Below are 288,358 nucleotides of genomic sequence, written 5' to 3' on the forward strand. Positions count from 1 at the left end.
TAAGCAATAGTTTACCTGGGGTAAAATTGGTTAGTTGCTTCTACCTTAATTATTTGTCCTCATGGAGAAAAATGTGATGACAAAGGATAAATACATGGGAAAGGGGTACTGAATTCAAGTCACTCATTGTTCACCTTCATAATTAAAAAAGTGGCTCAAGCCCTGACTGGTGTAGCTCAGTGGGCTGGGTGTTGTCCCGTAAATCAAAAGGTTGCCAGTTTGATTCCCCATCAGGGAACATGCCTGGGTTGCATCCAGGTCCCTGGTTGGGAGTGTGGGGGAGGCAACTGATAGATGTTTCTCATGCATGTCAATGCTTCTCTCCCTGTCTTCCTCCCTCCCTCCCCCTCTCTAAAAATACATAAAATCTTTTTAAAAAGATGGCTCAAATTAAAAGCATTAGCTCTGCGTGTCTTCACGGGGAATGACCTCCCACATATATCAAATGGCAAAGGCAAGGTGCAGGGAAGTGTACATATCATGCTATCATTCCTATGAAAATATAAGCTTGATTATATAGAGTACTTCTGGGATAATTCGCAGAACCTCAACAGTGGTTCGTGCCTAAAGGGCGAATGACTTCCTTCACACTATGCCTTTGTAGGTTGTACCACATGACTGTATTATCAACACACACAAAAAACCAACAGTTTTTAAAAGGAACTCATAATACTGTCTTCTTAAAAAAATATTTACTTATTTTTAGAGAGAGGGGAGGGGAAGGAGAGGGAGAGAAACATCTATGTGTGGTTGCCTCTTGCATGCCCTGCACCGGGGACCTGGCCTGCAACCCAGGCATGCATCCTGACTAGGAATTGAACCAGCAACCCTTTGGTTTGCAGGCCTGCACTCAATCTACTGAGTCACACCAGGCAGGGTAATATTGTCTTTACTCGTTTTTCTTCTCAAGGATAAGCATTCCCACAAACTCGAAGGTAAAGCTGTTCAAAGCATGACATGATTGCTGCAGCTAAAAACTGGATATAGACATCTGCACTGTGGATGGTGAGCAGAAAAATCAGTGTTGACATCAAAATAAAAGTTAAAATAAACCCATCTTTCTTTAGTTAAGAGATCTTTGGTACTTCCCTGCAAGTAGGAGACTGATCACTGGATCAGAGACCTTTGAGTTTGGCAACCTACCATGAACGCTGACCTCTTAGAAACAAGGTCCACTTGTTAAAAATTCTGCCTACAGCAACCTGAAAACATCATTTACCACTTCTTTCCAAGTATCTGGGCATTGTTCACTCGGTGATAAGTCACTTAAAAGTACAGGGGAAAATATTACCACTTACTGTGTTTGATTCTCAATATATTTTAAGCCTGGGAAAGGAAACACTAGATGTTAAATTCAGTTAAGAAACATGTTGAACAGTCTCTTCAATTCAGTGATTTCTGCTCTGGCTGGTGTGGCCCAGTGGATTGAGTGCCGGCCTGTGAACCAAAGGGTCACCGGTTTGCTTCACAGTCAGGACACATGCCTGGGTTGCAGGCCAGGTCCCCAGTTGGGGACATGTGAGGGGCAACCACACATTGATGTTTCTCTCCCTTTCTCCTTCCCTTCCCCTTTCTCTAAATAAATAAATAAAATATTTAAAAAATTCACTTATTTCTAAAATGGAAAACAAGATTCAATAGCATCTAACTCATTAAGTGGAAAAATTTTACTTTTTTCCTTTATAGTGTATCATTCAAAACATTAAAAGCATACTCAAGAATGGAATGCAAAATGTGAATGAATTCTGGAGGTGGGAGTGGGGAGGACTCTGACGTCCCTGGGCGGATGGTGACACCCGGGCTCAGGATTGAGAGGTAGGGAGCGGATGGGGTGCTGTAACCAGAGCCATTCTCTTCCATCTCTTCTTCCAAAAAAGAAAAACCTGGTGCTGCGTTGTCAAGAGTACCGCCCTGAGTAATGTGAAGTAATGTGGAGAGAGGGGGCTACACAGTGTGGGCCAGCAGACAACGCTGTCCTCCTTCCCCTCAAACATACAACTCCTTCCCTCCCGCAGTTCCTCATGAAATGCTGACAGCCCTGGCTGGTTCAGCCTCAATCACTTTGCTAGTCTAGGGAGAGGAAAAAAGGAGCCAGTGGAGAAAAGTGAGAATGACTTAATAGTAAAGCTGGGGGGAGAAAACATTATTAATTTCACTTTTGACATGTCTGAGGTGCCCTATAAGGTACCCAAGTGGACATTTCTAATAGGCACAGAGTGGAAAAATCGGGGTGTATAAAGTAAAAGATTTGGGGTTATTCTTTTATAGTCATTGAGGCCATGAGGAGGGTAGATGTCACAGGTGTCAACAGGGGATCTCAATCCTGGCTGCACCAAACCAAACCAAACCAAAACCACGACATGAAACTGAAGCCTGGCCTTGCCTCTAGAGATTCTATTTTAATTGGTTTGGGATGTAGCCCAAGCACTGGGATTTCTGAAACATCTCCAGGCGATTCCACCAAGTCGCAAAGTCAAGAACCTTTGGCTTTAGAGTGGGAAGAGAACCCAGGATTGATCCCTAGCCCGGGGAACACAAACGTGTGACGATTAAGCAGAAGAAGGAGACTGTTAGGGAGAGTCGTGGTCCCCCAAACGGAGAAAACAGTGGTGTCAGAGAAGCCAAGGAAAGACTGCTTACGGAAGGGGAGGTGGAGAGTTAAGACTTCAGAGAAGACTGTAAAAGCGCCCATTTCCCAACACGACGTCTAGATGTTACTGGAGCACAGGACACAGCCTCCCAACAGCTACCCTAATTTCAACATCCATGCAAAGTGCAGCTGATAAGAACCCTAATATACTGTCCATAGTCTCCACTGGCTGCAGAAACACATTTTGGGTGTAATTATCAATGCTTTAAATAAGGCACATAATCCTTGGTTACCTGGGCAGGTCCCAGTGGGAATAGGTCAGTATATTTTCTCTACTATTCATCTGCAAACAACTTTAGTTTCAAAGTGTTACATGTGCAAATTCATAATGCTTTCCTATAAATGACGAAAACTAGTTTTCTTATTTATGCACTGATATCAACAAGGCTTCCTTATAAGTAATTCTTACACTTAGCAGATATTCAAAAGTTTATTGAGTGAATAAACTAATAAATGTATTTATATTTAAATGAGTTAGAACAGTCAACTTCCCCCCATGTCAGAAAAAGAAAATCCATCCATTTTGCTAAACCAAGAAAAGACAGGGAGAAGGACACACCCTCTACAAACCCAAGAGTAATGTGGCTTTAACCGAGCCTCAGGAAAGTATTCTGAAGCCAAGCAGTCTGGTGTCAGGTCTTAATTACACCACCAACTTGGCAGTTCTTCCTAAGCTGGAAGCACCTTTGGGCAGCCAGGGACAGGAAGCAGAAAGGAAGAGGGCGGGGAGCAAGTCCCCTCAGCAGTCTGCTTCATTCAGAGCAGTCCCCTTTGGTTTACCACACCGGAGTTGGAGTCCACATGGAAATAGGGTTCCTTGCTTTAAAAAGTTTGAAAACCACTAGATTAGGCTCCCAGGTTTGGAAAGACTTTCAAATTGTATATATTTAAATCACAGTGTCTTTGATATCAGTTAAGTTTTTAATATGTTTTTGGCAAGCTAAAGTTTCTGGGAAGACTTTTATTTTATTTTTAAAGTATTTATCCATTTATTTAGAGAGAGGAGAAGGTAAGGAGAAAGAGAGGGAGAGAAACATGGATCAGCTGCCTCTCACATATGCCCCAATTGGGACCAGGCCCACAACCCAGGCACATGCCCCAACCAGGAATCGAACCGGCGACTTTCTGCTGCGGGAGGATGCCCAACCAACTGAGCCATGCTGGCCAGGGCTCTAAGATTTTTAAAAAGCACATCTAGTTTCCTCAAAGATCTAAGCGGGAATATAAAGGAAATGTCTCAAAACTTTGCAGATTTAATATAGACAAGCTCTACTGAAAACAAAAAAGAGGAACTGAAATAAACAGATGACACATCTTTTTCAAATGTCACATTTAATGTTTTCACCACTGTACTTCAAATCTACATTGTACAAAGTGACCAGTAAGTGTGCCACGGTAACTGACCAACCTCTGAGATTGTACCTTTCACACCAGTGTCTTCTTGGGCTCTTTTGATACTAAACACGTTTCTCATTCAAGTGAATTGAAATGCTTCAGTTGGGTTGATTCTCAGGAGCCTCGTAAAAAAAAAACAAAGATATTGCACCATCTTTGTTTAGTAATGTTTGTTTCTTTCACAGCAAATAATTACTTCATTGAAGTTAAAACTTCCAAACATAACTTATTAATAGTCTTCAAATTCAGCTCAGATCACTCAAGATGAAAATACTCTCTGCTAAATACAGATAACTTACAATAACTTTAACAGTTAATTGTCCATAACACACACCAAGGTTTTTTCCTAGACCAATTTTAAGACGATCCATTAGTATTCCTTGTACAGGTGAAAAACGATCTTCAATTTTCTTGTCTTTTTATTTTTAATATAAAAGTTGGAAGGGACATTCAAGTTTCAAGTCTCCACATTGAACTTAAAAAAAAATAGTCATCATCAGCATGTGGAGGTAAACAAGCCAAGTTGTATAACTCCAGGAGGTAGAGGCCTTCAATTTGTATTCATATATACATATGCACAGAAGAATTCAGTGTTCCAACAGAAAAAAGAATTTGTCAAAAAGTAATAAGTTATTTACTACTGTGACATTTCAAGACTCCCACAGCTTTGCCTAAGGACACAAACACATTTGACATAATTCCCTATGTGCCTTTTTTTGTGGCTTTAAATTTTTTTTAAAATTTGTTTTTGTCTCTTATTTATTTATTTTTATTGTCCAGTGCAGGAAAAGTCTCACAAAATTTCACAGACCTAAAATGTGCAAGCTAGTTCTCTCTCTATACAGCAATGTTGGGATTCTTTTGAAATTAGCCCAGAAATGAATTATTTACACACATGAAAGATGCATGCTTGGGGGTTCTTTTATGTAAGAAAGAGCAGAAAAACTTCTAATAAAAATAGATTAAATATATATATATATTTATACTGGGTAAGGAAAACAGAAGTTTAGTCGCTCCTAGTCACAAACTCATTCTCTCTACCCACAACATTGGATTTGAGACAGCACACATCACCGTCACGGCTCTAATGAGAAGCTAATTATAGGGCTTGATCATTAGGTGGCATGCCCCTCCCCACCCCGGTGCAGCCACGATCAGCTCACGTGGCTCCATGATTGGTCGCAGGCAACGTTTCTAGATTCTTTCACTTTAGAAAACCCATAATTTTCAGGAATGGCTCAAATATCAAAAGGTATGACTGTCTTCTGTGTGTGTGTGTGTGTGTGAACAATCTCACTTCATTTTAAAAAAGAAAAACAAACAAAACAAAAACACAAAACCCCAAACTCCCAAATTTGGTTCAATTCTCTTTTGTTCTGAGGTGAGCCATAATAGCTGCACTAAATTCATAAAACATGTGCAACTCTGGGTAAAATATTTTTCTTCTAAAAGCACAACCACTTTACAAGAGTAAAAGTCTAGTAACATTTCTAAATATTTGTATTCATATCATACAAGTAGTGGTTGTTAATTTAAAACTTCATTAGTAAAATTACAGTACAAGCATGATTAACCTCCAGAATTGCAAATCCCAGACTCCAGTGGAAAGCTACATTACATCTTCAGTAGTACATTATCTTCCACCGTCACTCCCACACCAGAGGAGATGGGGGCATCTCAGACGGCTGAGCAACAGTGGAACTAGAAAAAAACGGAGACATGGTGAAAACACTGGTAACATCACAAAGGGCAAAGGGCAATGCGCAGCTGCCTGTTTTCCTTTCTTCCTTTAAAAAAAATTGTGAAGTCCGGTTGTGGACTTTTATTTCTGTTTCTTTTAACTTCTCTCAAGTTGCATTTTTCCCAAATTGTTTAAGGATCTATAGTTTTAGTGAGGCAACATGGCACAGTGGCTAAGAAATACACGGCCTTGAAAACAACGTGTCACTTACTACTTGTGTGACACAGCAAACTCCTCCATCTTCCCTCTTTGGAGAGGGGTAGCGCTACTGCGATGAGTAAATGAGATAATGCGTGTAAAGTGCTTCCACAGTGCCTACTCCATAGTATAAAGTAAATGGTAGCTACTGTAAATAGTAATACTTGTAATCAATCAGAAAAACAATCCTGAAGGATGCAGAACTATCCATTTAAAAGTAGCCTCTGAAAATACAGTGATGTTAAGTGAAGACCTATTTTGAATGAGCCTCATAAGCTCTTTATCAAGTATTAATTGAGTAGTGATGGATAATCATTTGGCACTTGTTACCCACAGATTTGTTTTATCAGTTATTTCACATGTCTGTCTAACGTTGCCAACTAGATTATAAACATGAGGGAGTGTGTGTTACCACTTTGCTCCCCTGGGGTCCTGAATAATGAGTAACTTGCACCTGGAAAAATATTAAAACACTTGATTGACTGGGTCACTGACTCTTAGGGGAAAAAATTAAAACAAAGTAATTTTAAACCACAGAGAAGTAAAAATGCAACTTAATCCCATATTTCTACTGATATATTCATAGAATAAATGAAAGTCACCCTGATTTAAAAATTCTAAACAAAAAATCTTGACTTCGGTTAACTTCAATACCACACCAAGGCCAATTAAATTAGAAGTGAGGGGAAGGGAAAGAGAAGCAGGGAGAAGAGGGGAAAAGGAGAGGGAGAAAGGCAGGTGGGGAAGAAAGGAGCAAGAGTATGGCCTCTCAGATCCAAATCCACCCTTCTTTGTCCTGCTCTGTGATACCAGAGCCAGACCCTGTTCACATTTCTCCTTTGCCACCTGGCTTGATGTTAGCCTTTGTCGACAGAGGGCGCTAGAAAGGCACTGAAAGGCCACAGCATTAGGAAGTAGCTGCCCTTCCCGGTTCTGGTGTGCTTTTTTTTTTTTAATGTGAAAGGCCCAGCTTTGGTCTACCCACACATTCTGGCAAGTTTCTCTGCAACCCAGCAGGCCTCTTCGATGGACAAGTTCTGTCCCCAGTTTTGGAAAGTTTCTGTACCACCCTCAAGGGGTGTGTCTCTGACAGCCATATCATCCCCAAAGAGGTCCACCCAAGGCGCCTCCTCTAAGTTCTTAATTTCTTCCTTGTTCATTCTCTTTCCTTAGTTAATGCTTCTGGTTATTAAATTTTACTGGGTGTGGTTTCTTTCTAGTGTCTGAACCTTGACTGATACAAGGAGTTAGGGAAAAAGAGACTGAGAAGGAAAGGACAAAGAGAATGAGGCTTGCTAGGTTCCAAAGTAGGCTTATAGCTCTTTAAGCATTAAGCCTATGGGACATACCAGCAGTCTATCTATAAAAAAGAATTTTCTTGTTTGCACTTATTATGACTGTAGTGGGAACCCGGACGAACACGTCTAGCTCCAGGACGGTGGCTGCAATGTTGCTGCAGGAGGGTCCCCATGTACTCGATCAGGCAGCACAATGGTCATCTGGGAAAAACCTGCCCAAGCAACCGCAGTGAATTGGCCGCAGTGTAAAAACTAAGGCTTCCATTTTAATATGCTTTGGACTAAAGCCAAAGTTCATAACAGAGACTTTCTGTTGGACCTTTTATCTATGTCACCTAATCTGAATTAAAAGAGAAATATGCTGAGTAACAAAATTACAATGGCACCCTTTTAATTCTAACAAGGAAGTTAGAATTACATACATATAGTTACCTAATAAAGCTCTTAAAAGCAGCAGACTGAGGGTTGATGCAGAGAGGCACTCTGTTTCCTTTCTGCTGTTCCAGAATGAACTGGTGAATAATTTCTGTGGAGAAAACAAACATCGCATAAGACACGCCAATTTGCAGGTCTGGGAGCAGCGGGCTCTCAGCTAACGCTAGCTGGCGTTGGAACAGCTTTTCCTACTGGTTTATCAAATCAGACACATGCATCTATCAGGCAGAATCCAGCAGGACTTTCCCGAAACCAAAATGACAGCTGCTGTTCAACACAGGCAAAACCCCCCAAGTGGCGTTACACAGGGTAGAAGTCCCAACAGTGGGAGAGTAAATTGGTCCATAAATTGGAGAGTGACTCCACAGAGTTTGGCATTATGAGTGAACTTCTCTAAATTACTGGTAATTACTGCTTTTTTGAAAATCACTTCAAAAACCCTGATGCTTAGGTACTCAGTTTGGGGCTGGTTACTTTGGGGACTACTCTCTCTCTTAAAATGCCCTAGAGCACACACTCAAATCATTCAGAATTTTGGATGTCCAAAGCCCCCACCCCACCCACCCCACCCCAATAGGAGATCATATTAGGAAATGTTATGCATCTAGCAGAAATTTCCTCCTCCTGTCATCCATGGAATGATTCCCTCAGTGCATATTTATCTTCTTAAAAACTTTGCATGCTATACTAAAAAGTCCAATGTATTTCATTCGATGAAATAAATTGCACTGAGTAGATACACATTAAATAAATGAACTTTGAAAACAAGAAAAAAAGATTCATTCCTTTGCCTGACCTTCCCCTGGATGGAACATCAAATCAGTGTTTTTGTAACACACACAGCTTTCTTGGCATACAAGCCCCGAACAAAAGGGCTATACACAAGGTTGTGAAATAAACCTATGGAGTAGCTTTGGTCACCATCCAGGTCTCAGCTTTTCATGGCCACCTGATGAGGAGTGTTACTGGTGATCCCCCGCCAGGGGGAAGGTCAAAAAAGACACTCACCTTTAACCTGTCGAACAGAACTGAGGTTCTTCTCAAAAGTGTCATCAAATTTGGGGTTGGTGACGGGCTCAAAGTCACTGGTATAAACTCTTCCAGTAGAGGTGGAAAAGCAACATTTACACATACACGTGTGATATCGTAGTCGCCCTTCATCTAGGTAGGGGTGGGCTAAGGCATCCTTAGCGGATATTCTTTTGGACTGCAATCAAATTTAGAGACCGGCACATCAACACTACAGATAAACATGACTGTCTACACAGGATCTTTATAAGACACAGTAACTGCTTATATTTTATGGTGTATCCTGTGTTAAGAGGGATCACTGAGTTCAGAGGTGGGTAAAGCAGCAGTTAAGAGAGTATGAAGTGACTTTCTGCTAAGATCCTGAAAAGTTCCTACCTTGCAATAAATGTATGCAGGGTCAAAAATGACAAATATCATGACATTTAAATATATAATGCTTTGAAGGGGATAAGTTTACATTTTAAATAAGTTATATTTTTTCTAAACATGCCTCAGCACTTAGAAGAGATGTGATCACAGTGGCAATTTTACGAAGCTGCTTGAAACTTACTCTCTTAAAGCACCACGTCAACTAGAGCAAAAGCCTGTCCGAAAGCTGTTGCAGTTAGGCAGCAGATAACGGTCTGAATGTCAGGTTCCAATACCCACCTCAGTCTGGTATCAGCAGCCTGTGGTTTTCTGACACTTTGGGTCAGAATACTTAATATACTTAGTTTCCAGGTTCATAAACCATACACTTTAAACTCATTTCTTTATAAAAAAGGGAAAAAACTGAGCTTGGTGGAGATATAAATACCACTGAGAGAAGTGAATTTTAAAGGATTTAAGGATGGACTCAATAGTAGAGAGCAGAAAAACTGAGACTCTGCCCCACTTCCAATATGATCGAATGCTTCACATAACATGATTTTAAAAAAGAAAACCATTTTGCATTCAAACAAAACCCCCAATCATCCTGGGGACTGGTTCTTGTCCCCCAAATAATAAAACATTAACTATTTCCCATAAACCTGGATTCCCCTGAAACATTTTTATCTCGGACGCTTTGCTGGGCTGATGTTAAAAGGCATGTCTTGGCCTTCCAGGATGTGATGATCACAAAGGAAAGCTGCTGTCCATCCGCCATGAACGGGCACTGTAAACTTGACAACCTTGGTTTTGTTCGCATTGTTTTTGCATTTGGTGATCCAGATAGGAGTCTGATTAACTTCGCAAGGGAACTTTTACTTTTTTCTCTAAATGAGTCCAGCTATTTCTGGAGGTTGCACTGGGATAAAGGTCTACTGTCAGAACCTTTTCAAAAGAAACTAGCTGGCTGACAGTACACCTTGCCCGGGACTGGGCTCCTCCATACTGGGTGTCTCTGGCAGTCTCACATGTGGGACTGAGCTCTCTGGCTTTTGCTCACTAAGTCTGGTTCTTGGCCAACTCTATTTCTGTTTCCGATTTAATATGGCTGATCGTGTCCCACACTGGTGGAAGCGATGATTGAATCTGGGTTTTAATTTTGTCATCTGACCAGTAAGTCATTTCTGTCAGGTGGCAGATGTCAGAAATTGGGTGCCTGTGAGTTGCCACTAGCAGCTGGAATCTGACTTCCCTGTTCGTCTTTTGTTTGTTTCTCTGCTTGTTTGCCTGAGGATTCTGATATTTCCTGAAATTTGAGAATGCAGAGTTGAAAAGATTTTGGTGTTTTCCCAACTACTGATAGCATGCTCTGCATTTGAATGATCTTTGTGCACTAATATAAGAGGCCTTCTGAAGGGTCTTACCTAAGACAAGCCTGTGAACAAAAAGTATTTCAAATCCCTGGCATGCAGTGATCAACTTTCATTTCTCCAACCAACTTAAGTCTATTTAGGACTTCTGAAACAAGGTCAAAGAAAGGAAACTGTCATTTTGTAAAGGGTATGGACACCAAAAGGATAAAAAAAACTGTCCTGCTAAATTGAGAAATAAATCACACACTTAATCAGATTTTCAGTAATGGTGTTCTTCTGAAGGACCTAATGGTGCTTAATTATCTCCTACATATCTTAATTACATATTATATATATCCTGTTTCTTTCAACTGATCAACATTTGTAACAGATATGGGCAGTTGTTTCTATCCTAGATTTTGTTGCTTTATCATAATTGGCTCTTCTAGTTTTGAGAGAATTAATAAAATTTTCCATTTTATAAATATATTTCTAAGTAAACAAATTAATACACTTCTGAAGGGAGTTAATACATCATATTATGATATCTCTTAAAATGGAACAAACTCCCACTTCAATTGGCTTTTAGAAAGAATATGAACACATCGAAGACATAGAAAGAAATGAAAAGACTGTTTAAAAACATTATTCTTCCTTGCATATTAAATATGTTAGCTCTTAGAAAATTTTTCTTTCTAAAGTTGTAACTCAAAGATTAAAAAAGCTTTACCTGTGAGTTAAAATAATACCCTTGGTTACTAGGTTACAAAGTATGAAGCAAAATATATAACTGTGTAAGATAAAGAGGTCATGTGATATTTCTATGCAAAATGACTCTGAATAAATCAGTCTAAGTTAGTACTTACAAAAATTTAAAAACATCTCTGCTTTTGGGAGGGGTCTTGGGAGACTGGGTGAAAAAGGTGAAGGGGTTGAGAAGTATAGACTGACAGTCACAACAGAGTCACAGGGATGTCAAGTACAACATAGGAGATATTGTCAGTAATATAACACATGTGTGGTGCCAGGTGGGTGCTGGAAATATAGGGGGAACACTTTGTAAAGTATACGATTATGATTGTTGAACTACTATACTGTACACCTGAAATTAATGCAAAATAATACTGAATGTAAACTATAATAGAAAAAAAGGCATATGCAAAAATCAACTGTTTTTTTCCTGATTGTATTGCCATGTACAAATAATACCAAGCAGAATATTCTAGTTTATACAACTTTTGGGTTAATTTCTCTCAAAAAGTCTAATCATTTTGAATTTGACTTTTTTTTCTACTGGTTTTGCTGGTTAGATAAACTAACAGTCTAAGATTGTGGAATTTAAAAATTATGTGTTCAACTAAATTAGATGAATGGTAATAGCTAATTTCTTTCTAAAAAGAAATTATTTTTAGAATATTACACATCATAAGGACTTAATGTATCAACTTAAACTGTAATCTTCTGATTCTCAATTAACATTAAGACTTTATTAATATTAATTTGAGTTAATACTTGGTCTTTGGATACTTAATTTTAATATACCTGGGCTCTTCATTAATACATTATAGAGTAGCCTATAATAAATGGCCAAAAAGATGTGTAAGTATATATATCTTTGGGTTCAAGTACACATATTTTAAAACAAATTTGAAAAATATGTTCATTGATTTTATGGAGAAAGGAAGGGGAGGGGGGAGGGAGAGAAGATAGATAGATAGATAGATAGATAGATAGATAGATAGAGAGAGAGTGAGTTTCTCAACATCCATCAGATGCCTTGCATATGTGCCCTGACCAGGGATTGAAATGGCCACCTGGGCATGTGCCCTGACCGGGAACTGAAACCCCAACCTTTTGGTGTAGGGATGACTCTCCAACTGAACCACACCAGCCAGGGCTACACACATTATTTTTTTAAAGAATGTAAAATAATTTGTGATGGTAGGAAGATGTGTATGTAAGATAATGGGTATATTTTTGTCAAGGGGAAAAAGTGAATAATTTTTCTAAATTCCTAATAATTATTGTTGTGCTTTAAAAAAAAATTGCTTGTAACTACTGCCTTTAGATAGATTAAGGTCTCCGGAGATTTGTTTAATGTCTTTACTTAAAAATAAAAAATATTTTATTTATTTTTAGAGAGAGAGAAACATCGTTTCGTTGCCTCTTGCATACCCCTAACCAGGGACCTGGCCTGCAACCCAGGGCTGTGCTCTGACTGGGGATTGAACTGGGGGCCGTTTCTGGTTTGCAGGACGATGCTCAACCCACAGAGCCATACAAGTCAGGGCTAATGTCTTCACTATTTTGAGGTAATAGTTAATTACATCTTTATAAATTTATTGTTATAACCCATTCTCTCCAATATTGTTGATATTATTATAGTAAAAGAACCAGGGACCTTTAATCTTACCATCCTTTGACAGTCACAGTTGCTGCTTTTTTCATATATTTGCCTAAAGGCTCCCTCCTGCCACAAGCGAAAGATCAGGGATTGGGTATTCCTTAAGAAATATCATGAGGACCTCAGTAAAGGACTATTATCAGATGGAATTCTGACCCTTGTCTTCACGGTATAAATTAACGAGTATAACTGACATCATCACCACAGACAACTATTTCTTAGATTGAACCAAGTAACTGAGTCAAGGTTTCCAGAATGTTTCAGTCTAGCAGCAGACACGTGGCAATAGACTGTTTAACCCAAGATCAATAAAATAAGAATTAATTAGACTAAATAAACTGATTTAATTATGGTTAATGTTCTATTGCTAACCCTCAATTTAACAGGTTAAAACATTCTTTTAAAATGGTAATCATAAACTAATACAGCATCAAGCCAATTTAAAAATAATAATTGTTAAAAAATTACATTTATTGGAGACTTCTGGCCAAGATGGAGGTGTAGGTAGACACACTGTGCCTCCTTGCACAACCAAAAGGACAATTTAAAAACAACCAGAACTGACAGAAAATTGAACTGTATGGAAGTCTGACAACCAAGGAGATAGAGAAGACATTCATCCAGACCGGTAGGAGGGGTGGGGACAGGCAGCTGGGCGGAGAGGACTCGCAGCAAAACGGTGGCTGGTGGACCCAGAGAGGCGGTGGATTGTGGAGCTGGGCAGTCCAGGCTGCAGCTGCCCAGCAAGGAGCAGCTGGTGGACTGTGCGGTCCCACATTCGAGTGCAGACAAATCGGGAGAAACAAAGGGGGAGCGAAACAGATCACACAACCCCACGGCTCCAGCTTGGGGAAATAAAGCCTCAAACCACTGATTGAAAACCCCTTGGGGGTTGAGGCTGAAGTGGAAGAAACTCCCAGCCCCACAGGAGAATTTGTTGGAGAGACCCACAGGGGCCTAGAACGTACACAAACCACCCACCCAGGAATCAGCACCAGAGGGGCCCAATTTGCTTGTGGGTAGCAGGGGAAGTGACTGAAAGCTCACAGAGTGGAGCAAGCACCATTGTTTCCTCTCAGACCACTGTCACAGCGCAGAGCAGTGCCGTGGGTTGCCTGGACTGGGTGAACACCTAAGGCTCCACCCCTTACTATGTAACAGGCATGCCAAGACCCCCGCCCCCCCAAAAAAAGGCCAAAGGAAAGAACAGATCAAAGCTCCAGAAAAAATGCAACTAAGCAGCGAAGAGATACCCAACCTATCAGATGCACAGTTCAAAACACTGGTAATCAGGATGCTCACAGAATTGGTTGAATTTGGTTGCAAATTAGACGAAAAAATGAAGGACCTGCTAAGTGAAATAAAGGAAAATGTACAAGGAACCAATAGTGATGGGAAGGAAACCAGGACTCAAATCAATGGTACGGACCAGAAGGAAGAAAGAAACATCCAACCGGAAAAGAATGAAGAAACAAGAATTCAAAAAAATGAGGAGAGGCTTAGGAACCTCCAGGACATCTTGAAACGTTCCAATGTCCAAATCATAGGGGTACCAGAAGGAGAAGAGGAAGAGCAAGAAATTGAAAATTTATTTGAACAAATAATGAAGGAGAACTTCCCTACTCTGGCAAAGGAAATAGACTTCCAGGAAGTCCAGGAAGCTCAGAGAGTCCCAAAGAAGCTGGACCCAAGGAGGAACACACCAAGGCACATCATAATTACATTAGCCAAGATTAAATAGAAGGAGAGAATCTTAAAAGCAGCAAGAGAAAAGGAGACAGTTACCTACAAAGGAGTTCCCATAAGATTGTCAGCTGATTTCTCAAAAGAGACCTTACAGGCAAGAAGTGGCTGGCAAGAAGTATTTGAAGTCATGAAAGGCAAGGACCTGCATCCAAGATCACTCTATCCAGCAAAGCTTTCATTTAAAATGGAAGGGCAGATAAAGTGCTTCTCAGATAAGGTCAAGTTCAAGGAGTTCATCATCACCAAGCCCTTATTATATGAAATGTTAAAGGGATTTATCTAAGAAAAAGAAGACAAAAATATGAACAGTAAAATGACAGCAAACTCACAGTTATTAACAATGGAACCTAAAACAAAAACAAAAGCAAACTAAGCAAACAGAACAGAAACAGAACCACAGAAATGGAGATCACATGGAGGGTCATCAGCAGGGGAGTGGGAGGGGGAGAGAGGGGGGAAAGGTACAGAGAATAAGTAGCATAAATGGTAGGTAGAAGATAGACAGGGGGAGGGTAAGAATAGTATAGGAAATGTAGAAGCCAAAGAACTTATATGTATGACCCATGGACATGAACTGAAGGGGGGGAATGTGGGTGGGAGGGGTGTGCAGGGACGAGGGGAGAGAAGGGGGGAAAATGGGACAACTGTAATAGCATAATCAATAAAATATATTTAAAAAATTACATTGGCCTTATTCTACAAGATGATGATAAAAACAGTTAAATATTAAGTGTGCCTTAACTAAATTCCTTTATTATTTTTTTAATGACTATGTAGTTATTTACTTAGGTTCAATAAGAATCTGTACTCTTTACCAGATACATCTTAACTCCTTCTTATAGATTAATCTGATTTGTAAATATGACATCACACCTAATTTAATGTTTCATTAAATTAGGTGTGATAATCCCAGTATTATGGAATAAGGACTACGTTTCACATACAGAAATGATGTCTAAAAGGCCTCCCAGGATAACCTGTGTGGTATCTGCTCTAACACTGAGGACCTTCCAGCTTTAAGGTTGTAAAGACTATGAGCTCCTGGCAAGTCAGGAGCATTAATAAACATGGGATCCCTGAGAAAGAGGACATCTCACAGATATAAGTGCTGCAGGAAAAACCTAGTACAGGTGAATTACTGGTACATGGTTCTTGGTTCTTACTCTAAATAGAAATAAGAAAGAGAATAAGATATGTCTGACACATGAAAGTAAATTTCAACCTCAGGGCCTTTACAAAATCCTCTATGGGCAGACTGAATTACCCCTGAAGCCTGAAGTTCATGTGGCTCTAGTTTTGTTAACGAGACAAAAGGTCTTTATGTATTAATCAACATCTCCTGATAGCTATGCAGATAAACTTGCCAAATAAAACAAAATACCAAACTAATGATGCTAAATCACTAGCCCATTAAGAAAGTTATGTGGTTGGCACTGTCCTTGTGGCAGGAACCTGACCACAAGGAGGGACTGTGGAATTGAGAACTGCCACTTTGTCTTGCTTCTGTGTAACTAAGTACCTCACATAACAAAGTAAATGAAAAACAGAAAAACAAAAAAACAAACACCAAACACCAAACAAATAAAGATCTACTATGCACCCTGAGATGTAACAAAAATAACTTTGTCCCTCTGATTGGACTGGTCCCCCCAAACAGTAAACCTTGACTGTTTCTCACAAACATGGACTCCCTAACAAAAAATATTTATCCCTAATAACATTTTTGTTATGCTGACGTCTCAAGATAGTTCTGACCTTTGTGGATTTGATACTCATATGAGACAGTTGCTGCTTTCTCACCACAAACAGACCAATGTAAATGTAATAACTGTTAATTTGTGGGTATTTTCCCCCTTTAAATACCCACTGTTTTTGTATTTGGTGACTTCCTTGTACTGTTGGCAAGTAAAATTTTCATTTCTAAATGCTTCCAATTTGACTTCTTGTCAAGATGGTGGTGGAGGCAGACATGGCTCACCTCTTCGAACAACCACATCAAAATTACAACTAAAATAGAAAACAACCATCACTCAGAACCAGCGGAAATCAAGTTGAATGGAAGTGTGACAACTAAGAATTAAAGAAACCACATCTATCCAGACTGGTAGGAGGGGCAGAGACACAAATGAGCTAGTCCCTCAACCACGTGTGCTGGGTAAGAATTCGGGAGCCCAGGGTGATAAGTCCCCACAACTCCTGGCTGCAAAAACCAGCGGGGATTGACTTGGTGGAACAAAGTGCTAGAGCCCTGAACAGTTCCTCTTAAAGATTCGCCTACTCAGACTCACTCCCTCTGGGCTCCAGCACCAGGGATGGCGGATTGAAAGTTACCAGTGGTATACTGGGAGAAACGGAAGTGTCTGGCGTCAAGGCAAGCAGAGGCCATTGTCCCTTTTCTAAACCCTCCCCCACAGAGCTGGCAAGCTGGTCCCATACCTGAGACTCTATCAACCTGGCTACACTGTTTGACCTGCCTTGGAGAGCCCCAGAGACTCTGCCCCACCCAACTCATGAGCCCACCCAAGCTGCTTTTCCATATGGATGGCTGGTCTTGGCTCGTGCTTCAAAACTCCCTAAATCCTCTCAAACGAGCAACAGCCGGCCTCAGCAAGCCCTCAGGCCCCCATACCTCTTACAAAGTAGTCCCAAGGCCTGGTACTAGCAGCAGTTAGCCTAGATATGATTCACAACTTGGCTTTGCCTGGGAATCTCCAAGCCCAGCACAAGTAGCAGCCATCCCAAATTGATTTATAACTCAGCATGGTGGCCCCGGGCAAAACACAGGTGGGAGCTGTCTTTGGCCTGCACAACCCAGGAAACCCCAGAGCCAGCACACCCACTGCACAGCTACAGATGTCATAGCACCATCACTGAGCACCTGCACAGCGGATCCTCCACACAGGGCGGAGGTTGGTGGTAAGTGGTCGCTGCCAATCCTTGCAGCTGACTGGCCTGGGTAAATCATCCCACTGACCTGCCAACAGCAACCAGGGCTCAACTACAAGAGGAGGGTGTACTCAGCCCACACAAAGGGTGCACCCAGATACCCAGGTAGGGTGATAGGGGAGGCTGTGCCACAGGACACCTACTACATTAGGCCACACTACAAAGACATGGAGTCAAAGCAGCTCTACCTAATACATAGAAACAAACACAAGGAGGCTGCTAAAATGAGGAGACAAAGAAGAGGAGACATGGCCCAAATGAAAGAAGAGATCAAATCTCCAGAAAAAGAGCTAAATGAAATGGAGATAAGCAATCTATCAGATGCAGAGTTAAAAACACTGGTTATAAGGATGCTCAAGGAACTTAGTGAGGACCTCAGCAGCATAAAAGAGATCCAGTCGGAAATGAAGGATACATTAATTGAAATAAAGAACAATTTACAGGGATACAGCAGTGGAATGGATGAAGCCGAGAATCAAATCAATGACATGGAACATAAGGAAGCAAAAACCCAACCAATCAGAGCAACAGGAAGCAGTAAGAATCCAAAACAGTAAGGACAGTATAAGCAGCCTCTGGGACAACTTTAAGAGGTCCAACACTTGTATCATAGGGGTGACAGAAGGAGAAGAGAAAGAGCAAGAAACTGGAAATCTGTTTGAAAAAATAATAAAAGAAGACTTCCCTAAGTCAGTGAAGGAAATAGACACGCAAGGCCAGGAAGCACAGAGAGCCCCAAACAAGATGGACGCAAAGAGTCCACTCCAAGACACATCATAATTAAAATGCCAAAGGTTAGAGATAAGGAGAGAATCCTAAAAGCAGGAAGAGAAAAGCAGTTAGTTATCTACAGGGGAGTAAGACTGTGAGCTGATTTCTCAAAAGAAACTTTGCAGGCTACAAGAAATATTCAAAGTCATAAAAGCAAGGACCTACCACCGAGATTGCTCTACCCAGCAAAGCTATCACTTAGAATTGAAGGGCAGATAAAGAGCTTCCCAGACAAGAAAAAACTAAAGGAGTTCATCATCATCAAAACATTATTATATGAAATGTTAAAGGAGCTTATTTAACAAAAAGAATAAGATCAAAACTATGCACAATAAAATGGCAAAAATTACAAATCTATCGACAATTGAATCTGCAAAACAAACTAAGCAAACACGAAGAACAGGGACAGAATCATGGTGTTTACAGATGGTGTTACAGATGGTGTTTTGATGGTTGCAGATGGAAGGGAGAGTGTGGGGGAATGGGTGAAGAGGTGAGGGGATTAAGAAGTACGAATAGGTAGTTACAGACTAGCCATGGGGACGTAAAGTACAGTATAGGAAATGGAACAGCCAAAGAATTTATATGCATGACCCATGGACATGAACAATGGTGGGGAAATTGCCTGAGGGAGTGGAGGGTGCTGGGTAGAGAGGGGCAAAGGGGAAAAAATCAGGACAACTGTAATAGCATAATCAATAAAATATAATTAAAAAAATAAATGCTTCCATTTTTTAGTCTTGACAATAGTTATTGGTAGAGATGTGAGTATAAATATTCTTTGGATGAATGAATAAATGAAGAGCAGAATTGAGTCAAAAGAGTCAAGTCCAAAAAATGGCATTTGGAAAGACTACCATCACAGCAAATTAAAGAGTAAACATTTCCTTGTGCAGTATAATGGGCAGATTTTTCCAAATAATGTTAATATTTTTTCCCTTGATTCAACTTGGTGTCAAACTCCTTTTACAAATAGAAATAAATAAGGATGGTACAGTTAGTTCCTCATCTCTCTTCACCTCAGCTCTTATGTGTCAGTAACCAAACTTTTGTGTGATGAGCGAGCATGATATACATGAAACTGGGGACAGAAGTTTATTTTTTGAAAAGTCATTATTTACATTGTCCATCTCTTGATGTTTTTCATATAACAAATGTATCTTAAATTCATTACAAAACATAAAAATAGACACTACTTACTGGATCAAAGACCAACATCCTGCAAAGGAGATGAACAGCTTCATGTGTAGCCTGGCTAGACAGGGTATAAAGTACAGGAAGAGATGGCTGTGAAAAAATAAAGAATTCGAATATGTAAATGAGTATAAGAGATATTGAGTATGGCTAATTTATGACACGGTAAGTACCCAGCTCAAAAAATGTATGCATGTAAGTCAAAACTCAAAGGGAATGAATATTTCCCTCATTAACCAGTCTTTAAAAACAACAACAGTCATAGACTTCCAGTAGCACATTTTTTTTTTTGCATGATTACGAATTGGAAGTTAAAGCTCTGGAAAATGAAAGCTAATCCTGTAGATATGGAGCTCCCATTAGCCTTGTACTGTAAATGCTTTGGCAAGAAAGAAAGGTCAGAGATACCTAGGAGTGGGAGAAAAAGGATTTAATTCCTTGGCCACATGCAAAGTTAAGCCTGTAAACTGTGCAAAAAGTAAGCATGTGAACTATGTCTTATGGCAACATTACCATAAAGCTGCTAAAACACCAGTCCTAAAGCAGCTGTAAGACACTTAAGATGTTACAGAATCTTCTAAGAGAGTATGCCATTGTTTTCACTGGGTCCACCTATTTTGCCCTTAGCACTTGATTTCTCATTCACTAATTGCCTTTCTTAAGTGGCAGGCATGTCCACGTGCCCGTATCTCACCCTCCTGCACTGAGGCAAGGAGAAGGCTCTTATGACCTGAAAAGCCACAGAGCTTATAAAGCTTCAATTTCACTGCTTGGACAGTTGGGACAGAGTAGGTGAAGGGCATCACTGCTCTGTCATAGAAGTGACACTAAAAGGTCTCATGGTATCTCAATTACAGCCTCAGAATCTTGCTACAAGATTTACGTATCTGCCGCCTCCCAACAAAGCCACATAGGAAAATGCAACAAGAACTGGACACCTCAGAATCCTCAGGAGGTAATTATTCACTTATAGAAGTTTTCTTCAGAATCAAGGAGTGAGAGAGATAAGATGGGATGGGTATAAAATGAGATGGGGGTTCAAGTTCACTACCAAATTAGATAAGTCAACCTGTCTGAATCTTAGTTTTCTTAAGTACTAAATGAGGAGGTTGGACTAAATGATCTCTTAAGTTTACTTTACTTGACTGGACTACTACAGATAAAAAGCCTTATGTACACAGAACCATATATAGCTGGCATTCAAATATTTGTAGACCAACTTACTATCCCTTGGTGCATTTACATGTTTGCAGGTGGAGAAGTATTTTTTGTTAAAAATATGTAAGTCTGTGGTGGCTCTGAAATTATTTGTATTAGTCCAGATAAGGGGGGCATGTGTGTGGAGAGTGTAAGGAAGAGATTTAACTTATACCTCAATAGATATATATTTCTCCCTAAGAATTTTTTGTTACATAAAATGAAGTACTTTCATATTCTTAAAAGATTGAGATTCTTGGTTTGACTGAATAGCTGTCCTGTTTTTCACTGGCTTGTGCAGGTTGGTAGCCAAATTCCATCCAATTCTTACTGACTCAAATGTCTCACCATAAGCAATTCTTTCCTTTCCACTTTCCAAAGTGAATCTACACCTCATGCTATTTTCAGAGGTATGTTATAGCTTAGAGAAGGGAATACTGGACTGAGTACAAGAGTACGTGGGTTCAAATTCTAACTGTGCTATCACTAGCCCTGGGTAGGTCACTTGAACCTTGGCTTTCTCATCTACTAGGCTGCACCAGCACAGGCTTTCCTACCTACCAACATCCCATCCAAATGCCGGTCCTGGGCTAGGTGCTGGGGCAACAAAGGTAAGTAACACCTCTTTGGTGGGCAAGGAAAACATAACCAATAAGTTCCAGAAGTCACTGAATGAAGGATAGAGAACAAATTAAAAGGCAAAATTTGTAAGACTTGAGGACACCTGGATATGAAACATCAAATGAGTGGATGTTAAGACTACCTAAAATTTTAAACACCCCTCCCACCCCAAACTGTATCTTTCTTTACAGAAGTACATCCCAACAGATATGCTAAAAATAAGTCTAAGTTTAATTTCATCCTAGAACAGTCATATTATATGCTTTCTCCTTTTCTGGGTTTATGTGCAAGTTAAAAAGAGGCAAAGACACACCTGACTGGTGTGGCTCAATAGGTTGGGCATTGTCCCATAAACCGAAAGGTTGCTGGTTCGATTCAGCCCAGCACATGCCTGGGTTGTGGGCCAGGTCCCTGGTGGGGGTGAGGGACAGGCAACCTATAGATGTTTCTCTCCCTCTCCCTTCCCCTCTCTCTAACAATAAATAAATCTTTAAAAACAAAGAGGCACAGAGAAAAAGAATAGTCAGTTCATTCTTGCTGATACCTCTCCACTAAGATAACCGTTAGTAATTTAATTCCTAGCACTGACCCCACAGGAAAGATATAATGTTAGAGATACTGCATTTCAAATTCAATTATCTCTCCTTCTAATTCACCAGCCATTATAGTTGAAACCAGTTGGGCACAGGGTATCAGAACTAGACAAATTTATATTTCTCATCAAATGTAGTGGAATCACTTTGAATAAGAGAAAAAATAGAATGCTTAAAAATATGCCCTAACTATCCCACTTGGAAAAAAGTTTTTGCCAATTCCCCTAACATTACGTACATCACTTTCCCCCTTTTAAAAATATACCAGTCCATTTTCTGTTTGTTCTGCACATTTATAAGTCACTTAGCAATGTGGGAGTGAGTGGGCGCCAGTGCTGAATCACGAGGACAGGAAGGGTTATAAAGAGTGCTCTTTTAATGACTGTGATTAATTGTCAGCGAAATGAAGCAAGGATGAGCTTCTGGACTTGGGTGAGAGGCCCTAAATGGATGTACCACAGTTATCATAAGCCAACTGCAGCGTGCTGGCCCTGCAGTCACGGCGGCGAGCCTTTTAGAGTCCTGTTAGGTGTTCCTCTTAGTTCTCACTGGGCAGCAAAGAAGCTGTGTTCGTCCGCCAGCAACACTGACTGAGTATGCACAACAGTAAGCACTTTGGGGTTATATAAAAGAAACTCCTACCTGAAAAAATAAGAAGTTCGAACTAAATGAACTCTCTAACATACTCTGATTCTATTAAATGTAAGGTAGGGCAGGAGACAGGACTATTTTAACTTCAGTGAAAATATTGTATCTATTTCTGACACACTTAGCTGGGAACAATCTGAGGAAAAACGAAAATCTTAAAGGAGGTGAACAAAAGGACTAAATTAGACTTTTTAATCCTATCAACGGGTCAGTGCCTCAGCAAGTATCTACTAAATAGACACTTACTCGGGCTGTGCCAGCTAAGATTCTCTTCATCCAAGACTGAGTTGTAGAAAAATGACAATAAATAAAAAACACCGTACCGTGTTTTTGTCCCCTCAGGATTCCCTGACCTTTAGGGAACCACTCTCTTTTCACGCTCACGTGGGTTGTCTGGCCTTGATTTCCACCTCCCAACCCCAAGGATGGCACTTGACTCAGGCCTGGGGTATCAAATGACCTGTTCTCCTGGGTGCCATGCCTGGCTCCAGGATAGGCACGTGGCCTCAAACAAGTTAGGGACATGGAATGGCTAACCCAACACATACCCCCCGTCGTCTTTTCCCTTATTTACCTTCATTATATGAGATAGAAATTTTTTTTTTTTGCCTGTCTTGCACCTGGGAGACAACATATTAAAAAAAATGAACTCCTATTTCTTTTAACCACTGTAAGCACGATTTTCTATTACTTATAAACAAACACATTCCTAACTGAATCAGAGAAGTTCCAAATATTATTTCTGGTTATGCTAGTAGAACAAAAGGCCTGGCCTGCTGGTTCCAGTTTTTGCCAACACGCAAGGGAAAGCCTGTCTGAAAATGAAGCCAACACCCAGGAAAACAGAAAAGGAAAGAGTCAGATTCCTGGTATGGAACATCACTTGACTACCTGAAGTCAGCAGGGCCAGAAATCAGTGAGAACTCAAGGCTCTTCAGTTACATGAGCCAGTAAGTTCCCTTTCTGCTTAAGCCAGTTTAACTGAGTTTCACTGGAAAGAGTCCTGACTGTTACACAGCATGGAGATGTGCAAAGTTATCAACCAACACAAGTCAATTTGAGGCAGTAATTTGTAACTTTAAAAAGACAGTTAATTAGGTTCTTCTGTGTATCTATAGTTTTCAAGAAGTACCAACAAACAATAGTACATATTTGTTTGTATAAATGCATGTAAATAAGTGCATAGAAAAATATGTCTGGAAAGGTACTATCTAATTAATCCAGAGGAGACTGGGATGGTGTGGGAGAGTAGCTAAGGATGACTAACTCAGTAAAAAAATTTAAAAAAATGTTTATTTACTGATTTTAGAGAGAGAGAAAAGGAGAGAGAGGGAGAGATATACTGACTTGTTGTTCCACTTATATATGTGTTCACTGTATCCATGTGAGAAACATTGGTCAGTCGCCTCTTGTTCACACCCCAACTGAACCCAGGCAGGTGCCCTGACTGGGAATTGAACCAGCAGCGGCTTTTCACTTTGCAGAATGATGCCCAACCAACTGAGCCACACCAGTGTTAATATTTACTAAGTGTTTAGAATGTCAGACATTATTACATGTTGTCCTTGCATCCACTATCTCTTTATCATTATAACAACTTATATTAATGAGGTAGGAACCATTTTTTAAAAAGATTTATTTATTTTTAGAGAGAGGGGAAGGGAGGGAGAAAGAGAGGGAGAGAAATATCAAAGTGTGGTTGCCTCTCATGCACCCCCTACTGGGGAACTGGCCTGTAACCCAGGCATGTGCCCTGAATGAGAATCGAACCAGCAACCCTATGGTTCACAGGCCAGTGCTCAATCCACTGAGCCACACCAGCTAGGGCAATATTTAATATTTTCTTAGTTATGGACATAACATACAGAATAAATAACACTTACAAGTTAACAATTTTGTTTAAAAATCCTCACTTCACTACTCTACTGGAAGGAAAATCCTGCCCGAAGAGATGGCTGTTAAATACAGATACCCCTTCCTTCTTTTACCTGTTTATGAGGACCCCTGAGTATGTGTGCCTTAGCGCCTTCACAAGCCGTCCTCATTGCTTCCAGTGATGGTGTGCCCAAGAGATCTGTGATCAAATCCAACTACAGGAAACATGAAATACAGATGGACACAGTAAGCTCATGGAAACAACTTTTCATTAGAGATGAGGACCAAATTTGGGGAAATAAACCTAAGGTAAGTTCCAGGTTAACTAGTAGGAGCTCCTATTTTCACTTTTGAGACTATTAAAGAAAACAGAAAAATGATTATTAGGAACCCATATGGGAAATATAGAAAACACGTTTTGGCAAACATGGCCTTTTAAGGCTACAGGAATTTGGGAGTCTGCATCTATCTGCCCTGTGTCTTGGTACCATAGCATCAATGATCCTTGCAGAGGTGAACTGCCCTTTAGCTGATGGCTTATGACTAACAGTTATACAGTTAATGAATAGATTCTGATGTCTCACATAGATTCAGGCTCATAAAGGAAATAATCCACAAATCAAGCAGCTGTAATTTAGTAAATACTTATAGATCTACATCTAAAATTAAAGCTAAGCTGTCAACATTTGAGCCAGTCACACACCCCTTTACATCTCATTATGCTAGAAATCTGTTACACTGACCGGAAGCTGTGGTACTTATGATCTAAGTATGATATCAGCTGAGGCCACATTTAGTTAGTGGACACAATCAAAGAGACCGGTAAGAACGGTCTTCTCACAAGCAGGTCTTTGTAAGTACCAAAGCACCTTCACAATATTCTGTAGTGCCACATTTGTTGTAACCTCATAACCTAATTAGAAATAACGTTTCGTTAGAAATCCTTCAAAATGGAAAATTCTTACCTAGAAAATACCTCTTTTCCCGGTGCAGGAGTCGCCAAATACAAAGCACAATTTTCTTCTGCACTTATCTAAACTGGGGGTCCCATCAGTACCACTGCCCTCCAGAATAATGGAATCTTTAAGTAGCTTGTTTTGCACAGAAGTAAAGCTCTCTTTACAAAGTTTTTTGGAAAAAATGTGTTGGTGATACTTTTGGACCTCTAACAACTACACTCAAAGGCAGAAGGGGAAGAGAGGCTCATGAAAACAAATAGATACACTCAGAAAATTGTGTTAAATGGGATAGACCCATGGATGAGAAACATTTTTAATGAAGTCTGGTATTGCAACACATAAGCTATTTACTTCCCAAAGATATTAAAAAATGCTACAGAAAATTACTTCCATTTAGAAATTACTCTTTTTCCATTTTACATCTTGACATTTTGCCCCCAAATACACCAATGATAGATTTGAGCTCTCCTTCAGTGGCTACGTCTCACTGGCAAACTCAAGGCCTGTGTATTTCTCTAAAAAATGAGCTATCTGAATCCCATTCCAGTTGCTTCACACTTTCCTTTATATGTTCTTTTCAGCAGCAATCCAAGATCCTTGTTTAATATATTACTTAAGATGTTCTGTATGGCAGCTTCTTATGTCCAGATATGATAATTATAGTCTTACAGGTAAGTCTGTTAAACTCTACTTTCCAAAAGTATTGAACAATGAAATGGATACTGTCAATAGTACTTAGCATTAAATTATAAGTTTTTATCACTAGGATCAATTTTGAAGATGTAAACTTTAAAAAGCAGACTTTGAATATATAGCAGAGAAATAAATTTAAATGTTGATCACAGCATATATAATTTCTAATGAATCAGTTAACAACTCTTTGTAGAAAGAGAATAAAAAGTAATGATTCCATTTTTGGTCAAGTACATGAATTACTTACAGAGATACACAGCAGTCAGGGTGATCTTTTAAAATGCGATCAAATCTAAACACCCTTGCTCAAAACCTTCGCATAGCTTTCCAACACACTTTGCATAGAACAAAATTCAAAGTCTTTATCAGGTTGCCATGGTCAGGCTCGCTCTCTCTGACCTCAGCTCCGATATGCTCTTCCGTGATCACGCCACCCCCAACATGCCACAACTGTTCCTGCCTCAGGGGCTTTATTATGCTGGCTGTCCCTTTTCCTGGAATACTCTTCCCTGGCACCTTGCTCCCTCCTTTCCCTTGGGTCACTCCTCAAATGTTATTCCTTTAGAGAATTCTTTAGCACTGCTCTGCTCCATCATCATTCTCTATCCCTAACCTGCTTTGACTTTTCTTCACAGAATGTATCATTACTTAGGATTATATTTATTTGTTTACTTACTTAATACTCTCTCATGTGAAAGTTTTACAAAGGCAAGAACTGTGTCTTATTTACTGCTGTATCCCTAGCATCCTGGCATATCACCACTATATTTTCTGAGTGCTAGGCCTTATTTTCAACTTTACTACTTCATTTAATCTGCATAACAATCCTCAGAACAGTTTAACTTGCCCAGGGTTTAATAGATATAGTTAAGTGGCAGAACTAGGATTTGAACCCACCTATTTGATTCCACAGCATGAGCTCATCATTGTTACATTATTCTCATGCACATAATATTATTAAAATTTATCAATAAAAATACTTAGAAATTATCCTAAGAAAATGTGTAATAATGAATTATCTATAAAGGCAGACAATGAAAGTATCATGGTGTGCTAAAGCTACATTTTAATCAGCTTCTGATGTTTTTTGACATAACCAAATATTTTAGCCCCATGATAAAGGTTAGAAATGTTCTAAATGTTCAGAGAAACCAACACTCAAAATTTATATTCTACACATAAACTATAAGCACATTAAGTCACCACATACATTTTCAAGTCAGACCCATTCAGTCAAAAAGAACAGAGGCCCTCTAACAACTGAAAATGTTTCCTGTGCAAACTGTTAACAGCACCATGCTGCTATGCACTGGCGTATGGAATAAAGTGAACACTCCCTCTAATAGGCTTGTAAGTTATAAAATGAATCTGTAATCTACTTCATAACTTTCTGAATTTTAAGCAAATTGGAATTTGCTAAATCAATTTAGACAGTACAATAAGTCCAACACATGTATGCAAGATGATTTTTCCTTTAAATCTGTAATAGAATTGGAAGCTTCAAAAGCCTAAAGTGGTATCATACCTGTTGAATGGGACTCTGTGCCTGAAACAGTATTCTCCGTCCTAGTAGTTCTGCAAATATACACCCGACAGACCAGATGTCAATAGCATTGCTGTAATGGCGGCTGCCCATCAGGATTTCCGGAGCCCGGTAATACTGAGTAACAACTTCCTGAGTCATATGACGAGATTCATCTAATTCTTCCACTCTGGCCAATCCAAAATCACAGATCTAAATAGAAAAGATTACCAAAGTATTGTCAAACATGGTAAAGTGAAACAACAAATAAAATCTTGATAGACCTTTGAACTTTGAATAGTTTTCAAAGATATAGGTAGAGAATATTTGTTAATATATAATTTGATCTTATTTGTAAAGGAGGGAAGAAAACTCTAACTTCTATATTTCTATGTAAAATGATATATCTTAAAAATATGTGTCTCACCTCACTTTCTGATTGGTAACTAAATCAAAAGAAAATAGCTGAATGTGTATTTCTATGTTTAATGTAGAAACCAAGCAATCTATTTTCAAGGCTGGCTTATCAAGGAAGATATTATAAGGAAAAAAAAAGATGTATCTTGAAGACCTTCTGAGTTATGTTCTTTATCTTTATGGAATATATATAGTAAAATTTCTTTAAAACTATGGGTTTCAAATTGAGCCCTGCTAAATATAGTTCTGAGGAGTTACTTCAGGAGTTTCATAAACACTGTACCTGAACTTCACATGAATCTATTTAAAATACTAATTCACATGCAAATGTGAAATGTCAAAATGCAGCACACTGTGTAATACCAGTGCTACCAGATTCATTCTCTTCTTCATGCCATAAATATTTAACTGAGTGGCTGTATGTTTTTTAGACAATATGCTAGAACCTAGAGACATAACAGTCAATGAGAAAGGCTGGTTAATATGTAGAATTAAGAACAAATCTTTCCTTGCTATTTCTGTCTAACTGAAAAGTACGCTGAGATTGCAAGGTGAGCTGTTAGTAAACAGCCGCAGTGCCAGCCAACTTCTGCTTATTTTTAGGAATCAAGATCTTCCTGATACTGGACCACCACAGCAAACACCGGCTGCACGGAGGATGAGATCAGACAGCAATGGCCAACTAAGCTCCAGTGCTCTCACTGATTAACTTTATGAGTCAATGTAAGGGACACAACGACACATTTTGTCTGTTTTCTACATTGAGGTTCCAGCATAAGTTTTATTCAGAACAAGGTTTGGCACCTTAAAATCCCACTACTTTAAAGGAAAAACAAATTTACCCCTAATTTTTGACAACCCTCTCGTTCTGTCTTCAATTTATTATGTCTGGTTCCATCAAATGAATCATGTTTGTATATGGGGATATTCAAATCCTCCCAAAGGCTAGGGTTCAATAACATAATATTTTAAACTCTATTATTTTCCCATGAATTTTTAGCATATCTTTTAAAACAAAACCAAACCAAAGTGAAAAACTTATATTCACTTTCCTCTTTCTTGTATTTATATTAAAGAAAAAAACCCAGCCACCCCCCAACAAAAAGTGTTCTGTTATATATAAAGCAAGCCCTTTGTTAAAAACATCAGTCCGATATGGAGTCATTTTGGCAATTTACCTCGAAGACAAGTTAAACCCAAAATAAAAGGCTTTTATGATCAGACAACCAAAAAGATACTGAGAATTCCAGCAAAATTATCTTTTTGTGTGCTTAATAGGAAACGATATATTCATAATATGAAAAAATACTAATTTAAAAGAAATGTTTTATTGTAATATTTTTGATGAGTTTGTACACTTGAGAAGAGAACATCAGTGTCGTAGTCTGGAACTCTAGTCTGCTTTTTAAAATAGGGCACTAAAACAAGTCAAGGGAGCAGAGCAAAATTTCAGTGTGTTCTGATCCATGTGTTGTTTATTCATAAATGACATTTTCCTTTAGTTACTCATTCATGTAGCCAGAGGTTACAATACCATAACAGATAACTTGGAAAATGGACCTCAAGCAGTTACGGCATCAAGCATGACAGGTTCTTTACAAAATGCTTTGTGAAGTTCTCCCAACAGAAACTGAAATAAGAAACTGGCTTAAATTGTCATAAAACTGATTTGGCTGAATAGAACAAAGAATTCCTAACTATAATGTTTTAAATTTTAAAAATTAAAAAAAAATAAAAATGGGTTATAGAGATAGGTAGTGGGGGAATGAACCCAATGACCTATAAAGGAATATTTTGTGGATTTTGGAGACAATTCATTTCTCTGTGGAATCAGAAGACTGACTCTTTAGAGTCAAAATAGAACAAGGGTCTTGAAGGCTGTATGAAGGGAGAATTTTTATTCAAATGCAGCATAATACACCAGCTTTTAAGAAAACTGGCCCACAGCTGAAGGAAAGCACTTAAAATAAAAAATAAAATTTATTTACATTTGGTTTTAATGTTTAGTTTAACTGCCAACATGGTAAGCAATAATGATAGTCTGGATTACTTTTATTTTTAATTATTAATTTATTTTTATTACGCTCGACATACAGTATCATATTAGTTTTGGTTGTACACCATAGTGACTTGTATCTATACATCTTCTGAAGTGAGTACCACAACAAGTCTAGTACCATCGGGCAGCACACAAGGCTCCCTGACAGTGCTGACTGTATTCCCTATTCTGTACACCACATCTCCATGACTTGTTTCATAACTGAAAGTTTGCACCTCTTAATACCCTTCAACTCCTTTGTCTGTCTTCCCCCACTGACAACTTTTAAAGAAGAAAACATTTTCAACAGTTTTATTTTTCAAATATAATCAGTTAAAATGTTAACATTTCACATTTACTGGAGACTGAAGTACCACATAATTACTGTAGCTATTCATGAAATAAGTGGAATTTAAATTTTCTTACACAGAAATGACACAGCTCTAGGAAGGCCCTTGTCCGTAATTTCTATGATGGGGAAAAATGTGGTGGACTTCTCACTATTCAGGAGTTCTGCTAATACACAGCTCTATCAGAGGTGGGGAAATGCACGTATGTAGATTTTGCTGTTTGTGAGTCACTAACAAAAAAACAGTGGGGTAGGGGTGGTACTGGAGGAAAAGTGAGACAGAAATTGACGGCATGAGGCTTTGGGGCTGCCAACTATGACTAATCCGGTAAGCAATTCTTCAGAGGAATAATCGGCTATTATATATTGTGGAAATACATTCGACCCCTTTCTGGCTTAGGATTTCCACTTTTAAATGTTTCCACTTTCCTACTTTGCTACCTTAGTCAAACAGCATTATAAAAATGTTAGCTGTGCAAAAATAGTCTTCTTAAAAGCCATTCTCACATAAATAGAAGCTAACTGGTCTTTCAATATCTCTTCTGACACACACTTCGTTTAATAATGGAATAATCTGAATAGAAATCACTTTCTCTATTCTTGTTTCTAGGTTCCACTGTAAAACATCATGAAGAAACCCTAAGGCAACGCTACAAATTAGTTACTATGGCCATGACTAGAGGTATCACTAGAGAGGACTGGGTTCTTTAATTTTTGGTGAAGTGGTGAAAATAAATTTCTTTCAGAAAAATATGTTTTTCTTAAACCTGCCTTGACATTCTGATTTTTTCCCTAAGATTTAAATAAATGGAAAAGCTACCTTTAGAACACAGTTGCTGTTCACAAGGAGATTCCCTGGCTTAATGTCTCGATGTAAAATGCCAGCTGAATGGAGATATTTCAAACCTGAAATAACAAGCAGATTTCATTGCAGATATTTAATTCCTTTTACTCAACCTGTGATCTGGGGAAAACCATAGAAACAGAGAATTAAAATGGTTCCCTAAATAACTGTATAATGAACATTATTAAAAGCTTGACTTAATCTTACCTCCAAAAATAAAAAAAAATTGTAATTTTGCTCCAGTAAAATAGTGTCATTAAAGTTTTACAAAATCTAGAGATAATGGGGGTGTGGGAGAGTGGTGGTGGGAAAATGCAATTGAACAACAATAAAATAATTTTAAAAAAGTCTAGAGATAATGTCTATAATTCAAAAGATTACTAGGTTTAAGTATAGATAGGCTTTTCAGGCACTGGTGTTAAGGCTGACCAACACCCTTGAATTACTCATAAGTGTGGCTACCGGAGCTCTGCTGTTGACACCCTCAACCCATGACTCTGAGCCTGTTCCAATACAACAGTTCCCATTAGCCAGCAGGGAGTCCTTCCCAGAACGGATACTTATTGATGCAACAAAATTCAGACACTTGCCAGATGTGTTGGTAGTTTCTCTACCACTGAGAATCAAGAGGGTAATTAACTACTTTTAAAATGTTTTGACATTTTACAAGACTGGGGCCTTTAGCACTGCTAGATAAAGGTCATAGTTTTAAGGCTGTCTTTTGAATAAAATATAGCAAATCTAATTTTTTACAAATGCAAAAAAAGATCCAATATCCAATATCTTCCCTTCCCTCACCCCAACTGCTGAATACCAACAAATCTATAGAAGGTGAACTTTCTAGTTCTAATATTGTGTATGTGTTTTAATCCTTTTGGCTAATGCTTTTCATTCTTTATAAAGAATGTCTTAATTATATGAATCTTAGTCGGGGAGGGGGCAGTAGTTTACTAGGTCAGAAAGCTGTTTCAGCTTAAATAATTCTTCATTTGTAATAGCAAACATTCTGAAGGACAGACACAACAGCCAGAGGAAGCTCCAACAACGTCAGCTCAAACCGTTTCTCTATCAAGTCCGTGCTCTTTAATAAGCCAGACTGAAGGATTATCTAGCCAGCAGTTTCCATCAATCTCTTCCATGCTCTGGCTTTAACAGTCACTTTGTTTTTCGAGAGTTGGCCTCTGGTACGACCAGCTAACACTCTGACCAGGCCTGCCTACTGTGGGTTGGCAGAAAGGATGACATCCACAGGGAACACAGTCACTTTTAATTTAGTCACCTCCTACTAAACCATCGCTGCTCAACAAACCGTCCTGCTCATTCACCTCTGAAGATTAACCTACTCAACAACCTGATCAATTAGCGCCTTCTATGGCATCACTAAAAATAAGAACCATTTGGCTACCCCTAAAAGCCTCTTATTTAACATCAAGTACAGAGATTATTAAATATATGTTGGTCAAAAGAAAAAAGTCTTTAGGGAAGAAGCAAGCCTTGGAAGGTCAGATTAAAGAAGTTCAAATGAAAAGTAAAACATTTCATTTACACAGTGACACTATCTTTTTCTTTATAAAGAAAATCTTACCTCGCAAAATCTGATAAAGAAAAACTTTGACATGATCTGAGCTGAGTGGTTGAGGAGAGACGATAATTTTATGTAGGTCACTCTGCATCAATTCTGTGACAACATATCTTGAGGTATTAAGTTAAGGAGAGTTCAGAGAATTCAGCCCCCAATGCCCTCAAAGCAGGCCCAAGGTCTAAAGATAGTTTCCATTTTTGTGGCTGGAAAAAGCTTAGCAAAAGAAAGCTTTTAGACAGCATAACAGAGGTGAGAACCCAGCCCTCAGAAGATAAAACATTGCCAAAATTAAATAACTTACTGTTTAAAAGTTAGCGTAAGTAAATAACCAAATGACTTCTCTATAATCAGCATTATAACAGAGACAAGTACGGGTAAACATTTTAAATGACAGCCAGGCCAGGAAGAGTGTGAAGACCAGTGTTAGGGTCTATTTCAAACAAGAGATAGTTGGTGGTCTTACCCCAGGCCACCACAGCACCAGTGGAAAAGATGACAACCTATCTGTCAACTGTTAAAGTATGGTACTCCTAAAAATGTATAAAATGGTTCACATTCAAGTCACCATACAACCTCAATAACTTCTTTTAATTTTTTTACGTATTTATACCTCCCTTACTAAGTTTTAAGCTTCCTATTCTTTGTACTATTATATTCTCAGAGTTTTGCTCAATGAACACAGGGCAAATGATAAAAGACTGGGGCCTGGGGAGCAATGGAGATGTGGAACTCAGAACTCTTGCAAAGGTTAAGGTCTTCTGTTATATCTAGAATAGGAAAGATTCATGTCTTACCCTGCCTGCACTTAAGAACTTAGTAAGTCTGGGCAAATTTTATGATTTAAGTCATGCATCATTTAATGATGGGGATACATTCTGAGAAATGTGCCATTAAGTGAATTCATCCTTGTGCGAACATCACAGAATGCACTTAAACTGAAATGGTATGGCCTCCTACACACTTACGTTATATGTCATATAGTCTATTGCTCCTACGCTACAAACTGTACAGCATGTTGTTGGACTGAATACTGTAGGCAACTGTAATGCAATGGTAAATATTTGTGTGTCTAAACATAGAAAAAATGCAGTAAATATATGGTATAAAAATAAAAAATAAAAACTATACAGAGCACTTACCACAAATGGAGCTCGCAGGACTGGAAGTTGCTCTGGGTGAGTGAGTACTGAATCACTGTGAAGGCTAGGACATCACTGTATACACTAAGGCCACACTAAATTCATAAAAAAAGTTTTTCTTTCTTCAATAATTACCCTTAGCTTACTGCAACATTTTTACTTTATAAACTGAAAAACTTTTTAAACTTTTCAACTCTTTTGTAATATTTAATTGCTTAAAACACAAACACATGGTACAGCTATGCAAAAATATTTTTCATTACATTCTTACTAGATAAATTTTATTAATTTTTTGTTGTTAAAACCTAAGATACAAACACACATTAACCTGGGCCTACACAGGGTCAGGATCGTTGATGTCACTGTCTCCCACCTCCGCACCGTGTCCCACTGAAGGGTCTCAGGGGTAGCAACCTACATGAAGCTGTCATCCCCTATGATAACAAGTCCTTCTTCAAAAACACCTCCTGCTGGACCTGCCTGAGGCTCTTCTTGAGGAGGGGTCATTCTTTTCAGCAATATATCCATGGCGGTTTGCTTGGTTGCTTTTTCCTTCATAGATTTGCTTGTAAGCGGATAATGCACTATGAACATTCCCCTCTATTACTGTAATTGCTCTGGCAGGTAATTTTCCTCCTTGATCACTTATCTCGCATTTCCAAAAATTCTTCAGTTGTCTTCACACCAGCACTTGCAGACTCACCCCTCACTTTTACATTACGTAATGAATAACGATTCTTCAATCACTTAAAACACCCAGAGAGAGCAGGAAATTCAACATGGAAATCAAATTCAGCCTTTTCTTTCAACATCACAAACTCTTTCCTTTGGCCATGGTCATCATGGTGCTCAAGAGGGACGTGCTTCTGTGTTGGGCATCCATCCAGGTCATCAAAAGTTTCTCTATGTTTGATATAAGCATTCTCAAATTTTTGTTAGTCTTGTTGCCTTTAATGAAGCAGATGCTTTAACAACTTCTGTCACTTTGGAATGGGACATGTGTTACTGACCAATATCCGTCACTGATTTTCCACCTTCATAGTCCTTGATCACTTTTATTTTCACTTCCAGGTCAATCTCTTGACATGGCTTCTTACTAGCAACATTAGCAGATTTTGTACACTTCGGGGCCACAATGAATAAAACAACAGAAAATTAAATGAAGCACAACAGAAAAGGGCACAACTGAAAGATGTGGTAAATATGAGATGTATGAGGGTACTGGCGTAACACAGCACATAGTGTTTTATAGCCTACTTTAAATTTACATCTACAGTAAAACATAAGCCATAACAGCTGTTTATCATCAAATATTATGTAGTGTGCCTAACTGTATGTGCTATACTTTTTTTTTTTTTTAACATTTATTCATTTTTAGAGAGAGGGAAAAAGAAGGGGAAAGAGAGGGAGAGAAATATCAATGTGTGGTTAACTCTAGCATGCCCCATACTGGGGACCGAACTGGCAACCCTTTGGTTTGCAGTCTGCGCTCAATCCACTGAGCCACACCAGCCAGGGAATGTGCTATACTTTTAAATGATTGGCAGTGCAGTAGATTGGTTTACACCAGCATCACCACAAACACGTGAGTAATGTGCTATGCTATGACATTATGATAGCTAATGACATCACTTGGTGATTAGTTTTTCAGCTCCACTATAATCTTATGGGACCACCATCATATATGTGGTACATTACTGACCAAAACATGTTATGTGGTGGATGAGTATATACTAGAAAATCCTGTTGGTTCTTTGAAAATTAGCCACAGAATTTGACCAGTTTTACCATGTCCACTGTTACCGCACTGACTCATAACCCCTGTATTTGTAAAATATAACACCCAGAATACATTTTTTATGGTTACATTTTTGTCTATACATTGAGTCACTTTATTACATAGAAAATACAATTTTATGGTTCTTATACTCAGATATGATTTTTAAAAAAGATTTTTAGGGAGAGGGGAAGGGAGGGAGAAAGAAAGGGAGAGAAATATCAACCAATGTGTGGTTGCCTCTCATGCGTCCCCTTCTGGGGACCTGGCCGGCAACCCAGGCATGTGCCCTGACTGGGAATCAAACCGGTGACCCTTTGCTTTGCAGCCTGGTGCTAAATCCACACAAGCCAGGGCTCTTAGATAGGATTTTTATCTTAAGTTTTATCAACCAGGTTCTTTCCAAAGAAATACATTCTACTTCATAATAAAGGTTAAGTGAAGGAGATTTGGCATGCAGTATTTCCTTATATGATAGCATAAATGGTGGGATCACTCTATAAAATGATACACATCAGTTAAAATCCTAAAAATGTCCTTACAGAGTCATAAATGACCTGGCCTTCTTCTCTGACCTTCTCTCCCATCACTTCCTTCCTTGCTATTCTCTGAACATGTCTGATACCCCCTGACCTTAGGTCTTTGCTCTAGATGTTCCTTCTGCCTAGACTGTACTTCCCCAGACATCTGCTTGGCTCTTTCACCTCCTTTGTGTTTTCACTTGAATCTTGTTTTTCAAAAGAGGCCTACCTTGACCGCTCTAATACTGCATCTGCCATGCTTATTCCAGGTGCCAACCCCTCACATAGCTCTACTTTTTTCCCTTTAGTAATTATTTTACAAAATTATTATGGCTATTGTTTGTCTACCCAACCCTCTCACAAAGGCAAGGATTTCTGTCTGCTTCATTCACAAGTCTATCCCAAATTCTCACAAATAAGGCCCGCATACAGTTAAGTCTCTATAAATATCTGTGGAATGAACTACTGAGCACCTACAAGGTACTAGCCTCTCTACTAAGAATTTTAAATATATCATAATTATGTAATTTTCACAGCAATCCCCCAAGGTCAGTGGTTGAATCCCCAATTACCGAACAGGAAATTGAGGCTAACAGAAAGCAAGTAACTTGCTTAAGGTACATGGTAGTATAACTTAGATCTGCAGGGCTCTGTATGAGTTGGGAAAAGGGATAAAAGATATCACAGCTCAGCTCATGCTGTCTCCAGGGAATAAAGTTTTAGTCTGCAGGACGGGAGAAAATTTAAACACCTTACTACTTCTTAGAGGCTTGCCACCAACCCTGAATTTAGGCCTACCTACATCTCCATTTTCTGAGATACCTGATGTCTCCAATTTCTGAGTTGATCTGATGTTCTGTAGCAAGAAGCACCCTGTTCTGGGTTCTCAGTACTGCCAGCATAGGTTTCTGCCTCTTTCAGTGTTTCATCCTTTACTGACATTTTAGGGGCACTGCAGGAAGGACTGGCAGTAAGAATTTGTGTTCTGTCAACTATGTTTTCATGTTAAAAACTGCTTACATGTTTACTGGCTACATAAATGTGTGAGTATGAGAGAGAAAAAGAGAGGAAGAAAGTGAGAGACAGTGACAGTGTGTGTCTGTGTGTGAGAGAGAAATGTTCTTGTCCTTTGCTCAATTTTCTATTGGGTGATAATTTCTATTTGCAAGAGTGATTTACAAATTAAGGATATTAATCCTCTTATATATACTGAAAAAAATTGTCCCTACTAAAATCTTTTTTTAAGAAGGTTTATTTTATTCTCATTTCAGAGAGAGAGAGAGAGAAAGAGACAGAGAGAGAAACATCAATTGGCTGCCTCCTGCAGAGTCGGAACCACAACGCAGACAAGTGCCCTGACCAGGAATCAAACCTCTGACCTTTTGGTTATAGGACAACACTCCAACCAACTGAGCCACACCATCCAGGGCCCCCACCAGAATCTTAATCATAGGATAGAGACAGGAAAAACTTCTATTTTCATCATTAAGCCTTAATCAGAAATACTGATATTCTTGAGTTGGTTCCAGAAATCTCAAGGGACAAAGAAACATCACACAGGAAAAAAAACCACAACAACAAAACAAAAAGAAAAACTTCACAACTACCATCACCATATTAAGAGTTGTGAACTTGAGGTTTTACTCAGGAAAAAAAAAATCCTAAATAGAGTATAAAGCACTTATCTGTATGGGATGTCAGCGATGTCTGCTGAATTAACAATTTTTGTTCCTGCCAGGACTGAAAAGTTCTTGCATGGAAGTGGAGAGTAGGTTATATTCTATTTTGTCTCCCACATCCACAAAAGTGGCAGCCAAGTGGTGATGCCAGAACCTTTACTGCTAGTAGTCACAGTTGTTGGTCTGCATGCAGGCAGCAGAGAGAAAACATCTTACTTTTCAAGTTATCAGGTTGAATTCATAGAGCTGGTACTTTAAAAATCTTGTTTTCATTTATAGAAGGAACAAACTGACACAAAAGCCAAAAACAGAGAGTAAGTATAAAATCACATTCACATGCTTTCTTCTAACAGTGACTACATTTTCAAAGAAAGGGGATAAAAACATTATCTGGCTGGCATGGGTCCGGTTCTAACCAGGTATTTTAAAAATAATTACTCATTACAGAAAAAAAAATTACATTTCATTCAACATTACAAAACATGTATTTCCATATCAGGGTGGTGTTGACTCTAAACATGAGATTTGAACTGACAATATTAGACCATTTTTGATCAACAAACTTAATAATTTCATGTGGTTCAACCTAACACAGAGCAAACCACATACATATGTACTTTATTTCTCTCACAAAATAATTTATTTTATTTGTCAAAATATAAGCCAGCAGGTATTCCCTCTGCTAAACACAAATAACTAGATCACCACGTCTCTGCCCTCAGGGTCTGTGACCCTGAAAAACCTTTCATTCAACTTCCTGTTATAGTTATTAAGAAAGGAGAGTTTAAGAGGGCTATTTTCATATCTCTGCTTCTTAAGAAAATGATAGGCTGGATTAAAAAAGAACGGGGTCAGTTAATAAACTCTTTAATTGAACCAGAAAGTCTAGAGCAAAACCACACAGAGCCCCTGTCTACCTTTACCATTTGGTTTACCTCTGTGCCGAGATGCTTTCCCCTCCATTGATATCTTTTAAACATAAAAGACTGAAACATTTTAAATGTATAATTTTTACAAACTGATTAAGTCGCTCAGCAGAGATTATGTTTTGTCAAGCTTTAGTCTGGCAAAGTAAATTCTTCAGGGGAAATACATTTTTCATGCCACAAGCAGTTTTTTCTTTATAGAAAACAAGCCAACAACCAGGCCAACCTTTTACAAATTTATTTCTCAGGAAAATACAATTCCTGAATTTGAAGATCTAACAACGTAGGTGCAGAAATCTAGAAGCAACACATACCACTTTATGATAAGGTTTCTGCTTTGCTCTAGTAGAAATCCTCTGAAGTCTCAATCCCCAGCATAATGTCTCCCAGATGTCTCAACTAGTTGCCATGCCAACAAAAGCAGCTTAAATTAAATGAGGGCCTGAAAAGGCACCTGCATCACTCCAGGTCTGGTGCACATTAAATAAAGCTCTCTTGACAGGGACTCAGAGGTGCCATTAACTTGAACAGCAGCTATCTGATTATTGTTTCTGAGTAATTTAATGAGGGTCTCCAAATAAGAGGAAAAACTGGGTGCTCTTCCCCTTTTCTTGTCCTTCTAAATGGGACAGCCTCTCCAACAGCTGATGCACCCACAGGGTCGACTTTGCTATGGCCTTTTAAGTTACCATTGGGTAAAGATAAATTATAGGACCAAAGTTAGGGCTTTCAAGAGAATATTAATAAGTTATCCATTTTCCTCTATTAAAACTCATCATTAAGAATGTGACCATAAAAAACACACTGTGCATGGTACACCAACCTCAGAGTGATTTGAAGAGCCCTGCTATAAAATAAATTGCTGCTGATTGCAGCAATTAGTTAAGAAGCTCCGTGAAATATGTATTTCAAAATGTACTGATTTGCTTCAGAAAAATGAATGATGCAAATGAACAATTATAATGTAGGGGGGGGCACGGCAGCTCTGATGTCTCAGGTGCCCAAGAGAAACACAGTGTTTGTGTGTGTTGCTTCAGAGTTAATTTTTTTTTATAATATTGACATTTTAGAAGTTTCTTTATAATGTAGTAGAAAATAGTCCTTTTGTTGCTTTCTCAAATACTATTAATCACGGGGAACATCACTTAACAAAAACACCAACTTAAGACTACCTTAGATTTCCTGACTCCTAGTCTAGTGCTCTCTCTACCTCACTAAGTTGCTTCCCACAGAAGCTGGCCTACTATTCCCATTTATTAACCAAATAGCATCCCAGTATGCAGATTACTTTGAAATAAAGAAAGCTGACTTACTTTTTGTTATTGTACTATGAGAAGAAAAAGAGAAAGGAAGGTACCACATGACATTTTCTGTGTCACCTCATTTTAATTCTCATAATGCCTAATTTGTAACTCTCCAAGGCTGGGAGAGGTCAAACTGCTGACCCAGAGCCTGGATTCAGATCTATGTTGTAAAGATTCTGAGGTCACCTTTCCATGAAGTTTTCCCCCACTTTGTTTACTATTAAAAGAGAAAATGAAATTCATGAGATTGACATTACTTTCATGTTATAAAAACCAGGAAAAATAAGAAACTCAATACTTCATTACACGGTGTAGCTTTCAGTATTTCTCCTCTGCCATGTGTTTTCAAACGAGAAGTCACTCTGTTCACTCTTCAACACTCCACCAACAGTCACTCAAAGACTACAACAATGCTACGGTTGTTAACCTCATAAAGCCTATGGGTACGGCTTTGGGACTGACCATGCCAGACCTGCCACCAAAAGAAGCATAACCAAGACATATTACTTTAAAGAGAGAAATCTCTAAATTATTAGAATTGCTAAATTCCAGTTAACTACAGAGATTTAACCCTTTAAACATCTTAAGAAACCATTAAGATTTCTTCAACTACTGAATTTCTAAATTACATGCACATTCTAACTAGCAATTTACTTATATCTGTAAAAACACTTACACACATACATACTTACATTTGGTTTCCTAAAATAGTTTACCTTAAATTTTTCTTTAAAAAGCATGAGAAATAATAAAAAATAAAAGCAATTAACACTTACTGATTTCTCACTATGTGCCACGCTCTTTCTAAGTACTTTATATGAATTATCTCAACAAATTCTTACAGCGCAAGTGGCAGGTTATTCAAAAGCACTGACTGTTCCCATTTTTAGTCTTCCTTTCTTGGAAGGAACTGAATCTGAAGATGTCTGAAGCAATTGCTCAAATCCACTCAAGTACTTTTATTCATTTCTTCTAGTACCTGAATTATAGTCTTCACTCTGTCACTAGTAGGCCACGACCTCAAATAGGAAATAATTCCAGTTTGCTGAGAAGTATTTTTGAGCCAACTGCCTACCACTTTTAACACAGATCACCTCATTTAATCCTCATAACCACTTGGGACCATTCTCATCTAACAGGTCTAGACAGGGGGTGAAGGACTGTCAGGGTGACAGGCCAACAATGATCTTCCTTTTGCCAACAACTGAAAAATAATACAAAGATTCAAAAAATCACAGAGGTAAGGTTTTCTACCGAATACTCTTCTTTGCCTCTTTCCGCCTCCTAAGCATTTATCTCCTTCCAGTCTTCTTTTTATCCTCTAGGCAAATTACAAAGCTAAAAATGACAATTTAATAAACATTTCCCTGTGTCTATGAATCATATATACTTATTTGAATATGTTCATAATCCCTATTTAATGAATGAGAACTTTAAAAATCAGCGCGTGCGCCTGTATGTATAATAGAGACCCCCAGTTAACTTTTTATACGGAGTGGGGTAGAGGGCTGCGCTAGTAGCCCTTGACATGGGGAAAAAAAATCTGAACCACAGATTGCTGGAAATTTAGGACAGGCCTTTGGTGAGGCCTAAGTTGAAAATAGTATTTTCCTTTGCACAAAGATTTTGTTTTGAGAATCTGGATACTAAAATTATGGAAACGCGTTACCATTAATAAGTTATAAACGCAGCCTCAATGACGCTGCAGTCTGTAGAATAACGCATAACAGAGTTGTTAGTGCACAGTACCCAACTATAAGATGTAGGACCCCCTGCTAGACTCCCCCAGAGGCTGCTGAGGAAGAAACTGTGTTCACATAGGACAGAGTTTAGAACAACAAAAAAAGGACTCTACTGAGGAGAAATGAGGTGGGACTATAATAGATAAATCAGAAAGGCAGAGAAAAGTGAGGGGTATTTAGTGTAATTGTAATTTTGCACAACTTTTTTTATGGGCTACAAGACCAGGTAGGAAACAAGTCCAGAGCCAGGCAGTGAACTACACTCAATGGTAATCTTCCCCTGACCTCTGGCTCCAATTTAAACAAATCTGTTCTATGATTACTATCTGTTTAACCCATGTCTAGGATGCTGTACCTATTTTCGAAAGTAATTTTAAGAATGCATGATCATCAGCCCCATCCCAGAAAGCCTAACTACTCCAACTGTCAAAGGTAATTCTGCTTACAAAGCTACACAATCACCACAGAAGCAAATGCTGACACCAAACTCTGACCTCAATTATGAGTTAAGATGACTGAATCCTTTTGTTTTTAGGAAGTCACGATTACCTAAGCAGTCTCAGAGGCTGCAGGACTGGTGCCAACAACATCTTTGTTTAACCATCATCATTAGCATCAATAAATCCTGAATGGGCACCAAGTGGGTGCAGAGAGCATGCTAACTCAATGACAACACAGAAACAAGATGGATGAATGTGAGGCAACATTCAAAAGGTTAGAAAAGACTGAGACTGATATATAAAAATCTAATACAGAAAACAAGGAAGCAAAAAGATTTCAATGTACATGACCATGAAAGCTTGACCAAGAAAGAAAAAAGCTGGTATTGAGTTTTCTGTATGTTAGGTATCCGGCTTTAAATTTATTTAGCGGGATAAATTTATTTATCTACTCCTAATTACTCTAAGATTCTAGTATTCTACAGAGCTAGCGCTAGAGCCCAGCCCTTGTTCTTAACCTGCGCTTTGTCTTTCAAAAGATTAACTACACCTCAGAAAAAAGGTGAATGAAGTAATTCTGCTTCAAAATAGAGAATGCCAGGAAGCTGATTTTTGAAATGAGGAGTTAAATGGATTTAGGCAGTGGGAGGAAGTGTAGTATGAGCTTTGGAATCACAGAGGAGGTTAGAATCTTGACTCTGCTATTTACTAGCTTGATAACATTAGGCCAGTTAATGCCAGGGCTTAGAATTTGTATGTGACTTACAATTTGTATGTGATTCACATACAAATTCCAGGCACATGGTGAACAGGGCTTATGTGGTAGCTGCTATTATCATCATCGATAAGGAAGGAAGGGTTCTGAGTTTATTAAACATCAATATGTTAGGCACTGTGCCAAATGTCCTACATACCTCAATTTATTTATTCCTTACAACAGTCCTTCAAAGAAAAATATTATCTCCATTTATCACTGAGGAACCTGTGGCTCAGGGAAGAGTATCCAGTATCTTTTTCGAGGTCAAAAAGCCAGTAAGTTTGGAGGAGGGGAGAATTCACAATTGAATTTAGGACTGCCCGATATCAAAATCCATGCCTTTGCCAAATTGAATGTGTTCTTATTCCTTCCCAACTTTTCTCCCTTCCTCCCAGGAAAAAGCAAAAAGAATGTAAGTAAAAAAGTAACACAAAACAGACAACTAACTAAAAAGGCTCTTTTAAGCTCCTGATCTTAAAAGGAAAGATTAAGCACTCTCAAAAGGAAATCACTGCTGAAGAGGACAATTTGATTCACTTATTAATGTGGTCTCATGTGGTTTCTTGGCACCAAACAGCATTATGTTCACGCTAAGTCACACTGCTTCATGAGAACAAAAAACCTTTTCTTAGACCAGGAAAAGTTTTCTACAGTGCATATTATTTTTGAGAGAGATCTAGGGTTGGTTTTGGACAAACTGGAAACTAAAGGGAGTAATTAAAAGTGCTAATCTCTGTGAGAGCTCTGTAAACTCCACATAGGGGACCTCTGGTTTTGGTAATGGGCTGCTGGTAATCTTAAATCTTGAGCCAGGGTGGTAAAAATTACCTATCAGACTGTTATTCACATTTCCAAAGCAATAAAAAAAATATACACAAAACAAAACTTTGCTTGGCTTGTCCATGACATACTTCCTTTGGGAAAAAAATGCTATTTTGACGTTTCCTATTTTCTATGATCTGGCTCTCTTGCCATTGCTAAGTGATGTAACAATAAGAGGAAAAGACTATCAATTAAACACATAATTATTAAACCTATCACCAACTGTATAATGTAGTGCTCTTAATACTTAATAATGCCACTCATAGCATTCAGAGAGCAAACTGATATAATTGGTACATAAATAAATTGTGCTCTGGCTAAAATACAGGTCTGTGTTTGTGTGCTGTGGTCTACTAAGTTCTCTGAAATACTGCTCTTAAATAGAGTTGGTAGAAGGAGACTCAGCTGGTCTATGAAGTGGCTAAAAGCCCCACTGCTTCCCCATACACTCCAATTAAGGCAGGTCTAATATATTTAGTGGCTTCTGAAACCTCTGGGTCTCCACATAACACATGCTTCCTGGTGTCTACCAACCTCGGAAAATAGTCCTAACAGTGGGATATAACAAAAAATCAAGTAAGTAGTCCTATGAGCCCAACCTAAACTCTCACACTTGAATTAAACATGTCAAGAGGCTAATAATTGGAAGGTTAACCAGCAGGTTAAGCAGTTCAGGAGAATGATAATGGGGTTATGAGTCTTTTCAGCAGCTCAAATTAGGTGTGGCTTTGTTGTTATTCAGTATTACCCTCTAATAATTGGGAGGCCTGACAGCATTTCAGTCCCACCACCTGGGAAGTTTTACAGATATTTACTTTTCATGGAGAGGTGAAAGACTAGACTCAAGTTTTTGATTTTTTTTTTGGCCTCACCTGGAACACAGGTGTTTCAAAGAGCTGGAATGAATAAGTTGTTCCAGCTATGTATAGTGACTCTCTTCAAAGCAGAGTGAAAAAAAATTCCAATTGTGAGTTGGAACTTTAGAACAACCTCAGGATTTGCTAATACACTTAGGTAACCTTTATGCAACCAGGAAGGGACCACTACTAGGGGTGTGACTACTACTATGGGGCTTGAAAGGGGAGTGGTTCTTGGGATGGCAGGCTGAAGGAAGAAATTATGTCATATCCTTTTAATTAATAAGAAAGGTTTGGTAAAGGTAGTGAGAATAGCAGGAAGAAAGATATAATGTGGATGCAGTCTGGATAAAGGGCTTGGAGGTGCTAGCAAGTGTATATTAAATATATTTTCTGGGAAGAAGAGACCAGGTAAGGGAATATGAAGTGCTGAAATTAACAACCTATTTCTCATTAACAGTTTACATCTTGTGGGGAAAAAAAATCCTCTCTCTTAACAATCCATTCCTCATTAAGAGTTCACATCTTGTTATAAAGAAAATCCTCTTTATAAATAGGCTGGGTTTGTTACTGACAGGCCATTATGAAAGTATTTGTTTATGATGAGAACTTTACAATGACATTTGTTGGTGCGTTTGACATACTCTGTTTTGCATCAGAAAGTTTCTATGAATTCCTATTGTCTTTCTGCTTCACTAAGTTCTGCCTCAGTCAGTCAGTCTGTCTATTTATCTTTCCATTCCAGTTCATCCTCATAATAACTGTATGAGGTAGGTACAACTGTTATTCTGATTTTATTAACCAGGGCACTGAGGCAGAGAGAGAGTAACTTGCCCAAGATCACATAGGTAGTAAGAAGCAAAGCTGGAACTCAAATCTGGGTGGTCTGGTTCCAGGCCCCTCACTCTTTGTCACTGTAATAGATTTTGTTTCCATTACCTCGAGCTAGCAGAATATGCTGGCTAAGTAGGCCCTGAACCAATCATAAGGATTTTGAAATAAACAGAAGACGAGAATCTTGTGACAGTAAGTCACTAACTCAAGGCTGCTACTGTCATGCAGCAGAACTAAGGGATGATGAAAGTATGACAGACAGAAGGAATGGAGGAGGAGACTGATTTTACAGTGCTGTTATTTAGATGCTCTACCAAGAGCACGATACCAAAACATGTATTGGAGGAGCCACCAAGGCTTTGTAGGAGAAAACAGGGAGACACTTGCTTGTCAGTTGCCTAATGCTACAATCCTCCAAGAATATGGGATGAAGGTCAGTTTTCCATATTCCCATGTTTAGGTCTTCCAACCAGTCTGTGATTTGGATGTTCCCACTCAGTCCCACACAGACAAAAGGGAAAGAATGAGACCGATTCATTACACAGCTTCTATAGTCAGTAAGGACTGGGGCAATTTATAAACTATTAGGAATAAATGCTTACTATTGATAAGGTGCTATGCAAATATGTCACAAGAAAGCTATGCTAAATAAGCCCTTTAATAACAGCGCTATTCATTCTAGACAGCTCAAGTTGTGTATACATGGGAAAAACTGTGATATTGTCTTATGCTAAAAAACTACCCATCAGGTTAAAAAACTTACTATCTGGAGTTTAGAACTATACCATGCTGCTCTGCCTGCTCAACTAAACTGAAGTCTGAACACATTTAATGTTTTATGTGCAATGAACAACTGATGTATGAAAAACTATCAATGATGTGTTAAAAACTTTCATATAGCAAACAGGGTATTTAACTGGTTTGGCTGAACTGGGAGAGGAAAATGAAGAACGTGTTGCATCAAATTACTTCCTAGAGAATAAATATGGACAGAAGCTTTGAAAACACAGTTTTAATCCCTAAATAGACTTTACTGATTTCAGATAATGAAAACGGATTCATTCTTTCTTTAATATTGTATAGAAACCAACATTAAGCCAGATTATGAAAAAGGAATTTTGCAATATTAAATATATATTAAGTAGGTGCAACATAGGTCAACAGTTCTACAGTCTTTTTTTTTTTTTGTCTTCATCTTCATGCAATACATGTTAGAACAAATATGAGAACTGGGTGATTTTTCCAAATGGACACAGTGAATTTTAATTGTATGATGCAGATCCTCAAGCCTGGCTCCTCAAGCCATGGATTCTCTTATATTAAAAGTCCAAGAATGATAGTTAAAACTTGTTTAAACCCACATAAAGCACTAATTCTGAAATCCTGTCATTCCTGTTTGAAAGAAGAAAATCTCACAATCATAAATGTGGGACTTAATAGTATCTCTTTCCTCACATTTTTTCCTTCCAAAATTTGGTCCGCAGAGAAGGGAAATTTCAACCTAGATCTCAGACATGTAACTGCCTCTGAAATAAAAATGAGGGCATTAAATAGCAAGGATAATGAAAATCTGGTTTATGGATATTGTTGATTTCAAACAATGCTCTCCATGTGAAAGAAAAACAGCAATGCGTCACACAGAGAATTGCTTTCTCTTAGAACAAATGGTCAGCCCTAAATCTCATCATCTTCTTTGCAACAAAAAGCACGGGTGCCTTTGCAACAAGGAAAAAATCCATGTGTGCTTCAATTAGAATCACTGACCTTTTCTGAAGCACGTCTGTACTTTTCTATAGAAATCAATGGCATATAAGGTCATATGTTAAAATGTTGAATACAACAATCTCTTTCCCAGGCAAAGACAAATTCCCTTTCTTTTTAAGGTAAATAAGTTACTTGTTCTACAGAATGTCAAATATTAAAAAATTAAAACTATCTTTGAATTGAAATTTAAGATTTCTTTCCAGAAAAAAAAAACTGGAAAGCTATCATTCTATATATGCTCTGACATAGCCCAGAAGGTTCTGTTGGCTGAGTCCTTGTCACTAAGGTTATAAACACATATGCAATAAAATAGAAAGAACATTCCAGAGAAAATGATGTTATTTCAAACCTCAGTTCTCTTCTTCTCAAAGTACCCTGGAGGAGGCAAAGGCAAGCTTTGTGTCTGTCAAATGTAGACGGAAGAGCCTGGTAACTACTCATCTCCCACCATTATAACCCTCCAAAGCAAATGCACATATACACAAGCCCAAGGGATAGAAGACAAATGAAATGATTGGAATAGTCACCATTTTTTCCTGAACATTAAACAAAACGCTATTTAAAAGAAGAGCTTCTACCTAAAGACATTTTACTTCTCTAATTTTTTAAATTCATACAGAGGAGGAGTAAATTCTCCAATCACCCCTTAATCCATTCAGAGGATAAGGGATGCACATGAGTCACATAAACAGCACCATGCATCTTTCTGCCAATACAACAAATCGTTAACACTTTCTCCAACAGACAAAGTGCCCTCAAATTAGACCCACTCATCCTTTCTTAACTGTGAAAAACTTATTTCTGTATCCAGACAACCTGGTTTTGAATGTTCTTCTGCCCAACAGAATGAGAGCAATTTACTCCCGTCTGACCTATTGAAAAGCTGCAAGAACGATGTCATTAAAACCAAGCGTAGATTACTATCAGTCGTATAAACAACCACAGACAGCATTATGAAGAAAGGACAAACCTCTCAATAGGCCAAGCTACTGGTGCTTCCTTATTTACCCAGTGCTACCCATTACCAGTGAAGTTCATTTTTGGTTGAAGATTTTAAAAGACAAAGTTATTAAGAGGAACAGTTATGAAGGGCAGAGAGGACTCAAAATATACAGAAAATAAAAACCCAGAAGAAAGAATCTAGGAGAGGAATATCAGAGAAGTCTGTTTCTGAGTACTTTTTATGGCAGTTAAGAAGAGACAAAATAAAAATAAGTGTTTCATTTTAAGTGATCTGCCTTCTCTGTCCAGATAGATCTGTTTTATGTCAATTATATCTCAATAAAAGCTGGAAAAATATATAAGATATGCCATCGTGCCTTCCACTTGTTTACAGCCCCCACTTTCTAACATTTATGGAATGTTCTATTATGCACTCAGATGTGCCACCTATTAGCATTGGTCCCCATTGCTATTTAATTACAACAGCTATGCAAAAAGGGTTACATGGACCCACCAAGAGAAATCAGATACTACCTAAAATTTAGTGGAAAATAAGAAATACTGAAAATATATTTATTCGACTTATAGGCAATTGATCTTTATGGATTGATACAGGAAGGACTAGTGAAAAAGTCTTATTCTATGAAAACAGTAAGCTCCAGGTCAGTCTTCCAAATTCCTTTTTGGCGGGGAGAGAAGGGCAGGGCAGTTTCTCCTACTTAAGAAAATTTGGTTAGTATCTCTACTGTAAAACTGATGACCTGGTATTATAATTATTTGAAAATTGTCAGTCATCTCCATAGAACCATGAACTCCTTAAGGACAACAGCAATGGCTGTTGTACTTTTCACTACCTGCTGGGACATCTTTCCTGAGGGTAAAGTTCTAAAGTTAGGGCATAAAACAAACATGGGTTTTCACAAAAAATCACCTGGGAAGGCATTATGTTGGAGAGCAATATATCTAACTCTCATTAAATTCACCAGTACTGTGTTTTCTGGTATTGGGACAGAGTGCTGTTTTCTTTGATCGAACCCCATATGAAAAAGGTCTTGTGTTACAGCGCCTCTCTCAACACCAGCATTGCAGTCAGTTTGGTGAAATGCTCACTATGGGAAGCCTATGAGAGCTGAAATTACCTGAGGGAATAGTACAGTCTTCATTCCTATCTCATGTTCACTCTGGAAAATAAGCTAAATGAATGAATGGAATGGGCAAAAACTAATTAAATGATCTCTCTCCCTTTTAATGTAAAAAATCTAACAAACCATGTATATGCTTCAGTTTAAATGCATGACTCTGACTCTACTATAAGTTCAAAAACTCACAGTGCAAAGAATAAATGAAGCAGAGTTTGGGTGATTTTACCTTAGGGCTCTGATTCAAAGACACATAAAACCTTAAACTTCTGATACCTCATTTTGAAATCTGCCCTTTCCATTGTTGATGTGTCAGAATTAAAATAAAGTTAGAACTTTTTGTCTAAAATAAGATATATTCTGAGATTCTTAAAGCTTAAACAGAAGATGAACTGGGTCTTGAGATTAATTACTAAAGATATGCAGATCAACCACATTTAATTTGGTTGTCAAAAAAGCATTTATGCCCTGGCTGGGTAGCTCAGTTGGTTAGAGCATTGTCCCGATACTCCAAGATTGCAGGTTCCATCTCCAGTCAAGGCACATACAAGAAGCAATAAATGTGTAAAAAAGTGGAACGACAAATCAATGTTTCTCTCTCTCCCTTCCTCTCCCTGTCTCCAAAATCAATCAATAATTTTTTTTTGAAAAAAGTATTTATGATGGACTTACAAGAAGAGCATGGACATGATTATGGGGAAGTCTCCATTTAAAGAGCTGATAAGTAGAGGAGTAAGCTGCTTCCTTCTCTCCTACCCTTTTTCCAGGCTATGGTTGGTTGGTCCCAGGGCCATTGCTCAAAGACCTCTTTAAAGAAAGACATACCAGTAACAAATTCCAGTCTCTTATCCTTGTTTCATCCAGCAGCCTTTACAATAATCTATCTAGTCTTAGCTAGATGACAACAACCCGCTGGCTTATATTTGCACATTCAAAGTCTCTCAGGTGGTAAATGATAACATCAACATTCCTGCTGATAATCACTCTAGTTCTTCAGCCTAATGGTTCCCAACCAAGAGGGAACATTAAGATCATGGGGGAGGGGTGCCTTTAAAAACAAAACAAAAAACACAACACAACAACAATACTTATTGATGTCCAGGACACAACTCAAACCAATCAGAATCCAGATCTCTGGGATGTAGGGTCTGTGCACCTGCATTTTTAAAAAAGCTCTCTGGGTGATTTCAGTGTGGAGCCAGGGTAGAGAATCTCTACCCCTCAGTTTCTTAACCATCTGAACTCTAAGGACTTTCATTTTTATTCCACTCCATCCACCTCAAAGCATGGCTCTACTTTGTATCTTGTAGCAATTACAATTTGTTCTTTCTTAGAACACAGTCTCATATTCTAACTGTACTACTACTGCGGCTGAACCTGCTTTTCGCTTTCCCAATGCTTTGTCTTTGGGTCTCATCTCTCTCCTTCCTCACAATATACCAAGTCCTCTTCTAATTTCAATTGCTTCTCTTCCAATGTGGCCATTCTGTAGTTCAAGGTAGGCCTCCCCGCCCCCATTTCTTCATTTCCTTAAATACTCAATCCAACCAGTCATCAACATCAAAACCCAGACTGTTGAGTACAACGGTGAAAAAAGTCCCAATCGACTGCTAAGAATCCTTCTGTTTTTCTTTTACAACAGCCACTGCCTCTCAGTCAAGTCCTTGTTAAAGTGTTAAAAATTTTTTAAAAACTTATGGCAGAATATACCTAGTAGCCTAATTTCTCATTATCATGCATGCTAACCAACCTACAGTCAACTGTAAAATGACTTGCCATTCCCTGAAAGAAGTACCTGATACTCCCTCCATCTGGAATACCCATCCTCCTCAATGCTCCCTGCCCAAATCCTTCTCACCCTTCCACACTCATCTGAAATGTCTCTTCCTCCACGAAGTCCTACTGTTTTTACTGCCTTAAGCAATCTTCTTTTAAAAGTCTCATACTACCTCCCTATATTCTTTTGGCACATTCTACCATATATGATAGTTATTTCTTTACATCTTATCTCACTTCAGACTGCGTTCTTGAGGGAAAGCGTTAAAAGGCAGCATTATGTTCTGAGTGCCCCGGCCCTTTGGATCAGTCAACATGGGTTCAAATCCCAGCTCTGTCATTTCTAAGTGACTTTGGACAAGTTATTTACCTCTCTGAGGTTCAATTTCTTCATCTGTAATTCTCCACAAAGATTAGTACAATATTACATACATGGTAGAACTGAAAGTTTGGCTCAATAAATAAAGCTGACGAGATAGCATCTAGGTGGTGGTTAGAGACAGGAATGCCACTGTTCTTGGATTGTTCTGCAACTTTCCCTCTGTTTTGCCTTTTTCTGCATCATTTCTGTACTAGGTGTCAAGAGGTAAGAAGTCAAAATTGGTGATGGTGGAAAAAAATTTTTTTAAAAAATCATCAAATGCTTTCTGAATAATCCAACTTGGAAACTAAAATGGGGAGAGAAAATTAGACCCCTCAATGCTCTCAGAATATGTTGATTCTTTTCTATTGCTATACCTTCCAACCTAGATGATAAATAGTGTTTACATGACTGTATTCCTCATTAGATTACAAACCTGGAGGGCAGAGACTATCTTATTTGCTAATTTTACAAATATTTATTTAGCACCTACTATATGTTAGACCTGTTCTAAGGGCTGGGAATACAACAGTGAGCAAAATTTTTAAAATTCCAGGTCTTACGGAACACAGTTGATGCTTATGTTTATGAAATAAATGAAGAGGAAATTCTAACAATATAGCAATCTTTGAAGCTCCTAGGATGCAGATGCTAGCACTGTTGTTGCAGAAAGAGCACACTTACATATGCATATACACATTTCATTTTTTTTTTGTTCTTAGCTCTTCAATGATTCCTAGAACTGTTTCATAGCAACAGGAATCATATATTATATATTCCTTAAACTATAAAATGTTGCTATGAAATACAGTGTGCAATACTATCAATTAAACTACTACATCTGGAGAGCCAAGAACTACATGACCACCTATCAAGGGCTCTAACTGGCTGAAATGGACAAGTAAGTTCCCTCACTGCCTTTATGACAAGAGATTCCTATTTAAACATTGCCTGCACAAGCCAAAGCTATTATCCAAACAGGGACACTTCTGAAAGTGAAAGGAAGAACTTATTATATATCAAGACATCAGGTAAAATCCAGAAGTCCTGGCAAACTGGGACATGGTCACTCCATGACACTTCTCATTTCCATTGGTTTTAGGTTATAATTGCTTCCAGCATCAAAGACCTGCACCACCTATAGTCGTCTCCATAAGATACTAAGCTTATGTTTCAAGTTATAAATAAGCTTTCCCTAAAGCACGCCAAACTTTAATTTCCAATCAAGTTGGCATCCAGTACTTTCTGGGAATGGGCTTGTTTATGTATACAGTCCAGAATCCTGACCAAAGCATGATAAATAATATTTCCCAATCAAACAGTTAGAACTCGTTTCTCTTGGATTAAATTTCAGTAGGCTCAAAGTAATTAAGTGCCAAACTGTTTTCATACAGATTTCCAAATAGAAAGTCAAAGTGTAAAATGAATAATGCAATCCTTTAGCAAGCTAAAAGCTCAGCTCAGAAAAATATATAATCTTTCTTAATTATTAAAAAAATAGCCCTGGCTGGTGTGGCTCAGTGGATTGAGTGTGGGCCTACGAACCAAGGGGTCTCTGGTTCAGTTCCCAGCTGGGGCACATGCCTGGGTTGCAGGCCAGGTCCCCTAGTGGGGGACACATGAGAGGCAACCACACATTGATGTTTCTCTCCTTCTCTTTCTCCCTCCCTTCTCTTCTTTCTAAAAATAAATAAATACAATTAAAAAATATATATTTTCTAGGTTGATATATTAGATTTAAAAACTATGAAAACAAAAAAGCTAGATAATACAGAGGTCACGGTAAATTTATTGTTTCTTTCATACCTAACTGCTGCTAAATCTCTGGCACCTGCTAAATCTGTAGGTAGATTTGTAAACAGTTATGATCTGGACATTGTCTTTTTAAAAGCTGCTTAAGGAGTTATTTAAAGATGCATGTCTTTCAAAACCCAAGTTAAATTTTTGGTGGGCAATACCCTCAGATTTTTCTAATATAGTAATGATTCAATTAGTTTTAAAGACATCTTCTGGTTTAAAATGTTTGTCTACTGTAAGTTACATATGCAATATAATATCCCAATTTTCTCATCTAGAAAAAAGTGTAATGATGTGGTACTGTATGTACAATGCCAGATTACTTAAGATTATTTCCTCCCCTTTATAACTTAACATGGGAAATATATATTTTTGACTCTATGAACTGATTCTTTTATCAACTAAATATTAGAACATCCATTAGATGCAAAGCAATATACTTAGAAGGTACCTAAAATGACAGAGCCTCAAACAGATCTGAAAAGACAGTTTCTTCAGACAAGATCGGGCACGTTCAGAGTGGCTGTAGACTCAAAAACAGTTTCTTCAAAGCACAATTCCATGACCATATATTTAAAATTCAAAATATTATCCATTTTAAATTCTTCACAGATATAACAATCCTCCAATTAAAAAAAGAAAAAACCATCCTCTAAAACCACATGCAATGTGTGTGCCATATTTCTGAGATACTACAGAGGGAGCTGCTGTCACAGATGGGTAACATATTAAGTTGAAACCATATAGTAACTTCAGATCCTATTAAATGCTCAATATTTTTGTAGTTTATTAAGGTGTCTTATTTTTCACACTGAAATTACAGAAAAAACATTTTGCTTTGGCTACAACATATTTATATTAAGAAGCATGGGACAGAGAAAATTCCTATCTAGGATATTTTAAAAAAATCAGCAAAGGGAGAGAATACACACATACATATATATATATAACTAAGGAATTTCTTATTTCCATTTAAAAACACAAATTTTTAGTACCCTGTACTCCAAGCTAAATCATGTCTTCCTAATGTCTTTATAATCCTGTGGCAGCTATAGGTTTAATTCCTTTTATGTTAAAAGGACTCAGTGTTTTTCAAAAGACACCACCACTGGAAAATGTGTTTTTCTGTGCATCATTCCACATGTAACCCAAAACTATATAGGACAAAGTAAGAATATTGAGGTTTAAGTTTGAAACATTTTTCCATCTGTACCCAGCTAGTTCTATGAAAGCAAAAGTGTTAATTTTTAAACCTGAAGGTAAAAATAAATAAATAAAAAAGTAAAACATTTGAGTAAATGGTGTACCAGAGGGTTCAATAACTATTTAATGGCAAAATCTTTTATTTAAACATTCACGCACAATTTTGGGGAGAGGAATTTCATAGAAACATTCCGCTAACTAATGAAATGGGCTGAAATCAGCCACCAATAGCTGCTATACCACCTATGGCACTCATGGTTTTAAATCATAACTGTGCTAACTTTTCCTATGTTCTGCAAGTATTTAAAATAATAACAAGTCAAGGATCTCCCGATTCAATTAAATTATGGTCAATAATAATGACTGAGAACTCGTAGTTTATAAGCACAAGTAGGGTCTTTAAAGGAATGACAAACCCCAGTACACAAAACTAATACCTGATATAAATAATTCATGCTTAAACTATGAGACAGAAAATGTATAGCTAAGTATTCAGTGAAGAGAATCTAAGTATATTTGGCATTTATTAAATACACCCATATTCATCAATTATCTTATATGAAAACATTCTTTCCTCACAGAAGGCCTACTACATTCAACAAAGGGTTAATGCAGCTGATCTGGGCTACCCAAATCCTACCCATTCCAAAAGGCTTTAGGACTGGCTCTGGCCAAGCTGCTGGAAAATAACCTTTGCGCCCCTGCAATATCCTGCTTCATAAGAGCATCTCAATATACCTGGGGCTTTGGCCACACCACACAGTTTACGCTAACAATGTGATTTATGGTGTACACCTGTTTTTGTTTGCTTGGGTCCTTGGTCCAGCTGTATTACTTTAAACTCTGGGTGGAGAGAAGGGTGGAGGGCCGGAGACTGGGTAACTAAGGTTCCTTGGGTGGTCTCTGCCTACCCGACGGACCTCCAATAAAAGGTCTGGACTCCAAGGCTCATGTGAGCTTCCCCGGTTGACAACATTGCCTGTGTTGTCGTAATCATTGCTTGGAGAATTAAGCACTACCTGTACAATTCCACTGGGAGAGAACAATTAGAACTTTGCGCCCGGTTTCTCCTGAACTCTGCCTTATGAAACTTTTTCCTTTGCTGATTTTAATCTCTAACCACAAGTAAAACAGCTTTCTGGGTCCCCTGAGTCCTTTCAGCAAATCATTGAACCTGAGGATAATCTTGTCCCCCACCACCCGCCACAACCTATAAATACAGTAAAATTTTTATTTAATAAAGAGGATTTCTTCTAATTTCAAGGTTTGGTGTCAGCAACTTTATTTCCAAAGAGGCAGCGATAATAGTACATACTCATAGGAATGTCTTCTAGTATGTGAATTTCTTTCCCACAAAACAAAAAGGAATCATTAATGCTTTTTCCTCAGTTGCTACTACTGACATAGAGTTGAGGAGAAGAGAATTTTCTCAATTCTTTTATCTTTAGATGAATTTTTTACTTTTTAAAAAAGGGTGTGTCAGAACCATCTGGCATGGCCTAAGACCTCAGGTGTACAAAGACACTCTTACCAGCACAGGGTCAGTCAAGGGCCAGTCCTTTCTTTGGAGTGTGCAGGGTTGGAGTACCCCAAGTCCACTGAGTTAACCCTTTACAGAGGGACTAATTCCATGAGAGATTCATGGGTTAAAGTATCATTAAGGAGTATAGCACCCAAGAGATTTTGGATGTCGTTGGTGTGGGCTCAGTGGATTGAATGCTGGTCTGTGGACCAAGTCCCCAGCTGGGGGTGAGTGAGAGGCAATCGACTGCTCTTTCTCTCACACATATTTCCCTCCCTCTTTTCCCTCCTTTCCCTCTCTCTAAAAGTAAATAAATAAAATCTTAAAAAAAAAAAGAGCTTTTGGTTCATCAGATCAAAACATCTCAGAAATGTCAATTAGTGACAATTTTATCACCTTACATGACTTCCCAATTCCCTAGTTAGTTTGGCTGGTCTCTCTTCCTTTGGGAAGCTCTTATTTATTCCCAGTTACTAAGGAAATTATCAAAGATAATTGTCTATCTTTAAATGTGAAATTACCTACCACCTGTGTAAGAATGAGATTTTCGTTTAGCTCACTGCTCAATCAGAAAAAGTATCTTGTTATTATATTGGTTTCCATTCTGAGCCACAGGTCCAGTGTCAATAAAAATCCTTGAGTGAACAAACAGTACTATTATGAACTCACTGAATTCAGTGATTTAGGATTTTCTGTCTTTCACTTAAAGCTTTACCAAGTACAGAATGGTAAATGGTGATGCTTTGCCTAGGAATGTCAGATGGGCTAACTTACTTTTTAATTTTTTTCCATTCACAGTCCCAGGAGCTATTACCAGGCATTATTTTACAGTTCATTATTATTCATGATACCTGACATACTATTTTTATACACTAACTGTCGTACTGATAGGAGAATGTTAAAGCCTCTATCCTGAGAGAATCATGTATGTAGTGGTTGAAATCAAGACTATATAGTCAGACTGCCTGGAAATGAACCTCAATCCCAACATTTACCAGCTCTGTGATCTTGGTCAAGTTTTTTAATATTTTGTGCCTCAATTTCCTTCTGTTAAATGGGAATAATCATAATACCTTCCCCAGATGGATGTTATAGGAGTTGAGTAAACTCATATGTGTAAAAAACTTAGAACTGTGCCTTGCATCTGATAAAAAGTTATGTTAAGTGACAACCATCACCATCGCCATTATTCCAAGGAAGCTGGGAAATGTAACTTGCTGTTGTATAGTGACAAGGGCACTTTACTGAGTTCAATTACAACACAGCTGCCCCACTGGTTAATGTGCAAAATGGGGGAAAATAGGTAATAGGTAACCTATCTTCTGAGGCTATGAGTGGAATAAGTAAAATATCTGCTCAGAAGTCCTGTTTTGTGGTATCACCACTCACGATATAGTGGTAATACTAAGCTCTGTCAGATACTTGGGATTTCAAAATTACCTGGTTTCAGGTACTCGACCACCTCTGCAAGGATGACATTTAATATACCTCAAGGCATGAACCCTGAAAGATGCTAAAAAATTAATTAAAAAATTATCCCTGTCTTTCACATTCCCTGGTTAGGATACATTTCTTCAAAATAGTCGATGTGTGGAGGTTGGAGTATGTCAAGGGCAGAGAGTACCTGAGAAAAGAAAAAAAAAGTAAGATTTAGAGAACTAAAAAAGAAATAACATATGACATATATGCAATAAATACTATTAACATTTCAATCAATGATTCAAGGCTTAGTTACAATTTCCCACTGAGATTAACTAGATTTACCAGTCAAGAGAGAGTCCTAAACATTAACATGGGTTTGCAAACTTACTGTCTAACACAGGGGTGCCAAACTCATTTTCTCCGGGGCCACATCAACCTCACAGTTGCCTTCAAAGGGCTGAATGTAATTTTAGGACTGTATAAATGTAACTACTCCTTAACTAGGGGCAAGGAGCTCAGCACTGTCGCCGGGTAGAAACAAAGTGGAGGGCCGGATTTGGCTCACGGGCCTTGTGTTTGCCACCTGTGATCTAAAAGATAGTTCTACCTAAACCAAATGAGAGAGGCAACTGGGTTATACAACATGCTACCAGAACCCCTGCACAGGACAGCACTGGAAAGAAATGTCCTATTTTTAATCATTGGCATCACTCTAAGAGCACAAGGAGCCATACCTACCATTCATTCCTTTATTCCTCTGTTCAAAAAATACTTAATAAGAAAATATTTAATAAGTGTATTCTACATGGCAGGCACTGTGGCAGGCTCTTGGTTATTATAATGAACAAAACTGATATTCCTGCTCTCATGACTAGGGAAGAGGAAGGCATTAAACAAATAATTAGTTACACAAATATACAATTATGACCATTACTATTATTAAGGGAAAAAGTAAAGAGGAGTGGGGACAAAGCTTCCCTGAAGTGACACTATTTGACTCTAAGAGTGGAAGGCTGAACAGAAGTTGGTCAGGCAATGTAAGTCATTGAGGCAAGGAAGAACCAGGAATATTCTAGAAATAGAAATGCAAGTGCTTATGGAACATAATGGGTAGGAGGAAAATAGGCTGGGACAAAACAGAAGAGAAAGGCAGGGGATATATCACATAAAAATTTTAAAATTATGTTAAGCATTTTGAATTTTATTTCAAGTTCAAAAAAAGAGAAGTCACTAAGGGTGGGGAAAATAAAAAGACTTTAAGGCATCTGAAATTCAAGTCCTTTATAAAAGCAGCATACTACCAATGTCACTTCTGCCACTGAAACATAACAAATAGGCCTACTTCACTTGCCAGCTGTCCAGCTACTCTTTTAAGTCTCAACTATGACGTCACATCTAAGAATGTGAACATACCTTGCTAACAAGAAATACCAGGCTCAAAGAGTATGGAAGAAGTTATGTAATGGGAAGTAAATTGTGTGGTAGTACAAGTTTAAATTTTCTGATCTTTAGCTTAGTGTATTAAGAAAAACAATTTTGCCTTGGCTGGTGTGTCTCAGCGGATTGAGTTCTGGCCTGCGAACCAGGGGGTTGCTGGTTCAATTCCTAGCTGAGGCACATGCCTGGGTTGCAGACCGGGTCCCTGCTGGTGGGGCTCAAGAGGCAACAACACACTGATGTTTCTCTCCCTCTCTTTCTCTTTCCCTTCCCCACTCTCTAAAAATAAATAAATAAAATTTTTAAAAAAACCCCACAATTTTTTTAATCATGGAGAATTTTAAACACATAAAAGTGGGCAGAATAGTATAAAGAATACTCATGCAATTATATAAATAACCCACGTAAACGTAGTAGTTATCTATACATGGCTATTCTTGTTTCATCTATATTCTCCGCTTTCCCTATATAACTTTGAAGCAAATACCAAATTTATTTCAGCCATACATTAAGTATCTCTAAAAGATAAAAACTTTAAAAAATGATTATCAAATATAAATATTTAATGTTTTTAATTTTTGAACTGAATTAGTATCAGTTTTATTATGAAGAAAAACAAAGAATGACCTATGTATTGCGTATGCATGATATTTTTTTAATACCATCAAATATGCAGTGTTCAAATTTCCAATTTTCTTTTTTAAAGTTGTTTATTAGTCTATATCAGGAGTTAAGTAAGATTTACATATCATGGTTAATTTATGTTTTTAAGTTTTAACCTATGGATTTCTCCTCCATCTTTTCCCCTTGTAATTTATGTGGAAGAAACTTTGTTCATTTTAAAAATTATTCTTTTTTCAGCTAAGCCAAGCATTTGTCACTTAAAATTTTTTTAATTGAATTTGTTGGGGTGACACTGATTAATAAAATTATATAGGTGTCAGGCGTACAGTTCTATAACACGTCATCTGTACACTGTACTGTGTGTTTACAACTCCAGGTCAAGTCTCCTTCCATCACCATTTATTCTCCCAGACCTTCTTCAACACCCCTCACCCCCAACCTTCTGCAATGAAAAAGCCTTCACCCACTTTAAAATCAGTTAAACATAAAGGTTTTAAAATAGTTTCAATGTTTATTATAAAGAATATCTATCTTTCCTTTCTAATTAAAATGTTTATACTTAGAATCTTGGTATAAATGAAAAACAACAGGTTTTCCAGTTTCTTCAGAGAATAATTTTTAGCATATGAAAGATAAATTATTTCATTTCTATATTTTAAACAAACCTATAATTAGCTAGTGTCACAAATACACGTAAATTCATTTCTCATTATGTGGCAGAACAATCTTTAACACAAATTTGATGCCTGAAGAGGGCTGTTAGAAATTAGTGTTTTACTTGACATCTTTCGGACTCTAAACTCTGTATCTGAACAACATACACCCTGTCTTGCGGGAAAACAGAATGCAGTGAGTGACAGCGTCCATTAGACAAAGCTATTTCACACTTCAAATCTACCCGCTATAATTAGAGGTTATCTAGAGGAAAGTGACAACCATACATTTAAACCTTGATGGAGAAGAATAAGGCTTTCTTACTCCAAATTTGATGAAGCTTTTTGTAGAAAAGCCTTACAAAACAGGGTTAGACATTTGCGCTAAAGCATGTAGCTATGATTGTTAGCTTCAAAGGTGCAATATTTTAGACTGTGTGGATTTTTTTAACCGCCTGTTGTTTTTTAGTACTTTTCGTTCTACCTCAAAATGTTATCCTAGGATGGCATTCCAGAGTCTCTAGGGGGCACAAACCAAGCTAAGACCAGTAGAAATGATCCAGGAATTTCAGAAGTGAGAAGAAACAGTAGCAGAATTTCAAACTTCAGACTTCATGACTGACTCCCTGTTTAAATAGCCCAAGTCCCTCTATAACTCCACTATTAGTTGTGGCAATAAAGTGTGTGAAATTAGCCTTATATTGCAAATTAGGAGGGTGCTTGTAAAGAGGCAATGTATCCCAAAATACCATCAATCCCTCAAAGGATCTCAAATACAAAAAAAAGTAGGCATACTTGACTAATTTAAAAATGAATTAAAGCTTAAATAATGGTCATTACCAAACAGTTCCAGCACATTTCTCAAATCTTATCAACTGGGCAAAAGCTCATGATAATAGCTGCTTTTTAGAATTTTAACATCTGTGATGACAGGAGATTCACTATAAATTGGTTACATGATCAGTAAATGGCTTAGTTTTTTTAGTCAGCCCTTTATCAATAAAACAATTGCTGTGAATAATGTTAATCTAAATACAAAGACTAGAAATTTAACTGTTCATAGAATTGAATTAAATCCCATGTTTAACAAAGGAGCTAATTCCTCCTCATTCTCTTACCCTCCCCCCCCAAAAGATTTTAAGGTCTTTAACGTAGAGGCTATGTTACTACTATTATTTTTATAGAGTTGCAACATATACTAAAGTACATAAATACCAAGTGCATAACTCAATTTATTTTTACACACATGTGTATAATATGATGAATTTTTATTCTTTGATTAAAATCCAGATCAAGAAATTAAGCATTTCAACAACCCAGAAAAGCCCATTTGTCCCTTTCTAGTCAAAACCCCTTCCTACTCAGAAGTTACCTTTATTCTCATTTTCCATCACCAGAGATCCACTTTGCCCGTCCTTGAACTTTATACAAATTGAATCATACAGTTGAGTCTTTTGTGTATGGCTTCTTTCATTTCCTGTCATGCCTGTGCGATTCACTGAATACACAGCTCATTTCAGGAGGAACATGCCTATTAACCACACATCCATGTTGATGTGAATACACCATTTTTACTGACGTGGAATACACCATTATATGAATGGGATGCAACACAATGTACTTAATCCAGGGTACTGCTGGCAAACATTTGGGGTGTTTCCCAATTTCTAGGTATTTTGAGTAAAACTACCACGAACATTTATGTACAGGTCATTCGGTGGATATATGCAATCATCTGTCTTGACTATACCAAGGAGTAGAATTACTGGGTCACTGGGTAAGGTGTGTATTTAGCTTTAGTAGAAGTCAGGTTTTCGTAAGTGGTTTTACAAATTTACACTCTTAAGCAAGGATAAGCCTTTCCGTTGATTCCTGTCCTTGCCAACACTGGGTACTGTCAGTCTTGGCTATTTCAGCCATTTGATGGATATAGAGTAGTATCTCATTGTAGTTAGTTTTAATTTACATTTCTCTAATGACTAAAAGCCTTAGAGCACTTTGTCATCTGCTTATTACTCATTTGATTATCCTCTTTTGTGAAATTCCTAAGTCTTTTACTGATGGGCAAAAATTCTCAATTTGTAGAAGCTCTTTATAAGATATATGTTTTGATACAGAATTTATAGTCTGGAAAATGTCAAGTAAGTATTTCTAATGGTCTTCCTCAAATGCTAAATATTTAAAAAAATTATTCTATCAAATAATATATTCCAGAAATAAGTTTTTTGCTGGATATATGTCTGAGGTCTGTCTTTTTATTCCCTTAAGGTTTTTTTTTTTTTTTTTTAAGATTTTATTTATTTTTAGACAGAGGAAGAAGAAGGGAGAGAAACATCAATGTATGGTTGCCTCTCACACGCCCCCTACTGGGGACCTGGCCTGCAACCCAGGCATGTACCCTGACTAGGAATTGAACCAGAAACCCTCTGGTTCACAGGCAGGCACTCAATATACTAAGCCACACCAGCCAGGGCTCATTCTCTTTACTTTTGATGAGCATTAGTTCTTAATGTTAATGGTGTCCAGTTTAACAATCTTAAAAAAAATGGTCAATGCTTTCCTTGTTCAACTAAGAAATCTTTGCTTATCTCAAAGTCATGAAAATATTTTTGTATGTCTCATTCTAGAAGCTTTATTATTTTACCTTTCACATTGAAGTCTGTAACCCATTTTGAATGAATTTATGTATATGTTGAGAAGCAGAAGTTTTTCACATGGATAGCTAATTGATTCCTGCATAGTGAAATGGCCATCTATTCCCCACTGGACTGCAGTAGTGCCGCCTCTCTCATAAATAATGTGTATGTTGGTTTACAGACTCCCTATTCTATTTCATTAATCTATTTGTCTATCCTTGTGCTGCCTTGATTACTGTGGTTTCATATGTCTCAATACCTGAAGTGTGCATCTCCAACTTTGTTCATCTTCTTCAAATTGTCTTGAGTAATGTAGGTCTTTTCCATTTCCATAGAATTTAGAATGTTTGTCAATTTCCACACACACATATACACAAAACCCTGCTGGGATATTGACTATACAGTTCAATTTGGGGAGAACATGTCTATTAGCCACAATGAGTATTGCAAACCATGAACACAAGAGATAGTATTATTTTAAATGCTTCAAGAACCTGCCCAGTACCACAAATTTTAGGCACAGAGCAAACAAAACTGAATCCACTAAAAAGTAACCTAGTCTACAGCATCTTTTGCCTTTTCACAGCTCTTAGCAGCATTAATAATGTCTACAAATAAACAGCATGTCTACGTTCAGAGAAGGGTCCTATTATCCCCATGTTGGTATGATTCTTTATCCTACTTGGAACCCAAAGAGACCTTGTTTGAGTTAGGGCAGACTATACAAAGGAAAACGAATGATCCTTCTTTGCCTCCACTATCTCCTCTTTGCCTCCTTTACTCTTCTCTAAAGAATTCCAGAACTAAAGGATTGGGCAAAAGTAACTCCAAGAGACAGATCAGAGATTATCTATCATTCTAGACTCTGCGATTTCTCTTTTCCTATCACTTTTATTCATTTACTCACTCACTCTTCAAAGAGACTGCCTACTGTGTGCTTGGTGCTATTGCCCATGGACAGAAAAACCCAAGACTTGGATTAGAGGGGCTCTTAGCAGAAATCAATGAGCCCCAAGGGGGCTCTGAATGGGCTTTAGAGAACCAGGCAAAGCCTAAAATGACACAAAATTGTGTGTATGTGTTTTTCCAAGAGAGGGTTCACAGCTTTCATCAGATTCTCAAAGTACAAGATTTTTAAAAAACTGAATCATCTCTTTTCCATGCTGATATGTGTGTATATACACATGCAAAGGAGCGTAGGTGGATGAAGTAAAGAATATTTTGCCAGATTTTATAATAGCTCAGATTCTGACTAGATGCTAGCGACAAATCTAAACATCAATCTTTACAAAGTTAAACCTATTTCTGTTTCCCTAAGTAACCTCATCAAGGTAAACCTATTCCTTAAGATGATAAATAACTGTACTTTAAAGAAAAAAAAAAGTGTGTGTGTGTATCTTACTCAGCCAGATCACCTGAAATCAATGAATTTGATATAGTGACTTTGTAGGTTCTGTTCAAAAGAAATTACAAAGCCTCTTAGGGCTTTGAAGCTATTCTGACACATACAAAACCATCCAAATTAAAATCCAACCTTCCTACAACGGCCAGGTTAATCTTTCTAAATGTCATTTTCATCATGATATTCTTTTCTTCTCCTATTCAATCAAAGCTTAGTCTTAAAAGACTCATCTTTCTTTTAATCCTCGCCCAAGGACATTTGTCATTGCTTTTAGAGAGTGGAAGGGAGAGAGGAAAACATCAATGCGAAAGGGAAACATCGACTGGTTGTCTGCTTGTCTTCCACCACGTGCACCCAGACCAGGGATCAAACCCTCAACCTAGGTATGTAACCTGACCGGGGATTGAACCAATAACCTTTCAGGTACAGATGATGCTCCAACCACCTGAGCCACACTAGCCAGGGCAAGACTCATCTTAAGGTTTACCTTCTCCATGTTTAAAGCATATTTAAGGTTCTAAATCCACACAACAATCTGTCCCTTCCCCTTAGTATTATGGTACTCATGCACCAGCACTCACCTGAGAAGCTTAAAATAATAGCTACCAGGTAGCTACCAGGGCTTCAATCCCAGAGATCCCGATTTAGTAGGTCTGGATGAGACCCATGAATCTGCATTTTTAAGGCTCACTGGTGATTCTAAAATACTTCTAGGTTTGCTTTCCCAGCTTTTTGGTATGCACAGAATACAGACTGTGCTTTATGAATGCTTAACCATGCAGGCAGTTCTCCCATAGCACTGTTATCATAGTATTTATCACATTTCTAAACTCCTTGAGGGTAGAAACCCCTAGAAGCTAATGTAGTTTAGGCATATAGGATGTATACAATAAAAGTTTACCAAATTAATGAATATGGCCTATGAAGCAAGACAGATTTACACTCTAATCCTGTGCTACCTCCACCTTGGGAAAGTCACTTAATTCTAAGCTTTGGTTTATTCCTCTGTAAAGTAGGAACAACAAGACCTTCGTGACAGAATTTCTAAGGATTAAATGAATTAATGTATGTAAAGCATCTAGCATACTCCCTGACACACACTGACAAGTGTTAAGTACCTGGTCTATTCCCCTAAAAACAAAAGACGACTGTGTTTTAAACTTTTTTGTACCCTCCACATAACCTAGCACTGCACTCTATAAACAGGACACAATTAATAAACATCTGTTGCCTTAACTATATCAAAAAGCAGTTGCTTCTTAGACATTACACACATACCAGTTATGCTGGCCCTGAGATGCTTTTGGAGATAGACTGCAAAGCATAACATAAATTCATTATGTATAAAATGGTGGTGCCATGCAATCTTCATCTCCAACCATCTGCTCACTTTTGAGTATTCCCACAGAAGTCACAAGCACTCTCGTAGGATTGAGCTTATTAGGAGCTCCAGGCAGTGGCTGCTGTGTTTTAACAGGTGTGATTTTCAAGAATTAAGTTTGTTTCTTTTCTTACTCAATTAATTCTGACACTGTGTGACTTAATTAGTTACTCCATAGGAATGAGTTATGAGAAAAAATGGCAATAGCAGCCTATTATACCATCCTTCCTTTATAAGAAGGCAAGATAGGTCTGAATATAATAAACCACTGAAAACCTTAATAAGCAAATTTCTGATGACACCTTCAAAGTATTCCTTCATTATGAATACCTTCACTTGTATGTCTGACAATGTACATAAGGTTTGTATTCCTTGTTGCTAGGGTAGTACTCAGGCAAAAACTAAGAAAGCACTAGACATCATTTTAAATCACTCCCAAAATTCGAGGAACCAGTCGGTCATAAAATAGAAATTAGTGTTATTTTTAAAGTTATTGAAACAAACACATTACTAGGCAGTTCCGATTAACTGAAAGATAATAATAACTTTAAAAAGATTAAGAAAAATGATTTCAAGAGGGGTAATCCATAAATGAATTACCTCAAACAGAGGAGCTTCAAGTAAACATAAGTCTGATATTCCTAGTTTTACCAAATACTTCAAACTTAACAAATTTCTTTCTTAAAGAGAGAACTACACTTTGACCAAAGTTCTAAAGGTTCCTGTGCAAACAAAGAATCAGACTCACAAGAGATTATTACTATTTTTCTGATAAAGTTTTTACCTCAGTAATTAAAGTACCACAGGTTGAATAACAAATGCAGAATGTGAGGCAATTTTCCTTTTCACATGAAACTGAAAACTACAAGTCCAATGATGGCATTCCCCATTAAATTTTATACGCATCAAATTTTTACACTTGATCATAGACAAAAAGCCGAGAAAGCAACTGTATCAAACTTTAATTCACGATTAAAGTGAAGCTATCTCTCAAACCACAATGATTCTGTTTGCCCATGAGTCTTGACAAATTTAAACACAGTCATAAAAAAAGCTAACCTATGTTATTTTAAGAGCTGTACTGTTTTTAAGAATCTGTTTCCTCATATCTTTAAGTTAATCTCTGATTAGAAATATTATAGGATAAAAATAAAATAGAGGCAATTATTTTCACTTAAATCACCCAGATTACTGGTTGGCCAAAGTGTTTAGTTTTCTTCATAAAATAAAAGACACATTTTTCATTCTCACCAATAACTATTGATTTGGACATTTTGAGTATGGTGGCTATCTCCTGCTATTGGCTTCTAGTGGGTAAAGGCCAGGGGTGCTGCTAAACATCTTCCAATGTATAAGACAGCCCGAGAGCAAAGAATTACTTGGCTAAAATTTCAACAGAACCAAGAAAATTTGCAAACAAATCCTGACGCAGTCAATCAGTCACAGCACCTTCTCCATACATTGTACAAATCTTTTTTTCTGTGCTTCAGTTGCATTTTTAGCTTTCTTGAAATAATAAAGTATAATTCACCAAAAATATTAAATATTTTCTTCCATCTTCAATATTAAAATGTCTGCACAAAAACTCACCAATTTTGATAAAAGTTTTTATAAATGCACATATGACAACTGTCACAATACATCCAACAAAATTGCTTCAAATGAAGTTAAAGACAACTAAACACTATTAGAGCCATCATAAGGAAAAAAAATAAATGAACTTTTTGGCCAACGCAGTATGTATTACACTCTATTTTTGTGTTGAATATTAGTATTGCTCCTCAGCTAAATATTAACATTTGCTTTATGTCAATTATTACTTATCTGTCAATAAATCTTAGAATCCACTTAAACTTGCTCATTGTTAATTTGTTGCAGGTTTCCAAACCCATTCAATAACTTGATTGTTTCTTTTTAAACTGTTTTGCTCTTTACTAATACAATTAATCATGCTAGGAAATAGTTTATCCCAAACACCAATTTCACTTACATTATCATGTTTAAAAAAACACAACATCTTCAATTCCCGGAAGACCCTTTTGCAAGAGACCAGATTCTGGAAGACGTTGGGCATCTTTTTGAGTGCTACTCTTTTTCCATCTCTTGGATCTGTTACTGACCTAAAGAAGCAATAATTGGGGGAGAGGAAAAAAAGAGAAATCAATTCCAAACTTTGTTCTTTAAATGTTTCAGAGCATGACAAATATCTTTATCCTAAAAACTTAATATTAAACCAACTTAATAATGCTTAAGATGTCAGTGAGAAAGAAGATTTAAAAAAGTACACATCTATAATCAAAGGGAATGTTTAGCCGACACAAATCATCTGCCATGCTTTTAAAAAATTTTTAATCTCTGTCCACATTTCTATAAACAGCTGCTCTTTCTGAGAGGTTACTTAGCAATACACCTGGAGTGGTAGCACTATTAGTGGTAAAGCCATTTTATTTTATTTTATTTTATTTTATTTATTTTATTTTTTTACTTTGCCATTTTATTTTAAAGATAGGAGGAAAAAAGTAGAGAGCATTAACGTGATTCAGGTCAAATCAGTTTTATATGCTTTATTTGCAGAACCAAATTCAAGATGGAAGAGATTTTCATTCAGATGCTATCACATTTAGGTCAACGTAGAGAACATGATTTAAATTTTTGGGTAAGAAAATATAAATGAACAGCTTTTAGTAATAACGATTGCGGTACCACGAGTCGTTGAACAGTGTCCCCTCCTAAATGCCAGCTTATGGCTGTAGTTTCTAGGTTATGATAACCTCTTTCCTTTTGTTTCTGATGTAATAGCTGCCTCCTGTAATTACTCTCTCTTTAATAGCTCAGTGTCCCCCTTCTTTCCCCTGTAGCTTTTGGACACCTGTACAACCAGTTCCCTGTATTTCCTTATGTTTGAAATACAAAAGGTTTCCATTTTTCTGATTGGACCTAATTGATACATATTTAAATCAGATAGTTTTTAAAAATCAATAAAATTTACTAAATATGGCCAATTGGCCATTTGGCAAATTGATTTTCCATAAATTAACATAAAAGGTTTCTTTCCCTTCCACCCATCATCTATGAATGGTTGTCCTTGTATAATTTATTCCTATCTAATTTATTTTGCTAGATTCTTGCTTATCATTCCCAGCTACCATTATCTTTTGGTTCCTGTTTCAGTCATCTAATGCTTTGAAGCTATCTCGCTCAGATTTGTGTCATTTAAAAATATCACCTCTATGTCAACAATGCCTTTACCCAAGCTATTAATTAAAGTTTAAAACAGAACTGAGAATAGATCTCTGCAATAGATACAGCATTAGAAACCATGAGACTGGCACCCTGGCTGGTGTGGCTCAATGGACTGAGCACTGGCCTGGGAACCAAAGGGTCGCTGGTTCCATTCCCAGTCAGGGCACATGCCTGGGTTGTGGACCAGGCCCTTAGTGGGAGGCGTGCAAGAGGCAATCACATATTGATGTTTCTCTTCCTCTCTTTCTCCTTCCTTTCCCCTCTCTCTAAAGGTAAACGAATAAAATCTTAAAAGAAAAAAAAAGAAACCATGAGACTGGTATCCAATCATTAATCTTGGGTATGGTTATTAAATTAAATTAATTAATTAATCACAGTCAATCCATTTATTTCTCTAGCTGTACACAAGGAAATCACACATTTATCAAGTTGCTTTCCTGAACATAAAGCATTCCTATTACCTACTTATCTAAAAACCATACCAAACTTTATGAATACCATGACTTCTTTAACAGTTCATCTTAGTGATCACTACTTCCTTAAGTGCTTACGAAACTCTTAAATGGTGCATTCTAGTATTTTTAAATAGCATGAAGACTCCTCTTTCTTCCATTGATTGAAAATTTGGTAAAACAGTGAAGTATTATGATTTTTAACTCTCCAATAGCTTGAAATGTAATTCAGCTAGGCTTAAAAAACCTAACATTCTTGACAGTTGCTTAAAAAAAAACCCCAAATCCACAACACTGCTTAAAATCCTATAACCTAGAACAAATAAGAAGGAAACTATAATATTTAATTCAGAATACTAAAAATATTTTTCTCTGTTTAAATACACCACTTCTGTAGCTAGAAACTAGAAAAGAAAAATGTTAATGAAATAGCAAGGAAGGAAAATATGGGATCACACATTGCATTTATTTGTCAGTATCTCGAACCTTCTTTAATCTAGGAAAATTAGCATTTCTTTGTCTTTCATGACATTGCCATTTTTGAAAAGTATGGGCTAGTTATTTTGTAGAGTTCTTTAATCTGGGTTTGTCTGGTGTTTTCTCATGATTAAATTCAGGTCATGCATTTTTAACAGGAATAACACAGAAGTGGTGTCCTGTAGTGCATCACACTAGGAGACATAGGATGTCAATTTTCCACAGTACTGGTGATAACTTTGGTCACTTGGATGAAGTGCCTGTAAGGTTTCTCCACAGCAAAGCTACTATTTTTTCCCTTTGTAACTGTGTAAATATTCTTTTCCTCATCAAACTTTGACCTATTATCTTTGGCATCCACTGATGTTTTTTGCCTGAATCAATTATTATTGTAATGACTGCCAAATGGTATTTTAATAATTTTAATACCAGCACAATATAGTTTTTAAAAATGAGTAAGTTACCCTGGCTGGGCAACTTAGAAATGAGTAAGTTGCCTGGCCTGTGAAACAAAAGGTCGCTGGTTGAGTCCCAGTCAGGGCACAGGCCCAGGTTGCAGGCCAGGTCCCCAGTAGGGGGCATGCAAGAGGCAACCACATATTGATGCTTCTCTCCCCATCTTTCTCTGTCCCTTCCCCTCTCTCTAAAAATAAACAAAATCTTTAAAACAATAAAACAAAAGAGTAAGTTGATTTAACCCAGTGCCCTCTCCAAAAGCCTCATACAGCAATACTTCTTCCCAACTTCCGACTTTTTACTGGTCTTGACCCTATCTTATCGGAAAACTGCTCTCTCATGTTCTCTCAAGGTCAGTACTGCGCCTTGTTGTTTTAAGGTAAAATTCACAAAGCAGCATTTGCCTTTATTACTCATGCAAAATTCGGTCATGCCTGTGCCTGGTAACAATATAACTCTAATGAATGTGAATGGCTGTGCAGTAATTTCACGCCATATTGAGTTTGTTCTCTCTTAACCTGAGGTAACAGATGCTTTAGTTCAGCACAAATAGTACCACATCAGGTAAGTGTGGAAGCCTGTTACACAGGAATTCTTTTATTTTCTTTGTTACTGAAAGGCTCGCTGTGCTTAGCTTCTCTGCTGCTGCAATACCCTGGTCATTCCAACTGCGCTTGTTAATAAAGCTCCAGTTCCAGAGATAAGGCACATTATGGGCAACTTTCTTCATTTCAGAAAAAAAGGAGCCATCCTTCCAACTACCATTCACTTACTGGTCACTTACTTTCTCTACTAAATACTGGACGCCTTAAATAAAACAGTGCATCTGTCATTTCATCTGATTACCTTCATAAGCATTCAAGTTATATTAAAAATATTTACTTTCTAATTTTAAATTAATGTTCGATTCTGTATATGCTTATTAAAAATAAAGTTTAAGGGTTGTGAAAAAGTCTTTTCTTACATCTGCTCAGAGTGCATCAAACTCCTGTACTTAGAATACAAGTTCAACTTTTTTTTCCCGAGGTTCAACTATTTTTTAAACAGCTAGAAGAACCCACAAGCCATTCTTCAGAGAGATACAGAGTCAGTCAAAAGAGTACAATACCAAAACCAGGAAGTTTTTTAGATCTGAGGTGGTCATTTTGTTGTAGTTTTCTTAATCTCAGGAATCTGTGACCATTGCCACAAATCTGTTTACATTACTGAAAAGCAGAAGGATTGGAATGAAACAAGAGTGAAACTTACTATGGGGATACTTTCCCAGGCACTAGAACAGCGATTTCCAACTGGTGCACTGCAAAAAAGTTTAAAACATGCAATACCTGCCTCTTTAATCAAGGACAATGACCTTTTTTCTCTTAGATTGTCAAATAAAAAAATGACAACAGCCAACACAGCAATAGCCATGTGGTGCGAAGGAATCAAAATTATACCAATATTTTTGTCAGATCGACAAAAAAATATTTTTTGGCGTGCCTCTGAATTTTAGTTATTAGTTTATGTGTGCTATGAGATGAAAATCGCTGCACTAGAATGTTACACATCTTTAAATTAGTATAACTTAGCCAGCAAGAATCTCCAAGAAATTATATGCTCCTCACTCATTTTATGTATTAATCTTTTCTGCACATGTTTTAGCAGTTTTAAAGTTCATGCTTCAAATAAGGTTTTTAACTATTCAAAGCAAATAACTAACTTATAATGAGAATGCCTCAAGTTGGATTAAGAAATCAGGTTCTTCTAATTCTATTCACATAAACTTGTAATCAGTAATCCTTTTATTTTTTGCTATACATACAATTACTATGTCAACTGTACCAATACAGTACACATCTCAATAATAGAACTCCTAACTAGATTTCTAAATATTTAGATTACTGCTTTCATATTCATTTTGAAATTCATTTCCTTAAAAGCCATTTTTACTTGTATTTAGATTAAGTCTGCTTGAGTAAACAATAGCAAATTATGAGGCAAAGTTTCTGACAACAAAGTCTAAAAAAAGGTATCTTATTTGTAACTTAGACCTTGTTCTATGTTCAAGGATACCATAGGATAGGGAATAAGGAATTTATTTTTATGTCTTTGGTCTTTCTAACCCGAATTTTAACGGCCTATAGTATGTTTATACTTTGACATAATTTACAGAGCAGCATCCTATGTAGAACTAATCTTCTAGGTGGCTCTGTCTACACCCAAAACACTTCAAAAATTCTCATCTTTCATTACTTAATTTGTTCCATCAGTTGGGGTTTTCTGATTTTTTAAAAATGTTTATCCAAATTTGGTATTTGCTGAATTAGCTCTACATATAAGAGAGTCTTTTCCTTTTCAAAAGTATACTAAAAATTATCCCTAAATTTGTTTATCTGAAATTACAAGGAAAAAAAGGCCTTTATACAATGGCTAAACCAAAGCAGTGAAATAGTTCATTCTTTTTCTCATATCCTGCCACTACTGGTAAGAAGCAAAACATCTACATTTAACCGAAATAGTTAAATATGAACTTAAACATTCTCCAACTCTAGTGTTCATTTTAAATAAGTAGAAATAGCAATGATCCCAGCAGGTGAGACAGTACCGGGCCATCATGATCTCTAGTGAGACGCAGACGCTGACGAGGAGGAATAAGGAACAAGCAAGACATTCAGTATTTCTGTCATACTTATTTTCAAATACTTACTACTAGCGAATAAGATCTAACTTTTAAGACTTCCTCAATTCCCTACTAATAATCATTGGTTAATTTAAAATATAGGCAAAACTCATTTTATGCTAATTACTATTGTCTAGGGAATATTTACTGTTCTTTAGACCACAAATTAACTAGTTCCATCCTTGGTGAAGACAACGGGAAGATAGACTCTTCCTCCTCTGTCACTGGCAAGTACCTCTGTGAGGAGTCTGATCTGCCTCCAGGGAAGTAAATACTGCCTTTTCCACAGGGATTTTCACAGCCTACTCTGCCAAGTCTAGAAGTTTTCCCCGCCCACTAGTTACAGCCCTCTCCTAGAACCAGACCGATGAATGTTGTATGGGTAGGAAAACCAGCTGCAATTAGGGAAAGGTTTCTTTAAAAAGACCCAAAGGAAAATAACTCACAACTTCTTCTCCTCACATATTAAAACTTTTGGCAAAAAGAGGTTACAAAGGTAACCAAAACTAAAAACAATGTCACACAAAAATGCGCTTGCTTTTAATCCTATTGATAATTTCCTGATAGATGTGTTCTGTAAGAGGAACACTGAGGAACATAAATATTTTTTAAAAATTAAAGAATGGCAATTTTTGTTGACCAAAGACAACAAAGGAGAGGAAAGTTGTTTTTGTTTTTTTTTTTAAGATTTTATTTATTTATTTTTAGAGAGGGGAAGGGAGGAAGAAAGAGAAGGAAAGAAACATCAATGTGTGGTTAGCTCTTGAGTGTCCCTCCCCTCCACTGGGGACCTGGCCTGCAACCCAGGCATGTGCCCTGATTAGGAATCAAACTGGCGACCCTTTGGTTCGCAGGCTGGCACTGAGCCACACCAGCCAGGGCAGGAAAGAACAGTTTTATTCACATGGTAGGTTTTCAACAATATGGCTTTGACAATATCAAAAACTGTAATGTATTTAGAAATGGGAGGTTCACATCATCAGAAAAAACTATTTTTAATTGCCATAAAAAATGTTTTACCATTTAGTATCTTAGTTGGCTAAGCTAATATTTATTAAAATATCTAGGAAATAAATATTTACTGAGGAAGTACTATTATTATAACTTGAATGCTCAGAAGATATGATGAAATTATTAAATTACTTAACATAAAATGTAAGTCTCAATATGTTGTTAAAAGCAAACTGTCTGAACATACCAACCGAAATACCAATAAAAAGTCATTTTTGAAATAAAAAGGTGAAATTTAAGTATGACTTGGAATTATGGTTATAAATAAAATGTCCTTATTTTCTAGAGAAGTATACTTATATAGGTGAAATGAAAAGATCTAATATTTGTTTAAAAATTCTTTAATAATTATTACTGAAACAAATAAAGCAAATTTTGATAATTATTGAATCTGGCTCGTGGGTAGAATGGAATCTGACTATTCAAAAGTAAAAATGCAGGTTTGAAATTTTTCAAAATAAAATTGAAATAAAAAATTTAAAAATACAAAAAAATACTATTTATAATAATGTCAATAATATCTAATATCTGAGATTAAAGCTAACAAAAACTATGCAAGAATTCTGTACAAAAGGACTAAAAAGATACTGAGAGAAATTAAAAACAAATAAATGCAGAGACATGCTATATTCATGGATTAGAAAACTCAGTATTGTAAAAATTTCAATTATCCCCAAGCTAATTTATAGATTTAACAAAATTCTAATCAAAACTCCAACAGGCTTCTTTTTATGAAATTATGCAGATTAGTTTGAAAGTTTTTTTATAGAAATGCAAATATGCCAAGGACAGTGAAGATACTCTTGAAAAAAAAATAAGGTGGGAAAAACTCAACCAGATATAAAAATTTATTATAAAGCTACTTACTAATTTAGACTGTAATTTAGGTGCAACAGACCAATGAGAGAGAAATAAATCCCAGAAACAGATTCTCACCTAGACAGGCACTTGGCTTATCATACAGGTGTCTCTGCAGTCAGGAAATGCTGTGCCTTAAACTGTTGTTTCTTAGCTGCAAACCCATCTGTCTAAACAATGCTCTAAAATACTGGGGCTAACACCCTGAAAACCAGTTTGGTTTTGCCAACTAGCTCCATTTTAGGCTTTGCCAATAGGGGGCTTTGGGGGTGACTGCAAGGTTTAGGAGGAAAAAGGGATTTGCACCTGCCCACAGGCTTCCTGCCGTCTCTTGTTCTTGTGGCACCCTCCCAACACTTCTTCATTCCCAGCAATGGCAGTGCCTTCCTGTGACAACAGGGGAACCCAGTTACAGTTTTCCTAGCACTTGCAGAACCAGCCTCACTGCATCTTCCACCCCAGATATCAGGACTAGGATCCTTTCCTTAGGTGTCTGAATTTCTGCTGCATGGGGATCCTGTCTTAAAAATTCCAGCCTCTTCCCTTTATTCCTCCAGCTGCAGAGGTGTTACCTGCTACTTCCATGATACCTATTGTTCTTGTCTTGTCTTTTCAGACACCTACAATTTTACTTGCAAACAACTTTACAACTAATTAACGATTATCCCCCATATTAAACTCTGCTATAATTTCTTTTCTGATTGGACTCTGACAAATACAACATTCTTTTCAATGTATGGTACTGAATAACTGGACAGCCGTATGAAAAAGCAGATTGAACCTTCACCCTTACTTCACTCCACACACAAAATAAATCCAGGTGGATTATAGCTATAAACGTGAAAATCAAAATCATATAGCTGTTAGAAGATAACATATAGGAGAATAATTTTATGATACAGGGCCAGGGAAAGATTTCTTAAATGGACACAAGAAACACCACGATAAAAAAAACTGATATATTTGACTACTTTAAAATCAGAAAATTTTTTATCTATACATTGTTAAGAGTAAAAATGTAAGTCACATGGGAGAAAAGGTTTGGAACACACATAAGGAACAAAGGGCTTTTATCCAAATACATACAGAACTCCTATAAATCAATTTTTAAAAAGGGCTTGAATAGGCATTTTACAAAAAGGGATAATACAAATGGCCAACAAACATATAAAAAGGATCTTAACCTCATTAGTCATTTGGGAAATAAAGTTAAAACCACAATAAGAACATATTATATAACCACCAGAATGGCTAATATTTAAGTCTGACCATACCAAATGTTTTGTGAAGATGTAATGCAAAGGAAATTCTTATAGACTGCTAGCAGGAATGTAAATTGCTACAATTACTTTGGAAAACAGGTTGGCTTTATATACTAAAGAATGTATACACTGTAACCTAGCAATTTGTGTGTGTTTATACACACAAACACAAATGTGCACATCTATACACTACAACACAAATAGCAGTGTTCATGGTAGCAATATTTGTAATACCCTTAAAACCAGAAAAAACCAAATATCCATAAACAGTAGGGTGGATAAACTGTAAACAGAATACTTTATAACAATTAAAATGAACTATTGCTACATGAAATAACATAGAAGAATCTCATAAATATATTATTTTATTTTCTATTTTTTTAAGAGAAAGGCGAAGGGAGGGAGAAGGAGAGGGAGAGAAACATCAATGCAAGAGAGAAACATGGATCAGTTGCCTTCTATATAAGTCCCGATTAGGGACCGAACCTGCAACCCAGGCACACGTGCCCTGACCAGAATCGAACTGGAGACCTTTCAGTTTGCTGGATAAAGCCCAACCAACTGAGCCACACTGACTGGAGCTCATAAATATAATTTTGAACATAAGAAACCAGTCACAAATGAATAGATACTGTAATATTTCATTTCTGTAATATTAAAAATACAAGAAAAGTTAAATTCTAATGTTTAGGGATGCATACTTTGGAGATAGAAACTATGAAGAAAGGAAGTAGTTACCATAAATGTTAAGATAGTGGTTATCTTGTTTGGGGGTGAGGTAACAGTGAGGGGGAGCAGAGGGAACTTCTGGGTGCTGGTGATGTCCTGTTTCTCTAATGGATAGTGGCTACAGCAGTATGTACTTTGTGATAAATCACTGGCTATATATTTTATTTTGTGTACATTTCTGCATGTGTTATTATATAACTAAAAAGGTAAAGACAAAATTCCCAATTAAATTTGAGTATAAACAAGCATTTTAGATTACAATCTATATAATTATTAATTTTTAAAGAGGGAGATTCTATTTTTTTCATAAAGACATATACATCTATTCCAGCCCAATGGATTTTGCCATATCTTTCCTTGTGCCACTGGTTCATTCTGTAAAGAGGAGTATACATCGTGTTTTTGTTTTGGTAGAATTCCAGAGGAATTTGCTTGCTTAAAAAAATAAATGTTTTCTTCATCATTACACAAGAATAAGTCATTAAGAAGCATCCCACAGGAAAGTGATGTCAGCAGAATTACAGTCCCACTCCTAATCTAATCACAATCTCCTAGCTTCTTTCATTGTAAAGCAAAATGCTGAAGCAGCTACAATATATAAATGTGCTTCAGGTTTTTAATTAGTTAGCCTTTTAAAAATAACCAAAACCAAAAATACTGCAAGTACAAACAGGAGGCAGGACTTCCAGCTGCGGCAAACTGAAGAGTTCAGCAAAACTTCTCCCCCCTAAAACAACTATAAAATCGGACAAAACTGTCGAAAATAACCATTTCAGGACTTCAGAAAACAACCAAAATCAAATGACAAATTGAAAAGTATTTATTTAAGAAAAATCGTGGAACTCTGGGTAAGAACAGTGGGAGTCAGGTGCATATTGCTTGTGGCTGCTTCTTACCTACCTCCTATGCCCCCACCCAAGCACAATCCATGCAGTAGTTGTACCTGGATAGGGCTGGTCATGAAAACCAGGAGCTTCATTGTCAAAGGCTGCTGGTGTGATTTGAAGTGAAGGGCAAAAACTACATACCCAGTGGCATTGAGAGTAAAAGTATTAAACTCGACTGGAAAAGAACAAAGAAAGCCTATAGTTCTGCTAGCCTGAGGCTGCTGTTCTAGTTGGGAAGAGGGAGAGCCTAACAGAAATCAAGGAGAATAATGCTGGAAAGAAGGGGAAGGGACTAGACAAAGAACACGTATGAATGACCCATAGACATGGGTCTATGCATGACAACAGTATGGGAGTTGACTATGGGAGTGGAAGGAGGTAGGTGGGGTGAGATGGGTGGAGGAGGGCAAAGGGGGAAAAACTGGGACAATTGTAATAGAATAACAATAAAAAATGATTTAATAAAAAAAGATATTTAACAGAGAGATTCTGGAAATGAGAGCCACGGAGGGGGATAGGTCAACTACACACATCGCTAGCTAACTGGAGGCTGGGTACATACTGAGAGCTGACAGAAGAGGTTCTAAGCTCTCCACATACCATGGCTTCCCACATGTGAAAAAAAGAACTGCGAGGTTCAGCAGAAAATAAAAGCTGGGGCATACTTGAAAACTAGGTGGGCTCCCTAACACACTTACAGGTGAATCAGCAAAGGACAGATGGAAGCCTTAGTGGCTCAAGGTATTTGGTTGAGTATGACCTCTAACAAATCACTGCTGATCACTAAGCTAGGCAGACACAAGGAGGACTTTAAGGAGGTAAGGCTCAAAATTTAAAACAACAATTAAAAACAAAACAACTGAGCAGAGACTTGAGTGGCTGCAGCTCACAGGGAAGAAAGATTCTGCACATCAAGTTAATTAAACATATAAGCAAACATATACCATAATAGCAATAATGACAGCCTTCGGGGTGGGAGAGGGGCTAGGGAGGAGTCACATCCAAAACTGTTATAACATGCCAGCGATTTTCAACCCTTTTCATCATCTCATGACAGACATAAACTAATTACTAAAATTCTGAAACACACCAAAAAATGTGTATTTTTTGCTTATCTGACCAAAAAATAGGCATACTGTATTTTGCAGTGCACGATGTGCACCCATGTATAATGCACACCTACGTTTTATGAGAATTATACATGGGATTACCATACCCCCAGGCATGTACTCACTATGTCCATGCATAATGCGCACCCTTATTTTTCCCTCAAAAATCTGGGCAAAAAAAGTGTACATTATACATGGCAAAATATGGACTTTGTTTTTACTCATTCACACTGGATGGCTATTATTATATTGGCTATTGCCATATTTTTATCTGAGATTCTAAGGGAAAAGATATCATAGCCCCCAACTAAATAGTTAGGTATTCCATGTTTTAAAAATTCTTATGGCACACCAGTTGAAAATTGCAACATATTGCCAAATATATTCAGTTTTTAACAAAAAATTACATGATATGTAAAGAAGGAGGAAAATGTGACCCATTCTCAGGGAGGGGGAAAAGTAGTCAACAGAAACTCTTTGAGTGGGCCCAGATGTTGTGTTCAAAAGCAGCTACTATAAACATGGTCAAGAATTCAAGAAAGTCGTGTTTAAAAAATTAAAAAAATATATAATAACAATGACTCAACAAATGGGAATCTCAAAACACCAATATACAAAAAAAAAAATTCTAGAGTTGAAAAACACATTATAAATAAAAAATTCACTAGATTGGCCCAATAGCAGATTTGAAATATAGAAGAATCAGCGAACTAGAAATTATATAATCTATAGAACAGAGAGAAAAAAGTAGGAAGGAAAATGAACAGTTCCTCAGAGACTATGCAATAACACTGAAGGTAACAACATACATCTAATGGTGCAACCGAATGCAGGTCTGGCTGCTTGCCTTGGCAACAGCCAAACTTGTGAAACAGGTGCTGGTGAGCAGGGAAGCTGTTTGAGAAGACTGGGGACTCTTGTCTCAAAGCCCATCTTAATATCTCAGTGAAGTCAGAGGTTTATATAAGGAGGGAGAGGGAAAGCAGAACAAAGATACCAAGGGGAGATGATTGAAGAGTTCTCTATGTACAGACCAGCACAGTCCATTCTGATAAGGATCGTGAAACTGGTCAAGTGATGGTCTGATGGGCACCATCCTGGTTTGACAGTTGAAAGGCAGCGAATCTCCTAGAGCTGGGATGACTGAAGGTTGGAGTCTGTATCTTTTGAAGTTAGTTCCTATGCTTCTTATAAGTCATGCTGCTTATCTACAAGCTACATATTAGTCAGAGTCAGCATTTACAAAAACAATGTCAAAAGAATGGTGGGGTGTGTTTCAATTCCCCACTGTTACAAAATAACCTAAGCAGCAGCAGAAAAGCTTGAGTAAACAAACCTAAAACAAGAAATTGAAACAATAATACAAGATATTCCTTCAATGAACAGCCCAGATTTAGATGACATTGCTAGTGAATTATATCAAATGTTTAAAGAAGAAAAGTACCAATCCTTCACAAATTCTTCCAGGAACTGAGAAAAAAACATTTCCCAACTCATTTTATAAGGCCAAAGTCAGACAATGACATCACAAGAGATGAAACTACAGCTGAAAAAACATTGTAACAAATGAGTAACAAATCAAATCCAATAACAAAAAAATCCAACCCCCATTCATGATTTAAATTTTTTTTTTTAAACTAGAAAGAGAAACTTCTTCAACCTGATAAAGAGCATCTATAAAAAAACCCACAGAGCTAACACTTCACAATGAAAGATGAAATCCTTCCCCCTAAGATCAGGAACAAGGCAAAGATGTCTTGCTCTAGCCATGTCTATTACATATTATTGGAGGTACTTATCAGCCCCTTATTCTGATTTTATGCTGTATAGTTTTCCCCCTTGGTATCTATATAGTTTTTTCATTTATCCAACTAGATCATGTATTAATCACTTATTCAAAGAAATACAGAAAATTTGTCATTTAAAAAATATTTTTATTATCAGTGTTTGTTTAACTCTTATTTATGTAGAAATTCCTAAAATGTATTCAATGATATAGTCATTTATAACAGCACAAACCATGAATCAATTTTTGGAACTGCTACTTTGTTCTATACTGATTTTTTAACTGATACTATTTGATAATTACCACCTAATATGTCTTACAACTTTTTCATATATACTTTATTGCCATTTTGCCAAATTCTTTAAAGCAGCTACAATCAAATTTACATATCAGAATCAACTGGTGGGCTTTAGAGAAAGAAACACAAAAACCAAAACAATTCTATTTCATTAAGCTGGTAGCAGGACCTAAATGAATTTGTTTTTACAAGTTGATGACTCTGATTTTAACCAGTTCAAGAACTATCTCTTTAAACACAGTGCCTTTGGCACTTTAATGTACATAAGGATCTCCCAGAATTCTTAAAATCTTAAAATGTAGATTGATTCATTATATCTGGGGTGGAGAATTGAGATTCTGCATTTATACAAGCTCCCAAGTGATGCTGACGTTGCTACTGTCAAGCCTTTAAGATATGATTGTACCTTACTTGATTAAATATTAAATATACTAATACAGTAAACACAGGGCTTTAATACATTTGGCCTTCCCATTAGCTAGAGTACAATACCCCATTTATTCAAACTTCTTTTATGCTTGCCATTAAACTTTTATTGTTCACATATACAAACATTAAGCTAAAGTATTTAATGTGTATCACTGTAAGTATATATTTATTCTTATATAATCTATTGTTAAAATACAGTAATATACAGATGCTCCACAATTTACGGTGGGGTTATGTCCTGATTAACACTGTAGAGTATCGGTTGTTTACCCCTGTAATCTCATGCTTGACTGGGAACTGTGGCTTGTTGTCTTTAACCAGCATCATGGAAAAGATCAAAATTCAAACTTTGAAGTTTGGTTGTTGCTGAATGCACATTGCTTTTGCACCACTGTAAAGTTGATAAATTGTTAAGCTGAACCATCATAAGCTGGATCCTGTCTACACTATACTTTTTAAAAAACATAATTATTTTTTAGAGCGAAGGGAAGGAGAAAGAGGGAGAGAAACATCAATGGGTGCTTGTCTCTTGTGTGCCCCCTACTGAGGACCTGGCCCACAACCCAGGCATGTACCTTGACTGGGAATCAAACCAGTGACCCTTTGGTTTGCAGGCCCACCCTCAATGCACTGAGCTATACCAGCCAGGGATGCACTTTACTTTTAATTTAAAATTTGAATGTTTCCTATATGTAATAATATGCTGTTGTATTCTTTAGATTTTCTAGGTATGTAACTATCATTTACATTGTGATAATTTAATTTCCTTCTGCATATATGGTACCTTTATCTCATTGCATTTTTAAAAAACATTTATACATTGGCTGACATTCAATAACAGACAGCATTGCTTTATTTTTTTTTTGAAATGAAAGATGTCTCTCCTTTTCCGTTTTGGTTAATGTTGACTTTTAGTTATAGAGAGAAAACCTATTTCCTTTATATTTTTCAAAGTTTTAGAAATAGGTGTTGATTTTTAGAATATTTTAAAATATTTTGGGAACATTATGATTTTCACTAATTTTCTTTTTTGATTTGCCAGGATATAAATCCTTCAAAGCAAGGACTCTACTTTAAGTATCTTTGTATCTTCCCAGAGCCTAGAAGAATATAGTCCATATCCTATGTCAACAAACAGGGTCTAATTAATTTTACTATTTCTGCTAGTATGGAATAGATTATGGCAACAGTTTTCATTACACATAAGCAATCTTGAATTTCTATACTAAATCTCACTTGGTCATGGTAAATATATTTTTAAATGTTAAATATCTTTTAATATGCACTTTATTTATATTTTTAAGTTAGGGTTTTTTTTTTCATCTATGTTTATCAACAAGACTGGCTTTCATTTTCATGTCCTGGTCTTATCAGTCACCGTATCTGTCTGCCTCACAAAATAAACTGGAAGTGTTTAGTAGCTATTTATATGATATAGGTATTACATACTAAAAAATATTCACCAGTGATTCCAGCAAATTTTCTCCTGTTTCCTTTTGCAACTGATTTATTCAAAGTATCTAGTTGGGCAGTAGTCTAAATTTTTATTCTAAAATTCCCATTTTAGTAGTTCTCATTTTAATTTTGTCTATTTTATCACTCTGTCCTTAGATCCTTTTGAGATATATAGATTTTTTCTTATTGAAATAGACATGCACAGTTGAACAAAACTCTTAAGTTTAACTTTGCCAGCCTTGCAAGCTGAATAATTATTGATGGAGGTTTTTATGTCTTTCAAGTAGTATAGCTTTTTGTAGTATGTGTTTCCCTTTCTCATCTGGTTGAAAACCTGTTGTTTTGCTACTCAAATATATCTTACTGCACCATAATCTGAGGATGATGTATGTAAAATGTCTGCTGAAAATATTTACTAAGGAATTGTGTGTATTCAAATCTGTGCATTTAAAATAAAGCACATATGCTTACTATTTATATTTCATTCTCTCAGAAATTTATTTTATTACACTACTGAGAGCAATAAATGTTTGGATTATTTGAATTGAAATTTTGGTAATGAGTTATTTATGGTCTCCTACTCGAGTATTCTGGTATATAGCTCTTGCATTTATCAGTTTTCCCATGGTTTCCTGTTACGTAATCTGAAACACACCTGCTGGCATATAGGAAGCATGGTGTATGACACATATCCCAATTTTACAAAGGAAGTTTTGGGATATATACTTTATGTATATTCATTATATATGAACTGAAATCATTTTGAAAAGGCAATGTATTAGAAACCACTATTTTGTTCATATACAATAGATAAAGCACTATATATCAGAATTTAGTTGAGGATAGTAAGTTCTGAATATGCAAAAATACTCTAAAAACTAAAAAATTTTAAGAAGTCAATCTTGTTTGAGATATGTTTTCAATCAAATAGGTACAGTAAGGTACACAAATCATTATTCCATGTATTTCACATAGGTTCTTAAACAACAATCCACATACTTTAAATACAGGGTAAGTTTTAGAAAGCATTCATTTTGGGAAAAATGCAATGACAAATATTATGACTTACCCCCGCTCCTAAAAAAATATTTTATTTATTTATTTTTAGAGAGGGGAAGGAAAGGAAAACGAGAGAAACATCAATGTGTGGTTGCCTGTTGCACGCCACCTACTGGGCACCTGGCCCCCAACCCAGGCAGGTGCTCTGACTGAGAATCAAACTGGTGACCCTTTGGTTCGCAGGCTGGCACTCAATCCACTGAGCCACACCAGCCAGGGCTTTACCCCTAATTTTTAATCATGGCAAGTAGAACAATAAAGAAAATGAAATAAATCACCCACAACAGAACATCAAACATTGCAAACAATAATTTTTTTTTCACATGTTGGTGTTCAATCCCAGGGCTGCATGCAGCCTTGGCTCTGGGCACTGAAGCCTGATGCAGGGAGCAAAATGGCTCTAAATGAGCAGGGTAATCATAATTAGCTAAGGTCTTCCCCAGGTCCACCTGGGGAAGTGGGGGGTGGTCTCAAACGTTGCTAGTAAGAGATAATAGGGGCTTTCTTCTCTAGCAGATCTATGGGTAAATCACCAGGTCTTCTTCATGGCTCAATTAACAAGAGATAGGGGGAGGATTTGGCTCCCCAAACACCTGGCAGGGGTGTATCTGTTGACTGAGACTTTACTTTTTCCCAAATCCATTTTTCACCAACAAATGACATCTGCAACCCTTTGAAGAGTAATACATATTTTCTCCCACTTGAAAAGACAGCTGGAGGGAAGGAGATGAAAACACCACCCCAGATTTAGACCTGAAGCATACTAATCTTCAGATAAAACAACAATGTATATTACCAGTTAAATATATGTATAGATTAATATAATATGTAGATTATATAATTAAAAACTATAAAATCTCAGGTAAAGAGGGATGCATTTGCTTCAGACACAGCTCATTAGCCATGTTAGAGAAGCCACCTGTTACACCAGAGCTAGAATTTCAGGTGTGTATTACATGGTAGGAGGATTTTCAATTCTTCTCTGAGTTACACATTTGAAAGACAGCGTTGGGTGAAAGGAGGTCCCTGTTTCCTTTCCCTTCAGCTAAGACAGAAAACCTTGAACCAAGAAGAAGATTCAAGGTAGCAATTAGGGACATCATGCAGACCGTAGCTGAATACAGGAAAATGGTCTGCTGCCTGGCATTTTTCTGTGGAAACATCTAACAAAACCACCTGAAGGACTCAAGAGAGCAGGCTGACAGTCCTGGGGCTGGGTGGGGTTTGAGGGGGTGAAGAGACTGAAGAAAAAGGAAAAGAAAAAGACAGAATTCAGGGACACAGACATGATTGCAGGGGGTGGGAGTGGAGGTGGAAGAGGGTATAGGGGGAATAAATGGTAATGGAAAAAATACATTAAGTTTTTTTTTAAAAGACCACCTGAAGAATGGAAGGCTACTAAGTCAAGTGGAATTAAAGCGGGATTCAATGATGCAATAGTTTTTAGTAGTCAGAGTTCAGAGAAGGTGGCCATAAGAAAGCCACAAAATAGATTTAGAACTAGGGCAGCTTCAGTTTGTTCTTAAATAGTTTCTTTCTTTTGTTACTTATATCCAAAATACCATCTCAGGGAAAAAGCAAGGCTTTCCGGAACCTACAGGGTTCCATGTAAAAAGATTTCAAGACTGTTATCTCCTACTGCAAATTATTTCCACATGGATCCTGAGTCTCTCCTTGAGAGCCTTGCTTTGCTTGTTGTCAATTTCACTTCAGGAAGGATGAGACTTACCATCAGAGTCATGAGGAAGAGAAATGTCAAGTTTACACCCCGAAAAAGTCTATCTGAAAACTACCACTTGGAACATTAATAAAGATAACTAAAACCCAGCCCTTATTCCACTGACTGTCCCCACTTTGATAAAGGAAAAAATGATTGTTTATAGATAGCAATTTGTTTTGGGGTCACACAAACCCACAAGATAAACAAAACAGAAAAGTAAGACACTCCCAAGGTCTAACTGAGAAGAGGCATAGAAAGGGCAGCCATATATCTATTCCATGACTATATCTCAAAATCACTTACTCCTCTTAGAGAATATAGTAGTTATGGTGAACAATGTAATAAAGGGAACATCAGGGATAAAGGGGGGGGAAATTGGGAAAACTATAATGCATAATCAATAAAATATACATTAAAAAATAAATAAAGGGAACATCAGGCAGGAAATATATTCATCATTAGCCCTGACCAGTGTGGCTCAGTTGGTTGGGCATTGTCTCGCAAATCGAAAGGTCACCGGTTTGATTCCAGGTAAGGGCACATGCCTGGGTTACATGCAGATTTAGTCTCTGACTAGGGTGTGTACGAGAGGCAACCAGTCAATGTTTCTCTCACATCGATATTTTCCCCTTTCTTTCTCCCTCCCGTCCCCTCTTCTTAAAAAAAATACATAAAATCTTTAAAAAAAAATCCATCATTAGACAAAGAGTTGAAAAGGAATTCTGAAGTGTTCACTTATTAAGTAGCAACTACAACCAATAATTAGAATGGGAGGATACAAAATGACAAATGTATGAATCAAAAAGTTAGCAAGTGGTCAAAGTAAATTCTCAAAAGTTTATACCTATTTCCCTTGAAACTTTAGTTGACCTACAAACCTGCTAAATTTAAGAAGATATTAGATTTTTGCCTATTTCCAAAAGTATTTATTCAGAATTTGGTTTAAAAAGTTCACCACTGACATTAATTTGCCACCACTGTGATAATCAGATAAAATTTAAAATCTAAGTATATTTCCAAATCCATTATTATCTCATTTGTAAATATACATTAAAAATTCCCTTAATTAAATCTATAGGACTTTAAGTATGTAGTGACTATCCGAAGCAGCTTTCCTTGAACTGTTTTTAATATATGACTGAATACAAACAACTTTTGAACAAAAATTTTCACATTACAAAAGTTGCAAAGTTCAGAAAACCAAGAGCAGAAAGATTTTAACTCATAGTAAAAAGGCAGGCAATGCATAATCGCAATGGTGGATGGTTTACCAAACTCCTGTACTTCCAGAGTGGCCTACAGGACTCATCAAGTCGCTCTCACAGAACAGGTATATTGTGTGTGTGTGTGTTGCAAGAAACAGGGTAGGAATCACATATACAAAGCTTCTGTCCACTTCACATTTAGGACAAAATGGTGACTTCTAAGCTTCCTTATGTTAGACCAAAAACTAGAAGTGCTATTCTCTTTTCAAATGACTATTCTTAAGCACACGGCTTAAAAGTCCTCTAAAGAGTTAGCTTTAGCACATAATGAAGGTAGAATAAATTTATGTAACACTAGAAATGCTCTACTACTACTCTGCTTTGCAAAATCAAAGCCTCTTTAAATATCAAAATCATACCAAAGATTAAAAAAATATGGAAAATAGATCCTTAATGATCCAAGATATGTAAGAATAAATCTAGTAAAGGATAGATAGGTACATAATAGATGGATACAGATGTATAAAAATGTAAGATTTTACTGAAAACACAAAAGATAACTTGAATGAACAAAGTAAACCACATTTCCAAAAGAGAAGAGTGTGGCAGACTGTATTTTCCAAAAAATGGCCACAAATATTACCAGTCCCACATGCCCTTCAAAACCTGTCATTCATCTCACAGAGAGATGAGCCCTACCTTATCTCCTGCCCTTGAATCTGGGGGATGGCTGTGACTAACAGTGTTACTCAAATGCTGAAACTCCCAAACATAAACCAATCAAATAAAATCTCTCTCAACATTTGGAACTGAGCTAACCTGTAAGAAATCAGGCTATCCTGCAGCCACCATGCTGAAGTGCCCACACAGTGATAGGGATGGCTGAAGAGCCCCAGCTGTTCCAGCCCCAGTTGTTTTGAATCCAGTGTAGGTACAATTTGTGTAAGAAAGCCATCAGATAATTGTAGCCTTCAGCCTTGGAGCTGTCCAGGCTGACACCAAATGGAGCAGAAACTACCTCCAATGAGCCCTTACTAGACTGCAGAATCACAAGCTCATTTTTAGCCCTCAGTTTTCAGGTGGTATTGCACAGCCATAATTAAGTAGAAAATATAATTAGAATATGAATTATTGATTCATCTATAAACTTAACAAAATTACAATGAACAGTCCAACAAAATTTTGGAGAAAATCTGATACAATGATTCTTTGGCAGATTAAAGATGGCCATAAATTCTTGGACACTAGCTCATGCCCTCCTGCCACTGACAGTTGGGTCTATGTCCTCTCCACAAAGCCTCCATTGAGGTTTTATGATTGTGACCAAGAGAATATGGCAAAAGGGAACTGCATCAGTTTCCAAGCCCAGCTCTTCAGAATCAGGCAGATTTTACTTCTTGTCTTGGGAAAACTGCTCAAAAAGTCCCAAGTCATCATGGAAGAGGTCAAACTACTTTTTTTGAAAGACCACACAGAGAGGCCCTAAGACCATATGGAGAAGTAGAGTGCCCAAATGATCCCAGCTTCCAAGTCATCCCCTCTAAAGTTGCAGGACATGTGAGTAAGGCTTACTGGACCCTTCAAATTAGACTAACTCACAGGTGAAAACCAACACATAGATCCTTGTTAGTAGGTGGAGCAATCCCAGTCAATTGTGCTTGAATACTTGACCCCCAGGTTATGAACAAATAAAATCATAATTGTGTTTTAAGTCACTAAGTTTAGAGTGGCTATGTAGCAGTAGGTAATTGAAACAGGTTCTAAAATTTATCTGAAAGAATACATATTGATAGAGAAGAAAATGATCAAATTGGAAGATATTTTGATGTCCAGATTTAAAATGTAATAAGCTACAAAAGTCACAATATTATTATATGGTATTAGAACAGATATACATATCATTTAAAAAAATATAAAATTCTGAAACAGACCCATTAGAGATAAGATTTTAGAGAATAATAAATGTATTTCAAATCAATAGAGAAAGAATATATTATGCAATAAATGTGCTAGAACAATTAATTAATTAAAGGGGGAGTTGCATCTTTACCTTATATATTATGCCAAAACAAACAAACAAAAATAGATTGTATATTTGAAAATAGAAAATAAAGCCATAAAACCACTAGAGAAGATGAATAAAATCACTAAAGATGAATATTTATATACTCTTCAAATGGGCAAGACCTTCCCAAGTATAATAAAAAGCCAAAGTCATAAAAGTCTAAGATTTAACTATGTATGAATTATAAGTACTATAAAAAAACCCAGAAAAACATTTTTAAATGATAATACTTACCTTTCATATATAAATAATTTTACAAGTTGATAAGAAAAACAAACAGCTCAATTTAAAGGATGGGCAAAGGGCATAAATAGATAGTTCACAGAAAATATGTATCTGGTCAATAATTAAGAGAAAATTACCTGCTTTAAAAAGAGTAAACCGTACTGATAGGAGGAAAACAACTGAATCCAGACTTTCTACAACATTCATAATGTCCAGGACATTGCCTGACATATGAAGAACCAAGAGAAAAGGACACACGCACTAAAGAAAATAAAATTCTTTCAAGTCTGACTTGAAATGAAACAGATGTTTAAACACAAAGACAGGGATTTTTAAAAGGCTGTTATTATGATCATCAACACAGTAAGTCAAAAAATGGTTTAATGATTAAAAATTTCATCAGAAAAATAAGAAATCTCAGTAAAAGATAAAAATAAAAGACCAAAGGAAACCCTAGAGTTGAAAAGTTCATTTTCTGAAATAAATAATTTCATTGAATGAACCTAATAGCCAATTGGAAAAGGCAGAGGAAAAAGTATATGAATATGAAGACAGGGCAATAGAAATGATCTAAGATGAAGACAAAGAAAAAAAAATTTTAAAATATTTTATTTATTTATTTTTAGATAGAGGGGAAGGGAGGGAGTAAGTGAGGGAGAGAAACATCAATGTGTGGTTGCCACACTGGGGACCAGGCCGGCAGCCCAGGCATGTGCCCTGACCGGGAATTGAACCAGTGACCCTTTGCTTCGCAGGGTGGCACTCAATCCACTGAGCCACACCAGCCAGGGCAGCAAAAATACTTTTTAAATAAAAGAACAGTCTCAGGAACCTATGTGATTAGATCAAATAGTCCAATACATTTATAATTGGAATTCTACAAAGGAGTGAAAAAATGGAACAGAAAGAAATATTTGAAGAAATAATGGTTACTATTTTTCCAAATTAGATGAAAGCATCTTATTCAAACATTAAGTGCAGATATTGAAGGCAGCAACAAATAAACAATGTTAGATAGAGGGTAACAAATCACCTAATTCACAAATTACTTCTCATCAGTAACATGGAGGGCCAAAGAGAGCAGAGTAACATTTTTGAGGTGTCTTTTAAAGAAAAAAATGATAACCCATACCTCCATATATTCAGTCAAATTATCTTTCCAAGAATAAAGGCTAGACAGAGATATTTGTGGATTTAAAAAAAAAAGAAAGAAAATTGACTGGCAACAGACCTAAATACAAGAAATGCTAAAGAAAGTTCTTCAGGCATGAAGGAATTGATACTTGATAAAACTTGGATCCTTAAAAAGATAATAAAGGACACAAAAATGATAAACACCTAGTTAATGCAAAAGCTTTTTGTCCTTTTTGCCTTTGCCTCGTAATTCTTTGCAAACCATAAAACAATTCAAAGAAAGACTTATACCATTGTTTTCTGGGGTTCATAATGCACTATATATAACAACTACATTATAAAGGATGAGATGGTTTGGGAATAATGTTACAAGTTTTCAATATCTTATGAGAAGTACTACAGTATTAATTACATATGAGCTGTGAACAGTGTATATTAGGGAAATCATTAAAAACATAATGCAAAAAGTATGGCTCAAAAGCCAAAAGGAAAATTGAAATTAAATTTTAAAATATAGTTTATATAATCCAAAAGCAAGGTAGGCAGACAAAAGGAACACAAAAACAAAAAACAGAAGATGATAAAAAAGAAAATGGTAAACCCCAAACTGACTATCTCACTAATTATGTTAAACATTAATGAACTAAAAATTCCAATTAAAATGCAGAGATTGTCAGAATGGATAATAAAACAATACCAAATTTTATGCTGTCTGTAAGACACACGGTTTAAACATAAAGACATAGGTTGAAAGTAAATGAATGAAAAAGTATGTATACCATGTAGACAGTAAGCATTAGAAATGTGGAATGGTTATATTAATATTAGATAAAACAGGTTTTAAGACAAAATTTATACATCATACAGACATTTTATATGCATAAAAGAACAATTCATCAGGAAGACAGCAGTCATCAGTGTGCATGTGACCAGTAACAGCTTCAAAATAAATGAAGCTAAAATTCACAGAACTAAATAGAGAAGCAGACAATTCCATAATTATAGTTGTGATTTTTAACACTTCTCTTAGTACTTGGTGAACAGCTAGACAAAACATCAGAAAAGACATGGCTGACCTTTCCGTAATTGGTATTTACAGAACATCATACCCAACAGCACAGAATAGACACTCTTTTCAAGAGCATATGCTATGTTTATCAGGACAGACCATATCCTGAGCTGTAAAACAAGTTTCAATAAATTCAAAAAGCTTAAAATCATACAAAGAATGTTCTTTGGTCACAATGCAATTATATTAGAGTCTATAATAATAAGATCAAGAGAAAAATATTTTGAAATTAAAGAACATATTTCTAAATATCAGTGAATCAAAGAAATCACAAGAGCAATGTGAAAATATTCTGAACTGAAGGATAATAAAAATATCAAAGAGTTCCCTGGCTGATGTGGCTCAGTTGGTTGGAGTGTCCTCCATGTACCCAAATGGTCGCAGGTTCAATTCCAGGTTAGGGCACATACCTGGGTCATGGGTTTGGTCCTCATCCAGTACTCGTACAAGGGGCAACTGGTCAATAGTTCTCTCTCATATCAATGTTTTTTTCTCTCTCTCTTCCCCTCCCTCTCAGAGTCCTGGCTGGTGTGGCTCAGTGGATTGAGTGCCGGCTTGCAAACCGGTCCTCAGTGCGGGGCACACAAGAGGCAACCACACATTAGTGTCTCTCTCCTTCTCTTTTTCCCTCCCTTCCCCTCTCTCTAGAAATAAATAAAATAAAATCTTAAAAAGAAAAACAAAAGAAAAAAAATCAATGAATGTATCCTTGGGCAAGGATTAAAAAAATATATATCAGAGCAAAATTTGTTAAAACACTGCTTACAGGGAAATTAACAGCTTTGAATGATTGAAAAAGAGAAAAAATAACCTGAATTTTCACCTTAAAAAAGCTAGGAAAGAAATGGGCCCCAAAATAATGGAAATAATGATAATAGCAAAAATCAATTAAAAAAACAGGCAAAAATCAATGAAACGAAAAACTACTTCTTTAAGAGACTGATAAAACTGCTAAGCCTCTAGCAATACTGATCAAGGGGGGGAAAGAGTAAAATAGGTCACAATTTATCAGTATCATGAATGAATATGGGCATATCACCATACATCCTGCAGCTATAAAAAGTATAATAAAATATTATTAAAATTTTTATGCTAATACATTTAACAATCTAGATGAAATGACCAAATTTCTTGAAAGACACAAATGACCAAAATTGACCCCAGGAAAAACATAACCTGAATAACCCTGTATCAATTAAAGAAATTACATTCATAATTTTAAAACTTACCTTAAAGAAAATTCATACAGATGGCTTCCCTGATATATTCTATTAAATGTTTAAGTAAGAAACAAAACCAGTTCTACAAAAACTCTTTCAGAAAATGAAAGAGATGGGGACAATACTCAATTTATTTTATAAGGTCATTATTATCCTAATGTCAAAAGTGGACACAGATATGATAAGCACAAAGAATTACAGACCAATAACCCTTAAGAACATAAAACGTGTTACAAAAATCCTTAACAAAATGTTAGTAAATTGGATTCAAGATATATACAAAGGAAAGTTCATCACAATCAAGTGCAGTTTAACCTGGGAATGCCAAGTTGATTTAACTTCTGAGAATCAATGCAAAATTAGCCATATTAGAATAAAGGAGAAAAGGAACACTATCATTTGAATAAATGCAGAAAAAGCACTTGACAGAATTCAATACTCTTTCACAATTAAGAAGATAATAACTTCCTCAATCAGATTAAAACTGACAGCTAAAATGATACTCAATGATGAAAAGTTCAATGTTCTCTAAGATCAGGAACAAGGCAAGGATATCCACTCTCACCACTTTTGGTGTCTAGTCAGTGCAATCAGGGGGAAAATAAATGAATAAAACACATATAGGTGAGAATTTAAGAAGTAAAACTGTCCTCAATGGCAGATGACATAATCATGCATGTAGCAAACTATAAGGAATCTACAACAGTTACCAAAACTAATAAATTAATGTAGCAAAGCTCCAGAATATGAAGTTAAGATATAAAATTCAATTTATCTCTATATACCAACAATGAACAATTAAAGATAAAAAATTTAAAAGCCCACTTAACAATAAAATAGGATGAGAAAATAACATACTTAAGAATAAATTTAATGAAAGATGTGCAAGATCTATACACTGAGAACTACAATGCATTACAAAGGGAAATTAGAGACAATAACTAAATATACCATGTCCACTGGCCTCAAAGGCTTAATGTTATTCAAATAACAAACATTCAAAAGTTGATCTTTATTTAAAAATTTTTTCTTTTTAAAAATTAATTAATTAATTAATTGAGAGAGGCGAAGGGAGATAGAGAGGGTGAGAAACATCAATGTGTAGTTGCCTCTCACGTGTCCCCTACTGGGGAACTGGCCTGAAACCCTGACTGGAAATCGAACCAGTGACCCTTTGATTCACAGGCCCGCACTCAATCCACTGAGCCACACCAGCCAGTTCTAAAATTAATCTTTAGATTCAATGTAATTCCAATCAAAATCCTGCAGGCTTTTTGGAAGAAATCAACAGCTGACTTTAAAATTTATATGAAATGGCAAAAGATCTAGACTATGAAAAACAAATTTGAAGAACAAAGTTGAAGGACTTATACCACTTCATTTCAAGACTTAATATAAAGCTACAGAAATCGAAGTGGTGTAGTATGGGCAAAATGATAGACACGCAAACATAAAGCAGAGTACAGTCCAAAAACAGAACCACACTTACATCTCAACTGATTTTCAACAAAGGAGCCAAGGTAGTATCAGTGGAGCAAGAGTTCTTTTTCAACCAATGGTACTGGGAACAATGGGATAACCACGTGGAAAACAATGAACCATAACCCTGACCTCACACTATGTACAAAATTAATTCAAAGCTGACCACAGACCTAAATGTAAAAGGTAAAACTATTAATTCTCAGGAAAAAAAAATAGAGAATTTTTGTGAGTTTGGGTTAGGCAAAGATTTCTTAGAATACAAAGAAACACAAGCTATACAAGAAAAAAAAAAGATAAAATGGAAAGATTAAAAACATTTGCTCAGCAGAACCAAGATGGCGGCGTAGGTAGACACACTGCGCCTCCTCGCACAACCAGAACTGACAGAGAATCGAACAGCAAGGGGGACCAACACCAAGGAAATAGAAAATAAACATTCATCCAGACTGGTAGGAGGGGCGGAGACGGGCACTGGGGTGGAGAGGACTCGCGTGGCTGTGGCGGGACTGAGACTGGTGGAGTGTGGGACAAATGGCGCAGGCAGTCCGAGCACTAGCAGACCCTGCGGCCCCACATTTGCACAGATAAACCCAGAGGGCCAGACTCAGAGTGGCGGAGAGTGGGGCAGGCAGAGTGGCGGGTAGCGCCCTGCGGCACCACATTCGCCCACAGATAAACCTGACGAACGGCGGGGAGCGTAGCAGACCGCGCAACCCAGGGCTCCAGCTCGGGGAAATAAAGCCTCAAACCTCTGATTGAAAATGCCCGTGGGGGTTGGGGCGGCAGCAGGAGAGACTCCCAGCCTCACAGGAGAGGTTGTTGGAGAGACCCACAGGGGCCTAGAGTGTGCACAGGCCCTCTTACTCGGGAACCAGCACCAGAGTGGCCCAGTTTGATTGTGGGTAGCGGAGTGAAAGATTGAAAGCCGGAAGAGAGTGAGGCAGGCGCCATTGCTCCCACTCAGCCCCTCCCCCACGTACAGCGTCACAGCGTATCGACCAGCGCAACCCCGCCCGGTGAACACCTAAGGCTCCGCCCCTTAAAGTAACAGATGCACCAAGACAAAAAAAAAAAAAAAAAAAAAAAAGGCCCAAATGACAGAACACTTCAAAGCTCCAGAAAAAATACAACTAAGTGAGGAAGAGATAGCCAACCTATCGGATGCACAGTTCAAAGCACTGGTTATCAATATGCTCACAGACTTGGTTGAATCTATTCGAAAAACAGATGAAAAAATGAAGCCTATGCTAAGAGAAACAAAGGAAAATGTACAAGGAACCAATAGTGATGAGAAGGAAACTGGGACTCAAATCAATGGTGTGGACCAGAAGGAAGAAACAAACATCCAACCAAAAAAGAATGAAGAAACAAGAACTTGGAAAAATGAGGAGAGGCTTAGGAACCTCCAGGACGCCTTGAAACGTTCCAACATCCAAATTATAGGGGTGACAGAAGGAGAAGAGGAAGAACAAAAAATTGAAAACTTATTTGAACAAATAATGAAGGAGAACTTCCCTAACCTGGCAAAAGAAATAGACTTCCGGGAAGTCCAGGAAGCTCAGGGAGTCCCAAAGAAGCTGGACCCAAGGAGGAACACACCAAGGCACATCATAATTACATTACCCAAGATTAAACGCAAGGACCTACATCCAAGATTACTGTATCCAGCAAAGCTATCACTTAGAATGGAAGGGAAGATAAAGTGCTTCTCAGATAAGGTCAAGTTAAAGAGTTCATCATCACCAAGCCCTTATTATATGAAATGTTAAAGGGAGTTACCTAAGAAAAAGAAGATCAAAAATAGGAACAGTAAAAATGACAGCAAACTCACAGTTATTAACGGCCACACATAAAACAAAAACGAGAGCAAACTAGGCAAACAACTAGAACATGAGGGTTGTCAATAAGGGAGTGGGAGGGGGAGGGGGGGGAAGGTACAGAGAATAAGTTGCATAGATGATAGGTGGAAAATAGACAGGGGGAGGGTAAGAATAGTGTAGGAAATGTAGAAGCCAAAGAACTTATAAGTATGACCCATGGACATGAACTATAGAGGGGGAATGTGGGAGGGAGAGGGTGGGCAGGATGGAGTGGAGTGGGGGGGGAAATGGGACAACTGTAATAGCATAATCAATAAATATATTAAAAAAAATTTGCTCTTCCAAAGAAACTGTTAAGAAAATGCCAAAGCAAGCCACCAAATGGGAGAAAATATTTTTTATAACATCTGACAAAAGGCTTGTATCCAAAACATATACCTCTTTCAACTTCATAGTAAAAAGCCTAACAATACAATGAACAATGAGTAAGATTTGCACACTATAAAATATATGCAGCGGCAGAATAAGCACATGAAAAGATATTCCACGTCAGCAGTCAAAGAAAGGCAAATTAAAACCACAGTGAGATTCCACTACCCACCCACTAGAATAACTAACGTTAAACAAGACTGACAATTTTAGTATTAATCACACTATATTGTAACTATGGACATGTTTCTCTATTCCAATAAAATGTAAACTTATAGAGGGAAAAAAAAAAGAATCACAATGATAAGTGATAGTGAAGTTCTGGAGCAACTTAACTGTCATTAATTGCTGGTGGGAAAGTAAAGTATACAGACACCCTGGAAGCAGTATGGCAGTATCTTATAAACTTAGGCATATACTTAACATGTGACTTAGCAATTCCACTTCTAGGTATTAACCCAAGAGCACTGAAAATATATCTCCACCTAAAAACTTGCGCATAAAGGTTCGCAGCAGCATCATCCATAACAGCCAACAATTCAGTGCAATATGAATGCGCATCAAGTGATGAATGGATAAACAAATTTTAGCAAATCCATTATAATTGAATACAACTCAATATTGCAAATGAAATATTAATAAACAAAACATGATGAACCAAAACATTATGCTAAGTAAAAGATGTCAATTCATGTATGCCACATGACTCCACTTGTTTGGAAGTCTAGAAAGAAAAAATTATAGTGAAAGAAATGAGTAGATCAACGGTTGCCTGGTGTTTCAAGTGGAGAGCAAACCAACTGCGAAGGAGTGGGAATATTTTTTCTGATATATCTCCTCAGGCAAGGGAAACAAAAGAAAAAAGAAAACAAATGGGACTAAATCAATCTAAAATGTGTTTGCATAGCAAAGGAAAACATCAACAAAATAAAAAGACAACCCACTGAATGGGAGAACATATTTGCCAATACATCAGATAAGAGGTTAATATCCAAAATTTATAAAGAATTTGTAAAACTCAACACCAAAAAACCAAACAATTCGATTGAAAAATGGGCAAAGGACCTATCAGACACTTCTCCAAAGAGGATATACAGATGGCCAATAGACATATGACAAGATGCTCAATGTCACTAATTATAAGAGAAATACCACAATGAGGTATCACCTCACACCTGTCCGAATGGCTAACATCAATAAATCAACAAATAACAAGTGCTGACTAGGATGTGGAGGAAGGGGAACGTTTTTGCACTGTCGGTGGGAATACAGATTGGTACAGCCACTGTGGAAAACAGTATGGAGATACCTCAAAAAATTAGAAGTGTAAATAAAACTTTAAAAAACGTATCAGAAAACAAAAGAAATTGTGCTCTACTTCACTAGTAAAAAAAAAAGACATTGAAACCATAGCTATTGTTTTTTTTCCTCCAATAAGACTTGGCAAAAATTACAGTAATTACAGGTGTTAATTAGTACAACACTTCTGGAGAGTAATTTGGCATTGTATATTTAAACAGCTGAAAAACGAACAGACCTTTTGACCCAGCAATTATATTTCTAGGACTTTTTAATACAGAAATGAGAAAATTAAAGAAAAGGACATGCAAGAACTGTATTGAAAAGCTTTTCGTAATGGCAAAATGTAACAGTGAAAAAACCCTGTATATCCAACAACAGGTGATAGGTTAAGTAATGAAATATCCATCCAGTTAAAATGATGCGGCCAATAATATACATGTGTCCTTTTTGATGTATGAAGACCTTCTCAGTATCGGTTTTCTCCCCCTTTCTTGCATTCTATCCGGGTACCTTCCACAAAAATGCTTCCCCTCTACTTGTGGGAGTTATGGTACAAATAAGTGACTAGTAATTACTGTAACAGTCAGATTTCTAACATTAGAAGAAAAATAATCATTCCACATGAGGCTGTATTTTCTAAGTTTTATGTGATTAAAGAAAAGAATTGGACTTTACTCAGTATTACCATAAAAGATCTGACACGAGCTACTACTTCATTTCAAAAGAGCTCTGTTCCAGAACGGTAATGTTATTTTTTATTTAGTTTGCCCTGTGATAAAGTAACAGGAGGTTCTACTATATACTTTTTCCCCCCACCCAGTTTGTATTATTTGAGCCTTAACTCCTTTATGTATAAAAGGAAAATGGCAGAGTGTGGGAATAGCTCATTTTTAGTTCAAAGGAAGATTTAATTTATTATAAATTAGTCAACACCTCCAAAAAATATATAGAATTGGCAAATGCAAAGTACCAAGAAGTAAATATTTGTCAACCAAGGTTCACTTAAAAAAAAAAAAAGGCTAGGATAGCCCTGGCTGGTGTAGCTCAGTGGACTGAGCATGGGCTGTGAACCAAAGGGTCGCCAGTTTGATTCCCAGTCAGGGCACATGCCTGGGTTGTGGGCCGGGGCCCCAGTAGGGGGCGTGTGAGAGGCAACCACACATTGATATTTCTCTCCCTCTCTTTCTCCTTCCCTCACCCTCTCTAAAAATAAATAATATCTTAAAAAAATAAAAAAAGACTAAAGTATTTATTAAATCCTGGTAAATTTAAACTTAGGGAAAATTCACAGTATCATAAAATGGAAATTCAATCTGTCAAGGACACCAACAAAGAATCACAGCTGAAAAAAGATACATCCTCAATGGTTTCTTAGTTGCTAAAATTTAAAGTCAATTACCTTACTTGAGGACAAGGAAAATATACAGGCATCTGTCATTATAACCACATTAGCATCAGGTAATAAGATGTCTAATACTCCCACAACTGCAGGTAATTCCAAACAGGAAAGAGCAATATACTACTAGTTATGCCATGTTAATAATGCCTTCTTTAAAATAATATTAATAATAATGTTTCCCAAGCCAACTAGTTTTAGATGTTCAAATCAATTAAGATAATTCATTTAATAGAAATGAAATACAACTTGGATTTCCACCTAACAAACAGTAAGTACCATGTCTAACAAATATGCCCTGCAACTCTGCTTATCTTAATTCAAAGAAGAGAGCAAATAACCTAAGTAAAATGTTTGTAAATCTTACTGAAAGGAGATTTGAATTTTACTTGTTTAATGCCAAATCAAAGAACACAAATTAAATACACACAAGAAATTAAACTCACTTATTAAATCTTCTTAATAAAGGAAGCAATTATATTTAGAAAAATGGCCAATCATACATAACGTTAGCATAATTTCAAATTTTCTGTGAGCAACCAAGTAAACATTTTGTTATCTGAACAATTATTTTGTACAGGTGCCTTCTGTTGCTGTATGGCCCTTGTACCTTGGTGCCTCATTTTAAGTTAAATTATATCTCAAACCAAACTGAAATACAAGCAATTGGCTCAAGTAAAGGTCCATTAGATGGAAGAACAAAAATTATCACTAAGTATGGTTGAAGCTGGTATGATGGGATGTGGTGCTGCAGGTGACAAGCCAGCCAGACAAAACAGAGCATTTCCAAAGAGGAAGGCTCCAATCCTATCACGGTTTAGACCCCACAGTGTCTCACTTATGCCTTCTACAAGGCAACTGCTGGGAATATACTTCTTATTTTCTAACTAAAAAGGGAATGGTCCTTTAATCTTTCAATAGTAAGGAATTTCTTAAACTGTTTCCCTGACTCCAATGATCTGTAAATGTTAATGTTTATTAGGGCCTCATTTTTTTATTGAGGGAAATTAAGATGTTTCAACATTCTCTTTTTCCTTTTCTCTCTGCTGTCTGCAAACCAAGGTGGGAGTGAGGTACTAGAGAAGTGTCTTCAAGATCTATATGAGCTTTTTACTGGTTTAGATTAATGACCCACCGAAAGTTTCTCTTCTGATGCCCACATGCCAGAATTCCAATATTAAATTCCAGGCAACCGTCTCAGTCCACACGCAATGTCTGACAGACATTTTCTCCTTCTTCAGTACTTCTTTATTATATCCCTTTTAGGTCTAGAGAGCTGAGGCTATACTGTAGAAGGATTTTAAATAATATATGAACATTTCATTTCAAAACCTCAAGTCTGTACCAAATGAGACACAATAATAATTCTGCAAAGTTTTGGTCAGCCTACATTTTCTAGGATTAATTATTTAAGCTAGGAGAAAAGTGAACTATATTGTATTTCTTTCCTCATGTGTGAAATTATAACTTTCTAGAGTAGAATCAAGTACTTAAGATATTCTTTTCTTCCAAATTAATTCCTATTTTTAGTGAGTCAGTATAAAGTCCAGAATGCTGTTTAAACTAGATTTTTCTAAAATCAGTTAAACGGCTACCATTCTTTTTCAACCTTTGAATCAAAAGTATATTCTTGACCTATAAAAGACTGCCTGTGCTGACGATTTCTTGATTATCACTATTTAATAAGTAAGGCATCAACATGAATGTGCAATTATACTTCATTCATGAGAGAGACTCAGAGAAACACATGGGAAATTCTGGAAAAGTCAAATTCTCCATTCCAGTTTTATGATTTTAAGATAATTTCAACACGGTCTTAAACCAAGAGAAACAGACAACCAAGAGAAAAGGAGAGGAACATACTTGGGGAGAGATGACTTTTCTATTTGAGCCAGCTATTTCAGGAAATCCTAGAATACTCAAGAGTGTCAGAATGCCATCTGGCTGTACTACTTGATGTAATTTTTAAATGTAACTTTAAGGATTGATGCAGTCCAGGGAGGTGGGTTGGGAAGGGGATGCCTGATGGGATACTCACTTCAACTGTATTTTAATTGCAGAAAATTTGGAATTATATATTTTACATCTTCATCAAGAAGTGAATTCTATTGGCCCCCTGCTTTATAATAAAGCTCCTGATGATTGGAGTATACAACTATACTAAAATCTTGAGAAGTAGGACCCTTGATTCCAGAAGTAAGACTTGGAGATAGAGAGGTTTCTTTTCTAAAAAACTCTAAATTTCATCCACAACTATGTGAATTATAGTCTAGAAAAAAAAAAGTAAAATAATTTCCATCACATGTAAAAGCTACTAATCTGAGAAATGCAATGAATCAGATACTTTGCCATGTACTTCCATGGGGTCCAGGCCACTGGCCAAGTTGCCTCTACCCTCTTAGTTTGAGGGGTACTATGCTGCTTAGGAGAGGGATGTAAAACAGGAGAACTAGGACAAGGAGGCAGCATCAGTAGTACGGTATGTCATTTAACAGCACCATACACAAAAAACTCAGTCTCTTCTCCTGTGAGGACAAGCCCTTCCTGGCACACACAGCGAAATTTTTCACTGAGGTTCCTAATGGCTATTATTTGTGCATTCCCAATGTTCTTTCTCATCTTATTCTCATAAGCAGATCACAACTCCCACTACCCAAAAAGACTTTTTAGGAAATTAAAAAATTGGAGCTGAGAGAGGTGCCCCTTCTTCTTTGGTTAAAGAAGAGCTATTAGGATGTATAATGAGAGCCGCCTCTGCCATGTGGGGAAAACAATCACAATTTGCAGAGAAAGATAACGAAGACAAAAATCCTGATCCTGTTCAAGTCTTACGTATTTTGCCGTGTATAATGCACACTTTTTTGCCCAAATTTTTGAGGGAAAAATAAGGATGCATATTATATATGGGTAGTACTAATTCTGTATCTATATAAATTTTTTTTACTTTTATTTATGCTTATCCATTGAAAGTGTAACTCTAGAAAGTAATAATGGTATCCATATGCAAAATAATACTCTGGAATATAATAATCAATTTTGTTTCTAAATATAAATAAATGACAAAATTGAATTTAAAAAATTAAAATGAAAATTTTTTTCCTGAATGTTTGGGCCAAAAATGTGGGTGCACATTATACATGGGAGCTCATTACACATTCCCAAATATGGTACATTTCAGACATACCTAGACTACTTTTACCTCTATCCATCCTGAAAGCTGGTTATATGAGCCAACAAGTCTCTTTTGCCAGAATTTGAGTAGAACTTTTGTGATCCAAGAGACCCAACCCTTACACCAAACTTTACTAAATACTCATTTTTCACCTGTATAAAAATGTTAGCTTTTGACACTCCTTCTCTTCCTCTCACAGATCACAAACACTGTAATTTGCTCTTCCAGCAAAACTCCTAGAAGATGGCAGTGTTTAAAATAATCCTTTTCAGATATTTAATCTTTTCATGATTGACTTTACATTATATACTATCATGGATGGAAGAACTCCCTTCATCTCTCCCAATGCTACTTTCCTTTCTGATATGCAAGACTTGGACCCAGTCAACAAAGGACAAGCAGTGATAACGGGGCATCCAATACATATGCATCCAATACATATATCCATAACAGTCATTTCAAAAGCACAAAAGAGAAAAGGCAGCCTCATTGAAATGTGTTCTTGCTTTTGGGTTCCTAGGACAAACAGAAACAATCAGACATCAATTTTCAAGTTACTTCAGTTTAAAACTACTTTTGGTTTTGGTGGTTTTTTTGTTCACGAATCTGAAGGAAGAATCTAACCATTCCCTCTAGAGCAAACCCTAGGAAGCTGTGAAAATTAGAGCCTTTTCAGAGAGCTTAATTTTACCTCATATAAACAAAAACAAATCATTTTACTTGTTCACATCATCTCCTAAGAACATAACTGCTACTGGCAAAACTTGTGAATCTATCATATACTAGTAAAAATGTAACAGCTTCTTTCAGCTACCCTTGTTACTAAAAAATAATCTTTTTTTTTTTTGCAATCTTTCTTGTCATTCTCTTTTTAGATATGTTGGGTTGAAATTCTAATGTACTCTAATGCAGGCCATATCCTGACTTAGGCAGTCCAACAGCTGAATAAAGCCTGCCACAATGCTCATCAATTATTAATGCTAGCAGAAACCATTAAACAGTCTAATATAACATCAATAAATTAGCTGAACAAATGAATAGCAAGAGCCTTTGATGTGCAGTTTTCATGGGAAATACTGTTACCTTCATGTTTCAAGAAAGAAAATTGATGCACAAAGAAGTTAACAAATTTGTCTCGGGTCACAGAGAATAAATGGCAGAGCTGAGACTGGGTTAAAGTCTGTTGGACTCTACAATATGTGTTTATTTGTTTTAATTTCAGGTAGCTCTCTCTGAACTCTGAAGTTCTATGAAGCAGCGATTACAAAACTCACTCTCTCTACATTCTAAGGACCCCTATGACCACCATTATCTTTCACAGAATTCTCCTTTTTATTATAAATCACCCTTTTTGGTATGTCTAAGGAGTAAATTAATGGGAGTATGTAGAGAGGACATGGAGGGAGAGTTAATAGGGAACGCCCACAAAAGCTCTACTTTTGGAAATGCTATTATATATAGATCAGACTACTTTAGAAGTGCTCAATTTTGGTTTCATTAAGTATGTAGGTATTTCAGAGCCAAAACTGTATTTAAGAAACTCATTGTATTTTTTCCCAGCATCTGGTCACAAGAATATTTCAAAGAAACTAAAGTTCTTTGCTTCATTAATATATGTTCTCTCCTCTCCAACCAACTCCCTTCCCGGACATTTATTATTCATTAGCTAGAGAAAGCATTTCTCAGAAACCTGGTTTAGGAAAATTTTAGAAATATAACAACAACAACAAAAAAATCAAACCATTCAGTTACTTAGCTGTTTCTACACAAGGACAGGACAGTTCGTTTTGTTTCAGCTGTGTCTCCCTGTCACTTATTGCACAGTAGATGTTTGTTGAAAGGGAGAGCCCTACCAATATAAGTCTGATTGGAAAACAAGGAGTTTTACAAAATGTTGTTCACTGAGCTTGAGGATGGAATAACCTTAAAGGGGAAAGAAATCCTAAAATAATGTTCCAAAATATTTATGTAGTTAATGGGAATTAGAAAATTTCCTTGCAAACTATGGCTTCCTCTAAAGACAAAAATAACACCAAATGGAAGAATTACCATATAGTAAGTAAATGCTCTCAATCTGTTTTTATTTGTTTAAAGAAATGTGTATCCACAAGGTTTGCGAAACTGCTAATGTTACACTTCAATAATCTAAATTCTTTTTCTAAGACAAATGCTGACAAACCTTCCCTTTCCCTTCCCTTCCATTCTCACCCACCCCCTGCAACCGCTCCCACCCCCAGCCCCCCAAAGCAATGATGGACACACCAGTCTTAATGCATTATGACTGGAAGCATGAGACCAAAGAAAAGTTGGCCTGACAAAGGGACGTTTTACTTTAAAAATGGGAAGGAAAAGCTGCTGTGCAGGTGCTACATGTCACCAATCCAAAAAGGTTTTGCTTCTGGCAGCACATTTAAGAAAGGCTTGTATATTGTTAGTGATAATGATTTCCAGGTCTTTCTTGTTCAACCAGGGGCACCTACCTGCCAACATTTCCAAAGATGATAAAATAACATTCAGGTCATAAAAGATAGGCTAGTTCTCAAAAAATAAAAAGAAAAAAAGAAAAGAAAAAAAGATGCCTGCATGACAAAGACTTTTTATGTTGGAAGATATTTAATAACACATTACTTCGAAAAAACAAAAAGGCTAATAAGAAGGGGACATTATGCAGTATGGTCTGTTTTACTTGGAATAAATGTCATAAAACTTGCAATGTGTCTTTTGGGATACCTCAAAGTGAAATCAACAAGGGTCTCCCTACAGGAAAAGGAATGGCCCCACAGAACAGACTGTCTCATTTTATGGAGTACTATGATAGTTTTAGTCACTACTTTTTAAAAATTCTCACTCCAGGAAATTTTTTCATTGCTTCTGGAGAGAGAGAAACATAGATATGAGTAAGAAACACCGACCGGTCATCTCCTGTATGCGCCCAGACCAGGGATGGAACCTCCAACTCAGGCATGTGCCCTGACTGGGAATTGAACCCTCAACCCTTTGGTTACAGGACGATGCTCCAATAATTGAGCCACACTGGCCAGAGCATTTAGTCATTACTTTTTAAAGGAGACTATCAGGAAATAGGTCTTAAATATATAAAAATAACTTACTTGGTTAATTTGGTTCAGATTACTGAAATGTAACTAACCATGTGAATGAGATTTGTGGGAGGTGTTATTTTATATTTAATAAAATGAAGCCACAGCAACTATAAAAACTACATTGGCCTTCGTTCTAATAAGTGATAATATATTTCTGACACATGTAAACACAAAAATTAGACACTCTAGTACTTAATGACCAGAAAAAATGTTTGCCACATCTGCTTAAGATACCTTCTGTTAAGGCATTAAATGCAATAGATGCATCAAAAGATTGCTTGTTCCTCGGTCTCTCCCTCCCTGGCATTAACTCTTTTTCTGAGTCTGGTGTGAATCCTTGATATTCATATTTAAAAATTTTTGATACATGACTGTAGCCATAAAAACACGATTGTTTTTTAAATTTACATAAATGGCATCACCATGGCCTAAGCTTTTATATATAACTTTCTTTCCTCCACAGTCAGCTTTGTTTTTAAAATTTATCCATGTTGATCCATCTGAATCTAGTTCACTCACTTTATGTATAGCATAGCATTCACTTTATAAATAAACTATAAGCCCACAGATCCAAGAAGTTCACTGAAGAAGAAACATGAAGAAAATTATACCAAGACACAGCATAATCAAAGTGCTTAAAACCAGGTGTGGGGTGGCGTGGGGAATTTGATGACGGTGGTCAAAGGCACAAATTTTCAGTCGTAAGATACGTAAGTACTGGCGATGTAAGGTACAACACGATGACGACAGTTAATGCTGCCAGATGGTATATTTGAAAGCTGCTCAGAGTACCCCTGAAAGTTCTCATCACAAGGAAAAAAATTCTTTCTTCTTCTTCTTTTTTTGTATCTACATGAGATGATGGCTGTTAACTAAACTTACTGCAGTAATTGTTTCATAATATCTATAAGTCAAGTCATTAAGCTGTAGACCTTAGACTTATACAGTGTTGTATGTCAATTACCTCAATAAACCCGAAAAAAATTGCTTAAAACCACTGATAAAGAGAATATCTTAAAAGGAGCCAGAGAATAAAGACATTACAAGATTAATAGCAGATTTCTCATCAAAAATAATATAATCTATAAAATCATAGCAGAACATCGATAAAGTACTCAAATGAAAAAAACTGTCACCTTAGAATCCCATATCCAACAAAAATAACTTTCAAAACTGATGATAAAATAAAGACTTTTTCAGATATGCAAAAACCTAAAGTATTCATTACCAGCAGGCTTGCACAGGAAGAAGTGGTAAAGGAAATCCGTAAGCTGAAGGAAAATGATACCAGACAAAAACCTGGATGTACACAAATAAAGAACACAGGAATAACAACACAGATAAATACAAAGACTTTTCAGTATTAACAGCAATGTAGTGTGAGATTTAAAAGATAAGTAAAAGTAAAATGTGTAACAACAGTAACACAAAGGCCAGAAGGGGCAAAATGGAAGTAGACCACTGTAAAGTTCTTATGCTTATATGCAATAGGAACTGAAGGTACAGTGTGATGACTTAGAGATGTATACAAGAAACCCTAAAGCAATTACTAAAATCATAAAGCAAAGAATTTTAGCTAAAAAAGACAACAACAAAGATAAACTGGAGTCATAAAAATACTCATGACCTATATTAAAAAATCATAAATTGAAGTAATCAATCAAAAGTAAGATCTTCTGCTCTTCAACAGACACTGTTAAGAAAATAAAGACAAGTCACCAACTGGAAAACTTATCTGAAAATCATATAGTTGATAAAGGATTTGTATTGAGAATACTCTCAAAGATCAATAAGATAAAAACACTATTTTTTTTTTTAAATAGGGAGAAGACATGAATGGACACTTTGCCAAAAAAGACATACAGATGACGAATCACTAGTCATTAACAAAATGCAAACTAAAATTACACTAACAGATCAGTAAATACCTATGAAAATATATAAAATTTAAAAGAATGACCCTACTAAATATCAAAAAGATTATGGAGGAACTGGACCTCACACACTGTTGGAGATGTACAATGGTAAAACCACTTTAGAACAGTTTAACTTAAAAAGTTATACATAGACGTACCATACATTCCAGTTATTCCACTCCTAGGCGAAATGAAAATATGTCTGTGCGAAGACTAAAATATGTCCATCCATAGCAGGTTTGTAATAGCTCCAAACTAGAAATAACCCCCAACTATTGTATGTCCCTGTAACAGACTACTACTGAATAGTAAAAATTAATTAACTACTGATTTGTGCAATGATATGAATCTCAAAATAAATATGCTGAGTGAAATAAGTCAGAAGAAAAACTACATTCTGTATAACACTATTTACATAAAATTCTAGAAAATGCACTAATCTGTATTGACAAAAAGCCTGGAGACAGGGACAGGAGTAGGGTATGGAGACATAGAAGGAACAGATTACAAAGGGACAGTGAATCTTTTTGTGGTGATGAATATGTTCAGACAGAGGTGATAGTTTCATGGATGTATACATATATCAAATTTATATTGTACAATTTAAATATGTGCAGTTTGTTTTAAGTCAATTATACTTTAATAAAGCTGTTTAAATAATCTTAACCTGTTTTCTGAAAAGAATCTAATGTATAATATGGTAACTATACTTGAACATAGTTGAACATTATAGAATACTATAATTAAAATTTGCTAAGAGAGAACTTAAGTGTTTGCTCAAAAAAACAAACAAAAAACCCCAAAACAAAACCAACCCAAAAAACTGGTAAATATATGAGGTGATGGATGTGTTAATTCAATTGTGGGAATCATCATGTTGTACACTTCAAATACAGTATTACAATTTTATTTGTCGGTTGTAACTTAATAAAGCTAAAAAAAGTCTTTACCTATCTTCATTAATCACACTGTTGGTGTTGATATGCTGAGCGCCTTGTATGTACTACGTGATGAAACAAATACATACATACTTATGTGATGTTTTACTTCAGTCATTTCTGCTACCATTGAAAACCAGGATTCTCAGTATGTGAGAAAGGAGATACAAGTTTAAGATCAGTGTTTTAATAATTAATTTCAATTTGAAGTATCAGTATGAACTCCTGATGTCAATTTATCTTAATAAGATCTGTCTACTGAAAAAGCCTTAGAGACAATGACCAACCGAAAAGGAATGAGTACCTCTAGTGCCCAGGGAACCTTGGAGAAATAGCTGATTCCAGTGCTGGGGTAGGAAATGTACAGGCCTAGAACATTTTGTCATATCTAGACCACTAGACTATTAGGATTATGTCAAAAGGTCTCAGGAGCCCAGTGCCAATATAGCAGGGGTGTCAAACTAATTTTCACTGGGGCCCACATCAGCCTCGTGGTTGCCTTCAAAGGGCCGAATGTAATTTTAGGACTGTATAAATGTAACTACTCCGTAAAAGTTAAGTGAGAGCTCAGCACTGCCGCCAGGTAGAACAAGGTGCTGGGCCGGGTAGAACAAGGTGGAGAGCCAGATTCAGCCAGTAGACCTCGTGTTTGCCACCTGTGCAATATAATATAATTTGCTTATCAGTAAAGACAATAATTGCAATAAGATCAAAATATCAAATCCATCAATCAATAATATTTATTGGTCACTGCTAGATGATGCTGATGAACCAATTCATTATTTTAAAAATGCATAAAGGGAACAAATCATGCATTTACCCTACCTTTCTTATAAAAATATACTTGCCAAAAGGTAATCAAAGAAAAGATGAAACCCTACCTTTCACTTTAAAGAAGTATTTCAGCTACCAAATAAGAAGGAATGGTAGAATCAGAATATCACCATTTTGCAAACCTTAACAAAACAATGGGTCTAGGCATTAATCAACAATGTTTACTAATATCACAAAAGGAGAGACAACCCAATAAATGTGCCTCCTGATTAAGTAAGTACACACCGTGACTTAGTGAGGCAGTCATGCCCACACACGAAAAAGAGAAAAATCAAACAAAAATGTGATCAAGCCTCTAGATCCAACTACTAATGAACAGAAAACAGAGCAGATAACATGCTAAAACCACACGGATGCAATCAGTAAATCTCATTAAGCTCTAAACCAAAATCACCTAGATTCCTTAAAATTAAATTCTGAGGGAAAAAAGGGGAAAATATGGAGAGGGGACCACTTCCTTAATGTGGGCTTACTCTATCTAACCTTTCCTTCTTGGTGACCTCATTCACTTTGTTAAGCTAGAAACCTTGACCAATGACTACATCTCTCAAGCTGACACCACATAAAGGTGACAGGCCTAAAGCCCAACTGCATCATGTGTTATAAACTCACAGTACTAAAACAAATCTTAGAGATCACCCAGCCTAACAATCTACCTAACATATTTATCTAATGCAAACAAGGTCACTTTGTTCTTCAAAGACTTTGAACAAAATGAAAATGCTAACACTCAAAGCTCAATCTATGTTTCTGGTTTCAGCTCTCTTTTCCTCTGCATACATATATCCTATTCCACTGACTACATGCCCTTACCTCACCTGTTTCCCAACCACAGCACAGCCCCATTACCCCTTCCATCAGCTGAAATATTCTAACTGATGGGATCATGAATGATTTTCTTTTCTATTTACATTTCTCTATATAACAACACGGTGAGTAATTAGCATTTCTATGGTATCTTTGATATTGAAGATAGGAGTATAAAACACACAAAAGAACCAAGATATAACCAAATCTATCTTTCCAGGTTCAATTCAAATACCACTTGTTAATGCCCAGGTAGCTCTAATTCATCTCTGACTCACTCTTTCCAAATGATCTCTCATTTGGAGTCTATGTAAGGTTTAAAAAAATCAACCCACAATTTCTAAGTATAACTCTAGGCATTCTAGAAATGCAGTAGTAACTTGCACATAAATGTATAGTGCTTAACTTTTCCGTTTATATGAAAACTCATTTATTTTGCCTGCCTAAATGCAAAAGACTCACTCATAACCCTTATAAGAAGTATGTTGCTTGCAGTTATGCTCAGTATCAGTTTAACTCTTGTCTGTAATGAGACATTAAAGCAAAGTCTTTCTAACTTAATTAAAGTCACACCTTATGCTGGAATTAGATTCTAAAGTTAAGGCAAAAAAAATAAGTTCTTTAACTTATACAAATTCACTTATGCATGCTTTATAAAAAGTAACAAAACAGTAACAACTGTAAAATTATATTTTCTTACATTGTTGGTGAGTATAAGTCAGAACAATCCTAGGCAAAGACTCCAGTTGCCATCTAATAGTATGTTCTACTCCTTTTCCTAAGAAACAGAACTGCAATACTTTTTAAGGCAAGCAATGCTAAAAGACTATTTTACTTCTGATGGTAGTGTGGCCAGGTAATTCAATTCTGTCCAATGAAAAATAGATAGGAATTGTTTGAATTCCAGGAAGGATCCTAAAAGGGAAACTTTTTCTTTGCTTCTAAGAAGTGTAACTGGGTGACAGGGGAGACAGAGAGAAGAAAGTTTTGTAAACCTTTCTGTATCTTTTGAATTTTGAACAACATAAGTGTCTTACTTATTTTTTTAAAAGTACCATATATTAATTTTTAAAAACTATAATGACTCTTAAAAATAGATTTTATTTATTTATTTTTAGAATGAGGGAAAGGGTGGAAGAAAGAAAGAGAGAGAGAAACATCAATGTGTGAGAGAAACATCAATTGGTTGGTCTTCGACCATGCCCCAGCTGGGAACTTGGCCCACAACTGCAACTCAGGCATGTATGTCCTGACTGGGAATCTCTGACCGGGAATGGAACAGGTGACCTTTTGCTTTGTATGTTGATGACCAAGCAACTGAGCCATGCTGGTCAGGGCGTGATTTTTTTTTAATTGATGTTAGAGAGGAAGGGAAAGAGAGCGAGAAAGAAACATCGATTTGTTGTTCCACTTGTTTATGCATTCATTGGTGATTTTTGTATGAGCTCCGACAGGGGATTGAACCTGCAACCTTGGTGTACTGGGATGACACTCCAACCAACTGAGCAACCCAGCCCAGAAGTGACTTTTAAAAAAACTAGTACAGGTGAGTGAGGAAAAATGGCAATTTCAGTATTTATAGAATATCAGAAGAGATATTTGCTGTTGATGCCAAGTACACTATCTCAGTCAGTCAATTAATACAGCCACTCTACAGAAAGAAGCTGTGATTTTTTTTTAATGGCAACGCAGTACCCAGGTAAACATTCCAGCACTCTGAATCTTACGTGTTACAAAAACATTTTGCAAACTAGTGCATTTGAACTCAGAACATGATAAAAAAAATAAACTCTAGTTATTTTCCCAGAATAAACCTAACAAATGGAAATACATGCTTCCTCCCTTGTTCAAGTTTAAATTTATTTATTTATGAATGATGCTATAATAACGTTCCTTTCTGTGGAGTGAGGGGGAGGATTAGAAACGTCCTTTTTGCAGTTTGAGGTAAACTTTAATTAATGAATATCAGTCAGAAAACTTGCTAACAGAGGAGTGTCAATAGAAAAAAAGAAAGCATAAAAGATTTGTGATACTGCTTACCTAATCAAATAAATTAAAAATTTTGAGCAGTTGAAATAAAGCAATTTTCCAAGCAACACTTTTTCTGATTAGTCATATACCAAACTTTAATGCACTGAAATTGACTTGTACAGCACATACAATACTGCAAAAATAACAAAAAGTAATGATACATAACTTACAACCCTGTTGACAAGTCACAGCCCAGACAATTCAGAAGCCTGAAAAACTTTAACCCCATCACTGCCCAGTTAGGTAGCTGGGTTCTTTCTATTATTAGCTCCATCACTCACCAGCTCTCAGATTTGGGGGTTAGACATTTAACAAAACAGCATTTTCTCACTCAGGAAACATATTTCATTCTTATAAGCTAGTAAAAGCATGCTGCAAAATTTACTGACTACCTACCATTTGTTAAACGTCTTTTTTACATACTGTATCTCATTTAATCCTATGTTGACCATGTAAAAGGTAGGTTCTTTTACTTTCACTTTACAGATGAGAAAACAATACTGAGGTGTCAAGAAGGTACTCATACTCACCCAGAACTTAGATACAGAACTAAATGCAGAACTTAGATACAAGCTAAGTTGCTGCTGGAGTCCAACATTAAACCAACTATACTTAAGCAAAACAGGCCTTAGGTCTTCTCAAATACTGGGCTAATGGATCTTCTACACAGTTCTAACAAACTGTATCATGACATGATTCATCCTTTCTCATTTGTTTTGTGCTAGACATCGTGCAAACGCAGTTCTCAGGGAAGGTGGCTTTAAGTGGGGGGAATTCTGGGGACCACTTGACATATCTTACACCTCCTCTCTGTCTCTACTTCTGTATGTTCTCTTCATAATATGTTTATTATACTTAAAGGTCATACAAATGATTTTCATTGTTATTTGGTAATATAAAATCCTACCTTGTTGAGAACCACCCAGCCTGGTTTCAGAAGCTGTAACCCCCCATGGCTAAGGCTGAGTAAAAAGACCTTGGGACCATAAGCCACTAAGGAGACAAAACTTAACTTCCCCGCAGGGGCGCATCCTCTGCCCTTTTTACCTCACCCTGCTTGGTCCCTGGAGGATGGCTGGATAGTCAATGACGGGTAAGATTCCTCAAGGGAGGAATAACCTAAGACAGGCACAGTCATGAAGAGGCCACCAGGGAAGGACTTAGGGGACTATGGAAAAGGGGTGATGGACCTTCACCCCTCGGCTTTGTCACTGCCCAAGTCTTCATTCTATCTGTAAAAAGTCTCCTAATCTCTTGGCTGCCCACATCCCCCACCTGATTCAGGCCTGAAACAATGCCAGAGGGTGGTGCAGCCCTGTGCATGAACAGGCAGTACCTGGGGGTGATCAGGCCTAAGAAAGAATGCATAAACTCCTGTGAAACCTGCTTTGCTAAGAATGCCCTCAATTTAAATGATAAGGGTCCAAGCATGAGTTTGTTTCCCAAAGTTTTATGGCCCTCTGCCGTCACTCTATCTGACCTTGACCCAGAATAAGCCTTCATAGTTCTTTGAATGTTATCTATTGTTTGATCACTACTGCCTGACAATGATTGATGAGCTTTACACACACACACACACACACACAGCCTGTATTCCTATGCAAACTAAACCCAACAAAAGCCCATTGAGAAAGAGGTTTAAAAGGACTTTCTCCTCTGAGAGACTGGCCAGCCTTTCCTCCCCAAGCAGATCCTGTGTTGGTAGACTTTTTCTCATCCATGGTGGCCGGGGGAGCTCTGCAGGCAGAGTCCCCCCACACTACGTTTGTAAGAAAGATATATCAGTATCTATTATATGGTCAGTATGATTTAAGACAATTAGTGTGCTGCCCTGGGCAGGTAGCTCAGTTGGTTAGTGTTGTCCCGATATGCCAAGTTTGCGGGTTCGTCAGGGCACATACAGGAACCAGCATTAATAGGTGGAGCAACAAATTGATGTCTGTCTGTCTGCCTCTCTCTCTTTTCTCTCCTTCTCCCCTCTCTCTAAAACCAATTAAAAATTTTAAAACATTAATGTGCTCATGACATATTCAAACTCCAAATATGTAAAAATCCATGTAACACAAAGCAATAATTGCTACAAAACTATCATAAAATGTACCCTCAAACAATGACATACATTAGAGTTACTGGCAGAGCTTTTTCAAAATGAGTGTCTCTATTTTCAGAGATTAAGATTAAGTGGGTCTAGGCTGGGAACTACAAATTTGATGCGCATCCTTGGTTAACATTCACGACAAAGGCTTAGACTCTGTATTTCAAATTTATGTAATAATCTAGTACAGTAACCTTTTCCTTTCTGAATGTGATAGAAAGGTAACTTCCTGTCAATGACACCTAAAATCTTTCTTTTCTATTCCAAAAACATGTTTTTTAAAAAGTAATCAAAATCTCCACATACAAATTCATGTTTAAGGGTTTTATCCAAAAGAGAGTACACAAAGGGGACACATATCCCATCCTGACATCAAGAACTTTTCAATCTACTAATTAAACAAATGCAATTAGATTCTAGAAATCAAGCCTTTTCATTGATGCACGTAATTCTGAAAACAAATGGAAGACTTAACACAAGACAATTTTCTATATATCAAGCACTTTAAAGTGTGGTACAGAAATAAGAGTTTGGGAAAGGGCAGATTTAATATTACAACATACAGATTTTTTTCCCTCTGCTTATTTCTAACCACATGACTATTATTTCAAATAGTCCTCTGCATTTCATTTTTTATGATCAACCAAAATACTTTTTAGGAAGGGCCACAGTAGAAACTTTCACATTCAGCTACACAGTATTACCCATTTTAATGGTTAAAAATTTACTTCTAAACGACTATTTAGATGTAACTTTTAGGATAAATAAAAAGTTTTAAGATGTGCATCTGTGTATGTTAGTTACTTAGTCATTACAAACATGCTATTTCCTCAGTGTTTACTCTTTAAAGCTTTTATAGCCAAAAGCACTCTACTCAATTCAAAAACTGGCAGGCTTTAGTGAAGACAAATAAACCCTTTTGGAACAATCAACTTTAGAGGTCAATGTTAAATTCTACTCTTCAATTTCATCTCACAATCCAAACTGACGCCGAAATAAGAAGAGCTGCAGGAAACACAGGCGATAGTGCTTCTTTTTTAACCGCGCCCCCCCCCCCCCCCGCCCCGCCATCTTCCCAGCCTTCTATTCATAAGGACTCAAAAGCATCCTAGTTTCACACATAAGAACTGATAAAAGTTAAATGAACATATTAGCAGAAACTCATGATTAGGCATCTGGGACTTGTAAAGACGCATTCTGCCAAAATGTTTTCTTATAGTCCTGATGACTCAAATGAACTTTATATGCTATGCTAGCACCTCTTTTTTTCTTTTTAATAGCTAATAATGTCTTAAAAACACAAGATTACACAGAAAACAATTTTCTTTGGCTGGGCCTCTCAGAAAAGCAGTCCTAATATGTTGCAGATGCAACACTGGTATTTATAGAGTTACTTTAAAAACAGCATGAATTCTTTTGGGGTTAGGGAGAAGAAAAGCTTCCCTTCGGGCAGCTGACAAACTTTTCATGATGAGGGGTATAACAGCATTCCTAACACATTCTCCTGAAAGGTGATTTGCTTAGGGACACAGAATTTGCTTGGAAATGTGAACATCAACTGCAAACCCCTAACAGGTAACTTTCAAAACAACATAAAACCTGACTACTTTTGCTCCATCTATGTGAAGGGTTAACAGGCGAGGCTTCAGGATATATCTCAAAGGTACGCTTTATTTAATCTTGCCCCACAGTGGAAGGAACTTTCTTCCAGTTCTTTGTGGTTCGTATTTGTGGAGTTCTTTAGGGGGTAAGGGAGTGTATGGGAGTGGGGGAAAGTACATTTTAATTTTTTAATTCATTTTTTTAAAAAATTAGGACTGTTAGCCCTGGCTGGTGTGGCTCAGTGGACTGAGTGTGGACCTGCAAACCGAAGAGTCGCCAGTTCAATTCCTAGTCAGGGCACATGCCTGGGTTGTGGGCCTGGTCCCCAGTTGGGGGCATGTGAGAGCAACCACACACTGATGTTTCTCTACCTCTCTTTCTCCTTCCCTTCCCCTCTCTCTAAAAATAAACAAATAAAATCTTTAAAAAAAAAAGTGGGACTATTAAATCCTAATTCAGGGTGGGGAAGAATGAGGGATCACTTTCAGAATCAATAATAGTTAATGGAATCTTTTCTTAAAAAGTGACACATGTGCACACAATATTGCATATAATTTCTGAGTCTCACAGAGCTTCTGAAACCACTGACCTGCATATCATAATATAATACATAGTACTGGCAATACTGAATCTACAAATGCAAATGAATGAAGCTGGATCCTTACCTTACTGTGTACAAAAATTTACTCAAAATGGATTAGAAACCTAGTAATACCTGAAACTATAAACTCCTAGAAGAAAACATAAGGGAAAAAGCTTCAAAATGTGAAATTTGGAAATGATTTCTTGCATATGACACCAAAGCACAAGAGGCAAAAGTAAAAATAGACAAAGATAAATGGGACTACGTCAAGGTTAAATTAAACTGCACGGCAAAGGAAACAATCAACAGAGTGCAAAGTCAACCTATAGAATGGGAGCAAATATCTGCAAACCAATTATCTGCTAAGAGGTTAATACCCAGAATATATAAAGAACTCTTACAGCTCAATAACAAGAACAAACAAACAAACAAACAACAAATGACTCGACTGAAATGTGGGCAAGGGGGGCCCATATCTTAAGATTCTGGCCAAGATGGAGGCTAGGCAGATAAGCTTCACTTCCTTGAACAACCAAATGAAGGAAAACAACCAATTTAAAAACAAAAAACAATCAGAACTGCCAGAAAACTCAAACTGTATGGAACTCCGACAACCAAAGAGTTAAAGAAGAAACATTCATCCAGACTGGTAGGAGTGGTGAAGAGGACACAAAGCAGTGGCTGGCAGACCGGGTGGAAGAGGCAGTGGTTGGGGGACCAGTGGGTCCCACGCTTGTGTGCAGATAAGCTGGGAGGAACTACTGAGTAGAGGGACAGACTGTGCAACCCAGGGTTCCAGCATGGGAAAAGACAGCTCCAAAAACCTCTGGCTATAAAAATCTGTGGGTGTTGCAGAAGCAGGAGAAACTGCCAGTCTCACAGGAGAGTCTGCTGGAGAAGCCCACAGGGTCCTAGAATGTACATAAGCTCACCCATCTGGGAATCAGTACCAGGGCAGAACCTTAAAGGGCTCAATTCATTTGTGGTTAGTGGGGGAAGTGACTGAAAGCAGGGCAAGAGCCAACCAGGTGGCACTGTTCCCTTCTGAACCCTCCCCCAAATACAGAGCCACAACATGATGAAGTGGGTTGCTCCACCTGGGCAAATACCTAAGGCTCCGCTCCTTACAATGTAACAGGTGCTCTGAGACAAAGAAATACGGCCCAAATGAAAGAACAGGTCAAAACTCCAGAAAAAGAACTAAGTGATGAAGAAATAGCTAACATATCAGATGCAGAATTCAAAACACTGGTAATCAGGATGCTCACAGAAATGACTGAGTACGGCCACAAAATAAAGGAAGAAGTGAAGGCTATGCAAAGGGAAATAAAGAAAAACATACAGGGAACCAACAGTGAAGGGAAGGAAACCAGGACTCAAATCAATGATTTGGAACACAATGAAAAAATAAACATTCAACCAGAACAGAATGAAGAAACAAGCATCTCAAAAAAAAAAAAAAGAGAGAGAGAAGAGGCTTAGGAACTTCTGGGACAACTTTAAAAGTTCCAACATCCAATCATAGGAGTGCCGGAAGAAGAGGAGAAGCAAGAAATTGAAAACTTATTTGAAAAAATAATGAAGGAAAACTCCCCCAATCTGTCAAAGGAAATAGACATCCATGTCCAGGAAGGTCAGACAGTCCCAAAGTAGTTGGACCCAAAGAAGACCATACCAAGACACATCATAATTAAAATGCCAAAGGTTAAAGATAAAGAGAGAATCTTAAAAGCAGCAAGAGAAAAGGAGACAGTTACCTACAAAGGAGTGCCCATAAGACTATCATAGAGCTGATTTCTCAAAAGAAACTGCAGGCAAGAAGGGACTGGAACGAAGTGTTCAAAGTGATGAAAAGCAAGGACCTGCAACCTAGATTACTCTATCAAGCAAAGCTATCATTCAGAATGGAAGGGCAGATAAAGTGCTTCCCAGATAAGGTCAAGTTAAAGGAGTTCATCATCACCATGCCCTTATTATATGAAATGTTAAAGGGACTTGATCTAAGAAAAAGAAGATCCAAACTATGAACAGTAAAATGACAACAAACTCACAACTATCAACAACTGAACCTAAAAAGAAAACCAAAAACAAACTAACAACTAGAAGAGAAACAGAATCACAGAAATGGAGATCACCTGGAGGGTTATCAGCGGGGAGGGGGAAGAATGGGGGGAAAGGTACAGGGAATACAAAGCATAATAGGTAGGCACAAAATAGACAGGGGAAGGAGGGTCAGCGTGAGGAGGATGGGGAGTTGTTCAATGAGTGTAGTGTTTCAGCTTTGCAAGAGGAAAAGCTGTAGAGATCCGTTACACAAGTATGTGCATAGAGTTAACACTACTGTACCGGATACTTAAAAATAGCTAAAAGGGTAAATTTTATGGTATGTGTTTTTTATAATTAAACAAGCAAAAACAGAGATAAAAAGAAAAGAATCTATTAACACAGAGCACAATAAACCTAGGAAGAGAGGCTAAGATTGGTTTTGAGGGGTCCTTTAAGGCCATGCTAAGGCCATGAATGAACCTCATTAACAAACAATTTAGAGAATGGGATAGAGCTGGTTCTCCAAACCAAATATTTAATGATTACTCTGAGTCCGGCACTGCACTAGGCACATCACATACATCATCTCATGTAATCTTCCAAGAAGCCTGCAAATAAGTACAAAATAAAATATGAAGTGGGTGAAAATGGCAATAAGGATACCAACCATGAGAACACTACATGAATGCTGGCAGGAGGTAACAACAGTGATATAATTTCCTAGTGCCACAGACAGAATGACCCCCCCCCCAAAAAAAAAAAGTGTCTTCAACATTTTCCTGGCCCAGGAAATTTGTCCAAGAGCAAATTTGTGACTTTTTGGTTTGTTCTATATACTTTTTTTCTTTTTAATGGTAACATGATTATACAACCCAGCAATTGTGCTTCTTGGTATTTACACAAATGAGATGAAAACTTATGTCCACAGAAAAACCTGCACATGAATGTTTATTATAGCAGCTTTATTCATAATCACCAAAACTTGGAAGTAGCTAGTAAGTCCTGTGGTACATACAGACAATGGAATACTACTCATTGCCAAAAATACACTATCAAGCCATAAAAAGACAAGGAGGAAACTCAAATGCGTATTAGTAAATGAAGCCAATATGAAAAGGCTACATATTATATGATTCTAACTATATGACATTCTGGAAAAGGCAAAAAACTATGAAGACTATAAAGGACGATGACTGATTACCAGGGGTTTAGGGGGAAGGTGGATGAAAAGGTGGCACACAGAGGGATTTTAGGGCAGTGAAACTATTCTGCATGATACTTTAAATTTGGATATGTCACTATGTATTTGCCAAAACCAACAGAATAGACAGTATCAAGAGTGAACTCTAATGCACACTGTGGATTTTGACTAATAATGTGTCAATGTTGGTTCACCATTTGTAACAAGTATATCACTTTGGTGGGGGATGGTGATGGTGGGGAGGCTGGGGGAGGGAAAATGAGAAAGTTATCTGGGAGCTCAGTACTTTCCACTTAATTTTGCTGTGAACCTAAAATGTTTCTAAAATATAAAGCCTATTAATTTTTTAAATGGTAACATATCTATTTTGTAAAGTAACCAATGGAGATTTTATCATATTTATTTCAATGCTTGAAAAAGAAGGCATGTTATTTCAGGAAATCTAATAAGTAAATTTTAATTTTATTCTATTGGATATGAAATGATCTAAACTCCCATTCAGCTACTTTTACCAAAAATAACCACAAATCTAGAAGAAGAAGAATAATAATGTATAGTACTTCGTAGACTGAATCAGTACTGTATACATAATTTTGGCTAACTGAATAACTAGAAGCTTAATTAATAAGCTTTATTCCAAGGTACTTTATTTGCTTATTCTTTTCACTGTTTAAATAACAAAAGTGTACTTTACAGTAGAACATCCTTGTAAGAACTCTGTTCAATAAATCCAAATTATAAAATACTTGAGAAAGACTGGAATTTTCTGTGAATCTATATTTATTAAAAAGAATCTTTCAAAGCTTACAGGAGAGAGACCTATGATAGTAATGCAATGTGAGGTTAATGTTATAAAACATAGATATCTAGGATTTATTTCTCTTCTGCAGTATGAATGAATAAATAACACATCACTGACTAAAACAAGCTGAAGTTACCAAATATTTTATTAACCCCTCTATGTTAATGCAAGGTTTAATATAATTGTATTCTCTGTATCAAATTGATCAAGATACCTGATTTTAACCTCAACATTAATGTTTTAGATTAATTTACAGTGCCAGATGCCTAATGGGCTTAGAAATAGTCATAATTTAAGTATTTCAAGGCAATTCTCCAGCATGACTTTTATTGCCAAGGGCTGGCAAACATGGGAAGGAAGGAAAAGGAGGTTGTGTCTAGTATAAGAGAAGGCAAAGCAAAAAAAAAAATAGTCTGAAAAGAAAGCAAAGGGAACATTGGTATTAACAAAAGAAAGTCCTGAGAAGAGGAAACAATACTACTACTAATAATAAGCTGGCATGACACACAGCATTAAATTAGTATAATTTCACGTATACCTCTGACTGTAATTCTCAGTCTCTCATGCCACACCATTATTTCATAAGCAGAAAAAATGGAGAGAGAGCAAAAGATGCCAATGGTAAGATGAATCCAATTACCACTTTGCATGCAATTTGGTTAGAGGACAAAGTGTTTGAATAAAATGAGTGTACTAATGATTGCTAACCATCTTCATCCTCATTTCTTTCCTTCCACTGCTTTATAAACCGTAGGCTCTCTGTATTTTACTCATATAATTAATTTTCAACTTAAAACACATACACATAGATACACAGAAATGAGAGTACTCTTCTACCTTCTTCGTTCTCAGGCAAAATACCAGGAGAAAAACACCTTTGCTGTTAGAAAAGAATATAGTTCTTTTACATTATTTCAGCTAATTAAAAGTAACTAACTTTAAAAATCAAATTTTAATTATCATTTTCTTTAAAAATTCAGTCTCTAAATTAGAAGTAACCTGAAAGAGCTCACAATCCTCAAATATTAGAGCCATCACAAATGTCAGCAAAATAAAATTCTCCTTTCCTCAAAACAACTCTATTCCTTTAAGACACACATGAAGAAAACAAAAACAAAACAAGAAAAAAAAAAAGAACTTTCCACTTCACCTGTTTCAATATGTTGTTTTGACTACATGGGAAAGATTTTTAAATATAGATTTTGTTTGTTGATGTCTTCTTATCCCACCCCATTCCAGAACAGATGGGAGGTAGCTAAGAAAGAAACATACAGTATAAGATTTTTTTTTTAAAGAGAGAGGAAATAAAGGGTCTGGGGGAAGTGAAAAAACAGGTAGGAAAGGTATGAAGTAAAGGGGGGATGCTAGAAGGTGGTCCACATACGAAATGTAAGTTAAAATATTTTACATGCCTTAACCAAGGAAGCTGTACATTCAGCTATGAGCTTTATACCAAAGCAAAAGAGGAAAACTAAGAATGGTTTTTAAGTTGAGGAACTTTCACTCAAATGCTCAATTTTGTCATGTAAGACAAGTGAGTCTGTGGGCTCAATAGTTATGTAAAAATTCCCAAGAGATTTAAGAATATAAAACAAGTGACAAACTTGAGGCACAAATTGTACAGAAATGTTGCTGCCTAAGCAATGCTAAAAAGCTGCCAAACAAGTCGTTCTTGCCTAATAAATAATACATATGTGCTGCAGGGAAATAGACCCTCAACTAATATGGATGCGGAAAGGTAGTTTCTGTCTAGTGATTACTTACATTCAATTTAGAATTTCTGGCAATCGCAGAGTCTGTTCAGCTGCGGAACTTTTGCAAAAGTGAACTGCTAGTTTCACATAAATTGCCTTAGACAGAGGAGGTTTCTATCGGAATAACATCAAGAGTCAGTTGTCTGGATCAGTTTAATGCTGAGAGTTTGTTTCTGAATGTTTTAAAAACTGATATGTCTGCCACATCAACATAATGTAAGCCAATAGGTTAATACAGCCAATAGTCCTCCTTATGAGTAATTTCAAATTAAACCATATTTCATGAACTGTAAGATGTCACCAATGGTGCCATTATTTTATGTACCACCAAAAAGAAATCACCAACACAGTTTATCAAGCTATAGGATACAACTGATTGCAAGAAACATCCAGATTGTGGAGATGTTAAAACAAAAAGTGGATATTAGAAAAATGTATACCAAACATGCTCCTTTCAGTAACACGAGCCAGCAAGCTGTCCATCCACCAACCTTTGGTATTGGTACCTCCTCTTGGCTTCTTCTCTGACCTGTGCCTTATCTATTGTTAGTCATCCCAACCTCTTCTTTACTTGGTCTTCTCATCAACCTGTCTCTGCTTTCTATCACGTATTCTTTCCATCTTTTTCATATTACTACTTATGTCTTTTCCTCATCTGTACATATTCAAATACGAGAAAGAATGCTCAACGGAGGGATATGTGTTTATAAAAAGTAGCTTCTTCAATTGACACCCACTCTTTTCTTCTTTTTGCAGGACAGATATATAATAGCCACAAAATTACTATGTAATTCATCATAGTGAGACAAATTCAGGCAACCTGAAACAATACCATCCACACTGCCCTCCCCACAAACTAATCAAGGTCATTAAGGAAAAAAAATTTTTTTTTTTTAAAAAGTGACCCAGCCCTGGCTGGTGTGGCTCAGTTGGTTGGAGCATCATCCCATAACTGAACGGTTGTGGGTTCGATTCCTAGTCAAGGCACATACTTAGGTTGTGGGTTCAGTCCCAGGTCCAGCTGCGTACAATCCCCACTAGGGGCGTAACAGGAGGCAACCAATTGATGCCTCTCTCTCACATCGATATGTGTGTGTGTGTGTCTCTCTCCCCCTTCCTTTTCTTTGAAACAAGCAACGTAAAGTGTTCTTGGGTAAAGATTAAAATTTTTTAAAAAGTACCCCAAAGGCAAAAATTCCCTTTGATGTTTGACACAAAGTTCTGCTTCCAGAAAATCCTACATTATTCCATAATTGTAAAGTAAACTAGAATTTAGAACTGAGATCTACATCTCCATTTGTTCCAAAATCGTATCACCCAGGCACTCTGGAGATGATAAGACAGGTAACATTTTAGTCATATATTGTGACTAAATGGTTAACCTCTCCTTAAATATGACCAGCCCAGGCAATTTACCTAACACCAAATATTCTTTTCCAGGCTGGTGCAGCTCAGTGGATTGAGCGCCAGCCTGAGAACAAAAGGGTCACTGGTTCAATTTCCAGTCAGGGCACATGCCTGGGTTGCAGGCCAGGTCCCCAGCAAGGGGTGCGCAAGAGGCAACCACACATTAATGTTTCTCTCCCTCTCTCCTTCCCATTCTCTCTCCAAAAATAATTAAATAAAATCTTTTTTAAAAAACCCAAATATCATTCTTTTATCTTCAGTTGTTGAATAAAGTTTAACTGCTTTAAAAGTTATTTTCTAAAAATGAACAGCAAATTAACTTGTAACAGTCCTAGCTAAAAGCCTAAAAGTTCAAGATTTGTTATAAAGACTTTGGGAACTCAACTCCACAAACTTTAGTGAATGCCTCTATCACATGCTGGGGACATAAAAATTATGTTTGTTTTTTTTCCACAGAATAGCTCTAGTAGCACTTAGCTGTCTTTAATTTCATTCCAAACAATTTTGTTAGATTGTTGTCACAGCTTTCACATCAGCATATATTAAAAAAAAAACTTTCAAAATTGGTGAATTTTTGTGTAGCCATTTTAATACTGAAGATAGAAGAAAATAAGCAACATTTTCAGCATATATGCTTTATTATTTCAAGAAAGGTAAAATCACAACTGAAATGCTAAAAAAGATTTGTGCAGTGTATGGAGAAGGTGCTGTGACTGATCGAATGTGTCAAAAGTGGTTTGTGAAGTTTTGTGCTAGAGATTTCTCCATGGTCAGGTAGACCAGCTGAAGTTGACAGCGATGAAATCCAGACATTAATCGAGAACAATCAACATTATATGACATGGGAGACAGCTGGCATACTCAAAATATCCAAATCAATAACATTATTGGTGAAAATGAAAAATGTGTTTTTATTTTATGGGAAAAAACCATATGGACTTTTTGGCCAACCCAATAAATAGAATCTATTCTCTGGCTTTGTGTCTACAGGAATATCACCCCTTTAAGAAAGATATCAGTAAGGAAACAAATGTGAAGATATTAGTTCATTCTGCCTGAGGGTATAGATGGATGGGGGTGGGAGTTGAGCCAGAAGGGGAGAACACCTAGAGAGAAGATCATCTGAAGTGAGTGAAGAATAGGATGCTTTCACCACTATGGAAGTAGGGGAATGACATTCCAAGTTGGAGGTAAGACTAAATGGGGACTTTATTTTCCCCCTTATACTATACCTTGTCACACTTCAAAAAGAACGAGATATAACTCCCAAAGATACACTGAGTATAAGGTAAGAGGAAATTACATTGAAAAATGGACTTAAAAATGATGGATAAACCGTGTTTCAATGTGTGAATTCCTTTACTTTCCTAATAACACTATCAAGAAAAAAAGCCTTCTACAAAGCCAAGGGACGCCGTTCCTTCAATACTGTACGCAGCCTGTATATTCAGTTCTGTACTTCTCTGGGGTCTGCAGAGGGCCTTAGATGCTTTGGGAGGAAGGAAACCTGTGTGGGGAAGAGTTTCGGTCTCAGCTGCAGGACTGAGGTGCAGGGACTAACCTTGATGAGGGAAGCAAAGGAATTCCTAAGGGCTGAAACAAGAAGAAATAATAAATTCACAAGAATAAACACTATAGCCAGAGATTTCTCTGTAGTTACTGGCCAATCCTTAGGGGACAAAAGTCTAGGTTTGAATGGGCTACTTGCAAGGATAACAAGAGGCTACCTCTGGCCCTACCATGGAGACAGACTGGATTAACAACACTTGTATAAATATGCCAAAACTCCCCAAATGTCTGCATCCTTATTGGGTGATAGAAAAAAACTCATTCTGCAAAGGGAGATGATAGGAAGAAGGGTCTCTATTGGCTTTGTCTCATGATAGAACAGTTAAACAGAAACATGTCTCCACTGTAAATTCTTAACTATAAATAAGTCTGCACTCCTGTAGAGCTAGAATTCAAACTATTGAGTGGCCTGAAAAACTAAGGTAAAAAATTTACTTAAAAGTAGGTGATACCCCTAGACACTCAAATTACCTCTGAAAAAAAAATCTGATTCATAACCTCAAAAAATTACAACAAATAAAGTTCCAAAGACCATGAGCTCACAATTTCAAAAAAAAAAAATCATAAGAAACAAGCACCTATGAGTAGAGCCAATGACTAGCAAACTATAGAAGTAGACTAACAAAGACTGCAGAAAACAGAATTATCTGATGCTGATGTACAGTATGAAGTATTTTTTATATGCTTGAAGAAAAAAATATGAAAGTATGATACAGAAATAGACTATTAAAACTGACTGGGGAGACTTGAAAATAGATAATATACATTACCTATGCACTTTAAATATGAAAGTTAAGCTTCTGTATAGAAGCTTACTGTATAGAAGGCCGGGAAAATGACCCAATGTTTGTTTTTCCATTAGGTAGGGTTAAGAAAGATACAGTAAGATAAACAAGCTAACAAAATAGAGGCAGACACATATACAGAGATCAGACTGACAGTGGCCAGAGGAAATGGGGATTTAGGGAATTGGGTAAGGTGAAGGGATTAAGAATTACAAGTTGGTAGTCACAAAACAATCACAAAAATATAAAGTGCAGCCTAAGGAATATGCTGTACACCTGCAACTAACACAGAACAGTAGTGAATGTAAAGTGAAATTGAAAATTAAAAAAAACAAAGAAAGAAAAAATATCAATGTTAAAATTCCTAGGGCAACTGAAAGAACTGAAATCAGGTACGAAACTTACAAATTAGAGTAAGGGAGTAGGAAATCTCAAGCAACTCAAAAGCAAGTAAAGACAAGAAATATGTAAAAGCAAGACATGGAAAATATAAGATGTTAGAAATAAATTCAAAAAGAGCAGTACTCATGATTGATGTAAATGGATTAAGTATTTTCACTTAAACAATTGTCAGAGTAGATACAAGATTAAGTATATGTTGTTTACCAGAGACAAAATATAAGGACACAGAAATGTTGACAATAGAAGGATAATAACAGAGTAAGAGGATAATAAAAGAAAAGCTGAAAGATATACCAAAACACTAAAAAACGAAAACTGGCAGCCAGTTAACCATTTCCAACTAGGATGTAGAAATTAACAAGATACTTCTCCCTAACACAGCAGAAAGGTTGAATATGCAACAGTATCATAGTTTTTTGGTCAGTCGGTTGAATAAATGGATGTTGAGAATTCAAAAAAATGTAAATGAACTTAGTTCAAGAAAGGGATAAGCCCTTGCTAAGAAAGGAAACATCCAAAGTCTCTTCTATCCCCAGACACAGTGGGAGGAGGATCAAACTGGCCACTAAGATGGGTAAGAGAAAACAACAAACATTTTTTGTTCAAATTTTATTTTTCAACTACAGTGTACATTCAATATTATCTTGTATTAGTTTCAGGTATACAGCACAGTGGTTCGACACTCATATACTTTCCAAAGTGTTCCCCCAGATATTTCCAAGGAGCCACGTTGCACCACACAGAGTTATTGCAATATTATTGACTATATTTCCTATGCTGTACTTTACATCCTGTGACTATTTTATAACTATCAATTTGTACTTCTTAATACCTTCACATTTATCACCAGCCCCCTAACCCCTGTTCCCTCTGGCAACCATCAGTCTGTTCTCTATATCCATGAGTCTCTTTCTTGTTTATTTTGCTCTTTAGATTCCATATATGTGAAATCACATGGTATTTGTTTTTCTCTGTCTTATTTCACTTAACATAGTATCTTGCCATGTATAATGCACACTTTTTACCCAAACTTTTGAGGGAAAAATAATTTTTTGAGGGAAAATCTTTTTAAAGATTTCGTACATGGGTATAATGATTACATACTGTGGGCATAATAATGATTTGTATAATGCATACAAAACTGTGGGTGCATATTACACGTGGCAAAATACGTTATCCTCTAGGTCCATCCATGCTGTCACAAATGGTAAGAGTTCATTCCTTTCTATGGCCAAGTAATATTCCACTGTATGTATATACCATCACTTTTTTATCCACTTGCTTACAGATGGGCATGTGGGTTGCTTTCCTATCTTGGCTACTGGAAATAATGCCACAATGCACACAGGGGTACATATATCCTTTCAAATTAGTGTTTCGAGTTTCTTCAGATAAATTCCCAGAAGTGGAATGGCTGGGTCAAAAGGCAGTTTAATTTTTAATTTTTTTTTTTTTTTTTGTGAGGCAACTCCATACTGCTTTCCACAGTGGCTGTTATACACAGATCTGATCAGATCACTGGGGAGCAGTAGGGAAGGGCTGCAGGAGGAGTTTGTTGAGGCAATGGTAAAGTGTAGGACAGGACTGGCTGAGAATCTGAATGCCCCCAGAGTGCACGGAAATAAACAGAGCGCTGGCCCTCTGGCTCTGGGGTGCTCTCTCTGGATCTCTCTCTTCTTCCTTGAGGATGCCTGGATGATCATGCTGCAGCAGTTTGTGTTTCCCAACAGATGGCATTTTGGATGGGAAGAAACTCCGGGCTCAGCCTAGGACTGAGCTGGCCTGGCGGAGTGTCAGGGTTACTCTTTGTGTGTTCTAGAGGGGACAGCTCTGAGGCAGAAGCCTGTCATTCTTCCAAAATTGTGTAGTGTTTATATCTTATGTTGTTTTAGCTTGTAAAGGACCTCTATAGAAATAAGATAATTAAAAACTAACAGGGAGAATGATAGAACTCAGGTGTTAAAGAGTTTAGCCTTAACTGATAGGCTTAAGTGACTAATGCATGTGGAAAGCTATTATTCCAAAATTGTGAAGCTGTTGAATAGACTCTTCCTTTATCACCAAACCTCTGCCTCTAGAATTTTGCCTAGAGAGTGGAGGCGGGCAGCAGGACCCCACTTGCTGTTTGGTAAAACAGCTGCACCAGTCTGCATTCCCACCAACAGTGCAAAAGCATTCCCCTTTCTCCACATCCTCCCCAGCACTTGTTGTTTGTTGATTTATTGATGATAGCCATTCTGACAGGTGTGAGGTGATATCTGCATTTCTCTGATGATTAGTGACATAAAGCACCTTTTCATGTCTATTGGCCAGCTGTATGTCCTCCTTGGAGAAGTGTCTATTCAGGCCCTTTGCCTAAATAGTAACCTATTCTTGTTTATGAATTTCAATAGGCATCAACTCTCAACTCTTGCCCACTAAATCATAAGGCATTATTTTTCTACAAAATTAATTTCATAATAATTTGAGAAATCCAATTTAACTCCTGTATAACAAGACTGAAAGAAGGAATCGTTAATTATTAGAGTATTAACTAAATGTGCTGGGTGAAATGATCTTTTGGTCTCTATTCCTCTATAACCACAAATTCAAGCTTCTAAGAAAATAAGCTGCATTTCTAGTTTTAAGTAAGAATGTACCCTCATATGACATTTCCATGAAGTACAGAGACCCCTCTACAACCATGTGATAAAATACATAACTCTTAAATTCTAGTTAGGAACTCAAGTGATATTGAAATATCACACAAATTAGCCTTTCATCACTAGTGCTACTTTCATCACTAGTACTGTTGAATCATAACAAAGGTGACAGAAAAATCATCTCTGGGATCGTCCAAAATAACTTTTTACAAATGTTTTTTTCAATTTGCGTCTAACTCTAAGATTATGGGGTCCTTTTAAAAATACTTCACGGAATTACAGATGGTAGAACACTGCAACTGGAAAACTTAGTACCTCAACCTTCAATTCTCAACAACTTGAATCACTGGGGAAGTATATGTAAAACTAACTGTTCCTACCACCATCTCTTACAGATAGATCACGGTCCCATAGCATTTTGCTAAATTACCTATGTGAGACTGCAACTTCTAAATGCCAGCAAGTGCTCAGTATTGAAATTCAGTATTTTCTACAAAAAAATTCCCCAAAACTCAGATTAAAAAAACCAACAGAATCATTAGCTTTTTAAAAAGATTTTGTACTATGAAAATTATACCTCAATAAAACTTTTAAAAATAAAGCATCAAAAGAGAATGAGAGGACGAATCACAGATTGGGAGAAAATGTCTATGAAAGACATATCTAATAAAGGACTGTTATTCAAAATATACAAAGAACTCTGAAAACAACAATTAAGAAAACCAAAACTCAATTAAAAATGGGCCAAAGACCTTAACGAACATCCTACAAGAAGATACAGAGATGGCAAATAAGTATATGAAAAGATGTTCTACATCATAGGTAATCAAGGAAATGCAAATACAAAACATCACTACATACATACAGCTTAGAACGACCAAAACCCAGACACACAACATAACCAACGGCCGGTGAGGATGTGGAGCAATGAGCACTCTCATTCACTACTAATGAGAATTCAAAGTGGCCCAGCCACTTTGGAAGAGAGATTGGCAATTTTTTTTTTTTTAGACAAACTTAATATACTCTTACACCAGACAATCCAGCAATAATGCACCTTGGTATTTACCCAAAGGAGCTGAACTTCATGTCCACACAAAAACCTGCACATTGATGTTTACAGCAGCTTCATTCACAATTGCCAAAACTTGAAAGCAACCAAGAAGTCCTTCAGGAAGTGAATGGATAAACAAACCATGGTACATCCAGACAATAAAATATTATTCAGCACTAAAAAGAATTGAGCTATCAAGCCATGAGTAGACATGGGAGCAACTTAAATGAATATTACTAAGCGAAAGAAGCCAAACTGAAAGACTACATACTGTATGACATGAAAAAGGAAAACTATGGATGCAGTACAAAAGCCTATTGGCTGCCAGGGATTAGGCGGAAGGGATAAATGAATACAGGGAGCACAGAGGATTATCGGGGCAGAGAAACTATTCTGTATAATACAAAGGTGAATGTAAGTCATTATACACTTGTCAAACCCAAAGAACGTACACCACCTAGAGGAAACCCTAAAGTTAACTATGCATTTGGGATGATAATGTGCGTCAGTGGAGGCTCATCAATTGTAACAAGTATGTCCTCTAGTTCGGGATGTTCATAGTGGAGAAGCTGTGCATGTGCAGGATCAGAAGTTTTATGGGGACTCTACTTTCTGCTTAATTTTTCTGTTAACCTAAAACTGCTCTAAAAATAGCCTACTTAAAACAAAAACAAAAACAAAGTAAGATAAGTCAGATCATACAGCATAAGTGGGAAAGATCTTAGGAATGCAAGATTGGTTCGATATTCAAAAATCAATTAATGTAAAACACTCAAAAAGTAGGAATAAAACAGAACTTTCTCAATCTGAAATGAGGCATCTGCAAAAACAAAAAACCAAACAAAAAACAAAAAAGAACTCCACCAATAACAACAACATACTTAACAGAGAAAGACTGCATGCGTTTTCCTTAAGGCACAGGTGGCAGACACAAGGCCCACGGGTCGAATCCAGCCCTCCACCTTGTTTTATCTGGCCCAGCACCTTGTTTCTACCCGGCAGCAGCGCTGGGCTCTCGCTTAACTGTTAAGGAGTAGTCACATTTATACAGTCCTAAAATTACATTCGGCCCTTTGAGGGCAACCGCAGCAAGGTCCCCGGGTGTTGTGGCCCCCAGTGAAAATTAGTTTGATATCCCCGCCTTAAGGTGAGAAACAAGAAGGATGTCTGCTCTTGCCCCAGACGTTAGGGAGGAAATTAGGGAGGGAACGAAATAAAAGGCAGCCAGATTGGAAAGGAAAAGTAAAACTATATTTGCAGATGGCATGATCTTGTATATAGAAAACTGTAAGGAATATACTAAAAAACAATTTCAAATAATAAAACAAGTTCAGGACTGCAGGGCAAGACTGATAACACAAAAATCGACTGTATACACAAGCAACAAGTGACCCAAAAACAAAATTATGAAAACAATTTCATTATCATATCATTAAAAACAATAAAATATTTAGGAATAAACTTAACAAGACGTGTAAAACATACTCTGAAAACTGTAAGATTGTTGAAAAATTAAAGAAGATCTAAATAAATGGAAACACATCCTATTTTCATGGATTGGAAAACAATGCTATTAAGATAACAATTCTCCCCAAATTGATTTACAGATTCAATGTAATCACTATCAAAATCCCATCTGGCTCTTTTTAGAAACTGCCAAGTTGATCCTAAAATTCATATGAAAATGCAAGAGACCCAGAATAACCAAGATGATTTTTAAAAAGAACAAAGTAGGAATACTCACATTTTCCTATTTCACAGCTTACTACAAAGTTATGATAATCAACAGCAAGAGATATATAAATCAATGGAATAGAGAGCAGGGGTGTCAAACTCATTTTCACCGGGGGCCACATCAGCCTCAAGGTTGCCTTCAAAGGGCCAAATGTAATTTCAACTCCTTAACAGTTAAGGAGTAGTTACACTCATACAGTCCTAAAATTATATTCGGCTCTTTGAAAGCAACTGTGAGGCTGATGTGGCCCCCAGTGAAAATGAGTTTGACACCCCTGGAATAGAGAGTCCAGAAATAAACCCTTACATTCACACATGCAAAGAATGAAGTTGAACCCCTACCTCATGCCATACAAAAATAAACTCAGAATAGATCATACACCTACACATAGGAGCTATAAAACTCTTGGAAAAAATATCAGTGTTAATCTTCATGATCCTGGGTCAGGCAAAACCTTTTCAGATATGATACTGAAAGCACAAGCAACAAAAAACAAATAGATAAACTGAACTTCATCAAAATTAAAAAAACATTTATGCTTCAAAGGACACCATCAAGACAGGGGAAAACAAACCAGAGAATGGGAGAATATATTTGTAAATCATATACTGCATATCATATACCTGATAAGGGACTGGTATCTAGAATACTCGTATATAAAGGACTTAACAAAAAGACAACCCTAAAATGGGCAAAAGACTTGAACAGACATTTCTCCAAAGATATGCAAATAGCCAACAAGCACATAAAAAGATGCTCAACCACATTAGTCATTGGAGAAATACAAATTGAACCCCCAATGAGGTACTATTTTACACCCACTAAGATGTCTATAATCAAGAAGACAGGTAAGTAAGTGTTGATAAGGGTATGGAGAAATGAGAACCCGCTTACACTGCTGGTAGAAATGTAAAATGGGTTCAGCCACTGAGGAAATCAGTTTGATAGTTCCTTAAAAAGTGAAACATAAAGTTACCAGATTTTAGATGACTCAGCAATTCCACTCCAAGTTATATACCTGAGAAATGAAAATATAACTTCATATAAAACTTATACATGAGTATTCATTATTATTCAAAATAGCCAAAAAGTGCAAGTAACCCTAATATTCACCAATTGATGAATGGATAAACATAATGTGGTATATCCATACATTGGAACATTATTCAGGTAATAAAGAGAGATGAAGTAATGATATACACTACAACAGGGATAACCCCTGAAAACATGCTGAGTTAAAGAAGTCAGTCAAAAAGACCACATATTTTATGATTCTATTCACATAAATATACAATATAGGCAAATTTATAGAGACAGAAAGATTAATGGTTGCCAGTGATGAGGGAATGGGGGGAGTGATTTGCTAATGAGTATGAGGTTTCTTTCAGTAGTAATGAAAATGTTCTAAAGTTAAAATGAAAATTTACTATATCCATTAAATTGTACATTTTTTAACAGAAAATATTATTTTAATTTTAATTATGTTAAATATATACATGACTTATATGATATAAATCAATATACTAATAAATCTACATATAACTTTATAATTAACAATCAATAAACTTAGATATTAATATATTGATACTCGTATATATATATATACGAGTATCTAAAGTATTTATATACTCGTATATAAAGTAACTTTAAATGTTTATGAAATTGTTTTACCATGTTTTCCTTGGGTTTGTATTTCTTTTTCTTTTTCTTTTTTTCATTTTTTAAAAAATATATTTATTGATTATGCTATTACAGTTGTCCCATTTCCCCCCCCACTCCACTCCATCCTGCCCACTCCCTCCCTCCCACATTCCCCCCTATAGTTCATGTCCATGGGTCATACTTATAAGTTCTTTGGCTTCTACATTTCCTACACTATTCTTACCCTCCCCCTGTCTATTTTCCACCTATCCTCTATGCTACTTATTCTCTGTACCTTTCCCCCCCTCTCCCCCTCCCACTCCCCTATTGACACCCCTCCATGTGATCTCCATCTCTATGGCTCTGTTCCTGTTCTAGTTGTTTGCCTAGTTTGCTCTTGTTTTTGTTCTAGGTGTGGTCGTTAATAACTGTGAGTTTGCTGTCATTTTTACTGTTCCTATTTTTGATCTTCTTTTTCTTAGGTAACTCCCTTTAACATTTCATATAATAAGGGCTTGGTGATGATGAACTTCTTCAACTTGACCTTATCTGAGAAGCACTTTATCTTCCCTTCCATTCTAAATGATAGCTTTGCTGGATACAGTAATCTTGGATGTAGGTCCTTGCGTTTAATCTTGGGTAATGTAATTATGATGTGCCTTGGTGTGTTCCTCCTTGGGTCCAGCTTCTTTGGGACTCTCTGAGCTTCCTGGACTTCCTGGAAGTCTATTTCCTTTGCCAGGGTAGGGAAGTTCTCCTTCATTATTTGTTCAAATAAGTTTTCAATTTTTTGTTCTTTCTCTTCTCCTTCTGGCACCCCTATAATTCGGATGTTGGAACATTTGAAGATGTCCTGGAGGTTCCTATGCCTCTTCTCATTTTTCCAAGTTCTTGTTTCTTCATTCTTTTCTGGTTGGATGTTTGTTTCTTCCTTCTGGTCCACACCGTTGATTTGAGTCCCAGTTTCCTTCGCATCACTATTGGTTCCCTGTACATTTTCCTTGTTTCTATTTGCATAGGCTTCATTTTTTCATCTACTTTTCGAACAGATTCAACCAATTCTGTGAGCATACTGATAACCAGTGCTTTGAACTGTGCATCCGATAGGTTGGCTATCTCTTCATCGCTTAGTTGTATTTTTTCTGGAGTTTTGAAGTGTTCTGTCATTTGGGCCATTTTTTTTCTTTTTTTTTTTTTGGTCTTGGCGCTTCTGTTACTTTAGGGGGCGGAGCCTTAGGTGTTCACCAGGGCAGGGTAACGCTGGTCTGGTCACTGTGCTGTGATGCTGTACGTGGGGGAGGGGCCGAGTGGAAGCAATGGCGCCCGCCTCACTCTCCTCCGGATTTCAGTCTTTCACTCCGATACCCACAATCAAACTGGGCCCCTCTGGTGCTGGTTCCCGAGTGGGTGGGCTTGTGCACACTCTAGGCCCCTGTGGGTCTCTCCAACGACCTCTCCCGTGAGGCTGGGAGTCTCTCCTGCTGCTGTCCCAACCCCCACAGGCGCTTTCAATGAGAGGTTTGAGGCTTTATTTCCCGGAGCTGGAGCCCTGGGTTGCGCAGTCTGCTTCGCTCCCCGCCGTTCGCCCGGTTTATCTGTGTGCGAATGAGGGGCCCCGGGGTGCTACCCACTGCTCTGCCTGCCCTGTTCTCCACCACTCTGAGTCCGGCCCTCTCGGTTTATCTGCACAAATGTAGGGTTTCAGGGTCTGCTAGTGCTCGGACTGCCTGCCCCATTCGTCTCACACTCCGCCAGTCTCAGTCCCGCCACGGCCAGTGAGTCCTCTCCACCCCGGTGCCCGTCTCCGCCCCTCCTACCAGTCTGGATGAATGTTTATTTTGTATTTCCTTGGTGTTGGACCCCCTTGCTGTTCGATTTTCTGTCAGTTCTGGTTGTGTGAGGAGGCGCAGTGTGTCTACCTACGCCGCCATCTTGGTTCTCCCCTCTAAATTGTACATTTTAAATGGGCAAATTGTATGATATGTGAATTACATCTCAAGAGAGCTATTTTTTTTAAAGCAAGTAATAATAAAGAAAATTCAGTAAAGTGGTTTTCTCTTGGTGGGGCAGCTAAGGCAGAGAGATGGAATAATGATGCTTAAAAGCAGCTTCAACAATGTTGGTTTTATGTTCTATTTCTTAGGCTGGATTGTTGGCTCATAGATACTACTCTCCATTATTCTTTGTAACCTCCATATTTAAAAAAAATTCATGTATGTTTGTATATACAGGGTGGGACAAAAGTAGGTTTACAGTTTCAAGTGAGTTTATTCTTGTATTATTTATTAATTGTTGTATTACTTTCTATACAAACAACTGTAAACCTACTTTTGCCTCACCTTGTACATATGTTTGTTCAATTGCTTAGAGCACAGGCTTCCAACTGGGCTTCTGGCCAAGATGGAAGCATAGGTAGATATGCTTTGCTTCTTCACACAACCAAAAGAAGGATAATAATCAATTTAAAAAGAAAAAACAACTAGAACAGCCAGAAAATCGAACTGTATGGAAGTCCAACAACCAAGGAGTTAAAGAAACATTAATCCAGAGTGGTAGGAGGGGTGGAAATGCGAAGCTAGGGCAGCAAGGACATAAGACAAGGCAGTGGCTGGAGGACTGGGATAGCCCACACTCGCAGGCGAATGAGCCAGGAAGACCAGCTGGGGAGTGAGACAGACTGTGCAACCCAGGGTTCCAGCATGGGAAAAGAAAGCCTCAAAACCTCTGGCTGTAAAAATCTGTGGGGTTCTGGTGGCAGAAGAAACTGCCAGTCTCATAGGAGAGTTCGCTAAAGAAACCCACGAGGACCTGGAATGTACACAAACTCACCCAAACGGGAATCAGCACCAGAAAAGCCCGGTTTGCTTGTGGTTAGTGGGGAAAGTGACTGAAGGCTGGCTGAGAGCCGAGCAAGTAGAATGGTTCTCTCTCTGACCCCTCCCCCAAACACAGAGCCACAACATGGTGAAGTGGGTTGCCCCACCTGGGCAAATACCTAAGGCTCTGCTCCTTACAATGTAACAGACAAAAAAAATATGGCTCAAATGAAAGAACAGATCAAAACTCCAGAAAAAGAACTAAGTGATGAAGAAATAGCCAATCTATCAGATGCAGAATTCAAAACACTGGTAATCAGGATGCTCACAGAAATGACTGAGTACAGCCACAAAATAAAGGAAGAAGTGAAGGCTATGCAAAGGGAAATAAAGAAAAACACACAGGGAACCAACAATGAAAGGAAGGAAACCAGGACTCAAATCAATGATTTGGAACAGAAGGAAGAAATAAACATTTAACCAGAACAGAATGAAGAAACAAGCATCCCCCCAAAAAAAAAAAAAAAAAAAAAAGAGAGAGAGAGAGAAGAGGCTTAGGAACTTCTGGGACAACTTTAAAAGTTCCAACATCCAATCATAGGAGTGCCGGAAGAAGAGGAGAAGCAAGAAATTGAAAACTTATTTGAAAAAATAATGAAGGAAAACTCCCCCAATCTGTCAAAGGAAATAGACATCCATGTCCAGGAAGGTCAGACAGTCCCAAAGTAGTTGGACCCAAAGAAGACCATACCAAGACACATCATAATTAAAATGCCAAAGGTTAAAGATAAAGAGAGAATCTTAAAAGCAGCAAGAGAAAAGGAGACAGTTACCTACAAAGGAGTGCCCATAAGACTATCATAGAGCTGATTTCTCAAAAGAAACCTTACAGGCAAGAAGAGGTTGGAACAAAGTATTCAAAATGATGAAAAGAAAGGCAAGGACCTACATCCAAGATTACTCTATCCAGCAAAGCTATCATTCAGAATGGAAGGGCAGATAAAGTGCTTCCCAGATAAGGTCAAGTTAAAGGAATTCATCATCACCATGCCCTTATTATATGAAATGTTAAAGGGACTTGATCTAAGAAAAAGAAGATCCAAACTATGAACAGTAAAATGACAACAAACTCACAACTATCAACAACTGAATCTAAAAACAAAACCAAAAACAAACTAAGCAAAACAACTAGAACAGGAACAGAATCACAGAAATGGAGATCACATGGAGGGTTATCAGCAGGGAGTGGGTAGGAGGATAATGGGGGAGAAAAAGTACAGGGAATAAGAAGCATAAATGGTAGATACAAAATAGACAGGGAGAGGTTAAGAATAGTATAGGAAATGGATAAGCTGAAGAACTTGTATGTGCAATCCATGGACATGAACTAAAGAGGGGAATGCTGGACGGCCATTGTAGAGCAGAGGGGAATAAAGGGGAGGAAAAAAAAACGGGACTACTGTACTAACACAATCAATAAATATACCTAAAAAAAAAACAGAAGAGCACAGGCTTGGGGAGAACCAAGATGGCGGTGTAGGTAGACACACTGCGCCTCCTCGCACAACCAGAACTGACAGAAAATTGAACGGCAAGGAAGTCCAACACCTAGGAAATAAAAAACATTCATCCAGACCGGTAGGAGGGGCGGAGACAGGCAGCCAGGGCAGAGAGGACTCGCGTGGCCGTGGCGGGACCAAGACTGGTGGAGTGTGGGACCAACAGGGCAGGCAGTCTGACCACTAGCAGACCCTGCGACCCCACATTCACGCACAGATAAACCGAGAGGGCCGGACTCAGAGTGGCGGAGAACAGGGCAGGCAGAGCGGTAGGTAGCACCCTGCGGCCCCACATTCACGCACAGATAAACCGGACAAATGGTGGGGAGCAAAGCAGACCACGCAACCAAGGGCTCCAGCTCCGGGAAATAAAGCCTCAAACCTATGACTGAAAGAGCCTGTTGGGGTTGGGGCGGCAGCAGGAGAGACTCCCAGCCTCACGGGAGAGGTCGTTGGAGAGACCCACAGGGGCCTAGGGCGTGCACAAGCCCACCCACTCGGGAACCAGCACCAGAGGGGCCCAGTTTGATTGTGGGTAGCAGAGTGAAAGACTGAAATCTGGTGGAGAGGGGAGCGGGTGCCATTGCTCCCTCTTTGCCCCTCCCCCACGTACAGCATCATAGCACAGCGACCAGTGTTACCCCACCCTGGGGAACACCTAAAGCTCCGCCCCTTTAAGTAACAGGCGCACCAAGACCAAAAAAAAAAAAAAAAAGGCCCAAATGACGGAACACTTCAAAGCTCCAGAAAAAATACAACTAAGCGAGGAAGAGATAGCCAACCTATCGGGTGCACAGTTCAAAACACTGGTTATCAAGACGCTCACAGAATTGGTTGAATTTGTTCAAAAACTATATGAAAAAATGAAGCCTATGCTAAGAGAAACAAAGGAAAATGTATAGGGAACCAATATTGATGCGAAGGAAACTGGGACTCAAATCAATGGTGTGGACCAGAAGGAAGAAAGAAACATCCAACCAGAAAAGAATGAAGAAACAAGAATTCAAAAAAATGAGGAGAGGCTTAGGAACCTCCAGGACATCTTCAAATGTTCCAACATCCGAATTATAGGGGTGCCAGAAGGAGAAGAGGAAGAACAAAAAATTGAAAACTTATTTGAACAAATAATGAAGGAGAACTTCCCTACCCTGGCAAAGGAAATAGACTTCCAGGAAGTCCAGGAAGCTCAGAGAGTCCCAAAGAAGCTGGACCCAAGGAGGAACACACCAAGGCACATCATAATTACATTACCTAAGATTAAAGAGGAGGGAATCTTAGAAGCAGCAAGAGAAAAGGACACAGTTACCTACAAAGGACTTCCTATAAACTGTCAGCTGATTTCTCCAAAGAGACCTTATAGGCAAGAAGGGGCTGGCAAGAAGTATTCCAAGTCATGAAAGGCAAGGGCCTACATCCAAGATTACTGTATCCAGCAAAGCTATCATTTAGAATGGAAGGGAAGATAAAGTGCTTCTCAGATAAGGTCAAGTTAAAGAAGTTCATCATCACCAAGCCCTTATTATATGAAATGTTAAAGGGAGTTACCTAAGAAAAAGAAGATCAAAAATAGGAACAGTAAAAATGACAGCAAACTCACAGTTATTAACGACCACACCTAGAACAAAAACAAGAGCAAACTAGGCAAACAACTAGAACAGGAACAGAACCATAGAGATGGAGATCACATGGAGGGGTGTCAATAGGGGAGTGGGAGGGGGAGAGGGGGGGAAAGGTACAGAGAATAAGTAGCATAGAGGATAGGTGGAAAATAGACAGGGGGAGGGTAAGAATAGTGTAGGAAATGTAGAAGCCAAAGAACTTATAAGTATGACCCATGGACATGAACTATAGGGGGGGAATGTGGGAGGGAGGGAGTGGGCAGGATGGAGTGGAGTGGGGGGGGGAATGGGACAACTGTAATCTCATAATCAATAAATATATTTAAAAAAAAAAAGAGCACAGGCTTGGGTAAAAAGCCCTATTCTGCCAATTGTTAGCGATGAAGCCTCAGGCAAGTTACTTACCTCTCTGGCCTGTAGTTTCCCCCTCTAAAAATAGGGACACTATCATGTACCTCCTTAGAGTTATTCTTTATAATAAAGAAACTCTTAGTGTTTCTTTAAAGTAGAAGATATTATTATAAAATCAATAGTAAAAGTCTGCTAGACTCTCACTTCACTAAAATAATGATTGCTATTAGATACCCTTCCAGACTTTTTTAGAACATATGAGAGTGATTTTTAAAATACTTTAAGAGGGCAATCTTTGACACTATTTTCATTTGACAAATTGTAAGCATGTTTCAAACCTAACCACTCTACTATTCAGATATTTAGGCTGCTTTCAATCTGGAGGACTATAATTAACAGTGAATAAACATCCTTATGATTTATGCTCTTAGGGCTATTTAACACCTACTTAAGCTGTATGGTGAAAATACTTTATAATGGTGTGCCACTGTGCTTTGTCTTTTTTTTCCAATTCAGCATCTAGTGAGACTTGATGTTGGTGGTGTAAAATTGGCCATTACAAGAGTTTTTACACCACAGAAATTGGCAGGCCCTACAAACTGGGGCTTTTTATTTTTCAGAGATCCTGTTGTTAAACATATACCAGCAAACCACTGAAGTAAGCCATTCTTTCCTCATTAATATTAAAAGGGATCTGTAGCACATGCTAGCCTGCCATTTGTTCATTAAGTTTATAGAACAGAATAAGGAGCTTAGAATTGTTTGTGATTGTTTTGTGCTAGTCTCGCACACTGCTTTGGCAGGTTTGGTATGCTTCGGTATACTCTGATGTATTGATGAGACTTTAGTAGACAGGGTTTCTGTTTTTCTACCATGAGATCACAGTACTGCATTGAGAATATATTTTTCCTAAACAATTCAACAGCATTTTTAATGTATAAGATAGAAAAGAATAACAAAATAAAGGACTATTTTTAGTAACAGTTGGTTACTATACACTGTTTTTGGATTAGGGCTCTTTACTCTTAAAAAAAAAAAAAAAAAAAGAAAGAAATCCAAACACAAGAAAACAAAACACTACTATGGAGTTGTGTAAATATCACTCCAAAATGTTCCCTGATAAAAATTACTCCATTGTGTGAAGAAATAGGGATCTACATAAAAGAAAGGCCCAGTAACAGTACTCTTCTTTGATGATCACTCTCACGCACAAAGTTAGCACGAGCAACCTTCAATTCAACAACAAACACATAAGAAGTTCTTACTCAGGACCACATTAGGTTCTGGAGACACAAATGAGACATGTGGTCCCAGCCTTTGAAGCTCTCGTCATTTTCAGTGGATCAGTGCACAGAGAATGTCATAAGTGGTCATAAATAGTTGCTTTTACCAGCATTGAGAGGAAGAGAAACAGGGGGACTGATTTTGATGTGTCTTCTGAGAACAAACATCTACTTTAAGAGGAAAAAAATCAAAGTATAAAAAACTAGTTAAAGTTTGCCTACCTATAGAGATAAACTGATATGTGTTGGTAACTAGATCTTCAAAATCTGTATCAGTTAAACACCACAGTGTCCCTATTTTAATGTCTTTCCTGCTGAGGTACTTTAAGAAGTCAGTAATTTTTTGCAGATACTGATTACCAACAGAATAAAGTAAACAATGCTGCCTATATATTTCCTTACCTGTTACATTTAAATTTGAACTCCGGATACCTTATTCTAGGTGCTTATGTCATTAAACTATGTAATGTAATAACTGGGTGGACTTAATTAAACAACCTCTTTTTCCAAGTAAACCAAAAGACTTCACTTTTCAAGAACTGATTTTAGTTGACCTGTAGTACACATAATATCTCATATTGTACCCTAGAGAGCAAACACAGCAGCTGCCCTTTTCATACACACAGTTGTGGCTTGATATACAGAGCGACAATTTCAACCACTTCCAAACACTGATATTTTAGACTTAAAAATCTATTTCTTAGGGATTTGTGCTATATATAGAAATAATCATTACCCTTTGGGAAACAATGGCTCATTTACTGAAAATGAGTTTAACAAAGGAATTATTTGGTACCGGGAAAATACAGAGCAGAGAATTGGGTGACACAAATACAGCATCATCACTCATGTGACTGTATTAGGGTAATTTACTGAAAAAAGAAAACTACAGTAACTTAAAATTCAGCTTAAACAATGAACAAAATTATAAACCAGATCTTGGGTTCTCATTTTGAAAATAACTCCCAACCTGAAATAAATATCACAAATAAGAAAAACATGGCAGAATGAAATATTCCTGTTTTGCTTTGTAACATAGTTTTGACTGGTGTATGTTTCATTTACACATATGATTCACACTGAATTTTGTTTTAAGTATTAAGAGAATAAATAACATCCCCAAAGTCACAAGATTTAAAACTTCCAGTTCCTTCTCTAGTTGGAGAACTTACAAAACCTACTGCACAGAACAGTGAGTTGATGCAGTGACCATAAATTTCTTAACATTAAATCTAAATTTAATTGAAATGCAATGTCAGCAACTTCTGTAGAAATAGCCTCAAAGTTGATAAGCAAAAGTCACAAAATATTAATCTAGAAGACTGGTTTATGGGTATATCATTGTTTCTTTCAAATTTTCTGAGGTTTAACATTTTTCAAAACATAAAAGGGGGAGGGGCACAATATCCTCAAAGATTCACAACACAATTATATGTAATGTGAAAAGACTGAGTTGTTTTCCACCAGGAAAGCCTTAAACTTTTACCAGAAACCTTAGACACTGTCACACAAAAAGCAATGAGCAGAGTATTCTAAATATTCAATTTTTCTCAGCTGCACAGTTTTTGTTTTTTTGTTTTGTTTTGCTTTTATAAGAACACTTCCTCCATTTCCAATGGGTATTAGGTTGGGCAGGTATTACTGGTAAAACAGCAAAAGAGCAAAGGTTCTGGCTCAGCCTCCAACCAGCTGTGTGACCTTGAACAAATCTCTTAGCTTCTCTGGGTCTCAATTTTCCCATTTATGAAAGGAATCAGTTACAGTACATGTATTCTAAAGTATCTTCCAACTCTATAATTCCTTTCTGACACAGTCCTTGGCTTGTGAGAATGAAAAAATAGCCTTCCAAAAAAAAAAAAAAAAGCCAAAAATCTATCTTTGTAATGTTAGTGAAACAAACAGAATACTAAACTATACACAATGTAATCATGATCACAACTCTAATAATATCACAAACACACATATCAGATAAAAAATTGGGAAAAAATACAGCAAATGATATCAGTGGCTATCACTGAGTTATAGATTACATGCAGTTTTTCTGTAATTTTCAAATTTCCTACAATAAGTATATTATTACTTTGATAATGGGGTGGGAGGAGGAAGTTAAAGACAAAGAAAAATCCCTCCTTTTACGTGTAAAATAAAAATTTTACATTTGGAAAGCATCCAGAATTTGAATGATTATTTCAAAAGCAGTTCGAGTTAATCAGGAAAAAAAAAATCTATGGTATAGTTACCTACCTGATACCTGCCTACAAAAGCTGTTGGTTATTTGCTCTAAATTAGTAAGCTTTAAGTAGGCACTATTTTTTTTACCCATTCTGAAACTGGTAATTATAATTATGACAGCTAAAATTTACATACTTCCAGGCATAGTTCTAAGACTATACATTATACTATATTGATTCATTTAATCCTCACAACAACCCCATGAGACAGATATACTATTACTATCCCTATTTTACACATGATAACCATGAGACACAGAGATTAAATAATTAGCCTACAACAGCTAATAAGTGGCAGTCAAGATTTAAATCCAGGCAATCTGTCATCAGAGTACAGACTCTAAACTACTTCACCATACTGTTCTTTGTACTTAAAATATAGTCTTCCTCAGGTATTCTTGAACTGTTTTTGCCCTTGAAGTTCTTCTAAACTACTTTTCTTGAAACTAAAAATAAATACTGGGATAAAAAGACTGGCCAAACTTTTAACTTGCTAGCTTAAAATTACGATTCATTTCTAAGTCATTACTTCAAAGCTACAGGGGATATAATTTTCTTTATTTATTTGCACAAGAGGAAGGGGAGGGATGGGGAAGGAAGGAGAGACATGGAGAGAGAGAAACATCGATTTTGTTGTTCCATATATTCATTCACTGGCTGATTCTTGGATGAACTTGCAACCTTGGCACATCGGGGCGACACTCTTACCCAACTGTGCTACCCGGCCAGGGCCAAATTCCCATACATATTGATAGGTAAATAATATTGGAGGAATTAAATAGCATTAATTACTAAGTTTAATATTAGAATGTTTTAATAAAGGAAGATGCTTTATTGACAGTATTTGTACTCATGAACGTTCTTGGGAAAAAGCCCCTAAAATCAACTGTTGTACCCTTCTAAAATTTCTATTTTATTGAAATGAGCCCTGGCTGGTGTAGCTCAGTGGACTGAGCACGTGTCTGAACCAAAAGGTCACAGGTTCGATTCTCAGTCAGGGCACAATGGCAGGGTTGTGGGACAGGTCCCCAATAGGGGGCGTGCGAGAGGTAGCCACACATTGATGTTTCTCTCCCTCTCTTTCTCCTTCCCTTCCCAACTCTCTAAAAATACATAAATAAAATCTTTAAAAATACATTGCAATGATATCTTAAACTATGTTGCAATTAATTCGTATGGTTTTTAAAAGAATATGCATCAATATTTATTTTGAACACTGGCTTTAGGATACACCCAGTTAACTTTCAATAACCCCAATTACCATAACATACAGAACCTGGCAAAAGGAACACAAGAGGAAGCCAACCAATTAAACATAATTGAAGGTTCCCACCTAATTCTTAGGCAATTCAAACTCAAATCAAGTATGCATGTGTCCCTTTTTCTGCACAGTACCCACATTTTTTGCCAATTTTTATGGCTTCTGGATTACTTTCAGTAAAGCTCAAATTCCTCCACCTCTGTATTAGTACATTTCTAGCCCGTCAAAAGTAAGTGTAGAGATCAATAGTTTCCTTTTTAAAAAATTTAAGTAAGTGAGGAAGGTGGGGAGAAAAACGTTGTGCCTGGCTGCCTGTTAACTTAGATGTGCAATGAGACAATCACCTGATAATTGCACCCTTTGGGTACTTCTGTACTGGTAAGATAATAACATGAAATAAAGTCACCTGGTTTATTTCAATTCACTTACACAATTGGCATATCTGCAGCTCTCTGCCATGGTACATTAAGAAAATTAGCATGTAAGAAAAATCACCTGCTTATGTAAATTGAGGATGGTTTTTATCCAAGCAGACAGGAAAAAAAAGCTGCAATCTGGGTCGAATGACTAATTTTATCTTTTTGTTCAAATGTCTCTCTTCACCTTTTCTCTGTGGTTCAGAGAAAGAATTTTAGGTCAAGGAACGGATAAACAAAAAGTTTCTGTGTTGTCCATTCCCCTGTAAGGAGTTTGCTGCCTGACACGACTGAGCTCTATACTACTTAAATTGAAAACAAGACTGAGAACTTCATCTAGATAACAAAACCACAACACCGAGAGAGGAAAGAAAAGAAATCAATGGGGGTATATCTGATCTAACTGGGAAGGAAAGCAAACATGGCAAGGATCAGGTACCGAATTTACCCTCTGCTACTTTAGGCAAACAGGGCTTTAGAAAAGAAAATCCTCCAAATAATTCAGGGCAGACAAGACAAATTCTCCACAGGGAACATAATTCTACTTGGCTCTATAAATGTACCTGGTCAACTTCTCCTGAGTCTGACATAAGTTAGATGAATGTGTTCTTGGTCAGTAATGACTGCCTCCCCAGCATTGGTTGCCTGAATTCATCCTTTCCACTTATAACTTCATCTCCAGGTCCAGGGTGGACCTGAGTGCTCAAAAGTAATCTTATCTCCGCTGACAGTGATTGGTTCAGGAATGAATATACAACTCAACAAAGGCCAAAGAGACTCCAGAACTGGGCTAGTCAACTAGGTAAAGTCATCATACTGGACAGGGTTACATTTATCTCATTTTTCCTTTGAATAATTTTAGAAGCTATTCAACACCTGTAGTCCTGAAGAAAGTTGTCTTGTGGTCATTAGCAGATTATCTGCTCACAATAATGCCATGATACTTTACAAATATTAATGCAATTTCATTAGAGAAATTTAGGAAATACAGGATTTTATACATGAGGAACCAAGACTCAGAAAATGTAAATAACTTTATCAAGGTCATAGGGTCATTAGCAGCACGGTGGGGATCATAACCATGTCTTGTAACAAGTTTAGTACTCTACTACCCTTCATTAAAAAGAAAATTCCTCCCAAGGAAATGGTAACTTGAACATTATAAAAATCTGGTTTATTAAACTATAAATAAAAACTTAGGATTTGAAAGAATTTTAATAATAAAACAAAGTGCTGTCAAGATTTGACATTCTTTAGAATCAAGCATACTACATACCAGAGGGGGGGGAATCATATAATCAATCATTTTCTCAAATGCTATCAATGATCTATCTGCTAAATTTGGTGGCCTTTTCTCCACCTTCATTTTCCTTGACTTTTTTGTTTGCACCAGAGATCACTCCCATCTTCATAACTATTTCTCTTCTGCCATGTGTAGGTTGTTAATCGCTGTGAACACATTCGCCTCCAACAGTTTCTTCCATTTACAATGGAGTACGTTCCCTAAGGCTCAGACCTCAGCTCCCTCGATTATTCTATTTACATATCTTTTTTAAAAATCTATTCAAACCACTCACTCTCCTATTCAAAAACTTTCAACACTGGGTTGCCATTCCCAGTGTTTCAGATTTTTCCATGATCACTCCCCCACCAAGGAGCAGTTTTTCACACTGTTCTCCTAGTCATCCCCCTTGAAATTTCAGTACCACAGATATGCTGTGTATGTTTATGTAGTGCACATATACACAGAGGTGGGCAAAAGTAGGTTTACAGTTGTGAGTGCACGAAACACAGTTTATTTTTGTACTATTATTTATTAATTATTGTATTTTTCCATGTGAACAATTATAAACCTACTTTTGCCCACCTTGTATGTGCTTTATTCATAAAAACACGACTTTATTTTTTGCTCATCTCCCAAGAACCAATGGTGTCTCAGCTCTTCAGCAGGATATTCCAACCTTTTCAGGATCTAGCTCTAGCTTGATCCTTATCTCCACCTTATCTCCTATCCCCCCCTCTACATTTCAGCAACTCCAAAAAATGCTCTTCCCTATTAGTTGACTCCCTTATTCTTAAAACTCATTTGAGATATCACCTCTTCTAGGAAGCATCTAAACCTTCCACAGAAATCCCTCCTTTATGTTCCTATAATAACCAGGGAATATCTCTCTTGCTGTAATAATGGCAATGAATTATAATTATCCATTCACATATATCTCTCCCTCAATATATCACAATCTCCTTGAAACCCCTATAGTACTTAGCACAGTGCCTGAGAAATAGTCAACACATAATAAATGAGTATTGTAAGAACAAGTGAAAATAATGAATCTTTCAGTTTTTATTTGATGGTTTCAAATTTAGTTTCAATTCTCCATCAAGACACCCTGAGAACCAGGATGTATTATTTTTCATACTGTTCCTTCAGGGCAACATCATGGCCTAAACATCTCTGTATCACAGTACCAAGAGCAACACAGATAATATAGCAGAAGCTTGACAGAGGCTTGCAAAATTCTTTATAGAGCTAAATATCCTACAGTAGTCCTGGTCCGTAGCAGGTTGACAATAAAAATACATTGGCTAGTGAGTTCCAGCAATGTCAAAACTTTCTACTGCCTGATAACCAATATGATTCAATTAACTAAACTAATCCAGAACACAGACGTGAAACTGAATTTATGTAAAGAGTATCAATCGTGATCAATAGCAGACAACCCTATACTCCCTTTATTCACACCATTACAATTAACTGTTAAAGTTCAACTCAATATGGTTTCTTAGAAGTCATCTCTTCATAATGCCAGAGTGCCAGAATTTTTTCTAACGTCTCTTGGCTAGGGTACCTTGAACTACAGACTAGGTCTATATGCTTATGGACAGTATTACAACTGTTACCCCCCCAAGCAACAAGATCAAACTGACCTGCTATATTACTTAGGACATCATTTTTGATCTACATTAGATGACCCAATAACAAACAATTCACTGAAGTATTATGGATGCACAGGGAATTATCAGTAAAACGCAAATATAATCTTACAGTGAAATAGTTTGTACCCAATGACTTCTGTTTCGCTAGATAACAAATGGAGAAGTTTCTTTGGCCTTGACAATTTCCATCAAAGAAATCAAATCAGCATATTAAGGAAACATACAGTATATAAACAGTAGATTCTTGAACTGCTAGGACATCAACAAATCTAATAAAAACCACCAAGAGCAGGCACTCAATTCTATAATATAGAATCAGTGAAAACTCTAAAGCTCCAAGTAATGAAGATAATGAAATATTTCTGTACTCCATTAGAGGATGGCCTTTTATATCAAGAAACATTTCTACAGTTGTCTGTGTTTTGAGGATAAAACACCGGAACTTAGATTCAGACATATATTCAGTTAATGCATTTTGCAAATATTCTTCTTCTAGCATAGTATATGAAAGGGAACTCTGCCCTCATTTCTTTTTCAGGACACACACCAGTGGTACTAATTGATGGCTTAAAAAGTTGTGTGTAATTTTGAGGGACATTGTTGTTTTAGCTTATCTGAAAAGGCAATTCTTTCTGAAATGTCTATTTAAAAAAAATATTTGTCCCTTTTCTTCTAAGATGGTATTTAATAGTACAGCAAAATTTCTCCCCAAGAATGAAACAAGTTTCTTTTGTTGTGTTGTGGTTTTGTCTTATTTTTGGTTTTGGGGTATAATTTGGATAATCTTGTCAGGAGCCTAAGTACGAAATGACTTCCAATGTCACAGGCTATGGAGTTTCCATCACCAAGAAACCAGCTCAATATCATTAGATTGTGTTACTTTTATTCTCTAACTCTGCTTTCTCTACTTTATGAGCATGAACCTACAGTTTCTAAAAGTACATCCTAAGTACAAAATGACTTCCAATGTTATAGACTATGGAGTTCCTATCACCAAGAAACCAGCTCAGTATCATTAGATTATGTTACTTTTATTCTCTCTCTTTGCTTCCTTTACTTTATGACCATGAACCTGCAGTTTCTAAAAGTATGTTCGTTTGTAGTTAAAATTCACAATATAGATATCCACATTTCTAGTTTCATACAAACGTGTTGTTATGTCTAGAAGAGCAACCATCTCCTTTTATGGTACAGGCTCTGCTTCTTCAAAGCTCTTTTCACAAAGCAGACCGCCCCCCCCCCATCCCCAAAGAATCCAGCTGTGGCTGTTAATCTTGGCCAATACTACAGATTCTTAACCTGTAAAACACAGTTAATAACCAAATATACTTTACTGTACTTTAGTATACATATTTCTGATGCAACTAAATCTAGGATTTTCCTCAAAACATATCCCAAAAGTATTCCCCATTCTTCCAAATTATAATTTGCTATTTGAGGAGTAAGAGGACCAGGAAAAAAAGTGGCTCTAATTTTCACAAGATGAGCAAGCTAGACAATCTTTGCATTGCATAAGGATTTACACTGAATAATTTTCCATTAAATCACACACACTTCCTCACCTCACTGGGATTTTATTTAGCAAGTCACATTTTTTCATCCAAACACAAGTAAAATGTATTTCTGGTAAAGCTGCACTTTGACAATAAGAATGTCCTTCATTTGTTACATTCTGAGAAGAAAAAAATTAATTCCCTAATTTCCTTCCCAGTATGTAAATCCGTAACACTTTCTAAAACAGAAATGACCTGACTAGAACACCTACCAAATCCATACAAACATGTACATACATTTTTCTGTTTTTTAAGTAATTGAGAGAACAGGACCAAGTATTTCCCCGACTCTCCCTGGCATATAGCACAACTAAGTGGACACTCTATGGTAAAGTCTCACTTCCAAAAACAGTCTGCATGTCGATTTCACCTGGCAAATCTGAACATATATGAAACCACTTCTATGCACACTAATACAACAGTCTGATTTTTCTACCAATAATAATTACAATTTTAAGAAGCTAGCGTTTATTGAGTGCTTACTGTGTGCTAGACAGTGTATTCATGGGTTTATAAGGATTACCTCATTTAATCCTTACACCGATCCTATAAGATAGCTATTATTATCCTCATTTTACAGATGAGGAATAGAAAGGTTAAACAACTTATCAATATTACGCAGCTGGTAACTAAGTATCACTACAGTGATGCTTAAGTTTTGAAAGACGAATAACAGTAACCTGTGGAAAGTGTAAGGATAAAATTCAAAGTTCTCCAACTTGGAGTACAAAGGCACCAGACCAAATTAATTCCAGGACCTTTACCTTTCAATTAATCAGGTAAGTAAAAAACCAAAACACTAATTTTATAAAGCAGAAGCTTTCTCCACATTTACTTTATCAAAATGGCAAGATGTGCCATTGATTCAATCTGTGAGAATTCAGATTGCCAGTATCAAAACTACCTGGGTTTAGCAGTCTTCAAACCTCTCTCATATAATCAGCTTCCTCAAATTCTCGAAAGTATATACCTCATAAGACCCTGAAGCCTTATACCGGAATACTCTTTGTCCCAGAGAGGTCACATCTTTAAGCACAACATACTCATTTCCTCTGGTAACAATGAACTACAGACAAAGAGGTATTTATAATATCCTCACCAAATGACTTAGGTTTCTGTTTGGGTGTTGTTTTGTATTTTGGTTTTGCATTATGAAAATGACCATATGGAAGCCCTGACATCTGATAAAGTTCAAATTATATATAATGCTTTGATTAACCCACGAACAATATTCTATCACTGGCAATGAGTGTATCTCACGCTACCCCTACTTTGAGATAAAACACAGAAGACAGTTATTAATGAAACCTTAATTGAACTGTCAAAGCACCATCTATACCGGCAAGCTAATAGGTAATTCACTACTTTTATACAACTGTCCAATACTGATAAGTTATTCCACTAAATTCAGCAGAAAGAGAAATCAAGCCTGGTAGACTAAATTGTTCAGTGATAAATCTGAATGGTAAAATGCTACATCACTTCTATAAATACCTCTCCTTGTCTACATGCAGGAACAATATCCCTCAAAATTACATGCAGCGTTTTTAGCCACCAGTTAGTACCATTTTTTTTCATATCCAGAAAGAAAAATATGAAAGCAGATACAGTTTACTTTCCTGTGTCATACCAGAAGCAAAATACTTGCAAAATACATTAAATACATTAAAATACATTAAATCGAAGTGAATCTTATAATACCCAAGTAGGTATATGGTGCTTTAAATCAAATGATGTATCACAGGGAGAATATTTTTATGTTACATTGTAATCATTTTAGGAAACAGTTGTTTCTGTTGGATGCTTTCTAAATTAAAAAGAAAAATTCTGGTTCAGGTAGTTAAAAAGTGAAACACTTCAGTAATATCTTTAGCTTGGGTTTAAGAATGTGAGCACAGTTCACTATGGTTTGGTGTTCAAATCTCTAGTTTTAACAATCTTACTCAGGTCACATAGCGGTTAAATTCCAAATACAATAAGCAATTCAAACAGCGAGTCAACAGTATGGAAATATAAAAATAGAAATGAATTTGCATACTAAAACACACACCTGGAACTCTTCCTTTTTTTCATACCAAATTGCATTTCACCTATAATAGTTGACAAAAACACTCAATGCAACTAACTAGAAAAACTTGGCTAAAGAACAAAGGGGCCTGACCAGATCAAGTAACCAAGCAGCAAAGATGCAACAGCACTGTGCTAAGTGGTGGGGAGAAAAAGTAGTATTCTAGCCCTGGCTGGTGTGGCTCAGTGGATTGAGTGCTGCTGTCCTGCAAAGCAAGAACTCGCTGGTTCGATTCCCAGTCAGAGCACAAGCCTGGGTTGTGGGCCAGGTTCCCCAGCAGGGGGCGCGCGAGGTGCACGAGAGGCAACCACTCGTTGATGTTTCTCTTCCTCTCTTTTCCCCTCAAATACATACATAAATAAATAAATAAATAAAATCTTTTACAAAAAAAAAGTAGTCTAGTAGACCACAGCCCTTTAAGGGGTTTACTGGCAAACACAAGACAAGTGGTGTACTACAACAGAAGACAGTGCACAGAAGGAGGTACTTCAAGTACTTTGAACAAACTCCGTAAGTGGTGGAAGGGGTCAATCAATGAAAGAACCTAGAATGAATGTGAATCAAACACATCTGGGATTTTCATGTATCAGTAATTCACAATACCCACTATCAGAATGTTCACGATTGGAGATGATTCAGCACTCCAGTTCCTCAGTTCCTCCTTTAAAAATAAAAACTTTTCCTTAGCACCAACTTGAAGTTAGAACTTCTACAAGTTACACCACCATTTGATAGAAATGTAGGCAACACCTTTATAGTACAGAATATGCAACCCATTTCCCTTTCCGTATCTCTAGTTCTTAGCATTGTATGCAAAGCACTAAAATGAAAGAATATCCATGTCTAAGAGAATACACACAAATTCTCTGTAAATCAGTACAACAAAATTTAAAACAAGGAACACTCTTTTTTCTGTCCACCCTTACCACCCACTCCCCACCATCACCAAGCTCTGAAATCCTCAATGCTCAGGCAAGGGATGGAAGGAAGTTCACAGTGCAACCACTGAGGATGGATAAGGAAGAGAGGAAGGCAGGAACAGGCAGGTCCCTGAGCAGAGAGACCAAAGGGCTATACTCTCTGCTCAGTACTGGCTATACTCTTTCCCACCAGGAATCGTACCACCTTGGAGAAGGGAGCAGTATAGCAGCAACCTCCTAGATTATCAAATCTGAAATAAACCCTGCCAGGCTCAGTGGATTAACCGCTGGCCTGTGAACCAAAGGGTCGCCAGTTCAATTCCCAGTCTAGGGTACATGCTTGGGTTGAGGGCCAGGTCCCCAGCAGGGGGTACGTGAGAGGCAACTACACATTGATGTTTCTCTCCCATTCTTTCTTTCTCCCTTCCCCTCTCTAAATATAAATAAATAAAATCTTTTAAAAAATAGGGTATTTGATATTTTTAAAAAATAAATAAAATAAATAAAATCTGAAATATATATAAAGATGGCCAGATACAATGCAAAAATGATACTCATCAGTTATAGCCTGAAAAACAATGACAAAAGGAGACATTTACCAGGCTAGTTCCAAAAAGTTCATTTTCCTATGGTGATGGGGGCTTTTCTAGACATTAACAAGAATATATTTTTGAATGCACTCAAAACATCAATTCATCTACCCATACCAGAATACTGAATCTTTGGGGGCAAAACTCAGTTCACTCTAGTTTAATAGGAACAAAATCCTACAATGATAAATACATTTTACTATAAACTACTTATCTTCCTAAGGGCAAACAGACAAAATGTTGCATGTAAGAAGCCCTTGGACTTTTAAAAATATCTTAGCACTAACTAAAATAGAGCAGTTTCATACGTTTACAAAGTATACTTTCTACTACAGAAACCAACCAAGGGATAACAGCAACTTAAGAGGCACTAAATGACACTAAAACATTACACTGAATGTGGGCCACTGCGTAGCTACAGTCTACTGACCTCATTTGTGGTACTCATGTGTGATGCTATATTTAAGACATTCTTATCAAAAGGCTAAAGCTACATACTTCCCAACTGTAGCTTTACGGTTTAAAATAAACCACTCAAAAAATAACTTAACTGGTTCAACTATGAACACTATCATCTTTCTGGGGATCAAGATCACAAATGAAGGACTGAAAAGATGGAAGGGACGGCGAAGTAGTTACACAAAGTATATTCCAATAAGACGAATAAAAGGAATTGAGTTTCGGTCAGCTGCGACATTTGCTGCTATTGGGCAAATGAGAGATGGCCAAGATCTTCATAGGAAAAACGTTTCATACATCCATCTATTGATCCTACACTCGGTGGCTTGCTTAGGTTCTAAGCAAAAAGTTGGGCAGACAGCAAACTTCTGTGTTAAGTCATCAGAGGGTTCTCCACCAAAAACTTGCCATGACTCAAAAGCCTAAGCCTAGATGGCCTATTCACTAGGCCTCTTTACCTTGTGAGTGAGGGTGTCTTCCTACAGTTGAGTGACCAAGCTCACTCCACTTTGGTCCACGTGGAGACAAGCGTAAGAGATGACTCGCCCAATCACAATGAGAAGCAACCACGAGAAGTTGTGTTTTTCTTTTTTGATACTCACCAGACAACACCAAAGGCTCCATATCCAATAGGTCTATCCGGCTCAATGTCCAGCTGCTGTTGTGGATGATGCGAGTGCTGATGATGGTGCGCCTTAACTGTAGCAGCTGCAGCAGCCTGTACCTGAGCTGGGGCTGCTGCAGCTGGTCCAGGAGCCTGACCAGGTGCCGGTGATGGGAAATATGGCTGTTGTTGCCCAGGGTTTAACATGGCGGCCGCTGCGGCCGCTGCTGCGGCTGCCGCAGCTGCCGAAGACGTATGCTGCTGTACAGGGTGTACAGCAGCAGCCGACCCCGGGTGAAGATGGTGTTGAGGGTGGTGGTGGTGGTGAAGGTGAGGAGGAGGGAGGTGTGGAAGGTGATGGTGATGGTGGTGGTGGTGACCTGCTGCTGCTGCAGATGTACCGCCATTGTAAGCCGCCATCATTTTTGCGTTGGCTCTTGTGCCACAAAGAGACATTCAAAAAATGCCCTTTGATTGGAAAGCAAACTAGGTCAAGCTGTCATTTGGCCATTTAAAAATGAAGAAAAACCACTCACTCCACCTCAGAAAACATGGAGCGTAACTGGCTTTATGTCTTCATCAGTCAATCCAAACAAGTTAAGAGGATCTTGGTGTTTTAATTTTGGGGTGAGTGTGTGTGTGTGTGTGTGTGGAAGGGTGTGGGTTGCCAAAAAATAAAATAAAAGGGAAAAAGAAAAAGAAAAGAAAAAGGAAAAAGGGCCCCCCTTCCCCCCAGGTTTCCTGCCACAAGTGGGTACTAAAACTCCATCCTTAATTTGGGGGCGGTTCCAACTTCGAATGTGGGAATAAAGGCCAAACCTCCCGACCCCCTGAACTCCACACACGAAAAGGATCAGGTAACACACCACCCTTGGAATCTCGTAAGAGGGTTGACTCATCTACCCCTTCCATTCCCACATCCTTTTCTAAACACCTACCACCTTCTCAAAAATACAATTAAAAAAAAAAACCCAACCACCCCAAAATAAAAAGATGGGGGGAAATTTGCAGGGAAACCAGTTTCCCCCCCTCGAACTCTCAGGCCTCCCTACATCTCCCCCTACTCCCAGGCAGGTCGACCTGGTCGGTGGGGGGGCGCGGGCGAGGGGGATACTAAACTTTCCCGAACAGAGAAGAGCCAAGGAAGGAGGCAGGAGGGACAGAGTGAGCCGAGGAGGCGGCAGGGCAGGACGGGGAGGAGAAAGGGAATCGGGGCAAAGTGAAGGTAAGGAGGTGCAGGGAGGAATGAAAGAGATGTGGGCAGCACTCGGACGCCCAGACAGAGGGAACCGCCCCGGGATGAGGTTAGGGTCCCGGGGCCAAAGCACAGCAGCTCCGGCAGGCGGGCGGGGTGCAGTCAGAAGAGGGCAGACTCCTACCCCCGCAGCCGGCTGCTTCTGCTAGAAGGGTTGGGGGGGAGAGCGGGTGGGTCCCCCCCGCACGACGGCCCCCTCAGGGCTCAAGGCTGCTCCGTCTCCCCCCCACCCCCCCACCCGGCTTCGGTCCCCGCGGCCGCTTTCTCCTCAGTCGCTGAGGCCGTTTTCTCCTCAGCCGCCGCCTCCTCAGCCACCGGTGCAGCCGCGGCCAGACTCACCTCCCCTAGCAAAGCCGGATAGAGCGGAGGCAGCAGCGGACACGCGCAACCAGCCGCCGAGGCCCCGCCCCCGTCTCACACTGACCGGCTTCCCTAGCCAATCCACGCCCACCTGTCCGCATCCGCCTCCAATCCTGGGACCTGAGCTTCAGACAGGCGCACTCCTTGGCCAGTGGCAACAAGGTGTGGGTCTCCTGGGGAAATCCCGCCCCCGATTCAGGATGGACAGGTAAGAAGACCAATCAAAAGGCAGAGTTTGGCCTGACCGACAAAGCTAAAAGCGAATTAAAAACCATAGATCTCCGTGACATTTTCTTTCGCTGCTCTCCTCTTTTCTTTTTCTTCTTTTATTTTTTTGGCAGGAGCAGGAAGCTGCGTGCTAATCCCGCCTGCAAAGCTGGAAGAGAGGGTGGAATGAAAGAACCAATCATGAGCAAGGGACCAAGATCAGCTCAACCAATCCTTGGCTTGAAGATGAAGGGGGCTGGGACAGGGGCGAGATAGACACTTGATTTAACAAATAGAAAAAAAGATTGATCTCAGTCCCACCCTTCAGATCTCCTATAGGTCAGGATTGTGGAGAATTCGCTGTCATATCAGCGACGACCTCTTTGGGGGCGGGGTCAGTGAAGGGGGTGTAACTAAAGAAAGGGGGCGGGACCTAGACAAAGAAGGCGGAGTCCAAGTCTTCACTGCTCCATTGATAGGAGCTCTCTACTATCCATTTCAAAGGCATAAGGTGTGAAGAAATACGGGGAGCAAAAGTGACGTGGAGCTTCAGAAACTCAAGGTCCAAGATAACTGTTCATAGCTTATGGCTGGTCCTTCATGACTAATCCTGAACTTGGCAAAAAGAGGTATTATCTCTAGCATTCACAATTCAACTCTCAATAGACAGTAAGGCTATTGATGCAAATTAAAACAACAAAAATAAACTTAACTCTTAAAATAAGAAATAATAAGCTTACAGAACCTTATTTTACTAAAAGTGTTCACCCATAACCCTGGAGATCATCTTTGATTCCTCTTTTGCCTACCCACTCCTCCCCTTCCCATCAATCATCAAGTTTAAACACTTCTAAACACTGCGAATTTCCTCCCCTTCCCCAGTCACACAGTATTACCCAAATTTTCACCACTAGCATCTTTAATGCATCACCCTGGCCACATAGCTCTTCTCTAATCCATCCTCCACTAAGAGGATAGAGATCTTTTAAAAATACAAGTCTGACCATGTTCCTATCCATGATTAAAGCCAGTAAGTCTAAATGGCCCAGCATTATATGGTTCCTGCCTTCTGCAAGTGCCTCATCTGTCACCTCTACTTTTGTTACTTCAGACGTTATAAACTTCTTTCAGTCCCTCCAAGATTCATGCATATCTTCAGTTCAAAACACTCTCCACCTATCCTCTATTCTAATTTGTCCTTCAGGTCTTCATGTAAATTTCACCTTTTTTTTCCCCCCCTGGAAACCTTTCCCCAGCCCTGTTGTAGATTTGTGTCCCTGTTGTAAACTCCATGCACTGCTTCCCTTATGGCACTGAAAATTCTATATTTTAATCATTTACTGAGTTTCACCAGGACAGAAAGCTTGTCTGTCCCTCTCAATGTTGTATGCCTGGTTCCTAGGGCAGTGTCTAAAAGATGAAGACACAGTAAACATTTGCAGGAGAAGTGGGTACCGATCTAAGCTCTGCTGTTTACTAGCTCTATGACTTAGGTAAATCCACTAACCTGAGTTTCAGCTGCCTCATCGGAAAAGGAAGATAATAATATATGCCTCGTCAAGTTAAGATGAGAATTAAATGAGGTGATATATTTAAAAGTTCTTGGCAAACAGTAATAGTTTAATATACGTTCATTCTCTTGCCCTAGCCCAATCCTCACGTAATATTTGAAATGCCTTTCCAATTTCACAATGCATATCAGTTGCCTCCAAAGTGTGGTTTCCTAGAAGCTTCTTAGAAATGGAAAGTCTCAGGGTCTATCCCAGACCTACTGAATCAGAATCTTCTGGGAGGGTAGGGCAGGACTGTTTAACAAGCCCTCCAGGTGATTCTTACACATGCTAAAGTTTGAGAAGCACTGGCCTAGAGGAAAGGGGATGAATCTTAAACTTTTACTTCTCAGCACCTAGTATAGTCTGGAGTCAAGGTTGGTCAAACCTTTCACCTAGAAAGTGCTCAATACGTATGAAATAAAGAAGTAACCCGGTTCACCAGAAAATGATTGCATATTAAGAGTCATTTACTCCTGATACAAATATTTGTTGAGCACAAACTGTATGTAGGTATGGTACTAGTTTCAGTAATGGGGGAGGGGATATATGAGTTAAAGTCTCTGCCCAGGCCCAGTGGCTCAGATGGTTGGAGCATTGTCCTGTGCACCAAACGTTTGTGGGTTTGATTCCCAGTCAGGGCACATATCTAGGTTGCAGTTTTGAGCCTTGGTTGGGGCATGTACAGGAGGAATCCAATCAATGTTTCTCTCATACATTGATCTCTCTCTCTCTCTCTCTTTCTTCCCCCCTTCCTCTCTCTCTAAAATCAATAAAAACATATCCTTGGGTAAGGATTAAAAAAATAATAATAATTCAATTTCCTCAGCCACACTAGTTATATTCAAGTGCTCATTAGCCTCATGTGGCTAGTGGCCACCCTATTAGACAGTATAAATCTAAATCATGGGTTTGAACCCCTGCTCTACTCCTTTCTAGCTCTGTGATTTGGGGTAAGTTCCTTAGCCTGTCTTAGTCTGAATTTCCTTGTCCATAAAATAAAGAGGATCCCTGACTTTTCCAGTTTTTGTGACAATTCAAATAGACAGTCATGGAAAGCACATAGCCCAGGGCCTCCCTGGCTCCTCATCAGTGGCATTAAGTGGGGTGGTTATTATTAGTATTACAGTCCAGGCAGAGTGTCCTACATGTCAGATGAGAAAAACACTTGGGGCATTGTTCGGTTCATGTCCCCAACATTCCATCCACATGGGGCTGGCCTGACAGTCACTCAATTCCTCTTAAAGACATTGCCAGACAGCATAATATCCGGCCCTTTCCATTCTGTTCCATTTTCAGGAGCTGAGCACGATGAACAAGAAGTCGGAAGTGAGTCAGCAGGATAGCACTTGGAGCCTGAAAAAGCAAGCAGGACATCAGAATGCATAAGCAGGAATAGAATGTGCAGGAAGTGGGAGGTGATCTTCCCTTTTTTTTCCAAGAACTGGATCCATCTTGAGTTGTCTGTGGAGACTTTGTAGAACTTCAGCCAGGCCGGGGGTTAAAGGACAATAGAAGAAGCAACTCACATTCAACAGCTCTGGGTGCTCTATGAGTGTTATTGATGGGGAACTCAAATGTTGGAAAAATTTTAGTTTCAGGCAATAGCTAATAAGCTTAGTAATCGATGTATGTAAAAAGCTATTGTTTCAGGAACTGAATGTTTGACCAACCTTGACTCCAGAAAACCATAAGCAGTCCCACCTTTGTGCCTCAGGAGGACTGCAAGCAGTCAAGATGGTATCTGAGCCATTGTGCTCCAGGGTGAGACACCCACCGCCCAGGGTACAGATGAAAGGATGCTGTAGCTTTCTATCTGATTAACTTTTTCCCTGCATTCCAATCCCCTAACCTACACTTTTCTTCTCCTTATCAAAAGGCTTGGTTGAAAATGGAATTGAAGATGATGTTAGGGTACAAACCCGCTATCTTCTCAGATTGCTGGCCATCTGAATAAAGTGCCCATAAATGTTCAATCCCTGTCTCTACTTATTGGGTCTGGTTGGTGACAGGCAGCATGAATGCCAGCTTTTCTGGTTTCATGTTCGGGCAGCTCTGCACTGGGACAGACTTTGGGACTCTCCAGTAAGTCTGCGTATTTGGCGGGGAGTCCCATTGGCTGCCTGGACTGAGGGGCCCAGGGGTGCAGATTTGAAGACTCCCTAGCAGCTGCCAAGTAATTTCACTTGGAGACTCTCCTATCTGACTCTCAGCACTTCCCATCATTTTCACATTTGATCGAATCATTGCACTTTCTGGTTCAGATTACAATCTCGGGTCACAATTTAGATCATTAGGAATTAAGGTGTCTTCTGGTTTAAGTAAGGTGCCTCCTGTTTTTTGTGACATTACAGAACTGTCTGGTAGAATGGGAGAAAATGCTTCTGTTCCAGGAAACAGCCCTTTGAGGCAAGTTTTGGCTAACTGGTCAACCTATGCTTATAAACCTATGAGTAAAAAGAAATGATTTTTATTGTAATACTGTTTGGTTTATGTATTGTATAATCTAGACACAAGAGAGCACTGGCCACTGAATGGGTCTTTAAATTACTGTATTATACAGTAACTAGAGTTGTTTTGTCAAAGTTCAGAGAAGTGGGACCAAATGGCTTAACTAGAAACTTTCATGAGTTTACATCATTAGGATGGTGGGTTAAAAGGAAATAGATTAATGGTCCAGAGAAAAGGGAATTTACCTGTGAAAGATGGCAGAAGCTTGGAGGGGAGGGCCCAGGAAGCTATAGATATTATGACTTCCATGAATATGGCCAGGGTTCCCACGGCCCCTCCAGCCCGGGGGGACCTTCCTCTTCACCTGGCTGAGGGAACTGGGGAAAGTGTCCCTGAAGTGGTCTCGCTGTCTCAAACCCACCTGGGAACCAAATTCGGTGGAGGAAAAGCCCCTACCAGGGCAGGGCAATACCCTTTGCAAAAACTTCCAGTGGGAGTAGGCCCAGAGGGCCACCCTGTTGGATATTATTTGGTACATAGTCCGTGTTCTACATCAGATCTGTTAAACTTGGAAACTCTGAAAGGAACTGCTAGATGTGTTGTGTGCCAGAAGAACAATCCCAAGATAGATCCCCTTCAAAAGAAAGAAGGGAAACAATACCAAGGACAGAGGCCATTTGAGGACTGGCAAATAGACTACCCAGATGCCAAGGGCTCAAGGGTGGAAGTATTTGCTAGTTGTTGTTGATACCTTTTCAGGATGAGTAGAAGCCTATCCTACTAGAATGGAGAAATTCTCGAGGTAGCGAAAGGCTTAATGAAGGAAATACTTCCCTGCTTTGGCCTACCCAGCAGCACCCAGAGAGATAATGGATCTGCTTTTGTTTCAGCAATCACAATGAAGGTTAGTAAGTTTTTAGGAAATAAGTGGAGACCAGACGGTGTGGAGACTCCACACGTCATGGAGACCTCAGGCTTCTGGAAATGTACAGAATATGAATCATATCTTTTTAAAAAAAAAGATTTTAGCCATTTATTTTTAGAGAGAGGGGGAGGCAGGGAGAAACAGAGGGAGAGAAACATCAATGTGTGGTTGCCTCTCACGTGGCCCTCACTGGGGACCTGGCCCGCAACCCAGGCATGTGCCCTGACTGAGAACTGAACTGGTGACACTTTGGTTCTCAGCCCATGCTCAATCCACTGAGCTACACCAGCCAGAGCTGAATCACATCTCGAAGAAAATATAGCCAAGCTGTGCCAAGAAACTCATCTCCATTGGGATCAAGCCTTGCCTATTGCCCTACTCAGGATAAGGGTGGCTCCTTGAAGTGGGATTCATTTGGTATGGACAACCATTTCAGGTTATGATTGGGGTGGGAGAAATGTATATAGATCAAGAAGTGAAGGTAAAGAAAATGTACAACATTTAAGTCAGACCTTAGCTGTCATGAATGACCTTGCTAGTATTAGAGACCTCTCCCCCACAGGTTTGGCTACAATCCTTTGAGCTTGGAGACGAGGTGCTCCTCAAGACTTGGAAGATAGAATCTCCAGAAAGCCAACTAGAACAAAAGTGGACTGAACCTTGGGACATTCTCCTCACCACCCCACTGCAGTGAAGTTAGCAGAAATGAAACCTCAGATTCATCACACTGGAGTAAAGAAGGTACCAGAGGAACGTTAGACCACTGAAACTCAAGAAGACCTGAAAGTCATCTTTTGAAAACAATGACTTATGTTCTTTTCATTACCTTTTGTTGAACCCTATGTTATAGCAACCTTGTCCCTTTCCAATGACACAAAAATATTTGGACCTATTTAGTAAAAATGTTCTAAACATCTCTGAATTTTTTCTTGCAGGAGGAACTTATGTTGAACAAACTTTCACTCCATGTCTTATAGGTGTTTGTACTCCCCTAGAAAGCCTTTGAAATTATGTTTTGTTTAGGCATATTAATAAGAAAATAACCTACTCTGATATTTATAGTTGGGAACGTGTGCTAATTCTAAAGGACAGGGAAATGTTTTCCTTAGAAGTCACTAAGGTAGCCCCAGCTGGAGAGTGTGCAACTTTTTCAATTGTGCTAAAAACTGTTTTGTGCTTTACTATAGCTTGTTGTTGCATACAATGTGCCCCTTATGTGGATCTGCAATTAAATGTGTTCCTAAGCCCCCTACCAGACAGTCCAATGCTAAGGTATGTGCTCAACAACAGAATGAGTACTTCCTTGTGAAACTGATCTCATGGAAATAAGATAGTTTAAACTAACAGTGGGGGAATGATGGGAGACTCAAACATTGGAAAAATTTTAGTTTCAGGTAATAGCTAATAAGCTTAGTAATCGATGTATGTAAAAAACTGTTGTTTCAGGAACTGAACGTTTGACCCACCCTGACTCCAGGAGACCATAAGCAGTCCCACCTCTGTGCCTCAGGACTGCAAGTGGTCAGGTTGGTATCTGAGCCACTGTGCTCCAGGGTGAGACGCCCACCGCCCAGGGCACAGATGAAAGGATGCTGCAGCTTTCTATCTGATTAACTTTTTCCCTGAATTTCAATCCCCTAAACTACACTTTTCTTCTCCTTATCAAAAGGGTTAGTTGAAAATGGAATTGAAGATGATCTGTTAGGGTACAAACCCGCTGTCTTCTCAGATTGCCGGCCATCTGAATAAAGCACCCATAAAGATTCAATCCCTGACTCTCTCTACTCATTGGGTCTGGTAGGTGACAGGCAGTGTGAATTCCAGCTTTTCTGGTTTTGTTTTCACACGTGATAAATCATCACTACATTCCATTTTGCGAATGAAGCAGCAGACTCAGGAAGGCAAAGTAACTTGAATCTCACAAAGCTATGGAGTTGCTGGCTCCACACTGCATGGTCTTCCCACCACGTCACTCAGCAGGAGGGAATTGCCAAGGAAGTGATACCATGGAGTACGGGGAAGAGTAGGCAGGAAATTCTTCCACCTTCAAGCCTGACAGCCAAGGGCCTTCCTCACTGGTTTATGATACCTTTCAACATTTTTAAATCCCAATCCTTGGTGCCAGGCGGGGAGGACCACCTCTGGCCTTTCGTCACCTAACACGCTCAGAATCATGCTTCCTCCATGTCCTGACTCCTTCCTGTAGCCTTGGAATTCTTTGTACCTCTTCTTTTACCAAAGTTCTACTCACTTTTTGAGGCTCTGCTCCTGAAACCTCACATTTTTCGCGAAGCCTTTCTTTGATACTAGGCCCTTCAGATACCTCCCTCCACTGAAGAACTTAGACATCCAATGTCTTCAGCTAAAACATGATGCTATGAAAAATATTCTAGCTGTGTGGTTTGGGGCACTTAACACTTTTGAGCTTTAGTGTCTTCATTGGTGAAATGGGGTATTAATACCTATTTTGAAGTAGAGTGTAATATCTATTTTAATCCCTTAACAGGATTAAATTAGGTCACAAAGTAGTATATGAAACACCCAGCATCGTGCCTGACACAGAGTAGTCAATTAATACAGATAGCTTCCTTCCCCGCTTCTACGTCTAGTTTACTGATCAACTTTTTCCTGCTGTCTCTACTTCCTGTGCTCTACTCTAGGGAGTTAGCTGGGGGAATGAAATGGGATACTTAAATCTTGATAAATGGTAAATTGCTTCTCCAGTTCTTCCTCACTTATTTTCTAGAGCCCCTCTAGGCCCTCTAACAGCCCCATGACAGGGCATAAAGCTGTCAGTGCCAAAGTAAAGCTGGAGGCCCGATGGAACAGAGTGTGAGGGAGGCTGCAAACTTTTGAGTATTGGGCAGTACTGTGGGTCAAAGGGCATGTCTGTGCTCAGCTACAGGGAGGCATAACAAGGGAAGCCAGACAGGACAGTGGAAGAAGCAGTTTGGGAGCAACACAATGTCAGGAGTAAAAACTAAGAGAGAGATAGAGATGGAATATGGTAACAAGCTGGGGACTGAGTAAGGCCAGGCAAACCCAAGTTTATAGGTTGCCCAGGCCTTCCATTGAGGACTATAGCCAAGATTGCTCTACTCAGCAAAGATATCATTTAGAACCAAATGGCAGACAAATAACTTTCCAGACAAGAAAAAACTGAAGAAGTTCATCATCACCAACCCATTATTATATGAAATGTTAAAGGGACTTATTTAAGAAAAAGATCAAATTATAAAATGGTAAAAATTACAAATCTATCAACAAACTAAGCAAACAAGAAGAACAGAGACAGAATCATGGATACAGAGAGTGTTTTGATGGTTGCCAGATGGGAGGGGAGATGTGGGGGAATAGGTGAAAAGGTGAGGGGATTAAGAAGTACAAATAGGTAGTCACAGAATAGCCATGGGATGTAAAGTACAGTACAGGAAACAGAGGAATCAAAGAATCTATGCTTGACTCATGGACATGAACAATGGTGTAGGGATTGCCTGAGGGAGTGGTGGGTGCTGGGTGGAGGGGGGCAAAGGGGGAAAAATCAGGACAACTGTAACAACATAACCAATAAAATATAATAAAAAAAATATGTTCAAGATCCATACACTGGAAAGTAGAAAACATTGCTCAGGGAAATTAAAGAAAGCCTAAATAAATAGAGAGGTATACTGTGCTCATGGGGAGATTCAATATTGGTAAGATGTCAATTCACCTCAAATTGATCTGTGGACTCAGGAAATACCAATCACAATCCCAGAGTCCTTTTTTTCTGTTGTTCAACTATAGCTGTCTCCATTTCCCCCCCACCACTTAGAAATGGACAAATTGATTACAAAATCTACATGGATGTGTAAATGACTCAAAATAACCAAAATAATTTTGGAGGAACAAAGTTGGAGAACTTAATTACCTGATTTCAATTAAGATGTACCATTAAGTGTTATCACCCAAAACAATGACGTATTGGCATAATGACAGACACAGAGTCAATGGGACATAACAGAGTTTACAGAAATAAATGTAGACATATTTAATCCGATGGTTTTTCAGTAAACGTGTTAAGGTAATTCAATGGAGAAAAAGATAATCTTTTCAACAAATGATACTGGAACAACCTGATATCCAAATAACAGGAACCCCCCACCCCCCCAAAAAAAAACAAAAACAAAACTCTTGACTCTTACCTCACACTATATACAAAAATAAACTCTAGGTAAATCATAGACTTAAATATAAAAAATTTTTTTTAATCCTAAATAAATAAATAAATATCCTATGGCTATAGGGTAGACAAAGATTTCTTAGACAAGACACAAAAGAAGTAGCCATAAAATAAAAAGTGCAGCAGCAAAGTCATTAGATATACTCAGCTCTTCAGTCTTTGGAAGAATTCTTGAACGAGCAAGGTTGAGGAATTAGGGAAGAGAGGATGTTCACACTCCAGCAGCCTGGAGTTCACAGAGGATCAGAGTAAGCCTTCCCCCAGCCAAAGTGAAATTAGAGAGAATCATTGTGTATTGGATGGACTCAGTTGTAGGCACATGTTCATAAGAAGGCATGGATGGGAACATGTTGAAGCCTTATTTTAAAAGCTAAAAAATGTAAGCAACTTAAATGGTAAATGATTTAATCAGTAAGGGATGTCAGCTCTGAAGAAGACCCTGTCAGTGCTCCACCCGTGTAACCTGGGACTACGTGAGCCAGCACACTCTCAACTGCTTGCCCCTGCATCTACTTGAGTGAAGGCTTTCTCTGGCCACCAGAGATCTGTTTCCCCGGGTGCAGGACAAGCCAGAAGTACTGGGGAATTAATGCCTCTCTGAAGCAGCCCTCAACCAAAATAGTAGATGGGAGGGGATGGATAAGTGCCCTAGCTCTCTTTAGGTAGAAGGTTTTACAATTATGTCATATATTGGCTCTCAGAGTTCCCCAGTGGAACTGAGCTCTGGCTACCTAAGGTGATGAGTTGCTTGAAAAAACACCTATTAACATCTTCTTCTCTTCCTTGTCTCATTTCCCCATTCCCTTACCAGTATTTTTTGGGATCACCTCTCACATAAAGTACTTGCACTTGAATCCTTATCTCAGGGTCTCCTTTTAGAAATCAGCATTTTGAAAGAACAAAGCAGATCAATAATTAGATTATTATAAAAGATTACCATGCTTTGGCTGGGTGACTCAGATGGTTGAAGCACCATCCCATACACCAAAAGTCTGTGGGTTTGATCCTCGATCAGGGCACATACCTAGACTGCAGGTTCAATCCTTGGTTGGGAACATTTGGGAGGCAACCAATCAATGTTTCTCTCTCTCCCTCTCTCTCTCTTCCTTTCTCTCTAAAATCAGTGAATATATCCTCAAGTGAAGATTTAAAAAGATCACCAAAACATAACATATTGTTATATGAAAACCAAAATATAACATATATGTTATAAAAACTATATGTGTGGTATAATATCATGTGTTTTTTAAAAAATTATATTTTATTGATTATGCTATTACAGTGGCCCTGATATTTCTCCCTTTACTCCCCTCCACCCAGCACCCCCCACTCCCTTAGGCAATACCCCCTCCTTGCTCCTGTCCACAGTCATGCATGTAAGTTCTTTGGTTACTTCTTTCCTATACTGTACTTTAACTGTAAGTTCTTTCTTATACTGTACTTTATATCCCCAAGGCTATTCTGTAACTACCTATTTGTACTTCTTAATCCCCTTACCCCTCACCCATTCTCCTACACCCCCTCCAATCTCTCTATCTTTTTAACCTTTGGCATTTTAATTATGACGTGTCTCGAAGTGGGCCTCTTTGGGTCCAACTTGTTTGGGACTCTCTGCACTTCCTGGCCTTGCATGTTCATTTCCTTCATCAACTTAGGGAAGTTTTCTTTCATTATTTTTTCAAATAACTTCCAATTTCTTGCTCTTTCTCTTCTCCTTCTGGCACCCATATGAGATGAATGCTGGATTACTTAAAGCGGTCCCACAGGCTGCTTACACTACCCTCATTTTATTGGATTCCTTTTTCTTCTTGTTGTTCTGATTGGTTGTTTTTTACTTCCTTATGTTCCAAATCATTGATTTGATTCTCGGCTTCATCCACTCTACTGTTGATTCCCTGTAAATTGTTCTTTACTTCAATTAGTGTCTTCTTCATTTCTGATTGGATCTTTCTTAGGCTGCTGAGGTCCTCACTAAGTTCCTTGAGCATCCTCATAACCAGTGTTTTGAACTCTGCATCTGATAGATCGCTTGTCTCCATTTCATTTAGCTCTTTTTCTGGAGTTTTGATCTGTCCTTTCATTTGGTCCATGTTTCTTTGTCTCTTCATTTTGGCAGCCTCCCTGTGTTTGTTTCTATGTATCAGGTAGAGCTGCTTTGACTCCATGTCTTGGTAGTGTGGCCTAATGTGAGCTGAAGTACCCAAGCTGGATATTGAAGGTATGCCCTACATGCGGGCTGAGTACACCCTCCTCTTGTAGTTGAGCCTTGGTTGCTGTTGGCAGATCAATGGGAGGGATTTGCCCAGGCCAGTCAGCCACAAAAGATTGGCAGTGACCACTGACCACCAACCTCCGCCCTGTGTGGAGGATCCACTGTGCAGGGGCAGGGTGGTGGTGCTCTGATGTGGTCTGTAGCTGTCCACTGGGTGCACTGGCCCTGGGGTTTCCCAGGTGGTGCAGGCCAACATCAGCCGCCACCTGTGTTTCTCCTGGGGCCACCCTGCCTGAGCTATAAAGCCATCTGAGATGGCTGCTACTTGTGCTGGGCTTGGAGATTTCCAGGCAAAGCTAAGCTGTAAATCGAGGCTGGCTGCTGCTGGTACTGGGCCTGGGGCTCACTGAAGCCAGCTGTTGCTTGCTTGAGAGGATTTAGGAAGTTGTGAAGCATGAGCCAAGACCAGCCATTCATATGGAAAAGCAGACTGGGTAGGCCTGTAAATTGGGTGGGGCAGAGTCTCTGGGGACCTCCAAGGAGGGTCAAACAGCATTAGCCAGGTTGATGGAGTCTCAGGTATGGCACCAGCTTGCCAGCTCCGTGGGGAAAGGGTTTAGAAAAGGACAATGGCCTCTGAGCAGACCTCAATGGCCTTGATGCAAGACACTTTAGTTTCTCCCAGTATGCCACTGTGCCTTTCAAGCTGCCACTCAGGTGCTGGAGCTCAGAGGGAGTGAATCCAAGTAGGTGAGTCTGTCTGTGCATTCTTTAAGAGGAACTTGTTGGGGCTCTAGCAGTTTCTCCAACCAAGTCAATCCCCCTGGTGTTTGCAGCCAGAAGTTGTGGGGACTTATCTTCCTGGCACTGGAACCCTGGGCTCGGAGGCCTGATGTGGGGCTGGGACTCACTCTGTAGATATCCCTCCCAAATTTTTATCCACCACGAGTGGATGTGTTATCAGCCCTTTCTGTGTCTGTTCCCCTTCTACCAGTCTGGATGGTGGGTTCTTGAATTCTGTAGTTGTCAGACTTCCATTCAACTCGATTTCTGACAGCTCTGAGTGATGGTTGCTCTATACTTTAGTTTAGATGTGGTTTTGCGAAGAGGTGAGCCATGTCTGCCTATGCCACCATCTTGACTGGAAGTCGGGTCTTCAACATATTATGTTAAATTTATCTAGATGTAGTTCAAGATTTTTAATGTTATTATAAATGGTATTCATTTTTAAATTTCATTTTCCACTGATTCATTGCTGGTATATGGCAATACAATGGATTTTTTTAATTGATTTTTTTTATAGTGACTTTGTACCCTGTGGCCTTACTAAATTAATTTATTAGATCTAGCAACTTTTTTTCTAGGTTCTTGAGGATTCTATAATCTTATTAATCTATAAATAAAACTGGTTTATCTCTTTCTTTCCAATATTTAGGTATTTTATTTTATTTTATTTTATTTATTATTTGCCCTATTGCACTAGCTAGGACCTCTAATAAATTGCTGAATAGAAGTAATGAGCACAGACTTCCTTGTCTTGTTCCCAATCTTAGGAAACACCCTTCTACCATTCAGTCTTTTAGCATTAAGTATGCTGTTACTGGTAGGTTTTTCATAGGTTTGTCAAGTGCAAGAACTGTGCCTCTAGTTTTAATCTGTGAGCATTTTTAGTCCCAGTTGTTTTCATTTCACCATGCTAAAAGTTGTTAGGACTCCAGGCCCTGGTTCTGTTTTCTCTATTAATATGATATAGACAGCATGGTTTTTGTGAAATATACTTTAATTTTGCCACTTTCCAGTTCCGTGACCTTATTGAAGTTATCTGTCTTCCACCTCAATGTTCTCACTTATAAAATAAAGCTAATTAATTTTTCAAGATTATTATGAATGATATTATATTTGGTTTGCTTAAATGCATCTGACACATACTAGACACTCGAAAAGCATTATCCTCTCGCTATCCCTTGTCTTCTCTTAGTAATATACTTTTGACTTTATAGTGACATTTATGATATCTGCTCAAATTTTTCACAATAGGGTTTTTAAAAATAGGTATTGGTCACATAGGAAGGTCAATATTTTATTGATAGATGACAGACAATTCAGTGGGTGCAATAACATGAGACATCCAATCAGGTGCTTCTCTCTGCTAACTGCAGATTCCATAATTATTCCCAGGCTAAGACTTCCTGAGATTAACATGTTGCCCTACCCAGCACAAAAACAAATGCACTGGTCCAAAAGATACTAAGTATATCATGTTCACTGCTTTTAATAGTATATCCAGAAAGAATGATTCATAAGTCTTGGCTCTCATTCAGATATACAGAGAAACTTTATTGTTAGTCCATACATGTGTCTTCTTAGACCTGGAATTCTCCAGCTCTAAACACAGCAGGATTCAAGGTTACTAGGGCAAAAGGTGTAAAAATATTGTTATAAGTCCCAGAGCAGTGATTCCAAATGCCAGCCCCAGAGCAAGTGCCTGATGAAGTGTATCGCACAGAACTCTGTAAAATAAGAAATATAAGAATGATTTCTGAGTTCTTCATAAAGCTACATGTACTGTTCCTTATTTTGAGATTCGACCTCTCCTACCTTTTTGGTGTGAAAATGCCCTTTATTATTATTTTTTGATGATGATTATTCACTATCCTTATTTGGTAAAATAAGTTAGCAAAATTATCTAAGTCTATCACACACCACCAATTTAAGAAATTAAGTTACTGGCCTGAGAACTAGCAGGGAATATTTTCCAGGAGAACCTCAGCCTGTCTAGATTTGTGCCATGATAACGGACTATATGTCGCTGATATTACTTAGGGCAACTATGGACCTAGTTGGAGTCCCTTCAGAATTTGCAGCTCCATCCTCCACCTATGGGATGTCAGCCCCAGTGGCAGAACCACAAGAGACTGGATGCAGAGGGCCTGTGAGGCTCTAGTGGACTACCGACGTGAGCCTCACCTGATCTGAAAAAAGTAAAGTTGTGAATTTTGTGGCTCTAAACAGGAGTATGTCTTAGCCCAAAAGATATAGTGATGAAGAAACACCAAGAGAAAGGGCCCATGTCAACATGTTGAGTGTTTTGGGGATCCCAGGATTTGTGGGAAGCCTGGTATAGGGCATAGAGATAGAATCATGAGCTAGGAGAAGCTCAGCCAACTTGGCTGAGGCTTAACTTTATAAGCCTCCGTTTCCATAGCTGCTAAGTGGAAATGATCACCCTGCCTTGTCTCTCTGGAGTGTTTGCTTGTGGAATGAAAGATAATGGATAGGAGAGTGATTTGCAAGCTACAGTGTCCCAGACAAATTTAAGAAATGACTCTTTTTCACTTTGTTGACAATTGAGAAGGCAATATTTCTAGACACATGACATAACTCCAGGCAGTCTCTTCACTGAGAAGAGATGATGGAAATGTACAAGGCCTGTTGGCTAAATGCTGTCAGAGCACATCACCACCAAATATATCTGGACAATTGTGTTTTTAACACCATGTTCCCAAACCTAGCAACTAGGCAGCTCTGAGGAGATGCTGGATGCAAAGTGGGGTCTGAGGTTCACAAGAGGAGAGCCAGGGCCTGCGTCAGCTCCTCCTGTCTTCGTATTCCGGGTAGACTTCTCCGACCGGATTTAGGCCGCGGTGACATGCTGGTGCACACTCAGAAAGTGGCTCCCCTGAAGTCTTGTCCTGGCATAAGCAGATTTTTCAAACAATAATACATTATCTTAATTGCCCTAAAGTTCATGCTTTTAAGAATATACTCAGATTACAGTCAATTCTTTAATAGTAACAGTTATCATTTATTAAGTGCTATCTATGCAGGGGTACTATTTTAAGTGCTTAATATATTAACTCCTTTAATCCTCCCAACAACCTTATGAGAAAGTTACAACATTTGTCTTCTTTTTAAAAGGAAAGTCAAGGATATATAACTAAGTACCTTATCCAAGGTCATGCTGATATGTGACAGAGATTGGGTTTAGACAAGGAATTCTCATCCCAGGTGTAATCAAAGGGCCGAAATAATTTTAAGGCTGTGTAAATGTGACTACTCCCTAACTGCTAAGGAGTTGAAATTACATTCGGCCCTTTGAAGGCAATGGCGAGGCTGATGTGGCCCCCAGTGAAAATGAGTTTGCCACTCCTGCTCGAAAGCATCCCTACTGCCATCTAACGAACTACATATTTATCTGTTTATTTGTTATCTGTATCCCTCTACTGAAACTACAAACTCCATGAGGGCAGGATTTCATTGTATTTAATGTTATAGCTCAATATCTGAAGGGAGGACCGGCAAGTAAATATATTTAGATGCTGCCTTCAAGGCAGAGGAATGAACATTAAATTAAACTGAACGAGAAATGTCACAAAATATCACACAATTCTCTCTCAGTCATCTGCACTGACAAGATCTTTCTGGATTGTTGTGTGCTGAAAAACTTCAGGGAGAAGAAAGGCCACAGCTAGAACTGGCAGTAAAGGTGCCCTTTAAGTGCTGGAGCTACTTCATGTGCACGTTCATAAACACTCCATCCACCCATCCCCCGCCTCCCACATCCCCTTCAGCCGTGCTCAGTGGGTTGGCCTTTTCGACAAATTGATATTCTTTCACACATTCTGTTTCCTTTCCTAGAGGCCCCCACCCTGACTTCGCCTCCTCCTACCCTCACCTCTCTTTTTTACCACCCCAGTTTTATCCTTCAAAACTCTTATCAGCTGTCACTTCTTCAGTGACCCAGTGTGCTCCATAGCATTCTTTACAGTTAGTCAGTACTAGAATCACAGTCTTGTCTCCGGCCCTACATTGAAGGGCTACGCTGAGAGCTGAGTCCACATCTTATTCTGCCTGTATTTCCAGAACCAAACACTATGCCTAGCATGAGAAGTTTTCCAATGCCTGATGGAAAAATCAATCATCTGCGCACACACACACACGCTTCATTGCAGGCACTGTCCTCTAATTCCAGTGCTCCTTTTGCTAAGCTTATAAAAGTGCTTCACATAGAAGTTGTTCTATAAATTTTGAATAAAAATAACCGTAAAAGTATAAATGATCACATCATGGGAGTACATGTACTACTTGTAGTTGTAAAACACGGGACAAACCTATAAAAAGGTACAAAGTAAAATGGTGTGCTAATTGTGTAAGAATAAACAGGCAAATCAATGAAACAGAATAGGAAGCTCCTAACAAATAAAAGCATGTGTAAGTATTATTTCATGAAGGTGGCATTTTCCAATCAGTTAGGATATGATGGATCATTCAGAAAATGCCGGGGCAAATTGGTTAAATATTTAGGATGAAAAAACTTAAATCCCCATATCATAGCATTGACTAAAATAAGGTGAATTCAATAATAACTCATATTATTGTTTACTATGGGCCAGACCTGATGCCAAGCATGTCACAAGCATTAATTAATCTGAACATTATGACAATTCTATAAAGTTGGCACTCTTCGTTTTATTTCTGTTTTCAAGTGAGTAAACTGAGCCTCAAGAGTTTAAGTTGATCCAGTTCTCACAGTTAATAAGTGGTGGGGTGGTGGGAACTGGTATTCAAGTCCAGGGCCAGCAAACTCTATAACTCTTACTCTGTAACTCTTACCCTTAACTGCTACAATATAGTACCTCTCAGTACAGAAATTGAAACACTTGAACTACAGAATTAACCATTAACAGAAAAATATTTAGGTGTCATGTTTCCTTATCCTCCTCTGGTCTGTGACAGTTTCTCAGGCTTTACTTGTTTTTGATGACCTTGAAGTTTTTGAGAGGGTACTGGTAAGGTGTTTGTAGAATGTCCCTTAGTTTATGTTTGGCTGACATTGTTCTCATGGATAGACTGGGGCTACGGGTTTCTGGTAGGAAGGCCATCATGACATCATATAAAGGGCACATGCTATCAAGATGACATATCACAATTGATATTGACCTTGGTCACCTGGCTGGAGTAGTATTTGCCAGATATCTCCATGGTTAAGTTACTCCCCACCCCCTCCTCCCAACTGTGCTCTTTGAGAGCAAATCACCAAGCAGAGCCCACGTTCAAGGTGGAAGGGGATTATCTATGTCCTTTTGTCATAGCTTCCTGCCTTCTTTAGCAAGGCACCCTGATCTCAGAACAGCATCTCCTTTAAGACTGATCACTGAGGGTGGGCTATTAAAATGTTTTAGGAGGGTGCTATTTAAAAGTCTTTAAAAATCATACTCAGATATAGAGGGCTTTTTGTGATTCCCCATTCCCCAAGATTAATAGTGGGAGAGAAAGGCCACCAATGTGTAGATTTCCAGGGCTTACTGATGACCCTTCCCCATTCTAGATCCAGCTCTCCCCAGCCAAGTCCATATCCCCTATCTGGTGTTTCGCCCCCACCAATAACGCAATGTAGTAGGGTTCAGTAAATGTTTATTGACTGGTGGATTTTTTTTAACTTGAAGGTACTCATTTGCCCAATTGCAAGATTCTCCAAGGCTTTATTTATGCTGGCACAAGTCAACATCTTTTTTTTTTCTTCATGACATTGATATATATTCACTTAAGTAAATTAATGTACCCATCTCAACTGTTGTCTTGGCTATGTGGACAAGCTCACATTCCAAGGCATGTGACCCTAATACTGAAAGAAAAAAAAAACCCGGTTCAAGCTTTATGCTGATACATTCATTGTGAGCATGAGATGAGATGATTATTGTAAAGCATTTTACATGGCACCTGGCACATAATTTGCACTCAATAAATATTAGCCATTGTTATTGAAAAGTACCAGATCTTAATTTTTTTCTTGGCATTTGTTAAATTATTCCATTTGCCAGAAATTGCATGGGTAGATATGTTAAGAGAGAGTAACAAGATGAGGGGAGAGGTATTTCGTGATTTATTAAATTATGAGTGGAAGAATCCCACTTCTTACAAAGATAGAAAAAGGGATAGAAATGCAGCAATAAGTAAATTATAAGAATGTGCATTTGAAAGTAGTGTTATAAACCAGGTATATAGGAAAGACCAGCTAGACCTAAGCTTGTAATTTGATTTTTTAAAAAAATATTTAATGGTAATCTACCAAGTGCCAAGCGTTGTGTTAACTGCTGGAGATACAACAGTGAATAAGAAAGATTTGGTTCTTGCCCTCACAGAGTTTACTATCTACTGTTTACTGTTAACTAAGACAGCAGTAAATAAAGAAGTAAACAATTAATATGTAACTACAAATTGTAGTAAATATTACTTATGTCTAATAGACAACTCAACTTCAACGTATTCAAATGGAATTCTTCATTGTTTCTTCGCACTCTCTCCAGTGTTCTCCATCTCTGTAAACGGCACTACCATTCACAAGTTACTTAGGTCAAAACCTTGAAGTGATCCTTGATTCAGCTCGTTTTTAGATCCCAGCCAATCCCGTCTTTTGGCTTTACCTTCAAAATGTATCCTGGACTTCTTGCCATTCTCAAGACTGCCCCATTGTCCAAGCCACTGTGATCTTTCACAAGGAATATCCAATACATCTTCTTGCTTCCACCCTTTCTTCTGTATGTTCTATTCTATACACAGCAGCAAGAATAGTCATCGTACTTTTGACTTAAAGTGGTCATTTTTGTGTCTCCCCCCAACATATAATATCCAGAAATAAATGTAGCTAAGAAGGTGAAAGACACACTAAAAACTATAGAACACAGCTGAAAAAAATTAAGGAAGACTGAAATTGTTGTACAACATCGTGGATATATTACATGCCACTTAATTGTTAAATTTGAAATGGTTTATTTTATGTTACGTGAATTTCACTTTTTGAAAAATGAATAGTTTACCCCTGACTGGTGTGGCTCACTTGGTTGGGCATTGTCCCACAAAATAGAAGGTCTCTGGTTTGATTCCTGGTCAGGGCACAGTTAGGGCACATGTCTGGGATGCAGGTTTGATCCCCAGTTGGGGCATGTGTGAGAGGCAGCCAGTCAGTGTTTCTCTTTCACATCAATGAATCTCTCCCTCTCTTTCTCATCCCTCCCCTTCTTTCTAAAAATAAATAAATAAAATCTTTAAAAAATACATAGTTTTTTTTTTAAAGGAAATCATATTGTGTTACCTTTAAGTGGTTTTAGATGAGTTTCAAGAGTCAGCTCGAGTTATATAAGGCAGGACCTCAGAATCACGCTTCATAGAATGCCAAATCATGATCAATCAAATGCCATTTACTGTAAAGGACCACTATCTTAGGGACCAGAAATATAGATCACCAACCTCCTTTAAGAAGGTTGCTTAAAGAAGCAAGGACGTAGCCCCTGCGGAGAGTTCATTGATGGATCTCTACTAGCATCAACCTTGGGTGGCCTGACACATCCTTCTCATGATAGAGATGGCTTGCCAATGGTCTATGACGTTCCAGGTCTGATTGTTGAGGCTCCCTTAGGGATGGGCACTAACGGTCTTTGCTTCAGTAACTTTTTTTGGTCTATGTTCTTTTGACTGACCAAATTTCCCTTTCTTCTGCATTTTTCACCCATTCAATCTGACACATTCTTTAAGCCTGTTAGTATCTTCAATATAAAGAGGAGCTACCCCTGTTTCCTTCAGGTGATTATACATATTATTAATTGCATCCATTACCTTGTTTAAGGTCAACGTTGTGTGTGCGTATGCATGTGTGTGTGTTTGTGTTTTAATGGGCACCTCATGTGTACATTCCATGTGGCCACAATACTCCCAAAGTAACCCAAGTGGCTGGGTAATTCTCAGTTCATGGTTCCCAATTAGGACAAATGCAAGGATATTATGGGAGTGGGAAGGGCTGTGAATCAAAATCATCTACAGAGATTTTCTGAACTCTACATGGTTGACACTACCTCACCGATGACTCTGATAGACCAGAAGGTTAGGGTAGGCAGAGAGAATAAGCATGAGTGTTTTGGATAAGCTTCACAGGTGATTCTGAAAATCTGTTTCCTCCTCTTCCATCCTTGTGAGTATTCTCATATACTTCAAGGGAGCCATTGATCTTGGCTGGGAACTTGAGACACCCAGACCCTTGTATCAAAGTTACCAAACAGGGACTGGCCCAAAGCGGGTCTGCCTCAGGCTGGCCTGTAGTATGTGGGTTCTTGACTTTTGTAGGAAAAATTTCACATGTGTTTAGGTGATTTTGAGAGTATGCTTATTAAAGTTGAAGACAATGAAACAAAGGAAGGGCTTACTGTAGAAGAAGCAACAGGAGAGGGCCTAGGTAGTGCTCTGCTTTGGCTCCTTAGAAATGTTGTAGCAAAGAAGTGAGCCAAGGTGGGGCTGCTGTTAGCTCACTGGGAAGCCTTTGGAGACAGGGTCCAGGGGTAAACCAAGGGCAAGCTGCCATTGCCCGCTGCTCCCTGGTTGCAAGTCTTGTGGGGACCCTTAGAGTCTAGGAGGAAGTAAACAGTTCATGCCTGGGAAGGGGCATGGGCGTGCTCTAGAGTGAGCCTGCACCTGGTCTTTGTCTTGAAGGTTTTTAATCTCTCTTCTGTGGGTGAGAATCCTAGGGGAGAGTCCCAACAGAATATTCATCAGCTTTCCAGGTGCGTTTTTAATATGCTGATGCCTCAAAATGAGTGTATGGGGGGAGGGATTGGGGATTATTCTTTGGTGTGCTTGACTATTTTACTTTTATCTTGGGTCTGTCAGGCTCTAATGGGGTTTTGTTATTTGTTCCCCGACTTTATCTGTCCTTGGGTTTAGCTGGCACAAATGGCATTAATTGGGTCTGTGTTCTCTATTTCCCAGGCCAGAGTGACATAAGCTATGTATTCTATGGTTAGGGAGCAGAGGTCTAAGCCATTTTCTCTCAAGAGTCCTTGGTTAGGGAAGATAAGGGCTTGTGATTCACCAGTTAGCTGTAAGTTGTTCAAATTGTTTGGGCTTGTTTAATTCTCTTGTCTCAGTTTCCCTATTCCACTTGCGCAGGGATTTTCCTAGCTTCTTACTATCCTGTCATAAAAGGAACTACACTTTTTATCTGTGAATCCCGAGTCCAGCTGATTTGAAAAGATTGGAAGATCCCACAGGACTTCCTTGGACACCTCTCCCTCGGCCGGGTCTCTGCCACTTTTTAAATTTCAGAACCACCCACCTAGTTGAGGCTTTCTTTATCAGGAAAGGCATTTATCCATCAGAGCTCTCACCCACCAGAGAGTGGGAAAGAAGAAGGCTGGTGGAAGTGGGAGCTGCACGGCAAGAGAATACTTGTCCCCTGCTGGCTGAGCCCACGCCCACCCCACTACTTTGCAACAGGAAAAACTGACTAATGGGTTTTGCGAAGTGAAGGGAATTGAATGAGTTTGCAATCACTTTTGTGGTGGTAGAGAGTAAAGATGCAGGCTGAATCTTCTTTAGAAATGGTCAAATACCCAACTCACTTGAAAATCTGTGTTGGCGAGATGAACAGGGTATGATGCTGACTTCAAATTGTTCCTATTGCAGAAGTTGGTGCTTGTCAATGGGGGTGATCCTTTTCTGTGGGAGTTTTGGAATATATACAAGAGGAAGAGAAACAAGTATTACTGTTGGAATTCTAGCAGATATGAGTTGTCTTTGGTGATGGAATTTTAAGTCTGTCAGCATGTTAGTAAGGTGCTTTAAAACAATTTACCAGATCATGTTTGATGATAGTAAGAACTAGCTCTGCCTGAGCCTTCCTCCCTCCTTTTGTCTCCCTAAAACCAAAGTCCACACTAAGAACTTCACTGTGACCTAATCAACACTGCATGGGGGTGACTAAGTACTTTAGAATTGCAGCTTCCAAATGGAATTAATTCCTTTGGCAGACATGCCGGGTGTGGCAGCTTGCTCTCAAGCCAACCAATGAAGGCATTGTTTTCTGCTGAGTTTGGTTTATAAACTGACTAGGTGTGACCCGCAGAAATCTCTTGTGTGGTCTACATAATATTTTTACATTTTAATTTGAACCAACACTTAGGAATCTTGATTTATAACTTCTTTTTTAATCAGAAGATCTGGTAATACTGAGCCTGCATTTCTATATGGGAAGGAGTGGCTGGAGTGGAGAAGCAGCATCTTCCTTTAAACAGTTTCCCTTCACTACTTATGCAGCAAAGGGATGTGCATTTACACTCAGAGTCATCTGAGCTCAGACCTCCTTCAGTGTGTAGACAGTGGCCAATGTGTTCCCGAACACTCAGAACAGAAAGGAGGAAACATCAGACCCCCAACCACAAAAGTCCAAAAGAACCTCCAAATGCAACCTCCCTCAAGTGGTAATGGGGGAACTACATGGAAAGTTCCTTGGAGATAAATTAGAAGTCCTCCTGATATACCAGGTAGTGGAGAATGTAGTGGCTGCTCTGTAATAATGAAGAGGAGATTAACATCAATCCCAGGGAAACTGTTATCTCTTAACCCCAATTAGTTCATTTCTAGACTCATTGGATATGCAGTAGTTCACAAGTGAAGTGAGTGTGTTGGGGTTGAGAAAATGTCCCTGGTATTGACAGGCGCCTTCTGATTGAAAACCACTGTCCTAACCAGTCTCTGTGAGCTGCGTGGTCACTTCCATGGGGACTACTGTTTCTCCTTTATAACTGTGCCTTAGCTCTGAATCCTTGAGGATTGTTTCATGACTAAAGGCAGAAGGGGGAAGCCTGAAGGTTATAAGCATTGCCAGGAGCGGTCATTCCCAAATCTGTCTGTGCATCAGAATTCCTTAGAAAACTTTAAAAAAAATCAGATTCCTGGGCTGTATGCCACACCCACTGAATTGGGATCTTTGGGAACGGGGTCCAACTACTTGCATTGTTAACATGCCCACTAGGGGATTCTGATGCAGCGATCCTAGTACACCACCAGCCTATGCTTCTAAGATGGACTTTTGAGAGGCACTGGGTCACAGATACGGAGGATGTCCCTGAATCTCCCACATTCATCCTAGAACCAGCAACCTGGTACCCCACACTAAATTCCTACTATGCTTTTTCCCTTATTGGCATCCAAAAGCCACAGATAGGTAGCCTACTCTGGTGTTAAGATTAACCTGAGTTTGAATCTTGTGTCTCTCATTTGCACTGAGTGTTCTTGAGTAAGTTATGACCCATTCTCAACCCTTAGCTTCCACATCTGTGAAATAGGGATACAAAAATACCTACCTTCTAGGCTTGCTACAAGGACTTGTTCAGATAGCATGTGTAAAGCATCTAAGACTTGGGTAGATGGCACTTATGTAGTAAATATTGGCTCACTTTCCAGAAGTGGGATCAGCTGAATACTCTTAGGAAGTTTTAATCAGGACTCTTCCACCAGGCACCCGAGTACCAGAGTGCTGATGTCAGCCCAGGACTTAAGTGAAGAGACAAAACACCTCAACTTAAAGAGAGCTAAAGACAATATGAAGCTTTTGATATTTTGGCTTTATATATCAAACCTTTAGAATCTACTCTCTTTTTTAATGTACATATGGTTCAATTCCCTTGAACAAAACAAAAACTATTCCCTATGGCAACAGTTATTACTCTCCTCCTTCCATAATCCATACCTGTTTCTGGAGGAGAAGAGAGAATGAAGAAGAATTGAAGCTACATACTCTCAATATAATTCTAGAAGATCAAGTCTCCTGAAATGTGCCCTTAATCCCTCAGTAATTTGTGAAAAACTGAGGCCACTGCACAAGCATTTTCCTAAAACATTGAAAACAAAGCAAGAGAGAATGCAGCTATAAAAGACATTAATTTCAAACCAGTAGGGGCTCACTTAAAAAGTTTAAAAAGTTGTGCTGTTTGTGAAACATTAACTTTATGTTATAATCAGCATCAATAGATAACAATGCAACATTTCCTAAAAAGTTGAAGACAGTGATACAGGTTTAGAAAGTTTATTTATCTGAGCAGTTAAAAACAAAAAAACAAAAAACAAAACAAACCATTCTCTCATCTGGTTTGTTTTGGAATCAGGTACTTCCTGGTGTTACTAAACACCAAACCTAGAGACTCTAACTCCAGTGCTTAAAGCCATGGCAAGGAGAGAGAGAGGCAGGGAAATCCTGATGAGGACTGCCGCAGAAGCCAGGTTCTGAAATGAGGGAAGGATGTCCTGGGGAAGGAGCTGTCCATGCGCTTGGTGCTGACACCCCCCTCAGGTTCACATTGGGAGGCTATAGGCAGAAACTTAACGATAACATTAAGAACAATTTATCCTCCCTTATTGTTATAGGGAATTTCAAACATACATAGAAGAGAACTGATTTAATATATTCACATGTACCCATCATTCAATTTTCAATAATTATCAACTTAAAACAAATCTTATTTTATCCCCCATCCCTTCTCCTGGATTATTTTGCAGCAAATCTCAGACATATCATTTCATTTGTAGATATTTCAGTATGTACTTCTAGGAAGTTCTAGGAGCTCTTTACCAAAAATCAAATACTTACAACACCCAAAATAACAGCGATTATTTAACATAATCAAATATCCAAATAGTGTTCAAATTTTCAACTATTTCAAAATTTTTTTTCCAATTTGTTTGAATTAAGTTCTAACTAAGTGTCATTCGTTGTAATTTGATTTACCTTTAAATATTTTCTATGTTTCTCCCTTCAACTCTTTTTATTTTTAATTTTTGCTGAGGAAACCAGCCATTTTTCCTGTAATTTTCTGTAGACTAGATTTTTCTGATTGCCTCCCTGTAGTGTTGCTAAATGGGTTCCTCTCCCCCTGTGGTTTTTGTAAATTGATAGGTAGGTAGATCTAGAGGCTTAATCAGATTCAGGTGCCTTTTTATTCAGGCCTACATGTTTTTTCATAATGCCAATGGTGAGCATTGTCAAGACTCATTCACTCATCAGGGCTGCAAAATAATGACATTCTATCATTTTTTCCTTATTTACTAGCTGAATACTTCTACAAGAAGAAAATTCTCCTCATCAACTAGTTGGTTACTTGTGAAATAAGAGGATAAATATATGATTTTTCCTTTTGTTTACTAATTTTCAAAAAAGAAGTTGGTTCAGTCTCCTTTTCTTCTGAACTCACTCTGATCAGGATTTCACACCCCCTCCTCGACTACACCATTGAATCTATTCTTGTCGAGGTCACCAGTAAACTCTATGTTGATAAGTTCAAAGGTTAATTCTGCCCTGGCTGGTGTGGATCAGTGGGTTGAGCTCTGGCCTGCAACCCAAAAGATTGCCAGTTTGATTCCTGGTCAGGGCACATGCCTGGGTCGCAGGCCAGGTGCCCTGGCACATTGATGTTTCTCTTTCTCTCTCCCTTACCCTCTCTCTCAAAAATATATAAAATCTTTTAAAAAAGGTTAGTTCTCATTCCTCATAATTGATCAGCAGCATTTAACATCAAGGATCAAATTGTCCTCCTGGAAACACTTTCTTCACTTGGTTTTGAGAACACCACACTCTTGGTTTTTTTCTTGTCTCATTGGCAACCCTTTCTCAATCTTCTTTGCTGGTTCATTCTTATCTCCCTAAACTCTTATGTTGGAGTACCTTTGAGCTGTCTTTAAACCTTGTCTCTCTACATACATACTCTCAACTTCCTTAGAGATCTCACCTAATCTTATTATTTTAAAATGCCACTTATATGCTAATTACTCCCATATTTGTACCTCCAATCTATATATCATCCTCAAACTCCAGTCTCCTTGACATCTCTACTTAGAAGTCTAAAAGGAATTTCCAATTTAACCTGTCTAAAATCTAACTCCCAATTTCCTCCTAAAACCAGCTTCATCCACATATTGCCTCATCTTAGTTAATGAAAACATCCTTCCAATTGCTCTAGCCAAAATTCTTAGAGTAATTTTGAGCCCTCATTTTCTCTCGTATCCCATATTTAAATTGTGAGGAAATGTGTTGATTCTCCTTTCAAAATATATCCAGGAGAAGATAATTTCTTACACTCTCCACTGCTACCATTCTGGTCCAGGACACCATCACACTCCTGGATTACTGCAATAGTCTCCAGTTCATGCTCTCTTCCCTGTCCTTATCCTCCATGTTCACTTGCATTGCTACTATTCAAAATTTGAGACTCAACTCAGTCATCCCTTATTCACACAGCAGCCTGGGTGACCCTTTAAAAATATATCAGATCGTATCATTTCTCTTCTCAAAAACCTTCCAAAGATTCCCACAATACTCAAAGCCAAAGCCCTTACAATGGCCGATGAGGCCCTCCTTGATCTGCACCGCTTGCTTCTTCTCTGGCCTCATTTCTTACCAGCTCCCTCTCACTTGCCCTATGCTAACCACACTGACCTCCTTGGACAAGCCAAGAACACTCTCGCTCCAAGGCCTTTGCATTTGCTTTTTTGTCTGCTGGGAGCCATCTTCTCCTTTCTACACTTTTGGTTTATACTTCCTTACTTACTACAAATCTTTGCTCAAAAGCCACCTTCTCAATGAGCCTATTCCTGACCTCCCTTTTAAAAGCTGCACCTTCCCTAGCACCATTATGCCTTCTCCCTATGTCATTTTCCTCCACTGTACTTGTCACCATTGAACGTACCATATATTTGCCTCATTTATTTTGTTGACTTATAACCCCAACTTGATTGTAAATTGCAAGACAGTAGGATTTTTATCTCTTCTGTTTTGTTTGCTGCTTTATCCTATAATCAAGAACAGCCATGGTGGTACTCATGGCTTCAAGGACAAGCAACCAGTGTAGTTGCACAGAGCCCATTCTCAGATGGGGGGCCCTTGCTTGGGGTTTAACGCTGTGTGGTCACCATCTTGAAATTCTTAATCAATTTACCTTTGAATCTTTGTTTTATAAGTGTAGTCTAGTGGAACAATGGAGCATGCTCTGGGGGGCTTGGGAACCCAGTCCACATGTGATTCTGCCTCTGCCATGACCCACCTCTCTGGGATAGGTTCTTGCCTACCATGTCCTCTTCCCCTTCCCAGCAACCACTGCCACCTTATGCCCCAGAGGAGGAGCCTTCTGCATGAGTACATGGAGGGTCAGAGTCAAAGATATATGTACCCATAGTCCAAGTCACAGGGCGGGGCATTGGGCATCTTTGTCTGTACATGCCCTGCCAGTATCTCTGTGCTCCAGGATTGCGGCATTAAATAGCAAGTAAAACATATGATGACTGGAAGACAGAGAGACTGAAGAGAAAAGTAAAAAGATTTTTCTGGCATTTTCACACTGTATTGAGCCCTGCACATCACATAGTCATTATAATGCTCAATGAATATTTATGTGTGAAATGAGTGAATGAATATTACATGTAAAGCTCTTAGAAGTGTCTGAGATGTGGTAAGCATTCAATAGAAGTTAGCCATTATCAGCTGTTGTCCTATTAGTGGCCATGCCTTGCTTTAAGTTTCACACTCAAGTTACATCTGACTGTGTTTTCTCACCACTTTATAATGTTTCTGGTGTGTGCGTGTCTTTGCTTATCTTCTCTGCTGAGAATTAGCTTTTCCTCCCCTCAGCTTTTACTTACATGGCTCCCACTCAACTCAGTTATCTGCTCCTCTAGGAAGTCTTCTCTGTTCCTTGTGAATCAGATTGTTCTGTGTTAACTCCACCCTCTTCTTTTCTCAGGCTCAGTTTTTCCAAGGTGAGTCATGGCCGAGCTCCATCCAAAGGCCCAGGACTTCATTGGGCAGGATTTGGAATGTGGCTATGCTACCAACCAGTGGAAGTACCTATTTTGCCAGGAGTGAGCCCCTTCCCTAGCCCCTCTGGCCCCTGAGATGAGCAGTTGCTCTTCCTCTGCCTCATGCCTTATCTAGAGTCAGGTTGATTGCCTTGCCTGAGTTCCCAGGGTCCCAGTAGGACAGGCATTTGCCTGAACCACAACCTGCTTTTGGGATCTTCATACTCATCCTAGTTGTGTGAACAAACATTTCTTTTGGAATCATGATATAGTTTCAATTAACATTGTGTTTTCTTGCATTTAGCTTTGTGCATTTCATTTTTTGTGCATGCTATTTAACATGTGAGCCTCAGCATCTCCATCTGTGAAATGGGGGTGAGTATCTATCTGGCAGAGTTGTTGAGAAGTTTAAATAAAGAATGTTAGCCCCATAGCAGGAGCTTGGAAAATGTGTGCTCTCCCTTCTGCCAGTTGTATTATTAGCTACCAGCATGGGCCCTTTCCATTGACATACACCTCCTGGTTTCCATGCTGCTGTGAACACTTAAAACAAAATCCTCACCCAAGGATATATCTATTGATTTTAGAGGGAGAGGGAGGGGGAGAGAAAGAGAGAGAAACATCGATCAGTTGCCTGCCATACATGCCCAGGACCAGGGATCAAACCCACAACCGAAGTATGTGCCCTGACTGGGAATGGGACCTGCAGCCTTTTGGTGTACGAGATGATGCTCCGGCCAGCTGAGCCACCCAGTCAGGGCTGCTGTGAGCACTGTTAAGCTGCCCTAGCTCCAACCTTAGTGTTAGTGACTATTTCCCCACAAGGTCCTTCTGGCCTCAGAGAGAGGGACAAAAACCCAACAAACATTGTTTTGGTTCAAGTGTGATAAACAGTGATTGATGGGCCTGAAAAAGAAGCTGTTGAATAACAAGGGGAAAAAGCCTGTAATTATTCCCTTTAACCTGTCTGTTATCCCGTCTGCTCCATTCATTCTTTGACAACTTCCTTTCCCCCTGCTTTAACTGTTTAGGAATAAATTATTTTGAAGAAATGTGTTTCCAAATAGATTTGTTAAAGCTACAATGTTGACATTTGGAAAAGTCTGTTCTGAATTGAGCTCCCCTGGCCTCCACTGAGGGACTGGGGATCACTCTTGCTGGGGAACCATCAGTGATGGCAGCTAACAGGGGCGCCCAGGTCCAAGAAGGGGAGACCAGCTTCTGGTCCTGGATCCTTCACAGTCGTTGGGTACCTTCACATAATTGTTCATCCTCTTGAGAAACAGCTTCTTCATCTATAAAATGGGCATATCCTACACACATCTTGGAATAATGGATATAAAAGCACTTTGGAAATGTAAAGAATTATTATTATTCTTACACAGTGCTCAAAATACTGAGCAATTCAGTGAAAGAAAAAGAATGACTAACTGAAGCTGGTTGCCCCGGTTCCTGCTCTTGGAACTCAGTCTCTGACCCTGGCCCCTCAGGCAGGGGCCTCTGCAGAGGTCGTCTGGTCACCAAGGTGCAGAGAGATCTCCTGCACTGGGGCAGGGGTGGGGATGGAGGAAGGGAGGAAGAGGAAGGCTTCAGGAGGAGGGGGAAAGTGAGACAACCCAGGATTTTACTGTGAGAGTTCAGAACCACAGGTTTTGGGGTCTTCATCATGGCTATTATTAACACATCTCTCAATCATTCTCCCCGCTGTTGCTGGGCCCCGGAGGCCCGCAGGTTACCCTGCTGGTCGTAGGCAGTAGCCTGGGCATGGTTCAGTCCATGGAGCGGGCTCTCTTGGTCGTGAGCCTGCTGCGGTCTGTGTGAAGTCCCCAGTGGGTGATGCTAAGGGGAGAGCTGAACCAGGAGTGGGAGTCCCTACCTAATCATAGTGTCGACTTTTTAGAGTTGGGAGGATAGCTGCCCAGCGCTCCTTAAGAAGGGATCTGAGCGTCACACTAATAATATTAATAATGAGCCTTTTGGGCACTATCATATGTCAGGCAGATGTCAAACGGGGCCTCCCAACCCTCGAGATGTGAATACAATTGGCTGCTCCCCACCCAGCTGCAGCCTGTGGAAGTCTAAACTCCACCAGCAGGTTTCTGTGACTGGAGATGTGCCCTCGGGCTCCTCTGTCCTGCCATGTGGCCTCCTTTTGCACCAGGCCATTCCAGACATGAAATGCAAGGCAATTCTTCCATCTCCCCAGCTAAAACCTCTAACACCGGCATTCATACTATTATAGCGTGGGGCGGAGAGGGACTCAGAGGCAGAGGGCCACACCCGGTGCAGTTGGAGTTTCTGTATCTCTCTCTATTGCCCCTTTCCTTCTTTCTCTCTCCACCCCTCCTCCCATCGCCCTCTCTCTTCCTCCCCTTCTGATTCTGGCTTGCATTGAAACTGCCATAATTTTCCTCTCTCTATTTAGTAAAAGTAATTTCTAAATGCAATGTGATATCCCAGACTGGATCCTGGAACAGAAAAAGGATATTAGTGGACAACAGGTGAAGTCTGAATAAAGTCTACAGTAAATAGTGCTGTACCCTGTTAATTTTTCAGTTTTGACAAATGTGTCATGTAAGATGTTAACATTAAGGGAAACTGAGTGAAGGGTGTGTAGGAATTCTCTGGACTACCTTTACAACTTTTCTCTAAATCTAAAAATTATTCCAAAATAAAATTATTTTTTAAAAAAGTACTTTCCCTTCTTTTTGCTGATATCTCAGTAGTGCTTCTCCTGGCCCCTAAGTCTGTACTGTACAGACTTAGCTCTTTATCAGGGGAATTTCCAAGAAAACACACAATTCCCTCCCTAATAGAGCTTCTAGTGTCAGCTATGATAACACATTTTCTTCTGTCTTCCTTCGAGTTAACATTATTATCTTACTTAATTTGTACAATAACTCATACAGCAGGTATTATTACTCTTAATTTCTGACTTTGAAACTGAGGCTCACAATAAATATTGGGCAAAGTAAGCAGCAGAGACAGAATTCAAATCCAGAGTTTCATTCAGACCCATGCTCTTAACTACAGTGTTAGTTTTCCTTCCTTTTCTTTTGGGAGGGGTTGTACTCTTAGAGCACTATTTAACCTCCTATTTCACAAGTCAAGTAACCCTGACAATCATATTGTAAGTTAATCACTCATCCCATCCATCGATTAATTCAACACTGATTGAATATCCCACCCTATGAGCTGGCTGTGTACTAGGTTGTAGGGTTCCAGAAATAAGACATGCTTCCTGCCTTCAAGGGGCTTTAGTCTTTTAGAGAAGACAGGGGAAAAACTTTTAATGCAATTAGACAAGCCTAGCTATAAAAAGGTTGAAATAGGAGACAACAGAAGTAGAGAGGAAGGGGTCACCTACACCCCAGGCTCCAGGAAAGGCTTTATGGAAGAAGAAAGGTTTGATTTGAATCTTTAAGAATGAATAAGCTTTGCCCTGGCCAGATAGCTGAGTTGGTTAGAGCGTGGTCCACACACTCCAGGGCTGTGGGTTAGATCCCCAGTTAGGGCACATACAGGAATCAACCAATGAATGCATAAATGGGTGGAACAGCAGGTCGATTTCTCTCTCTCTCTTTCTCCCCCCCAACCTCCCTCCCTTCTTCCCTTCCTCTCTCTAAAAAATCAATTGAAAAAGAATAAGCATTTTCCAGCAGGAATCAGAAATAAGGATAGGCTACTATAGCCCAAGGAACCAGCTGGAGCAAGGGCATGGAGGTGTGAAAAAACACCCAGGAGGTGTCTGTACTGTGGCTTGCCAGGAATACAGGGTGACTATAGAAGGGTCACAGGAGGTGAAATCAGAGACACACAGGGGCCAGGCCATGGAGGACCTTGGAGGCCATCCTAAAGTTTCGACTGGATCCTCTAGGTGATGATTAAGGGGCTAGGACAAGTTTTAAGGAGGGGAATGATGTGGTTGGATTTGTGGGCGTGACTGCTGTGAGAGGAAGGATTAAGAGGCAAGGGCTAAATTTGTCAGTACTTGGCCTACTGACAAGCATAGCCTCACTGCTGCTGGATGTAGGTAAGCCTGGAGTTGCTCGTGATCATCAGGAAGCCCAATTGTGGCAACAAGGAATGAGGTAAATACAAACAGGAAAACAGAGCTGAGAGCTGGAGAGTGGCAAAGTCCTTCAGAGACATCATTTGAGTCCATGAATCCAGATGTGCCTGAAGCTCTCTGACCCCATCCCACCTCATCCTTCCAAGTTATAAGAGTCAACATAAGCTGGTTTGAGTTGGGTTTCTGTTCAAGTTATTGAAACTCTGTGCCTCAGTTTCCTCCTCTGTAAAATGGGGGTAATAGTATTACCCATCTTATGGGACTAAGAGTTAAATGAGATTTTATCTATATACATATAGATATACGCAATGCGTAGTACTATGTGAGACACACAGAAAGCTCTCAATAAAAGCCAGTTATTATAATAATTATCATCATCATCATTATCATCTCATTAGACTCCTGGGCTTAAGCCCAAAGCCATCAATCTGAGCCTACATTCCCTGTTACTAGCAGAGGTACAGCTGTACTTTCCATCAGCTTATTTTCCAAAGACTTGGGATTTGGCAGTTGCTGGTAGAGCATTTTAATATGATTCAGTGTTTTTATTTCTGTCATTTTGCTGTACCTGCCCCCTGAAGCAGCTGAAGCAGAGAAATCCCTGAGAAGAAGAAATATATAAAATAAGAAGCTGTGATGAAGCCTCCTTGTTATTATCTAAGTTCAAGCTGGTTTTTAGGGTATCTTTTGTTAAGCAGGCAAAGACTTGGAACTCAGTGGATAAAAGCACAGTTTGTGGCCCCTGGAGATGACAGATTGGTTGGGCTGGGGCCAGCAGGTGATGAGACAGTATGGGGAGGAATGGCAGACAGCAGCCAGGGCAACAATGCATTCTGGAAGCCGTAGTTTTCAAATTCATATAATAGCATGAAGATCACCCATCAATTAGAGCCATGGATATTCAGCAGCTAGCTTAGAAAACTCTAAAGATCATTTTTAACTACACATACTAGACAGCTCAGCTGGCTCCTCTGGAAGCTCTGTCAATCTCAGCAAGTCTGAGTTAGAGTTATGGAAGGTGACAGCAGGGGAAATGATGGGCCAGAGCAGCATTCCTCTTGGGTGTGCACTAATTAACGAAAAACCTTTAGACTAGGCTGACCCACTCACCGACCACACCAGCATAGCAAATAAAAGGCCCTTTCTGAAGGGCCTTTTATCAGGGTCTTTCTGTTATCAGGGTCTTTCTCTTATCAGACTTTGGCCAGGGCATCTACTTAGTCTCACTTTTGACTGGTGAAAGAATCTTTTGAGTTCCTGATCTATTGGTTTTTGTCTCTTGCTTTCAGCCCTGCTATTTTATTGGAGTTTAAAGATGATCTTCAGCATCTTTACTTTGACCTTTAGTGGTCTCAAGTGTGGGTCTGCATCTCCAGTCAATCTGCTTTGGATAAACACCCTTTCTGGCTGGAACCTGATCATGCACAGGTCTTTCCTCCCCTTTTCCTCACCTTCCCACCAATGGACCACTGGACAGCTTCCCTACCCATATTCCCTCCTCTTCCCCAGAGATTCTATTTCATAAGGCTGGGGTGAAATCTAGCATCTAAATTGTAATGAATATATTAGATGATCTAGTGCAGGTGATCTATGGATCATGCATTCACTGCTTCCATGAATGAGGTTGTGGAGTCAGATGGTTTTGGTAGTGAGTCATGCTTCTGCTTTCTTATGAGCTATGTGATCTTGGGCAAGTTTCTTCACCTCTCTGAGCCTCAGTTTCTGTATCTTTCAAGTTTTGTGAGGTGTCTGACCCAGCATTTAGAAGGGGCTAAGCAGATAATAGGTGCCAACTATTATACTACCTTGTTGGTAGAGGACTCCAAAAGTCAAGCAAAAGAGATGGTAAAAGCTATTGTCCGGAGAGAAAGAAATAAGTTTCATAAAGAGAGGAGCAAAGTTAGTGTGTATGGTTTTGGGGGGCTGGTGGCTTCAATGATCCCCGTCTCCTGGTATTCATGCCCTTGTGTAATCCTTCCTCCTTGAGTGAGTAGTGACTCATTTCTGGAAAACAGAGTACAGTATAAATGATAGAATAGCACTTCTGAGATTAGGTTGTAAAGACACTGTGGTTTACTCCTCGGGCCTGCTCTCTCTCTTGGATCACTTGTACTGGGGCAAGCAAGCTGCCCTATGGAGAGGCCCATGTGTCATGGTAAGAACTAAGGTCCTTAGTCCAACAGCTCATGAAGAACTGAAGCCTGTCAACACCCATGTGAACAAGCTTGGAATTGCGTCCTTTAACTCTAGTCAAGCATTCACATGAGACCACATCCTTGGCCAACAGCTTGACTACAACCTCATGAGAGAACTTGAATCAGAGGTACCCGGCTAAGCCACATTCAGATTACTGATCCAGAGGAACTCTGAGATAATATGTGTTTTTGTTTTAAACTGCTAAACTGTGGGGTAATTTGTGATATAGATGGATAATACATCTTTACTACCTGGGGTTTTAATTTAGTTTCCTTCTGCCTTGGGGTTTCTTCAGGGACCCAGTCAACCTGGTGATGATTATAAATGGGAGACTGAAATGTGTGGAGGGCGCTGGCATTGCAGCAGAGTGCCCTGAGCAGCAGAAGTAATTCTATGATGATCTCATCTCTTGATAATGGCTGTGGGGGAACCCAAAGCCTGGAGAATAAGGCTTCTCTGTGGTGCAAGTCTGGTCAGGTGGGCTAAGCCCTAATGCCAAGCTTGGGCTAAAAGAGTTAAAAGTAATGGAATTCTCCTTGGGCAAAGTTGGGGCTCACAGCAGGCCACAAGGGATGGGATGAAAAGTGAGAGGAAATTGAGGCAACATAATAAAGATTGGAAGCATGTCATTAGAGTTTAAAGCACTAGACTCTGCTGCTTATTAGCTGTGTGTCTTTGAACAAGTTGTTTAAAAGCTCTGAACCAATCATTTAAAGTAGAGATTATAGATGACATGGAGCGGGCTTCTGGCCAAGATGGAGGCTTAGGTAGATATGTCTTGTGTCCTCACACAACCAAAAGAAGGATAGCAACCAATTTTAAAACAAAAAACAACCAAAACTGCCAGAAAATCAAACTGTATGTAAGTCTGACAACAAAGGACTTAAAAAAGAAACATTCATCTAGGCTAGTAGGAGGGGCGAAAACAGGCAGCCAGGGCAGAGAGGACACATGGCAAGGCGGCTGGCAGACTGGGAAGTCCCACATTTGCATGTAGATAAATCAGGAGGAACAACTGGGGAGAGAGGCAGACCACGAAACCTAGGGCTCCAGCGCTGGGAAAGCAAGCCTCAAAACTTCTGGCTGTAAAAACCTGTGGAAGTTGCAGTGGCAGGAGAAACTACCAGTCTCACAGAAGAATCCACTGGAGAGTTCCACAGAGTCCTAGAACATACAAAAGCCCACCCACCCAGGAATCAGCACCAGGGCAGCTCCTGGAAGGGCACAATTAGCTTGTGGGTAGCAGGGAAAGTGACTGAAAACAGGGCAAAAGCCAAGCAAGCAGGATTGTTCCTTCTCTGATCCCTCCCCCACATATGGCGCCACAATGCAGCAAAGTGGGTTGCATTGCCCTGGCAAATACCTAAGGCTGCTCCCCTTACAACATAACAGGTGCACCGAGACAAAGAAATATAGCCCAGATGAAAAAACAGATCAAAATGCTAGGAAAAGAACTAAGTGATGAAGAAATAGCCAACCTATCTGATGCAGAGTTCAAAACACTGATAATCAGGATGCTCACAGAACTGATTGAGCTCAGTCACAAAAGAAAAAACAAATGAAGTACAGCTGCAAAATAAAAGAAGTGAAGGCTATGCAAAGTGAAATAAAGCAAAATATTCTGGGAAACAACAGTGACAGAAAGGAAACCAGGACTCAAATCAATGATTTGGAACAAAAGGTAGAAATAAATATCCAACTGGAACAGAATGAAGAAACAAGAATTCAAAAAAATGAGGAGAGGCTTAGGAACCTCTGGGAAAACTTTAAACATTCCAATATCTGAATCATAGGGGTGCCAGAAGAAGAGGAAGAGCAAGAAACTGAAAACTTATTTGAACAAATCGTGAAGGAAAACTTCCCAAATCTGGCAAAGGAAATAGACTTCCAGGAAGTCCAGGAAGCCCAGAGAGTCCCAAAGAAGTTGGACCCAAAGAGGAACACACCAAGGCACATCATCAATAAATTACCCAGGATTAAAGATAAGGAGAGAACCTTCAAAGCAACAAGAGGAAAGGAGAGAGTTACCTACAAAGGAGTGCCCATAAGGCTATCAGCTGATTTCTCAAAAGAAACCTTACAGGCAAGAAGGGGCTGGAAAGAAGTATTCAAAGTGATGAAAAGCAAGGACCTACATCCAAGATTACTGAATCCAGCAAAGCTTTCATTTAAAATGGAAGGGCAGATAAAGTGCTTCCCAGATAAGGTCAAGTTAAAGGAGTTCATCATCACCAAGCCCTTATTATATGAAATGTTAAAGGGATTTATCTAAGAAATTTAAGAAGATCAAAAACTATGAACAGTAAAATGACAACAAACTATGAACAACTGAACCTAAAAACAACAACAACAACAACAAAAACAAATACTAAGCAAACAACTAGAACAGGAACAGAATGAAAGAAATGGACATCACACAGAGGGTTTTCAGTGGGGAAGGGGAAGGGGGAGAAAGGGGCGGGGGAAGGTACAGGGAATAAGAATCATAATAGGTAGGCATAAAATAGATGGGGAGAGGTTAAGAATGGTATAGGAAAGAGAAAGTCAAAGAACTTATATGTACAACTCATGAACTAAGGAGGGGAATGCTGGAGGGCTGGGGGGTGCAGAGTGGAGGGGGGATAAAAGGGGGAAAATTGAGAAAACTGTATTAGCATAATCAAAAAATATATACTTAAAAAAAATTTTTATTGTTATCCAATTACAGTTGTGTGCCTTTTCTCCCCATCCCTCCACCCCACCCCAGCTGAACCCTCCTCCCTCCCCCACCTCCACCCTCCGCCTTGATTTGGTCCATGTGTCCTTTAAAGTAGTTCCTGAAAAAATATATACTTTTAAAAAAAAGAACATATCTGACCACTTCCCAAGGTTTGCAAGGGTCATGTTTCTGAGTCTGTTCCATTTAGAAAATTATACATGTGTTGCAGTTATACATGTGAATGGAACATAATTCTGAAGGTCGAATATTGTATCCAAGGCCCTGCACAGTACATGCCATGATGAGGTTGCCTGTATACGATCAGGCCCTACAGTTTTTGAAACATAAGTAGACAGAAGCAGGAAAAGTGCTCATTTACGATTTGTGGATCACCGTTCTCTGCATCTAGATTTAGAGACTTTAATTCACCTTTGGGGAAGACTGCTGCTTTCAGAAAAATCTCAGAATAGCCCTTTAATTATCCAGATATAAAACATTGTACTCATCATTGTTCCTGAAGGGAATGGTGACATCATTGTTAAACTGCCTGTAAGTATTGATAATGTAAATTACAACTCTATAAAACTACCATTTACTGAACACTTACCATGAGGTCATAAAGACCACTTGGGATGCTCATTAAATGTAGAGATTTGAGCCCCTCCCTGGAGATTGGACTCAGAGGCATGGGGAAAAGCCCTGGAACCAGTAAGCAGCTCCGCTTTCCTCAAATCAGGCTGTGGCTTCAGGCTTTTCCTTCATTATTCCACAATCCCAAAACTGAGGGCCCTGAATTATAGAAAAGGCAGCTTTGCTGGAGGTAACATGGCTAGTAAGTGGTGGGTTAGGGGCAGAACCCAATTCTCTAGCACGAAAACCCTGTGTAGTGGGGGTGTGGGGGTATGGAGTCCTACTGGATTACAAGTGCAGAAGCACCATGGCGCTTCTAGAGAGACCAAGCTTATCAGTCACCCTGGGTGGGCCATAGGCATGTGTCTCAGGAAGACCAGGGCCTAAGCCATCCCGGAGTGAGTACATAGGCACAAACCTGGCCCATGGAGAATTTTTAAAAAGACTTACATATTTATTTTTAGACAGAGAGGAAGGGAAGGAGAAAGAGGAGATAAACATCAATGTGTGCTTCCCTTCACAAACCCCTAATGGGGACCTGGCCCACAACCCAGGCATGTGACCTTGCTGGGAATTGAACCTGTGATCCTTTGGTTCACTTTGGTTCACAGGTCAGTGCTCAATCCACTGAGCCACACCAGCCAGGGCACCATCAAGGAGAATTTATATTCCCCAGCTTTCTTTCTCCTTCTGTCAAGAAAGGAGAAAATATAAAGTGCTGGGTAGCTTTGTTTCTAGTTCTTTCTCTTGGCAATATTTGCTACAGTCTCAGTTATTTGTTTTGGCTTCACCTTCCCTCAAGTTTCTTATGAGATCAGCAGGGATGCTCCTTGAGCCAATATAACTTGAACTTTTTGACATGATTTTTTATTTCCATATTCCTAGATCCTAGCATGGTGCCTGACTCACAGCAAGCATCCAGCAAAAATTTGTTGGCAGCATGAATGAACAAACCAATGATTGTTTGGGTGTGGAGGAGACTCACAGGTACTTGCAGCTCTGCCCCCTTAGGGATCCCCCTCTCTGGTCTTAAAAAGGTCCTTTACTCTGTACCTGATGTCATCAGCCAAGACAAAGGAGGCAACTTTGGCACCAGTATCTTCAGCTTAAGGGATTCCTATTGTGTGAAAGCTTACAGTTATGGCTATGATAAATTATGAAAGTGGTGGTTCTTTTTTTTAACTTTTTTTTTGTTTTTTTAAAATTATTTTATTGGGGAGAACCAAGATGGGGGCATAGGTAGACACACTGCACCTCCTCGCACAACCAGAACTGACAGAAAATCGAACGGTAAGGAAGTCCAACACCAAGGAGATAAAAAATAAACATTCATCCAGACCGGTAGGAGGGGTGGAGTTGGGCAGCCGGGGCAGAGAGGACTCGCGTGGCCCTGGCGGGACTGAGACTGGCGGAGTGTGGGACCAACAGGGCAGGCAGTCTGACCACTAGCAGACCTTGTGGCCCCATGTTTGCGCAGATAAACCGAGAGGGCCGGACTCAGAGTGGTGGAGAACGGGGCAGGCAGAGCAGCAGGTAGCACCCCACGGCCCCACATTTGCGCACAGATAAACCAGGACGAACGGTGGGGAACGAAGCAGACTGCACAACCCAGGGCTCCAGAGCGGGGAAATAAAGCCTCAAACCTCTGACTGAAAACACCTGTGGGGGTTGGGGCGGCAGCGGGAGAAACTCCCAGCCTCACAGGAGAGGTCCTTGGAGAGACCCATAGGGGTCTAGTGTGAGCACAAGCCCACCCACTCGGGAACCAGCACCAGAGGGGCCCAATTTGATTGTGGGTAGTGGAGGGAGTGACTGAAATCCCGCAGAGAGTGGAGCGGGCACCAATACTCCCTCTTGGCTCCTCCCCCACGTACAGCATCACAGCGCAGGGACCAGTGTTACCCTGCCCGGGGAACACCTAAAGCTCCGCCCCTTTAAGTAACAGGCGCACAAAGAAAAAAAAAATGGCCCAAATGACAGAACACTTCAAAGCTCCAGAAATAATTCAACTAAGCAGCGAACAGATAGCCAACCTATCAGATGCACAATTCAAAACACTGGTAATTAGGACGCTCACAGAATTGGTTGAATTTGTTCGAAAACTAGATGAAAAAATGAAGGCTGTGCTAAGAGAGACAAAGGAAAATGTACAGGGAACCAATAGTGAGGTGAAGGAAACTGGGACTCAAATCAATGGTGTGGACCAGAAGGAAGAAACAAACATCCAACCAGAAAAGAATGAAGAAACAAGAATTCGGAAAAATGAGGAGAGGCTTAGGAACCTCCAGGACATCTTGAAATGTTCCAACATCTGAATTATAGGGGTGCCAGAAGGAGAAGAGGAAGAACAAAAAGTTGAAAACTTATTTGAACAAATAATGAAGGAGAACTTCCCTACTCTGGCAAAGGAAATAGACTTCCAGGAAGTCCAGGAAGCTCAGAGTCCCAAAGAAGCTGGACCCAAGGAGGAACACACCAAGGCACATCAAAATTACATTACCTAAGATTAAAGAGAAGGAGAGAATCTTAGAAGCAGCAAGAGAAAAGGACACAGTTACCTACAAAGGACTTCCCATAAACTGTCAGCTGATTTCTCCAAAGAGACCTTACAGACAAGAAGGGGCTGGCAAGAAGTATTCCAAGTCATGAAAGGCAAGGGCCTACATCCAAGATTACTGTATCCAGCAAAGCTATCATTTAGAATGAAAGGGCAGATAAAGTGCTTCTCAGATAAAGTCAAGTTAAAGGAGTTCATCATCACCAAGCCCTTATTATATGAAATGTTAAAGGGACTTATCTAAGAAAAAGAAGATAAAAAATAGGAACAGTAAAAATGACAGCAAACTCACAGTTATTAACAACCACACCTAAAACAAAACAAAAGCAAACTAAGCAAACAACTAGAACAGGAACCACAGAAATGGAGATCACATGGAGGGTTGTCAGTAGGGGAGTGGGAGGGGGAGAGAGGGGGGAAAGGTACAGAGAATAAATAGCATAAATGATAGGTGGAAAATAGACAGGGAGAGGGTAAGAATAATGTAGGAAATGTAGAAGCCAAAGAACTTATAAGTATGACCCATGGACATGAACTATGGGGTGGGGGGATGTGGGAGGGAGTTGAGGGAAGGGAGGGAAATGGGACAACTGTAATAGCATAATCAATAAATATATTAAAAATAAAAAATAAAAATAAAATAAAATAAATAAATTATTTTATTGTTGTTCAGTTACAGTTGTCTGCATTTTCTCCCCACTCCTCTACCTCACCCCAGCCAAACCCACCTCCCTCCCCTGCTTCCACTCTCCCCCTTAGTTTTGTCCATGTGTCCTATATAGTAGTTCCCAAAAACCCTTCCCCCATTATCCCCTCCCCTCCCTCCTCTGGTTACTGTCAGATTGTTCTTAATTTCAATGTCTCTGGTTATATTTTGTTTGCTTTTTTTCTTCTGTTGATTATGTTCCAGTTAAAAGTGAGATCATATGGTATTTGTCCCTCACTGTCTGGCTTATCTCACTTAGCATAATGCTCTCCAGTTCCATCCATGCTGTTGCAAAGGGTATAAGCTCCTTCTTTCTCTCTGCTGTGTAGAATTCCATTGTGTAAATGTACCATAGTTTTTGGATCCACTCATTTGCTGATGGGCACTTAGGTTGCTTCCAGTACTTGGCTATTGTAAATTGTGCTGCTATGAGCATTGGGTGCATAGGTTCTTTTGGATTGGTGTTTCAGGACTTTTAGGGTATAATCCCAGCAGTGGAATTGCTGGGTGAAAAGGCAGTTCCATTTTTAGTTTGGTGAGGAAATTCCATACTGTTTTCTACAGTGGCCACACCAGTCTGCATTCCCACCAACAGTGCACTAGGTTTCCCTTTTCTCCACATCCTCTCCAACATTTGTTTGCTGATTTGTTTATGTTGGCCACTCTGACTGGTGTGAGATGGTACCTCATTGTGGTTTTAATTTGCATCTCTATGATGGCTAGTGATGCTGAGCATCTTTTCATATGTCTCTGGGCCCTCTGTATGTCTTCCTTGGAGAAGTGTCTGTTCAAGTCCTTTGCCCATTTTTTAATTGGGTTGTTTGTCTTCCTGGAGTGGAGTCGTGTGAGTTCTTCATATATTTTGGAGATCAGACCCTTGTCCGAGGTATCATTGGCAAATATGTTTTCCCATACTGTTGGTTCTCTTTTCATTTTAATGCTGTTTTCTTTAGCCCTGCAGAAGCTTTTTATTTTGATGAGGTCACATTTGTTTATTCTTTCCTTTATGTCCCTTGCTTTAGGTGATATGTCTGTGAGGATGTTGCTGCATGGAATGTCTGAGATTTTCCTGCCAATGTTTTCCTCTAGGACTTTTATGGTGTTACGACTTATATTTAAGTCTTTTATCCACCTTGAATTTATTTTTGTGTGTGGTGTAAATTGGTGATAGAGTTTCATTTTTTTGCACGTAGCTGTCCAGATCTCCCAACACCATTTGTTGAAGAGACTATTTTTACTCCATTTTATGCTCCTGCCTCCTTTGTCAAATATTAACTGACTGTAGAGACCTGGGTTTATTTCTGGGCTCTCTGTTCTGTTCCATTGGTCTATGTGCCTGTTTTTATGCCAGTACCAGGCTGTTTTGATTACAGTGGCCTTGTAATACAGTTTGATATCAGGTATTGTGATCCCTACTGCTTTGTTCTTCTTTCTCAAAATTGCTGCAGCTATTTGGGGTCATTTATGGTTCCATATAAATTTCTGAAATGTTTGTTCTATATCTGTGAAATATGTCATTGGTACTTTAATCGGGATTGCATTGAATCTATAAATTGCTTTGGGTAGTATGGCCATTTTGATGATGTTAATTCTTCTAATCCATGAGCATGGTACATGCTTCCATTTGTTTGTGTCTTCCTTAATTTCTTTCTTCAGCATTTTGTAGTTTTCTGACTACAGGTCTTTTACCTCCTTGGTTAGGTTTATTCCTAGGTACTTTATTTTTCTTGTTGCTATATCAAATGGGATTTTTTTCCTGATTTCTGTTTCTGATGTTTCATTGTTGGTGTACAAGAATGCTTTTGACTTCTGAGTATTGACTTTGTATCCCGCTGTTTTGCCAAATTCATTTGAAAATGGTGGTTCTTTTAAACAGACGTCTGTGAGGAAAGATAAGCAAGACCTCATCATAAGGGCCTTATAATTGTGGGCAGAGCCTGGGAAAGGCTGTTAAGAATACAAACAATAAAGGACTGTCACAAAAAACCAGAAAATTGTTTCTTACAGTCATAACTGTGCTTTTAAAAAACCAACTAACATTTTCATGTTTCCTTCTAGTTGTCTTTCTTTGCATATTTCTTTTTTTTGTAGAGATTGAAATGCATATAAGTTTTTGAATCTTGCTACTTTTTATCCCATAAAACATAAACATTTCCCTATGTTATTATAAAGTATTCATAAATATCAGTTTTCGTGGTTGAATAATACTCCATTTTATAGATGTACCATAATCTATTTACCCATTCCCCTATTGTTCATTTGGTTTCCAATTTTTTCCCCTTTTATAGCCAAGTAATTCTGCAAAGAAGATCTGTGTGCATGAAATGTATTCTATATTTAAGATTTTTTCTAAAGATAAGAGATCAGGAGTTGAATGCTGGATCCCAGAGAGGGATATTCTTGAGATTCCTGGGACTATAGCATTACTAATTTGTGGGATTTTCTCATTGTTCTTGAGAATCCAGGCTCTGGATCCAAATGGGCCTAGTGCAAACTCTTGCTGTGGCATTAAGCTGTATGAATTTGGGCACCTTTGTTGACCTTTCCAAGTCTCAGTTCCTTAGCTGTCAACTAGGGATGACTGTACCCTCATCGTGGGGCAATTGGGAAGATGAACAAGTAATGTATACAAAGCTCAGTGCTTAGTGTAGAGCGAGCTCCATAGTTACAATTAATTTGTCTATCTTTGATTATCAGCAAGGATGGACCTTCCCATTTATGCTTATTGTATGTTTGTGTGTGTGTGTATCAATCAAGACATTATTTTAGAGGGAAAAAACCTAAACGCTAAGGGACTCTAACAGGGAATATTTATTAGTCAAGCTACTGGACACGTGACGCTTTCTCGGGGCTCATCTAACCCCAGAGAAAAGCAGGCAGTGGTGTCCTACACTACACAACATCTCTCCGTTTTGTTAGTTTTAAGTCCTGTCATTTCCTGTCATTTTTCTCTTTAAGTGTTGCCTTAGAGACTAACTATATTCTTAAGTGTGATTTTTATTGTCAAGGAATCCTGTGGGAACATATCAACTATGGAACAAATTTGGAGGGGAAACTGGGTTTGACTTCCAGTAATCAGCAGTACCATGGGCCTCTGTAGGAGCATTTTGCTCTGGAAAGCCAGAGCTCCCAGGGCAAGAAGCCCAGTCTGCTCTGTGCCCCTGGAAGCAGAGGAGCACGGAGGAGCCTGAGCAGCCGCCGTCGCTTCCCCTCCCACTGACAGCGTCTATAAATCCATTTCCTGTCTTGTAATTATGTCTCTTGTAGTAATTAGCTTCTTCATATCAATGGAGCCAAATTTCCATGTGTAATGGAGTGAAGCCTGAGCGAAATGCAGCTTTGGCAGGCGGGGGCTTTTCGGGGAGGGAGGATGGCCCTCCTGGTTGCTTCGTCCTACTCTGTGCCAGGCTGTGACGGGTGCCTTGCCCACCCTGTTCCATGTCATTCTCAGACTGATCAATCCTCTCTAGTAACTTCACTTTTGCTTTTATTGTCAGAGTGCAGCTTCTGCACACCCTCAGGAAGAAAAATCAAACCCATCAGTGGTATCTTGAACACATGACCTGTGTCAAAGGCTCCGCAGGTGCCCGAGAAGGAAATACTGCAAGAGTGAGCAAGGGTAGCTCTCTGGAGGCCTGCTTCCCTCCTGGAATTTCACACAGACCACTGTCCCTTCATATCCCTGAGGCAGGCAGGCCGCTCATGGAGCCAGTGTCAGGGTGGCACAGAGGTCCCGGCAGACACTTCAGGATCCTTGGAGCCCAGGGACTGCACAGGGACCCTGCTGTGATGGGAACATTTGGGGCAGACCTGCAGCCCTTGGAAGACAGAGCAGGGAAGCATGGGGGTGGGGCAGAGTGGGTAGGTGCCAGCTCAGGGTCTTGAGAAAAACACTCCACCCCAGTAACAAAGAGAGCACAGGCTCTTGATCTCACCCTCCTCCACCTTCCTCCTCTCCTCTCTTCTCAGGCATCTCCTTCCCATGGTCAGGCTGTGTTCGGGGGACTCCATAATTCTTTGACAGAGAATCCATACGGGAGGGGTATAAGGCCACAAATTGTCAGGAAGGCTAAGAAAAAGGGTAGGAAGGACAATGGATTAGCTTCGAATCCTTGAACAAGCTACTTAGTTGTTGCTACGTCCCTTAGATTCCTGACCTCTAAAATGGTGATAATAATCAATGTCTTGTACATCTCGCCGGCCTGACAAGTATGTGGAATATGTCTAATTTTGACTCGAGAATGGGCTGGTTTCTCAGTGACATGTCTGGGGAAATATGTATATAAATGCATGTTCATATGTACGTATGCATGCATCCTCGACTTCACACCTACCATCAACTACATTTATATTTTTGTTTTTTGGAAATTTAAAACCATCATGTGTAATAATAGTTACTACTGAAAAACCACTTGCTCTGTGCCCAAGTAGTCTCTGTACATAACTCTATTATTTAATCCTCCAAACCCTACAAGGTAGGTCTTATTAGCCCCATTGTACAGATGAGAAAACTGAGACCCCAGGTTAAGACAACCTCCCAACTCCATAGGTCATGGACCCAGTATGTTTTAGAACTCGAATTTGAGAAGCCCTGAATTCTGAATCTTTAGTCTTCATTATTATGCTGTTTCTAAGCATCTGGGCTTTTCCATAAGCGGACAGTTTTGGACTCAGAGGAAGGATATTCCCAAACGCCATTATCCCCAGGCTAACTCCCACCTTCCTGGCCCACCGTGGCTCTGGCTCAGAGTGATCTACATGCTCGAAGTGAGAAAGGCTTCGGGAGGGTGCTGTGACTTTCATTGCTACAGAGGCCTAGGCTACTTCTCCAGCTCCCGCCCTACCCCTGAGAGGAGAGACAGTCTCCAGGATGGGGCTCAGGGCGGGGCACTGCGCTGTGCCCTGCAGTCTGGAGAGAGGGGGGCAGCAGTGTTTCAGCAGCAGACAGCTGGTGTGGAAGGGCCAGCGCCCAGTCTTCTCCTTTACCTGCCTCTTCCTTCCTGACCTGGTGCCTCTTTTTCTCATTATACAGAATTCTAGAGGGGTTTACTATAAGTTCGGCTTCTGTGCCAGGCAGGGAGACCCCTTGTCTGTCTTTGCCAGTTTGGAACATGAGCTGGCGATGGCTGTAGTGTAGGAGTAAGAGCTTGCACTTTCAGGTCTATGGGTTCAAATTTTGGGTTTGAGGCTTTGCTGTGTCACTCAGTCTCTCAGGGTTTTCAGTTTCCTGTCTTTTTTTTTTTTTTTAAGAAGGGGTTAATAACACTTATGTTCTAAGTCTGTTGCTGGTATTAAATTAATCAATACACATACAGTTCTTGGGATGGAGCTGAGTATATATTAATTGCTTATTTTTACTGCCTGTCAGACACTTCATAAAGGGATTCTCATTTAGGTCACACAACAACCCTGTGAAGTAGATGTTATCCTTATCTCCATTTTACGGATGAGGAAAGTGAGGCTTTTGGAAGTTAGGGTCACACAGCAAGTAAGTGAGAGCTAGGATTCAACCAGGCCTGCCTGTCTCAAAAGCTCATGCCAACGAGGAGTTGTTGTTCTGCTTCTGTTCTACCAGAAATCCCCAGGTCTTCCTCATCGCTTTCTGGGGCTTCCAAGGGAAAGCACTGTGGTGTGAGGATGGCTGCAGCTGGCTTATGTCTTGGGATGAGAGGTGTGGTACTGGTGACCTTGAGGTGAGCTGGGCCTGTCCAGCATTCATGCTGGGGGAAGTGTCCCCAAACTGATGTTAAACGGGTTTGGGGATGTCTGGCTGTGTCAAGATGTGATTTGAAAGATCTTAAAGGGTTGAGAGCAGACAGGGCAAAAATAAACTTTGCATTAATCCATTATCCTAATTATCATCCTAAAGATAAGCTTGATCAGATATAAGCATTGCTGAGATTGATTTGCCTAAAATAAGAATCTCATTTGCATTTTTCTGATTTCCCCCTACTTCATTTAGTTGCATTAAGACAGCTGCAGCTCTCGCCAAGGACAAACTTTTGAAATAAACGGATATTGCCTACATGTGTTTATGGGGCATATGATCTTTGCCATCCACCTGTGTGTGTGTTACAATCTCTTTGACAGAGGAGAGGACAGTTTAGGGAACTTCAAGGTAACAGCTCTGGCTTGCTAATGCAGGGTCAGCATTTTCAACTTCCTTTTTTTAATATATATAGGAAATTATACCCATGGAGCCATCATACAGTTGGAGAAATTGAAGCCAAATATATTTCTTATACAAATAAAGTGGATTGGAGAAGATCCTATAGTCTAGAGTCTGAGTCATCTAGACAATAATGTAAGAGATAATCGCTTTTTTTCATATAGCTTTTTTTCATCAACCTGGAGAGGTAACTAGGGCAAGCATTCTTATTCCCATTTTATAGATGAGGAAACTGAGGCCCGGTGAGGTTAAAGTATATGATTTAGGCTCCCTGGTTTATCAATAGTGTTCAAGACCTCTTGACTCCCAGCCTTGGGTCTCAAACCTCCTGACTTGTAGGCCAGGGTGCTCTGCTGACCCAGATGCCCACGAGCAGCTCTGGGAAGAATCTCTTCTCGCGGACAGGGAGACTTGGTCCTGGCCATACACACAAGACTACATCTTTCATCCATCTGACTTTGAGCGACCCTCCATGGGGGAGACAAGACCGGTGGAACTATCTGAAAGCGGAGGATGAACACCTGCACGTGCTCCTCAGCAGAGCAGATCACCGATAATAAAGACCCAGGAGGTCCTAGCATCTAAGCTTTAGAACGATCCCACTGACTTGGTTTCTGTCTTCAGCCTGGGGCCAGTCTGCTCTACGGCTGGTCCATCTTCAGCTTGACTTGGTGATTAACTTTCAGAATGAAAAGAGCGTGGAATCCAATAGTGATGGGTTGAGTCCTGGCCTTGCCATTAATGTCAGCTGGTGTTCGTAAGGGTGCTCTTTGTGCGGAACTTAATCTATTATATTTTTAATTTAAAACATGACGTCATACATTTTATCACTTAATCGCACAACACTGCCGTGAGGCAGATTCTAATGCTATTGTCCCCATTCCGTGTATAGGCAAACAGCTTCATAGAGGTAGGGGCTATAGAACTGACCCAAGCGACACAGTCTTGCTCCCTGATTCCAAATCTCATATATATTTTAAAATTTACCTTAAGAATGGGGAATGCATTCACTTGGCTTGAAATTCAAAAGATAAGAAAATGAACTGAAAGGCCTCCTCTCTGCCCCGGCCCTCCAGCCAGCGAGTCCACCTTCCTGGAGGCAGCCGACTGCACAAGCTGCTTGTGTTTTCTTCCAGAGACGAAGAGGTCTTTCTCTGCGGGGTGGGGCAAAGCAGGCTTCCAGGTGTTTGCATGGAAAAACAATGCAGTAATTAATAAATAATAAGATCCGAAGACACCGTGTTTTGTGTACTCACAAGTGTAAACCTGCTTTTGCCACATCCTGTGTACACAGGCAAAGAGGTAAGCCGATTGTTTCTGCCCTTTTGGTGTGCGCGTGGCCACATAAATCCTTTTGTACTGAGGAGCTGTTGTGAACGTATTGTGAGCGTAAGACCCTAGGACAGTATTGATTTGGGTAATATCAATACAAAAGTAGTATTTTTAGTTAGACATGCTCTATTCTTTCAATTTGTCTGCCTTTGCTCTTGCTTTTCCCTTGGTACAAATGTGTGCCACCTAACTCCCACTCCCCATCTGCAAGCTCTGGGGCATCTTTCAGGATGCAGCACGGATGTCATCTCCTTTTGAGATAATTTCTTGAACTCTCCCCCTCCTTGCATAAGGTTCTTCATTTCCTTCTTCATAGCCTCACATTTTCCACACGATTCTATCATTATTTTTAAAACTAATTGGGTTCCCAGATAACCTGATAGGTCCCAGGAGGGCATTCACTCATTCAACAAATACTTGTTTTTGGTGAGGTTCTGCTCATTTTACTTTAAGGCGTAGCATATTAAATATGCTATTCTGCCTCCTGCTTTCTAAAACTTTTTATTATAGAACAATTTTCACACATACGGAAAAGCAGAGAAAATAGTGTGAACCTTCCTATAGCCATCAGCCCACTTCAACTATTAGCTACATACGGCTCTTCTTATTTTATCTACACCCCCGTCCTGCCCCCTCTCCTGATAATTTTAAAGCCAACCCAGACATCATATAATATGATCTATAAATACTTTGGAATATCTGTAAAAACGACTTTAAAAAACATAACCACACATCTATCACATGTAAAAAAAATCATAAAATACCCAGTTTGCATTCAGATTTCCCTGATGGTGTAGTCTCTCTCTCTCTCTAACAGATGCTGCTTTGTCCAAATCAAAACTCAAGCAAGGTCCACACATTGCAGTTGGTCAATCCCCTTGCTTTTTATCACCTAACAATACTCTTGGAGATATTTCCTACCAGAACATGAAAAAAACTAGAAGTACTTTATTCTTTTTTCCATTGTGGAGTAGTCTTTGTATGGATGTTCCGCCATTCATTTAAGCGGTCTCCTGTTGGTGGACGACTGAGGTCATTCCAAACCTTTTACTGTTACAAATGATGCTGCACTGAATAACCTCTTAAGTATGTCACTTTGCATACGTGGGATATATTTGCAAGAGAAATTCTTAGAAGCCGAATTTCTGGGTGAAAGGATATGTGTGTTTGTAATTTCAAAAATTACTGTTGATTGTCCTTCTTTGATGTTATACCCAAGCCATTGGTACTTCTCCTAGCCAGGTGGGTGTGACCACTTTCCCTGTACCCTCCTCAGGAGCCATATCCCCTCTCGGACCTTTGTCTCTGTGATTCCCTTTTTTTGGAATGTCCTGTCTCATCTCGTCCCTCTGGCGAATTCCTGTTCTTTAAGGCTAAACTCAACCCCCTACCCAACCTGCCCCCAGTGAATCCTTTTCACTGCCCACATCATACTTCATACTGCGTCCTCTTTGTTGACTCATCTCTCTCTCCCCTAGCCATTGAGGTCCTTGAGGGTGTAGACCGAGGCACAAAATAGGTGGCCTACCTAAGGTGGTCGTTAGAGGTGCTGAAGGACTGACAGGCTAAGGCATAATCTCTGGGTCCTGTTCGGAGTTCAGGAAATTCTGCTGTTTTCTTAGGTGGAGCAAATCCAGAATCCTGGGTGCATCATGCACTGTGATAACCCTCTCGGGCCCAAGTATTGAAGCCCAGACAAAACCCACACTCCATGTTGCCCGGCCCCAGAAGCCTACAGCAGATGGCTGGGAGGTCTGATGGTCTTATACCTGCAAAGTGTTTATGGCTTCTGACCTTTTGGATTGCTTTCTATTTAATTTGGGCTGGAAGGCCTTGTTTTTCATCGTTTTAAAAATCTAGGCTTTCTTCTCACCCCACCAATGAAAGTCTCATCCTCCAAATTATTATTGTCTGGATGGGAAGGGACAGAATTAGGCCCCACAAAAGCGAGTTAGGTGGGGCAGGTGGGGGTAATCCCATGTGCCCAACATGGGGGAGGGCGCAGCAGATGGCTCCCCAGGCAAGCCTTGAAAGCCAGGATTAAAAAGTAATTTTCAGCATGCTGAAAATGGGACTGCAGATTTGGGTCACTGCAGTTAACTCTTTCCCCGCCGTAGGCTGGAGGCCTGGTGCAGAGAAGGCATGTCCTGCAGAGGGGAGAGGCTAGGTGAGAAGCCCTGGGTTTCTCCTCCATGAGCCTCATGGAGAGCATCTCTTGAGCCTCTTTTTGAGGAGGGAGCTCAGGCCCTCAGGGTCAAGCTCTTCCTGGACACAAGGCTCTTACTTCCCCTCTGAGTGTGGACTCCATCGGAGGGAAGTCCCTCCCAAGGGAGACAGCGTGCTTCAGGGGACTGAGTTCTGATCAGAGGCTGAAAGTGGCACCTCCTCCTGTTACTGGCAGCACCTCAGGTGTTTTCCCCACTGCAGAGGAAGTGCTGTCTTGCCATCACTTTGCGTGCTGGTGATGCTACAGGGTTGTCCCCACTCGGGTCTATCCGTCTCTGTCCCTGTTACCAGCTCCGTGCCGCCAAAATAACTCCTTTATCTCAAAAACCAATGCAGTCAATTCTTTTCTCTGAGGTATGCTATTTTCCCCCTGTACTCTTGAATCGTAGGATTGCAGTTAATGGGGTTTCTCTTTTTCTTTGGTTGCCAGGAAGCGTAGAGGCAAAATTCGCAAACTAATGCCATAGCCTCCATGAATGAGTTTTACTTTTTCACCTATCTTGCTATTCTATTCTAATTTAGATACTCAGATTTTATTTCTTATTTATACAGCACTATATTGCTAAACGTATGTCCTGTATGTTACATCCAATCATTTGTGCAATCAGGTAGAGTATAAATAACTAAGTGCAGAAATAATTCACACTTTTATTCATTAATTCATCTTTTAAAATAAGCCCCTGTTAGATGCTTAATACTGTAATAGATGAATGGTTGATACAAAAAATACACTTAAATATTTATCACCTACTGTATACCAGGTACTGTGCCTAGGATCTTTTATACCTTTTATTTTATGTCCCACAACAATCTTATGACATAAATAATAACATGAGTTGGAATACATAAAGCATTTAGCCCGGTGCCATGTATAGTAACTCCTAAATGAGAGGTAGCTACTCTTCTTATTAAGTATCATTATTCTCATTTTAAAAAGAAGAAACTGCAGTTCTGAAAGGTTACGTTATATTGTTGTGAGGATTTGAGGAAAATCATGAACCAAAGGCCTAGCAGAGAGGAAGTGCAGCAGGCATTTGATACCGTCTGCTGCCCGGATTCCAAAGGCACTCCCTAGAGTGGGTGTAGTTCACGGGCTCCAGGCCAGGCTTCATCCCCCCTCCAGGGGAGGAGCATGTGGCTCAAGCATGGTCAATCAGTGCTCTGTTTACTTAGCAATGGGAACTGGTGCCAGGGTACAACATGTGACCCAATTTGTCCAATCAAAGTGCATCCTAGGACTTGTGTGCATATTATTAAGAAGAGACTTGCTCTCTTTACTGCTAAGCCTGAGCTGACCATATATATGACTGGATTTTGAGCAGCCATCTTCCTACTCTGAGGAGAGAGCCCATTTGATAATGGAGCCAACAAGAGACTTTGGAGGCTAGAGCTGGAGAGAGTGAAAATGGGTCCTGAGCACATTGTTTTCCTGGGTCAAGCCACACCTGAAGCCAACTGGATCTGTTCCATGATAGTTCAGTTGCTGAGCCAATAAATTCTCTTTTTTGCTTAATCTTATTTGAGTTGGGTTACAGTCACCACTAAAAAGATTCTAATTTATACAATGCATTCAACAAATTTTTGCTTGTTATCTCTCTCCACATAATGGTCTTGCCCAATGCCACAGCTAGTAAGAGGCAGCATCAACACTTGAATACAGCTCTGGCCCTAAAGCCCACGTATGTTATGTTCCCTTCCTCCAGGAACTTGAACTATAGTTGGGGTGCCAGATGGAGACAAATAAAACTGATAGATGATGAACCAAGGTGGAAACAGTGGGACCATTGTGTAAAAGATAGGGCATAGTGTTTCTGGAGCACCCTAACCCTTACTCTCCTCCCCAGAATCTGGTAAGTGGTCTGGGAGAAGAACAAATGCTGATTCACAGACATGCCAGCTGCCTCTGTGGTTTCTATGCAAGGAGCTGATGCTTCCCCTCCCTATTTAAAGGAGAAGTCTTGCCTAGAGCAGAGGCTGGATGAAACAGTCAGGGACACATCTATAGCACTGGACTCTGACTCACCATGTGGCCTCTTTGGTGAGTCATCTCCCTTCTGAGATGGGCTTTCTCATCTGCAAAATGAAGCCTGACAAATGAGATACAAATGAGATATTGTAAGTTGTTAAACTAATAGGTTGCTTCTGGGTAGCCCCACCTGAGTAACTGAGAGCTGGGCCTCTCCTATTTGGGAGTCCTTGAGGGTGCTTGTGAGTAAGTCCCTATTACATCATCTCCATTGGAAAGAGCATCTGCTCCCCCAGCTCAAGGCTTCGTGCTGCCCACACAGTCATCCCTGCCCAGGGCGCCCTCTGTCTGTGCCCCAGCCTGCCTCCGGACTGTCCCTTAGCACGCTGCCCTGGGCCTCTGATGAGGAAGGGAGCTCTCTTCCCTGATTCAAGGAGCTTTTTGCTTTTCGTGTCAAGGTAAACTTGTAGGAAAAGGAAGCTGAAGGCTGGGCATGGCCCTGATTCTGCAAGTTTTGTTACCGTCCAGGCAACTCTCTAACTAGGGAAGTGCACCAAGCTACACATGGGAGGGTGAAAGAGCCACTGCCCCCACTCAAGGACAGTTTCAACAAGTGTGAAAGATACTAATGTTACAGGCAGCACATTCAAAGGAAATAAGTCTGGTAAGACTGAATTCTGCAAGGGGGCTGCTTGCCCAGTTTTGCTCACTTTGGGCAACAGAATCAAAACCCTGATAAGCAGCTAGGGCCCACCCCACTCAGGATACAAAAATGGTTAAAATACGGTACTGGTAAATGTTTAAACCTACCTCTCCAGAAAAAAAAACCCCAACCATTTATTATAAATGTAATATAATTTATATATGTTTATTGGAAAATTTTATAGATAGAAAGGGTATGTGGTACACAATTTACAAATAGTAAAATACACAATGCTTTATTGTAAATTCCATACAGCCAATTGATTCTCACAGTGCTCTAATTGACCTTTGTTGAACTCCTGTGTCCGTAGCCAAACTACAGTTGCAATTCAACCATGATTTGACAGGATCAGACTATGGATACATGCTTGATTATTATCCCACTCATCAAAGAAGGCACTCTTTTCACTAAATGAATGAACATAATTTCAATGTGAATGTCAGTTGATATGTTTTGTGTTAAGGAGTAAGACAAAGTGAAGCCGCAAAGATGAATGTCAGAATGTCATTTGTTCATCAGTGATCTAGTGAGTTCTTTGCTGAATCAGGTAGTAGCATTTGAATGCTGGAAGAATATTTCCTTAATTTTTGCAGGGAGTCACAATGTAACAGTTGCAGACACAACATAGGTTTACATCAAATCTGCCTAATTAACATTTTCTCCATCATTTTCTAATGTGTATACAATCAATAATTTCCATGGTGTAAATACTTCCACCAAAGCTGATTTTAATTTATCCATGTTAAGCCACTGAATGTAGAACTGGGAAGAGAGATGCAATAACACAACATTGCATATGGTATGTCCACCACTCAGAGCAATCGACATAAATAACCCCAAGAACATAGAGGATGATAAACTGTAGTAAAATAATTAGAAAGTGATATGTTTTGAGTATTTACTACCTTTGTTTTTAATGTGATTTATTTCACTATAAGCATATATAATTTAATTTGTATTGATGGTTGTATTTAATAACCAGCTTGCAAAATTCCCGAAAATTTAGCAATTGGCTCTGGTGAGCCGGTGCAAGCTGGCTCAAGCACTCTACTGCCAAAGATGGTTGCAAACCACGCTCCCAGCTCAAACCACGTTCGGTAAAGAGAACTAGATCAATTGTTCAGCATACTGATTAATACCTGATAAGCTTTTAAGGCCAATTCTGCTTTCCTGTGTGGTATCATTGGCCATGTGGCTCAAGGAGTAATTCTGGGCTCCTGTGGATCCTTTAGGGCCAGTGCTTCTCCAAGTGTGGTCCCCGATCCAGCAGCCTCAGCAGAATACCAAACATTCTGGAAATGCACATTTTAGGGCCCATTGGCAACCTCCTGAATCATAACTTCGGGGCATAGGGCCCTGTAATCTGTTTCCGGTGTTTTGGATGCATATGTGAGGTATTTTTGATTCCCCCTCAAGGTCGATGTTCTTCTCTGAGGACTATAGTTTGAGTAGTACTGCTCTCTGTGTCTTGCCCCATGCTGTGAGTGATGGAGTGTCAGCTTTTAAATTCAGAACCCTTGTTTCTTCTTCCAAGTGTGCTCAACGCGCAGGGCTTAGGAAAATAGTCCCCTTCAATCAGTCCCTGTGCAAGGTTTCAACTCCATTCAATAGTTTGCGAAACTGCTGTGGGACAGGCGCAGCTCCAGCCTCTGTGCCAGGGCTCAGGGCTCAGGGCTCAGGGCTCAGGGCTTCCACGGCCTCCGAGCCAGCATCCTCCTGCTCTGTGAACGCAGCAGGGCCAGTTTGCATTGCCTTTAGTCAGGAGGGGGGCTCGATGTAGATGCCCCATTTGTGCTATCTGGGGGCATTGACTCTTATAAAGTTAAAGATTCTTCCTTCTCTGTAAATAAGCTGTAGTGACAGAAATCCCAGGTCAAATGGGCTTAAACAACAAGTAAATTATTATTATTATTTTTTTATAACTGAAGTCCATGGGCTGTGGGATTGGTTGGTTTAGAGGCTCAGCATCGGCATCAAGGACCCAGGTTTTTTCATTTCTCTGTTACGCCAGCCTCCATATTACTTCAGCCTTTTGTCGTTAGCAAAGATAAAAAACCCGGGTGGTCCCAGCCGTCAGGGCCAGAGCAGGGGCTCTTCACCGGGTGCCATGAGCAAACTCAGGAAGCCACGAACCTGCCTGGGAAAAAGAATTACGTCACTAACCTCTGACTGAAATTTGGTGTTTTCTTCAATATGGATGTAGGCAGTCAACTGAAGCGGTCGCAGTGTGCTATGGTTTTGCGCCCAATGGAAATCGCAAGTATTTTCACACAACATCATGCTTGTGACTACCTTGTGAAATAGCATTTATGGGTAACCACACTTTAAAACTATAGTAGTTTTAGGCCTGCCACTAGTTCTCGATATGGAATGTGTTAAAGTATTACATATGTTATTATACCATAAGTACGTTTTAATATTTGAATAAATATTAAATATTGTAATATGTTACATTACCATTGTTTGAATATAATTTGTGCATTTCAAAATGTTATTCTAAGAAGTTTTCCATAGAATTCACCTGACTGCCAAAGGGATTCTGACACAATAAATAAATAAATGAATAAATACAATCCCTGATGTGGAAGAAGGGAGGCCACCTCCTGCCATCATATCTCTAGTATTTCTCTAAAGAAACATCATAGTCCTGGCTGGTGTGGCTCAGTGGATTGAGCACCAGCCTGCAAAACGAAGGGTCGTTGGTTCGATTCCCAGTCAGAGCACATGCCTGGGTTGCAGGCTGGGTCCCCAGTTGGGGGCGTGTGAGTAGCAACCAATTGATGTATCTCATACACATCAATGTTTCTCTCCCTCTCTTTCTCCCTCCCTTCCCCTCTTTCTAAAAATAAATAAATAAAATCTTTTTTTAAAAAAAGAAATATGTGTGGTGATTGCTGGGGGAAGGTAGTATAAGGGGACTAAATGGTAATGGGGGAAAAAAGATGAAATAAATTTAAAAAAGAAAGAATCATCATATATCATTGGCCAGAACAGGGTCACATGATATTCTCGAGCAATCATTGTGGAGGGACCAATGACTGGACCAATTCTTGGACCAATCAGGTGTACCCCTGGTTACAGTGTGGTCAGCTTTCCCTGAGGTGTGGAGCTACTTGTGGCGGAGTGGATATCAGAACAAACTGGGGCTCTGTTAGGGAAGAGGAAAGGGAGAATGGATGCTGGGGAGGCAGGCAGTCCCTCAGGTGCTGTGGGTCAGGAGTTGCTCCGATACCAAAAGGATAAGACTAAGATAAAAAGAACAGCATTTTTCTATTTGAACACTTTGGGAGTGTAGGGAGGGAAAATGGGCTTCTTACATTTCCAGAAAGTCTTCCAGGGGGAAGTATGCATAAGTCGAGTTTTGGAGAACGACTAGGTCTTAGCCAGGAGAAAGATGGAAAATTATTCCAGAATGTGGAAATAGTATATGCCAAGGCTAAAGACAAAAGGGGCATGGTATGTTCCAGGTACTACAAGTACAGTAATTTGACATTTGGTAAGAGAAGGAGAGGCAGGAAAAGAAGCTGGAGAGGCGGCCTGAGGCACCAACATGAAGGACATTAAGTATCAAGGTCTGGGTTAGAATTCTATCCTGATGAACATAGTTTCTGAGGGGTTTTAAGCGGATCAGTGACACGATCCTATTTAATGTTTCTGAAAGCTCATTCTGGCTCTAGTCTGGAGAACAGATAGCAGGGAGAAAGACTGAGGGCCACTTAGGACACTGTCCTTAAACCAGAAGAGAGATGGTGCTCTAGATAAAGGTGGTAGGGTTGGGGCTGGAGAGGAAGGAGTGGTCCGGACAGAACTTAAGGGCCTGATTGGATATGGCATGAAGGGTCATAGTGAGAGAACGGATAAAACCCAGGTGCCCCCGTGTTTGTGACTTCAGCCAGTGGCGGGTGGTGGAATCATTCACTGAATGGGAAACGGGAGGAACCGCAGTTGGGAGCAGTCAGAGCAGACGGTGAGATCATAGGGTCAGAATTGGATAGACTGTGACATAGTTTTGGCTCCTTTTGGTCTTGGCATTCTCATTTCCTGTATTTTCTCTGAAAGCTTGGAACCTCCACAACTTTTCCGTGAGAACCGTGAAGCTAGATCGGAGGCTCTAAGTCTAAGACCTCTGCGGACATAGGAAGCCACGGTGGAGAAGGGATGGCCCAAGTGATGTGATTTCTGGTCCACCACTCCAAGACTCACAAAAACAATAAGAGCACCAGTTCTGTCTCCTTTGCGGGAAAATCAGCTTCTATTATAATCATAGGTTTTCCAATAAATGTCATGGGTGATACTTAGCACCAAACAATGAGATATTGAACATCTTATTGTTTTTTGTCCTGGTCATAGAGTGAAATCAGATTCGGCAGAATTCAACGACTTTTAAAGATTTGGAAAGTGACTCTAAGGCAAGTTACCTGCTACCTCACAGAGTAAATTTACAAGGCAATAGGAGGCTAGAACTTTAGCCTGGGGAAATGGTTCATAGCTCTGTCTTCTAGTTATTGTGCTGGTCCTACGCTTATTGGAGAGTGTAGCATTCCAAGAGGGGGGCTCTACATTTCACAGCAGGGGGACCTACGCAGGGGCGGGATGGAAGTGGGCAAGCAGTTACTGATGCTGGGGTTAATCATCCATCTTGGGAAACACGTGCCTTTGTTAGGCACTTCTGTCTAACAGAATCCTATCATTTTGGCTTCTTCCCGTGTTTGTACTCCCTTTGCCCCCTCATACATACACACGTACACCCATTAGCAAAGCAGACACGTGTGTGGACGTATTCAACAAAACCTCGGGCCGCCGCTGTTTTAGATGCATGGGTCCACACAGGGTCCTTAGTCATGGACATCGTTAATCCAGGTCCTTCAGAAAGAGGATGCCTGCCTTGAACAAACAGAGTTCAGGAGGAAGTATTGACTGTACTGATTTCACAACCCCCACATCCTCACCCCACCCTGTCCTGGGACTCTTGCTGTTGTTACTGTTTCTCGAAATCTTGTCCTGGGCTTTGAGCTGGGCAGAATGTACCAATTATGCCAGCCCTGTCTTTAGGAGCTGACAGGCAAAGGCTGGTAGCGTTCACTTGATTTTGGCTGTTGTGGGTGGAGGCAGTGGTGGCTGCTGCGGGTGTTACCTGGTGGGTGGGGAGGTGGAGAGACAGGTGGGTTCTTTCATACCCCTTACCCTTGTGAAGGCATTTGGTGCTTGGGGCTGTTTGCGTCTTGGCCTTGCAGGCTGTCGGATGCCTCTGCTCTAACAGGGGCTGATTCCCCAGCCAGAGGCGCAAGTGCTGCCTTGGGGAATGTTTCCTTTGCACACAGACTTGTCATCCAGGGCAGGCTCTCTCTCCAGCATGCCCTCTATGGCACAGAGCAGGTGTCCACATTGCAAGGACTATTTTCACAGGGATGGCACCAGGAGCTTGGGAGGCAGGAAGTGCCTGAAGGTGAGGGATCAAGTCAAGGGAGGTCAGCTGTGGGCTGGGCTGGCAGCGGGCTCTAGAGTCCAGGGGTCACAGAGATGGGCCAGAGGGTCCCACTAGTAGCGGGAGTCTGACCTCTGCTCCACGGGCCCAGGCCCTGTGCTGCTGGCCTTGCTGGCACTGCCTGTGGAGTGGGTGGTTACTGCCGGCTGGCTGGTGAGGTGCAGGCAAACCTGCTCTGGTTCGGGTGAAGGCGGAGACATCAGAGCAGCATTTCCCCCAGTCTGTCCCACTGAACACTGATTCCATGGAACCTAAAAATGGCGAAAGGGCTCTGGGATTATAAGAATCAAAGCAATACTGAGACACCTAAAGGGAAATGGATCTCTTTACTGAAAAATTTCTCAAACTTGTAATTTGCTAAAGAGTGTAGTAAACCTTTAGGCAGGGGTTTCCCAAAACTGTTTGACTATGGAACTGATTTTAGGGGCAGCATCTCTTGGGGTGAGGGTTCCACAGAACATACTTTGGGAAACACCGCTGGCGCTTTCCTTGCATACTGAGTGTGCGCCCAGGCTGGGTGCTTGGGTCCTCATACCAGGATGGTGGATTTAAAAATAAAATTTTTTCCCTGTAATTTCTCTTTAGAGAGAGAAGGGAAGGGAGAGAAAGAGAAAGAAACATCTCAGGCATTGAACCCACAAACTTTCGGTCCATGGGATGATGCTCCAACCAACTGAGCCACACCAGCCAGGGTGTGGATGGTCGATTTTGAATCCAGCCAGGTGGGGCTACTCGTTGGTACTTAATACAGTACTAGTCAGTGAATGTGTCACAAAGAGTTCTCTAGGAACACAGACCTCTTGATATTAAAACAGGACTAAGGATCTTCAGCTGCTTTGCTCAGAATTGTGCAAGTGAATCAAGGAGAAGTAGCTAGGGGTGCCCACCTGTAGTAGTGGGGGGTGCCAGTGGTAAATAAGCTCAGCCTTGAACAAAAGAGAGGGCAGGACCTGTATGAAGACGAATCTGCAGGGAGTGTGAGGTCACATTGCAGGGCTGAGTGGGAGAGAGCAATGCACTACAGTAGTAATAAATTGAGTTCTAGATTTGGATAAACCTCATTCAAATCCTGGCTCAGCTATTCATTGGATGTGGCCCTAGGCAAGTTTATTAACCATTCTTAGTTTCAGTTTCCACATCTATAAAGTGGCATCGATAATATCTACATCCCAGGTATTTGTGAAGAATAAATAAGATAATACCTGTCCATCACTTAGCTCATGACCTGCCACAAATCAGGAGTTTAATGAGTGTCTTTTTAAAAAGTTCTGATGCAGCCCTGGCCGGTATGACTCAGTGGATTGAGTGCTGGCCTGAGGACCAAAGCATCGCCAGTTCAATTCCCAGTCAGGGCACATGCCTGGGTTTTGAGCCAGGTCCCCGGTTGGGGGTGTGCAAGAGGCAACCACACATTGATGTTTCTCTCCCTCTCTTTCTACCTCCCTTCCCCTCTCTCTAAAATTAAATAAATAAAATCTTTTTGAAAAAAATTCTGATTGCAGGAACAAATATATATCAGGTGGTAGAAGGAACCAGGGAACGAGGGTGCACTGCTGTACGCAGAAGGCAGGTGGATGGGAGCAGGGGACAGGGGCAGGAGTGGATAGATGGCGTTACCCTGGCGCACTCAGGATGGCCGAGTTGAGGAAAGGAAAGAGGTGTAACCCAGAATTAGTTTTCTGCTTCTGCAACTAGGGCCAACCCGGCCTCAGCTTGGCTCTGCTAGCCCTAGTCAGTGTGTTGACAGGGAAAACCACTGATACGTGCAGTAAACTCTACCCTGTGCCATTTGGAGTCTAGACTCCCTCGACATTCAATGGGGCTTCAGGCTGCGGGTTAGAGGAGGGATCTCTGCCCCTGGAAGCCTGGCTTCAACTCCTCAAAGGGAAAGAAAAGGTCACTGCATTTGGGGATGCCTGGAACCTGGTGAACCAAGCAATGAGGTCACCAATCTACCCTCTGGCTGCAGAGTCTCATCTCAAGAGGTGATTCATATCCTAATGGAAGGGAGGAGGCAAGATAATGAGCAGCTGCTTCTCCTGCTCTCTGTGTATGTTGCTGCCTCCAGGCCATGCACAGGCAATTTGAGGAAGTGATCTGAGGTTCAAGGTGAGCCCTGAATGTGTTGGAGCAGTTTGTACCACATGAAGGGAAAATGAGGTGCAGCTGGCTTTGAGTTATTAAGGCCACACCTGGCCACTTTCAAAGAACATCCTCCTTGATGTGGAAAGGCTTCCTGGCCAGTCCCTCCTTGTTCTCTGAGGGATAATGGGTGAGGGGAGGGTGCGGCAGGGCCATTTCTTATTGGAACGGCCTGTGCTGACTGGATAGGGATCTTTGTGGGTGTGGAGGATGTGTACTTGGGTGGCGTTTAAATCACACCAGATGGAAATAGCCAACTTACTATGTTATGAGCCTTTCCACACGCTAATTCACTGAGCCCTCACAACCCTGAGTGGTAAGTTTTCTCATTAGCCCCATTTGCAAACAGGGAAACGGGGCTGAGGATAGGTTGAGTAATTTGCTAGAGGTCATATTAGTAGTAAGGACCAGGATTTGAACCCAAGACGTAGAGCTCCTGAGTGTAGGTGCTGAGCCACTGTGCTTTCACAGGATTTGACAGAAATGGAATTCAGTGGTGGGCTGGATGAGATCCATGGGAAGAAGTGTGAGCTCCTCATTTGGCCCTGAGCTCTGGGAGCAGGGTTGAGGTAGGTGGCTAGCTCAGGAACACATTCACGCCAGAACCAAATATTTGAAGCACAACTGTGTTGCAGACAAAAGCAAAGAACCACAGAGACAGCTCAGGCATGTTTTACTGAGCATGTTGCTTGTGATCTTTGCCAGGGTTGATAGCCCCAGCTCCATGTGTGATATTTGGGAGGTGGAGGTGGGGTTATTCCCTGGCCCTGCGATAGTCCCATATGTTTCAGGGGCAAGAGGGTTTTGATTCCCAGAAAAGAGGTAAAGAGCACTTGCTTGGCAAGGCTTGAAGTCCAGTTCCAAACTGCAGGAACTGTGTGACTTTAGGAAAGTTATTTAAACTCTCTGAGCCTCAGTCTCCTCATCTGTAAAACAGGAGTAATAATGTACCTCCAAGGCATTAGGATGAGGAGTCGATGAGACTATGACTCGCGCAGTGCTTGGGGAATGCTAGGTGCCTGGTCAGGCAGGTTCCTCCGTGTGCTTGCCTTCTTCTCCCTCTTTCCTGGAAAAATATGATTTCCTAGGGTGAAGTTAAAAAAGAGGACAGCTGCAGGGCCAAATGCCCACGGCAAAGGAGAAAGTTATTTCTGACTCCCGTTGTGCTTGGAGAGGACAAGGGTGCAAGGAGAAGCCCTCTGGCCCTGTCTGGCTGCTTCTCTGTGGTTGCAGTCACCACGACACTGATTTTGCCACGAGAACTGACGCCAGCAATGGCACACACAAGCAGGATGGGGCTGAGGGGATGGCTGGGAACCTGCGTAGGAAGCTGCACCTTCAAGAGGCTGAGACCCGAGGAGGTAGCCCTGAGGCCCTGACCTCACAGGGAGGAGATGATGCCGACTTGCATCCGGCAGGAAGGCCAGCCTGTCTCCAAGGGACAGCCACAGTGGAGTCCTAGGTTCAGTTCACAGCCACTGCCTCCCTTCTCTTGCCTTTCCTAGGAAAAGAAAACCACGTGGGTTTTCCCTTTGGTGGCTCAACCTACCCTCTGAGCCACCAGGAAAGAAAACAGCTAGAGAGAGAAGGCAAGTGGAGTGCATTCATTCATTCATTCATTCACTCAACTAATACTTATAGAGCATTCATTTCCCCCACACATGTTCCAGGCCACAGACTACTTATGCAGGCCTCACTTTACGAACAGCACGCTTACCAGCAGTGTGACCTTAGTCAAGTCACTCAACTTCTCTGAACATCTTTTTTTTTTTTTTGTATAATGGGTAAGAAGTCACCTACCTGGTTGGTATATGGCAAGCATTCAATGAATATTGTTTCTCTTTTTTCCCCACTGTTTCCTCCTTTCTAAAGTCTGCCAAGAGAGGGAGGATCAGAGGCAGCCAGCACTCATTTGCATGTGATTTTATATAAATGTGGGATGTCTTTTAAGCTGGGGAGGTGAAAAGCTGCCAGAGGCCCGCTTTTGCCTTCACTGGCTCTGCTAGCCTTGCCTGTTCCAGTTATCTATTGCTGCAAAATGAATCGTTCCCGCAAGTAGTGGCTTAAGACAACAACAGTCACTTTATTGTTGACTCTGATGGTTCTGCAGGTTAACTGGACTTGATAGGTGCTTCTCACTGAGGACCCCTGGGCAGTTGCAGTCAGAGGGTAGCTGGAGGTGGAGTCATTTCAAAGGCTTCCTCACTCACCTGACTGGCATCATCGCTGGCCTCTGGCCAGGGCCTCAGCAGGGGCTGGCGCCCAGACACCTACATGCTGCCTCCCTTGTGGTCTGGGCTTCCTCACAGCATGGCAGCTGCTCTAAGAATGAGAGTTCCAAGAGAACCAGGTGGGAGCAAAAATATTACCTCTGCCATAGTCAAAAGTCTGCCTAGTTTCAAGTCAAGGAAATGTAGACGGTATCTCTCAATGGGAAAATCAGGGTCACCTTGTAAGAACACGTAGGATGGGCGATCTCGCCGCAGCCGTCTTAGAAAAATACAATCGGCTGCACCGCCCAGCTAATGCACAGAGGAGGTCCCGTCAGAAAAGCTGTGGGTATGAGGTGGGAGAGTGGGCTTCAGATACTGCCAAGGTAGTTTTTGAAACTCAGGGATTCCAGAATTGAATCAGACTCTCCCAGAGGGCAGTGGGGTGGAAAAATGGAGAAAAGGAAGAACAACATAGCCTGGCGCTATGGGAATTTGTTAGGTTTAGGAAAGAGCCTCTGATCTTTCTCTGGTGTTCTCATCTTCTTTCAGGAGACCTACTTAAGCTGCTTGAGGAAGACCCCGGGAACTCAAAGGATGGGGAACTACACTGAGGTCAGAGTTCAGTGGGCACTGACCCTGGCACCAGGTGAGGATAGCTTTAGCCTTCTCCCCAACATCCCAATTCCACCCGAGGATGGGTGGCCATTCCCATCAGCAGATAAGAGGCCAGTCTCTTTGCTATGCCTGAGACAAGCCCATGTCCTGTATAAACAGAGATCACCACACACGTCCACTATTCAACCTATTTCTAAAGACTTAATTAGTATGAGAGTGAGTTTGGAATTAGTCTTTATAAAAGTAATTCTCCAGGCAGAAACAGAATGAAATATATGGAGATATACATGATCACTCCCCACGGAAAGTAAAAGAGGGAGCTCTCCTTGTTCCACCCCGTGCGAATGAGGCAGAGATTAATCTACTGAAATCAAATGTATAAATTATAAATGGACAGGAACTGGCTCAGGCATAAGGTGTCTGATAGTGTGCTGATGGAAATGAAAATGAGGCTTGAAAGATCAATTCTGCTTTTAAGTCAGCTCTAGTTCTGCTCATGCGCCTGGGCCCGCCTGGCAGAAACACCCTGACTTATCAAATTAGAAAATACCCCATTTCCCAAACCTTTGGAACATGCGCCTTCAAAGTGATTACTAATGTTTTGGATGATGTTTCTGTGCGTCACCAGCAATAATAAAAAGGCAATAAATGTCTGAAAGCCTGTATTTTTGCTGCCTGGTGCCTGATGTAAATCAAACCCTCCTCTTCAAAAGGATAGACTGGAAGTTTTATGATGTGGGCTGGTGCTTGCCAAGGGGAGAAGGGTGGGTCTGCGTCTTGGGACAAGTATCACTTACAGTCCAGCCATTGCTGTGTGACCCTCAGCCTGCCATTTAACCACTCTGGGCTTATTGTTATTCCATTCATCTACCCACTTATAACCTCGCCTACCCATTCAATTAACTCCGTGAGCACCTACTATGTACCAGACTTTATGCTGCTACGCATGTATTTGGTGCTCACTAAGCACAATCAGTATAATTCCCTGTCTTCCAGACATTCCAGGTCAATGAATCATAAACAGATAGAATCCAATACCACCTTGCTACTGTGAAAGCCAGCTGCTCTGAGCACAGTGTTTGAAGATGGACAGGTTTATAAAGGAATAACGATTGTTTTGCCTGACAAAGGATTACTCCCTACTAATGATCATCTGGCCGGGGCTTCACAAGATATCCTCTGAGAGTCTTTAGCGTGACCTCTGCTGAAAGAGTAGAAGAGGAAATAAGCTTAGGTTGCAGCCAGAGCTATTTAGGTGAGAAAAAACAGAACTTGACCATGCATGTTGTAGGTGGACGAGTGAGATAGCCATGGTTGATGTAGCTCTTGAGGTTAGAGACTTTCTCTGTATCTCTAGGACCTTGCATAGGACCCGATCAAAGAAGGTGCTCCCCATAGTTTTCTTTAACAAATGAGTAAGCAAATGATCCATTGCCTGACATTACTTCAGGATAGAACAGAGCCTGCCCTGTCTGTACAAGCCAGGTACACACTTACCTAACAACGCGGAGGAGGGGAAAGACGTGGCCCTTCCCTCTCTGATGTTGTTCCTTGTATCCTTTTGAACTGATGGCTCACTTCCTTTTTAAAACAATGTTATTGAGGGTGTAATAGACATGCAGAAAAGCACATAAATCTTAATCAAACATCTTAGTGAATTTTTCCACCTGTCCACACTCATGTAACCATCCGCAGCTCAAGATAGAGAACATTTTCTGCTCCCCAGAAGACTCCTTCATGCCCTTCCCAGCTCTGCAGAGGAAACTGCTGTGCTGATGGCTGTGCCCGCCCTTCCTGTAGGATCCACCTCTATATTTCCACCCTGCATGAAAAAAAACTATTCAAAGGTAAATTCATGTTCATTTTAGGGAAAAAAATTAACAGGTTGATTTTATTCCTCCTGACATTAGGAACCATAGAATCACTAAACGTCAGCTCAGGCAGGGCTTTTGCACACCTAGGTCAAGAGCTCCTCACCTTTTCAGGAAGTAGGACTTCTTCTCAGCATCAATTTTTTCCGCAGACCAGTGGTTCCCAGGGCTGGGTGGAGGGGGAATAATGGGGAGCTAGTGTTTAATGAGTACGGGGTTTCGGTTTGGGAAGATCCTGGACACAGATGATGGGGACGGTTGCACAACAATGTGGATGTAAATTTTACAGTAAATTTTATGTTATGTGTATTTACTACAATAAAAATAAAAAAGATAAAGTGTCATTTAAAAAAAAGAAAATAATGACCAAAATCCCTGTGAATTCAGTGACTGTTTTAAAATAAATTTTCACTTTGTTAATAACCGGAGAGTCTACGTGCATTTGGAAAACCGTGGTTCATGCGAGCGTGAGAGCTGTTACAAACAGTGGCACGTACATGCCAAGATTCTTAAACTTGGCAATGCCTGACACACCCCTGCCTCTTCCCAGTCTCCATGGCCCACAATTGAGATGAACTCTTCATTCCAGCACCCTCAGTGGAAGCCACTGAGTCTCAGAGAGGGGAGTGACTTGTTCAGGGTCACACGGGTCTGTAGCAGAGCCAGGATCAGACCTCTGGGCTCAGGTCCCTCTCGCAGGTGCCCTTGTCTCTGTACCACCTCTCTTCTGCGCCAGCTGAAGACCACGTGCGCTCTTCTAGCCTTGGTCTTCCTTTCCTGCACATACTTTACCAGATGTGATTGATCCAGCTTGGGGACTCCTCACTTGCCTGTCCCATCCAGGCAGGAAGTAGAATGTTCAGCCAAGAGATAGGGCCTCCCGATTCCTTTGTAATTTGACCCTGAAGCTCAGTGGGGAAGTGGGGGCTGTTACAGGCTCATTCTTATCATCAAGGCTGTGTTATGGCTCCTGTGAACCAGAGCACCTGGAGACACAATGTTCAAAGCTGAAGGCTGAGAGTCAGTTTTAGAATAGAGGTGCTCTCAGTGGTGAGAGTGGGTGCCTTGGCTATTTCGGCCAGCAAGAGCTGACAGTAAGGAACGCTTCTCGCGCACAAGCTGTGCAGAGCATTTTGTACTGTGGGCTGTCCTGCCTCCGCTTTCCCTTTCCCAGGCTTGGTGGATGCTGCTGTTCCCCAACCCCCTCCCTCTCTGACACCGCTAACGACAACCAATTAATTCAGTGTAATTTGGTTCATTACAAGCCTTTAGATTGGTAATGGTTTTCTCTCGGAGTCCAGAGCAGCCTTCCTGGATTTTCTCAAAGGGACAAGGCTCTAAGCCTGGGAGGGGAGAGAGGGCAGTCCTGATTTATCTGCCCAGTTGGGTACCTGGGAGCTGGTGGGTGCCTGCCTGACACAGGCTGGGCTGTGCTCATTCCAGCAAAAACACATCCTTCCTGGTGCCCCCACAGCCCTAGTTAAAAGTCTGATGGAAATGGGGACATGGCAAGACACCCCAGCAGGAACATCGGACTGCCCTCAGGGCCTACCAATAGGCACCATCCACATGGGGCTAGAGATGTCAGTTCCGTGCTAAGTGGACCTGTCTAGATGCCTGTGGGAGCTCCTGCAGGGTCCTGGGTGAAAGGGTCAGGCCAGTTCCCAGCCCACCAGACTGCTCATGGCCCAGTCAGGCCAGTTTCCAACTCTCCAGTCTGCCTATGACTCAGCTGTCCCAACACAATTGCTAGCCCGCGGCTTAATTGAAACTCTCCCTCTCCACGTACAACAGACAGCCGGCGCCAGCCACAATGGCCGGTGGTCAGACTGATCCTCGTGTACCTGGGAACAGCCCGGCCCTTTACCTACCCCGTAGTCCTGACTCACATCCTGAAACCCTAAGGCACCCACCTGGAAGAACAAGAGACTAACCCCTCCCCTATCCCCTCACAAACCCTGCGTTTTTTTCTTTAAAACCCCCATTCCTGCCTCCCCACCCCGGGCTTCAATCATCCTCCTCAGCTCTCCTGCAAGAGAGGCATCAAATAAAGGCACTTGGATCAGATCATCTGGTTCTGCCTGCCTCTATTTCTCATGCATTTCTAACACTGGGGAAAGGAGGGCCCTGGCTGTGGCCGAGACCCAGTGGGACAGCCGGCGGGGTCCACTTTATAAAGGGAAAAGATGCTTAAGAGAGCCAGGACCTGCCCACTCAGGGTGTGGCCACGAGGAGTGCTGGGCCATGGGAGCAGGCTGAGACAAAGGACTAGGAAGGGCTTCAGAACTGGGCAGGCTGGGGCTGGACTCACAGCCATTCCTCACCCATGGTGTGACTATGGCCTTCTTGAGATTTATTGTCTTCGATGAAGGGCAAGATATTATTATCTCACTCTTTGGATTGTGGGCGCAAAATGGGGTGATAGGAGGCCTTCGATATGAGGGTTAAGGGAGGAGGCTCAGCTACCAGACAGCCTGAGTTGCAATCCTTGCCCCACCCCTGTGCCACCTTGGGCAAGTCACTTCACCTCTCTGGGCCTCAGTTTCCTCAGTTGTGAAGTAGGGTAGCAATAGCCTCTGCCTCATAGGAGAGTTGGGAGGGTGAGACGGGCACTTGGAGGGGCCCGGGCACGCAGGAGTCCTGCGCCGGGCATGTGACCTGTGATTACTTTGTCAGCGATGTATACAGAGCGCCTAGCGCCCTGCTTGGAAAAACATCCCGTAGACTCTGAAATGGTTCATCCCATCCCTCTCCCCAGCGACTCAAATTCCTTGTTTTTGAGATATATTAACTCCTACCTATCTCAGAGGGTTTCTGTATGGCTCTTCCAGAAAACCTGTCTTAAGTGCTTCCTTCCCACGCCAGGAGGAAACGATCTGACGAGATGTAGACTTTCATCGGAGCTCTTGAACTTGTACGTGTTGGTGGTTATTTTCCTCTAGGGAGGGGAGACTGTGAGGACTGTGGCATCCTTGTGTCTCCACACCTGTCCTAGCACCTGGCCTGTGGGAGACCCACAGGAACCACCTGCAGGGTGACTGGTGTGGGCTCGAGGCCATGTTAGCTGGATGTGGGGGAGGACACAGGACAAGATGAGCACGAAGGTGCCCGTGCTGGTGAGTGGCTGCCCTATGGGTTGGCAGCAGCAGGCTCGCACCCTCCAAGGGCCCAAGTCTGCCTCTTTCTGAGACGCGGGATTCTCCCCAAACCCTTGGGACCTGCAGAGGAAAGCGTTGGGATGGAACAGAGGGGGAAATTATGCAACTATCCCCCTGTCCCTGATCCCCACCCTTGGTTAATCACCAAGTCTGCAACATGAAAATCTCCAGGGGAGCTACCGCAAACCTGAAATGCCCAGGCCTCACCCCAGGCCAATTAGATCAGAACTCCCTGGGGGTGGAACCCAGGCATGTGTATTCTTGTCCAATCCTCAGGTGATTCCAGGGTGCCACCAAGGTTAAAAATATCACATCGGCTAGGGAGAGACACCGTTTCAGAGTCTCAGGAATTGCAGGATGAATGATGTATCTCAGCAGCCCCATCGATTTGGGTTTCCCGCATTGCTGTCTTAGAGGGGAGATGCAGAAAGTTACTGATATTTACCGGGCATCTACTGGTTGCTGAGGGGAATCTGCCAATAACTCCTAGCAAATATCATGACAGCAACATTTACTAAGTGCCTATCTGTGCCTGGAACTTAACAGACATTTGCTAATCCTCACAAAATTTCACAAATTGTTTACCACCCTTTTAGAGATAAAGGATATAGCAATGCTATCACCACCCTGCTCAATTTCACCCTCACACACCCAAGTCTGCTTATTACAGACATCTACAAGTTTGGGGGTTTTTTTCTGGTCAAGGAACCTGAGGGTTTTGTTTGTTTGTTTTTTCGTTTTTTTCTGGCCAAGGGAGCATGCTAGGACCACTCACAGAATAAGCTGGAAATATCTTCAACCAGTGATGGGTGGCGAGGTGGTGGGTCAACACTCCAGTTTTTTCACCCCTTGGCTGGGTTAGCTCCGAGATGTATTGTACACCAATGACTCAAACTTTGCTGCCTATAGAATCACCTGGGGAATATAAAAATTTTTTTGGTACCCAGGCCACATCCCAGACCAATTAATCTGAATCTCTATGGGTCAGACTCAGGCATATGTATTTTTTATAGCTCTCAGGTGATTGTACTGTTCAACCAAATTGTGATCCTACAGTTTACATTTTTGCTCAGTTTCCCAGCAAGATTGAACTCCAGTTACCCAGCGTGGCAATGTACTTGATAATGCACCGTATTTGGGGTTTCTTCCTTTCTCTGTCTCACTTTCCCATTCGCCTCCTAGAACTTGGTGGGATCACCTCCCAGTCCACTTTCGATATTGAATCCTGGTTTTAGGGTCTGCTTCTGTGGGAATCAAAGAAAGCCAAGGTCTGGACAGGTTAAACATCTTTGCTTAGGGTTAAGCAAAAGCCTCACGGCCAGGACACGGCAGCGCCAACACGTGAGGTCCTGCTCTCCAAAGACATCGTGGTATGATGGAAGAGACAGGTATTCAGAAAAGTACAATATAAGATAAAAAGAAATGAAAGATCAAATAGATCTTCAAGCAAATGCCAGAGGAACATTTAAAAAAATCAAAACCTCACTCCTACAATTGAAGGCTATATCGATAATCAGGAAAAGCTACCGGGGTTGGAATCATCTATGCTAAGTAAATGGGAGGGATTTCCCTCGTGGAGATGTGGGGCAAGGCCATTGCCAGTGTTGGACCAGCAGGAGCAGAAGCCCAGAGACAGAGTCCAGGGCCGATTTGGATGAGTGAGTGGTCAGCGGGGATGCACTGTGAGCGAGGGCTGGAGGAGGAGGGTGGTAGGCTAAGGCAGACCCTGAAGATCAGGAGTCCATCGTTTTCAGTCCCCAGTGTCCTTTCTTGGCCTCCCACATTGGCTCTCCTTCTAAGGCATGCTTGTGTAAGAGTCTTGTCCTCTCTGTAAACTTTTACCCCGAATGTGAGGGCAAGGGGCCAACCCAGAGTCACATCCGGGACACAGGTAGAAAGGGGAGAAAGAGGTCCACTGATGTCAAGTCCTGATGGCGAACCTGGGCTACTTTTGAAGGAGAGCCATTCCACGGGGACACAGTGCCAGGAGGCGGTTGTCTCCCCTAACCCTACCCACCTCTCCTGCTCACAGCATTAGCTTCTCTTGGTCCAAAGGGCTATGTCTGCTCCTGCTACCAAGCTCTGTCTCTGCTGTTCTCCCAGCCTTGAGAACTCTTTCTTCAGCTCTTAGAATATTCCCTTTTCCCCATCGCTCAGGATCCAGCTCAAACATCACTTCCCTGAAGAGGCCCTCCTGGGCTACCTTCCTCTTCCTCTTTCCCCTCCCCACAAGTCTCTCTCACAGAACCTCATTTTACTATCTTTTTGCACTCAACATATTTGAAATTCTTCTTAGATCTATTTCTGTTTCCTTCCTTATCCTGTCAGTTTCCCCTTCCAAGCTCCTAGAACAATGAGTGATTGAATGGGGTAGGTTCGCAGGGTCATGCAGCAGGGCCTGGTGACAGAAGGGGGTGTCCGCCTGAATTCTAGGGGGCGGGAGGAAGGGTGAGCTGTCCTTGCTCTTCCACACTGCACTCGTGATGACGAGCTGTGCTCAAGCAGCCAGGCTGGCCTAAATGAGCAGTTCCTAGCAGTGACCAATCAATACTGATAGAGGAGCTACATCAGGTTAAGACCCAGCTCTCCTGGGTTGGTGTCATGCCATAAATGGCTTCCCAGCAGTGCAAGGTCAGGGGTGTAACTTTCACCCCACTCCCATCCCCCTCTTCCTACAAGGGGCTGTCCCCTGCTGCCCAGGAAGCTTACCCAGCTGCATGTGTATGTGCTCTGGGCTGTTACTCTTCTTCTGCCTTGCCTCCCTCTTATCCCAAACATTACAATGCCCTTTCCTTGTGCATTTTATTTCTGTGCCCAAGGTCTGAGGTGGTCACGCACACGCTGACATTTAAAGATCCAGCCGAGAAATCAATCAGTGTGGTCTGTCCTTCAGCGCCTCAGGAACCCATGTGGCTGAGCCAGGCCTCATCTGCCTCATGCTCTATTGATTTGTAATGGTATCTGGGGGCTGGTGAAATTACGTGTAGAACCAGCTTTGAGAAAGTGGGAGGCAGCATAGCGGAGAGGCCGGGAGCCTCATGAGTCAGACTGCCCAGACCTGAACCGTAGCTTCTGTCATTTGCTGGCTGTGTGACCTGGGCCACTTGCTCAACCTCTCTGAATCTCAGAAAAGGGACCTGACTGGAGTAGCTGCCCTAGATGACTGCAGTGATAATGGAATGAGTTAATATATGGAGAGCAGGAAAATGACTCCTGCTGCATTAGTGCTATGTAAATAAATGTTAGTTATTGTTACTGTCTTTGGACTGGGGAGAGAAACAGTACCCACTTCCTGAGATTGTTATGAGGACATAATGAAATAGCTCAGGTAGAATCCACTCAGTGTGTTGAAAGCAATAGCTACTAGTTCTGCCCACAACCCTAGGAGATTCAGTCTGTTGACTATAAGCCAAGGATAAGGATCCCCTGAATTAATGATAACCATTAGGAGTAAAAGAGGGCTTGATTTATGAATTCACATACTATCTAACTTTTGACAGGAAGGTGGCCGTCAAGCGGAGCAAAGTAAGCCTGCTAGGAGTCCGCCCGGGAGTCAGGCAGTGGGAAGCGGCTTTGTCCCAAGGAGCTTGTCCAGTCTGCAATGAGATGGAAAGCCATCTGGGCCAGGGGGGTCACGGGTCCTCATGTGACTCCCCGAGCCTGCTTAGTGAGCTGTGGGAGGTAGAAATCCTCCTCCAAGTAGATCCGGCTCCCAGTTTCAGAGACAATGTCCTTTTTATTTCTACCCAGTGCCCGGGCCAGGACCTGATCATATGCCTGTTTGGATTGAGGGCAAAGGGGAGAGAGGGCAAGGAGGGAGAGGATTAAGAATTACCCAAGTGCCATAAACATGTCTGGAAACAGCCCTCAGGACAGGAGTGTCACAAAAGAAAAGTACCTGGAGAAATGCTGTGTCTGCGGGAGGGAGAGGGGAACCAGCAGAGCTGGGCTGTAGCCTGTGAGTTTTACATACATCCACCGTGCTTGGAAACCCTGAGTGGGGGAGCGGCAGTGGCGTCTCAAGTCACACGGCTTATAAATTGGGGAGCTGGGCTTTGAAAACAGGTCCCAGAGCCTGTTTTCCTACTGAGGGTGCTGGTCACTATCTTGATGGAGCAGAGACAAATCAGAAATCTTCCAAAGCTGACCGGGCCTCCTGCAAAGGGAGGGTTCACTGGGTGGGGGAGTTGCCAACAATCAGGTCACCAGAGAGGAGAGTTCTGTTGTGGGTCAAGGTTAAGGTGGCCGTGGTTTTGTGGACGACATCTCCAGGTGCTCTGTGCCCTTGACTCTCATTCTGTGTTCATCTTCAGATTAAATCTAGTTCCCAGAGATCTTGTCCGCAGGAAGAGGTGTCCCAGATACAGACGTACTTGTTCCTGTTCCCGGCAAGGCCCGCTTCCCATTGTGACTGACAGGTTTTGGAGGGTGTGGCAGTGCGGGGTAGAGGAAAGAATATAGATTTCGGAGTTAGACTGGCTCCACCACTCATTAGCCTGTAAGTTCCTTAGCTTCTCTATGTTTCAGTTTCCTTCCTCATCTTTAAATGGGTCCTAATAAAATCTACCCTGAGGAAACTATCGTAACAAAGTGTCTAACCCAGTGCCTGGCTGGCAGTAGGGGTTCAATGAATGGTAGATAGTTTTGAAATCCATTAACCTTCTGGTTTGTCAATAAGTCTTTTGTGAGTTGGTCTTGCAGCCAATGGGCAGCAATCAAGTCAAGGTGAGAATTCCATCAGGTCCTGGAGAGCTAGACTCTAAGATGCTGGCCTTTGGGAAAGAAGCCCGGGAGCTGGATCTTTGGACGGACAGGAGCTGGCCTGGGGCCGATGGTGGGCACAGAGGAGTATTTGATGAGGAGAACTGAAGGCCAGGGAGCTTCGGAGTTCCCAGCTCTGAGAAGGCCCAGGAGGCCAACCAGGAGGAAGGCAGGGGGCACACGTACTGAGGAATGGCAGGGAAGCCACAGGCAGGGCCAGCCCGGTCTCTACCAACTGTCTGCACATTTATAGCCGCTGGGGAGCTTTGCAAAAACAGATCCCTGGGACCATCCTTGAAAATTCTCATTTAGTAGATCTGGGTTGAAGCCCATGAAATTTTGTTTTTAAAGCATTCTTCCCTGCAGAACAATATGTATAGTAAGATATATCATATATAAAATAGAAATATGTGTATGAATAAACTTAAAATGCTTTGAAAGAATACACAAAAACTTCTAGTAATTGCTTATGGGGAGACCTAAAGGTCAGGCATATAAAGGAGACTTAGTTTTCATTTATTCTGATCTGTGGGATTGAAATTTTGTTTATCATGTGTATGTATGAAAATAATTACAATAATATCATCTAAAAATAACTATTGAGGTAAAATTTACAGAGCATAAAATTGGCCATTTTTAAGTGAACAATTCAGTGGCCTTTAGCACATTCATAATGTTGTGCAACCTGCAGCCCTCTCTAGTTCCAAAGCACTTCATTATGCCGGAATAAAGCCCCTTCCCACTCAGCACTGTGTCCCCATTACCTCCTCCCGCCGGCCCCCGGCCATGACCGATGTTTGTTCTGTCCCTGTAGATGTGCCTCTTCTGGATATTTAATGTCACTTTATATGATTTCATATAAACAGTGTCATACACAGTATATCTTTTGTGTCTGGCTTCTTTCGCTCGGCATGGTGGTTTTGAGGTTCATCTACGTCATAGCGTGCATCAGTTTTTCTTTCCTTCTTGTGGCCGAATAATATTCTGTTGTATGAAGAGCCCATTTCTTTATCCGCTCCTCTGCTGATGAGCACTTGGCTGTTGTGAATAGCGCTGTTATAGACATGCCTATGCATATAATTTTTTGAGTATGTTTTCGGTGTTTTGGAATTATCGTATGGTAATTCTAACTTTTTGAGGAAACACCGCACTGTTTTCCATAGCAGCTGAAACTTTTACATTCCAAGTAATACAATTTTAAAAGTTCCAATGGTATTGGGTGCAAAAGAAGGAAAAAATATGCTCTGAAACTACTGTTTTCTAAATTGGAAAATTTAGATAATTTACCTAAAATCCAAGCAGGCTTGTGGTGGGCTGCCTGACCGGACCCTCTGCTCCACCGCTAGCAGAAAGAGCGGGGCCGGGTCCCCACCTGCCTCCCAACCATGTCTCACTTGTTCCCCTACACACACCATCACTTACAACGTATTGTTGCTGACTTTGAGTGGGAGTTTTTAACGGCTCCATTCTTCTTATTTTTCTTGAAAGGCTGTCCATGGGATAGGAATTACAACCTTAGCTGCTGTTATCTGTGTTGTTTGACTAGCCAGCATGCTACTGGCTGCACTTCCCAGGGAATTAATCCCCTAAGTGTGGATGGTAAAAGATGAAAACCTGGCACATAAAGAAGGCAGGCAGGCAGTGCTCCACGGACAGCCCTAGGAAGTGATTGACGTGGTGCCATGTGCCTTAATCAATGTGCCCAAGTCAGGGCCATTCATTCACTGGGAAATGACCAGCCTTCCCTCCCTCCCTCCTTCCCTCATCTCTCCTTCCTCCCTCCCTTCCTTCCTCCTTCCTTCCTTCCTCTCTTCCTTCCTCTCTTCCTTCCTTCCTTCCTTCCTTCCTTCCTTTCTTCCTTTCTCCTTCTTTCTCTCATTTAACAAACACAAAAAACAGAGCACCTAATCAGGCACTGCTGTAGATATTTTTATTTGAGCTGTATTGTGTATGACTCATTATATGAAGACGTTATTCTCAGTTCAAAACGAGGAACTGGAGATTCAGAGAAATTAAAATTTTTTCCAAAGTCACACAACCAATAAGTCGTGGAATCAGGACTTGAAGAAGGGTTCCCTAGTGGCCTAGATTATTTAGAATTCCTTTTCTCTTCCTCTTCTTTCTTCCCCTTTTCCCTTTCTGTCTCCCTTCCTTCTACACTTATTTCCATCATTCTTCACATGCCGGGCACCCAACATAGACGCTAAGGATGTCAGAGTGAATAAGATGGACAGGAACAAACTCCCATTGCTCTTTTGTTGAGTCTTATGATCCTTCAAACCTATTCAATTTCTCCTCAAATGTTCTCTCTTATATAATGGACAAATGTAGCAGATCAAAGAGCTGCAATGTTGAAGATGAATTAAACTCAGGCCCCGGGTTCATTCCTCCTTTGATAGAAACCCAAAAGCTCATGGTTCAAAGGTGTGATTAATAAATCTCACCATGCTCCTCCCCTGCTCTCAAACCTCTGGTCGTCTGGGCCTGCAGACATTTCCATGACATGAAAAATGGTAAAGCTCCAAGTTGGGTCCTCCAGGTGAGCTGAACCACATGGAGAGGTTGGGGAAGTATTTTCAGAAGTGCTTTTCTGTGAATAACTGTGAAATTCCTGGATGGAGTGGCACCAGCTAGGCCTTAGGCCTTGGAGGCATTTCTTCAAGCTGAGAAGCAAGGTGAAGGCTCCAAGGCCAAAAGATCACCTCTGTTAGAGGAATATGCCCTCGGGACATGAGCACACCCGTTCATCTGTGTACAGTGTCCATCCTGCCTACTCAGGTAAGTTTGTGTGTGTGTCATGCAAGTAACATATGCTGAGAGGTAGCGATGTTTATTTTAGTGGGAGCATTTATTTTAATAGCTTTATAAATCACACCCGGATTTCATTTATAGCATCATTAAGGATCTGAAGGGATCACTGAAATGTCTGAGTTAGACTTTACTGCTGCAATTTATGGGAAATACATGCTATCACAGGTCTATTGTAGTTCTGAGCAAGGCAGAGGGTGTTAAGCTTGATCCCACCTCTCTGTTACCCCAACCTCCAAACCTCTCAAGAACCTACATTTTAGAGTGAGGGGTGTAGACAGCAAACGAGGAGACTTTACTAGTGTGCACTAAAGAGGTCAGGACTTGGAATCTGGGGACCCAGATTCTGGGCTCTGCGCCATCCAGTTGGGGGACCTTGGACAAATCACTTCAAATTTCTAGGCCTTTTTCCTCAGTTATAAAATAATAAAATAAAATAAAATAGGTATGATAATAACACTGCCTTACCTAAGAAACAATGTAACATCGCAAGGTTGTGGGTAGACCCATGTGAGATAAACGCGTGCTTGGTAAACTATATGGCCTTTCTAATTCCCTGACTCACTCTGCTGCAGAGGTTGGGGATTGAGATGAACCAGGGGCTTCCGAAGCAAGGTGTGTTTGTTTCCCGTGGCTGCCATAACAGATCACTGCAGACTCGGGGTGCGGTGGGGATGTTAACACAATAACAACTCTTTGCTTCATAGTTCTGGAGGTCAGAAGTTCAAACTCCAGGTGTTGGCAGGGCTGGACCTTCTAGGAGTTCTGAAGGTGAATCCTTTCCAGGCCTCTCTCCCAGCTTCTGCGGCTCTGGCCGTCCTTGGTGTTTCTTGGCTTCTGTCTCTATAATAACTCTAATCTCTGCCTCTGTCTTCACATGGCTTTCCCCTGTGTCTCTGTCTCAAATCTCTCTCCCCTTTCTCACTATATTTAGAGCCCACCCTAAACCCAAGATGATTTTATTTTAAGATCATTACCTTAATCACATCAGCAAAGACTCTATTTGCAAATAAAGTCACATTCACAGGTGCCAGAGCTTAGAACTTGCACACATCTTTTTGTGGAGTTATCATTCAACCTACTACAGGAAGCAGAGCTTGAATCCTTTTCAAAAGAGGAAGCTAAGACTAATGGCAAGGGTGAGGCTCTGGATCAGATCGGTAAGGGTGGGAGGTAAAGGATGAAGACTGGCGGGGGGAGGGACTGACTTAAGCTATCTGTGAGGTGCATGGGCAGGATTTGCACCCCCAGAAAGCCAAACTGAACCAGACTCCCTTCTCTCACTGTAGGAGTCCAGAATCTGGTGCCTACTGGTATTAGTTGTTCTACCAGAGGCACTGATGAGGGCATGGACTGTAGAGTCAGCCCGCCTGGGTGCAAATCCAGGCTGTGTGTCTGGGCGAATTACTTCAGGCCCTACTTAGGGTGAGTCCCCCAGAGCAGAGCCTGGAACAGGATTCCCATGCACCTGATTTATTGGGGGAGTGCTGTTGGGAGAAAAGGGGTGAGGGACACAGATGAGGAGTGGCAGAGCTGAACAAGGATGCGGTCCCAGCTAGAGTCTAGCTTTTGCCTGACCCAGCAGGGAGCTCGAGGATTAATTGCATCATAGAGTTGGTCCCACCTTGTGGTGGTTCCACCATGCAAGCTGGTCATTGGTGGGGGGCCGCCACAGTGCAGGGAGAAACAGTGTGCAGCTCACTAGGTGAGATCACTCCCGTTCAGTCAAGAGCAAGTCTCTGGAGAGGGAGCAGCTGTGAGTCATCAGCGGTTAACACAGCAGTTGGGGGGTGGACGCACCTACTCAGGAAAGCGGGCTAACAGTGTTCATCGCACTTAACTTTGTCTAGTTTAGTCTCCTCATCTATAAAATGGAGCTGATAAGAGTAACTATCTCATGGGATTGCTATGAAGTTTAAATAGGTTAATATATATGAAGCCTGCCACATAGACATGTTCAGTAAATCTTAGCTATGACTGATGTACTCTTTATCACTGGGTAACAAATTAACTCAAAATTTAGCAGCTTAAAACAACAAGTATTTATCAGATAACTCCGTCTCTAAGGGTTGTGAATCAGGGTGGTTTGGCTGGCTGGTTCTGGTTCAGGGTCTCCCATGAGGTTGCAGTCAAATGCCAGCTGGGGCCACAGCCGTCTGAAGGCTTGACTGGGGCTGGAGGGTCTAGGTCCAAGGTGGCTCAGTCATGTGGCTGTTGGCAGGAGGTCTCAGTTCTTCATGCCGTGGAAATCTTCATAGGCTGCATGAGTCTCCTCCCATTGTGGCAGCTGGTTCCGAGTGAAAATCCAAAAGAGAACAAAGGGGAAGCTGTAATACCCTTTATGACCCAGTCTTGGAAGTCACACACCATCACTTCTGCTATATTCTTTTTGTTAGAAGTGAGTCACTAGGTCAAACCCATATTCAAGGAGAGGAGAATTGAGTTCTACCTCTTGAAGGGAAGAGTATCAAATGACCTGTGGAATTTTAAATTCACCACAATAGCTATTAATTTCTATAGCAAGCTTGGAAACTATTATGTTGCTTTCCGAGGGAAACTTGTGTTTGACAAATGAACACACAAGTGGGCAATGAATGACTCTCAAGTGAGGGATCCTTCAGGCATTTGAATGAAGCAGCTATCTTTGAAGAGGAGAGCTTTCCAGGGCCCATCAATAATATCATGCCTTCCCGTTTGCACACCAGCAGGCCACCCCTGCCCCAGGATACTCCACTTCTCTTGGTTTACTAATGGAGCCCAAGAGCCTGCTTTTGGAAGCTCAGCAGGTGACTGTGATGTACAGCCAGGTTGGTGTAGGCAATTATTTTACTCTTCCTAGAAACACACACGGCTCCTGATTCTGTTTTGCTCCGTCTTCCAGCTTCCTGGCTTCATGCACCAAATCCATTTCCCTTCAGGCTGCATTTCTGGCTTGCTGGACTTTGTTTTTCCGTGTGGTTTTCAGTTTCGCTTTCTTTCTTGCCACCAGCCCCAAGGAACCCGCAGCTCCTGACTGGGCCACTCTCTGTCTGCCACGCCCTGGGGGACCAGGCTTAACCAACCTTCCTGTCCTCTCACTCCAAATACTTACAGCTTCCATTCTTTGCCACTACATCTATCGGCCAGGTCTTCACCATCACACCGAAAAAGAGGGTGGGAACGATTATTCAGATAATTCAGACTCTCTTTCTGAATGATTATTCGGGAGGCAGAAAAAGCAAAAATGATTTTTCTGCCTCCCGAATAATCCAGATATTTGTTTTAATTCTCAGCCACACTTTGTCGCTGGAGCCCTGGCCTCTTCATTCTGTGGCTCTAGTTAAAATTTGGTCCCAGTGACAAATATTTCTGATTTAATTGTTTCCTTCACTCATGTTCCATGGGGCACATTTTCAGGAAAGAGGATCTACAGGTAAATGAATATTAACTTCGATCCTGGGCCATATTAGAATCCAAATAAAGCTGTCACAGCAGACCTGCTGTCTACATTTCACTTTCTGGAATGGCCTTGTCTATTCCATCCGTTCCCCAACCCCGACACAGGCAGCAGCAGCAAGGAGCAAATTACCATTTATTAAACTCTAATTATCTTTCCCATTTTCAATACCATCCTCTGTGTATGTGTGCCGCGCACAAGCCTGTACTCCACCGCCATTAAATTAGCAATAAGTCTTGTTAGCATAACATCCATATTTATAGACAGTGTTGAGTGATGCTGTAGTGACATGGTGCAAAGTTGAATGCCCTTAATAGAAGGTTAGGGACATGTCCTCATCCTGGAATGATTCAGGCATGGAGCAGATGTAGGGGATTTGAGGGGACTTAACAAAGACTTAGGCTGTTTGGAGACAGCTTCAAGCCTTTCATTGGAATTCATAAAAGTTCAAGCAGAGACATCTCATTTTGGGAGAAAAGCCAGCCCATGCTTCTTTATTTGGGTGTCACAGAGACCCAGAGGCTGACAGGAAATGACAGTGTCCTATTTTGTGGCTTGCAGAACAACCATTCAGAAAGTGCGCTGCAGATTCTGTTGGAGCTGGCTGGGTTTGTACCACTTCTCCAGACCCAGATGTCCAGGCTGGGCATCTGCCTGAACAAAAAAAGTTGCTCACAAGATGTTTTCAGCATTGCCTCCTACACTAGGTAACCCTCAAGTGCTTGTCAGGACAGTGATATGTGACAGGTCAAGTCCTCTATCTTATCAGTAGGGGAAGGTTAGCTGTACAACTAGTTTGCCTGGGTTTATGCATAAAACAGGGCCGGTCGGTCTGGCTCAACAAACCCCGGTCTGTACATTTACGAAGTCCATGCCCTTTTCCATAATACTGAGCATCTCCCCCTAGAAATCCAAAGCACACTGTTTTATTTCCTGTTTTCCAAAGCAAAACGTCGCCTTGACTTCTGAAAAATGTGCGGATTCCCAAACACCATCCTTCAACAAAATGCTTCCCGCAGAGGCACAGAGTGAGCTGCCCACTCCACAGGGTCCCACTTCTGCATAGGTCCCAATTCCACTACACCTGCCAGGTGGTTCGTCCCACCTGGGGAAGCTGCATGTTTCACAGGCTGCCCATCCACCCTTCCTGCCCTTGGTTAAGTTTAGCAGCCTCTAGACAAGACCCAGGTCTTACCTGGTCTCCCAGTTCTTTTCATCTTAACTCATTAGATTTAGAATCTGGGAGCTATAAGGAACATAAGGAAGAACCTGGCATAACATTTGCATTTTGCAGACAGGTCCATGGCACTGAGAGGAAGGGGCAGGGGTTTGCTAAGAGTAATCCATCCCCCACTTTGCAGACACCTGGCTTCCCTTCACCTATTGTTCAGCTGGGCTGGCAGCTCCCCGCAGTGTAATCGCCCTCAGCTCATTAACAAGCTGTGCTCATTTGCATATCTAAATATCCCTGTACATGGAAAACAGAGCTGAGTACATCTTCCTCTTATGTATATACAGGAAAAGGGCAGGGAGGAGGCAGACAGGAAAGTCAGATCACACACTCCTTCCCTTGTCCCTCAAATTCACCTGTTGGTCAGTCTGGTTTTTTTTACCATCTCATTTGTTACAGAGAAAGAATGGATAAACTTAATCTTGTATTTACTTGTTTCCTCCTTTTCACTTGGAAAAGCTGTGATTCTTTCCTATTTTTACCTCCCTTCTTTTCACCTTTTCTGGCTCCATATCTGGCAGAATACCCTTCCCCCTCTTTAAACACATACACACACACACACACACACTCCATTGCCTTCTACATCCATCAGCTTTATGCAAATGTATAAACACAGCCACTCTTTTTCAGGATGCTCAGAAACAGGAACTGTCTATCTATAGATCAGCCTGATTACAGTTCATTTTTATACAGCTTGAGAAGCGTGAAAAGTCACAGGCTGGGGATAAACCAGTCCTAAATTGCCATACAGATGATTGTGAAACATGTAGATCATTTATTCCAGAAGCACCTTAATGGGCCCCCAGGATCCACCCTAGAGATTTGTCAGTTTGTAGGAAACGATGATGCTTGAATGATGCTTTCTAGGGCAGTGCCATCTTAATCATTGTGGGGTGGGGGGATGCTAGTCTCTGCCTAGCTGCCAGCTTCCTGGGAAACAGCTCCTCAACAATGGACCCCAGGGCAGGGGACAGTGAGAGATGGAGTGGTGGGGTGGGGGGGGGGAGTCTAGATAGTTGTTGGGCTTGCTCCCAGCTTTGCCACTCACTCCATTCTGTCTGCAAGCATTTATTGGACCCTCTCCTGCGTGCACAATCCTCCATTAGTTCTGAACACATTTATTTAACAAATGCTTAGAAATGCTTGCTAAGTGCCAGTCACTGTTCTCTTTTACAAAGGCTATTCATTTTATCCTCATCACAATCCTATGAGGCAGCTACTAACACTATCCTCACTGTATAGATGAGGAAACTGAGGCACGGAAAGGTTAAGCAACCTGCTCGAGGTCACGAAGCTCAGAAGCACGATGCCAGGATTCTCACTCAGGGAGTCCGGCTCCCGTGTGCGCTCTTGCCCACCCTGCGGACTTTCCGTGTAGCTGGAATGATGATAGGGTGCAGTAACTATTATCGTTGCTTCTCCGGCACTCACTCACGCTTCCTCTGCCCAGAGCATCCCTGTTCTCCAGGTGGCTGGGGTGGGTGTGGCTCCATTTCCATCTCCAGGAGTGAGTCTTTATCAGTTCAGGCCAATCAGCATGTCTCATCCCCAGCCACTCCGATTGGTCAGGGACATGCACATGGCCAGAGAACAGGAGTCCTTGAGATTTGAAAGGAGATAGTAGGGGACACTTCTACCTGACAGTGTAATGTGAGCAACAACTGCTGCTGTGTGAGGGGGAGTGAGAGTAGAACCACTATCATGTGACATTTACGAACGAACACGTCGAAGGTAGAGCAGAGAGACAAACAGACAAATCGAATTCTTGGTGAAACTGTTCAAGCTGTTGGATCAGGCTTTGCCTGAGGCCACTACTTCCTCTACACTTTTTAATCGCCTGACACATAGTGGACTATCAATAAATACTTGTTGAATACCTGAGGTAAAAAATCCCTTTATTGGGTAAGCCAGTTTGAACTGGGTTTTCTATCATTGTCAGCGGAAAGATTTCTAACTGCACGTGTGCGCGCATATGCACGTGCACACACACACCAGTGACTAAATAAGCACAAGAATAATGTGGTACGGCTCTGGCTGCTGTGGCTCAGGGGGTTGAGCGTGGGCCTGCAAACCAAAAAACATCACTGGTTCGATTCCCAGTCAGGGCACGTGCCTGGGTTGTGGGCCAGGTCCCCGGTTGGGGGCGCGCGAGAGGCAACCGGTCGATGTATCCCTCACACATCCATGTCTCTCTAAAAATAAAGAAATAAAATCTTTTAATAAAAGAATAATGTGGTATATATGTGTATAGCACACCCTGATCAAATTAATTTTGTTAAAACAGTGTTCTGTAAGACAGGCATCGGGGGTTTCGCTCTCTTCAGCCACCAGCGCCTTGACTCTAAGGGGCCTGGGTCCCTAGGTCTGGGCGCCGATTTACTATAGTAGGTCTCTCTAAGCTGGGGCTTTCCGAAAGTGACAAAAGGGTTCGTTAAGGGTAAGGGAGCACTGGACGTTGAGCGGATGTACGTTCTGCAGGGAGACCTAGATGTAGAGTATGACACATATTTATGGGCTATAAATGGCCTCACAGTGACTCCTGCTGCAGGTCCCCGCTTCCAAAGGAATGGTGTCCTCGTGTCCCGGAGTGACTGCGAGAGCCACGGCTGGCCGGCTGGGATCCTCTTCCTGGGTTCCCACTGTTAGAAATGTGCAGGAAATAGAGGCGGGAGGAACCTGATCATCTGATCCCAGTGCCTTTATTTGGTGCTGTGCTAACGGTGGGGTCTGTGGCCAGGATAGGGGAGGGGTTGTTCTTCTGGGCGGGTGCCTGGGGGGTTCAGGATGTGAGCCAGGACAATGGCTTAGGTAAAGGGCCAGACTTGTTCCCAGGTACAGGAGAGTCAGTCTGACCACTGGCCATTACAGCTGGCGCCAGGCGTCTGTTGCGCTCGGTGGGAGTTTCGATTAAACCACGGGCTGCCAGGAGAGTTGGGGACAACTGAGTCATAGGCAGGCCCGAGGTTGGAATCTGGCCTGACTGGGTCATCAGCAGCCCTGAGCCTTTCACCCACTGCTTTGCCCCGAGCTCTTGGAGCTGGTGCCTAGCCCGCCTCTCCCTCCTGGACCTTCATTATTAAAGCCAAGAATTTGGTTATTTATTTGCTCAGTGTTCAAACTTTAAAAACTGGGTTGCTATTAGTCCGTCCGTGGAAGGCTGGTTTCCTCTTTGCACCCCTCCAGCTGGGGCTGTGGGACTGGCAGTGCTCCTAAGCAAAGGACCCTATGTTTGCTTCATCTGCAGGAGCCTGGCGGCAGGGAAGCCGGGTGGAGGCACAGTTTACACCCCTCCCCCCTCCAGGAGTCCCTCTCTGCTAGGATCCGGCCTGAAAAAATGAATCCTTGGTTGTGCAGAGTCACAGAAGGTGTTGAGGACACCAACCTCTCCCAAATCAGAAATTCATGTCACAGATTCAATTACAACTAAACCAATATTTTATTCCTCTGACCCACCATCACGGCCACTTCACAGACCCTCAGTGTCATACTCCCCTTGTTTTCAGTGTATGTTTGACCTGCTTGCAAGTGCAAAGTATCCGTTTTTTCTTCTGCAGGGTCCCCCCACTCCGTCCCCGCCCCATGGCCGCAGTGTGCCTCTCCTGTGGACCACAAAGCAATTCCTTTCTTTCTTTTTAAAAAAAATATTTATTTTTTTAGAGAGAGGAGGAGGGAGGGAGAAAGAGAGGAAGAGAAATGTCGATGTGAGAGAAATGTGGATCGGTTGCCTCTTGTACACACCCCAACCTAGGCAGGTACCCTGACCAGGAATCGAACTGTCGACCTTTCACTTTGCGGGAGGACACCCAACTGGGCCACACCAGTCAGGGTGGGCCACCGAGCAATTTCTGGAAGGTTGTGTGTGTAAGGGTGGGTCTTAGGTATACTCAGGCACATAAGAAAGCCTGTTTGTAAAGTAAGTGTGTTGAGAAGCTGGTATCTGGGCCCTGGTAGGCAAGCATTCTCCTCCTTCCTCCCTATACCACAGGTCTTAAAAACAGCAAAGTCTTGTTTTAAAATTTAGAGTCTGGGATTCCCCCCACACACACACACACACAGTGGAGGCCAGAGTCAGTGCCTTTGAAGTTCAATGGGTGAGTCTTATTCTGAGAAAGCCTTTTCCAGGTCTGGTGTGTTCCCAGAGAGGTAAAGCCATTTCTCATTCAAGATTGTTCGCAAGGATCTAAATGAAGGTTGTTATTAGAGAAACAAACCCCCAAACCTTTCACGAAGGTAAGACACAAGAAATAAATTGCCTAGGTGTTGTCTACTGCCTGGCTAGCTCAATGTGAGTATCAGAGTTCTTCTCTGACATGTAAACTATAATCCATCCACCAGCCTCTTTGGTTAGGGGGTAAAAATTGTCCTCTTACCAAGCAGTTACGCTCTTCTTGCTCTGCTTCCTCTTCCCCTGGGAAAGTCCAGTCTCTGGCTAATCCCTCTCCCACTGTGACCAGAGTCCCTGGCAGTGGTGCTAACATGTGTCCCTGGCTCTTGTCCCCCACCCCAACTCCACATTCCTGCTCTGACTCCGGCTTGTCACCAGGTGTTTCCTGCTGATACCACCAGAAGATGCAAGACCGCTGGTGCCCGTCAACATCTCTGCTGGAGCTGCCAGTGCCCAGTTCTGAGAGCTGTTGTATTTGTGCCAAGGGTCCTGTGTCCTATGGCAGCCAGACCCGTTTCTGAGTCATCGCTAGTTGCGGTCTAAGCTTCTAGGACCCAGGCTGGGGTATCTCAGGCAACGGCTTTTGTTGGCTTTCTTCAGGAGTCGTTGAAGCTCCTTTGGCCCTAGAACTCACTTGATCCCCATCCAGAGAGTCAGGACCTTCCAGGTAATTAGCTAAAGGACAACCTCGGAGACAGACACTCGGCTGTGCTCACATCGCCCCTCTGCCTCTTTATCTTAGAATCGAACTGGGATGCCTTAACTCTCTGCAGTAGCTCCAACTCTTGTTAGCTAGGTGAATTTCAGCATGCACCTTAACCATTCTGGGTCTTGTTTTCTCATCTGTAAAATTGGAATAATACTCATCTCATTGGGTGGTTGTAAAAATTAAACGAGACCAAGTATCGCAGGCCTGGGCATGGAGCAAATACACAATAGATATTATAAGTTATTCTTAGGAAACACGTCAGCACCTAACTGATTTTCCGAACGTATCTGACTTTTGGGATTATATTACTGTTTTTACATTTTTTGTTTCCGTGTATGGAACACTTTCTATATGCCAGGCACAGTCCTGAGTGCCCGCCACTCATTATCTCATTTATTTTTCAAATAGCCCTTTGGGGTGAGTACTATTGAAAGCCTTGGTTTAAGGTTGAGTAAACTGAGTCCCATAGAGATCGGTTCGACTTTCTCAGGGTCATCCTTTTGTTAAGGGGTGGAGTCGGGATTTGAACTCCAAACAAACAAACTCCACCGTTTGTGACCTTAACCGCTCTGACACATTGTTACTCCAGCGTGAACACAGCTGAGTCTCGAGCTAGTCCCTTGCTGCAGGATTTTTTGTTTTTCAGACTATTATTACGGAAGACCATTCTGTAATGTTGTATTAGGTTAACCAGGAAACCCGCAGAGCTGGGGTCACGGTCCTCTAACTGTCTGGTGTGTTCTGCTTGTTTGCCCAGATATGCTGGAACCAGAGTGCCTCTCTCATTTCCTGATTCAAACCAAGAAAGGCCTGTTAAACTGGGTAGAAAGGGTGTTCCCTCTCCTTTGTCTCTCAACTTTGGCCTTGGCCCTTTGCTTCCATGGCAAGGGTTCAAGGAAAGGGACAGATGTTTCACACTCCCCTTATTTAAAAAAAATTTTAATTTATATACATAGATGTTACCTTGTTAGTTTTTGAATAACTTATTGTTTTGATATAATTTTAAACTACAGAAATTGTTGCAAGAATAGTGCAAGGAATTCCCACATAACCTTCACTCAGATACACCAACTGTTCACGTTTTGCCCCGTTTTTCTCTCCCCGTGTTTTTTTCTAAGCTACTAAAAAGCAACTCAGAGACATCATGTCCCTTTTATCCCTAAGTACCTCTGTGTGTGTTTCCTAAGAACAGAACCTCCATAGTCATCAAAATCAAGAAATTTTACATTGATACAAAAGAGTTGTCTGGTGGATAACTCATATTCAAATTTTTTCTAATTATGACAATAATGCCCTTTACAGATATTTTTTCCAGGTCTGTAATTCCTTTAGGATTACCCACTGCATTAAATTATTATGCCTCTTTCATCTGGACCAATTCCTTGACCGTTTTGTGCTTTTTTTCCCCCCCATGCTAGTTTTTAAGATTACAGGCTCATTATGTGGTATGATGTCCCCAGATTTGTGCTTCCTGGTGTTTTCTCATGGTTAGATTCAGGTTATATATTTTTGGCAGAAATATCACTAAGTGATATTGTATCCTTCTTAGTGCACCGTGTCAGTGGGCATGTGACGGTGGTTTACCCCAGGACTGGAGACAAGAGCTTCGGTTATTTGGCCATTTTTACTGTAAAGTTACCAAATTATAGTAAAAACAAATTATAATTTGTAATTAACAAATTATTGTGATAGTCTCTTTCAGCTTCTGCTTTTTCTTATTTGCCAAATCTCCACAGCAGCTCTATATGAATAGCAGCTCTGAAGGGGGCCTGAAGTGGGAGTTGTGCTTGTTCTGGAAGAAACTCCCAGTCCCCTCCTCACTCCATTGTTTTCTTTGTCACTTTTTTTTTTAACTAAGGTATCATTCACACACATCGTACACGTACACACATCTTGAATGTATAGCTTGATGCATTTTTACATATGTGTAGGCCCGTACAACCACCACCCAGATCAGAAGACAGAAGAGTATTTCCAGCTCCCTAGCTGGTCTTGCCGTTTAATTCTAGACGTAAGGAGAAGCCATTGGAAAGTTTTGAGCAAGGCAGTGATCTGCTCTGATTGATGTTATCATAGCCACTCAGGTTGCTGTGTGAAGAGTCAATAGCAGGCAGACAGGGAGATAGGCTGGGAAGTGTCTTACATCGGGTTCACCCAGAAGCACAGCCTGCATCAAGCATGTAAGTGCAGAGAGTTTATTTGGGAGGAGACACCAGGAAATGCCCACAGAGATATAGGGAAGTGGGACAGAGAAGGGAACGTCGTCAGTAAGAGATGCATTAAATGAATTACCCCTGAGGAAACTGGAACTTAATTCTCCTGAAGAGCCCTGGCCCAGTGTAGAACACAGAGCATGCATCTTCGAGCTGGGATGAAGAAGTTGGTGTGCTTATATCAACTCTCTGCAGCCATCCATTGAGGGCTGGTGCTGGAGTGGCTAGCAATGGTGTTGATTCACCAGCCCGTCCTGCTGTGTGGAGAGAGCAGGGTCCCACCGCCAGAGAAAGCTCACTGGCAAAAAGATGCAGACAGGTGTGGCCTGCAGTGGGAGGGTCCCTGAGAGGGAGTGAGCACTGTGGAGGGCACTGAGGGGATCAGGCACCTGGCAGGTGGTGGGGGAGAGCAGTGGGCGGCCAGAGGCAGCTGGCTAAGCGTGTGGGGGGCTGATGTGTTGGGGGCTGGTGTGTGGGGGCTGACATGTGGGGGCTGATGTGTGGGAGGATGTGCTTGCTGCTGTGCAGGCAATGGAGGTTCCAATCCGGCAGAAAGCAGCCTGGAGAGGGAAAAGGAGGGCTCCTGGTCGCCTTGGCACTCACTTGAGAGGCCACCCCTTGAGAATCCCTCTGGAAATGACGGGAAGGTGGGGTAGGAGTGTCTTTGCAGGGGCCTGGTGGCTCTGAAGGAGTTGACAGGGATGTGAACCAGGGAAATGTGTTTTGCTACCATTCACATACCCCATTTCTTTTCTCTCCCAAGGCCTGGGAGATGTGGTTGCGTTTTAATTGTTTCTCCCGGTGACTGGGCTGGATTTCATGCTCAGACTGTATCTTTCCTGCCCAGTTTAGTTTTCTGAGTGCTGATTCCATTCACCCCTCCGACCTTTGACCTGAGCTCTGTCCTCTGGACTCAGAGCACCACCCCTGTCCCTGCACACACCTCTTTCTCTGTCATCTGACCTGGTCGTGACCTCCTGCCGGCACATTGCCTCATCTTGCCAGCCTGGCACAACTCCCAGAAAGGCTGCCCTTGGCTTGTCCTATTTTATTTCTCTCTTTAATTTGACACTGACATTGACAGATAAAGACAAGAGAGAAGCCAAACCCCAGGGCGTAACCAGTATCATTCAAGCACCACCAAATTAATCCTCAGGATTTAGGATCATGCGGCCTGGAATATAAATCTCCATCACTCTATCCCCTTGGAAAAAACTGTCATCCACAAGGATGTCTTCAGAGACCCGGCTCTGAAACCCAAGGTCCGACAGAAGGCCAAGGTCAAGTTTGAAGAGAGGCGCAAGACCAGCAAGAACAAACGATTCTTCCAGAAGCTTCAGTCTTAGATCTTTTTTCTTTCATTCATTAAAAATCCAAAAAATAAAAAAATAAATAAACACCTCTGCCACTTGGTATGGAAGTGAGGAGTAGCTTTTTTTTTTTTTTAAGATTTTATTTATTTTCTTTTTAGAGAGGGGAAGGGAGGGAAGGGAGAAAGAGAGGGAGAGAAACATCAATGTGTGGTTGCCTCTTGCATGCCCCACCTGGGGACCTGGCCCACAACCCAGCCATGTGCCCCAACTGGGAATCGAACTGGCGACCCTTTGGATCGAAGGCTGGCATTCAATACACTGAGCCACACCAGCCAGGGCATGAGGAATAGCTTTTGGAATTGACATGTAGAGGAGCCATTTGCCCACACAGGCAACCACAGTTTCTAGACCTGGGGCCCCCAGAGTCCAGATTCTGGAAAGGATAGAAAATCCTAATGTCAGGAAAAGACAAGAAGAGATAGAAAATGTGAAGCTCTACAGAGATAAGCTGTATTGCACAGTTGTGCCCACGCATGGCCCATGGTCTGTGTGTGGTCTTTCTTATCCTAGGAGGCGATGTCTTCCTATGTATGTACTATTCCATACCTGCCACATGGAATCTTCTGCCCAGGTAAAAGCAGTGGTAGCTAACTCCCTGGTCCTTGATTTTAACAGCTTTATTATAGTACTCTATTTTACTATTAAGTTTCCAGCACATTCTTGACAAGCAAAATAATAAAAAACAAACAAACAAACAAAAACCCCCTACTATGAGAGAGAATTCTAGCTAACTACAAATTGGGAGGGGAGCCGCTTGAATGCCCTGAATGGCCATAGTGGAAAGTAGAAAGTGACATACATTGTAGGCACAGTTGGGCATCCTGGAGCCCTGGACTTGACCAGAACCTGGCAGCTTTGCTCTCTCTAGCTGCCCGTCCTTGTCAGTAACGACTGGGAGAAGCACCCACAGCCTCAGAGCCTCCTTCGATTCTCAGCTCCTTCCTAACAAGCCTTTATCTAAATGCAAATGTGATTCCAACTTTTTGATTAGGATATTATCTAGTCATCCATCCCAGAAAAACCACAATCACTGAATGATTTTACCTCTGACTCAACATTTCTGGTTGGGTAGTGCGTTTGTTGTGTGGCGTTCCTGATGGAAGTGGGCAGAAAGAGCCGTTCTTTACATGTGGGGGGCCTCTGCCAAGTTTTCTGAGATGGAAAGGTGTTAGCTGATAGTGGAGGGGGGAGTGTGATGGGGTGTGATATTCTACCCCAAAATATTTTTCTAAAACATGTTGGCAGCCAAATCTGGCTGTTTGTGGGATTGGGTGAAGTCTTACTTAAAGCGAAAAGGCAGGGCACACTTTATCTCGGGATTTTAACTGTAGTTCAGTTATATACGCCGGGAAGGCCACTCCGGGGCAGCCTGACTCGGGGGGCATCCTGACTTACCACACGCTAGCTGTGTGACCTTGGGCAACTTGTCTAACCTCTCTGGACCTCCGGTTCCTCATTTAAATAATACTACCTAACTCCTAGGGTTGTTGGGCATTAAATTACATGAGCTAATATTTATGAAGTGTTGAGAATAGAGCCTGGTGTACAGGATATTGCGTGAATGACGATGTCTTTCCCGCTTCCAATAATAAAGCCCACCATCCATTGAGTATGTACTAAATGTCAGGCATTGTGCTAAATACTGTATGTGTATTTATCTTTTTTAATCCTCAAGAATATAAAGTTTGATCCCTGACAGGATCTCTGTGAGTTTTGATGTGTCAACGTGGCTAGTCAATAGTACCTAGTTATTTAACCAAACACTAATCTAGGTCAGTGATTTTCAACCTTTTCCATATCACGGCACACATAAACTAATTATTAAAACTCTGTGGCACACCGAGAGATATATTTTTGCTGATCTGACAAACATATAGGTATAATTTTGATTTATTCACATAGGATGGCTACTGCTATGTTGGCTGTTGTGATATTTTTATTTGACAGTCTAGGGGAAAAGAGGTCAGAGCCCCTGACGAGTCAGGTATTGCATGTTTTAAAAATTCTTGCAACACACTAGTTGCAAACCGCTGATCTAGGTGTTGCTATGGAAGTGTTTTGAAGATGTAATTACCATCTACAAGTGGTTGACTCTACACAAAGGGGATTACCCTTGGTAATGCCGGTGGGCCTCACCCAATGAGCTGAGGCCCGAAGAGCAAAACCTGAGGTTTCCCAGAGAAGAGATTCTGCCTCAAGACTCAACACTGTTAACTCGTGCCTGCGTTTCCACCAGGCCTACAGATTTCAGACTTACCAGCCCTCACAATAATGAGAGTGTAGGTGTGTGCACGCGTACGAGGAAACTAATGATTGGAGAGCTTAATTGCACAAGGGTCACCGAGACAGGTGTGGCAGGATTCCGAGCCAGGTCCCTCTCCCTACACAGCTTCCTTTCCACTCTAGGCTGCTGTCTCTCTGGTGGCAGGTGAGGGGGCTTTCCAATTTCAGGCTGTTTGTGGAGCGTGGAATGCGCTCTTACCCTTGAACTCTGAAGAAAGAACCTGTAGAAGTGCAATCCCTCTGACCATCTGGTTTGCTCTATATTCTGGGAGCATTTGGAGGAAAGACAGGAGCAGAAGCAGAAACAGGGGAGAAAGAAAATGGAGGAGTGGGAATTTTATCAGGGGGGTTTTGGTGGCAAACAACAGAAACTGACTTTCACTACGTTTCCCACAGAAAGGGAAGGATTGGAAGAATATGGAGGCGGGCAGCTCTCAGGAAGGAGTGTTCCGTGGGCTGGACCACGGGAGCCCCAGCAATGGTCTCGCTGTAGGGACAGCCTGGTGAGCCCACTTTGGCCACAGAGACTAACCCTGGACCTGCTCCTTCTACCTTGGTCGAAATGCTCAAGAGGACGACTGTCCAGCTGAACAGCTTCGGTCATGTCCTTTTCCCAGTCTGTACCAGGACACAGAGCGAGTCTTAGAGAAGCGGGGGTGCTAAGAATGATCACCCAGAGAAAACGAGGGAAGCTCTGTTTCCCAAAAGAAAATTGAGGTACTATTAAGAAGGGAAATGTATGCTTGACAACCAAAATGATAAACGTCCATTATAGCAGCAAAAGATTTCTTAGATTAAATCCCCTTTTGCAAAATATTTCAAGATGGGCCCCATCACCGGTCTCCAGAAATGGCTCCTCAGCTTGTTGGGGTGATAAGGGGCACATCTTTTGGCTTTAGCTTCAGGTTTCCGGCCTTAGGAGAAGGCTCTTTGTATAAAAATTTGCATATTAAACACAAATAGCAATAACAATAGCAGCAATTAGTCTTCATCAAACACTGACTGTGTGTTGGGCGCTGTTCTCAGTGCGTGGCCTGAAGCTGGCTCATCTTCACGACTCTGTAAGGAAGGCACAATTATTATCACCGTTTCACACGTGAGAAAACCGAGGGATGTGGAGGTTAACTAATTTGCCCCTGTGGCTAAAAAATGGCAAACAGTACACAATAATGTGTTTTTACAATTCTAATCCTAGAATATTAAATAGGATAGGGGATTGTCATGTAATCACAAGCAGCAAAGTGCCTTTTGCCTAGCTGGAGAGCTGACAAGGTCTGATGCTTGCTTGATAAAGACTCTGCCTTGATGTCTGATCTGAGACGTTCAATTCCATTTTCTTAATGGCTGTCAATCAGTTCCCCACTGTTTCCCCTGAGGATGGACTCAGCAGGGGAGTCATCAGCACTTAGGAGTAGCATTAAGAACAAAACCTGATGGGGCTGTCTTTTTCTCCCCAGTGAGACAGCCCAGTCCCTCAACACAGTCAGAAATGAGCTCAGATGTCACTTGGTGCTGAATGAATTGCTTCCCAGATCACTGGGCTTCCCCAAGGCATCCGATATTACCAGAGCAAACACAACCCAGTAGTGAGTTCAAATGATGCCAGCCACCACTTCCGGTTCCAGGGACTTCTCTCCTTAGACCAGTGATGTTCAATAGAAATACAACATGAGCCACATACATCATGTAAAAGTCTCTATTTTTTTATTTAAAAAAATTTATTTATTTATTTCCATATAGAGGAGAAGGGAAGGAAAAAGAGAGAGAGAGAAACATCAGTGTGTGGTTGCCTCTTGCACACCCCCCAATGGGGACTTGGCCCGAAACCCAGGCATGTGTCCTGGCCAAGAACCGAACCAGTAACCATTTGGTTTGCAGGCCCACACTCAATCCACTGAGCCACACCAGCCAGGGCTAAAAGTCTCTATTTTTAAGAAATTAAAAATACATTTTATTTAAACAATAATCCAAAATATTATTTTTTTAACATGTAATCAATATGAAATTTATTGTGGAGGTATTTTACATTTTTCCCCATATCAAGTCCTTGAAATCGGGTGTGTATTTTGCAGTTTGGACCAGCTCCATTTCAAGTGCTCAGACGCCCAAGTGGCAAGTGGTTGAGAGGACAATGTACACTAAACAAGTCAACTTGGAAATAAACACGGTAATTATAGGTTGTAATGAGCAGCTGCCCCAAAGTAACTTGGGAGGAGGACCCTTGAGCGTGGTGGGTGGAGGGGAAGGGAGCCTTCTCTGAGGAGGGGACTCTGAGCTGTGAAGAGAAGGCAGAGCCTTCCCGGCAAAGCCCCTGAGGCTGGAAAGCCTGTGGCCTGGGAGATGCAGAAAGGATGGCTTTACCTCTGGGCACAAATAGCTGAAGAGCTGATAGGCAGGGGCCACATTGTCTACTCGGGGTTTGGGGTTTTGTCCTAAATATGTAGAGAAACCACTGATATGTTTTAAACAGGGAAGTGGAGGGGTGTGATCTCAGTTTTAAAAATTTGGCTCTGGCCCTGGCTGGGTGGCTCGGTTGGTTGGAGTGCTGCCGCATACACCAAAATGTCATGGGCTGGATCCCTGGTCAGGGCACTTACGGGAAGCAACCGATATCGATGTTTCTCTCTCACATCAATGTTTCTCTCTTTCTCTCCCTTCCTTTCTCTCTAAAACCAATAAAAACAAATCCTTGGGTAAAGATTTTTACAAAAAGATGGCTCTAGCTGGAAAGAGACCCCTCCTTCCCCTTCCCTCCTACAAACACTCAGAAATGCCTTCAGTTAAAAAACAAACCTAAATAAAACTAACTGACTTATATAGCTGAGTTTTATAGAAAGGCAAATTATCTTGGGTCAGAGAATCAGAGGAAAGTTAAAGACATAGCAGGAAGATAAGATGCTAAGTGGACTCTGGCTGCTTGGGGGTGAAAGTGAGGTCAGGGGAAGGTTCTAGAATACAACCCCTAATGGATATGGGCTGGAGTTCTCATGCTGTCCCCTGGGACAGGGGACAAGGCTTGGGCCCACTGGGAAAGGGGACCTAGAATTGAAACCCCTTCATAAATGCAGGCTGTTGAGAGGGATTCCCCATAAAATGGCCTAAAATACCATCCCTCACTAGCTCAGGTAGGAAACAAGAGATCTTGCCTTTGTCTTGTGGACAAAGGAATCTGTAAGATATTAGAACCTTAATCCTGTGCCTCGTGAAAGGTGGAATAGAAAGAAATTACACTGAGTGGCGTGGGAATTGGCAAATTGGTCCCAGACCAATAGGCGGGATGAGGAGAAGTTGACCAGTTGGGTGGCTCCTGCAGTATTCTTGGCATATCTTAAACTTTAATGTGTAAGTGAGTCATCTGGGGATCCTACTGAAATGCAGATTCTGATCTCCTAGGTCTGGGGTAGGGCCTGAAACTCTGCATTTCTGACAAGCTTTTGTGTGCTATCGACTCCGCTGGTCCCCAGACCATTTCTGAATAACAAGGCTCCAAGCCACAGACAATGGTGACTTGGGCTAGGTGGGACGAAGAGAAGAGGATGGATCAAGAGACAGAGTGGGGAGAGACGCGACAGGACTTACGGAGGGACCTGTGTGAAGTGAGGGGAAGGGCGAATCAAGGACGACGACTCCTGGGCTTCCGGCTTTGGCAGCTGGGTGCCGGTGGTGCTGCTTACTGACATAGGGAAGACCAGGGCAGGAACAGGCTATTTCTTGGCAGGGGGACAGGGGACAGTGTGCAGGAGGGATCTGAAGCTCAAGGCCAGTCAATTGCAAATGCTATGTCGAATCTCTGTTCTCTGTACAAGAAATGCCTGTAGGAGGCAGCCAGGACATGGGTGGTCTGTTCTCTTAGCTTGAGTGGCTGACTACAGTCTTTGCTTGGCAGGCCCAATCTGGCAAGTGTTAAAGCTTAATAAATAGCCAACTGTGTACATGAGGTCCAGAATTGACCAGCAGACTCCCTTTATCTGCTCCTCACACACTCACACACACCTCCCTTGCTTAGCAATGGCGGAGATCATGGCACTTAAATCAGTTGAATTTAGAGTGTGTCTGCTGGAATCCTCCAAAGTCCTCAGCCCGTACTCAGTGTGAACGAGCAGAGTGCTTGCATTGCAGTTTCTAATAAATTATACAACATGCGCAGCTTAAGGACATTTTGAACAAATGTTTATTTTTAAAAAGAAAAGAAATGATCTTTGTGCCGGGCACCCTGCTAGTTACTTTTACAAACATTATCTCATTCAATGGCTACAACAATGCTTCCAGATGGGTTCTGTTATTCCTGTTTTCATAGATGAGAAAAGTGAGGTTCAGAGAAATGAGTAACTTGCTCAAGGTCCCACACAGCCAGTTGGGAGTTGAACCTGTGTTAGCCTTTGTCCAAAGTGCAAATTCTTTTTACCTTGCCCTGGACTCCCAATTCTGGGCTCTGTGCCATGTGCTGAGTGGGATACACAGATCTTTGGAAACTACCGTTGCAGCCCTGGAGGAGTTTAACCTAAAATGGGGAGAGAGGTCAATCAGGCAAACACACTTGACACGTGGCCTTGTGCTGCTAGTTAGGTGCCAATGTCACTGGAGATATTCCTACAGAGTCAGAATGAGGCAGGCTCAGCAGTGTTCCAGAGAAGGTGGGACTCTAAGTCATGCTTACAAGAATGGTTAGGACCTGGAGAGAGAGAGAGGGGAGCCTCCCAGGCAGCAATTCCAGTGCAGGCCAGGCAGGGAGGCAGCCTCTGCTAACACGTTTCCCTCCACTCTTTTCCACCTCCCGTCTTCACCACTAAAATCCAACCTGGTTTCACCAGGCTCGGGTTAAATGCCTGACTCCTTTAGGCTGAAATGGGTGTCCATTTTCCATTCACTCATGACACCCTGTGATTATTTCTATCACTGCTATGTCCACGTTAAATGATTGGTTTATGTGTTTCTTTCTTGAGGTCAGGGATTTGGCTCCATTTATTTTTCAATCCCCAGAGATAAAATAGCGCCTTGCACATAATAGGTGCTTGGTAAAAAAACATCTTTTTGTTAACAGTTGACTATTTTTCAGGATGATTTCCTCTCCTCTGCATCTCTTTGTTACTTGCTTTGTACCGATCTATGCTGGTTGGGATACACCTGAAGCACCCAGTTAGGACGTCCGTGATTGAAACCAGATAGCATATTGCTTCCAGCCCCAGTGAGAGCAGCGGCCCAAACCGCGACGGTGCCTTCACAGTGAGGGGCGCCCAGCATCCTGCTAGCTAGTAGCTCTGTCATCCCTAGCACGTTACCTGCATTTTCAGGGTTGAAGGTGGCTCCCCACATCTGGGTTCTAGCCAGCAGGAAGTGGCACAAAGGAAAGGGCAGACAGGCTGCCTTCTTTTTTTTTTTTTAATGGTACAACATGGAAGTAGCCCATGTCACATCCATTCTCATTCTGTTTTCAGGATCTAGTTGTCTAGTTGCATGGCCAGATCTAGCTGCAAGGGATTCTGGGAAAGGCAGTTTTTGCTTAGGCAACTATCTAGGACTAAAGTTCCTATTACCAGAGAAGGAGAGAGGAGATATAAGTGCGTGGGGAGGGCGGGGATCAGTGGCAGTATCTGCCACACTTTCTTTCCCTATACTGCCTTACTGTAGGTGTCCAGACAGTCCCACACGATAGGCTAGGCCTATTTTTTGCTTTCCAAGGTACATTTACTATTGCATTGCTTGCACTGGTTGAATCATGTTGGTCATCTCATCTGTCCTCTGAGGGTGTGAGTCCTTTCATGGCAGAGGTTGTATGTTACACAGCCTTGGTCTTGTAGCGTGTTTTGGACCTAGTGCTCGGTCAATAGTGCTGAATGAATACGTGCGTGAAGAGAAGAGCCTTTTCGTTATCCCATTACCTTGTCTCTGTGGAGTGGGGTTTGTCAGGTACATTGAGCCAACAGCACAAATCAATCAGCATTACCCTCGCTGAGGTCTCACAGAATGTTGGGGCAGTGAGGGACAGAAACATCTCCTTTCCGGCCCTCTGGTGATACACCGGAGCTGGGGAAGAGTCGGAGCTGGGACCTGGGTGACTCTACTCCCGAGATACATGTCACGATGTCATCTGCACCGCCACCATCCTCTCCCCCTTTCCTCTGGCTCTCCTTCATAGGGAGGGTCCACTCCCTCCTTCACAATTTTGGAAGCACTTCCTTTGAGTCAGATTGTAAATATTTTGGGGAAAAAATAATCATGAGGATCAACATTTTCTAGAGTTCTGAAATTGCCCTCCCTGCACTATTTGGCCATCTGGTTTGGGTATAGGGGTGGAGAGTGCTCATTCACCTTATGAAACTGGGTTACATTTTGACGATGCCAGGCCAGCTGGCCCCTGAGAGGCCTGTTACCATGGCAAACAGTAAGGTCACCTTGCGATTACTCACTTGACCTGAGCTTGTTATGTCTAGACACTCACGCTGAGGGCAATATCACCCAGGAAGTCAGATTCACAGAGCCACCTTGGTTCCTGGGTTGTCCCATTTTCTCCAGTCTCCTGGATCAAGTCAGAGTTCCTCTCATATTCAGGTCTGGCATTTCCTTGCTCTCGGCTCTCCCGGGCAGTGCTGTTTTCAGCAGAGAGATGCTTCCCCTCCCTCCCCCAACCCAGGAAGGGCCCTGGCCTCTATGACAGCAAATCCATTGCACCATTTAGGTTTAATTAGAGCACAATGACAGATGATTAGTTTACACATCAAAGCACTGAAACAACTCAACAAATTGGCCCCATCCCAAAGCCCAGCACAGGAGCTGGCCTTGAACTCAGAGGCTCTGCCCACAGGGACTGGGGAGCAGCGACGAAAGCCTGGGAGCCCCATGCAGAGAGGCACACAGAAGGAGTTCTGTTTCTCAAGTGAAGAAATGGATCCCAGCTGTTTTCATCCCTAATTGTGTGCTTCGTCTCTCTCACCTTGACTTTCCTCCTGCAAGCCCTCCCTAACTGCTGCGTAGAGTTCATGTGTAGCCAACTGCAGTTCTTTGGGGATTGATTTATCAATCCGTGGGTTACTCAAACCCTTTGCTAATTTTCTTTTTTACCCTGTTACCCTGCAACACATTTTTTTTGATTATTCATTAGGATACCACCTACCGAGGAATGAGAGAGAGAAAGCAAACAAGTTGATCTTTAAACCAGACAGACCACTCTTGATTTTTTTGTTTGAGGTTTGATGGAGAAAAGGTTAGAAACTATAGGTTGCAACAAGGTAAATGAATTATTGCTGGGTCTCCTTCATGCATACTCCCCCCATCCCTTGTAGATGACCAAGAGCCAGGTGGACGAACACACAAGAGCACTCTACATTAGACTGTCTTTGCCTTGTATCACACATTTCAGATCCCTTGTTGTCATGCTGGGGCCCTGGAGAGGCTGATGATGTGTTGGAAGACATAGTAGTTTAGTTCTGGCTCAAAAGACCAGTCTGTTCATACCAACAGAATCACTTAATTCAGCGAGAAACTAAACAGACAAAAATCCCCAAATGTCCATCCAGTAGTCGAACTAAATTGACTCTCTTCCTTGGACTACACACATGCTCATCAAAACAATTGACATTTGCTGCTTCAAGGTCAAAGTCAGTGGCAGAGAGGAAACTTAAATCTAGGCCTGCCTTCGTAGCCGTTTTCCCTCGGGACTCTGTGATCTTTCTAATTGTTGGAGAAAAACAGGGATGCAGCTATATAAAAATTTCACAGAGCACTAAGCCTCCGGCCTCTCTGCTGAACAATTGATGGAGACGCAGTGCATGGTGGGATTGTCGTTTTCTCACTGTGGGCCTTGGGGGTGAGCAGGCATCAGCCTCACCACTGTGATGCGGGCAGACAGATGAATGCTGCCTGCCTCTAGCACAGGACAGTGGGCGGACCTGTACTGGGTTCAGACTTGCCTAAGCAAAGCACTTCAGGAAGAGTAAGACACTGCATTATTAGCATAAACCAGGAGCCTATTGATCTGGCTGATTAGAAAACCTTCCAAGGCACTGGGGTAATTAACATAATTTACAGAGTAGCAGTTATCAGCTTCATTGCCTAATTAACAATGTAAATATCTTCCTAAATTACATTTTATAATCACGATCAGGCCCTCTAGCATTTGCCCTGTTCGCTGCAAGCTCCTTCCCAGATGTATAGATAGTCACCTTTTCTCCATGCCTGACATCACATTTCTGCATCGCTTCCGGTAAAGCGATTGTGCGTTCCCCTCGTCTCCTCTGCTGTATCCTACCAGGGGTCTGCTCTGCCGTCCTCTCTCCAGCCCGAAATATACAGTCTGCCAATGGAATTGCCAATTAAGAGTACTTAATTAGACATGAAAGGGGAGCTCTGTCATGTTCTGGATTCTGAACTATTTTTTATTTATGTGCTTAGTAGGATAAGTCGCCTTAAATTAGCATCACATTTTTTTTTTTTCCTCAGAAGAGCTTGTGAGAAATGAGGCTATTAGGAGGAGAGGTTTAACAAAATATTTATTTACACTGGTCACGGGTGCAGAGAATCATCCCAAACGCATGTGTTGCTTTGGCAAGCAGGGCTACTTTTCATGTTTATTTTACTCCCTTATCATTTCTTGTTGAATTAATGTTTGTGATAGAATATCTGGCCTGCCTAATCAAACATATGCTCGGGGAATTTGATTGTTTTATTTTATTTTATTTTTACATTAAGTTCACTTATTCTTTTGAGTCTTAGGGCCACACGAAAGGTTACTGTTCCATGTCTAAGTTCCAAATGGCCCAGACACGCATTCAAATCTTTGTAAAGACCTGGAGGTGGGAAGTCCAGAGGCTCATAACCTTTGCTACCAAGAACGCCCTGAAAGCTTTCCATTAGTGAGGGCCTGGTGATTTCAGCTGGTGGATTATTCACTTCTGATCTTTTTGCTTCCACTCACGGCAGGCAGTTAGACAGAAAAGGAATTTAATACAAATCCGCACATATTACATTGGTAAAGCGGGAGTGAAGGCAAAAATGAATTTTAGAGGAATGTGCTGTAGGTTTTAATTAACTCTCTTGCCCTTGTTCCCATTATCATTGATTTGTGTGATAAGTGCCAATTATATGTGTCATAAGTATACTCCTTTTTGCTGAAGACAAGAGATCTTATGTGTGATGCAAATAAGGGTTCTCAGAATGCTAATTTTGTAATGAGCCAATGCATTCTTCAAGAAGTTTATAGTCTAGTGGGGGAATAAAACATGTGCATAAATAATTACAATGCAAAATAGGAAACTAGTGCATCATGAGATGGTACAAAAAGAATTATGGCCAAAAAAGAGGGTGGAGAAATAAATCAGAGTTGAGAGATTCAGGAAGGCCTGCTTGAAGGTTGGGGAAAATTGGCAAAAAAGCAAACTGAGAATTGGGTGTGCTTTCCAGATTTGGGGAACAGCTGCGTGAAAACACAGAGGTGGGACAGCATGAAATTTAAAGGAGGAACAAGAAGATGTATGCGGTGGCCATTGAAGGGTCAGGCCAGTTCCCAGCCCGCCAGACTGCTCAGGACCCAGTCAGGCCAGTTTTCCAACCCACTGGATTGCCTATGACTCAATTGTCCCGACTGAATTGCTAGCCGATGGCTTAACCGAAACTCTCTCCCTCCGCGCACAACAGACAGCCGGCGCCAGCCACAATGGCCGGTGGTCAGACTGACCCTCCTGCACTGGGAACAGCCCACCCCTTTACCTAATCCACTGTCTCAGGCCTGAGGCACCCGCCTGGAAGGCACCTGCCTGGAAGAAGACGGGACTAACCTCCCACCTATCCCCTCACAAACCCCACATTTTTTCTTTTAAAAACCCCTCCCTGCCACACACACCCCCACCCCGGGGCTGCAGTCTATCTTGACTCAGCTGGTCCCTAAGCGCAGCATCAGATAAAGGCACTTGGATCAGATCATCTGGTTCCTCCCGCCTCTATTTCTCGTTCATTTCTTACGGCCACGACGGGAGACACGTGTGGGAAAACAGCACAGAGGATGCCGTGGACCTCGTGGGGAGCTCCATCACACAGACCCTAGAATCCAGGCTGAAACACCTGCACCGCGGTCTGTAGACCAGGATTGGCAAACTTGTTTTTGTTTTGTTTTGTTTTTTTAAAAAAACCAGAGAGTGAATATTTTAGGCTTTGCAGGACACGTGGTCTCTGTCACAACTACTCAATTCTGCCATTGTAGCACAAAAGCCACCACAGACAATGTGTAAATGACTGGGCATTGCTCTGTTCTGATAAAACTTTACTTATAGACACTGAAATGTGAATTTTGTATAATTTTCATGTGTTGCCAAATGTTTTCTTTGACTTTATTACCGTCCTCTGCTATCTGGGTGTGCAGGGGCATGAAGCTGGAACCATCTTCAAACCTCTGAGTCTGTTTTTGCCTTTGGTCACATCCCCACAGCCACCAAGAGCCAAGGTCTGATGAGTGTGGACCCAGGGGGCAGCGAGACTCCAAGTCAGGGCCCCTTCCAGTGGCTATGACGCTATGTGTGTGCATCGGGAGCCGTGGTTCCTTTGCGCCGCAGGCCCAGGACCCAGCTTCGGCATGTAGCCACCTGGGGGCTGTGTGCTCCTGATGGGCCGATGATATTTGGTAACTAAAAACAAATATCTAAGTTAAGAGTTTTGACAATCCATGCCTGGCAAATGTGGTATACAGACTGTCCTCTATGTTTGTGAACCCGCACTTTGGTGCACAATACCCTGACACCCCTAAGCCACCTTCCCTGGGCTGAATTAGGTCTTTCTGCATATCAGCAGGCTTATAATAACTTCCACCCATCACTTAGGTGAGGTTCTGGAGCACCCAGCAAGTGGTTTTCCTCCCCCGCCCCTCATGCCTCTCACTGTACCAACCTGCCCTTTAGGACTGGCGGGGAGTTTAGACCTGGGGTCCTGGGATCCTGGGGTCCCATGGGGAGCCTCACAGCCCCTGACAGCTCTCCTTCCTGCTCAGACCCCTTGAGGCCTAAGACAGGGTGCAGGGAGGCAGGTATGGAAGTGATGTTGAACAGGAGTTTTTCCTTTGTGAGCCGGATCAAAGCAGTTATTGATCTCATTTCCAGCTACACCTAACATAACAAAGGACTTTTAAAATATTGTGAAGTAAAATGTATTTTTTTCTGATTTGGAATTACATGTTTATGCTTGAATAAAATTCATCACATTCATGGCCTTCTCCTCATCTCTCTGCCCTTACTTCTCTTACCCAGAAAAGTCTTCAATTTTTTTCTAATAAGAACTAACATTGAACAATTATATGGCAAGAAAAAGGTTAAGTAGGTGACTAACTTAATTTAACAACTTTCATGGAGGAGGATGTGGTCAGCTGACCCAAGGAATCTGAGACGTAGAGGAAGCTAAGGACAGAGAAGGGGCTGTTGCTTGTGACAGCAGGGAAGCCATGGGGAACCTTGTTAGGAGCGGGTTCAGCGCTGTGCAGACAGAGACCGACTGTCTCCCCTGAAAGGTGAGCAGGTGAATGAATGAGGGAGTGACACAGCCTGTGTCGATAACTCAAGTGATGGCTTCTTATCATTTAGGTCTCAGTTTAAATGTCACCGTTTTGGAGTGATCGAAAGTAACTGAATGGTGACTATCACATGACCATATTTTATTTCTCTGCAAAGCACTTATTTATGACCCAATCATGTCTTCTTCCTTTGTGATTCTCTGCCACTAGGACACACCACACACACACACACACACACACAATGATAATGTTTCATTTTTCTGTAGCCCCAGAACCTAAAAGACTCCCTGGTAGGTGTTCTATAGACATTCGCGGAATCAGTGCATAAAAGGTTGGCTGTGCCGGAGAGTGGAGAAGCAGAGGGGGAAATCGTACAATGTTTCTCAAACTTTAGTGTGCCTAGAAACCACCTGGGGATCTTGTTAAATGCAGATTCTGATTCTGCAGGTCTGGGGCGCGGGAATCTGCATTTCTAACAAGCTCCCAGGTGAGGCCAATGCTATTGGTCCATGGACCACACTTTGAGCAGCAAGGTCTCTAGACCGATTTGGTATGTTGCTTAGCACAGACAGGAGAAGAAAGGAATGGAGAAGGAGAGAGGGGGTAGTGACAGCAGCAAAGATTTTAGGAAGGCAGAGGGGATGGAACCCAGACAAGCCATGGAAGAATTGGTTTGTCAAAGGTGAAAGGAAACTTTCCTTGGTGTCACAGGAAGGCAGGAGAAGGGGTGAGCAGAGGAGGAAGTTCTTGACTGGGGTGTCTACCATTTCCAGGGGGTCAGCACTTAGAGGAAGGGTGGGGGTGAGCTGTGGGAGTTCTGAGAAACGGTCATGTTCTTCCCAGGCAGCATCCAGTATGCCGCTGAGTTTGACTCATGAATGTAAAGTAAAACCCATCAGCTGTCTGTGTTGGGTGTTTTCCCAACATTAATCTGCTGGGGTGCAGGCTGGCAAAGGAGGGTGGCAGGTTCATTCAGAGTGAGTGTGACAGAGGGTGAGAGGAACCAGGGAGTTGGTGGTATTGGTGGGGGGAGGGGGTATTTTTAAAAAATGCATTGTTTAAAAAAAATTTAATTCTTCAGTTACAGTTGACATCCCATATTATTTCATATATATTAGTTTCAGGTGTACAGCATAGTGGTTTAGACACTTGTATAACCCACAGAGTAACGGGGAGACTGATTTGAATGGCGGACCACAGGAAGTGAAGCACAGGCACTGGGAGAGACACCGTTATTCCGTCCCTGCTCTCGTGGGGGTCTGGTGGCAAGCCAATATACATATGAGGGGGGAGCCAAGAAACCCCAGATTTATTTTCTGGAGGGCAGGCCCCTTGGAGTGAAGGCTTCCCCCAGCTAGGTGAGTGTTCAAGGAACCCATCTGTATCAGTGTACCAGCTGGCGTTGTTGTGAGACGCTGCGTTTGGCTTCAGTGAATTGTTTTTGAGGACTCTTTCACTGAGTTTGCCCATTTCATGGTAGGTGATTTATAAGCACACCTGCCCACACCACGCTGAGTGTTCATCAGTTTTTGACCAAAAAAACTGCATGACCCCCGTGCCTCACCCTCCTTAGTCACCCAATCTTGCCCCAAGCAACTTTTTTTTTTTTGCTTCCCTGGATGAAAAAAGTCCTCACAGGGCAACATTTTTCCAATATGGAAGAGGTGAAACAAAAAACCAGCAGAGCCACTAAAAGGCATTAAAATTGACAAGTTCGAAAACTCTTTTGAGCAGTGGGAAAAGGTCTCAGTAGGTGTACTACATCAAATGCAGAGTACTTTGAAGGTGACTGAAGTTTAAACATGCAAGAATAAATACACAATAAATGTATACGTATATGTCACTAGCAGAACTGCCCCCATAGTGCCTTGAGGCTTACCATTGTATACACTTGGCTAACTTAACAACTGCCAGCCTCTGCAACTCTTTACCTGAGAGCGTGGAAGGGCAGAAGCAGTACCGGGGTGGGGGGGAGAGCGCCCCAGACAGCAACATTCAACCAGTATCTAACAGGAATTGGTGTATAAATGCCCCAGCTCTCATGGCCGTAGGGTGGGGTAACTGGTGTGTATTGCACATCGGCCCCCTGCCGGGTGAAGTGCGGTTGCTCAAGGTGGTAACTTGATGGGCAAGATTCCTTCATGGGCTGCCTTCCTTCCCTGTCTCAGTGCCCTCCCTGGGTGTTTTCTAGCACCATCTACCAAATAAACTACTTGCACTCAAATCCTTGCTTTACAGTCCTCTGGGGAGCTAATGAAGATACAGGAAGTACAAATCGTGATGCATGCCATGGAGAAAGATACAGGCTCCTATCTGGGAGGAGGGGCGGGAGAAGGACCATGGGACATTTGAAGGTCTGAATGGACAGTTTGGCTGTAGTAGGGGACCAGGGACATGGTGTGAAGCCTAAGAGACCAGACCCTGCAGGGTCTTGTAGGCTGTGGATAAAGAGTTGAGGGTATTTATTCGGAGGACACCTTCAGAGAAGGGGGCTCAAGAGAGCGACAAGATCAGATCTGCCTCTAAGAAAAAGTGGAGAAGGGCAAAGAGTGGGAACGGGAGAGAGGGAGTCCAGGGGCCTCTGCTAGACCTGGGGCTTTGCGTGGAGTTATACACTTGGAGGAGTCTCAACAAATGTTTGATGAGTTCCTAGCTGCATATTTGATTGACCAGACACGTCCTTTCCTGGCCAAAATGAAAAATGGTTTCCCTTAATTAATGATGCCCTTTTGTTCTGGGTTGCTTCCCTTAAGTTTATCAGGCCTTTCTGTGTGGGAGAGAACCAAAGGATAGCCTCCTTCCACATTTGCTCATTCTCCACTCCCCTCCTTTTCTCTCCCTTCTTCTCTCCCCTTCCTTCCCCTCTATACCTCTCCATCTCTCCTCTTTCTCCAAACAATCCTACTTAATAACGTTCATTATTCCATACAGTCTCTATTTCTATTAACGGTGGCATTAATTCTTACCTATGGCTATCTTAAGACTCTGCAGATGTCGTCAGAGGAGACAGAATTACACTTTGTGAACAATGTAATTTTAAAGTGCATCTTTAGTTCAATGCTATCAAAATGCAAAAAAGAAAAATACTCCCAAGCGCATGCACTCCTTTGATAACATCACCAGATACACACTCTTGCATTCGCTTTTTCTTTTCATGGAAAAAATTCCATCTCAGAGGTGATTTATACAAAAAAGTGTGTGCATGTGTGTGCATGTTATTTATAATCTGAAATCATGAGACATTGAGCATATTTTCAAGAGATGAGAAAGTGGAGACTCATCTGCATACATCCGATCCTCAGCGTGGTCTCGCAGGTGGCCACTGTAAACATGTTACAACAGAACACACCGAGAGGTGTGGTACGATATTTGCCAGTCAGCAAGTTTAGATTTATGGATCTGCAGAAAGTAACACAAGGAGCCCAGGCTGTAAATTGCTCTCCCAGAATGTATCGTGAATAGTCACAATTGTCCCCTTTTCCCTCTTGTACTGCTTTATAGAAAAACCTTGAAATTCTTGCTCATCCCCTTCTTCAAACTAGCAATTAAAGAAACAAGACACTAGCTGTCTAAGATTTCACATGACCTTTTAGACCCAATGTTTTCATTTTCTTAAAAATAAATCTTCCGCAGTTGGTGAAGGTTATATTTTGCAGCACCCTGGGGTGGAGAAGATCTGTTCGCTGGGTTTTCCATTTTTCCTCTGGCGTCCCCTTTTGGCGCTCTCACCAGTCACCCGAGCCGCTCCCGTCCGTGTTCTGGCAGGATCGGAGACATGCAAATTGCAAACTGGTAAATAGCAACTTTGCATATTTTGAATAGAAGAACAACGTGGTACCACTCATTCTGCTCACAGGGAAATCTGAGATAATGGGAGTGAGAGCAAGGGCAGACCGAGGGTCCTAAATGTTTTCTTCAAAGTGTTTAGTATGCTTATTAAATCTATTGTACAGTGATGAATTAATTTGAATTATTTACATGGTCAACTTGTGAGACAATAACCCGATTTAATCAGAGGATGCAAATGTATCATTTCTCTCTGATATATAAAAGCAGGTTTAAACTGGAAGAAGCATCAGGACTTGTGTCTTTTCCTGCAACTATTGTTTACAAAGCCTGCAGTTGTCGGGTTAAATGACATAATGTCAGAAATCAAGAGAAGGTGGTGTGTTTCTCATGAAGGCCGATTGACTCCCCTGTGACAACATGTCCCCTGAACAGCTAACTTGGATGGCAGGTATCTCCAGTAAAAAGTCTTTCAGTTCCACTTATTGGTAAATATCCTGTATTGTCGGACACGAGGGGGTTCATCTGCTAAAATTTCAGTGTAAAAGAAAATAACATAAGAAGAATGGTTGGGTTTTCGTTGGGTTTGGGCCAGGTACCATGCTAGTGAATGTTTATACCGGTAAGAATTCTTTAGTTTTACTACTGAAGCTGTCAGAATCTAAGGTTGATGTCCAGTTCAAAATCTTATAATCCAATTATTTAAAATATCTAGGTTTCTCTTATGACTTGGAAAAAAATTGGTAATTGTTGTTCAAGCCTACCCTATTTTGGGTTATTTTTTTCCTTGGTGTTTACATGTTTATAAAGAGTTTTCGAGATGGGTAAATTCTTGTGTGTTTGTAAAGACAAAGAGGCACACGTGGCTTGAAGGTGGAGTCTTTCTGAGGTAACGTGAACAGGTTGCATCTTGAATATTTTATGAAATCTAGGTATCAGAAGAGTGATTTTCAACCAGTGCGCCACAAGAATTTTTAAAACATGTACTAACTGACTATTAGGTGAGGGGCACTGACCTCTTTTGCCTTAGATGGTCAAAAGAGAGAGAGAGAGAGAGAGAGAGAGAGAGAGAGAGAGACAACAGCCAACAACAGCTGTTCAGTGTGAACGAATCACTGGAGAACACCATAGAAAAATATATCTATATTTTTCTATCAGGTCAGCAAAAAAGATAATGTATTTTTTGGTGTATTGCAGAATTTTAGTAATTACTTTATGTGCGCCATGAGATAAAAAAGGTTGAAAATGGTTGTGTTAGAACAATGCTTCTGATGCAGGAACAGCAATCTGGATACAAAAGGGAAATGGGGCCAAAGAATGAACTGTGACATTTTTTTCAAAATATGAAGTGATTCTAATGCTGAAAACAGGAATGGATGTTGATACTGCAGATGGTTCCTAGTAAGGACTTTAAAAGCTTAATGATTTATTGATTGAATCCGCACTAATGATGTGCCCCTGAATATGCATGTGTAAATAAGAGGGCTTATTATGAAAGTTCAATCATATCTTTCAGATATATTTGGTCCATATTGAAAATACATATTGAATGTAAATTCAAGGGTTGAGGCAATGATCTGAATGTTTCAGGGGCAGAACCCACCCCCCCCCAAGTGGAGGAAGGCTAGTGTGTCAGGTGAAGAGGTAAAACAGGAAAGGGAGAGAAAACTCTATAGGGAGTGAGGGGAAAACAAAAGGGAGAAAAGCCTAACTCCCCCTTTCCCTGCCCGCTTCTCTTATCCCAAAAGGAGAAAAATAAATTCCCAGGTGCACCAGGGAGCAATGTTTTCCCTGAAAAAAAGAAGAAAGAAAAAAAGTTGTCCTGCTAAATCAGCTACACACGGAGTCTGTCTGTGTAAGGAAATCAGCCTTTTCATTACAAATAGGTTTTAAAAGCCTTAGAGAGGAGAGACGTGAACAGAAGCAATATTATCCACTAACAACCTAACTCCCTTTTAGACGTCAGCTGAGAGAAGATCAGCAGCATCATTGAACGGGGGGTTTGTCTGAAGATAAAGACTCATCTTTATTTCTTTCAGGATATAAAACTTGTATTTAAATCAATTCAGAGAAGCACTTCAGCTTTAAACATTACAGAGCAGGGAGAGCCTATTTAATAAAACAGCATATTTCATTTTCAAAGAATGATAGTGGCAGTAGCTCTGAGTTTAAATTTTGTATTCTTTTCCTCAATTATAATTATAGATGGGTCTGAAAGGAAGCATGCCTATTACTGTCATATGTATTCTTCTGACAGGTGTTATAAGACTGTAATTTGATGAAATGACTCAAATGCAGATTCCCATCCAAATATAATTCCTGTCATCAACACGAGTGTTTTAGGAAAGTCCTCTAGCAAGCTTTTTCACAGATCTTAAACACCCCCAATGTTTCAGCAGCAATCCATATTCGGGAATATGGGGGACAGTCTGCCTTCAGGGCTTATATCCGAGGTAGCAACAGCCAGAAGGAAGCGTGGATGTTAACGTAAGAAGGCTGTTAGTGGAACAGCTTTCTTTTTCAACTGGATAGGGTCCGATTAGGCAAGGGGCACCCACCAGGAACTGCATATTTGGTTCCCTTATACACAGACCTCGAGTTCCGCGCGCGGCCGACAGAGGGCGCTCGGCGCACAGTGACCAGGCGGGGGCGGTGCTGCGCTGATCCGCAGACGCAGGCGCACTCGTGGCCCCGCATCCGCTGCGTCCGGGGTTGACGTTTCCCAGTGGAGGCGGGTGAGCCGCTCAGCCTTGGCCGAGGGCGGGGGCACGGGCGGGTTCGCAGGGCTCGGTCTCGCTGGGGTGGCGGGCGGGCTGGGGATGTGAAGCCTCGGGCGTCCTCGGCTCTGCGAGGCCCGTGGAAGGCCTAGCGATTCGTCCAACTCCTGGCCCTTTTACGTGCCTCTGGAGAGCTGGGTTCCGCCGAGCGCTGCTCCCGGATGCCCCAGGCCTGCAGCAGGCCTCGCTGGGGCGGCTCGGAGGAGCGGAGAAGGCCCATGTCCACAGGGAGCCCAGGGATCTCCAGGCGCCTCCGCGATGCTCGGCTGCCAGGCGCACTAGTGAAATGTTCATTGTCTGGCGCACACTCGGTGGTCAGCCTCGGTTTGCCCATTCTAACAAGATGTGGCCCCTGCATCGTCCATCTGTCTGGAGCACACCGTGAGCGAGGTTACCTGGAGGGATCTTTGCATTTTGATGTATGCTTCGGAATAACAGATCAAGTCACTCAGTGGCTGAGATCCCTTAGCCGTTAAGACTAATCTTTTCTTTCGTTTGCTGGTGCACAGCATACAATTCACCCATTTAAAGCGCACGATTTAATGTCATTTAGTCCATTCACACATTGAGCATCATCAGCACCATAATCAACTTTAGAACATTTTCATTACCCTCCCCCCAAAGAACCCCCCCATTTAGCTGTCACCATCCCAATCTCCCATCCCTTCCAGCCCCAGTAAGCGCTAAGCTATTTTGTGTCTATGAATTTGCCTATTCTGCACATTTCTCATAAATGGAATCATACAGTATTTGGTACTTTGTGACTTGCTTCTTTCACTTAGAGTAATGTTTTCAAGGTTCACCCTTGTTGTAGCATGTATCATTTCTTTTTAATTATAAAATAATATTCTATTGTATGAAGGTACCCTGTTTTATTTACCCATCAGCTGATGGGCCGTAGGACTAATTGGAACTCCTCACCACCTACCAGCCCCTTCTGAATCTGACCTCACCTTCCGAGACAGTACCCTCTTTGCTCTTGCTCTCCCTCCCTGCCTCCGTGGGCTCCTGTGGGCATGGCAGTACCTTCCTCCCTTAGGCCTGCATGTAGGCTGCGGGCTGCTCTCTCTGCCTTTACCACCCCTCCTTCACCTTCACCCAGCCAAATGCTCCTCTTCGTCCCATCCTCGGTTTAAATGTCCCTCTCTTAAGAAAACTCCCTGACCCTTAGCAGGATGAGGGACCCCATGAGCCAGTCTCAAGGTCCTGAATTCCACTTTTAGCATTTAGTTATAATTGAATAAGTGGTTTTTGTTATCTCCTCTTGTTAAGTGTGAGTTCCATGGGGTCAGGGGCTGTCTTGTTTGTTTCTGCATCTCTGGCCCCTAGCACCTTGTTGGTGCTCAATAATTAGTATTTCAACACATGTGTGCTCGTGGGCGCCTGCTTATGTCAGGCACTTTACTAGGGATACAGCTAAATAAACTCTCTGCTCTTAGAGAGCTTACATTCCAGTGGGGGAATACAAACAGAAGCAAATATAATGCAGGTGGTGAAGAGTGCCATGAAGATAAATAGAAGGAACTGTAGTGTGGTCAAGGAAGGCCTCCAGTGAGACCTGGATACATAGAGGGGCAGGCAGTGTGGGCCATGTGGGCACCCTGGAAGAATGCTTGGGTATATGGGACCAGCAAAGAGGCTGGGTGGGGCGGAGGGATGGGGGCGGAGAAGAAAGAGATAAACCATGAGCTTTCAGCTCAAGGGTCCTCTCAGACACGCCCTGGGAATGTGTAGAAAGAGCTTGAATTAGGAAGGCAGAGACATGGGTACAAAGCCCAGCTGTGGCTCTCGCCTAGTTCTGTGTAACCTTGAGCCTCAGTTTTTTTCCCCCTCTGTAATGTGGGAGGAGCAGAGTTGTAGATTAGGTAGTCCCTATGAAGCCCCCCCTTCCCTGCCCCAGTGTATACCTGGTGGGTATACATATAGTAGTCCTCTTCCTTGGCCCTCAGACCTGCGTGGTGTGCTGTGGCCAGTGTGTAGGAGGCCATTGGCACAAAGTACTCTAACAGTAACAATGATTTGGTTCGGGTTGCCGGTTGCTTCACTCTGAGACAAACGTTTGCCTTTTGCACGATTTTTCTGATTTGCTTTGGCTAGAATAGCTCCCCAGGTCCATTTGAAACTAGTAATGGCCCAGGGCAGTTTGGGCTGACAGGTATAAGATGACACCTTAGCCTTGAGACAGCAGAGGTGGTAGAAAAAGCTGAGGATTCAGAGCCAAAGAACCTGAGTTTGACACGTGGCTCTGCCACTCACTGGCTTTGTGACTTCAGGATAGTCACTTTCTTCCTGGCTTTAGTTTCCTTTCTGGTAAAAGGGAATCAATCAACATACATTTATTGAGCCTTTGTTATGTTCTGAGCACTGTTAATTGTGGAGGGGTGTCTAGTATAATGTAGTTTCTACACCCCAGAAAGGTACAGTCAGCAAGGAACATAGGCAGGTAGAGGAGGAAAGGGTAAGATGTTCAGGCACCTAATGTGTGCCAGCCCCTGTGCTAGGCACTTTACTTAGGTTAGCTTTCTTGATCTTTACAACCCCTCCCCACAGGAGGCACATTTTTTGTTCTCCAGGATACAGAGCAGGAGGCAGAAGTCCCAAGGAAGTTGCCCAGGATTGCATAGCTAGTAAATGGAAGAGGTAGTCTCCTAAACCAGGTTTATTTGTTTTTTTATTTTTATTTTTTAAAGATTTTATTTATTTATTTTAAGACAGAGGGGAAGGGAGAGAAACATCAATGTCTGGTTGCCTCTCGTGCACTCCCTCCTGGGGACCTGGCCTGCAATCCAGGCATGTGCCCTGACTGGGAATAGAACTGGTGACACTTTGGTTCACAGGCCGGAGCTCAATCCACTGAGCCACACCAGCCCGGGCTTTTTATTTCTTTTTAAATTTTTTTAATTGATTTTAGAGAGAGAGAGAGGAAGGGAGAGAAGGTGGGGTATCAATTTGTTGTTCCATGTATTTATTTATTCATTGGTTGTTTCTAGCATGCGCCCTGACCAGAGATCAAACCTACAACTTTGGCGTATTGGGACGACGCTCTAACCAACTGAGCTACCCGGCCAGGGCACAAGCCAGGATTATTTGTGCTCAAAACTTGCTCTATGCTTTTCCATCACATTGTTGCACAGATGATTATAGCACAGTGTGATGACCTCATTACAGGAGTGTGGGCAGCATGGAGGAGCTAACATAGGCGCTGGATCTTTAAGGATAAAGAGGAATACTTGAGGTGGGTAAAGAATTTAAGGGAGCGGGAAAAGAGGTATTGAAAAGCATATTTCCGAGATGTTATTAACAATAACAATGAATAGTTAGTAAGCACACAATGAGTGCCAGGCACTGTGCTGAGTGGTTTAGGAGCATTACCTAACCCTCACAGTGATTCTATGCAGGAAATACTATTAGTGGCCCCACTGACAGATGTGCAGCAAACTCTGAGATGGAAGTTAAGAAACTTGCTCAGGGTCCCAAAACTGGCAAGTAATGGAGCCAGAATTTGAACCCAGACTCTCTGATCCTGAAGTCCATGAACTTAACCTCCAAGTTCAGAGTGTAGCTAAAAGGCAGGATGTGTGGGAAGGACAGCAAGAGATGAGCTCGATGAGAGAAGCTGGAACCAGATTTTGGGAGGCCATGCATGAGGAGTAGTCCACAGGGGTTTTTGGAGAAGGGGAGTAACAGGGTGTCACTCTCCCTCAGGTGTGTCCTCGGGTGGCACTGTGGGGGTTAGACTGGAAGGAGAGAGACTGATTGGGAGGTATTGGGGTAGTCTGAAGGAGGCATTGTTACAAAGCTGGGAACCAAGGCAGTGCCTGGGGATGAAGGTGGGCATGGGGGTGTGTTGGGAACCACCCTGCCTGGTTTCAGAAATTATAACCCTTAGTGGCTAAGGCTGAGTAAAATGACCTTGGGACCATAAGCCACTTATAAGACAAAGCTTATTTTTCCTGGCAGGGGCACCGCCTCTGCCCCCTTTTACTTTACCCTGCTTGGCCCCAGACGGATGACCAGTTAGCCAATGATGGGTAAGATTCCTTAAAGGAGGGATGACCTAAGACAGGCACAGTCATGAAGGGGTCCTCAGGGAAGGACTTGGGGGGCTATATAAAAAGGGGGTGATGGACCCTCGCCCCTTGGCTTTGATATAGCCTGAGTCCTCATTCTGTCTGCAAGGAGTCTCCTAATCTCTTGGCTCCCTTACTTCCCCTCCCTGACTTAAGCCTGAAACAAGGCCCGAGGTGGGTATGGCCCTGTGCTGGAAAGGGTGGGTTCCCTAGGGCGATCAGGCCTAAGAAAGAATGCATAAAATCCTATAAAACCTACTTTGCTAATACCCTCAATTTAAATGATAAGGGTCCAAGCATGAAATGAGTTTGTTCCCCAAAGTTTTATGGCCCTTTAGCTAACTGACCCTGACTCAGAATAAGACCTCAGAGTCCTCTGAGTGTTATCTATTGTTTGATCATTTCTGCCTGACAATGATTGATGAGCTTTATGTATATATGCCCTGTATTCCTATGCAAATTAAACCCAATAAAAGCCTGTCCAGGCAGGGGACAGGGCTGGCCCTCTCTTTCACTGAGAGAGCTGCATGTCATCCCTTTTCCTTCACAGGATTTCTGCAGTCCGTGTGAATTTGTCTCATCTCATCCATAACGCCTCGGACACTGTGGGCTGGTGTCCCTCCATGAGGGACGTGGAGGGTCTGTCCTGAGGGCCTAGACCATGTAGCAGACGGACTGGGGAGTAAGGACAGCTGCCCAATCTCTTGCTTGGGAGAATATGCACGTGCAGGCTGGAGCCCCGGAGTTGGAGGGAGCAGAACCTCTTCGGTCCCATATTGTGACTTTCCTCATCAAGAAGAATAATTGCATATTTAAACAATGGCCTATGCAAGCTTAATTTAGCTTGTATTGGTGCTCAGTAGGGCATAATTTCTGGTTATGTTTCTCTAGTTCCGTTCCATTCTCTTTCTTTCTTTAAATATAGGATCCCTACCCCCCACTTATTTTTAGGTGCCCTCTGTCAGGGCACAGGTGAGGGAAAGAGACAGTGGGGTTAAACAGGGCCGTAGGCCTGTGCCATTGGTACCACTTGGCTCCCGGGACTTCCCTTTGTGGCTTTATTTTCACTCTTTTCCTTTATTCTGTCACATTCTTTTTTGTGTTTCCTAAGAGCTTTTTAAGCAAATCCTTAGCCCCTCCTTTTCTGTGTGTAATTTACATCAGTCTTGTGACTTTTTCCATCTATATTTAGGGGGCAGTTATAGATGGTGGTCCTTGGGTGTTTGAAAAGCATGAAGCAAGGTTTTATGAAGAAAGTTGAAAAATAAGTGCTGAATAATAGAACAGTCAGGCGCTTTCATGGCTGCTTGGCCCGGGGCCTGAGGGAGCCCCCGGGGGAGTTCTGCGTGAGGTCTTCAGCCCGCTCTGGGCAGCGTTGTGTGGATGGTTCAGATGGGACGCGGCAGGTGGTGCTAGAAGCAGGCCAGGGCATGGGCTTTGGAATCAAACGCACCTGACCACGTCTTAGCCTCTCAGAGCCCCAGCCCCTCACCTATAAAATGGGTACTGATAGTGCCCTGTAAGGGTATTGTGAGGACACATGATAGATAACACGTGTAAAGCTCTCACCGTCTACCTGGCACGTGGTGGCTAGTAAGACATGCCATCAGCTTTGCAGACGGGCAGGGCTGCTCAGCGGCACGGCAGGCCTTTTGCCTTTGGTCCGAGCGCTGAGTCCAGAGCCTCACACGCGTTAGACACTCTGAATGGCCTTGTATGGGTGACTGACACAGCCTGCTGGGGTTAGTCTCTCTCTCTCTCTGTACCCCATTAGGACCTGGCATGTGACCGTCTGTGCTTTTGTTGTGCTGCGTTGAGTTGAATTGAATAACCTACAGGATCGGGCGCCCCAGAGAGTGTGGCAGACCCCAGGGCCTCTGGACTGAGCTAGTAAAATCCAAGATGGGGAAGGAGACTTAAGCCTAGTTCATGGAAAACAAAAAGGAACAGACCGTGGAGGAAAAGGTGTCTTTGAGCTGAACGCCAGGGTCACGGAAGGGCCCAGCCAGAGAATGCTGTCTGAGTGGCATTCCTTGGATTCCTCAGTGGAGGAGGTGGCATTGCCACCTGAACTGCAGTGCCCATGGAGCTGGTCAGAACACAGCACACTGTGGCTTTAAGGGCGAGATCAACCATGAGGGGGAGGGGTGTGTCCAGAGTGGGTTGGAGAAGCATTCAGAGGTTACAGCACCTGCAGGGTAGTTCTCTTGGAATAGAAAGGACTGAAGGGCTGGGGTCTTCGACTTTGAATAAGGAAAAGACTGGACTTGGGGTAGGGCAGCAGAGACTTTTGCCCCGGATGGCAGAGCTCAGAACAATAAGTAGAATTTTGCAGAGCAGATTTTAGCTCAGAAACAAAAGGATTTTCTGACACCCTGGGCTGGCAAGGATGTGGAGGGAGAGATCTCTCTTGCACTAGTGGGGGAAGGTGGCTTTCGGCTCTGCAGTATTCTAGTTCGGAAAGACTGCCTGCTTTGGACCGTTTTTCTCTTCGCTCAATTAACACCTTTTACTGAGAGCCTACTATGAGCCGAGCCGTGCTGCCTTAGGTGTTTTCTTAACTTTCTAATTCACGAAAGGCTGCAGGCTGAATAACCGGGACTCAGTTCTGAGTCAGGAAAAAGCTAAATGAACTTCACCTGATCTTTCATTCGATTCAAAAGAAAAAAAGATGTATTTTTTCTCTTTGCGGTATCCAGAGCTAACTGCATCAGTGGACGCCACAAACTCCCCCGGTCTCACTTTGCAGTGGAGGCGTCTGGGAGCAAGCCTTTTAATTCTGGGTAGAAGCATTAAGGGCATCATAACATATTGCTTTCCCCCTTTGCCGCTTCTCCAGGGGTGGAGAAGTACCGGGTAGACAGACGTCACCTTTCGGGAGCTGCTGCCCTGAGCAGGCGGGTGAGCTCTGTCTTGAACGCTCCCGTCGGTCTTACTGTGACTTGGAGCCCACGTGCCTTCACTGGTCCACTCAGTCTTCAAGGCACAGGAAGGTGGCTTCTGAGTTGTTGCAGAGAGGGAGGGCTCACTATGACACCCCTCTATCGAGTGACCACTGTGTGCCAGGCACTGGCGCAGTACCTAAATGACAGGGGAGACATGGGGCAGGAAGAGGGTAGAGTGCGTGGGGGATTTGGTTACAGATGGGTCAGAGATTGGCAGCTGACTGGGGAAAGCCCAGAACACCATTCCCCTCCCGCCAACACACAAAGGCGCATGTTATGTGCACTGATGACCCAGAGTTCATCCCGTGGGCGCCGTGGAAGGCTATCTAGCAAGGCTCTCAAAGATGAAACTTTGTTTCTAGGGGCTCATTCTGGCTGAGCATAGGGAAGGACTGCAAGGACACATGTCAGAAGGGTGTTGGATTCACCCGGGAGAGCGGCTCTGAGAGTCTAGCAGAGCCTTGGAAAAGGAAGGGCCCCCTTTCCTCCAAGAACTCTGGGAGGTCGGAGCACTGGGAGTTCGCATCCCAGCGCTGCTGCTCCCCAGTTTTGCATTCCAGCCTCAGTCTCCACAGCTGCAACATGGGGGCAGGGCTTTTGGTCGGAGGATTGGTGTAAAGGTGTCTAGCACCATGCTTAGGGCGCCAGTCCGGCAGTCCGCTCTCAGGTGAGGATGCATTTCCTGCTGGGGAGACTCGAGGACATTCCTGTCTGATGGCGTCTCCAGACTGAGGTGTTGCTTGCTGGCGGGCAGTTCCCGCAGGTCGGGTACAGGGAAGCTGAGGAGATGGGAACAGGATTGGAGTAGGTGGGTAGGAGAGGGAGGGCAATCACCAGGAGTACCCAGGGCATGGAGGGCGCTGCTGAGGGCGGAGACCATCACTTTACAGGGGGCAGGAGCGCAGATCTGTCTGAGACACATTTGGATCCTCAGGACCTGAAGGCAGGGAGAAGGCTGAGCTGTTGTTTGCTTTCTCAAGTGTGGGGACTGGTCGGATTTGGAGGTTGTTCGGTCAGCAAGCATTTATGGAGGAGGCAGCTGTGTGCGGGGCATTGAGGGCACGGAGTGGGGGGATCTGACAGCACTGGCCCTCCTGGAGCTTGGTCTGGTGGGGCAGATGGAAGGGCAAACTGGAGAGCGGGGCCATCCTGCTGTGACCTAAGCGGGTGCAACAGGCTGTGGGCACACAGGCGAGGGAGAGGGTCTAGATCTTGCGGGGCAAGAGGAGATAGGAGGGCACAACCAGAAAGAAATGTATTGGAAGAGTGTTAGGAGCTCGTAGAATCCAGGGAGGAGGCTGGGAAACCACGCAGGAAGCTAGACATTTCTGGAAGGCCAGGCAGCAGGAGCTGTAAGGCCAGTTCAGAGCAGGAAGAGGCTGATCAGGCACGCTACTGCGGGGGTGCACGAACTCATTTTCAGGCTGTGTAATGCTGTTCAAGAACCCAGTACTCAATCGGCCTAGCGTGAGTCTAACACTCTTCTTGTGGCCGGGAGAGATGGAGCCGCTGGTGACAGCTTCAGCAGGCCAAACTCGAGGGGAAGAAGTCACCTCTTAAAAAGAAGATAGGGTGTGTGTGTGGTGAGGTGGGGGGTGGTCATTAGGAAGAACCACAAATGTCAACTGCTGGGTGAGTCAAAGTCCAGTTGGGGGATGGGGCCAGTGTTCTAGGCTGCCCCTGCCATGGCCTCTGGAGCCAGACTTCCTGGGTGGACATCTGGCTTCTGCACTCGTAGCTGTGTGACCTCGGACAAATTTCCTGCCTTCTTTTTGCCTCTGTTTTGGTATTGATAAGAGGAGAGCATAACGGTACCCCCCTGTAACGTTATTGTGAGGATTAAAATCAGTTAATTTATGTGCGTTGCTTAGAATAGGGCCTATCACATGATAACTATTCAGTAAGGGAGCTGTAGTAATAATGGTAAGTGATTGTGGTTACTGTTGTTGTTGTGTTGTTGTGTTGTGGTTGTCATTAAAGGAACTATATAGGTGGTGTGTCAGCGTGCCTGGCAGGTGGAGGAGTGAAGAGGGATGCATCGGCTGTTGGGAGGGGAGTAGATTGGAAGACAGGGAGACCTGCTGGGAGCTCTTGGAGTCGTCCACATGGCTATGATAAAAGCCTTAACCAAGGGTATGCAGTGGAAATAGAGAGGAGGGGACAGATTTGATGGGCGTTTAGAGGTAGGATTTGATAGGGCTTAGAGACTGGTGACATGGGAATTGGGGGGCAAGGAACAGGCTGGGTTGGCTCTGTAATGGTTGGGGTTTGGTTGCCTGGGATGATGGCGATGCCTTCACAGTGGCAGGGAGCCCAAGTGGAGAAGCTAAGGTCAAGTCCAAGGTGCAGGATATGCAAAGCGAGTATTCCCAGGGCCACAGTGTTTGACTACAATGATATTATTAGTTTTAGCAATGATATTATCTTGTGAGGTTCATTGCCCCTTAAATAATAGCAAGCCCACACTTTAAATTAAATTAAAACCTTTTTTGTTTAATTCTTCTGAGCGGACCCACACATGCATTCTCTGCTAGTTATTACTGAGAATGACTAAGAATTATAATTGAGCTGAAAATAATCTCCCGCCCATACTTGTTGGGTTGGTTTCTAAGTATTGCTTGGGCTTAAAGTAATGAAACAAAGTTGTGCTCTTTCCAAATGTTAATTTTGAAGACTGCAGCTGGTAGCCATCTGTTACACCATTAGCATTTTACAATATTTGATTAGCACTTTATATAGTTTGGGGAAGCCTGCCAGTGGAGTCAGCCCATCAGATTGGGGGCGTCAGTGGTGTGGCCTCTCCAGGGGCACTTGAAGGTCTTCGCCCCACGGGATGGGGTTCCCCTCAGTGTGTTGGGCTGAAGCATGGCTAGTCAGAATGGCAAGTGGATATTGGGGGCACGAGGACCTTGCGGGCCCTGCCCTGTTTGCACCCTTCCTTGGAGCCGGGACCCTCACAGCTCATCGTGCAGGCGGAATTTGGGAGATTGAGATTTTCCGATCAGTTCAGATGCTCTTGGTTGCAAGTGACGAAACAAACCCAAGCTGCTTTGGTAAATGGGATTGTCTTGGGTCATTGAAAGGTCTAGGGGTGGGACTGCGTACAGGTGGATGGTTTTAGAGCTCAGATGAAGTCTTCAGACTTAGGTTTTGCTCAGATTCTCAGCTCTGCCTTCTGATGTGTCTTCAGTCTCAGGCTTCAAGGGGAGGCAAGATGGCTTCCCTGAGAGAGAAGAAGTCCTCTCCGCATCAGGTCCAGAGAGAAAGAGCTGAGTCCTTTCCAGTCACTCCTACAGAGGTGTTGAGATTCACTCAGGCCCCATCACAAGCCCGGCTGTGAACCAATCCCTGTGACCACTGGATGCAGGCCTCTGATTGGTCAGGCTTGGAGTGGAGCTCCACCCAGACCTTGTGGGCTGAGACCTGGCCAAGTGCAGATCACTAGCCGCACATCTGGGGCAGTTAGCAGAAGGGAGAATGGGTGGTGGGGGGCAGATGACCACCTGCCCACCCCAGTGTCAGAGCTGGAGCCCAGAATACCACGGGCAGTTGGCAAACTTAGCTGTGGAGACAGACATTTATTGTTGCCAGGAAGATACCGTGCTGCAAAAGGGATGGGGGAGCCTCTGAAATTAATGCTACTCAGTGAGTTTCTTTTCTTAGTTTAAGGACCTCTGATGGGTTTAGAATTCTGGTTCTTCCTTCTTTCTGAGGGGGAAGAGTTGTCTTTTTATTTTTATTTTTTAATGTTACTTTAAAACTAAGGCCAGTCACTTAATCTTGGTCTTTTAGCTCCTTCATTTGGAACATAGTGAGCTGCTCTGTCATAGAGGGGAAATCTGTACAGAAGAGATAACAGATCCCATTCAGTCCAGTTCAGTAAACAGGGCACGAAGCGCTGGGGCCTGGGCCAGGCTCCACAGGCCTGGCAGCAGATGAATCCCTGGTAGTGTGGGAAGCACTGTATCAGCTCCATAAACAGGGCACTGCTGCCCCCCGGGAGGGACAGTCAGGAAGGGCTTCCCAGAGGAAGTGACAATGAGCTGGGCCTGTAAGGATAAACATGAGTTCCTCACATGGAGAGGGGAAGAGGGGAAGAGAGCTCCATGCTCAGGGAGCTACTTGCCGTTTTGGGGGGTCTGGAAGAAGGTCTTCATGGCTGACTGTGGGATGAGCCCAGGCATCGGTCTGGAGGAGACTGGGAAGTGACAGGCTGGAGGCAGGGACACCAGGCAAGGTGGCATGACAGAGGTCTCGGCAGGAGCCCACGGGGCAGTGAGCATAAAGGAGGGCAGTTACAGGCTAGGAGATACTTAACGGAACCTTAACAAATCCTCATGTTCTAGCATCTACCATTGGGAAACAATATCTATGCCCTCACCTGAGTTTCCTACTTCAAAAAATAAGAGGCCAGATTAGAGTTGTGGGCTCTTTGGAAAGAGCCCTTGTAACTACAAAGCGTGCAAGTGCGGGCTCTGCAGACACGCAGGAGTGCCCAGCATGCAGCTCCTGTCATGCGAAACTCAGGGAAACGCACTCATCTGTAGTGACAGAGAACGGAGGTTGCTCCGGTGTGGGAGGGCTGCGCTGGTGGGAGGGAGGGATCACAGAGCCGTGGGGGGCCCTTGTGGGGGGTGGAGCCATTCACCGTATAGATTGTGATGACGGTTTCTTAGGCGTGTGCCTATGTCAACACCTACCAAATTGTACACTTTAAATATGTGATTGCATGTTGACCACATCTCAATCAAGCTTGAAAAATTAAAAAAAAAAATCTGGGCTTTGGAGCCCGTCTGGGTTCAAATCATAGCTCTATCCTTACCAGCTGCGTGACCTTGGGCAAGTTGTCAGACCTATCTGTGCTGATTTTTTTAATGTGAGCATTAATCACATGTAAAGCAAATAGTACAGAACAAGAGCTCACTATTGTTCCTGTTTATAACACACAGTAAAATGAAATCGTGCAGAGCCCTCCAGGGTTGTGTTTCTCAGACTTTAACATGCACGTGAACCCCCCGGGCATCTCATTACAGTGCCGGGTCTGTCTAGTTGGTCCAGGGTGGGGCTTGAGACTCTGCATTTCTACCAAGCTTTCAGATGATGTGGATGCCATTGGCTGCACTTTGAGTAGTGAGGTTCAGACCTTGGGCACCCCGCCCTCTGTTGTTTGAGGTTAGATGGTTTCTCAGCAATTGTAATGCAGGCTTTTCCTGCTTGTCTCCCCTATTCTGCCTGCCAGTGACACCTCCTTACCCACTACCTGAGGTGGGGGTCTAGAAAGAAGATGCCAGGATGCGGCTGAACATCTCACTTTTGTTCCTTGCTGGCCTGCTCTGGGCTGAGACTTCTGCAAGATTGAATGCCCAACCCACTGCGCAGGGCGCTGGAACCTGGGTCCAGGGCTGAGAGTCATGGCCTGATGCCTTAGGAGTGATGCTCTGTGTTTTCCAGGGACAGACGGTCTGCAGATGGCCCCGCTGCCGGGGGCAGAGCTGGTCCAGAGGCCTCTGCAGCTCTACCGATACCTGCTGCGCTGTTGCCGACAGCTGCCCACCAAGGGCATGCAGGAGCATTACAAACACGCCGTCAGGCAGGTGGGAACAGGGTGTTCTGGGCCTGGGGTTGGGGGTGCTTCCTATAACAGAGGGCCTATTACAGAGTTGAGAGCCAGGGGCAGGGGCAGGGATGGTCTTTCAGGGGGTGGTGGGGTGGCAGTTCGGTAAGAGCCACCAGAAATCAGTGCCAGGCAACCCAGCTCTTCCCTCGGTTTTTGTTCAGGAAACAGAGGACGGATGCATCATCCAGCCCCCCAGCTCTGCGTCAGACCTTGAATCATGCAGCTGGGTAGATAGTTGAAACAGTGTGGGACACATCATCATTTTGACAGGTGTTTCTGTCACCCAAGCCCACCTGAATTTAACCATGGGAAAACATCAGTAAACCCAAATCAACGGACCATCTACCACAGCACTGGCCCGTTCTTGTCATCATGTCAATGTCACGAAACACAAAGGCACAAGGACCACTCTGGTTTAAAGGGGACTGAAGAGACGTGCCTGCCGAATGTAATGCATGATCCCAGATTGGATCCTGAACGAGAAGAAAACAATTATTGTAAAGGATATTATTGGGGAAATTCATGAAATTGGAGTATGGGCTATAAATTAGAGAGACATGGCCACACCTTATCAATGTTAAATTTTCTGAATTTGATTACTGTGGTTGTCAAGAGAATGCCTTGTTGTTAGGAAATACACCAGGGTGTAGGTTAAGAGCTTGTCTGCAACTTTGAAATGCTCCCGAAACTTTTATACCAACACAGATAAAGAGAATGATGAAGCAAATGTGGCAAAACGTTAATAGTTGGTGATTCTGAAGGCAATTCTTTTGTTCTTGGCAGCTTTTCTATAGTTAGAAATTACTTACAAATAAAATTAAAAACTAAAATGAATACACATATAATATGGAAAGTAAAAAGATAGAGAAAGCAACAGAGGGATGTGGAGACGTGGAGAAGGGAGTAGTTGCCTGAGGGAGTCAAGGAGGACTTCCCGGAGGTGAGCACTTGTGGTGCGTGCTCCTACAGACGGGGAAGGGGGAGGTGTGGGGTCCAGAGTAACAGAGCAGAAGAGATATCTGTACTTTTGAAGGGCCCTCAGTGCCCTGTGTGAACCTGAACCTTAAGCTGCTTCTCCAGGGCGCACATCAGGTCAAAACCCAGCAGCAGCATGGGCTCTGCATGGGGCCTGGCTGGATTTCCCCAGACCACCCTCTCCACGGCCCCTGCCTTCTCTACTTGGCTTTCCAGCGTGGGCCAGGAGAAGCCCCGTTCTTCCCGGCTGTGAAGCTAAGCAGAGATCTCACCCTAGTGAAAGCAGCTTCTCTGCAGGAGCAAATGAAACACAGAGATGGAAATTTTAATTGGGCCTTCTACTGACCCCCCTCCTCCCTTCCTGATAACCTTTGGGCCCAGCTTGATTTGGGGGTAACTTGGGGACCACTCTTCCTTTTCACACTGTCCTGCTGGCAGGAGTGTGCAGCCGGTTAGACCAGGATGCAAATGCTGACATCATTGCTTAGCAGCAGGTTAAGGCTTCTGAGCCTCTGTGTCCTCATCTCTATGTGGGATCCTAACTCTCCACAGAGGGGTAAGTGAGATGCTGAGTATAAAGCACCCACAGTGTGCCTGGCCTGTGACTGGTGCTCTGAAGCTACTGGGCCTGTGAGTTGTGCCATCACCTTTTTTTTTTATGCTTAAACTTTCAGAGTTTCCGGGTTCATTCAGATGAAGACAATCCTGAGAGAATCCAGCAGATTATTAAAAGAGCCATTGAAGATGCCGACTGGATCATGCACAAAGTAAGCGCTGGGCTCTGACACCGTGAGCTGTAATCTCCGTGACCAACAGGGGTCGCCTCTGCTCCACCATTGAGAATAATCCAGCTGCTCCCAGCCTCTGGGAGCCAAAAAATGATGGATGGCAGATGCCCTTCTGATTGCATTTGGTGTGTGTGTTGGAGGAGGCGGGATGCACTCTTAATTCCTAAGGGCAAATTTTTGCCTAATGGTACTGAATAAGCCAAGATGGGGCAGCAGGAAGAAGGAAGAGCGCAGTCTCACTGGAAGCAGTGGTGACAAAGCTGCCAGCTGTCCTGTGATGTCTCAGAGGAGAGAGCTGTTTGGGGCAGCGGGTGGCGGGGAGGTAGTGAGCTCCCTGTCTCTGTAAGTATCCACACTGAGGCAGGGTTATTAAGGAAACATTCAAGTATCTGTTTTGGTGGAGAAAGGGAGGGAGTCAGGAATACAGACTGGCTTGCTGGTCCTTACACTTCAGCGTTAGAAAACCTCGAGAGCTAGAACATGCCCCACTGCCCTGTCCTTCTAAGTCAGAACCTGCAGGTACTGGGTCCAGGATTCATTTTTTAAAACTCTGATTGGGCTAGATGGCTTCTGAGGTTCCCCCTGTACCTGAGGTGATTTTTCCCCCCAAACAAGACTCCTCTTAAAGGGAATGATGGGCATACCACTTTGTTTAATTCTAATTCCCCAGTGTCTTTCTTAGCCTTCTTCCCAACCCCTTTCCCAGTAGAGAAGAAAGCGGGGATCCTGGCACCAACAAGAGATTCCCCCACTCTCATTCAAGAGGCCCCTGCAGGGGACGCCTGCGGCCTAGACGGCCACAGTTCTCAGGATTTCCCCGGTCCTCCCTCTCCCATCGCTTCCCTCACCCACTTGTAGTGATCTCTCTGTCTTGCAGTATAAAAAACAAAACTGAGGCTCAGAGTGGAGCTGTGCTGAAGACACTGAAGTTGAAGACCTCCCTGCTCCTGGAACTAATCAGTAGCAGCAGTTCCAGACTATCCATTGGTCTTGTTGGTTGAGAGAGCAGGAAACCAGCAGTAGAAGAAGCTGACATTTGCTCAGACGACTGTTCTTGCCACGTTCGTGTCTCCAGGGACCTTTATCTTTGCTTTTCCAGCCGGTTGTGATGTGAGATTTGGGGAGAATGTGTTTCTTCACTTTGCTGTGGAAGTGATTCATTTATTCTGGACGTCATTCTTTGAGACCCGGAGAGGGTGTCCCCTCGGATGGCAGCCTGTGTAGAAGACAGGGCATGGATTTTAGAACCAGACAGAGCTGGATTTGAATCCCAGCTCAGTGGATTTCCAAGGGTGTTGACTTTGAGCTCGGTTTCCCCCCTTGTGAGAATTAAATAAGATGAAGTCAAAGAGCCTCTCACAGGACACGGTGCATGCTGGTACCAGGAAACGTCCCTCTGAGGAAGCGGTCCTCCCCACTCCCTCCTCCGCTCCCGCACTGCTCCACTCAGCTCTCTCTAGCCCACTCCGCGTCGCATCTTATTTGCTTGTGGACTTGGCCTGTCCCTGCTTGTTGCCCTCCCCACCTGCCCCCGGGCTCCTGAGCCTGACAGCGCACTGTGCCCAGCACTCTGCCAAGCACCTGTGCTCCCAGACACCGTCCCCCCCTGCCCAGAGAAGCAGAGCCCTGGTCTCTGCCCTCACGGGGTTTACAGAGTCCCAGAGGGGTGGAATGCAGCCTGCACGAAACAAGGAAGAACACCAACATGTAGCACCAACGTGGTTAGGCTTCTGTGAACCTGCAATCTGTCTTGACTGTCCCTTTCTTCCTTTGCCACCATCTTGGAAGGAGGGGAGGGAGGAAGCCAGCAAGCAGTCATGTGGGTTCCTGTGAGCCTGAAGTTGGCGGAGAAAGACAGGCCTGGGTCACATCGCAATTCCACTCAAGGTGTGCTGGGGTAACTCACCTCGCTTCTTTCAGCCTGGCTTGCCCCATCTGTCCTGCGCAGCAGTGACCGTGCCCCACTCGAGGGCCGTGGAGAGGAGTAATGCATGCCAAGCGCTCATCCAGCTACGACTGCTGGGGAGCCCTGCTTTGCAGGTGGGAGATGGAAGCACAGAGAGGTTGAGCCCCTTTTCAGGGTCACAAAACTACTTCTCAGGGCCAGGGTTTGGGAGAGTCGTGTCCCTTGCCTGTGACTGGCTCCTGGGGGCGGTCCCATGACCTCCCGGTCACTGTCAGTACTGATCCAGGTGAGCTGACTCTCCCAGGAGGCAGGCAGCGGTTGTCCAGCCCCGGCGAGGGGCGTCCAGGAGGGCACTAGCAAGGGGGATGGCTTAGCTAATGACGTGTTGACGGCTCTCCTCTCCACCTGCCCCAGTGATGCCAGAGGGGGTAGTGAGCATGGTCATAGGAGGCAGGCACCTGGAAATGCAGGTGGAGGCAACAAGGCAGGGGAGGCAGGAAAACATGGCAGGGTGCAGAGGTGGTCGGAGTCATGAGCAGGGGCACCGTGTGAAGCATGGGGGAGCCTCTCCCATCCTCAGTAGCCTTCCTGAGCTGTGTTCTCAGACTTCCGCCCTTCACACTCTGCCTCCTTTGCCTGGATTGGTGGGTCTTAAATCGCCCTGGGTCAGGGCCCTTAAATGCCTCGATTGGAGGCTTACGGAGTCGCCTCCAAGCAAACGAGAAGGAGCTGAAGGCTTGTTCATCCACGGTCAGGCAGGGTGAGCTCTAGAGCCAGACACCTGAGTTGAGATCCCAGGTCTGTCGCTCAGTAGTGACTGGGTGAGTTCCTTAGCTGTCACCCTCACTTTCCTCACCTGCAGCCGACTGCACATCCCACGGAGTAGTGATTTTAAGGCTGTGAGCGGTCACAGATAGGCAATCAGGTGACCGCTTTCTCCCTTGTCTTTGCCTTATCCACTCATGAACCTTCTCTTTAGGCGGGTCTCTCCTCTGCTCCCTCGTGCCCACTGTACAGGCGCAGTGCCCGCAGGAAGGCATCTGATATCTGCGGCCTGCGCCCCGGCTGGTGCCTGTTTGCACTCTCACTGCCTTACTGGCATGCGTGTCCGGGTGGGAGTTCTAGGTCTGTCTGTGCAGTGATAGGCAGCTGCTATCCAAGGACGTCAGGCCTCCTTGAGGGAACCTGTCACATCTGGAGTCTGATACCGGGGTAATGTTGTCTTGAGTCCTGCCTCTACCAGTTGCTCCCTGGGACAGGGCCTGTCCTGTACACGGGTTCCTTTCCCTCCCTCCCCTGTGCCCTGTCTTCCTGACTGGTAAAAGGACTTGAGATTCCCCCATTCAGCTCATATGGATGAACCAATGGTAAGGAGGAAAGAAAAAAGAAAGAATTCATCTCCTTTGTCATTAGAATAAAAATGTTTTGTAGATACCAAATAGCATATTGAGATACCATATTTAAAAGAAAAATGGTGCCCTGGCCATGTGGCTCAGTTGGTTGCAGCACTGTCCTGCGTACCAAAAGGTTGCAGGTTTGATTCCTGGTCAGGGCACATGCCTAGGTTGTGAGTTTGATCCCTGGTTGGGGCATATATGGGAGGCAACTGATTGATGTTTTTCTGTCTCTCTCTCTCTCTCTCTTTCTCTCTCTCTCTTCCCCACTTCCTCTATCTCCACATGGCACAGGTTCTCAAAAAGCTACGTGTTTGTTTTTGACTTAAAAAGCGCACGAGCTCTGTTACCAGAGAGACCTGGGTTCATACCCCGACCTGGGCACTTGCTAGTAGCGAGAACTTAGGCAAGTGACTGTACTTCCCAGAGCCTCAGTTTCTTCGTCTGTAAACTGGGGTAGGTGCGGGGGTGGGGGAGGCAGTAACCCTCTCTCCACAGGGTTATTTAGAAATGATCCATTGTAGCACGAACAGAGCCTGCCAGTTGAAGATCCCCACTCCCCCTCTGTTCTCTTTCTTTTCTGTTGCTCTTTCACGTATTTGTCCCCTCCCGGGCCCGCTGGCCTGGTCCAGGCTGTAGGCCTGCCAGAGGGGCCTCCAGGACAGAGCTCACAGCTGCTTTCCTTCATTAGCCCCTGGCACCCACCTGCCTCCCCCTCCCAGAGAAACAGAACTCCTGGAGGTGAGCCTGTTGGTCTCCCTTTCATCTTCCTTATCGAGCCAGGGTGATGACATCGAGTGGCCTGAGGCCTGTACCGGTGCTGTCACTGCCCTTTGCACTGGAATGTGGTCCGAGCTCACTGACCACGCTCTCCGGTTGTTGCAATTGCGGAACTCAAGACATCCTGGACTTACCCACCTTGTGCTGCGTTTCCCAATGTGGCAAGTATTTTGGGTGCTTATTTTCGTACAGGGAAGCATGGAATATCAGACTATTTAATAAGAATGTGGAGGGATGGGGATATTGCATCTTAGGGGCCGTTTGCTACTTCAGAGACCAATAGTACAGCTTTTCAGCAAGAAGCCTAATTTAAAAAGCTCGGGAAAGGCCCCAAAGTGATGCGTCTCTGTGGGGCCATGAGACAAGCCGGTTTGGGGGTGAAAGAGGGAGATCTTTCCTGGAAATTATGCCAATTGACCGGAATAAATATTTTCATCCCACCCACGTTCCCAAAGGCTCCAAGGGCTCCTCTGTTGGGGGATCCCCATGGGGATTGTACCAGGAATTAGGGGATAGGGCAGGGACCAGGACTTCCTAATTGTTTTTCTCTAAATAGAGGGGAGTACCACCTGGAAGCCATTTGTTTAATAACTTAATTTTCTTTTTCTAAAAGATTTTATTTATTTATTTTTAGAGAGGGGGAGGGGAGTAGAAAGAGAGGGAGAGAAATATCGGTGTGTGGTTGCCTCTTGTGAGCCCCCTACTGGGGACCTGGCCTGCAACCCAGGCATGTGCCCTGACTGGGAATCAAACCAATGACCCTTGGGTTCACAGGCTGGTACTCAATCCACTGAGCCATACCAGCCAGGGAAAGTAATAAATTAATTTTCTAATTCATTAGTTCATCTGACTAATGAATAATTGTTATGCAAACTTAGTTATAGGCTAGGTAAGATGTTTGCATGGTTCAAAAATTCAGAAGGTACCCTGTCCAAGTCTCCGACCCGCTTCCCAGCTGCCGGTTTCCCTCTCTAGAGGTAATGCTAGCGGTTACTTTGGTCTCCTTCTGAAGATCAGCTATGCATAGAAAAGCCGTGCATACTGTTTTCCTGAGCCTGGTTTGTTTGCCTTTTAAACTCACACATACAATAGTCATTTACAAAGTCTGCTGTGAAACTTGATTCTTTTAACTTAATAATGTATCTTGAAATTCTTTTAAAAATGCATAAAAGGCTTCATTATTCTTTTTTTTAAATGGTTCATTTTGGTCCGGTGCATCACAGTTTTTTTCAATAATCTCCTATTGAGAGACATCTGGTTTGTCTCCATTCTTCTGCTGTTGCAGACAACAGCGCAGTGAATAACCCAGTACGAATGTCATTGCAGACACGGCCAAGCCTGTCTGCAGAATGAGCTCCTAGAAGGGAACTGCTGGGCGGAAGGTATGTACATTTGTAATTTTGAATGATGTGGTGAAATTGCTGTACGTAGAAGTTGCATCAATTTACACTTCCACCAGCAAACATGTAAGAGTGTTTTCAACATGTGAACATGTGTACATCCATGTACATTGGGTGGCTAAAGAGGTGGAACCAGCCTTCAGAGTCTTCCCTTCTTTCTTGAAGTAAGAGCAGCTCCCTATTGGCCTTGTGTGACCCAGCCTGTGCACTCCCTGCTCGCACCCGGGCCTCACTGCCTGCCTCTCTCCTTGCCCGACTCCCTACCTGACTGTACCCGTCTCTCTTAGTTCCCCAGACACGCCAAGCTCCCTCCCCTCACAGGGTCTCTGTACACGAAGTGCCAGATGCCTAGGAGGCCCTTTCTCCCCTTTCCTCATGTAGTTACCACTTTTTATCTTCAGCTCTCAGCTCCGTCACCCTTCCTCCAGGGAACCCTTCCCTCACCTCTGTGACTAATTCTCTGTGACTAGGCTGTAAGCTCCCCAGCTCCGTGTACTTCTTCAAGACTCAGAAGCTATTATCCATTTCATTTCTCTAATTATGTAGTTAGCGTCATTCTTTCTGGTGGTCTTTGAGCCCCATAAAGGCAGGGACCATGTCTGTTTTTCTCTCCAGTGCATCTCCAGAGCCTAGCACTCTGCCTGGTACCTCGTAGGCACTCGGTAAATATGTCTTGTTTGATTTTATTCAGTAAGATCAACGACTGTTTATTAGGTATCACTTATGTACAGGAATTGTTCTAGGCACCAGGGAGCCATTATTAGTGAATAGAACAAGAAAAAAATTCCTGCTCTTGTGGTGCTTAACATTCTGATAGTGGCCGGGGGAAGGAGAGTGCAGTGGACAGGCAAATAAGCTAGTTAATATATGATGTGTCAGATGGTGATACAAGTTATGAAAAGAAATAAAGCCGGATAAGCAGTAGCGCAAGATAGAGTTGGCAGAGCCATTTTAAAGAGTCTTTATGGAAGGGCTCTTAAATAAGGTGCTCTTGGAGCAGAGGCCTGGGTAAAGTGAAGGAGTGAGCTCTGTGCCTATTTGGAAGGAGAGCATGTCAGACTGAGGGAATGGCAAAAACGAAGGCCCTGAGGCAGGCCCATAATAGGCCTGTTAGAGGAGTAGCTAGAAGACCAGTATGGCTGGAATTAAGTAAGCGAGGGGAAGTGAATGATGATAGATGAATGAATGAATGACCCAGGATGCTGACAGGTGGTGGGAAAGTACAGTTTTCAGGGGAAAAACTCTAATGTTAAAATAGGTGAGTGCTCAGCAAACGGTGCGGGGACAAACGGACGTCTCCACACAAATGCGTGGACCTTGATCTGTACTGATCACCGTCTGCAAAATTAAATCAAAGTGGATCATAAACCATAATGTAAAACTTAAAACTATAGAACTTCTAGAAAAAAAATAAGAGGACATCTTTGTGACCTTGATTTAGGCAAAGGTTTTTTTTAGATACAACGCCAAAAGTACAATCTGTAAAAGGAAACACTTGCAAGTTGGACTTCCTGAGGTCATAGACTCAGAAAAAATAATTGCAAATGACATAACTGATAAGTGACTTATATACCTGTACAAAGAACTCTCAAAATTTAACAATAAGAAAGCAAACAACTCAATAGAAAGGACAGAGGACTTGAACAGATGCTCCACCAATGGAGATACATGGGTCGCAAAAAAATATGGGTGGCAGGATATATGGATAAGCACATGAAAAGACGCTCAGTATCATTAGTCGTTAGTGAAATGCAAATTAAAGCCCGCCACTGTTTAGAATGCCTGAGAGAAGCGGTGCTGATGGTATCAGGTGAAGCCTGGGGTGCAGGGTAACTGGAACCCTTATACATTGCTGCTGGTGGGGATGCAAAAATGCGACAGCCGCTTTTGAAAACGTGTTGGCGGTTTCTTGCAATGTTAGCATACGTCTACCATAAGACCCAGAAATCTCACCCCCGGAGAAATGAAAACCTTACAGTCCCACAAAACCTGCATGTGAATGTTTATAGCTGTGTTATTTGTAATGGCCCCAAACTGTAAACCACCTAAACGTCCCTGGATTAAAGAACACGTAAACAAGCTGGGGCACACCCGCACAATGAAACACTGCCTTGCAATAGGAAGAAACGGACTGCTGGTGCGCATGACGGCTTGGATGAACGTCGATGCCTTCTGCTGAGAGACAGCAGCGGGACTCGAACCGCTGCACGCTGTGTGATTCCATTTATTTGACATTTTGGAAAAGGCAAAACTATAGGGGCGGAAGATAGATCAGTGGTTGCCAAACACCTCTGAGGTCAAAATCGGAGCCGCATGATCTCTCGGAGCTTCTATTTCTTCATCTGGAAAGTGGGTGTAGTTTTTCCTGCCTCCTGAGGGTGTTGTGAGCACTCGATGCCGAAATATGTAAAAGAGCTAAAACGCTCGCTCGTGGTGCTCAGGAAGTGTTCGTTTTCTCCCCTCCCTTCCTCTGCTTTGGGCAGGTCACTTTTACAGGGGGCTAATCTCATCTATGAAACGCTGATCCACCTGAGGGGCCCCCACATTCACATTCTGGAGGCACTTGCCCTGTAGATCCAGCTGCTGCCACCCGTGTGTGTCGACTGTGACCTGAGTGGTGATTCCAGCTTGAATCCAACCTGGGGTTCAGACACGTCTGAGGACCCAGCGGGATGGCTTTCCAAAACCCTGTTTGCACGAAGGAGGGAAACGTCCCGAGACTCTGTTCTAAGTAAAGAAGGTGGGAACGGCCATTGGGAAGAAGGAGCTCTTGAGAATGACAGGCAGGGAAAGAGGGCAGTGACTCTGATGGCCTCTCCCTCAAATGTTTATACCTGCGTGGGCTCCCGTGGAAGTTCAGGCACTTCCTCTCAGAGGACGACAGGCGAAGAGGTGCTCTCTTCCTCTTTGCTCCAGAAAACCCTGCAACTTGAGCATTTCCAGGGCTCCTGGGTCTTGGCTATGACAGGAGATGGTGGTGTCTGGTGACCGGGGTGGTACCCTGTGACAACTCTGTGGAGAAGCTCGGGCTCAGCAGGAGAGCACTCAGCCAGGTGCACAGGTGAAACACTTCCCGGAAACTTCCAGAAGAACATGAGCATGAAGAACAGGGTCAGGGAACTCTGAGTTGTTGTTAATGGGCACCCTCTGTGTCCACGGGCGGGTAGTGGGACCTCTCTCTACTTGTCCCCCACC

General features: G+C 41.1%; 2 protein-coding genes across 5 annotated transcripts; one reads left to right on the forward strand and one right to left on the reverse strand.

The window, feature by feature from the left end:
- Window positions 1-3,963: 3,963 nt before the first annotated feature.
- On the reverse strand, window positions 3,964-155,399 carry NLK (nemo like kinase). The gene is made up of 11 exons (XM_024565222.4): window positions 153,725-155,399; window positions 67,696-67,825; window positions 57,719-57,774; window positions 32,852-32,958; window positions 31,243-31,328; window positions 27,622-27,831; window positions 24,558-24,659; window positions 19,517-19,603; window positions 8,726-8,924; window positions 7,715-7,808; window positions 3,964-5,746 (listed from the first exon to the last, which is right to left on the reverse strand). Exons 1-11 carry the CDS (start codon window positions 154,180-154,182, stop codon window positions 5,692-5,694), a joined length of 1,584 nt encoding a protein of 527 aa, XP_024420990.1. The 5' UTR covers window positions 154,183-155,399; the 3' UTR covers window positions 3,964-5,691.
- A 109,770-nt stretch (window positions 155,400-265,169) lies between these two features.
- On the forward strand, window positions 265,170-284,975 carry LYRM9 (LYR motif containing 9). Of its 4 annotated transcripts, XM_053911695.2 has the most exons (5): window positions 265,209-265,246; window positions 268,457-268,523; window positions 277,755-277,897; window positions 279,570-279,662; window positions 280,561-284,975. In XM_053911695.2, exons 3-5 carry the CDS (start codon window positions 277,772-277,774, stop codon window positions 280,576-280,578), a joined length of 237 nt encoding a protein of 78 aa, XP_053767670.1. In that variant the 5' UTR covers window positions 265,209-265,246; window positions 268,457-268,523; window positions 277,755-277,771; the 3' UTR covers window positions 280,579-284,975. The 4 variants fall into 4 exon arrangements, with proteins under 4 accessions (XP_053767668.1, XP_053767669.1, XP_053767670.1 ...); XM_053911693.1 differs by lacking the exon at window positions 268,457-268,523 and having other exon boundaries at window positions 265,170-265,287; XM_053911694.1 differs by lacking the exon at window positions 268,457-268,523 and having other exon boundaries at window positions 265,177-265,246.
- The last annotated feature ends 3,383 nt before the right edge of the window (window positions 284,976-288,358 follow it).

This window comes from Desmodus rotundus, chromosome 9 (assembly GCF_022682495.2).
Source record: "Desmodus rotundus isolate HL8 chromosome 9, HLdesRot8A.1, whole genome shotgun sequence".
Classification (NCBI taxonomy): domain Eukaryota; kingdom Metazoa; phylum Chordata; class Mammalia; order Chiroptera; family Phyllostomidae; genus Desmodus; species Desmodus rotundus.

Coding starts and splice junctions, on each gene's coding strand:
- NLK (XM_024565222.4), bottom strand. CDS start 154,182: ATGTCTCTTTGTGGCACAAGAGCCAACGCAAAAATGATGGCGGCTTAC. Junction 67,826..153,724: donor GGAGCCTTTGGTGTTGTCTG/GTGAGTATCAAA, acceptor TTGCTTCTTTAG/GTCAGTAACAGATCCAAGAG. Junction 24,660..27,621: donor CACAGAGTCCCATTCAACAG/GTATGATACCAC, acceptor TGTTTCCTGTAG/TTGGATTTGATCACAGATCT.
- LYRM9 (XM_045199302.2), top strand. CDS start 275,918: ATGGGGGAGCCTCTGAAATTAATGCTACTCA. Junction 275,949..277,754: donor TCTGAAATTAATGCTACTCA/GTGAGTTTCTTT, acceptor TGTGTTTTCCAG/GGACAGACGGTCTGCAGATG. Junction 277,898..279,569: donor ACAAACACGCCGTCAGGCAG/GTGGGAACAGGG, acceptor TTAAACTTTCAG/AGTTTCCGGGTTCATTCAGA.